A 288,358-nucleotide genomic window follows, 5' to 3' on the forward strand; every position below is an offset into this window, starting at 1 on the left:
GATTCGTAATCTGAGGGTCGCAGGTTCGAATCTTCGTTACACCAAACGTGCTCGCCCTTTCAGCCATGGGGGCGTTATAATTTACGGTCAATTCCATTACTCGTTGGTAGAAAGAGTAGCTCAAGAGTTGACGGTGGATGGTGATGACTAGCTGTCACTGCTAAATTATGAACGGCTAGTGCAGATATCCCTCGTGTAGCTTTGCGCGAATTTTAGAAAACAACAACAACAAAAAACACCTCTTGTTCTTACTACTAGTACTTGTTTAGCCTATTTGCTTTGCACCAGAATACGCTAACCCACAACAGTTGGAAGTATTCAGTTAATGTAGCGAAAAAAATTACTTTATTGAAAACGAGTCGTGAGGTGAAACGTTGGTAAAACATAGTTTTTACGTGGTGAACGAGTTACTTGCGCAATGTGTTGAGTACTGAAGGTAGATAATTGGTTTTTATTTCAAATGAAGACAAAATATATAACAAAAATAAATATGTTAGGTGGAGCTGATCTACTTTATTATTACTAGTGACTTCACACAATACATGATGACATTAAACTCCTAATTGATCATTAGTTTAAGAAACAAGTCACATTTGACATTTTAAATCAACACGTACACAAAGAAAGAGACCCAAGGATAGACTGATAAAAACAAACATAGCAAATACGGGCAGGCAAATTAATGTTTGTTATATCGTAATTGATATTACTATTTAAGACAACGAATGCTTAACATAACTTTAGCAGACTTGTTTACACGACATCACGGGGGGGGGGGTGTTTTGCTGTAATTTGACAACGTGATTCGTTCTCATAAGTCAACACGTGCAAGTGATTTCGTTCAATTTAAAATGAACTTCAGTTTAATTGATACTAAATAATATATCTGACTTTTTTAATAAATCGTCTTCGCTGGAGAGAGTGGTTTATGTATTATTCAAAAACATCCAATTATCTGCACTTAACCGCAATGACTAAAAGCAGAGCAATTAGATCGTAGTTGATAACGTATAGTTCGCTATTTATATCTGATTGCTTAAGAATACTTAATAAAGCATTAGACCAGTTCATCATCCAATGTCACACCATTATTATTGCTTAACGTCTACGTTACAAGGTAGACGTATTGTTAATTGAAAGTAACTGACAATAATAATAATAAAAAAAGTTAAAACCTGCGCGAGTGTACCACATAAAGATCGAGTTCGTGTTTGGTAAGATAGTCATTGTAAGATCATTAGGATATTGGTTTGATTTATTGCTTGAAATAGCTTTTAAGGTTCACATTATAAAGCCATTAACATCGCGAACTACAGTTTTTGTGGCATGAAAACCACAAATCGCAGAATTACGTCAACACAGTGTTGCTCATTTTATACATGGATTTTATCCCCGAATGTTGGTTTGTTTTGAATTTTGCGCTAAGTTACATGAGGTATACCTGCGCTAGACGTCTCTAATTTAGCAGCGTTAAACTAGAGGGGAAGGCAGCTAGTCATCACCACCCACCGCCAACTCTTGGGCTACCCTTTATATCAACAAGTAATAGGATTGACCGCAACATTATAATCTTCCTACTGCTAAAGGGCCATGCATGATTGATGCAATGGGAATTCGAACCCGCGATCCTCAGATTACGAGTCGAGCGGCCTAACCACCTATTTCCAAGCCGTATCGCTGTTCAAATACAATGAAATAATATCCAAAAATCGTTTACGAAAAGAAATCATAATTTTTTAGCAATTTGGTTAAACATCCCTTTCTTTCATTATTCGAAACCTTATAATTTTGTTTGTTTTGAATTTCGTGCAAAGCTACACGAGGGCTATCTGCAATAGCCGTCCCTGATTTAGCAGTTTAAGACTAGAGGGAAGACAGATTGTCATCACCACCACTGCCAACTCTTGGGGTACTCTTTTACCGACGAAGAGTTGGATTGACCATCACGTTATAACGCACCCACGGCTGAAAGGTCTAGTTGCCTTCCCTCTAGTCTTGGGCTGCTAAATTAGGGACGGTTAGCGCAGATAGCCCTCGACTAGCTTTGCGCGAAATTCAAACAAACAAACAAATCCATTAGACAAGAATAGACTGAGTTGTAGGTTGGTACTATTAACTAGCTGCCTTATCGCTACTCTATCTATCAGTTTAAGATTATGGATGACTAGACGTAGATAGTTGTTTGTGTTTGTTTGCGCGAAATATTTAAAACTCCAATTATTTGTATGTTTCGTATTTCATACGATATATAATAACAAATTTCTGAATCAACTGGACCAACCATGTAATTTCTGGTAATGAGGTGGGGTCACACGAGAACTAAAAATGCGAAACATTTGGACTGATATATATAGTTTCTAATCGGTGGTCTTTTATTGCGGTTTTTTTTTTTTTCGTTTTTAAGAAATCAAGTACAGTGGTCGTAATCAAACTCCCCAAAAAGTAACGAATCTGTGAATATACCCGGTCTGAAAGTAAAGGCATCTTTTCGGTCATTTGGAAAGTTTATTAGCACCATCGTAAATTCTCGTGTGATTTCCCGTCAGGGTCGTATCTTCGTCTGCCACCTGCTATGCTCGTAACACCTCCTATTTTGTTGTTGTTGTTGTTTTGAATTTAATGCAAAGCTACACGAGGGCTATCTGCGCTAGCTGTCCCAAATTTAGCAGTATAAGACTAGAGGGAAGGCAGCTAGTCATCACCACCCACCGCCAACTCTTGGGCTACTCTTTTACCAACGAATAGTGGGATTGACCGTAACATTATCATGCCCTCACGGCTAAAAGGGCGAGCATGCTTGGTGTGACTGGGATTCAAACCCGTGACCCTCGGATTACGAGTCGAGTGCCTTAACCACCTGGCCAGACAGGGCCAAAAATCTTAGTACTTTACTACTGCAAGCAATCTTTGAGTCTGACGTCTATTTTCTCCTAGATATGTCCAGTCTTGACCATCTACTTGTATACCATTGTGTTATTATCAGTTTTCCTAACACAACCAGAATAATTTGAAAACTATCGAGTTTACTTTCCCTCAGTCCATTGAAGGACTTTACCGCTTGACTCATGAAATTATTTGATGTGCGCCTGTCGTCGATGAAACAAGAAAGAAATGAAGCCAACATCGATACATCGTATGAAAAAAAAAAAAAAAATCAAAGTTTGGAAGGTAATCAGTACCTATTGGAAACTCTACTTTTCAAGATTGCTTTCGTGCATGCCGTATAAAGAAAACACGTAAGTGAAGTTTATGGACAGCCCAAGATGTGAATACTCCACTCAACGTTTCTGTTTCTTTCTTTCTTATTTAAAATTAATTCACCGTTTCCTTTAAACAAACTGCTCAGTTTAAAATGAGTAGCAGTTGTTTCCACCAGAACGTATTATTTCTGATCTTACATCATCATAATCAAAACACCCTGTTCGTTATTTTTAATGAGCCAATAAAAAACATAGAACATTCTACTTTAATAAGTTCATTTAAAACAAAGCTTTTAAACCAGCGATTGAGAGTATAACCAATTTAATTATAAGTTTCATTTTGTTTTCAACATCTTTTATCAAGTTGCATCAGAAAAAAACGAGCGCAATCCCACAGAAACGTGTGTATCAGGTTACAAAAAGACGTCGACTCAAGTTTCAGTGTCGCTACTGATATGGTAGTGCCATTCGAGAATTTATCGGAGAACAAACGACACATTTTAGCGCTTAAGCGTATTTTGTGCTGTACATACCACATGTGCTAATGATAAATATACAGATGTCAGGTTTCACACTTTTCATAATGAGCATTTTAACACTTACGTTTCACTTATTATTTTCAGGCCCGGCATGGCCAGGTGGATGAGGCGCTCGCCTCGTAATCTGAGGGTCGCAGATTCGATCTCCTCATAACACCCAACATGTTCGCCCTTTCAACCGTGAGGGCATTATAAAGTGACAATAAATCCCACTTTTCGTTGGTGATGAGGAATATCTGCCTTCCTTTTAGTCCTGCAATACTAAATTAAGAACGGTTAGCATAGGTAGCCCTCGTGTAGCTTTGCGCGAAATTCGTAAACACGCAAACATACTGACTGTTTCAACTCGCTGAAACAGATCCCTCAGTTAAACACTGAAAATGCCACGTGCAAACTGAGAGAACTAATGATACGAACACTTCCGATAGAATCACTGATGTGCGACAGTCAAAAATTAAGAACATTAAAACCATAATGCTTCTCCAAACCGACGTTTCATGACAGGGAAAATAAAGGTTTAAGCTGAAATAAAAAGAATTAATAAAAGTTTCGTATTTACTGTAATTTCGGAGGTAACACATAGTTAGTTGTTTGTGCTGTAGCGTTCCAGCAGAAATAAAAGAAAGCGGGTATGCTTCGCCATTTCACGAGTTTGTCGTACTTTAAGTGGCTCTGTGGCTAATTGATAGATTTCACAAAACTGATGCGACCTGTATGGCTTAGACTTTGTCCCTGTAATCTGCTGTTGTTACGTAGTTTGTGTGAGAGAGCGTGAAGTTAGAACTCTAAACCAACCTCACCATACACGTGGAGAATTGTAAGGAAACCACCTGGAATATAGCATACGAAATGGTTTATTTCTCCGAAAGAGGATCGAAGGTTTCTTCAAGAGGTCATTTATTTTAACCACTCGCACTACTAAACAGTAGCGTGTTGTCCTGTCATTCGGTCACTAGAAACTAAAATGACTTCGCATAAGGGACATTTGACGTTGCAATTTGGGATCTCATGGCGCACGCATGCCCTAAATCACGAGAATAATTATACATGCTGTAGGTTACAACACAGCATGACATATGAACTTAAAACGAAATATTTTAAATTTCTTGGTTTTTATTCACTATCGAAACGGTGAACTTTCAGCAAAATACGCTAAATGTGAAGACTGACCTCTGTTTTCTTTTAAAATTATTTATAAAATGAACAGAAAAGCAGCAACTATATACTGAATCTCTTGGTACTACAGACCTTAGACCACGAAAACAAAGTTATCAATATGCGGTACTGAGTGAATACGAAACAATTTCATGAGGTTTATCCAATAATTTTTTGATTGGTTTTCACAGTCCATATAACCAACGTTACAACCGTGAGCTACGTCACCACTTCAAATTTTTTTCTTTTTATATGGTTCTGTTTCTGAATTTCGCGCAAAGCTACACGAGGGCTATCTGTACTAGTCATTTCTAATTTAGTGGTGTAAGACTAGAGGGTAGGCAACTAGTCATTACCATCCACCGCCAACACTTGGGCTACTCTCTTACCAATGAGTAGTAGGATTAATCGTGACATCATAATGCCCCACGGCTGAAAGGACGAGCATATTTGGTGTGACAGGGATTCGAACCCGCGACCCTCAGATTACGAGTCGAGTGCCTTAACCACCTGGTCATGCCGGGCCCATTTAGCAGTGTAAGACGAAAGGGAAGGCAGCTAACCATTACCACCCACCGCCAACTCGTGAGCTATTCTTTTATCAACGAATAGTAGGATTGATTGTCACCTTATAACGCCACCACGACTGAGAGGGCGGACATGTTTGGTGTAATGGAGATACGAATCCGTGGCTCTCAGATTACGAATCGAGCGCCTTAATTACTTGGCCTACTACAGGTTTACCCATAGCGTTGTACGGTGTCATTTGCAATGGAGACTGTCCAACTTTCTTATGTTTGTAAATTATGTATTTAACTTTCCTAATCGAATTTTGGGAATTGGTTTGACTTATTTTTACCTTTTATAATAATTTTACTTTTCCATTTTTTAACATTTCTTTGGCGCAGATAGCCTAGTCGCTTTGCTCCAATAAACGCTAACGAACAAACTTAGTGAGATTGTCCATTAATGATTTGATACGTTTCAATCCTCGTTAGCGGTCGTTAGATGGCTCGTTGGTATGATGATTAGCGCGAGGACAAAAGGAACCAACTTGACAGTAGAAATACATAACAGTTCTAAGTAGCAACAACAAACAAAAACTCGGTATTGTTATAAGAGCTACTAAAAAACATAAAAGAAAAAAAAATTTCCATGGTGAAAAAGTCTTATTATACGAATATAACCACAATTTTATTCTATCATTGCTATTAGTTTAATAATGTCTCATGATAAAAACGTTCTAACAGTTTTTTTTAAACGAAAGTTCGTTTAAAAAGTTGTTTTATGGAAACATTTGTTCGCTGTATTTCATCACCGGTCCCCTCGCAGTGGATTCCTGCAGGTGGTGACGTGAACTCCCAGAGAAGGTCCTGTTCTTTCAGTTGACCTACTCTGGGATCTAAACATCTACCCACGTGTTTGCCCTGCGTGTCGACCCGTGAAGGGAAGGAGAGAATCCTGGTGGTCGAGAGGTCCAACACTGATACACCAATATGGTCTTGAATTCCTGTAAACAGACAGCTTTGGGGTGGCCCCTTCACGATCAAGCAGCTGGTCCATCTGGGCTAGGATCAAGCAAGTACCAGTGTTAAACGTTGTCAACGGGTGTTATAGATGTTGTGTTCAGGTATAATCCTCATGAAACCCTGATGTTGCTGCAATGTCCTTGTTTGGCATTGTAGTGCGTGCCTTCGTTGGACTCCATGATGGGTTGGGTCAGTGGATACCAAAATATCCTTTCTTTATTGTTTGTTTGTTCTGAATTTCGCGCAACGCTACACGAGGACTATCTACACCAGCTGTCCCTAATTTAGCAGTGTAAGACTAGAGTAAAGGCAGCCAGTCATCACCACCCACTGCCAACTCTTGGGCTACTCTTTTACCAACGAATAGAGGGATTGACCATCACATTATAACGTTCCCACGGCTGAAAGGACAAGCATGTATATGTGACGGGGATTCGAACCCGCGACCCTCAGACTTCGAGTCGAGTACCTTAACCACCTGCCCAGGCTGAGCCCCTTTCTTTATCATGGACCCCTCGAAATAAAAATAAAATAGTGGAAAACATACCACAGGTAAACGACCACGTCTTGAAGATTGGGAACAGCAATCTTCAACACCTGTACCTCATTTTCCGATATTACATACTTTATCTGACAAATGTTTAGGGTAAGTATCTCCCGTGTTTATTCAGAAGGGACTAGAGGGGTTTGCTGACTCTCCTAAGTCATTCAAAAACTACGTTCTGGAGACACACGGTGGAAACATTCACTCCAAGACAGAGTGAACTCCTCTTGCATTCAAAGGCTATTGGGGATATACCTAATGAGGTTACTTCCCATGTTACTTTAAATTCGTCATGAGAAGTTACTGTCGAGGGGGATTTGAAGAACATCCCCGAGTCAGAGATACTCGTTGGTTTCTCCACCCAAATAGTTTTTGCAGTGAGGCATATCTCCACTCCCAAAGATGGAATTATGATGCTGACCAATGTCCTAATTTTGACATTTACATTACCATGTCCACCTGCCACCATCAAGAAAGGCTATTTAATTTGCAAGTTATGGACATATATTCCAAACTCTTTCAGATGTTTCCAATGTTAGCAGTTTGGCCCCAAAGATATTATGTTATGGTTCTTTGATGTGTACTCACTGCAGTACCAAGTACAATGATACCTACGAGTGTGAGATGGATTCTAATTGTATTAATTGTAGAGGCTTTCACCCCTCTTGCTTTCATTATCACCCTCGGTTAGTGGAGAAAAAAAAAAGAGGTACAGCATTTGAAAAAGGTTCACAACATTTCTTACCCCAAAGCTCGAAAGTTACTGTCCACCACTTCATGTCAGACGTATGCTGATGCAGTCTGTTCAACTGGTACAGTGGGAGTACAGATAAAGCTCTCTGTGTCTCCAACAGTCTTTTTCAAACCTCGTGAAGAATCTTTTGCCCTCCATGGTTGAGAGGGTTGAAGAGTCAACATTAATACTTATCTCTATCCCCACCATTCCTTCCAGTGGCTCACCAGGCCAACTTCCATTGATCCAGCTTCTGGTGTTTCCTCGGGTCCTTCTTCTTCTTCATCCCTGAGATGCAGAATGATTACTAGTTCATGCCCTCAGTCACTGGATTCCTTCCTCGACCCAGTGCAGGATCTGTGGAGGTTGACAGACCTTTAAATAAAGAGAAACGAGGTGGTCGAAAACAGAAGGACTCTCAATTCAATTTTTCTTCACAAAATAAAAATGACCACTTAAATACAGAAGAACTGTCGATGTTTGTGTTCGAATTTGGATGACATGAAAGCACTGATTGATTCATTACGATCCTGTGTATCTTTCTTTGTAGAAAACATTTTTAAAACCTGCCAATATAGTCACCTTTCAGCAGTTTTCCTTGTACCAAAATGACAGGATGTGTGATGGGTGAGTGCATGGTCGATCATCATGTGCCTGCCCTGTCTTTGCCACATGATAACTCTTGGAGGGTGTAGCCATCCGTGTTTCCTTGGGTCGTACCATTACTATTTGTTATCTTTACTTGTTTAGTGGAGAGACCTATGATCAATCGAACCTTGATGTTCTCATTGAACAATTGTCATCTCCCTTTTCACTCCTGAGGATCTTTAATAAAAATAATATCCTTTGGAGTGGAGCTAATATTGATGGAAGGGGTCGTTCCATAGAGCATATGCTCTTGGATTACCACATTACTCTCTTTTCAATATTAGTGTTCATACTTATTTTCATGCACCTACTCAGTCTTTTACTGCTGTTGATCTCTCTATCTGCTCTACTTCACTATTCTCTCATTTCTCTTTGGGGGGTGGACAGTGACCCACGAGGCAGTGATCATTTCGAGGGAGACTGGCTGTGGTCGATGTCACTTGATCCACATTCCTCTTTCACTGCTTTCTCAGAACTTGATTTTCATGTTATCTGTAAGCCATCGATAGACTACTGCGTGTATTATCCAGGCAGCTGCTCAATGCATTCCTAAAACCTTGACACGTTTCCCACTGTATCTCTGTTCATGGTAGGATCCTGCCTGCCACATGATATAGAAGGCTTCACAACAGGTCTGGGATACCTTTTTCATCAGGCTCGTGCACATGCCCAGCAGATAAGATGTCAAAACCAGAAAGAATATTGGATTTAGTTCACTATTAGCATCTGTTCTTCCACCAGTTCCAATGTCATATGGGACAAGATTCGGGAAGTCAGTGGGCAGTATACTTCCACCCCGTTTGATCTTGCTCTCCAATGGCCAGGAAGTTGCAGATGGCCAAAACATTGCCGATACTCTCGGTGAAAGCTTTTCTCGTGCATCTAGAACTTCTGCCTCATCCATCACCTTCTTGCCTCTTTCCTTTCAGGTTGATCGTCTCTCTGACTATAATTGTCCCTTTATATTGGTGGAAGCCAAGCTTGCTCTTCATTGATCTGGCTTCTTCTCTTGCTATCATTCTGGTTGTTTTAAACCAGATCTCACAAGAAAATGCTTGGTGCTGGACTATCATCATCACTTTTCCTAGGCCTGGGAAGGATCCCAAGATTCCTTCAAACTACTGTCTAATTGCTTTGACGAGCTGGCTCTGTTAGACCTTTGAGACGATGGTTAATGCTCGTCTTGTTTGGTTCCTCGAATCAAACAATCTCCTCTTGCCTACCCAGTGTGGGTTACAGCACTCCATCACGAACAACCTGATTTGGCCTGAAACATCAATCAGAGAAGCCTTTCTCAAGCAACAATATTTTATGTCAGTATTCTTTGACCTTAAGAAGGCTTACGAGACCTTCACTCATATGGATTGCATGGGCATTTGTCCATTTTTATTAAAAATGTTTTAAAGGGCAGGCATTGCCAAGCATGTGTGAGTTTGACTCTTTTAACCATTCTTTGCTACAGGAACTTCGAGTCCCTTAGGGCTTTGCCTTGAGTGCCACACTTTTCATTATAAAGGTTAATGCCATCAGTGGACATCTTCCCCCCTAAACTTTCAAACGAACTCTATGTCGACGACTTCCACATCTTGTGTCAGTCATTGAGCAAGAGGTTTAGTGAGTGGCAGCTACATACTGCCCTCAATCGTTTGCTTAAGTGGACCACAGCAAAGTTTTACCTTTTCTCACTATAAAACCATTTGGATACACTTTTGCAACCAATGGGGTATTCACTCCATATTAGAGTAGTTGTGCTTCCTGTGGTCTCTGAGACAAAGTTCTTGGGGCTGATATTTGACCTCAAGCTGACTTTCATTCCACACATCAAGCAGCTATGTGTCAAGTGTACAAGAGCACTAAACTTCCTGTGTGTCCCCTCTTCCTTCTGTTGGGGAGATGATCAATGTTTTATGCAAAAGATATATTATACCCTCATTTGATTGAAACTGGACTTTGGTCTGTGGCTCTGCCAGGATCTTGGCCTTGAAGATGTTGGACCCTGTTCACCATCAGGGGCTTTCTGCACTTCTCTAATACAGGGTTTGTACACTGAGTCTCATGAACCTCCTCTACATCTTTGCCTTTGTAACTGTCTTTACTGTATGCTCAAAACTTTGATCTATACCATAGCATCCAACCTGAGGTTGCGTTTTTCTTCCTCAGTGGCCATGTTTCTTTAGAATAGACAGTCTTCAATTGTTCCTTTTTACTGTATCCAGGTGCAGTTGGATGAATTGGATCTCTCGTCAGATGGCATTGCTGTATCCACTGATCAGTCCATCACACCATTGTTTATTACCATCCCCAAAATGTGACCTTTCTTTAAATCATCTGAAATAGGCGGAGACTCCTAATTTGAAGCACCATCTTCTATTTGCCGAATATGTTTCGAATCACCTTTCCATTTCCATTTTACGGATTGTTCAAAATCAGGTGATCTTGTGGGCTCTGACATGGTTTGTTGTGGTTTTATGGTTGCACACAGAATCCTTTCTACAGTTTGTGTTCACTGCCCTAGATCATATAAGAGCTATGCAGTACACGAACTGTACTACTTATACCAACTATCTATGGCCCTAGAATCGCCTCACATTAGTTCTAACCCTGTTTTCGTCGATATTCAAAAGCGATTGGCCCATTTATTTTTATTATCTACTTCTAACCAGTTTTTCTGGATACAAGGCCACGTCGGTATTCGCGGGAACGAGTTCCTGACACCGCAGTTAAGTCCGTCTGCTTTGTTTGCCATCACATCCGTGCCTGTCCCATACATGGACTACGGTCCTGTAATGAAGGTTTGGCTCCGCGCCAGTCATTTTGGACTAAGCAACATGATAACAAGCTTTTCCAAATAAAACCCTATGTTGGACTTTGACCATCTTGCTTCTGTAAGGATTGGATGGAGGTAGTTGTACTGGCTAGGCTACGCATTGGTCACAGTTTAACTCATCGTTTTCTTTTAACTGAGACTGATGCATCAATGTGTGGTGTGTGTTGTCATTACGACCGTGAGCGACGGCACCATTTCAAACTTGCTTTTACAGTGTCATTGGGGATGGTGACACTGTCGACCTCAGTTGTGTTTTTAAATTTTAAGGAACATTGGCCTTTTTAATTCTATTTTAGATTTTTAATTCGAAAATTGGATATTGTTTTGCTTAACGTTATTCTTTTTAAATATTTTAATAACTTTAATTTTGAGTTTTTTTTACCGGTTCTTCGGTAGCCTAGTTGCTTTGCGCCAGTAAACACCAACGAACCAACAACAATTTTAACGAGTTGATTACTTCTGAGTAACTGTGATGGATAAATGTGCATTTTAATTACTATATTGTTTCACCTTATGGTTATGCTTAAATAATTCTGCAACTGATACGAACTTTTGATTATACAAGCTGACAAACTTGTGTTATCAATTTGTAACTAAATACAAGTTAGATTACTTGTACGACCGATTTGGCGTTCTTTGTCGGTAATTACAAAACTGGACACGACAGTGAACTTTGTTTCATCCCTAACTTCCATCGTTATTTCTATAATCAAATCTTAATGAACTTTCTACCCTGCAGTTGTATATTAATATCCACGTAACCAATGCTGAACAAGACGTCTAAACACGTAGTAAATGATGTCTATATAGCATGGAGTTTGACTTTTTGTGTGGGAGTTCTTTATGATTTACTCATATTGCTATTCACATATTAGTTAAATTTAATCTATCTAGGTCTGAAAAGAACTGGTATGTTAACGGACACATAGAATATTCAAACTGCACAGGAATAAGGGGAAAACCGAATATAAAACTTAGTTTTTGTTTGGGCCTTTACAAAAACATTACCTGACTATAGGATATGTGGAAAGCTGTTTTCCTTCTCCATGTTTTACCTACCTTTTACTAGGCTCTAGACTGGTTTGGTTTCTTTGGAATTTCGCGCGAAGCAATTCGAGGGCTATCTGCGCTAGCCGTCCTTAATTTAGCAGAGTAAGCCTAGAGGGAAGGCAGTTAGTTATCATCACCCACCGCCAACTCTTGGGCTACTCTTTTACCGACGAATAATGGGATTGACCGTCACATTATAACGCTCCCTTGGCTGAAAGGGCGACCATGTTTGGTGCGACGAGGATTCGAACCCACGACCCTCAAATTACGAGTCGAATGCCTTGAGCCACTTGGTCACTCTGCCTTGCCTCACCTAGTCACTCTGGGCTGTACGAGAAACATTTAAATGTTCTCAAAAACCGTTTTCTTTAAATTGTAAATTATGAAATAGAAAGTGTAACACCGTTCTGTGTTGTAAAATGACACTTAGTGATCGTTAATACAAACCCTATTCACAAAACTGTACCGTTGGCTGTAGAATAATTCAAAGTATTATTTTCAAATTAAATTTTCACATCACACCTTAACTGCTTCATGTTACATGTCATATATAGGGCATTTAACCTCAAAGGATACCGCCTCGCGCTGATTAGCTATCTATGACGTCATGGACACTTATTTATTTCATAAAGGGTTGGTTGGTTGTAGATTCCATGATGGAGAGAGGTCACTTGAGACGCCATGAACATTAGTTCCGTAGACAACCACCAGAAAGTCTATAGTTTTATGGCAGTAGTTTACAAACATCAATTATTCGCGTACCACCTGTACCATTACTTAAGTTTTACTTAATAGTTCTCTTTAAATCGACTCACTTTTTTATTTCAATAAGCTTAGCAGGAAATTGCACAAAACTATTATAAATGGAAAACCAGTATCACCATAATCTTTACTTCAAGGCATTATTTCATCTCGAAATGACTTTGTTATGACAAAGTGAAAATAACTTCATAATTCATGCTAAAAGTAATAGTAAATATAATCGGTTTAAAAAATGCATCCTTGAAAATAAGCTACTTAATGTGAAGAATATCGTGTTATGTTTGTTTTTGAATTTAGCACAAAGCTACTCGAGGGCTATCTGCGCTAGCTGTCCCTAATTTAGCAGTGTAAGACTAGAGGGAAGGCAGCTAGTCATCACTACCCACCGCCAACTCTTTTACCAACGAATAGTGGGATTGACCGTCACATTATAACGAGGGCGAGCATGTTTGGTGCAACCGGGATTCGAACCCGCGACCCTCGGATTACGAGTCGAACGCCTTAACACGCTTGGTCATGCCGGGCCCGACATGTTATTACGCATGCTGTCTGGATAGCGGCTTGCCATTGAACTGAGTAGTTGACGCTCACGCCCTCTGAATAATAGCTAATGTTTAATTGTAAGCAGATAATGTAATAACCACATTAACATTTTTTAATTTTTTGTAGTACACATTAAAATAAATATATAACTATTAAATTAAAAAGCGGTCCATATATCACCAGAGGTACTCGTCCCACACTTTGGTAAACACCGTTCTACAGCACTCTGCCACAATTGAGTAGTTCCATTACAGGACACCACAGTGTCTCACAAGATAGGCAGATTTTTATTGACGCGTTCCAATCTGCAATTACCCGTTGGCAGTGGGTATTATTAACCAGACGTCTTCCCCAAGTCTATAATTTAAATATTAGGGAGAATTAGCGCAAGTCGTCAAGTAGCTTTGAGCGAACTTCGAAAACAGACATACAGACAACGACAAACGTACATGTACTGAATGCGAGAAGTTTGGAAACTTTGGTGAAATAATTTGTTCTATATTTAAGCACAAAGCTACACAAAGAGCTATCTGTACTTTACCCACGAGGGGTATCCAAACCCAACTTCTAATAGTACAGGTCGGCAGACATGCCGCTATGTCACTGGGGGCTTTGATGGAATAAGTCTGTTCACCTTCATCTTTATTCGAAACCAGCTCTTCCTAACACCATGTTTCAAAAACAGTCAAATAATAACACAAATGAGGGGGAAATCAGTGAACTGTATTTATCTGTAGTACTTTACTTGTATGCCTCCTATACATCGAATTATTTAAAACAGTGTATCTGACGTAAGGTAAACGTAAAACATTTAACAGTGCTCCAGCATAGTTTACTGTATAATGCATAAATTTAGCGTCTCGGGCTGTACAATCAAAGACCAACTAAAGTGGGTTCTAACTGAAAACTATATTAAAAAAATAATCAGGAAAGCCGACTGCAGTTTTATGAAATATTACACGATTGAAAGTAATACCACCAAAAGAGACAGTAGTGGGTACGTCAGACTCTTCTGATACAAGATACCTGCTTATGAATATTACAATTCAATGCATCAGACTGTTGCGTAAGAAATGACGGATTTTTAAAAGGAAAATGTAAAACAAGTACAGTCTTTTGTTAATTTATTTAATCAAAGCAAGTTCCTTTAGACTCAATACACTTTAAAAACGCCATATTTAAAGAATTGGATGTTCTTTGATGCAAGGAAGTCTTTGAAGTGACTTTCAACTGACTTTTGATTTACAAACGTTTCTTTCCTTTAAAAATGTCCAAATGTTTAAGAAAGTGATAATCTGCAAGGGAAGGATCTGGTGAATATGGCGGATGAGATAAAATTTCATAACGAAGTTCGTTTAGGTTTTGGCAGTAACGTGTGAGATATGAGGTCGAGCATTGTCATGAAGTGGTGTGGGTCCCCTTGCGACTGATTATTGCTGGTTGTTTTCACAATTTTTGATACATTATTTCAAATTCAGAAAAAAATTTCTCTGCTGTGATTCTTTGTGTTTAATAATGAATAATGGACCATACCTGCTGACGACCACCAATCACTGGCCATAAGCTTCTTAGGTCGAATAGCTGGTTTTGGCGATTCTTCATAGTCGAATCACAGTCCGGATCGTTGTCGATTATTGTAAAGAATCCATTTTTCATCACAGGTGGCAATTCTATGGAGAAACGGGTTGTTTTTGTTGGATGTAAGGAATAAGTAACAAATGTTAACTCGTCTTGTTTGACGGTTTTCAGTCATTTCGTGAGGTTCCCATTTAACGAGCTTCCTCACCTCACTAAGTGCTTCAAGATGTCGAGAAACAGTTGAATAATAAACATTAAGTTTGTCAATAAGTTCTCTCAGAGTTTGGTGGGTATCTGATTCCTCATTAATGGTTGTTTGAAATTGGCTCTCAGGCCCATTTTTAAGGCTTGTGTAATCAGAGCGAAGTCAAATCAATGGTGTGCTATGCACTCTTTAGCTGTGCCATCACCAAATGCATTGTTGATATTACGAACTGCTGTCGTCGCACATCAATTTTATTAATGTTAACAAAAATCAGTATAAATATAATTGTTTCTTAAATAAGAAAATAAAGTGAGCTTGAAATGAACCAGACAATTTATTATATTATTCTGACAAACTTACGACACTTCTCTTTCAGCCATTAAAAATCGAGTTTCAAATTTACACATAAAAAATCCAACATCTGATATGCAACAGCCTAATTACTGAAAACATTAAGGGGAAGTATGGTGCACCTACTTTTATTTTCAACCTTCTAATGCAGAGAGGGATGAATACCTGATATTAAAATATGCTTGATTCTCATTCATTTTGTTAGAGCATGTTTATAATTTTAAATCATACTCGACTTAACAATCGTGCACAGTTGACGTTGAAAAAAGCTCCATCGTAAAACTCCCGTCCCATTCACACTACTCTTTCCTTAAAGCTTTCTATAATCACATAAATAAAAGATTAAGCGTAAGACAAGTGGATTTATGGATATCAGTGTTTGAGATTACAATTATTTTGTATTACTGCATAAACCCGACATTTAAAGAAGTACTGTTGCAACAAACATGTTAATTTTACCATTACGGATTTCTGTTGTTCTCCGTGACTCCATTTACTTGCAGCTCCAGAACAGGATAGATCTTAATTAAAATCAAATATTTTACGGGTCTCTGCTAGATCAACATAAACACTTGTATGGCGTTAAAGCTAAACCAATTCACCGTGTTTAATCCTAAGTGATTATTTGAATAAATCTTAAATTACAATATCAATCAATAACTGTGAAAACTACGACTTACAGAGCGAATCAAACCTGGGGCAATGTAAAATAATTATTCATCATTGACTTACCTGGTGCACACCAAACGTAGTTAGTTCACTGACACTCATTGTTAGAATACAGGTTTTTGTCTTTACTGGTAGGATTAGTTTGTTTTGAATTTCGCACAAAGCTACTCGATGGCTATCTGCGCTAGCTGTCCCTAATTTAGCAGTGTAAGACTAGAAGGAAAGACAGCTAGTCATCATTACCCACCGCCAACTCTAGGACTACTCTTTTACCAACGAATAATGGGATTGACCGTCACATTATAACGCTACAACGACTAGAAGGGCGAGCATGTTTAGTGTGAAGGGGATTCGAACCCGCGACACTCAGATTACGAGTCGAGTGCCTTAACCACCTGGCCATGCCAGGCCTAAACTGTGGGATAAGTCATACTTTTCGTGTATTACTGATTGAGCAAGTTTGTTTTTTTTTAGTCACGAGAATGACCAACTGGGAAAATGAAATTTCAAAATTCCTCCCCTCTCGCAATTAAAAAGTTTAATTTCCTAACAAGAGGAAATCTATTATACACGATCTGTAATGTATTAGGATGAAGGCCTGAAATAATAAACTATTTATTCACTTATCCCGTAATTAAAATACAGTAGTTAATGAAATTAATTAACGGCTAATTCCTCGCGTTAAAGTCGTGACAATAGTAATCCTAGATTAAATGCACATAACACGAAATGTTAAACACTATTACGATACATAGTAAAGTCGCTGTCGAAATAACACGTTCCTCGAAGTAACAAGTTTCATTTCAGATATTAGATAAATCATGAAAATATTTAATTAAGCGAAATGGCATCACGAACAAACGACTGTAATTATATAGTAATTACAATTGTAATTTCTAAACTTGTAACTGACATTGCTTTCGGCGATTTATTCCGAGATAAAAAAACATTCTCTTAAAACATAGCAAAATTCTTCGTGATACAATTATTGTACGCTTCTGAGTACGTCTTAAACACCCACAGGGACTGTCCTTGTTACATAAATTAATTCACAAAATGTAGATATTAGGCAAAACTAAGCACATGACCAACTAAAACTTTTAGCCAGAGGTCAGCGGATTTTCACTCTACTTGAAAGACAAATTATGGAAAGTTTTTTTGTTTTATTTATAAGACCGTAAACCAAAAACGATATTACATTATCATTTTAAAAAAATTTCCACGTGCACGACTCAAGATAATCAATAGATTCTTTAATAATATTTACCCACCATTAGATGTGAGATCTCCCAATCCAAAGATGGCGGTGCACATAAATAACAAACCACTCCATTGTCTGAAACCACGGAGAGGAAAAAAGTACCGCATTATTAAATACGTTACCATACATATCGAGGAAAATATCCCCAACTCTTTACCTATTTTTATAACTAGTAAATGTAAAAGACCTTCCAATGATTTTAGTCCTAACTCCCCTAGAATGTCTTCATGGACTTGCACTGATTTCACGAATAGACATTTAGCCACCAAACATCTTGGAAATTCTCATTTACGAATTTTGATCATGATTTTATTTCCACGTAAAAAACAATAAAACAAATTATCATGGATCTGTGGGTTAGTGTTTGAACAATATATTGAAATAAAACATATTTGGTGACTACTTACTGTCTTATATGTCAAAGAAACACACTCTACAAGTAACCAAACTGGTGTGGTATATTTTATTCACAACTATTTAATATCTGCTGTCTGATATGAGCAACGATAATTAACAAAAGAATAAAAATAAAACAATCACAGTTACTTCTTAAAACGAACATACTTTGAAACAAACAGTCTCTTGTGGTAACTGTGGCATTCCACTCATGTTCGGAAAAATTAACCAATATGGCGGTCGATGTTATATCGCTTTGATGTTAAAAAAAAAAAAGTGTTCAATCTTGTACTTTGATATGACGTATTGATATTCAGCATTATCAATTATGTTCAAAGAAAGCTGAATAAAAGAAATCAATATCAGAAGTTTTTTAAAAAATCCAATACCAGCGATTTATTTTTACGCAAAAAGAAATTATAAATAAACACATCTTTCTGGCGCTGAAGCTAAACCAATTCGTTGTAAGTTAACTTCTAATTTCACTTGATCTTAAATTATTACGCTGACGGGAACTAATATTTAGAAAAATCTACAATTTACAGAGTGAGTCGAGATTAGATATTTATGAGAAACGTTTATTAATTAGTATATTAGACACTTCAACTATATACAAATGTTCATATTGTTGCTTCCACTTGTTCACAAAGGTATGTTACATTAAATTAATGAGCTACATAGCTATATATATATATATATATATATATATTTATATACTTCAGCTACCTACAACAAAAGTATTCGACTGTCTTAATCATTAACGATTTATTATTCACACACTATACTTTCAATTAGAAAAAAATGTTTGCTGTTTATTCAGTATCTATTGCGATATCCTCGTGTTGAACTTGTAGTTTTTATGCATTTGTCTGGTGTAGAGATTTTTATTTTGTTTGTGGAGTTTCACGATATTAAAAGTGCTGCCGGTAGGGTGGAAATCGCATTCTTATGAGCATGTGACAATTGTGTGATACGTCACGACAGCGTGTTTTCAAGAAATGTTCACACAGTGAAGGACGTGTTAGAATGAACTGTAGAAATATTAATTTTACTTTCTACCCCTGATCAAACCACGCGAGATGAGAAGTAGGAAGAAAAAGGTAAAAGACACTGTATTTACATAAATATAAAATAGTACAACCACTACAATTATCGTAAATTTCACGAACATTCTCGAAAACGACTGAAAGCATGAGTTTATGCAACCTGGATATTATAAAATAACCTTTCAATTATTTTCACATATGGAATAAATACTGTAAAAAAAAAAAATTACCAAGGGTTATATTAACTACTGTCACGCACACAGATAAACATAAGGGAAAACATCAACAGACAGGAAATAATTTTAAAACAGAGACGAATGTGCTACACACTTAACAGATAATTTTAGGCCTAGTACTCATTTGTTCTTAAACACTGACAGAAAGTAGGGTTAATGAAATGTGTTACGATGACCCATTTTAAGTTAAAAAAAACAACAAAAACGAACCTTTCTAATTAATTAAATTAGCATCGCTACTTTTATCAATAGTCAGCAATTTACATTCACTTAAAAATGGTGAAATAACAGCATTTTTCTGTGTCAAGTTGATTCTAAACATTATGAATTAGAATTTAATGTACAAAATTCAATACAGACTGTTTTACCACAAGACACCTTCCGATCACCGAAATAGTCCACTCCCGATTCAAATATTTCATCCTCAAACCATATTTTAAGAACACTGGTGCTTGATTCGAATAATTAAAGGCCTATAACATAACAATTGAGCTAGCCTTCAGACTCTCTTGCATAAAAAAGGGATAACCTTTCTAAGGCTTTAACAACGGTAGCTCATACTCGGTCGGAAATTTAACAAAATATGGTTATACATCATCAGTGGAGAAATATATTAAGCAGACAAAACTTTCACTTCAGTTAAATTTTGTTTAAGCAATATGAAACATAAATGCTTATCACTATATATTCAAATTATGTTTTAAAAAATTCATTTAAGACTTTCATGAGCGAATTTTTCTCTATATGCACTCATCACAAGATTAACTTTCATGTCCCTAGAATATATTTCAAATTAGGAATATTTCAATTTTACTGAGTCCTGATTCGTCGTTCTGAGAAAGCACGCAATCAACAGCGAGGAAACGATATACTCCTATAAAACTATGTAACAAAATGTTTACTTTTTCTTGTTCCTGGACAGAAAGTGTTATTTCTCAATTACTTATGCCGAAAGTAAATAGAAAAGACCTATTTTTCTCTTCAAACGTATAACGAAAACATGATGGGAGACTATATTTGGGGGCTGATACATGAAAGTGATTTACATTACAGTCGCAAATCTCGGAAAAACTACTCACTTCTAAACATTTTTGTACAACTTTAGCATAAATATATGTAAATCTTGATTCGTATGTTGTTTTATTCAGGCCTTATGTAAATGAAAATGTGCAAATTTGTCCGTTTTTACATAGAAAATAGATTAATTTTTAAATTTCATTATCCAGGTCACAAAAGCAAAGTTTGAAGAGAATAACGGCCATCTTCTGTACTTTTACAACACAAGCAATTAAGAAACAAAATTTGTGTTACAGAGTGTAATTAACAGTGTTTAAAGTAAGTACAAGACAAGCCTACAGGTCAATACACCATGCTTCCTAAGATATATATATCAGTACCTAAACAACAGTTTGTTTATCCTTTTTAGGTTAACAGTGCTGTATGTTAAAACCACTTCTTGCTCTTTCTAACACGTTCTACTGTTAACCCAGTGCTTCTGACAGCTGTAAGGAAACAATTCCTGACATTTAAATACAACTTTAGTTACATATGTGCTACAACAATCTATGTCCAATATTAATTTGGCCAATCGCTCACAACTATGATGCGTTTTTTCTGTTTTATTTTAATGTATAAAACGGCCCCCAAAATTTCTTTTTTTTAACCGAGAACTGTTTTAATTTCCATCCATTAACCTGTTCAGTGCCGTAGACTAGATAACTCGTCCAAGCCGATCGGTAACACAGTGCCACGGACGAGTTAATTCGTTGTCAATAATACCTAACTTCAACGCTAGATGTCAGCATCATACATGCATTTGAGCTACTTACATATTGTTTCACTTTCGATCCAAAATGGCGTCACGAAAAAAGTAACAAAATGAAGAAGCATTAGAGTTGACATAGCAACTGAAATACTTGGCAGTCAACAGGTTAAATATACAATGGACAAATTAAGAGGAATATGGAGGGAGAAAAACCTGCAAATAGTTTTTTTTTTAATCAGATATTTTAGGCCTATTGGGCCAAATTTCAATTGCATTATTACAAAATGAAGAAGCATTAGAATTGTATTGTAGCAGCTGAAATACTTGGCAGTCAATAGGTTAAACAAAGTTTAATTTTTGAATTACGACACTTCTGTAGCAGTTTGTTATCTTGTTGATATTAACATAAAAATTAATGATTCATTACGTAACAACAATAAACTGTGGTTAATGAAGTTAAAGGCTTATTGTTCTATCAAACACCTGAAAGATGGAACCGCAAAGAATAAAAAAATAGCCTAAAACTTACAAAGAAAGGTAGATGATTTGTTTTTTCATAAACATATATCGGTGGTTTATGTTTCACATTCACCCATACGCAATCTCGCTAAAGTTAGAGAGATAAGTCTGTTAAAGTGGATTCGATAAAAAAAACAAAAACAAAAAGAACAGAGCAAAAGTTTTAAGACGAGTGCATAATAAACTGGTTGTAGACAAAAACGAACTGAAATACGTGTTATTTAATGAGCAAACACCAACATTATGAAGAGTTAAATATGTCACTACGTTCACCATACGAACTTCCTGGTAACTGGTATTTATGAACGTTAAACACATTCACAGATATTATGATCAAAAGTTCACTGATAAAACGCTTTGAAACTTCCCAGATACCGAAACTACATAACATGCGTTTCTGAAAAATTTGTTGCGAATAGTTGAATTTTTAACACCAATGAAAACTTTAGAGTAAAGATTTCAGAGCAGGCGGAAGGGTCTTCACCATCTAAGATAATGAAACAGGGCCTATTACTCCAGACGATAAAGTTTACTTCAACCAACGTTTTGCCATTATTACAGTTTCATTAGGCCTAAACGAAATACACAGATATGAGGCACATTAAACTGTTTGCTCTGGCTTATAAGGATATATAAAGTTCTCTCAGACACCCACACACTACAGTTTTCATCCCCAGCGAAGTCTTTAAAAACAAGATAGTGTCTCATATAAACAGGTAGTTGCTGTAATTTGTTTAAATCATAACCTGCCTTACACAGGTTCCTATGAATAAATATTAAAAAAAAATTGCGTATAATCTCTTAAGAAATCTTCTACTAATGATAATTTCTCCTGTCTATCACATGAAGTTAAAGTCATTTCAAAAAACAAACAGATTTTCTGTAATACAAAACCATAATTACACTGAACTTAACTCTAGCTTCACATTTTACATTGTAGAAAAACAAACTTGGCTCAGCTGTTCAAAAAAGAACTTTTTGGTTTTCTACTAAGTGAAAAGTGCACGTCAACTGAAATAAAGTTCGATGACACATAAGTTAAACTCTCCCTAAGACAAAGGTAAAGGTCAGACATCAAACAGAAGGTGTCCTCAATGTCGTACGACCTTTATGCAAAGCCAATGGAAATAAGTAATATGACTCAGAGTGATAACTCGACAACTCCCAACCCTATGAGAATTTTTCTTTTCACCCACAAAGTTGAAAAAAAAAATGAAATAACTGAGCTAAACATTCCCAAACCTGAATTTTCTATTATGAAAGATTTGTGTGTGTGTTTTATTATAGCAAAGCCGCATCAGGCTATCTGCTGAGTCTACTGAGAAGAATCAACCTTGATTTTAGCGTTGTAAATATGTAGACTTACCGTTGTACCAGCGTGGGCGTTATGAAACGAAAAGTAAAGGTTAATAACATACATACTGAGATATATCAGATTCATCTCCTAACCCTTGTCACAAAACCTGGTACAGATAAAAAAGAAAAAAAAAAGCCACTTAAGCACCAGATTAATTTAACCAAGTTAAATACACAGATACAATACATCCACGTGTCTGTTTATAAGGGAAAAAAACAGCTACAGGCTACAGCGAACAGAACCACGAGTAAACACTCAATTCTTAAATACTTTTTAACCATAAAATGTAGAACAGGGTTTCCCTTATGACCAGCATTAACTCACAATGAAAGTTAAGTGGGATTTAACATAGCTTTAGTCTGGAAATGTACTAAACAGAATCAAGAAAAGGCATGACCCAAACACAAGTTTACATCCGAACAAAACAAAACAACAACAAACAAAAACTCATGAATTCTTAAACTACAAAATATATCCGTTTGTGACACTATGTTAACAACTGTTCACAGATAAAAGGAACCATGACTGACTCAGCTTACACATGCCTAAGTTTCTTTGCAAATAAAAAGCAATATTGTACCAAACCCTGAACAAATAACTTTATAGCTTTTTTCTCTACTTTTATTAAATACCCGACACTTCGTATCTTACACTTCCCCTCGATTGTCAATATATCTTTACAATACTATTTTCTATGGATAAAAATGACATTTGTGTTGACATGACAAGTGTTAGTTTCACACCATTTTCAAAAGCACTTGAAGGGATCAAATTGACGTATTAGAAATCTTCTAGACTGGTTCTCATGGACTATGTGTAAATTACAAACTTAAAGCATACATATGACAGTTCTCACCTGAAGTTGAAGCAACTATAAGTAACTTTGTCAACTTCTCTCACCACCGTTTCACTAATGAGCAAAAGTTACGACTAGATGACCATGCTGGAATCCATGAGTAAATCAAAAACTAATCATACACATATCATGATGTATAAGTGAGAGTTGATATACGTTTTTTTTACACATACTGACCACACTGCTCACCTCTGGACCATATTTACCAAGTCCCTCACTGTGTTTTGTAATTCTTCGAAAAGTGTGGAGCTGGACGCACTGTTATTACTGCTACACGTGCGCAACTGTTCTCCCTGTCGTTCTAGCTTTGTTAACAATTCCCGAAAGCGAAATCTCCCGTGTGGAGGAATACTTTCTGCATAGTTGCCACAAGAAGTTCGAAAAAGTTGCATTTTATCTGACAGTTGCATTACGTTTCCACTGCTTAGAGATGTAGCTGTCTTCAGTAAGTGAATGCTATTTTCAAGTGCTGTAGAAATTTCCAATATAGTTTCTTTGCTGCTTATGCTATCACGTGTTTCTTCATCGGCCTGTGAGGATGGAGAGCCCCCAATACCTCCTCGGGGAAAAACCTGGGGCTTGTTACTTGTTTTTGATGGTCTGGTACCTGGAGGTAGGACAGCTCGAGATCCCTTTACTGGTGGTTTCAGTGGAACTGCTGGTTTGGGAATTGCTGGGGATAACTGTCCTCCCATTTCTTTATTTTGAGGTGAAGTTTTTGGAAGATTCTGTTGATCTTCCTGGCTACTAAGTTCCTCTGTTTGTTCACCTATCAATGATGCTTGAGATAATGTTTTTGATGTAGTACTCTCTTTAACATAGGTTGGTGAGGCTTTCTGTACAGGTTCAGTTTCATGGTTACCACTTTTAAAAGTTTCATCTGCAACCTCCAAAGTCTGCATTCTTTCTATTTTGAGGGATTCGGGCCGACGTGCAACAACTTTTGGACTGTCGCTGCATGGACCATCAGCATTTAGCTCTGACTCTTGTTTGGAGCTCTCCTTCTCCCAGATCTTCTTCAAACTTGTTATACTTCCACAACTGTGTCTTCTTTCTTCCTCTTCTTCACATCTATCTGGTTGGCAGACTTCTACCAAATCTCTATCAGGAGGCTTGCTTTTGAGTTTTGATATAATTAAATTTTTTTGGCCAAGATCTCCACTGACACTTTTTTCTATATTATCTTGAGTCTTCTTTTTGAGTCTATTGCTGGACACATAAAACTGTGACTGTGATTCACCAGTTGTTTTTTCCCTATTTGAGCTGGCTTCAAATATTGAGCTGATTCTCTTGGAAAGCTCATTTCCTTGTTGAAAGCCTAACTTAGAGCAATTTATAGATTCAGACTTTACAGGCAATTCCAGAGAAGGTGTGCCCTTTTAGGAGACAGTGCAACAGCTGACTGCTCTTTTGATATTTCTGCAGAGCTTCCCACTTCTTCAGTGGTTTGAGAAGAAGCATCTCCCATCTCTACGGCTCTTCTTCTGGCTTTCATTTTGAGACTCTCGAAGAGTTCTGAGACTAGCTGAGCTGCTGGGTTCTTGGCGGTTTGATTATTATGTGATGCTTTGGCAACTGAAGAGGTTTTGACTTCAATCACAGTCTGTTGTTCAGAGCAAGATTCTACAGAATCTTTTACAAAATCAGGAGGAGGAGGAAAACCTTCTGGGCAAAGAGGTGGTGGAGGGGGAGATGCAATATTACGTGATGACTTTGGACTCCCTGACGGTACTTTGACCTTTCCTGGTGGAAGTGGGCTGTCTACACTAGCACTCCAAGTTAATGGAGTCACAGTATGTGCACTTTCTGATGGACTTTGATCAAAGATCCTCTCAGGTTTCCATCCTAACTGATCATCAATTGAACCACTTTTTACAAGTGGACTCTTTGGAGGACTTGGAGGTCTCTCTTTTGGCCTTTTAGTAAGTGTCCTTCGAAAGACATTAGAACTGAAAGGAGATGGGAATGCCTGGGGGTCAACATTTCTGGATTCTGAAATATTATTATTCCTGGAGTAACTACTACCAGAATAGTCTCGAAAACCAGTTTCACCACCAGCATTTGAAGTATTGTTAGTACCGACATCATGAATATTTCTTATTTCCTGGGGAATGCAAGGTGGTCCTTCAATTCTTCCTTCACGAGAGGATTTTCGATCTACCCTTTGGCTTCTAGGAAGCCTAGGAGATGGAACAGGCTTTGAACTAAGGTGTCTAGAGTCTGGAATAGATCCAGTTTCAAATGTGTCATTATTCTTGGAGTATGTGAGGTCTGACTTTTGCCTTTGCAGAAAGGCATGAGGTGAATGATGAACACCATCATATTCGTGCCTTTGCCGACTCGGAGGAGGATATCTAGAAGAAAAGTGACTTCCAGTTTCTCCTTTATGAGTATTATTTATGTTGTTAAAATTCTGTTTCTGGGAAAGTTGATCTAAAGTAGCACTTTCCCATCCTATATCACTGAAAGCTTGTGGTTCACTTTCAACAACTGGCTCCGGATACTTAGCTCCAGTATGAAGACCATGCTCCCTTAGCGAATCTAAATATGCACCAATCCTTGCTCCCTTTGGAAGAGTGCCATATCGATTAATGGCTCGTTTCACATTTTGAACTTCCAGAGCTGCAACCTGTACCTTCTTGGGTTCTCTTGCTTTATTTGAAGAACTATTTTCTTTTGAATTATTATGTTGCTGAATATTAGGAGGATAGGTCCTTGCTTTTTTCAATTTTTGCTGAGAATGTTGCTGGTTTAGGGACATTGCTGGAACACTGGCAACTGAAGCTGCTGTGTGAGTGTCAGACTCCTCAGTATCAGGAGTTCGCTCTCTTAATTCACCATCGCCTACTTCATTGCTGTTCATCTCCTGAACTTTCCTGTTGTTAGTCTCAAAGGCTCTCTCACCACTGTTATTGAGAATATTTTTATTACTAGTTTCCTGTCCTCCGATTGTTCCATACATTTTGTCTTGATAGACACTATCTCGAAAAGTGCTGGTCCTCTTCGGTGGTACGGGTGCCTGCTTACCCGAGGGCCATGTCTTCGAAGTTGAACCAAAGTAGATCTAGTGGAGATAATGGTCTGTTGTTTGGATGAACCTCCACTATGACAACCTAATAGAAAGAGGTGATTAACTAAAAATGAACAGTATAATGTACAGCCTTAAAAAGGTAATTACATTTTCTTAAATGTACCTTTCATTTTTTATCTTAGTGCCTAAGAGTATGTATGAACCTTATTAAAATTTAAAAAATAAATAACATTACCAGCCCATTTTCGTTCAGAGAAACAACAATGTAAGTTATGTGTTTCTGGAACTTAGTGGTTTCAGACTATTATAATTAGACATTTTCATGATTAAGTACACACATTCATGACAAAAAAACACTTTCAATTTTTTTCTAAAGCTTTTGTTAATTTTGACTCCCAATAGTTAAAAATATTTAGATGGCAGGAAACTTAAAACTAATAAAGTAATTATAGTTTCGTAGCAAGGCATTCTTTCTTTAGGCAGTATATTTTATTAACTTATAAAAACACCATTAAGCTTATCATGCTATGTAGGAACAAATTATTTTTCTGTAAAACACCTATTATATAATAAATCTAAAAAAAGTTTACACAATGAATGAAGCTTTTAACTTAGTATATATGAATAAAAATCCACTTAAGGTTTAAGGTATTACACCAACTCTTAATCTGGTCACTTTTACCACATTTAAAATTTTTATGTCTGTCATTCATACTAGAAAGAATATTTTTCAACATTACATACAAAATTCACACCAGCTATATAAAATAATTACTATAAAACTTAAAAAATCAAATCATATTTTCTAGAATTCTACATACTTTATGAAATTTGCACCAGAATTTCTGTAAATGCTTACAGAAAATCTATTCTGTTACCTAGTTTTGTATTTCCAAAATGCTTAAGTATCTTTTTTTTTTTTAAATTCCTTTCAAACACTCAGAAAATCAAATGAAATTAAAACTTAAAAGTATTTCAATTACTACAGTTCACACAAATTACACAGTAAGAAATGGAAATACAGAAACTTTAGTAATAAACCTTATCAATTATCAATAACTACAGTTCACACAAAATACACAGTAAGAAATGGAAATACAGAAGCTTTAGTAATAAATCTTATCAATTACACTGGGGAACACTTTTTCAGTAACTTTGAGTTGCATTGGATATTTTAACTGATTCTGAAGGAGTTTTAGGCGCTGATTTCAAATCTGAAATTAGTTTTCTCTACAAGCTCTAGTTTGTATGCAATTTGAGGTTAATGAAATTGTACAAATGTGAACTTATGTAAACCATGTATAAGCATTTTCACGTCCATATATATAGATAGCTTCTAATATTTTGATCATTCTTCTTTTGTTTCAGATCAAACATGGCTTCCAAAAATAGATATCATTGCAGAAACAAGCCTGATGCCTTCTGCTACATATGTGGATGCTACACACTCAATCGTCAGAGACGTAACATATCCTCGTTAGTCAAAGCGTGCCTACAAGGCATATTTTGAAGTTCATCTTGGTGATCAAGACAAGCAATGGGCTCCTCATGTTGTGTGCCACAATTGTGAGGAAATGCTTGAGACTGGACCAAAGGAAAACGCAATGGTCTGCCTTTTGGTGTTCCAATAATTTGGTGCGAACCCACCAACCATGTAACTGACTGTTATTTCTGCATGGTAAACACAACGGGTGTTGGGAAGAAAAACCAACATAAGATTACGTATCAGAACATTCCCTCAGCTATTTGGCCTGCTCCGCACTCTGAAGAAGTTCCTGTTCCAGTTTTCAAAGGCTTGCCTTCATTGGACGATAAAGACATTGGACATGATACAAGCGAACAAGACAGTTGTGACAGTGAATTGTTGGAAAAGTGTACACAATCGGAGAACTGTTCTTCAGACACTGAACCTTTCCCCGTCCCCAAGCCTCTTCCCCAGGCTGAACTGAATGATTTAGTGCGGGATTTAGGTCTTTCAAAGAAAGCAGCAGAGCTTTTGGCATCAAGATTACAAGGCAGAAATCTTGTTGATCACTCTGTTAAAGTATCATATTTCAGAAAGCGTGACCAGCTTTTTTGTGACCTTCTTTTCAGAAGACAGACAGTTTGTTTACTGCCATGACATCCAAGGGCTTCTCAAAGAACTGGGTGTACCTTACTATAGTCCTGCTGAATGGAGACTCTTTTCAGACAGTTCAAAACGCAGTCTAAAGTGTGTTCTTTTACATAATGGGAATGTTTATGGAGCAGTACCTGTCGGTCACTCAGTGCATTTATGGGAAGACTATGATGATATGAAAATGGTCATGGACTTATTAAAATATCATGAGCACAATTGGATCATTTGTGTAGACTTAAAGATGGTCAACTTTCTTCTTGGACAACAGAAAGGTTTCACCAAGTTTCCATGTTTCCTCTGTATGTGGGACAGCCGAGCACGAGACAGACATTGGGTCCAGAAGGACTGGCCTATTAAGTGACACCCTTGAAGCAGGCATGCCAAATATCATACGAGACCCAATTGTAAGCAGAGATAAGAGATAAGATCATCTTTCCTCCTCTTCACATCAAATTAGGTTTGATGAAGCAATTTGTCAAGGCACTGGAAACCGAAGGTGAATGTTTCCAACACATCATCACAGCTTTACCAGGGTTATCATTTGAGAAGATCAAAGCAGGCGTGTTTGATGGCCCACAGATTCGAACCCTAATTCGTTATGATCAGTTTGTTGCTAAGATGACTGCTTTAGAAAAGGCAGCCTGGTTATCCTTTGTGGCAGTCGTTCAGAACTTCCTTGGAAACAATAAGGCGGAGAACTACAGTGAACTTGTGAACAGAATACTCCTCGCTTTTCGTGATCTCGGGAGCAACATGAGCATCAAGCTTCATTTTTGAACAGCCACCTTGATAAGTTCCCTGACAACCTGGGGGCTGTGAGTGACGAACAAGGAGAACTATTCCACCAAGACATAAAGGTCATGGAAGAACGCTACCAAGGGCGCTGGGACAAAAGTATGATGGCTGACTACTGCTGGAGCATTAAACGAGATTGTACAGATGAAGTGTACAAACGCAAATTCCTACCTGAATAAAATACACAAACAAATTGATAAGCTATTCCTATAATTTCCTATAATAACGAAAAATTAAAAAATAAATAAAAATGTCAAATTGCATAAAATCTGTAGCTTGCAGACAAAAACCGACTTCAGATTTGAAATCAACACACTCAAATTGATTATAGAAAGGTCTTTTTTTAAATACAACAAAATGAGTGTTCCCCAGTGTTATCAATTACTACAGTTCACACAAAATACACAGTAAGAAATGGAAATACAGAAACTTTAGTAATAAACCTTATCAATTATCAATAACTACAGTTCACACAAAATACACAGTAAGAAATGGAAATACAGAAACTTTAGTAATAAATCTTATCAATTATCAATAACTACAGTTCACACAAAATACACAGTAAGAAATGGAAATACAGAAACTTTAGTAATAAACCTTATCAATTATCAATTACTACAGTTCACACAAATTGCACAGTAAGAAATGGAAATACAGAAGCTTTAGTAATAAACCTTATCAATTTTCAATAACTACGGTTCACACAAAATACACAGTAAGAAATGGAAATATAGAAACTTTAGTAATAAACCTTATCAAATATCAATAACTACAGTTCACACAAAATACGCAGTAAGAAATGGAAATACAGAAACTTTAGTAATAAACCTTATCAATTATCAATTAATACAGTTCACACAAATTACACAGTAAGAAATGGAAATACAGAAACTTTAGTAATAAACCTTATCAATTATCAATAACTACAGTTCACACAAATTACACAGTAAGAAATGGAAATACAGAAACTTTAGTAATAAACCTTATCAATTATCAATTACTACAGTTCACACAAAATACGCAGTAAGAAATGGAAATACAGAAACTTTAGTAATAAACCTTATCAATTATCAATTACTACAGTTCACACAAAATACGCAGTAAGAAATGGAAATACAGAAACTTTAGTAATAAACCTTATCAATTATCAATTACTACAGTTCACACAAAATACGCAGTAAGAAATGGAAATACAGAAACTTTAGTAATAAACCTTATCAATTATCAATTACTACAGTTCACACAAAATACGCAGTAAGAAATGGAAATACAGAAACTTTAGTAATAAACCTTATCAATTATCAATTACTACAGTTCACACAAAATACGCAGTAAGAAATGGAAATACAGAAGCTTTAGTAATAAACCTTATCAAATACTCTGTAACTGGCTATGGCTTTAAACTAATCCGGGGAATTTGATTACAATTTTAAAATGACAACGAGAGACAAAAATTAATTTATTGCTGAATACTGAGAAGTATACTTCAGATCAAATACAGGCTCCTGAGTAATATTCTGAGCAGATACCTTGTTCAGTTACGGGATAATCTCCTTCTTCATCGTGCTGAAAAATATTGGGCGAACTCTCTCCGTAGGATCTGTACGGTGCAGGTGTTTGCCTCTCCAGCTGTTTCTCCACTTCTGTTAGTTGTTTATGTGAGTTGTAATAATGAAACCTAATTCTTAATTATGTTTTATATAACACAAAAACAAATTGAGTGTACAAGGTCATACTAAAGAACAACATTACCTAGTGGTGACACTAAGTAAGCAAGAAAACTCTGAATCATTTTAAGTCTAATGTTACAGTAATCCGTGATGACGAGAAAACCCATTTGTAGAGAAAATTATATATGTAAAAATGGCTGATATGGATAGAGAAACTTCTACGTAGAGGAGCAAACAACATTTTGACCTTTGGTCATCGTCAGGTTCACAAAGAAAGAAAGAGGTAACTGACCGATAGCTGACCACAAGTTTGAAGGCAGTTGCGTAAATGAATGTAGGAAAGTAGAGGGTGTGCTTAGATGTTGGATTATATTTATTAATATAGGTATGAAGGTGTTCCTTCGTGTTGGTTTATTTTGGGCTTGAGTTGTTGTATAAGTAAGGCATCTTTAATTTTGCGTTTGTTTATGTTTGTTTCTTTGTTTAGTATTTGGGTGTTTTCTATGGTTATGTTGTATTTATTTGATTTGCAGTGTTCAAAAACATGTGAAGGCGACTTTTTGTGTTCTTTGAATCTGGTTTCCATTTTTCTACTTCTTTCTCCAATATAGAAGTCGTGGCAGTTATCACATTGCATTTTATAAATAATGTTGGTGTGGTGTTTGTCAGTGTAGGTTTTACACAGTATAAACCTTAGTTTTGTGCCTGGTTTTTGAATAAATGTGGTATTAACTGGAATGCCATATTTTGTTATTAGTTTTTGCCAAATGTTGGTTATTTGTCTGCTGATGTCAGGAATATATGGTATGCAGCAGAATATAATTTCGTGATTTTTTGATTCGTGAGATATATTTACTTTTGTTGGTTGATTTTGCTTTTTGTCTAGGTGTGTGTGTATAAAGTTTTCTACGGTTTGTGGAGGAAACTTATTGATGTTGATGAAGTATTGTTTTATTTTGTCTAATTCGTCGTTAATTTCATCTGGTGAGCATAGTTCTTTCTCTACCCATACCAGCCACTTTTACATCTTTATGTATATGTGTGTGTGTGTATACATATCACCTAATGTTAAAGTGTCCAACACATAAGAGATGCTGTGGTTTCGTGATTTTTTTAATTCGTGGGATATATTTACTTTTGTTAGTTGATTTTGCTTTTTGTCTAGGTGTGTGTGTATAATGTTTTCTTTCTCTACCCATACCAGCCACTTTTACATCTGTATGTATGTGTGTGTGTATATATATAACCTAATGTTAAAGTGTCCAACACATAAGGGATGCTGTGGATTAAGCTTCACTTCAAAATATTTTAAATACAAGGTTAATGGTGTACAGTATCAATTTATTCCTCGTATATTTCACATACATAGTGCCTTAAGTTTTACAGAAAAAAGGTTAAATTCGATGTCAGGAGGTCATGTAAGGTTCACATTCAAACTCAAAGACATTAACATCATCAAAGAAAGTAAACATTTTCTACCTCTGTTTACTGTAAAATGACTTTTCTAGACCTTTTTATATATTTTAACAGTTTTACCTGCAATGTCTTCAACTGCTCTAATTACTTGATTTTACTTTTGCACAAACACTTGTAAAACAATGGCTATCCACTGTCATAAACCTACACTAGTGTACAGAAGTGAGTACACTGTAATAAACTCATAGTAGTGTACAAAAGCTGGTACACTGTCATAAACATATAGTAGTGTACAGAAGTTAGCATACTATCATAAAACTATAGTAGTGTACAGAAGTTGGTACACTGTTATAAACAAAAAGTAGTGTAAAAAAGTTGGTATACTATCATAAACATATCGAAGTGTACAGAAGTTGGTATACTGTCATAAAAATAGAGTAGTGTACAGAAGTTCGTACACTGTACTAAACCTATAGTATTGTACAGAAGTTGGTACACTGTCATAAACCTATAGTAGTGTACAGAATTTGGTACACTGTCATAAACCTATAGTAGTGTACAGAAGTTGGTACACTGTCATAAACATATAGTAGTGTAGAGAAGTTGGTATAATATAATAAACCTATAGTAGTGTACAGAAGTTGGTATACTATCATAAACCTATAGTACTGTACAGAAGTTCATATACTATCATAAACCTACAGTAGTGTACAGAAGTTGGTATACTATCATAAACCTGTAGTAGTGTACAGACGTTGGTATGATATTATAAACCTATAGTAGTGTACAGAAATTGGTATAATATCATAAACCTATAGTAGTGTACAAAAGTTGGAATACAGTCATAAACCTATAGTAGTGTACAGAAGTTGGAACACTGTCATAAACATATCGTAGTGTACAGAAGTTGGTATACTATCATAAACATATCGTAGTGTACAGAAGTTGGTATACTATCATAAACATATCGTAGTGTACAGAAGTTGGTATACTATCATAAACGTATAGTAGTGTACAGAAGTTGGTATACTATCATAAACCTATAGTAGTGTACAGAAGTTGGTACACTGTCATAAACATATAGTAGTGTACAGAAGTTGGTACACTGTCATAAACCTATGGTTGTTTACAGAAGTTGGTACACTGTCATAAACATAAAATCGTGCACAGAAATTGGTATACTGTCATAAACCTGTAGTAGTGTACAGAAGTTGTTATACTATCATAAACGTATAGTAGTGTACAGAAGTTGGTACACTGTCATAAACATATAGTAGTGTACAGAAGTTGGTACACTGTCATAAACCTATGGTTGTTTACAGAAGTTGGTACACTGTCATAAACATAAAATCGTGCACAGAAATTGGTATACTGTCATAAACCTGTAGTAGTGTACAGAAGTTGTTATACTGTTATAAACCTATAGTAGTGTACAGAAGTTGGTATACTGTCATAAACATATAGTAGTGTACAGAAGTTGGTATACTGTCATAAACATATAGTAGTGTACAGAAGTTGGTATACTGTCATAAACATATAGTAGTGTACAGAAGTTGGTATACAATCATAAACCTATAGTAGTGTACAAAAGTTGGTACACTGTCATAAACAAAGAGTTGTGCACAAAAGTTGGTACACTGTCATAAACAAATAGTTGTGTACAAAAGTTAGTATACTATCATAAACCTATAGTTGTGTACAGAAGTTGGTATACTATCATAAACCTATTGTAGTGTACAGAAGTTGGTACACTGTCATAAACATATAGTAGTGTACAGAAGTTGGTACACTGTCATAAACATATAGTAGTGTACAGAAGTTGGTACACTGTCATAAACATATAGTAGTGTACAGAAGTTGGTATTCTGTCATAAACCTATAGTAGTGTACAGAAGTTGGTATACTGACATAAAGATATAGTAGTCTACAGAACTTGGTACACTGTCATAAACCTATGGTAGTGTACAGAAGTTGGTACACTGTCATAAACATAGAGTAGTGCACAGAAGTTGGTGTACTATCATAAACCTATAGTAGTGTACAGAAGTTGATATACTGTCATAAACCTATAGTAGTGTACAGAAGTTGGTATACTGTCATAAACTTATAGTATTGTACAGAATTTGGTACACTGTCATAAACATATAGTATTGTACATAAATTAGTATAGTATCTTAAACCTATAGTAGTGTACAAATGTTGGTACACTGTTTAAAACATATAGTTGTGTACAGAAGTTGGTACACTGTCATAAACCTGTAGTAGTGTATAGAAGTTGGTACACTGTCATAAACCTGTAGTAGTGTACAGAAGTTGGTACACTGTCATAAACATATAGTAGTGTATAGAAGTCGGTATACTGTCATAAACCTATAGAAGTGAAGAGAAGTTGGTATACTGTCATAAACCTATTGTAGTGTACAGAAGTAGATATACTGTCATAAACCTAAAGTAGTGTACAGAAGTTGGTAAACTGTCATAAACCTATAGTAGTGTACAGAAATTGGTATACTATCATAAACCTATACTAATGTAGAGAAGTTGGTACACTGTCCTAAACCTATAGTAGTGTATAGAAGTTGGTATACTGTCATAAACATATAGTTGTGTAGATAAGTTGGTGTACTGTCATAAACATAAAGTAGTGTACAGAAGTTAGCACACTGTAATAAACCTATAGTAGTTTACAGAAGATGGTACACTGTCATAAACCTATAGTAGTTTACAGAAGTTGGTTCACTGTCATAAAAATATAGTTGTGTACAGAAGTTGGTACACTGTCATAAACCCATAGTAGTGGAGAGAAGTTGGTATACTGTCATAAACCCATAGTAGTGGAGAGAAGTTGGTATACTGTCATAAACATGTAGTAGTGTACAGAAGTTGGTACACTGTCATAAACCTATAGTAGTGAACAGAAGTTGGGATACTGTAATAAACATATAGTAGTGTACAGAAATTGGTATACTGTCATAAACGTATTGTAGTGTACAGAAGTTGGTATACTGTCATAAACCTATAGTAGTGTACAGAAGTTGGTATACTGTCATAAACCTATAGTAGTGTACAGAAGTTGGTATACTGTCATAAACAAATAGTTGTGTACAAAAGTTAGTATACTATCATAAACCTATAGTTGTGTACAGAAGTTGGTACACTGTCATAAACATATAGTAGTGTAAAGTTGGTATACTGTCATAAACCTATAGTAGTGTACAGAAGTTGGTATACTGACATAAAGCTATAGTAGTGTAGAGAAGTTGGTATAGTGTCATAAACATACAGTAATGTTCAGAAGTTGGTACACTGTCATAAACTTATAGTAGTGTGCAAAAGATGGTACACTGTCATAAATATATAGTATTGCACATAAATTTGTATAGTATCTTAAACCTATAATAGTGTACAGAAATTGTTTCACTGTCATAAACCAATAGTAGTGTACAGAAGTTGGCATACTGTCATAAAAATAGAGTAGTGTACAGAAGTTCGTACACTGTCCTAAACCTATAGTAGTGTACAGAAGTTTTTACTGTCATAAACCAATAGTAGTGTACAGAAGTTCGTACACTGTCTTAAACCTATAGTAGTGTACAAAAGTTGGTGCACTGTCATAAACATATAGTAGTGTACAGAAGTTTGTACACTATCATAAACATATAGTAGTGTAGAAAAGTTGGTATAATATATTAAACCTATAGTAGTGTACAGAAGTTGGTATACTATCATAAACCTAAAGTAGTGTACAGAAGTTGGTATACTATCATAAACCTATAGTACTGTACAGAAGTTCATATACTATCATAAACCTACAGTAGTGTACAGAAGTTGGTATACTATCATAAACCTGTAGTAGTGTACAGACGATGGTATGCTATTATAAACCTATAGTAGTGTACAGAAATTGGTATAATATCATAAACCTATAGTAGTGTACAGAAGTTGGAATACAGTCATAAACCTATAGTAGTGTACAGAAGTTGGAACACTGTCATAAACATATCGTAGTGTACAGAAGTTGGTATACTATCATAAACATATCGTAGTGTACAGAAGTTGGTATACTATCATAAACATATCGTAGTGTACAGAAGTTGGTATACTGTCATAAATGTATAGTAGTGTACAGAAGTTGGTAAACTATCATAAACTTTTTGTATTGTACAGAAGTTGGTATACTATCATAAACCTATAGTAGTGAACAGAAGTTGGTATACTATAATAAAGTTATAGTAGTGTACAGAAGTTGGTATACTGTCATAAACCTATAGTAGTGTACAGAAGTTGGAACACTGTCATAAACCTATGGTTGTTTACAGAAGTTGGTACACTGTCATAAACATAAAATCGTGCACAGAAATTGGTATACTGTCATAAACATATAGTAGTGTGCAGAAGTTGGTATACTGTCATAAACATATAGTAGTGTACAGAAGTTGGTACACTGTCATAAACCTATAGTAGTGTACAGAAGTTGGTACACTGTCATAAACATATAGTAGTGAATAGAAGTTGGTATTCTGTCATAAACCTATAGTAGTGTACAGAAGTTAGTATACTGACATAAAGATATAGTAGTCTACAGAACTTGGTACACTGTCATAAACCTATGGTAGTGTACAGAAGTTGGTACACTGTCATAAACATAGAGTAGTGCACAGAAGTTGGTGTACTATCATAAACCTATAGTAGTGTACAGAAGTTGGTATACTGTCATAAACCTATAGTAGTGTACAGAAGTTGGTATACTGTCATAAACCTATAGTAGTGTACAGAAGTTGGTATACTGTCACAAACCTATAGTAGTGTAGAGAAGTTGGTATACTGTCATAAACCTATAGTAATGTATAGAAATTGGTATACTATCAAAACATATAGTAGTGTACAGAAATTGGTACACTGTCATAAACAAATAGTAGTGTACAGAAGTTGGTACACTGTCATAAACAAATAGTAGTGTACAGAAGTTGGTACACTGTCATAAACAAATAGTAGTGTACAGAAGTTGGTACACTGTCATAAACCTATAGTAGTGTACAGAAGTTGGTACACTGTCATAAACCTATAGTAGTGTACAGAAGTTGTTATACTGACATAAAGATATATTAGTGTACAGAAGTTGGTATACTGTCATAAACTTATAGTACTGTGCAGAAGTTGGTATACTGTCATAAACGTATTGTAGTGTAGAGAAGTTGGTATAGTGTCATAAACATACAGTAATGTTCAGAAGTTGGTACACTGTCATAAACTTATAGTAGTGTGCAAAAGATGGTACACTGTCATAAATATATAGTATTGCACATAAATTTGTATAGTATCTTAAACCTATAGTAGTGTACAGAAATTGTTTCACTGTCATAAACCAATAGTAGTGTACAGAAGTTGGCATACTGTCATAAAAATAGAGTAGTGTACAGAAGTTCGTACACTGTCCTAAACCTATAGTAGTGTACAGAAGTTTTTACTGTCATAAACCAATAGTAGTGTACAGAAGTTGATACACTGTCTTAAACCCATAGTAGTGTACAAAAGTTGGTGCACTGTCATAAACATATAGTAGTGTACAGAAGTTTGTACACTATCATAAACATATAGTAGTGTAGAAAAGTTGGTATAATATATTAAACCTATAGTAGTGTACAGAAGTTGGTATACTATCATAAACCTAGAGTAGTGTACAGAAGTTGGTATACTATCATAAACCTATAGTACTGTACAGAAGTTCATATACTATCATAAACCTACAGTAGTGTACAGAAGTTGGTATACTATCATAAACCTGTAGTAGTGTACAGACGTTGGTATGCTATTATAAACCTATAGTAGTGTACAGAAATTGGTATAATATCATAAACCTATAGTAGTGTACAGAAGTTGGAATACAGTCATAAACCTATAGTAGTGTACAGAAGTTGGAACACTGTCATAAACATATCGTAGTGTACAGAAGTTGGTATACTATCATAAACATATCGTAGTGTACAGAAGTTGGTATACTATCATAAACATATCGTAGTGTACAGAAGTTGGTATACTATCATAAATGTATAGTAGTGTACAGAAGTTGGTAAACTATCATAAACTTTTTGTATTGTACAGAAGTTGGTAAACTATCATAAACTTTTTGTATTGTACAGAAGTTGGTATACTATCATAAACCTATAGTAGTGAACAGAAGTTGGTATACTATAATAAAGTTATAGTAGTGTACAGAAGTTGGTATACTGTCATAAACCTATAGTAGTGTACAGAAGTTGGTACACTGTCATAAACCTATGGTTGTTTACAGAAGTTGGTACACTGTCATAAACATAAAATCGTGCACAGAAATTGGTATACTGTCATAAACCTATAGTAGTGTGCAGAAGTTGGTATACTGTCATAAACATATAGTAGTGTACAGAAGTTGGTACACTGTCATAAACCTATAGTAGTGTACAGAAGTTGGTACACTGTCATAAACATATAGTAGTGAATAGAAGTTGGTATTCTGTCATAAACCTATAGTAGTGTACAGAAGTTAGTATACTGACATAAAGATATAGTAGTGCACAGAAGTTGGTGTACTATCATAAACCTATAGTAGTGTACAGAAGTTGGTATACTGTCATAAACCTATAGTATTGTACAGAAGTTGGTATACTGTCACAAACCTATAGTAGTGTAGAGAAGTTGGTATACTGTCATAAACCTATAGTAATGTACAGAAATTGGTATACTATCATAAACATATAGTAGTGTACAGAAGTTGGTACACTGTCATAAACAAATAGTAGTGTACAGAAGTTGGTACACTGTCATAAACAAATAGTAGTGTACAGAAGTTGATACACTGTCATAAACAAATAGTAGTGTACAGAAGTTGGTACACTGTCATAAACAAATAGTAGTGTACAGAAGTTGGTACACTGTCATAAACCTATAGTAGTGTACAGAAGTTGGTACACTGTCATAAACCTATAGTAGTGTACAGAAGTTGGTATACTGACATAAAGATATATTAGTGTACAGAAGTTGGTATACTGTCATAAACTTATAGTAGTGTGCAGAAGTTGGTATACTGTCATAAACGTATTGTAGTGTACAGAAGTTGGTACACTGTCATAAACTTATAGTAGTGTACAAAGGTTGGTACACTGTCATAAACATATAGTATTGTACATAAATTAGTATAGTATCTTAAACCTATAGTAGTGTACAGATGTTGGTACACTGTTTAAAACCTATAGTAGTGTACAGAAGTTGGTACACTGTCATAAACCTGTAGTAGTGTACAGAAGTTGGTACACTGTCATAAACCTACAGTAGTGTACAAAAGTCGGTACACTGTCATAAACAAATAGTTGTGTACAGAAGTTGGTACACTGTCATAAACAAATAGTTGTGTACAGAAGTTAGTATACTATCACAAAACCATAGAAGTGTACAGATGGTCGTATGCTGTCATAAATATATAGTGGTGTAAAGAAGTTGGTATACTATCATAAACCTATAGTAGTGTACAGAAGATGGGATACTGTCATAAACCTATAGTAGTGTTCAGAAATTGGTACACTGTCATAAACATATAGAATTGTATAGAAGTCAGTATACTATCATAAACCAATAGAAGTGAAGAGAAGTTGGTATACTATCATAAACCTATTGTAGTGTACAGAAGTAGACATACTGTCATAAACCTAAAGTAGTGTAAAGAAGTTGGTAAACTGTCATAAACCTATAGTAGTGTACAGAAATTGGTATACTATCATAAACCTATACTAATGTAGAGAAGTTGGTACACTGTCCTAAACCTATAGCAGTGTATAGAAGTTGGTATACTATCATAAACATATAGTTGTGTAGATAAGTTGGTGTACTGTCATAAACATAAAGTAGTTTACAGAAGTTGGTTCACTGTCATAAAAATATAGTTGTGTACAGAAGTTGGTACACTGTCATAAACCCATAGTAGTGGAGAGAAGTTGGTATACTGTCATAAACATGTAGTAGTGTACAGAAGTTGGTACACTGTCATAAACCTATAGTAGTGTACAAAAGTTGGTATACTATCATAAACCTATAGTAGTGTAGAGAAGTTGGTATACAGTCATAAACCTATAGTAGTGTACAGAAGTTGGAATACAGTCATAAACCTATAGTAGTGTACAGAAGTTGGTATACAGTCATAAACATATAGTAGTGTACAGAAGTTGGTATACTATCATAAACCTATAGTAGTGTAGAGAAGTTGGTATACTGTCATAAACCTATAGTAGTGAACAGAAGTTGGGATACTGTAATAAACATATAGTAATGTACAGAAATTGGTATACTGTCATAAAAATATAGTAGTGTAGAGAATTTGGTACACTGTCATAAACCTATAGTAGTGTAGAAAAGTTGGTATGCTATCATAAACCAATAGTAGTGTAAAAAAGGTGGTATACTGTGATAAACCTATAATAGTGTACAGAAGTTGGTATGCTGTCATAAAGCTATAGTAGTGTACAGAAGTTGGTATAGTGTGATAAACATACAGTAATGTTCAGATGTTGGTACACTGTCATAAACTTATAGTAGTGTAAAAAAGTTGGTACACTGTCATAAATATATAGTATTATACATAAATTTGTATAGTATCTTAAACCTATTGTAGTGTACAAATGTTGGTACACTGTTTAAAACATATAGTAGTGTAGAGAAGTTGTTTCACTGTCATAAACCAATAGTAGTGTACAGAAGTTGGCATACTGTCATAAAAATAGAGTAGTGTACAGAAGTTCGTACACTGTCCTAAACCTATAGTAGTGTACAGAAGTTTTTACTGTCATAAACCAATAGTAGTGTACAGAAGTTGGTACACTGTCATAAACATATAGTAGTGTAGAGAAGTTGGTATACTATCATAAACCTATAGTAGTGTACAAAATTTGGTACACTGTCATAAACAAATAGTTGTGTACAGAAATTGGTACACTGTTATAAATATATAGTAGTGCAGAGAAGTTGGTATATTATCATAAACCTATAGTAGTGTACAGAAGTTGGTACACTATCATAAACCTATAGTAGTGTACAGAAGTTGGTATAGTGTCATAAACCTATAGTAGTGTACAGAAGTTGTTACACTCTCATAAACCTACGGTAGTGTACAGAAGTTGGTATACTACCATAAACCTGTAGTAGTGTACAGAAGATGGTATACTGTCATAAACCTGTAGTAGTGTACAGAAGATGGTATACTGTCATAAACCTATAGTAGTGTACAGAAGTTGGTTTACTGTCATAAACCTATAGTAGTGTACAGAAGTTGGTACACTGTGATAAACATATAGTAGTGTACAGAAGTTGGTATACTGTCATAAACCTATTGTAGTGTACAGAAGTTGGTATACTGTCATAAACCTATAGTAGTGTACAGAAGTTGGTATACTGTCATAAATCTATAGTAGTGTAGAGAAATTGGTACACTGTCATAAACATATAGTAGTGTACAGAAGTTGGTACACTGTCATCAACATATAGTAGTGTACAGAAGTTGGTATACTGTTATAAACCTATAGTAGTGCACAGAAGAAGGTACACTGTAATAAACCTATCGTAGTGTACAGAAGTTGGTACACTGTCATAAACATATAGTAGTTTACAGAAGTTGGTACGCTGTCATAAACATATAGTTGTGTACATAAGTTGGTATACTATCATAAACATATAGAAGTGTACAGAATTGGGTATACTGTCATAAACATATAGTAGTGTACAGAAGGTGGTACACTGTCATAAACCTATAGTAGAGAACAGAAGTTGGTACACTGTGATAAACCTATAGTAGAGAACAACAGTTGGTACACTGTCATAAACATAGAGTTCTGTACATAAGTTGGTGTACTATCATAAACATATAGTAGTGTACAGAAGTTGGTACACTGTCATAAACATATAGTAGTTTACAGAAGTTGGTACACTGTCATAAACCTATAGTAGAGAACAACAGTTGGTACACTAATAAACCTATCGTAGTGTACAGAAGTTGGTATACTATCATAAATCTATTGTAGTGTACAGAAGTTGGAACATTATCATAAACCAATAGTAGTGTACAGAAGTCGGTATACTGTGATAAACCTATAAAAGTGAAGAGAAGTTGGTATACTGTCATAAACCTATACTAATGTAGAGAAGTTGGTACACTGTCCTAAAGAAATAGTAGTGTACAGAAGTTGGTACACTGTAATAAACCTATAGTAGTTTACAGAAGATGGTACACTGTCATAAACCTATAGTAGTTTACAGAAGTTGGTTCACTGTCATAAAAATATAGTTGTGTACAGAAGTTGGTACACTGTCATAAACCCATAGTAGTGGAGAGAAGTTGGTATACTGTCATAAACATGTAGTAGTGTACAGAAGTTGGTACACTGTCATAAACCTATAGTAGTGTACAGAAGTTGGTACACTGTCATAAACCTATAGTAGTGTACAAAAGTTGGCATACTATCATAAACCTATAGTAGTGTAGAGAAGTTGGTATACAGTCATGAATCTATAGTAGTGTTGAGAAGTTGGAATACAGTGATAAACCTATAGTAGTGTACAGAAGTTGGTATACAGTCATAAACATATAGTAGTGTACAGAAGTTGGAATACTATCATAAACCTATAGTAGTGTAGAGAAGTTGGTATACTGTCATAAACCTATAGTAGTGAACAGAAGTTGGGATACTGTAATAAACATATAGTAGTGTACAGAAATTGGTATACTGTCATAAAAATATAGTAGTGTACAGAATTTGGTACACTGTCATAAACCTATAGTAGTGTAGAGAAGTTGGTATGCTATCATAAACCTATAGTAGTGTAAAAAAGGTGGTATACTGTCATAAACCTATAATAGTGTAGAGAAGTTGGTATAGTGTCATAAACATACAGTAATGTTCAGAAGTTGGTACACTGTCATAAACTTATAGTAGTGTACAAAAGTTGGTACACTGTCATAAATATATAGTATTGTACATAAATTTGTATAGTATCTTAAACCTATAGTAGTGTACAGATGTTGGTACACTGTTTAAAACATATAGTAGTGTACAGAAGTTGTTTCACTGTCATAAAGCAATAGTAGTGTACAGAAGTTGGCATACCGTCATAAAAATAGAGTAGTGTACAGAAGTTCGTACACTGTCCTAAACCTATAGTAGTGTACAGAAGTTGGTACACTGTCATAAACCTATAGTAGTGTACAGAAGTTCGTACACTGTCCTAAACCTATAGTAGTGTACAGAAGTTGGTACACTATCATAAACATATAGTAGTGTAGAGAAGTTGGTATAATATAATAAACCTATAGTAGTGTACAGAAGTTGGTATACTATCATAAACCTATAGTACTGTAGAGAAGTTCATATACTATCATAAACCTACAGTAGTGTACAGAAGTTGGTATACTATCATAAACCTGTAGTAGTGTACAGACGTTGGTATGCTATTATAAACCTATAGTAGTGTACAGAAATTGGTATAATATCATAAACCTATAGTAGTGTACAGAAGTTGGAATACAGTCATAAACCTATAGTAGTGTACAGAAGTTGGTATACTATCATAAACATATAGTAGTGTACAGAAGTTGGTATACTATCATAAACATATCGTAGTGTACAGAAGTTGGTATACTATCATAAACGTATAGTAGTGTACAGAAGTTGGTAAACTATCATAAACTTTTTGTATTGTACAGAAGTTGGTATACTATCATAAACCCATAGTAGTGAACAGAAGTTGGTATACTATAATAAAGTTATTGTAGTGTACAGAAGTTGGTACACTGTCATAAACATAAAATCGTGCACAGAAATTGGTATACTGTCATAAACCTGTAGTAGTGTACAGAAGTTGTTATACTGTTATAAACCTATAGTAGTGTACAGAAGTTGGTATACTGTCATAAACATATAGTAGTGTACAGAAGTTGGTATACAATCATAAACCTATAGTAGTGTACAAAAGTTGGTACACTGTCATAAACAAAGAGTTGTGCACAAAAGTTGGTACACTGTCATAAACAAATAGTTGTGTACAAAAGTTAGTATACTATCATAAACCTATAGTTGTGTACAAAAGTTGGTATACTATCATAAACCTATAGTAGTGTACAGAAGTTGGTACACTGTCATAAACATATAGTAGTGTACAGAAGTTGGTACACTGTCATAAACATATAGTAGTGTACAGAAGTTGGTATTCTATCATAAACCTATAGTAGTGTACAGAAGTTGGTATACTGACATAAAGATATAGTAGTCTACAGAACTTGGTACACTGTCATAAACCTATGGTAGTGTACAGAAGTTGGTACACTGTCATAAACATAGTGTAGTGCACAGAAGTTGGTGTACTATCATAAACCTATAGTAGTGTACAGAAGTTGGTATACTGTCATAAACCTATAGTAGTGTACAGAAGTTGGTATACTGTCATAAACCTATAGTAGTGTACAGAAGTTGGTATACTATCATAAACATATAGTAGTGTACAGAAGTTGGTACACTGTCATAAAGAAATAGTAGTGTACAGAAGTTGGTACACTGTCATAAACATATAGTAGTGTACAGAAGTTGGTACACTGTCATAAACCTATAGTAGTGTACAGAAGTTGGTATACTGACATAAAGATATAGTAGTGTACAGAAGTTGGTAAACTGTCATAAACTTATAGTAGTGTGCAGAAGTTGGTATACTGTCATAAACGTATTGTAGTGTACAGAAGTTGGTACACTGTCATAAACGTATAGTAGTGTACAGAAGTTGGTACACTGTCATAAACTTATAGTAGTGTACAAAAGTTGGTACACTGTCATAAACATATAGTATTGTACATAAATTAGTATAGTATCTTAAACCTATAGTAGTGTACAAATGTTGGTACACTGTTTAAAATATAGAGTTGTGTACAGAAGTTGGTACACTGTCATAAACCTGTAGTAGTGTACAGAAGTTGGTACACTGTCATAAACATATAGTAGTGTATAGAAGTTGGTAAACTATCATAAACTTTTTGTATTGTACAGAAGTTGGTATACTGTCATAAACCTATAGAAGTGAAGAGAAGTTGGTATACTGTCATAAACCTATTGTAGTGTACAGAAGTAGATATACTGTCATAAACCTAAAGTAGTGTACAGAAGTTGGTAAACTGTCATAAACCTATAGTAGTGTACAGAAATTGGTATACTATCATAAACCTATACTAATGTAGAGAAGTTGGTACACTGTCCTAAACCTATAGTAGTGTATGGAAGTTGGTATACTATCATAAACATATAGTTGTGTAGGTAAGTTGGTGTACTGTCATAAACATAAAGTAGTGTACAGAAGTTAGCACACTGTAATAAACCTATAGTAGTTTACAGAAGATGGTACACTGTCATAAACCTATAGTAGTTTACAGAAGATGGTACACTGTCATAAACCTATAGTAGTTTACAGAAGTTGGTTCACTGTCATAAAAATATAGTTGTGTACAGAAGTTGGTACACTGTCATAAACCCATAGTAGTGGAGAGAAGTTGGTATACTGTCATAAACATGTAGTAGTGTACAGAAGTTGGTACACTGTCATAAACCTATAGTAGTGTACAAAAGTTGGTATACTATCATAAACGTATAGTAGTGTACAGAAGTTGGTAATCTATCATAAACTTTTTGTATTGTACAGAAGTTGGTATACTATCATAAACCCATAGTAGTGAACAGAAGTTGGTATACTATAATAAAGTTATTGTAGTGTACAGAAGTTGGTACACTGTCATAAACCTATGGTTGTTTACAGAAATTGGTACACTGTCATAAACATAAAATCGTGCACAGAAATTGGTATACTGTCATAAACCTGTAGTAGTGTACAGAAGTTGTTATACTGTTATAAACCTATAGTAGTGTACAGAAGTTGGTATACTGTCATAAACATATAGTAGTGTACAGAACTTGGTATACTGTCATAAACATATAGTAGTGTACAGAAGTTGGTATACAATCATAAACCTATAGTAGTGTACAAAAGTTGGTACACTGTCATAAACAAAGAGTTGTGCACAAAAGTTGGTACACTGTCATAAACAAATAGTTGTGTACAAAAGTTAGTATACTATCATAAACCTATAGTTGTGTACAGAAGTTGGTATACTATCATAAACCTATAGTAGTGTACAGAAGTTGGTACACTGTCATAAACATATAGTAGTGTACAGAAGTTGGTACACTGTCATAAACATATAGTAGTGTACAGAAGTTGGTATTCTATCATAAACCTATAGTAGTGTACAGAAGTTGGTACACTGACATAAAGATATAGTAGTCTACAGAACTTGGTACACTGTCATAAACCTATGGTAGTGTACAGAAGTTGGTACACTGTCATAAACATAGTGTAGTGCACAGAAGTTGGTGTACTATCATAAACCTATAGTAGTGTACAGAAGTTGGTATACTGTCATAAACCTATAGTAGTGTACAGAAGTTGGTATACTGTCATAAACCTATAGTAGTGTACAGAAGTTGGTATACTATCATAAACATATAGTAGTGTACAGAAGTTGGTACACTGTCATAAAGAAATAGTAGTGTACAGAAGTTGGTACACTGTCATAAACATATAGTAGTGTACAGAAGTTGGTAAACTGTCATAAACCTATAGTAGTGTACAGAAGTTGGTATACTGACATAAAGATATAGTAGTGTACAGAAGTTGGTAAACTGTCATAAACTTATAGTAGTGTGCAGAAGTTGGTATACTGTCATAAACGTATTGTAGTGTACAGAAGTTGGTACACTGTCATAAACGTATTGTAGTGTACAGAAGTTGGTACACTGTCATAAACTTATAGTAGTGTACAAAAGTTGGTAAACTGTCATAAACATATAGTATTGTACATAAATTAGTATAGTATCTTAAACCTATAGTAGTGTACAAATGATGGTACACTGTTTAAAACATAGAGTTGTGTACAGAAGTTGGTACACTGTCATAAACCTGTAGTAGTGTACAGAAGTTGGTACACTGTCATAAACCTGTAGTAGTGTACAGAAGTTGGTACACTGTCATAAACATATAGTAGTGTATAGAAGTTGGTAAACTATCATAAACTTTTTGTATTGTACAGAAGTTGGTATACTGTCATAAACCTATAGAAGTGAAGAGAAGTTGGTATACTGTCATAAACCTATTGTAGTGTACAGAAGTAGATATACTGTCATAAACCTAAAGTAGTGTACAGAAGTTGGTAAACTGTCATAAACCTATAGTAGTGTACAGAAATTGGTATACTATCATAAACCTATACTAATGTAGAGAAGTTGGTACACTGTCCTAAACCTATAGTAGTGTATGGAAGTTGGTATACTATCATAAACATATAGTTGTGTAGGTAAGTTGGTGTACTGTCATAAACATAAAGTAGTGTACAGAAGTTAGCACACTGTAATAAACCTATAGTAGTTTACAGAAGATGGTACACTGTCATAAACCTATAGTAGTTTACAGAAGATGGTACACTGTCATAAACCTATAGTAGTTTACAGAAGTTGGTTCACTGTCATAAAAATATAGTTGTGTACAGAAGTTGGTACACTGTCATAAACCCATAGTAGTGGAGAGAAGTTGGTATACTGTCATAAACATGTAGTAGTGTACAGAAGTTGGTACACTGTCATAAACCTATAGTAGTGTACAAAAGTTGGTATACTATCATAAACCTATAGTAGTGTAGAGAAGTTGGTATACAGTCATAAACCTATAGTAGTGTACAGAAGTTGAAATACAGTGATAAACCTATAGTAGTGTACAGAAGTTGGTATACAGTGATAAACCTATAGTAGTGTACAGAAGTTGGTATACAGTCATAAACATATAATAGTATACAGAAGTTGGTATACTATCATAAACCTATAGTAGTGAACAGAAGTTGGGATACTGTAATAAACATATAGTAGTGTACAGAAATTGGTATACTGTCATAAACGTATAGTAGTGTACAGAAGTTGGTATACTGTCATAAACCTATAGTAGTGTACAGAAGTTGGTATACTGTCATAAACAAATAGTTGTGTACAAAAGTTAGTATACTATCATAAACCTATAGTTGTGTACAGAAGTTGGTATACTATCATAAACTTATAGTAGTGTACAGAAGTTGGTACACTGTCATAAACATATAGTAGTGTAAAGTTGGTATACTGTCATAAACCTATAGTAGTGTACAGAAGTTGGTATACTGTCATAAACATATAGTAGTGTACAGAAGTTGTAACACTGTCATAAACCTATAGTAGTGTAGAGAAGTTGGTACACTGTCATAAACATATAGTAGTGTACAGAAGTTGTAACACTGTCATAAACTTATAGTAGTGTACAGAAGTTGGTACACTGTCATAAACATATAGTAGTGTACAGAAGTTGGTATTCTGTCATAAACCTATAGTAGTGTACAGAAGTTGGTATACTGTCATAAACCTATAGTAGTGTACAGAAGTTGGTATACTATCATAAACATATAGTAGTGTAGAGAAGTTGGTACACTGTCATAAACAAATAGTTGTGTACAGAAGTTGGTACACTGTCATAAACCTATAGTAGTGTACAGAAGTTGGTATACTATCATAAACATATAGTAGTGTACAGAAGTTGGTACACTGTCATAAACATATAGTATTGTACATAAATTAGTATAGTATCTTAAACCTATAGTAGTGTACAAATGTTGGTACACTGTTTAAAACATAGAGTTGTGTACAGAAGTTGGTACACTGTCATAAACCTGTAGTAGTGTACAGAAGTTGGTACACTGTCATAAACCTGTAGTAGTGTACAGAAGTTGGTACACTGTCATAAACATATAGTAGTGTATAGAAGTCGGTATACTGTCATAAACCTATAGAAGTGAAGAGAAGTTGGTATACTGTCATAAACCTATTGTAGTGTACAGAAGTAGATATACTGTCATAAACCTAAAGTAGTGTACAGAAGTTGGTAAACTGTCATAAACCTATAGTAGTGTACAGAAATTGGTATACTATCATAAACCTATAGTAATGTACAGAAGTTGGTACACTGTCATAAACCTATAGTAGTGTACAGAAGTTGGTATACTATCATAAACATATAGTTGTGTAGAGAAGTTGGTATACTGTCATAAACATAAAGTAGTGTACAGAAGTTAGCACACTGTAATAAACCTATAGTAGTTTACAGAAGTTGGTACACTGTCATAAACCTATAGTAGTTTACAGAAGATGGTACACTGTCATAAACCTATAGTAGTTTACAGAAGTTGGTTCACTGTCATAAAAATATAGTTGTGTACAGAAGTTGGTACACTGTCATAAACCCATAGTAGTGGAGAGAAGTTGGTATACTGTCATAAACATGTAGTAGTGTACAGAAGTTGGTACACTGTCATAAACCTATAGTAGTGTACAAAAGTTGGTATACTATCATAAACCTATAGTAGTGTACAGAAGTTGGTATACAGTCATAAACCTATAGTAGTGTACAGAAGTTGAAATACAGTGATAAACCTATAGTAGTGTACAGAAGTTGGTATACAGTCATAAACCTATAGTAGTGTACAGAAGTTGGTATACAGTCATAAACATATAATAGTATACAGAAGTTGGTATACTATCATAAACCTATAGTAGTGAACAGAAGTTGGGATACTGTAATAAACATATAGTAGTGTACAGAAATTGGTATACTGTCATAAACGTATTGTAGTGTACAGAAGTTGGTATACTGTCATAAACCTATAGTAGTGTACAGAAGTTGGTATACTGTCATAAACAAATAGTTGTGTACAAAAGTTAGTATACTATCATAAACCTATAGTTGTGTACAGAAGTTGGTATACTATCATAAACTTATAGTAGTGTACAGAAGTTGGTACACTGTCATAAACATATAGTAGTGTAAAGTTGGTATACTGTCATAAACCTATAGTAGTGTACAGAAGTTGGTATACTGTCATAAACATATAGTAGTGTACAGAAGTTGTAACACTGTCATAAACCTATAGTAGTGTAGAGAAGTTGGTACACTGTCATAAACATATAGTAGTGTACAGAAGTTGTAACACTGTCATAAACTTATAGTAGTGTACAGAAGTTGGTATACTGTCATAAACATATAGTAGTGTACAGAAGTTGGTATACTGTCATAAACCTATAGTAGTGTACAGAAGTTGGTATACTGTCATAAACCTATAGTAGTGTACAAAAGTTGGTATACTATCATAAACATATAGTAGTGTACAGAAGTTGGTACACTGTCATAAACAAATAGTTGTGTACAGAAGTTGGTACACTGTCATAAACATATAGTAGTGTACAGAAGTTGGTAAACTCTCGTAAACTTTTTGTTTGTACAGAAGTTGGTATACTATCATAAACCTATAGTAGTGAACAGAAGTTGGTATACTATAATAAAGTTATAGTAGTGTACAGAAGTTGGTACACTGTCATAAACCTATGGTAGTGTACAGAAGTTGGTACACTGTCATAAACATAAAATCGTGCACAGAAATTGGTATACTGTCATAAACCTGTAGTAGTGTACAGAAGTTGTTATACTGTTATAAACCAATAGTAGTGTACAGAAGTTGGTACACTGTCATAAACCTATAGTAGTGTACAGAAGTTGGTACACTGTCATAAACCTATAGTAGTGTACAGAAGTTGGTACACTATCATAAACATATCGTAGTGTACAGAAGTTGGTATACTATCATAAACGTATAGTAGTGTACAGAAGTTGGTAAACTATCATAAACTTTTTGTATTCTACAGAAGTTGGTATACTATCATAAACCTATAGTAGTGAGCAGAAGTCGGTATACTATAATAAAGTTATAGTAGTGTACAGAAGTTGGTACACTGTCATAAACATAAAATCGTGCACAGAAATTGGTATACTGTCATAAACCTGTAGTAGTGTACAGAAGTTGTTATACTGTTATAAACCTATAGTAGTGTACAGAAGTTGGTATACTGTCATAAACATATAGTAGTGTACAGAAGTTGGTATACTGTCATAAACATATAGTAGTGTACAGAAGTTGGTATACAATCATAAACAGATAGTAGTGTACAAAAGTTGGTACACTGTCATAAACAAAGAGTTGTGCACAAAAGTTGGTACACTGTCATAAAGAAATAGTTGTGTACAAAAGTTAGTATACTATAATAAACCTATAGTTGTGTACAGAAGTTGGTATACTATCATAAACCTATAGTAGTGTAGAGAAGTTGGTACACTGTCATAAAAATATAGTAGTGTACAGAAGTTGGTACACTGTCATAAACATATAGTAGTGGACAGAAGTTGGTATACAATCATAAACTTATAGTAGTGTACAAAAGTTGGTACACTGTCATAAACAAAGAGTTGTGCACAAAAGTTGGTACACTGTCATAAACAAATAGTTGTGTACAAAAGTTGGTATACTATCATAAACCTATAGTTGTGTACAGAAGTTGGTATACTATCATAAACCTATAGTAGTGTACAGAAGTTGGTACACTGTCATAAACATATAGTAGTGTACAGAAGTTGGTACACTGTCATAAACATATAGTAGTGTACAGAAGTTGGTATTCTGTCATAAACCTATAGTAGTGTACAGAAGTTGGTATACTGACATAAAGATATAGTAGTCTACAGAAGTTGGTACACTGTCATAAACCTATGGTAGTGTACAGAAGTTGGTACACTGTCATAAACATAGAGTAGTGTACAGAAGTTGGGTACTATCATAAACCTATAGTAGTGTACAGAAGTTGGTATACTGTCATAAACCTATAGTAGTGTACAGAAGTTGGTATACTGTCATAAACCTATAGTAGTGTACAGAAGTTGGTATACTGTCATAAACCTATAGTAGTGTACAGAAGTTGGTATACTGTCATAAACCTATAGTAGTGTACAGAAGTTGGTACACTGTCATAAACCTATAGTAATGTACAGAATTTGGAACACTGACATAAACATATCGTAGTGTACAGAAGTTGGTATACTATCATAAACATATCGTAGTGTACAGAAGTTGGTATACTATCATAAACATATCGTAGTGTACAGAAGTTGGTATACTATCATAAACGTATAGTAGTGTACAGAAGTTGGTAAACTATCATAAACTTTTTGTATTGTACAGAAGTTGGTATACTATCATAAACCTATAGTAGTGAACAGAAGTTGGTATACTATAATAAAGTTATAGTAGTGTACAGAAGTTGGTACACTGTCATAAACCTATGGTTGTATACAGAAGTTGGTACACTGTCATAAACATAAAATCGTGCACAGAAATTGGTATACTGTCATAAACCTGTAGTAGTGTACAGAAGTTGTTATACTGTTATAAACCTATAGTAGTGTACAGAAGTTGGTATACTGTCATAAACATATAGTAGTGTACAGAAGTTGGTATACTGTCATAAACATATAGTAGTGTACAGAAGTTGGTATACAATCATAAACCTATAGTAGTGTACAAAAGTTGGTACACTGTCATAAACAAAGAGTTGTGTACAAAAGTTGGTACACTGTCATAAACAAATAGTTGTGTACAATAGTTAGTATACTATCATAAACCTATAGTTGTGTACAAAAGTTGGTATACTATCATAAACCTATAGTAGTGTAAAGAAGTTGGTACACTGTCATAAACATATAGTAGTGTACAGAAGTTGGTACACTGTCATAAACATATAGTAGTGTACAGAAGTTGGTATTCTATCATAAACCTATAGTAGTGTACAGAAGTTGGTATACTGACATAAAGATATAGTAGTCTACAGAACTTGTTACACTGTCATAAACCTATGGTAGTGTACAGAAGTTGGTACACTGTCATAAACATAGAGTAGTGCACAGAAGTTGGTGTACTATCATAAATTTATAGTAGTGTACAGAAGTTGGTATACTGTCATAAACCTATAGTAGTGTACAGAAGTTGGTATACTGTCATAAACCTATAGTATTATACAGAATTTGGTATACAGTCATAAACCTATAGTAGTGTACAGAAGTTGGTATACTGTCATAAACCTATAGTAATGTACAGAAATTGGTATACTATCATAAACATATAGTAGTGTACAGAAGTTGGTACACTGTCATAAAGAAATAGTAGTGTACAGAAGTTGGTACACTGTCATAAACATATAGTAGTGTACAGAAGTTGGTACACTGTCATAAAGAAATAGTAGTGTACAGAAGTTGGTACACTGTCATAAACATATAGTAGTGTACAGAAGTTGGTACACTGTCATAAACCTATAGTAGTGTACAGAAGTTGGTACACTGTCATAAACCTATAGTAGTGCACAGAAGTTGGTATACTGACATAAAGATATAGTAGTGTACAGAAGTTGTTAAACTGTCATAAACTTATAGTAGTGTGCAGAAGTTGGTATACTGTGATAAACGTATTGTAGTGTACAGAAGTTGGTACACTGTCATAAACGTATTGTAGTGTACAGAAGTTGGTACACTGTCATAAACGTATTGTAGTGTACAGAAGTTGGTACACTGTCATAAACTTATAGTAGTGTACAAAAGTTGGTACACTGTCATAAACATATAGTATTGAACATAAATTAGTATAGTATCTTAAACCTATAGTAGTGTACAAATGTTGGTACACTGTTTAAAACATAGAGTTGTGTACAGAAGTTGGTACACTGTCATAAACCTGTAGTAGTGTACAGAAGTTGGTACACTGTCATAAACCTATAGTAGTGTACAGAAGTTGGTACACTGTCATAAACCTATAGTAGTGTACAGAAGTTGGTACACTGTCATAAACATATAGTAGTGTATAGAAGTCGGTATACTGTCATAAACCTATAGTAGTGTACAGAAGTTGGTATACTGTCATAAACCTATAGTAGTGTACAGAAGTTGGTATACTGTCATAAACGTAAAGTAGTGTACAGAAGTTGGTAAACTGTCATAAACCTATAGTAGTGTACAGAAGTTGGTATACTATCATAAACCTATAGTAATGTAGAGAAGTTGGTACACTGTCATAAACCTATAGTAGTGTACAGAAGTTGGTATACTATCATAAACATATAGTAGTGTACAGAAGTTGGTATACTGTCATAAACATAAAGTAGTGTACAGAAGTTAGTACACTGTCATAAACCTATAGTAGTGTACAGAAGTTGGTACACTGTCATAAACCTATAGTAGCTTACAGAAGTTGGTTCACTGTCATAAAAATATAGTTGTGTACAGAAGTTGGTACACTGACATAAACCCATAGTAGTGGAGAGAAGTTGGTATACTGTCATAAACATGTAGTAGTGTACAGAAGTTGGTACACTTTCATAAACATGTAGTAGTGTACAGAAGTTGGTACACTGTCATAAACCTATAGTAGTGTACAAAAGTTGGTATACTATCATAAACCTATAGTAGTGTAGAGAAATTGGTATACTGTCATAAACCTATAGTAGTGAGCAGAAGTCGGTATACTATCATAAAGTTATAGTAGTGTACAGAAGTTGGTACACTGTCATAAACATAAAATCGTGCACAGAAATTGGTATACTGTCATAAACCTGTAGTAGTGTACAGAAGTTGTTATACTGTTATAAACCTATAGTAGTGTACAGAAGTTGGTATACTGTCATAAACATATAGTAGTGTACAGAAGTTGGTATACTGTCATAAACATATAGTAGTGTACAGAAGTTGGTATACAATCATAAACAGATAGTAGTGTACAAAAGTTGGTACACTGTCATAAACAAATAGTTGTGCACAAAAGTTGGTACACTGTCATAAAGAAATAGTTGTGTACAAAAGTTAGTATACTATAATAAACCTATAGTTGTGTACAGAAGTTGGTATACTATCATAAACCTATAGTAGTGTAGAGAAGTTGGTACACTGTCATAAAAATATAGTAGTGTACAGAAGTTGGTACACTGTCATAAACATATAGTAGTGTACAGAAGTTGGTATACTGTCATAAACCTATAGTAGTGTACAAAAGTTGGTACACTGTCATAAACAAAGAGTTGTGTACAAAAGTTGGTACACTGTCATAAACAAATAGTTGTGTACAAAAGTTAGTATACTATCATAAACCTATAGTTGTGTACAGAAGTTGGTATACTATCATAAACCTATAGTAGTGTACAGAAGTTGGTACACTGTCATAAACATATAGTAGTGTACAGAAGTTGGTACACTGTCATAAACATATAGTAGTGTACAGAAGTTGGTATTCTGTCATAAACCTATAGTAGTGTACAGAAGTTGGTATACTGACATAAAGATATAGTAGTGTACAGAAGTTGGTACACTGTCATAAACCTATAGTAGTGTACAGAAGTTGGTACACTGTCATAAACATAGAGTAGTGCACAGAAGTTGGTGTACTATCATAAACCTATAGTAGTGTACAGAAGTTGGTATACTGTCATAAACCTATAGTAGTGTACAGAAGTTGGTATACTGTCATAAACCTATAGTAGTGTACAGAAGTTGGTATACTGTCATAAACCTATAGTATTGTACAGAATTTGGTATACTGTCATAAACCTATAGTAGTGTACAGAAGTTGGTACACTGTCATAAACCTATAGTAATGTACAGAATTTGGAACACTGACATAAACATATCGTAGTGTACAGAAGTTGGTATACTATCATAAACATATCGTAGTGTACAGAAGTTGGTATACTATCATAAACATATCGTAGTGTACAGAAGTTGGTATACTATCATAAACGTATAGTAGTGTACAGAAGTTGGTAAACTATCATAAACTTTTTGTATTGTACAGAAGTTGGTATACTATCATAAACCTATAGTAGTGAACAGAAGTTGGTATACTATAATAAAGTTATAGTAGTGTACAGAAGTTGGTACACTGTCATAAACCTATGGTTGTTTACAGAAGTTGGTACACTGTCATAAACATAAAATCGTGCACAGAAATTGGTATACTGTCATAAACCTGTAGTAGTGTACAGAAGTTGTTATACTGTCATAAACCTATAGTAGTGTACAGAAGTTGGTATACTGTCATAAACATATAGTAGTGTACAGAAGTTGGTATACTGTCATAAACATATAGTAGTGTACAGAAGTTGGTATACAATCATAAACCTATAGTAGTGTACAAAAGTTGGTACACTGTCATAAACAAAGAGTTGTGCACAAAAGTTGGTACACTGTCATAAAGAAATAGTTGTGTACAATAGTTAGTAAACTATCATAAACCTATAGTTGTGTACAAAAGTTGGTATACTATCATAAACCTATAGTAGTGTAAAGAAGTTGGTACACTGTCATAAACATATAGTAGTGTACAGAAGTTGGTACACTGTCATAAACATATAGTAGTGTACAGAAGTTGGTATTCTATCATAAACCTATAGTAGTGTACAGAAGTTGGTATACTGACATAAAGATATAGTAGTCTACAGAACTTGTTACACTGTCATAAACCTATGGTAGTGTACAGAAGTTGGTACACTGTCATAAACATAGAGTAGTGCACAGAAGTTGGTGTACTATCATAAATTTATAGTAGTGTACAGAAGTTGGTATACTGTCATAAACCTATAGTAGTGTACAGAAGTTGGTATACTGTCATAAACCTATAGTAGTGTACAGAATTTGGTATACAGTCATAAACCTATAGTAGTGTACAGAAGTTGGTATACTGTCATAAACCTATAGTAATGTACAGAAATTGGTATACTATCATAAACATATAGTAGTGTACAGAAGTTGGTACACTGTCATAAAGAAATAGTAGTGTACAGAAGTTGGTACACTGTCATAAACATATAGTAGTGTACAGAAGTTGGTACACTGTCATAAAGAAATAGTAGTGTACAGAAGTTGGTACACTGTCATAAACATATAGTAGTGTACAGAAGTTGGTACACTGTCATAAACCTATAGTAGTGTACAGAAGTTGGTACACTGTCATAAACCTATAGTAGTGCACAGAAGTTGGTATACTGACATAAAGATATAGTAGTGTACAGAAGTTGGTAAACTGTCATAAACTTATAGTAGTGTACAGAAGTTGGTATACTGTCATAAACGTATTGTAGTGTACAGAAGTTGGTACACTGTCATAAACGTATTGTAGTGTACAGAAGTTGGTACACTGTCATAAACGTATTGTAGTGTACAGAAGTTGGTACACTGTCATAAACTTATAGTAGTGTACAAAAGTTGGTACACTGTCATAAACATATAGTATTGAACAGAAATTAGTATAGTATCATAAACCTATAGTAGTGTACAAATGTTGGTACACTGTTTAAAACATAGAGTTGTGTACAGAAGTTGGTACACTGTCATAAACCTGTAGTAGTGTACAGAAGTTGGTACACTGTCATAAACCTGTAGTAGTGTACAGAAGTTGGTACACTGTCATAAACCTGTAGTAGTGTACAGAAGTTGGTACACTGTCATAAACATATAGTAGTGTATACAGAAGTTGGTATACTGTCATAAACCTATAGAAGTGAAGAGAAGTTGGTATACTGTCATAAACCTATAGTAGTGTACAGAAGTAGATATACTGTCATAAACCGTAAAGTAGTGTACAGAAGTTGGTAAACTGTCATAAACCTATAGTAGTGTACAGAAGTTGGTATACTATCATAAACCTATAGTAAGTGTACAGAAGTTGGTACACTGTCATAAACCTATAGTAGTGTACAGAAGTTGGTATACTATCATAAACATATAGTTGTGTAGAGAAGTTGGTGTACTGTCATAAACATAAAGTAGTGTACAGAAGTTAGCACACTGTAATAAACCTATAGTAGTTTACAGAAGATGGTACACTGTCATAAACCTATAGTAGCTTACAGAAGTTGGTTCACTGTCATAAAAATATAGTAGTGTACAGAAGTTGGTACACTGTCATAAACCCATAGTAGTGTAGAGAAGTTGGTATACTGTCATAAACATGTAGTAGTGTACAGAAGTTGGTACACTTTCATAAACATGTAGTAGTGTACAGAAGTTGGTACACTGTCATAAACCTATAGTAGTGTACAGAAGTTGGTATACTATCATAAACCTATAGTAGTGTAGAGAAGTTGGTATACTGTCATAAACCTATAGTAGTGAACAGAAGTTGGGATACTGTAATAAACATATAGTAGTGTACAGAAATTGGTATACTGTCATAAAAATATAGTAGTGTACAGAAGTTGGTACACTGTCATAAACCTATAGTAGTGTACAGAAGTTGGTATACTATCATAAACCTATAGTAGTGTACAAAAGTTGGTATACTGTCATAAACCTATAGTAGTGTACAGAAGTTGGTATACTGTCATAAACATATAGTAGTGTACAGAAGTTGGTACACTGTCATAAACTTATAGTAGTGTACAAAAGTTGGTACACTGTCATAAATATATAGTAGTGTACATAAATTTGTATAGTATCATAAACCTATAGTAGTGTACAGAAGTTGGTACACTGTTTAAAACATATAGTAGTGTACAGAAGTTGTTTCACTGTCATAAACCAATAGTAGTGTACAGAAGTTGGCATACCGTCATAAAAATATAGTAGTGTACAGAAGTTGGTACACTGTCATAAACCTATAGTAGTGTACAGAAGTTGGTACACTGTCATAAACCTATAGTAGTGTACAGAAGTTGGTACACTGTCATAAACCTATAGTAGTGTACAGAAGTTGGTACACTATCATAAACATATAGTAGTGTACAGAAGTTGGTATACTATCATAAACCTATAGTAGTGTACAGAAGTTGGTATACTATCATAAACCTATAGTAGTGTACAGAAGTTGGTATACTATCATAAACCTATAGTAGTGTACAGAAGTTGGTATACTATCATAAACCTATAGTAGTGTACAGAAGTTGGTATACTATCATAAACCTATAGTAGTGTACAGAAGTTGGTATACTATCATAAACCTATAGTAGTGTACAGAAGTTGGTATACAGTCATAAACCTATAGTAGTGTACAGAAGTTGGTATACTGTCATAAACCTATAGTAGTGTACAGAAGTTGGTATACTATCATAAACATATAGTAGTGTACAGAAGTTGGTATACTATCATAAACGTATAGTAGTGTACAGAAGTTGGTAAACTATCATAAACTTTTGTATTGTACAGAAGTTGGTATACTATCATAAACCTATAGTAGTGAACAGAAGTTGGTATACTATCATAAAGTTATTGTAGTGTACAGAAGTTGGTACACTGTCATAAACCTATAGTAGTTTACAGAAGTTGGTACACTGTCATAAACATAAAATAGTGCACAGAAATTGGTATACTGTCATAAACCTATAGTAGTGTACAGAAGTTGTTATACTGTCATAAACCTATAGTAGTGTACAGAAGTTGGTATACTGTCATAAACATATAGTAGTGTACAGAAGTTGGTATACTGTCATAAACCTATAGTAGTGTACAGAAGTTGGTACACTGTCATAAACAAAGAGTAGTGTACAAAAGTTGGTACACTGTCATAAACAAATAGTAGTGTACAAAAGTTGGTATACTATCATAAACCTATAGTAGTGTACAGAAGTTGGTATACTGTCATAAACCTATAGTAGTGTACAGAAGTTGGTATACTGTCATAAACCTATAGTAGTGTACAGAAGTTGGTATACTGTCATAAACCTATAGTAGTGTACAGAAGTTGGTATACTGTCATAAACATATAGTAGTGTACAGAAGTTGGTACACTGTCATAAACAAATAGTAGTGTACAGAAGTTGGTACACTGTCATAAACATATAGTAGTGTACAGAAGTTGGTACACTGTCATAAACCTATAGTAGTGTACAGAAGTTGGTATACTGTCATAAAGATATAGTAGTGTACAGAAGTTGGTATACTGTCATAAACCTATAGTAGTGTACAGAAGTTGGTATACTGTCATAAACCTATAGTAGTGTACAGAAGTTGGTACACTGTCATAAACATATAGTAGTGTACAGAAGTTGGTACACTGTCATAAACATATAGTAGTATACAGAAGTTGGTATACTATCATAAACCTATAGTAGTGTACAGAAGTTGGTATACTGTCATAAACATATAGTAGTGTACAGAAGTTGGTATACTGTCATAAACGTATTGTAGTGTACAGAAGTTGGTATACTGTCATAAACCTATAGTAGTGTACAGAAGTTGGTATACTGTCATAAACAAATAGTAGTGTACAAAAGTTAGTATACTATCATAAACCTATAGTAGTGTACAGAAGTTGGTATACTATCATAAACTTATAGTAGTGTACAGAAGTTGGTACACTGTCATAAACATATAGTAGTGTAAAGTTGGTATACTGTCATAAACCTATAGTAGTGTACAGAAGTTGGTATACTGTCATAAACATATAGTAGTGTACAGAAGTTGTAACACTGTCATAAACCTATAGTAGTGTAGAGAAGTTGGTACACTGTCATAAACATATAGTAGTGTACAGAAGTTGTAACACTGTCATAAACTTATAGTAGTGTACAGAAGTTGGTACACTGTCATAAACCTATAGTAGTGTACAGAAGTTGGTATACTGTCATAAACCTATAGTAATGTACAGAAATTGGTATACTATCATAAACATATAGTAGTGTACAGAAGTTGGTACACTGTCATAAAGAAATAGTAGTGTACAGAAGTTGGTACACTGTCATAAACATATAGTAGTGTACAGAAGTTGGTACACTGTCATAAACCTATAGTAGTGTACAGAAGTTGGTATACTGTCATAAAGATATAGTAGTGTACAGAAGTTGGTAAACTGTCATAAACCTATAGTAGTGTGCAGAAGTTGGTATACTGTCATAAACGTATTGTAGTGTACAGAAGTTGGTACACTGTCATAAACGTATTGTAGTGTACAGAAGTTGGTACACTGTCATAAACTTATAGTAGTGTAGAGAAGTTGGTACACTGTCATAAACAAATAGTTGTGTACAGAAGTTGGTACACTGTCATAAACATATAGTAGTGTACAGAAGTTGGTAAACTCTCGTAAACTTTTTGTATTGTACAGAAGTTGGTATACTATCATAAACCTATAGTAGTGTACAGAAGTTGGTATACTATAATAAAATTATAGTAGTGTACAGAAGTTGGTACACTGTCATAAACCTATAGTAGTGTACAGAAGTTGGTACACTGTCATAAACCTATAGTAGTGTACAGAAGTTGGTACACTGTCATAAACATAAAATAGTGTACAGAAATTGGTATACTGTCATAAACCTGTAGTAGTGTACAGAAGTTGTTATACTGTTATAAACCAATAGTAGTGTACAGAAGTTGGTACACTGTCATAAACCTATAGTAGTGTACAGAAGTTGGTACACTATCATAAACATATCGTAGTGTACAGAAGTTGGTACACTGTCCTAAACCTATAGTAGTGTACAGAAGTTGGTACACTGTCATAAACCTATAGTAGTGTACAGAAGTTGGTACACTGTCATAAACATATAGTAGTGTACAGAAGTTGGTATACTGTCATAAACCTATAGTAGTGTACAGAAGTTGGTATACTGTCATAAAGATATAGTAGTGTACAGAAGTTGGTACACTGTCATAAACCTATAGTAGTGTACAGAAGTTGGTACACTGTCATAAACATAGAGTAGTGTACAGAAGTTGGTGTACTATCATAAACCTATAGTAGTGTACAGAAGTTGGTACACTGTCATAAACATATAGTAGTGTACAGAAGTTGGTACACTGTCATAAACCTATAGTAGTGTACAGAAGTTGGTATACTGACATAAAGATATAGTAGTGTACAGAAGTTGGTAAACTGTCATAAACTTATAGTAGTGTGCAGAAGTTGGTATACTGTCATAAACGTATTGTAGTGTACAGAAGTTGGTACACTGTCATAAACGTATTGTAGTGTACAGAAGTTGGTACACTGTCATAAACTTATAGTAGTGTACAAAAGTTGGTATACTATCATAAACATATAGTTGTGTAGATAAGTTGAAATACAGTGATAAACCTATAGTAGTGTACAGAAGTTGGTATACAGTGATAAACGTATAGTAGTGTACAGAAGTTGGTATACAGTCATAAACATATAGTAGTGTACAGAAGTTGGTATACTATCATAAACCTATAGTAGTGTACAGAAGTTGGTATACTGTAATAAACATATAGTAGTGTACAGAAATTGGTATACTGTCATAAACGTATTGTAGTGTACAGAAGTTGGTATACTGTCATAAACCTATAGTAGTGTACAGAAGTTGGTATACTGTCATAAACAAATAGTTGTGTACAGAAGTTAGTATACTATCATAAACCTATAGTTGTGTACAGAAGTTGGTATACTATCATAAACTTATAGTAGTGTACAGAAGTTGGTACACTGTCATAAACATATAGTAGTGTAAAGTTGGTATACTGTCATAAACCTATAGTAGTGTACAGAAGTTGGTATACTGTCATAAACATATAGTAGTGTACAGAAGTTGTAACACTGTCATAAACCTATAGTAGTGTAGAGAAGTTGGTACACTGTCATAAACATATAGTAGTGTACAGAAGTTGTAACACTGTCATAAACTTATAGTAGTGTACAGAAGTTGGTACACTGTCATAAACCTATAGTAGTGTACAGAAGTTGGTATACTGTCATAAACCTATAGTAGTGTACAGAAGTTGGTATACTATCATAAACATATAGTAGTGTACAGAAGTTGGTACACTGTCATAAAGAAATAGTAGTGTACAGAAGTTGGTACACTGTCATAAACATATAGTAGTGTACAGAAGTTGGTACACTGTCATAAACTTATAGTAGTGTACAGAAGTTGGTATACTGACATAAAGATATAGTAGTGTACAGAAGTTGGTAAACTATCATAAACATATAGTTGTGTAGATAAGTTGAAATACAGTGATAAACCTATAGTAGTGTACAGAAGTTGGTATACAGTGATAAACGTATAGTAGTGTACAGAAGTTGGTATACAGTCATAAACATATAATAGTATACAGAAGTTGGTATACTATCATAAACCTATAGTAGTGAACAGAAGTTGGGATACTGTAATAAACATATAGTAGTGTACAGAAGTTGGTATACTGTCATAAACCTATTGTAGTGTACAGAAGTTGGTATACTGTCATAAACCTATAGTAGTGTACAGAAGTTGGTATACTGTCATAAACAAATAGTTGTGTACAAAGTTGGTATACTATCATAAACCTATAGTAGTGTACAGAAGTTGGTATACTATCATAAACTTATAGTAGTGTACAGAAGTTGGTACACTGTCATAAACATATAGTAGTGTAAAGTTGGTATACTGTCATAAACCTATAGTAGTGTACAGAAGTTGGTATACTGTCATAAACATATAGTAGTGTACAGAAGTTGTACACGGTCATAAACCTATAGTAGTGTACAGAAGTTGGTACACTGTCATAAACATATAGTAGTGTACAGAAGTTGTAACACTGTCATAAACTTATAGTAGTGTACAGAAGTTGGTACACTGTCATAAACCTATAGTAGTGTACAGAAGTTGGTATACTGTCATAAACCTATAGTAATGTACAGAAATTGGTATACTATCATAAACATATAGTAGTGTACAGAAGTTGGTACACTGTCATAAAGAAATAGTAGTGTACAGAAGTTGGTACACTGTCATAAACATATAGTAGTGTACAGAAGTTGGTATACTGTCATAAACCCATAGTAGTGTAGAGAAGTTGGTATACTGTCATAAACATATAGTAGTGTACAGAAGTTGGTACACTGTCATAAACCTATAGTAGTGTACAGAAGTTGGTATACTGTCATAAACCAATATAGTAGTGTACAGAAGTTGGTACACTGTCATAAACGTATTGTAGTGTACAGAAGTTGGTACACTGTCATAAACTTATAGTAGTGTACAGAAGTTGGTACACTGTCATAAACATATAGTAGTGTACAGAAGTTGGTATTCTGTCATAAACCTATAGTAGTGTACAGAAGTTGGTATACTGTCATAAACCTATAGTAGTGTACAAAAGTTGGTATACTATCATAAACATATAGTAGTGTAGAGAAGTTGGTACACTGTCATAAACAAATAGTTGTGTACAGAAGTTGGTACACTGTCATAAACATATAGTAGTGTACAGAAGTTGGTAAACTCTCGTAAACTTTTTGTATTGTACAGAAGTTGGTATACTATCATAAACCTATAGTAGTGAACAGAAGTTGGTATACTATAATAAAGTTATAGTAGTGTACAGAAGTTGGTACACTGTAATAAACCTATGGTAGTGTACAGAAGTTGGTACACTGTCATAAACCTATGGTTGTTTACAGAAGTTGGTACACTGTCATAAACATAAAATCGTGCACAGAAATTGGTATACTGTCATAAACCTATAGTAGTGTACAGAAGTTGGTATACTGTTATAAACCAATAGTAGTGTACAGAAGTTGGTACACTGTCATAAACCTATAGTAGTGTACAGAAGTTGGTACACTATCATAAACATATCGTAGTGTACAGAAGTTGGTACACTGTCCTAAACCTATAGTAGTGTACAGAAGTTGGTACACTGTCATAAACCTATAGTAGTGTACAGAAGTTGGTACACTGTCATAAACATATAGTAGTGTACAGAAGTTGGTACACTGTCATAAACATATAGTAGTGTACAGAAGTTGGTATTCTGTCATAAACCTATAGTAGTGTACAGAAGTTGGAATACTGTCATAAAGATATAGTAGTGTACAGAAGTTGGTACACTGTCATAAACCTATAGTAGTGTACAGAAGTTGGTACACTGTCATAAACATAGAGTAGTGCACAGAAGTTGGTGTACTATCATAAACCTATAGTAGTGTACAGAAGTTGGTATACTGTCATAAACCTATAGTAGTGTACAGAAGTTGGTATACTGTCATAAACCTATAGTATTGTACAGAAGTTGGTACACTGTCATAAACATATAGTAGTGTACAGAAGTTGGTACACTGTCATAAACATATAGTAGTGTACAGAAGTTGGTATACTGTCATAAACCTATAGTAGTGTACAGAAGTTGGTACACTGTCATAAACAAATAGTAGTGTACAAAAGTTGGTACACTGTCATAAACAAATAGTTGTGTACAGAAGTTGGTATACTATCATAAACCTATAGTAGTGTACAGAAGTTGGTATACTATCATAAACCTATAGTAGTGTACAGAAGTTGGTACACTGTCATAAACATATAGTAGTGTACAGAAGTTGGTACACTGTCATAAACATATAGTAGTGTACAGAAGTTGGTACACTGTCATAAACATATAGTAGTGTACAGAAGTTGGTATTCTGTCATAAACCTATAGTAGTGTACAGAAGTTGGAATACTGACATAAAGATATAGTAGTCTACAGAACTTGGTACATTGTCATAAACCTATGGTAGTGTACAGAAGTTGGTACACTGTCATAAACATATAGTAGTGCACAGAAGTTGGTATACTATCATAAACCTATAGTAGTGTACAGAAGTTGGTATACTGTCATAAACCTATAGTAGTGTACAGAAGTTGGTATACTGTCATAAACCTATAGTAGTGTACAGAAGTTGGTATACTGTCATAAACCTATAGTAGTGTACAGAAGTTGGTATACTGTCATAAACCTATAGTAGTGTACAGAAGTTGGTACACTGTCATAAACATATAGTAGTGTACAGAAGTTGGTATACTATCATAAACATATCGTAGTGTACAGAAGTTGGTATACTATCATAAACATATCGTAGTGTACAGAAGTTGGTATACTATCATAAACGTATAGTAGTGTACAGAAGTTGGTAAACTATCATAAACTTTTTGTATTGTACAGAAGTTGGTACACTGTCATAAACCTATAGTAGTGTACAGAAGTTGGTACACTATCATAAACATATCGTAGTGTACAGAAGTTGGTACACTGTCATAAACATATAGTAGTGTACAGAAGTTGGTATACTGACATAAAGATATAGTAGTCTACAGAAGTTGGTACACTGTCATAAACCCATAGTAGTGTACAGAAGTTGGTACACTGTCATAAACATAGAGTAGTGCACAGAAGTTGGTGTACTATCATAAACCTATAGTAGTGTACAGAAGTTGGTATACTGTCATAAACCTATAGTAGTGTACAGAAGTTGGTATACTGTCATAAACCTATAGTAGTGTACAGAAGTTGGTATACAGTCATAAACCTATAGTAGTGTACAGAAGTTGGTATACTGTCATAAACCTATAGTAGTGTACAGAAGTTGGTATACTATCATAAAAATATAGTAGTGTACAGAAGTTGGTACACTGTCATAAAGAAATAGTAGTGTACAGAAGTTGGTATACTGTCATAAACATATAGTAGTGTACAGAAGTTGGTACACTGTCATAAACAAATAGTAGTGTACAGAAGTTGGTACACTGTCATAAACATATAGTAGTGTACAGAAGTTGGTACACTGTCATAAACCCATAGTAGTGTACAGAAGTTGGTATACTGTCATAAACCCATAGTAGTGTACAGAAGTTGGTATACTGTCATAAAGATATAGTAGTGTACAGAAGTTGGTATACTGTCATAAACCTATAGTAGTGTACAGAAGTTGGTATACTGTCATAAACGTATAGTAGTGTACAGAAGTTGGTACACTGTCATAAACGTATAGTAGTGTACAGAAGTTGGTACACTGTCATAAACGTATAGTAGTGTACAGAAGTTGGTACACTGTCATAAACCTATAGTAGTGTACAGAAGTTGGTACACTGTCATAAACGTATAGTAGTGTACAGAAGTTGGTACACTGTCATAAACCTATAGTAGTGTACAGAAGTTGGTACACTGTCATAAACATATAGTATTGTACAGAAATTAGTATACTATCATAAACCTATAGTAGTGTACAAAGTTGGTACACTGTTTAAAACATAGAGTTGTGTACAGAAGTTGGTACACTGTCATAAACCTGTAGTAGTGTACAGAAGTTGGTACACTGTCATAAACCTATTGTAGTGTACAGAAGTTAGCACACTGTAATAAACCTATAGTAGTGTACAGAAGTTGGTACACTGTCATAAACCTATAGTAGTGTACAGAAGTTGGTACACTGTCATAAACCTATAGTAGTGTACAGAAGTTGGTTCACTGTCATAAAAATATAGTAGTGTACAGAAGTTGGTACACTGTCATAAACCCATAGTAGTGTAGAGAAGTTGGTACACTGTCATAAACATATAGTAGTGTACAGAAGTTGGTACACTGTCATAAACCTATAGTAGTGTACAGAAGTTGGTATACTATCATAAACCTATAGTAGTGTACAGAAGTTGGTATACAGTCATAAACCTATAGTAGTGTACAGAAGTTGGTATACTGTCATAAACCTATAGTAGTGTACAGAAGTTGGTATACTATCATAAACCTATAGTAGTGTACAGAAGTTGGTATACTGTCATAAACATATAGTAGTGTACAGAAGTTGGTATACTGTCATAAACATATAGTAGTGTACAGAAGTTGGTATACTGTCATAAACCTATAGTAGTGTACAGAAGTTGGTATACTGTCATAAACCTATAGTAGTGTACAGAAGTTGGTATACTGTCATAAACCTATAGTAGTGTACAGAAGTTGGTATACTGTCATAAACAAATAGTTGTGTACAAAAGTTAGTATACTATCATAAAATTATAGTTGTGTACAGAAGTTGGTATACTGTCATAAACAAATAGTTGTGTACAAAAGTTAGTATACTATCATAAACCTATAGTTGTGTACAGAAGTTGGTATACTATCATAAACCTATAGTAGTGTACAGAAGTTGGTACACTGTCATAAACATATAGTAGTGTAAAGTTGGTATACTGTCATAAACCTATAGTAGTGTACAGAAGTTGGTATACTGTCATAAACTTATAGTAGTGTACAGAAGTTGGTACACTGTCATAAACATATAGTAGTGTAAAGTTGGTATACTGTCATAAACCTATAGTAGTGTACAGAAGTTGGTATACTGTCATAAACATATAGTAGTGTACAGAAGTTGGTAAACTGTCATAAACTTTTTGTATTGTACAGAAGTTGGTATACTATCATAAACCTATAGTAGTGAACAGAAGTTGGTATACTATAATAAAGTTATAGTAGTGTACAGAAGTTGGTACACTGTCATAAACCTATAGTAGTTTACAGAAGTTGGTACACTGTCATAAACATAAAATAGTGTACAGAAATTGGTATACTGTCATAAACCTGTAGTAGTGTACAGAAGTTGTTATACTGTTATAAACCAATAGTAGTGTACAGAAGTTGGCATACTGTCATAAAAATAGAGAAGTGTACAGAAGTTCGTACACTGTCCTAAACCTATAGTAGTGTACAGAAGTTGGTACACTGTCATAAACCTATAGTAGTGTACAGAAGTTGGTACACTATCATAAACATATCTTAGTGTACAGAAGTTGGTATACTATCATAAACGTATAGTAGTGTACAGAAGTTGGTACACTATCATAAACATATCTTAGTGTACAGAAGTTGGTATACTATCATAAACGTATAGTAGTGTACAGAAGTTGGTAAACTATCATAAACTTTTTGTATTGTACAGAAGTTGGTATACTATCATAAACCTATAGTAGTGAACAGAAGTTGGTATACTATAATAAAGTTATAGTAGTGTACAGAAGTTGGTACACTGTCATAAACCTATGGTTGTTTACAGAAGTTGGTACACTGTCATAAACATAAAATCGTGCACAGAAATTGGTATACTGTCATAAACCTGTAGTAGTGTACAGAAGTTGTTATACTGTTATAAACCTATAGTAGTGTACAGAAGTTGGTATACTGTCATAAACATATAGTAGTGTACAGAAGTTGGTATACTGTCATAAACATATAGTAGTGTACAGAAGTTGGTATACAATCATAAACATATAGTAGTGTACAAAAGTTGGTACACTGTCATAAACAAAGAGTTGTGCACAAAAGTTGGTACACTGTCATAAACAAATAGTTGTGTACAAAAGTTAGTATACTATCATAAACCTATAGTTGTGTACAGAAGTTGGTATACTATCATAAACCTATAGTAGTGTATAGAAGTTGGTACACTGTCATAAACATATAGTAGTGCACAGAAGTTGGTACACTGTCATAAACATATAGTAGTGTACAGAAGTTGGTATACTGTCATAAACCTATAGTAGTGTACAGAAGTTGGTATACTGTCATAAAGATATAGTAGTGTACAGAACTTGGTACACTGTCATAAACCTATGGTAGTGTACAGAAGTTGGTACACTGTCATAAACATATAGTAGTGTACAGAAGTTGGTATACTATCATAAACCTATAGTAGTGTACAGAAGTTGGTATACTGTCATAAACCTATAGTAGTGTACAGAAGTTGGTATACTGTCATAAACCTATAGTAGTGTACAGAAGTTGGTATACTGTCATAAACCTATAGTAGTGTACAGAAGTTGGTATACTGTCATAAACCTATAGTAGTGTACAGAAGTTGGTATACTATCATAAACATATAGTAGTGTACAGAAGTTGGTACACTGTCATAAAGAAATAGTAGTGTACAGAAGTTGGTACACTGTCATAAACATATAGTAGTGTACAGAAGTTGGTACACTGTCATAAACCTATAGTAGTGTACAGAAGTTGGTATACTGACATAAAGATATAGTAGTGTACAGAAGTTGGTAAACTGTCATAAACTTATAGTAGTGTGCAGAAGTTGGTATACTGTCATAAACGTATAGTAGTGTACAGAAGTTGGTACACTGTCATAAACATATAGTAGTGTACAGAAGTTGGTACACTGTCATAAACTTATAGTAGTGTACATAAATTGGTATACTATCATAAACCTATAGTAGTGTACAAAAGTTGGTACACTGTTTCAAAACATATAGTAGTGTACAGAAGTTGGTACACTGTCATAAACCTATAGTAGTGTACAGAAGTTGGTACACTGTCATAAACTTATAGTAGTGTACAGAAGTTGGTACACTGTCATAAACATATAGTAGTGTACAGAAGTTGGTATTCTGTCATAAACCTATAGTAGTGTACAGAAGTTGGTATACTGTCATAAACCTATAGTAGTGAAGAGAAGTTGGTATACTGTCATAAACCTATTGTAGTGTACAGAAGTTGGTATACTGTCATAAACCTAAAGTAGTGTACAGAAGTTGGTAAACTGTCATAAACCTATAGTAGTGTACAGAAGTTGGTATACTATCATAAACCTATAGTAATGTAGAGAAGTTGGTACACTGTCATAAACCTATAGTAGTGTACAGAAGTTGGTATACTATCATAAACATATAGTTGTGTACAGAAGTTGGTATACTGTCATAAACATAAAGTAGTGTACAGAAGTTAGTACACTGTCATAAACCTATAGTAGTTTACAGAAGATGGTACACTGTCATAAACCTATAGTAGTGTACAGAAGTTGGTTCACTGTCATAAAAATATAGTTGTGTACAGAAGTTGGTACACTGTCATAAACCCATAGTAGTGTACAGAAGTTGGTATACTGTCATAAACATGTAGTAGTGTACAGAAGTTGGTACACTGTCATAAACCTATAGTAGTGTACAAAAGTTGGTACACTATCATAAACCTATAGTAGTGTACAGAAGTTGGTATACAGTCATAAACCTATAGTAGTGTACAGAAGTTGGAATACTGTCATAAACCTATAGTAGTGTACAGAAGTTGGTATACTGTCATAAACATATAGTAGTGTACAGAAGTTGGTATACTATCATAAACCTATAGTAGTGTACAGAAGTTGGTATACTGTCATAAACCTATAGTAGTGTACAGAAGTTGGTATACTGTCATAAACATATAGTAGTGTACAGAAGTTGGTATACTGTCATAAACGTATAGTAGTGTACAGAAGTTGGTATACTGTCATAAACCTATAGTAGTGTACAGAAGTTGGTATACTGTCATAAACAAATAGTAGTGTACAAAAGTTGGTATACTATCATAAACCTATAGTAGTGTACAGAAGTTGGTATACTGTCATAAACATATAGTAGTGTAAAGTTGGTATACTGTCATAAACCTATAGTAGTGTACAGAAGTTGGTACACTGTCATAAACATATAGTAGTGTACAGAAGTTGTAACACTGTCATAAACCTATAGTAGTGTAGAGAAGTTGGTACACTGTCATAAACATATAGTAGTGTACAGAAGTTGGTATTCTGTCATAAACCTATAGTAGTGTACAGAAGTTGGTATACTGTCATAAACCTATAGTAGTGTACAGAAGTTGGTATACTGTCATAAACCTATAGTAGTGTACAGAAGTTGGTATACTGTCATAAACCTATAGTAGTGTACAGAAGTTGGTATACTATCATAAACATATAGTAGTGTACAGAAGTTGGTACACTGTCATAAACAAATAGTTGTGTACAGAAGTTGGTACACTGTCATAAACATATAGTAGTGTACAGAAGTTGGTAAACTATCATAAACCTATAGTAGTGTACAGAAGTTGGTATACTATCATAAACCTATAGTAGTGTACAGAAGTTGGTATACTATCATAAAGTTATAGTAGTGTACAGAAGTTGGTACACTGTCATAAACCTATAGTAGTGTACAGAAGTTGGTACACTGTCATAAACATAAAATAGTGTACAGAAGTTGGTATACTGTCATAAACCTGTAGTAGTGTACAGAAGTTGTTATACTGTTATAAACCTATAGCAGTGTACAAAATTAGTACACTGTCATAAACATATAGTAGTGTAGAGAATTTGTTTCACTGTTATAAACCTACAGTAGTGTACAGAAGTTGGTATACTGTCATAAACATATAGTAGTGTACAAAAGTTGGTACACTGTCATAAACAAATAGTAGTGTACAGAAGTTGGTATACTATCATAAACCTATAGTAGTGTACAGAAGTTGGTATACTATCATAAACCTATAGTAGTGTACAGAAGTTGGTACACTGTCATAAACATATAGTAGTGTACAGAAGTTGGTATACTGTCATAAACCTATAGTAGTGTACAGAAGTTGGAACACTGTCATAAACCTATAGTAATGTACAGAAGTTGGTACACTGTCATAAACATATAGTAGTGTACAGAAGTTGGTATTCTGTCATAAACCTATAGTAGTGTACAGAAGTTGGTATACTGTCATAAACATATAGTAGTGTACAGAAGTTGGTACACTGTCATAAACCTATAGTAGTGTACAGAAGTTGGTACACTGTCATAAATATATAGTAGTGTACAGAAGTTGGTATACTATCATAAACCTATAGTAGTGTACAGAAGTTGGTATACTGTCATAAACCTATAGTAGTGTACAGAAGTTGGTATACTGTCATAAACCTATAGTAGTGTACAGAAGTTGGTATACTGTCATAAACCTATAGTAGTGTACAGAAGTTGGTATACCATCATAAACATATAGTAGTGTACAGAAGTTGGTACACTGTCATAAACAAATAGTAGTGTACAGAAGTTGGTACACTGTCATAAACATATAGTAGTGTACAGAAGTTGGTACACTGTCATAAACCTATAGTAGTGTACAGAAGTTGGTATACTGACATAAAGATATAGTAGTGTACAGAAGTTGGTAAACTGTCATAAACTTATAGTAGTGTGCAGAAGTTGGTATACTGTCATAAACTTATAGTAGTGTACAGAAGTTGGTACACTGTCATAAACATATAGTAGTGTACAGAAGTTGGTATACTATCATAAACCTATAGTAGTGTACAGAATTTGTTTCACTGTCATAAACCAATAGTAGTGTACAGAAGTTGGTACACTGTTATAAACCTGTAGTAGTGTACAGAAGTTGGTACACTGTCATAAACCTGTAGTAGTGTACAGAAGTTGGTACACTGTCATAAACTTACAGTAGTGTACAGAAGTTGGTACACTGTCATAAACATATAGTAGTGTACAGAAGTTGGTACACTGTCATAAACATATAGTAGTATACAGAAGTTGGAATACTATCATAAACCTATAGTAGTGTAGAGAAGTTGGTATACTGTCATAAACCTACAGTAGTGAACAGAAGTTGGGATACTGTCATAAACAAATAGTTGTGTACAGAAGTTGGTACACTGTGATAAACATATAGTAGTGTACAGAAATTGGTACACTGTCATAAACGTATTGTAGTGTACAGAAATTGGTATACTGTCATAAACCTATAGTAGTGTACAGAAGTTGGTATACTGTCATAAACAAATAGTAGTGTACAGAAGTTGGTATACTGTCATAAACCTATAGTAGTGTACAGAAGTTGGTATACTATCATAAACTTATAGTAGTGTACAGAAGTTGGTACACTGTCATAAACATATAGTAGTGTACAGAAGTTGGTATACTGTCATAAACCTATAGTAGTGTACAGAAGTTGGTATACTGTCATAAACATATAGTAGTGTACAGAAGTTGGTAACACTATCATAAACCTATAGTAGTGTACAGAAGTTGGTACACTGTCATAAACATATAGTAGTGTACAGAAGTTGGTACACTGTCATAAACCTATAGTAGTGTACAGAAGTTGGTACACTGTCATAAACATATAGTAGTGTACAGAAGTTGGTATACTGTCATAAACCTATAGTAGTGTACAGAAGTTGGTATACTGTCATAAACCTATAGTAGTGTACAGAAGTTGGTATACTGTCATAAACCTATAATAGTGTACAAAATTGGTACACTGTCAAACATATAGTAGTGTAGAGAAGTTGTTTCACTGTTATAAACCTATAGTAGTGTACAAAAGTTGGTACACTGTCATAAACAAATAGTAGTGTACAGAAGTTGGTATACCATCATAAACCTATAGTAGTGTACAGAAGTTGGTATACTATCATAAACCTATAGTAGTGTACAGAAGTTGGTACACTGTCATAAACATATAGTAGTGTACAGAAGTTGGTATACTGTCATAAACCTATAGTAGTGTACAGAAGTTGGTATACTGTCATAAACCTATAGTAGTGTACAGAAGTTGGTACACTGTCATAAACATATAGTAGTGTACAGAAGTTGGTACACTGTCATAAACGTATTGTAGTGTACAGAAGTTGGTACACTGTCATAAACTTATAGTAGTGTACAGAAGTTGGTATACTGTCATAAACATATAGTAGTGTACAGAAGTTGGTATACTATCATAAACCTATAGTAGTGTACAGAAGTTGGTACACTGTCATAAACATATAGTAGTGTACAGAAGTTGGTACACTGTCATAAACCTATAGTAGTGTACAGAAGTTGGTACACTGTCATAAACATATAGTAGTGTACAGAAGTTGGTATACTGTCATAAACCTATAGTAGTGTACAGAAGTTGGTATACTGTCATAAACCTATAGTAGTGTACAGAAGTTGGTAAACTGTCATAAACCTATAGTAGTGTACAGAAGTTGGTATACTATCATAAACCTATAGTAGTGTACAGAAGTTGGTACACTGTCATAAACCTATAGTAGTGTACAGAAGTTGGTATACTGTCATAAACCTATAGTAGTGTACAGAAGTTGGTACACTGTCATAAACCTATAGTAGTGTACAGAAGTTGGTACACTGTCATAAACCTATAGTAGTGTACAGAAGTTGGTTCACTGTCATAAAAATATAGTAGTGTACAGAAGTTGGTACACTGTCATAAACCCATAGTAGTGTACAGAAGTTGGTATACTGTCATAAACATATAGTAGTGTACAGAAGTTGGTATACTGTCATAAACCTATAGTAGTGTACAGAAGTTGGTATACTATCATAAACCTATAGTAGTGTACAGAAGTTGGTATACAGTCATAAACCTATAGTAGTGTACAGAAGTTGGTATACAGTCATAAACCTATAGTAGTGTACAGAAGTTGGTATACTGTCATAAACATATAGTAGTGTACAGAAGTTGGTATACTGTCATAAACCTATAGTAGTGTACAGAAGTTGGTATACTGTCATAAACCTATAGTAGTGTACAGAAGTTGGTATACTGTCATAAACATATAGTAGTGTACAGAAGTTGGTATACTGTCATAAACGTATAGTAGTGTACAGAAGTTGGTATACTGTCATAAACCTATAGTAGTGTACAGAAGTTGGTATACTGTCATAAACAAATAGTAGTGTACAGAAGTTGGTATACTATCATAAACCTATAGTAGTGTACAGAAGTTGGTATACTATCATAAACCTATAGTAGTGTACAGAAGTTGGTACACTGTCATAAACATATAGTAGTGTAAAGTTGGTATACTGTCATAAACCTATAGTAGTGTACAGAAGTTGGTATACTGTCATAAACATATAGTAGTGTACAGAAGTTGGTACACTGTCATAAACCTATAGTAGTGTAGAGAAGTTGGTACACTGTCATAAACATATAGTAGTGTACAGAAGTTGGTATTCTGTCATAAACCTATAGTGTACAGAAGTAAGTATACTGTCATAAACCTATAGTAGTGTACAGAAGTTGGTATACTGTCATAAACCTATAGTAGTGTACAGAAGTTGGTATACTATCATAAACATATAGTAGTGTACAGAAGTTGGTACACTGTCATAAACAAATAGTTGTGTACAGAAGTTGGTACACTGTCATAAACATATAGTAGTGTACAGAAGTTGGTAAACTATCTTAAACTTTTTGTATTGTACAGAAGTTGGTATACTATCATAAACCTATAGTAGTAAACAGAAGTTGGTATACTATAATAAAGTTATAGTAGTGTTCAGAAGTTGGTACACTGTCATAAACAAATAGTTGTGTACAAAAGTTAGTATACTATCATAAACCTATAGTTGTGTACAGAAGTTGGTATACTGTCAAACATATAGTAGTGTACAGAAGTTGGTACACTGTCATAAACCTATAGTAATGTACAGAAGTTGGTACACTGTCATAAACATATATTAGTGTACAGATGTTGGTATTCTGTCATAAACCTATAGTAGTGTACAGAAGTTGGTACACTGTCATAAACATAAAATCGTGCACAGAAATTGGTATACTGTCATAAACCTGTAGTAGTGTACAGAAGTTGGTATACTGTCATAAACCTATAGTAGTGTACAGAAGTTGGTATACTGTCATAAACATATAGTAGTGTACAGAAGTTGGTATACTGTCATAAACCTATAGTAGTGTACAAAGTTGGTACACTGTCATAAACATATAGTAGTGTACAGAAGTTGGTACACTGTCATAAACCTATAGTAGTGTACAAAGTTGGTACACTGTCATAAACAAATAGTAGTGTACAGAAGTTGGTACACTGTCATAAACAAATAGTAGTGTACAGAAGTTGGTATACTATCATAAACCTATAGTTGTGTACAGAAGTTGGTATACTATCATAAACTTATAGTAGTGAACAGAAGTTGGTACACTGTCAAAAAGATATAGTAGTGTAAAATAGTTGGTATACTGTCATAAACCTATAGTAGTGTACAAAAGTTGGTACACTGTCATAAACAAAGAGTTGTGTACAGAAGTTGGTACACTGTCATAAACAAATAGTTGTGTACAAAAGTTAGTATACTATCATAAACCTATAGTTGTGTACAGAAGTTGGTATACTGTCAAACATATAGTAGTGTACAGAAGTTGGTACACTGTCATAAACCTATAGTAATGTACAGAAGTTGGTACACTGTCATAAACATATATTAGTGTACAGATGTTGGTATTCTGTCATAAACCTATAGTAGTGTACAGAAGTTGGTACACTGTCATAAACCTATAGTAGTGTACAGAAGTTGGTACACTGTCATAAACCTATAGTAGTGTACAGAAGTTGGTACACTGTCATAAACATATAGTAATGTACAGAAGTTGGTACACTGTCATAAACATATAGTAGTGTACAGATGTTGGTATTCTGTCATAAACCTATAGTAGTGTACAGAAGTTGGTACACTGTCATAAACGTATTGTAGTGTACAGAAGTTGGTACACTGTCATAAACTTATAGTAGTGTACAAAAGTTGGTACACTGTCATAAACATATAGTATTGTACAGAAATTGGTATACTATCATAAACCTATAGTAGTGTACAAAGTTGGTACACTGTTTAAAACATATAGTTGTGTACAGAAGTTGGTACACTGTCATAAACCTGTAGTAGTGTACAGAAGTTGGTACACTGTCATAAACCTGTAGTAGTGTAAAGAAGTTGGTACACTGTCATAAACATATAGTAGTGTGTAGAAGTCGGTATACTGTCATAAACCTAAAGTAGTGTACAGAAGTTGGTAAACTGTCATAAACCTATAGTAGTGTACAGAAATTGGTATACTATCATAAACCTATAGTAGTGTAGAGAAGTTGGTATACTGTCATAAACCTATAGTAGTGTACAGAAGTTGGTATACTATCATAAACATATAGTAGTGTACAGAAGTTAGCACACTGTCATAAACCTATAGAAGTTTACAGAAGATGGTACACTGTCATAAACCTATAGTAGTGTACAGAAGTTGGTTCACTGTCATAAAAATATAGTAGTGTACAGAAGTTGGTACACTGTCATAAACCCATAGTAGTGTACAGAAGTTGGTATACTGTCATAAACATATAGTAGTGTACAGAAGTTGGTACACTGTCATAAACCTATAGTAGTGTACAGAAGTTGGTACACTATCATAAACCTATAGTAGTGTACAGAAGTTGGTATACAGTCATAAACCTATAGTAGTGTACAGAAGTTGGTATACTGTCATAAACCTATAGTAGTGTACAGAAGTTGGTATACTGTGATAAACATATAGTAGTATACAGAAGTTGGTATACTATCATAAACCTATAGTAGTGTAGAGAAGTTGGTATACTGTCATAAACCTACAGTAGTGAACAGAAGTTGGTATACTGTCATAAACATATAGTAGTGTACAGAAGTTGGTATACTGTCATAAACCATATAGTAGTGTACAGAAGTTGGTATACTGTCATAAACCTATAGTAGTGTACAGAAGTTGGTATACTGTCATAAACAAATAGTAGTGTACAGAAGTTGGTATACTATCATAAACCTATAGTAGTGTACAGAAGTTGGTATACTATCATAAACTTATAGTAGTGTACAGAAGTTGGTACACTGTCATAAACATATAGTAGTGTAAAGTTGGTATACTGTCATAAACCTATAGTAGTGTACAGAAGTTGGTATACTGTCATAAACATATAGTAGTGTACAGAAGTTGTACACTGTCATAAACCTATAGTAGTGTACAGAAGTTGGTACACTGTCATAAACATATAGTAGTGTACAGAAGTTGGTATACTGTCATAAACCTATAGTAGTGTACAGAAGTTGGTATACTGTCATAAACCTATAGTAGTGTACAGAAGTTGGTATACTGTCATAAACCTATAGTAGTGTACAGAAGTTGGTATACTGTCATAAACCTGTAGTAGTGTACAGAAGTTGGTATACTATCATAAACATATAGTAGTGTACAGAAGTTGGTACACTGTCATAAACAAATAGTAGTGTACAGAAGTTGGTACACTGTCATAAACATATAGTAGTGTACAGAAGTTGGTAAACTATCATAAACTATAGTAGTGTACAGAAGTTGGTATACTATCATAAACCTATAGTAGTGAACAGAAGTTGGTATACTATAATAAAGTTATAGTAGTGTTCAGAAGTTGGTACACTGTCATAAACCTATGGTAGTGTACAGAAGTTGGTACACTGTCATAAACATAAAATAGTGTACAGAAGTTGGTATACTGTCATAAACCTGTAGTAGTGTACAGAAGTTGTTATACTATCATAAACTTATAATAGTGAACAGAAGTTGGTACACTGTCATAAACATATAGTAGTGTAAAATAGTTGGTATACTGTCATAAACCTATAGTAGTGTACAGAAGTTGGTATACTGTCATAAACATACAGTAGTGTACAGAAGTTGGTACACTGTCATAAACCTATAGTAATGTACAGAAGTTGGTACACTGTCATAAACATATAGTAGTGTACAGAAGTTGGTATACTGTCATAAACCTATAGTAGTGTACAGAAGTTGGTATACTGTCATAAACATATAGTAGTGTACAGAAGTTGGTACACTGTCATAAACCTATGGTAGTGTACAGAAGTTGGTATACTGTCATAAACATATAGTAGTGTACAGAAGTTGGTATACTGTCATAAACCTATAGTAGTGTACAGAAGTTGGTATACTGTCATAAACATATAGTAGTGTACAGAAGTTGGTACACTGTCATAAACATATAGTAGTGTACAGAAGTTGGTACACTGTCATAAACCTATAGTAGTGTACAGAAGTTGGTACACTGTCATAAACATATAGTAGTGTACAGAAGTTGGTATTCTGTCATAAACCTATAGTGTACAGAAGTAAGTATACTGTCATAAACCTATAGTAGTGTACAGAAGTTGGTATACTGTCATAAACCTATAGTAGTGTACAGAAGTTGGTATACTATCATAAACATATAGTAGTGTACAGAAGTTGGTACACTGTCATAAACAAATAGTTGTGTACAGAAGTTGGTACACTGTCATAAACATATAGTAGTGTACAGAAGTTGGTAAACTATCATAAACTTATAGTAGTGTACAGAAGTTGGTATACTATCATAAACCTATAGTAGTGTACAGAAGTTGGTATACTATCATAAACCTATAGTAGTGTACAGAAGTTGGTACACTGTCATAAACAAATAGTAGTGTACAGAAGTTGGTATACTGTCATAAACCTATAGTAGTGTACAGAAGTTGGTATACTGTCATAAACATATAGTAGTGTACAGAAGTTGGTACACTGTCATAAACCTATAGTAGTGTACAGAAGTTGGTACACTGTCATAAACATATAGTAGTGTACAGAAGTTGGTATACTGTCATAAACCTATAGTAGTGTACAGAAGTTGGTACACTGTCATAAACATATAGTAGTGTACAGAAGTTGGTATACTGTCATAAACCTATAGTAGTGTACAGAAGTTGATATACTGTCATAAACCTATAGTAGTGTACAGAAGTTGGTATACTGTCATAAACATATAGTAGTGTACAGAAGTTGTTATACTGTTATAAACCTATAGTAGTGTACAAAATTAGTACACTGTCATAAACATATAGTAGTGTAGAGAAGTTGTTTCACTGTTATAAACCTATAGTAGTGTACAAAAGTTGGTACACTGTCATAAACAAATAGTAGTGTACAGAAGTTGGTACACTGTCATAAACAAATAGTAGTGTACAGAAGTTGGTATACTATCATAAACCTATAGTAGTGTACAGAAGTTGGTATACTATCATAAACTTATAGTAGTGTACAGAAGTTGGTACACTGTCATAAACATATAGTAGTGTACAGAAGTTGGTATACTGTCATAAACCTATAGTAGTGTACAGAAGTTGGTACACTGTCATAAACAAAGAGTAGTGTACAGAAGTTGGTACACTGTCATAAACAAATAGTAGTGTACAGAAGTTGGTATACTGTCATAAACCTATAGTAGTGTACAGAAGTTGGTATACTGTCATAAACATATAGTAGTGTACAGAAGTTGGTACACTGTCATAAACCTATAGTAGTGTACAGAAGTTGGTACACTGTCATAAACATATAGTAGTGTACAGAAGTTGGTATACTGTCATAAACCTATAGTAGTGTACAGAAGTTGGTACACTGTCATAAACATATAGTAGTGTACAGAAGTTGGTACACTGTCATAAACCTATAGTAGTGTACAGAAGTTGGTACACTGTCATAAACATATAGTAGTGTACAGAAGTTGGTATACTGTCATAAACATATAGTAGTGTACAGAAGTTGGTATACTGTCATAAACCTATAGTAGTGTACAGAAGTTGGTACACTGTCATAAACCTATAGTAGTGTACAGAAGTTGGTACACTGTCATAAACCTATAGTAGTGTACAGAAGTTGGTACACTGTCATAAACATATAGTAGTGTACAGAAGTTGGTATACTATCATAAACCTATAGTAGTGTACAGAAGTTGGTACACTGTCATAAACATATAGTAGTGTACAGAAGTTGGTACACTGTCATAAACCTATAGTAGTGTACAGAAGTTGGTACACTGTCATAAACCTATAGTAGTGTACAGAAGTTGGTACACTGTCATAAACATATAGTAGTGTGTAGAAGTCGGTATACTGTCATAAACCTAAAGTAGTGTACAGAAGTTGGTAAACTGTCATAAACCTATAGTAGTGTACAGAAGTTGGTATACTATCATAAACCTATAGTAGTGTACAGAAGTTGGTACACTGTCATAAACCTATAGTAGTGTACAGAAGTTGGTATACTGTCATAAACATATAGTAGTGTACAGAAGTTGGTACACTGTCATAAACCTATAGTAGTGTACAGAAGTTGGTACACTGTCATAAACCTATAGTAGTGTACAGAAGTTGGTTCACTGTCATAAAAATATAGTTGTGTACAGAAGTTGGTACACTGTCATAAACCCATAGTAGTGTACAGAAGTTGGTATACTGTCATAAACATGTAGTAGTGTACAGAAGTTGGTACACTGTCATAAACCTATAGTAGTGTACAGAAGTTGGTACACTATCATAAACCTATAGTAGTGTAGAGAAGTTGGTATACAGTCATAAACCTATAGTAGTGTACAGAAGTTGGAATACAGTGATAAACCTATAGTAGTGTATAGAAGTTGGTATACAGTCATAAACATATAGTAGTATACAGAAGTTGGTATACTATCATAAACCTTTCGTAATGTAGAGAAGTTGGTATACTGTCATAAACCTACAGTAGTGAACAGAAGTTGGGATACTGTAATAAACATATAGTAGTGTACAGAAATTGGTATACTGTCATAAACGTATTGTAGTGTACAGAAGTTGGTATACTGTCATAAACCTATAGTAGTGTACAGAAGTTGGTATACTGTCATAAACAAATAGTTGTGTACAAAAGTTAGTATACTATCATAAACCTATAGTTGTGTACAGAAGTTGGTATACTATCATAAACTTATAGTAGTGTACAGAAGTTGGTACACTGTCATAAACATATAGTAGTGTAAAGTTGGTATACTGTCATAAACCTATAGTAGTGTACAGAAGTTGGTATACTGTCATAAACATATAGTAGTGTACAGAAGTTGTAACACTGTCATAAACCTATAGTAGTGTAGAGAAGTTGGTACACTGTCATAAACATATAGTAGTGTACAGAAGTTGGTATTCTGTCATAAACCTATAGTAGTGTACAGAAGTTGGTATACTGTCATAAACCTATAGTAGTGTACAGAAGTTGGTATACTGTCATAAACCTATAGTAGTGTACAGAAGTTGGTATACTGTCATAAACCTATAGTAGTGTACAGAAGTTGGTATACTATCATAAACATATAGTAGTGTACAGAAGTTGGTACACTGTCATAAACAAATAGTTGTGTACAGAAGTTGGTACACTGTCATAAACATATAGTAGTGTACAGAAGTTGGTAAACTATCATAAACTTTTTGTATTGTACAGAAGTTGGTATACTATCATAAACCTATAGTAGTGAACAGAAGTTGGTATACTATAATAAAGTTATAGTAGTGTTCAGAAGTTGGTACACTGTCATAAACCTATGGTAGTGTACAGAAGTTGGTACACTGTCATAAACATAAAGTAGTGTACAGAAGTTGGTATACTGTCATAAACCTATAGTAGTGTACAGAAGTTGGTATACTATCATAAACCTATAGTAGTGTACAGAAGTTGGTACACTGTCATAAACATATAGTAGTGTACAGAAGTTGGTATACTGTCATAAACCTATAGTAGTGTACAGAAGTTGGTATACTGTCATAAACATATAGTAGTGTACAGAAGTTGGTACACTGTCATAAACCTATAGTAATGTACAGAAGTTGGTACACTGTCATAAACATATAGTAGTGTACAGAAGTTGGTATTCTGTCATAAACCTATAGTAGTGTACAGAAGTTGGTATACTGTCATAAACATATAGTAGTGTACAGAAGTTGGTATACTGTCATAAACCTATAGTAGTGTACAGAAGTTGGTATACTGTCATAAACATACAGTAGTGTACAGAAGTTGGTACACTGTCATAAACATATAGTAGTGTACAGAAGTTGGTACACTGTCATAAACCTATAGTAGTGTACAGAAGTTGGTATACTGTCATAAACATATAGTAGTGTACAGAAGTTGGTAAACTGTCATAAACCTATAGTAGTGTACAGAAGTTGGTATACTGTCATAAACATATAGTAGTGTACAGAAGTTGGTACACTGTCATAAACTTATAGTAGTGTACAGAAGTTGGTACACTGTCATAAACATATAGTAGTGTACAGAAGTTGGTATACTATCATAAACCTATAGTAGTGTACAGAAGTTGGTACACTGTCATAAACCAATAGTAGTGTACAGAAGTTGGTACACTGTCATAAACCTATAGTAGTGTACAGAAGTTGGTACACTGTCATAAACCTATAGTAGTGTACAGAAGTTGGTACACTGTCATAAACCTATAGTAGTGTACAGAAGTTGGTATACTGTCATAAACCTATAGTAGTGTACAGAAGTTGGTATACTGTCATAAACCTATAGTAGTGTACAGAAGTTGGTATACTGTCATAAACATATAGTAGTGTACAGAAGTTGGTACACTGTCATAAACCTATAGTAGTGTACAGAAGTTGGTATACTGTCATAAACCTATAGTAGTGTACAGAAGTTGGTATACTGTCATAAACAAATAGTAGTGTACAGAAGTTGGTATACTATCATAAACCTATAGTAGTGTACAGAAGTTGGTATACTATCATAAACCTATAGTAGTGTACAGAAGTTGGTACACTGTCATAAACCTATAGTAGTGTACAGAAGTTGGTACACTGTCATAAACATATAGTAGTGTACAGAAGTTGGTATACTGTCATAAACCTATAGTAGTGTACAGAAGTTGGTATACTGTCATAAACATATAGTAGTGTACAGAAGTTGGTACACTGTCATAAACCTATAGTAGTGTACAGAAGTTGGTACACTGTCATAAACATATAGTAGTGTACAGAAGTTGGTACACTGTCATAAACCTATAGTAGTGTACAGAAGTTGGTATACTGTCATAAACCTATAGTAGTGTACAGAAGTTGGTATACTGTCATAAACCTATAGTAGTGTACAGAAGTTGGTATACTGTCATAAACCTATAGTAGTGTACAGAAGTTGGTATACTGTCATAAACCTATAGTAGTGTACAGAAGTTGGTATACTATCATAAACATATAGTAGTGTACAGAAGTTGGTACACTGTCATAAACAAATAGTTGTGTACAGAAGTTGGTACACTGTCATAAACATATAGTAGTGTACAGAAGTTGGTAAACTATCATAAACTATAGTAGTGTACAGAAGTTGGTATACTATCATAAACCTATAGTAGTGTACAGAAGTTGGTATACTATCATAAACCTATAGTAGTGTACAGAAGTTGGTACACTGTCATAAACCTATAGTAGTGTACAGAAGTTGGTATACTGTCATAAACCTATAGTAGTGTACAGAAGTTGGTACACTGTCATAAACATATAGTAGTGTACAGAAGTTGGTATACTGTCATAAACCTATAGTAGTGTACAGAAGTTGTAATACTGTCATAAACCTATAGTAGTGTACAGAAGTTGGTATACTGTCATAAACATATAGTAGTGTACAGAAGTTGGTATACAATCATAAACCTATAGTAGTGTACAAAATTGGTACACTGTCAAACATATAGTAGTGTAGAGAAGTTGTTTCACTGTTATAAACCTATAGTAGTGTACAAAAGTTGGTACACTGTCATAAACAAAGAGTTGTGTACAAAAGTTGGTACACTGTCATAAACAAATAGTAGTGTACAAAAGTTAGTATACTATCATAAACCTATAGTTGTGTACAGAAGTTGGTATACTATCATAAACTTATAGTAGTGAACAGAAGTTGGTACACTGTCATAAACATATAGTAGTGTAAAATAGTTGGTATACTGTCATAAACCTATAGTAGTGTACAGAAGTTGGTATACTGTCATAAACATATAGTAGTGTACAGAAGTTGGTACACTGTCATAAACCTATAGTAATGTACAGAAGTTGGTACACTGTCATAAACATATAGTAGTGTACAGAAGTTGGTATTCTGTCATAAACCTATAGTAGTGTACAGAAGTTGGTATACTGTCATAAAGATATAGTAGTGTACAGAAGTTGGTACACTGTCATAAACCTATAGTAGTGTACAGAAGTTGGTACACTGTCATAAACATAGAGTAGTGTACAGAAGTTGGTATACTATCATAAACCTATAGTAGTGTACAGAAGTTGGTATACTGTCATAAACCTATAGTAGTGTACAGAAGTTGGTATACTGTCATAAACCTATAGTAGTGTAGAGAAGTTGGTATACTGTCATAAACCTATAGTAGTGTACAGAAGTTGGTATACTGTCATAAACCTATAGTAGTGTACAGAAGTTGGTATACTGTCATAAACATATAGTAGTGTACAGAAGTTGGTACACTGTCATAAAGAAATAGTAGTGTACAGAAGTTGGTACACTGTCATAAACATATAGTAGTGTACAGAAGTTGGTACACTGTCATAAACCTATAGTAGTGTACAGAAGTTGGTATACTGTCATAAACATATAGTAGTGTACAGAAGTTGGTAAACTGTCATAAACCTATAGTAGTGTACAGAAGTTGGTATACTGTCATAAACCTATAGTAGTGTACAGAAGTTGGTACACTGTCATAAACCTATAGTAGTGTACAGAAGTTGGTACACTGTCATAAACATATAGTATTGTACATAAATTAGTATAGTATCTTAAACCTATAGTAGTGTACAGAATTTGTTTCACTGTCATAAACCAATAGTAGTGTACAGAAGTTGGTACACTGTCATAAACCTGTAGTAGTGTACAGAAGTTGGTACACTGTCATAAACTTACAGTAGTGTACAAAAGTTGGTACACTGTCATAAACAAATAGTTGTGTACAGAAGTTGGTACACTGTCATAAACATATAGTAGTGTACAGAAGTTAATAAACTGTCATAAACATATAGTAATGTACAGAAGTTGGTATACTGACATAAACATACAGTAGTGCACAGAAGTTTGTATACTGTGATAAACCTATAATAGTGTACAGAAATTAGTACACTGTCATAAACCTATAATAGTGTACAGAAGTTAGTACACTGTCATAAACCTATAGTAGTGTACAGAAGTTAATACACTGTCATAAACCTATAGTGTATAGAAGTTGATATACTGACAAAGATATAGTAGTGTACAGAAGTTGGTAAACTGTCATAAACCTATAGTAGTGTACAGAAGTTGGTATACTGTCATAAACATATAGTAGTGTACAGAAGTTGGTATACGATCATAAACCTATAGTAGTGTACAAAAGTTGGTACACTGTCATAAACATATAGTAGTGTAGAGAAGTTGTTTCACTGTTATAAACCTATAGTAGTGTACAAAAGTCGGTATACTGTCATAAACGTATTGTAGTGTACAGAAGTTGGTATACTGTCATAAACCTATAGTAGTGTACAGAAGTTGGTATACTGTCATAAACAAATAGTTGTGTACAAAAGTTAGTATACTATCATAAACCTATAGTTGTGTACAGAAGTTGGTATACTATCATAAACTTATAGTAGTGTACAGAAGTTGGTACACTGTCATAAACATATAGTAGTGTAAAGTTGGTATACTGTCATAAACATATAGTAGTGTACAGAAGTTGTAACACTGTCATAAACCTATAGTAGTGTACAGAAGTTGGTACACTGTCATAAACATATAGTAGTGTACAGAAGTTGGTACACTGTCATAAACATATAGTAGTGTACAGAAGTTGGTATTCTGTCATAAACCTATAGTAGTGTACAGAAGTTGGTATACTGTCATAAACCTATAGTAGTGTACAGAAGTTGGTATACTGTCATAAACCTATAGTAGTGTACAGAAGTTGGTATACTGTCATAAACCTATAGTAGTGTACAGAAGTTGGTATACTGTCATAAACCTATAGTAGTGTACAGAAGTTGGTATACTCTCATAAATCTATAGTAGTGTACAGATTTTGGTATACTATCATAAACATATAGTAGTGTACAGAAGTTAATAAACTGTCATAAACATATAGTAATGTACAGAAGTTGGTATACTGACATAAACATACAGTAGTGCACAGAAGTTTGTATACTGTCATAAACCTATAATAGTGTACAGAAGTTAGTACACTGTCATAAACCTATAGTAGTGTACAGAAGTTAGTATACTGTCATAAACCTATAGTAGTGTACAGAAGTTGGTAAACTGTCATAAACCTATAGTAGTGTACAGAAGTTGGTATACTGTCATAAACATATAGTAGTGTACAGAAGTTGGTATACGATCATAAACCTATAGTAGTGTACAAAAGTTGGTACACTGTCATAAACATATAGTAGTGTAGAGAAGTTGTTTCACTGTCATAAACCTATAGTAGTGTACAAAAGTCGGTATACTGTCATAAACGTATTGTAGTGTACAGAAGTTGGTATACTGTCATAAACCTATAGTAGTGTACAGAAGTTGGTATACTGTCATAAACATATAGTAGTGTACAGAAGTTAGTATACTATCATAAACCTATAGTTGTGTACAGAAGTTGGTATACTATCATAAACTTATAGTAGTGTACAGAAGTTGGTACACTGTCATAAACATATAGTAGTGTAAAGTTGGTATACTGTCATAAACATATAGTAGTGTACAGAAGTTGTAACACTGTCATAAACCTATAGTAGTGTACAGAAGTTGGTACACTGTCATAAACATATAGTAGTGTACAGAAGTTGGTATTCTGTCATAAACCTATAGTAGTGTACAGAAGTTGGTATACTGACATAAACCTATAGTAGTGTACAGAAGTTGGTATACTGTCATAAACCTATAGTAGTGTATAGAAGTTGGTATACTGTCATAAACCTATAGTAGTGTACAGAAGTTGGTATACTGTCATAAACCTATAGTAGTGTACAGAAGTTGGTATACTCTCATAAATCTATAGTAGTGTACAGAAGTTGGTATACTATCATAAACATATAGTAGTGTACAGAAGTTGGTACACTGTCATAAACAAATAGTTGTGTACAGAAGTTGGTACACTGTCATAAACATATAGTAGTGTACAGAAGTTGGTACACTGTCATAAACCTATAGTAGTGTACAGAAGTTAATAAACTGTCATAAACATATAGTAGTGTACAGAAGTTGGTATACTGACATAAACATACAGTAGTGCACAGAAGTTTGTATACTGTGATAAACCTATAGTAGTGTACAGAAGTTGGTACACTGTCATAAACCTATAGTAGTGTACAGAAGTTGGTACACTGTCATAAACCTATAGTAGTGTACAGAAGTTGGTACACTGTCATAAACCTATAGTAGTGTACAGAAGTTGGTACACTGTCATAAACCTATAGTAGTGTACAGAAGTTGGTACACTGTCATAAACTTATAGTAGTGTACAAAAGTTGGTACACTGTCATAAACATATAGTATTGTACATAAATTAGTATAGTATCATAAACCTATAGTAGTGTACAGAAGTTGGTACACTGTCATAAAACATATAGTAGTGTACAGAAGTTGGTACACTGTCATAAACCAATAGTAGTGTACAGAAGTTGGTATACTGTCATAAAAATATAGTGTACAGAAGTTGGTACACTGTCATAAACCTATAGTAGTGTACAGAAGTTGGTATACTGTCATAAACCAATAGTAGTGTACAGAAGTTGGTACACTGTCTTAAACCTATAGTAGTGTACAAAAGTTGGTACACTATCATAAACATATAGTAGTGTAGAGAAGTTGGTATAATATCATATACACAAGTTCGTATACTATCATAAACCTATAGTAGTGTTGAGAAGTTCGTATACTATCATAAACCTATAGTAGTGTACAGACGTTGGTATACTTTCATAAACCTGTAGTAGTGTACAGAAGTTGGTACACTGTCATTAACTTATAGTAGTGTACAAAAGTTGGTACACTGTCATAAACATATAGTAGTGTACAGAAGTTGGTATACTATCATAAACCTACACTAGTGTACAGAAGTTGGTACACTGTCATAAACATATAGAAGTGTACAGAAGTTGGTATACTATCATAAACCTACACTAGTGTACAGAAGTTGGTACACTGTCATAAACATATAGAAGTGTACAGAAGTTGGTATACTATCATAAACCTGTAGTAGTGTAGAGAAGTTGGTATACTATCATAAACCTATAGTAGTGTACAGAAGTTGGTATACTGTCATAAACCTATAGTAGTGTACAGAAGTTGGTATACTGTCATAAACCTATAGTAGTGTACAGAAGTTGGTATACTGTCATAAACCTATAGTAGTGTACAGAAGTTGGTACACTGTCATAAAGATATAGTAGTGTACAGAAGTTGGTATACTGTCATAAACCTATAGTAGTGTACAGAAGTTGGTATACTGTCATAAACCTATAGTAATGTACAGAAGTTGGTACACTGTCATAAACATATAGTAGTGCACAGAAGTTGGTGTACTATCATAAACCTATAGTAGTGTACAGAAGTTGGTATACTGTCATAAACCTATAGTAGTGTACAGAAGTTGGTATACTGTCATAAACCTATAGTAGTGTACAGAAGTTGGTATACTGTCATAAACCTATAGTAGTGTACAGAAGTTGGTATACTGTCATAAACCTATAGTAGTGTACAGAAGTTGGTATACTGTCATAAACCTATAGTAGTGTACAGAAGTTGGTATACTGTCATAAACCTATAGTAGTGTACAGAAGTTGGTATACTGTCATAAACCTATAGTAGTGTACAGAAGTTGGTATACTGTCATAAACATATAGTAGTGTACAGAAGTTGGTATACTGTCATAAACCTATAGTAGTGTACAGAAGTTGGTATACTGTCATAAACCTATAGTAGTGTACAGAAGTTGGTATACTATCATAAACCTATAGTAGTGTAGAGAAGTTGTTACACTGTCATAAACATATAGTAGTGTACAGAAGTTGGTGCACTGTTATAAACCTATAGTAGTGTACAGAAGTTGGTACACTGTTATAAACCTATAGTAGTGTACAGAAGTTGGTACACTGTCATAAACATATAGTAGTGTACAGAAGTTGGTACACTGTCATAAACCTATAGTAGTGTACAGAAGTTGGTACACTGTCATAAACATATAGTAGTGTACAGAAGTTGGTATACTGTCATAAACCTATAGTAGTGTACAGAAGTTGGTATACTATCATAAACATATAGTAGTGTACAGAAGTTGGTATACTATCATAAACCTATAGTAGTGTACAGAAGTTGGTACACTGTCATAAACATATAGTAGTGTACAGAAGTTGGTACACTGTCATAAACCTATAGTAGTGTAGAGAAGTTGGTATACTATAATAAACCTAAAGTAGTGTACAGAAGTTGGTATACTATCATAAACTTCAAGAGGTTTACACCAAGATAATATACTATTATACACCACCAGTAGTATACAAGAGTTGTTATAGTTCGATAACTTTCCAGAAGTCTGGAGAAGTTAGTTTACTAAAACAACCTTTGATAATGTCTTTGATTTGATCATGAAGTTCTGAAAATATCCTCACAAAACAAACAGAAGAGAATTGCTATTATAACACAAAACTTAAGATTTTGTTTGAAACAGTTTACTGTTGAAGGTTTAAATTACCATTCAGCTCAATGTTTTGAATATGTATTTCTTTTTCTCTTAATTATCAATAGTAAAATAAAAACAATAACATTTTTTTGTCTTTTTAGTGATTTTCAGTTAAATGGTTGAGTACACGAAGCACAAACCAAGTTATGTTATAAATTTTCTCAAGGTATTATTGAACTTGCATTTTGTGAGGGGGTCATTAATATGAAAAATAATTTAATGTTTTCTACTTTATACAGTTCAATCTGAGTTAGGGCCTACAGAAAAAAAACTTAATTGTGATTAAGATCTACAATAAGTATGTTTTTTAAGTTACCATCAACTGCGAGTCTTTTGTAACATCCATGTGAAAGTGACCCTTTATAAATGCAATTTTCTAAGTACGTACATCAAACCTTGGGATACTAAGCTCAGAAAAATAGTACTCCACTAACAGTATAACAAGCTAATGTTGCTTGTAACTTACTAAATGCTTACATTTAATTGTGGAGTGAGTATTTTTTATACAGCATCTAAAATGGAAGCTAAGCAACTAATCTACTAATGCTATGATAAATTATAAGTAATAGATATCTCTTCTTCTACCTCGTATATATATACCATGTAATTTACTGAATGTCATATTAATTCTGTTTGCTTCTGACAAGCAACCATTTATAACTACATGCTATGATACAAGTATTAAGTTCACTGAAGCTACATGTGTGTGTGTGTACATTTATTTGAGTTTAAATATCAGTGCATTCTCTTTTTAAAAATAAACTATATTAATATTGTTTTTGGAATTTATTTACACCTATAAAACATTTTCTCTTTTAAGAAGGAAAAGAGAGTACGATGTGTTGAATATTTAGAGTTTAGGTTATGTCTGAGAATTTCTTTCCCTCTTATTTATATCTACATACAATTCGCTTACCTTCTGTTATGCTAGAATTCTGAAACATAGTTTCTAAAGTGTGGTGAGCGTCTTTAAAAGTAGGCCTGTCGAGAGGTTCCCACAGCCAGCCTGCAACACAAGCACTACAAATTAGAATAAAGTCTGAAACTATATTAAAGTGCAGGGAAAATATGGGCTGGTGGACCTAAAAGATAGTTTTCAGTACGAGGGGTGAATTATGTGCAACAGAAAGGATTCACAATAACTCTTTCCATACATGAGAAAAACAGTCTTAACAGACTTTCAGACATAATAAAAAATTTGATATTCTGAATATGAAAGTAATCTAATGTTTATTAATAATCTGCCAAATTTCATTAACATATGCTTATTAATGTAAAAGCTACAGAATGAAAACAAGCACAAACAGTTATGAGGTCAGTTCCACGGACAGAACCAGTGCTGGAAGAGAGAAAAGAATATAGAGCAAGACATTTGAAGAAGTTCTAAAAAAAATTTGTTACATATAATTTAAACTGAATTTGTATAACAATGAGGGAGTTTAGGTGCATGGAAATAAACAAACTGATTAGAGAGCTTTGGGCAATGAACAGACTTAAAAAAATATTTATAGAATAAACAAGTAAATTGCAGTTTTGAAGTCTTTCAAATTGACAGATAAATTTAGTGGCTACTATATTAATATCAAGAGTATCTATCAGGAACAAAACAGATGAGTTCAGATTTAAAATTGAAATTGAAGATTTTTATCTAATGTGAACTAATCAGGCCTCATTTTATGTATGTTTTACAGTTTTGATTACCTCGTCCAAGAAACGATATTGACTTATGGGAACCTCTGCAAAGGACTGCCATTAAGATGAGTCCAGGAAATGTTACCTCATGGAAATAGGTTAACATTTCTCTATTTCTTCTTGAGGAAAGAAGGGTAAAAGGTGCTAACATTTAAGTTCACAAGTTTATCCTAAAGAACCAACAAGATAAAGGTCTTCAGTTTCTTTGAAGATGACAGAATAAATTTAATACTTTGAAAAGGTAGGCTAGGTTCCAGTTTCATCTTAGGTGAATGAACTATGGAACGAGTTCTCCTTCAATAGTGTAAGTGAGCACATCCCATGAGTTTAATTCTAAATTTGGCAATTTTTGGAAAAAATCTGTAAGAGGTCGAAATCTTAATTTGTTCTCAAAGGTGGGTATGCAGGTAGAATGCTTAAGGAACAGATGTCTCCTTGCTGTCTGCATTCTTATATCTTATCTTGTAAGGTTACATCTTCTTTAAGTTCCTATAACAGTTTTAATATTTTACTTGAGTATATTATAATATCCTTAAAAAAGTTAAAAGTTACTTACTAAACAAACTGGAATAAAGAAACAATTTTCTACACCTAAATCAATGACCATGGACTTGAGGAGACTTTTACATTGAAATTTTTAAACCAAGCATAATGGACTGCTTTGCCACAGAAAGAGTAAATACTGGTGTGTTAGTTACAACTTAGAGCCAGCAGAATAGAGTGTACTCAGTGTAAAAACATATCCCATTAGGTCATAACTCATGGCATAAGAAACACCATACTTTCATAATAATGAAGTTAGTGATATTACACATATTCCATTCAAATGTACAGCATCCCAAAGGAACCGAGTTACAAAACAGGAAGGTAAGAACGGTAAAACTTTGTAGTTGTATCTATATGGAATATTATCACTCACACTGTCTCATTAGCTCATAGACCTTTGGTGGACATCCTGGTGGGCACTCCATTCGGTATCCAGTTTCCAGCATATGATAAACATCTGTTAGCTCAACTCCAGGATAAGGAGACATTCCATATGTGGCCAGTTCCCACAGTAAGATGCCAAAAGCTACAGACATGAAGAAAAATCCATTCTAGTGAATAACTTCTATGAATTACAATTCACAAAGATTAATATAAATAAACTAAGCAGTGGACTCACATTAAATACAACAGTGTTCAGAAATATAAATCAACTTTAATAAATTATAGTTATAGATGTTTAACTAATTCACTTGTTTAATTTTATACACAGTTATAGATGTTTAACTAATTCACTTGTTTGATTTTATACACAGTTATAGATGTTTAACTAATTCACTTGTTTGATTTTATACACAGTTATAGATGTTTAACTAATTCACTTGTTTAATTTTATACACAGTTACAGATGTTTAACCAATTCACTTGTTTAATTTTATACACAGTTCAGATGTTTAACTAATTCACTTGTTTAATTTTATACACAGTTATAGATGTTTAACTAATTCACTTGTTTAATTTTATACACAGTTATAGATGTTTAACTAATTCACTTGTTTAATTTTATACACAGTTATAGATGTTTAACTAATTCACTTGTTTAATTTTATACACAGTTACAGATGTTTAACCAATTCACTTGTTTAATTTTATACACAGTTATAGATGTTTAACTAATTCACTTGTTTAATTTTATACACAGTTACAGATGTTTAACCAATTCACTTGTTTAATTTTATACACAGTTACAGATGTTTAACTAATTCACTTGTTTAATTTTATACACAGTTACAGATGTTTAACTAATTCACTTGTTTAATTTTATACACAGTTACAGATGTTTAACTAATTCACTTGTTTAATTTTATACACAGTTACAGATGTTTAACTAATTCACTTGTTTAATTTTATACACAGTTACAGATGTTTAACTAATTCACTTGTTTAATTTTATACACAGTTACAGATGTTTAACTAATTCACTTGTTTAATTTTATACACAGTTACAGATGTTTAACTAATTCACTTGTTTAATTTTATACACAGTTACAGATGTTTAACTAATTCACTTGTTTAATTTTATACACAGTTACAGATGTTTAACTAATTCACTTGTTTAATTTTATACACAGTTAGATGTTTAACCAATTCACTTGTTTAATTTTATACACAGTTACAGATGTTTAACTAATTCACTTGTTTAATTTTATACACAGTTACAGATGTTTAACTAATTCACTTGTTTAATTTTATACACAGTTAGATGTTTAACCAATTCACTTGTTTAATTTTATACACAGTTACAGATGTTTAACCAATTCACTTGTTTAATTTTATACACAGTTACAGATGTTTAACTAATTCACTTGTTTAATTTTATACACAGTTACAGGTGTTTAACCAATTCACTTGTTTAATTTTATACACAGTTATAGATGTTTAACTAATTCACTTGTTTAATTTTATACACAGTTACAGATGTTTAACTAATTCACTTGTTTAATTTTATACACAGTTACAGATGTTTAACTAATTCACTTGTTTAATTTTATACACAGTTAGATGTTTAACCAATTCACTTGTTTAATTTTATACACAGTTACAGATGTTTAACTAATTCACTTGTTTAATTTTATACACAGTTACAGATGTTTAACTAATTCACTTGTTTAATTTTATACACAGTTAGATGTTTAACCAATTCACTTGTTTAATTTTATACACAGTTACAGATGTTTAACCAATTCACTTGTTTAATTTTATACACAGTTACAGATGTTTAACTAATTCACTTGTTTAATTTTATACACAGTTACAGATGTTTAACCAATTCACTTGTTTAATTTTATACACAGTTATAGATGTTTAACTAATTCACTTGTTTAATTTTATACACAGTTATAGATGTTTAACTAATTCACTTGTTTAATTTTATACACAGTTACAGATGTTTAACTAATTCACTTGTTTAATTTTATACACAGTTACAGGTGTTTAACCAATTCACTTGTTTAATTTTATACACAGTTACAGATGTTTAACTAATTCATTTGTTTAATTTTATACACAGTTATAGATGTTTAACTAATTCATTTGTTTAATTTTATACACAGTTACAGATGTTTAACCAATTCACTTGTTTAATTTTATACACAGTTATAGATGTTTAACTAATTCACTTGTTTAATTTTATACACAGTTATAGATGTTTAACTACTTCACTTGTTTAATTTTATACACAGTTACAGATGTTTAACCAATTCACTTGTTTAATTTTATACACAGTTATAGATGTTTAACTAATTCACTTGTTTAATTTTATACACAGTTATAGATGTTTAACTAATTCACTTGTTTAATTTTATACACAGTTATAGATGTTTAACTAATTCACTTGTTTAATTTTATACACAGTTACAGATGTTTAACTAATTCACTTGTTTAATTTTATACACAGTTATAGATGTTTAACTAATTCACTTGTTTAATTTTATACACAGTTACAGATGTTTAACTAATTCACTTGTTTAATTTTATACACAGTCACAGATGTTTAACCAATTCACTTGTTTAATTTTATACACAGTTACAGATGTTTAACCAATTCACTTGTTTAATTTTATACACAGTTATAGATGTTTAACTAATTCACTTGTTTAATTTTATACACAGTTACAGATGTTTAACCAATTCACTTGTTTAATTTTATACACAGTTACAGATGTTTTACTAATTTACTGCTTCTTTAAACCTAATCTATAATTACAAATTTTAGCTAATTCTCTTGACCTATAATCTTATATACAGTAACTGTTTATAACTTATCTCTATTTAACTAATATTTCTAACATGCAATACCAATTTTAATCTGCAGCCCACTTACTCGGGTTATAAGGGTAACATATAATAAAGTATTATATTTGAATGTCTGTTTTCTAAAAACAACTAAAAGTAGTTCTCATGATTTGAAGATAATGTTGTTCTTTCAGAAACAAAAGATTCATCTATTACCTGATGATACCGATCTTCTAGACACGCTTGAAGTACTTAATGCTAGGAGAAAATTGTCTTTAAGTTGTAGCTAAAGAGGTACTCATGACCCAACAATGATGCTCTTCTGGATAACATATGAAGTATACATGACCTGATGAGGTTTTAATTCCACATGCAACTGAAGGACAATTTTAAACCTGGTGGCATCATCCTTCCAATTGAAGAATCACTCGTGATTTCATAGCATTGTTTGTTTTCACGAAACATACTTAACCCTTTCAGGACTAGGAAGGTGTCAAAAATATCCCTTAACTTGTGTTCCTTTTCACAGTAAAAATACTAAACCAAAGTGTGTGAAACTTACGATACAATTATTAAACATAATCTAGTTTGAACTAAAAAAAATAAACTGAATTTGATTTGCTTATTAATTAATTTTTATGTTGTTTTTTTTACATTTTAGAATTTTAATTTTTTTTTACACTGATCAGAAAGTTCCATTTTATATATCCAATCAGTTTCAATGCAACATTAGTTCACACATTTGGTTTGTCAATTACAAAAGCCAAGACGTCTGGAAATAAACAGGAAGAAACACAGCTAAAACTGACAAAGATGTATCAGTGAACTTACAACCTAATCTGTCACAATGAGGTAAGATTGTGTATCAATATTTTTGCTAACAATAATCTTGCTTGAAATGAATTGATGTCTGATAAATACACTTTCTCTTTAATACATAAAAAAGTTTATTTATGTGTAGTGTTTAAATACAATATAACCATAACAACAATGCACAATAAGAATTTGAGTCACTCCAACATCTTGTATTCACCTACTAAACTTTCTGAACATAATAAGGTTTATCTGTCACTGAAGAAACATTTCATGAATGGAAAGGATATCTAAATAACTATGTAAAAATTCCCAGATTCTGTGTTTATTCCTGTTTTCTAAACTCCCTACTATATTATGTTATACTGTTCACAAATTATATTTTATTACTTTCATACAAAACAATAAATTACTTTTCACACCATTTTATTTGCTCTAACTTCAACAACTTAGTTTTCTCTGTTTAATGGTTTTAAATTTTGATTACAACTATTTTAAAACATAGCTATCTTGTAGTTGTCCTCACTATGTTACAATGTCATAAATGGGTGGGAACAATTAGTTGTCCTGAAAACATCAAAGAAGTTCACAGAGAAAACAAAACTATAATAGTTCTCAGCAAATACAAGCCTGTGCTTTCGCAAAGACACATAAATAACGATCATGTACTTATGATGTTCTTCAGAATACTCTACGAGGGATATCTGGAGGTATGGTATGTAACAACATATCTGAATGACTAATAGTGAGACAAAACTTACTGCAACATCAGTTAATCAAATAAAACAAGTGTTAAGTGTTACATAAAACAAATTAAATAACAAATAAAAATGGGAGAGGGGGGAGACAATAATCACAAATAAATAACTTTTATGACAAAACAGTAGCTTGAATTAGATATTTAAAACATAAACAGAGAAGAACTGTTTTATAAATAATTATGAACCACAGTTTATTAAAATATGTAAATCAAACAAAGCATCATGTTTTAGAGAGAAATAAAAGTGAATTGAAAGTTACACTTTGGAAAATATTATTATCTGAAAATAACCAAAATTATTATACAGTTTCAAATGTTTCCTTGCCAAGCCAGTTTTTTTTCCCCTTATGATTCTTTAAACTATGACATTTAAAACTGACATATACTATGCATACATTATTATACTAAGCACCTTACAGGGCTAATTTACAAGCAGCAAGTTAAAGATTTAGTGAAATAATGCCACTTGAAGCCAAAACTAAAACTTATGACTTGACTGTCAATACCAATATCATTATTTTTAATTCTTTTGAAAGTAGAACTCACCCCAAACATCAGACTTGGTAGAAAACTTATTATAAGCAAGGCCTTCAGGAGCAGTCCACTTAATTGGAAACTTGGCCCCAGCGTGTGCAGTGTAAGTGTCGTCTCTCATAAGTCGAGCCAAACCAAAATCAGCCACCTTTACAAGATGATTTTCTCCTACCAAACAATTTCTTGCTGCTAAGTCCCTGTGTATGAAACTACGGGATTCTAGGTAAGCCATTGCCGAAGCTATCTGCGTGGCCATGTACATCAACACCACAGCCGTGATATCATCGCGAATGGCGTTCCTCAGAAAGTCCAGCAAGTTTCCATGAGGCATGAACTCTGTGATTATATAAAATGGAGGTTCTCTTGTACAAACACCTGAAAAGTATTGATAATAATTAATTATTTGAGAAATGTTTTCATTTGTAAAACTTTTTTCTGTGTCACTATTCAAACCTTTGAATTAAATGCTACATTTGCTGCCAATCAAATAGGTGTACATAATGCAATAAGATTACAAACACGGTAAATTGAAGAATGCATGAGACCTCAACATTATGGATATTTTCATCTTTTGTGGAAAAAAATAAAATTTTAACTATATACATTAAAAAGTTGGTCCACTGCATAATGTGATGTAATAAATTAGGCACAATATTACTGATATACATAAATTATTGTAGGTTACAATATGTGAGTTGAAAAGGACTTGCTAAAACCACATAAAGATAAAAGTAACTTACTAACACAGGTGTAACTTTCATTGTGAAACAAGTCAGACTCAAAAATTACAGTTTCTTGATGAAGAAAAACTAGAAAACAACACTGCAGATCTATACATTCCTAACAGTTCATAATCCTTTCTACAAAGATTTTGCTGGTCTATGAAGCAAAAAATGCTGACAACAACCAATGCAGAAGATCTGTTTCCTGAAAGATGGGATGTCGTTCTGCATGTGATAGTACAACATTCAAAACGGGTAAATTATTTTTCAGCACAATGAAAGGTAATCTTTATTAGTTATTTTGGTCGATTAGTTTTGGTAACACAGTTACCATCATTAGGGCTTGAGAAACAATTATTACCCCCTTACTCCCTTCTGATTTGTAAAAGACTTAAAATATAGTTGATAATAATTACAATTTTATTTAATCTAATCCACATTATAACAACTGTTGTTTGCAAAACCAGTAATATAATAGTGTCTCCACCACTAATGTGTCTTCCATTACCCAGTAGGCCTGATGAGCCTTTGTATTGGACAATAGGCCTGATGGCATTGAATATGCACATCTGGTTGGCATAAGTTTCTTTTCTTTCACTCATAAGAACCCAAAATGTTAAGTTTTTTTATGATTAAGGTTCAGGAGTTTAAATTTATACAAATCTCATAAACACATGTGTTTACAAAAGGTTACAAGTTAAAACACACACACACATATATACTAAAAGTAACAAATATAATTCATTCTGTCTTTTGTTTGCTAACTGGTTAAATGTCTCTATTAATACATACATAAGGTACTGCTAAGTGACATTCCAATGCTACACATAAAATTCATACTCTAACATCGGCCACAAACTGTATGTTAGGAATACTAACCACAAACTGGTGTTCATTGACTCTTATGGGTAAAGAGCAGGAACTGATTTTCTTGATGATACGGAGAGTATATAAAATAAACAATAGTTCTCTTGTGTAAAGTATAAAGCTTGTGTTTAAACAAAAACATGGATTAACTGGATTTTGAAAATGTGAATACCAATTAGCTGGACCAAGTTTGGATGTTTCATTTCTTTCATAATAGCTGCCTCCTCCAGAAAATCCTTAAGGGCCATTGTGTCTTCCTGTAAGTATTTAAGAAAAAATTAAACTTTTGAACAACCTCTCTCAATGTAACGGTTCATACAGAGTGCTAAGATTTCAAACAGTACAATATTAGTGAAATTAACTAAAAATATGTGAAGATCCTAAAACTTTTCATGAACATTAAATAAGTTTGTTATTAAATTACATTGAGTTTTGCAAAATATTTTTTTTAAAACATTAATGACACTTTGAACTTCAATGCACAAGAAAAGTAAATATGATAGGGTAATATCCATTATACAACACTTACAAAATAACCACCTTTCTTCAATAACTCATTCACATTTAAACATCTATACATTCAATTAATTTTTTTTATACTATGTTTATCTAATTATTACAAACTAAAACAATATAAAACTGTATCTGAAACTATTTAATCATTGTTGTCACTTTTTCAATAGAAGCAACTGTTAACTGTATGCCATGACATCAAGTGTATTCATGAGGGTGGTAAACTCCAGTAACTGCAATATACAGTTGTTAAAAACACAGTACTATTATAAATGAAGGATCAAGCTGCCCTACATACTATTTTGAGCCATAGCATTCTTACTATTATTTAATCATCTTTTATCGATAACAGTTTGTGATATCTTCTGTACTTACATATTTCTTTAACCTCACAAAGTACTTTAACCAATAACTTTTGCTGTTTTTCTTTTGGATAACTTTAATACAGACTTAGACAAATCCTGGGCCCAAGGATTACCATGGCAACTAAATATTCTATTGTAATGTCTAGTTTTATCTTCTACTTTATTCCTGCATAAGACTGTACTAAATAAAATGCAAATCTGGAGCTCTTCTGGACTCTTGGCAGTCAGCAACTGCTTTCACATTCGAGACCAAAATCAAATTTTTTTCTATAAATTTAATAGTACATTCAGTATTTCATTTTTTTTAAAGAACAAATATTGCCATTGTGCAACATGTCACAATTTTGATGTCATTTGGTTTTTCTTCATTCTTTCAATTCAAGCAATCGGTGCACGTGTTTAAGCTTGAACAGAACCAAAGGCAGTTAGTTCGTGCAATACTATCAAGCGGTTGTTAGTATGAACTTGTTACTGTTACAATAAATAAATATATACATGAGCCTCAATTATCTGTGCTGGCTTGGGGAAAGCAAAAAACCACAGAGAACTACGGAACTAGTGCATCTCACTAACAAACCACAGACAACTACGGAACTAGTGCATCTCACTAACAAACCACAGACAACTACGGAACTAGTGCATCTCACTAACAAACCACAGACAACTACGGAACTAGTGCATCTCACTAACAAACCACAGACAACTACGGAACTAGTGCATCTCACTAACAAACCACAGACAACTACAGAACTAGTGCATCTCACTAACAAACCACAGACAACTACAGAACTAGTGCATCTCACTAACAAACCACAGACAACTACGGAACTAGTGCATCTCACTAACAAACCACAGACAACTAAGGAACTAGTGCATCTCACTAACAAACCACAGACAACTAAGGAACTAGTGCATCTCACTAACAAACCACAGACAACTACAGAACTAGTGCATCTCACTAACAAACCACAGACAACTACCCAACTAGTGCATCTCACTAACAAACCACAGACAACTCACGGAACTAGTGCATCTCACTAACAAACCACAGACAACTACAGAACTAGTGCATCTCACTAACAAACCACAGACAACTAAGGAACTAGTGCATCTCACTAACAAACCACAGACAACTACGGAACTAGTGCATCTCACTAACAAACCACAGACAACTAAGGAACTAGTGCATCTCACTAACAAACCACAGACAACTACGGAACTAGTGCATCTCACTAACAAACCACAGACAACTACGGAACTAGTGCATCTCACTAACAAACCACAGACAACTACAGAACTAGTGCATCTCACTAACAAACCACAGACAACTACAGAACTTGTGCATCTCACTAACAAACCACAGACAACTACGGAACTAGTGCATCTCACTAACAAACCACAGACAACTACAGAACTAGTGCATCTCACTAACAAACCACAGACAACTACAGAACTGGTGCATCTCACTAACACCAAGCCACAGAACTAGTGCATCTCACTAACAAACCACAGACAACTACAGAACTAGTGCATCTCACTAACAAACCACAGACAACTACGGAACTAGTGCATCTCACTAACAAACCACAGACAACTACGGAACTAGTGCATCTCACTAACAAACCACAGACAACTACAGAACTAGTGCATCTCACTAACAAACCACAGACAACTACAGAACTAGTGCATCTCACTAACAAACCACAGACAACTACAGAACTAGTGCATCTCACTAACAAACCACAGACAACTACGGAACTAGTGCATCTCACTAACAAACCACAGACAACTACAGAACTAGTGCATCTCACTAACAAACCACAGACAACTACAGAACTAGTGCATCTCACTAACAAACCACAGACAACTACGGAACTAGTGCATCTCACTAACAAACCACAGACAACTACAGAACTAGTGCATCTCACTAACAAACCACAGACAACTACAGAACTAGTGCATCTCACTAACAAACCACAGACAACTACACTGGTGGAACTGGTGCATCTCACTAACAAACCACAGACAACTACAGAACTAGTGCATCTCACTAACAAACCACAGACAACTACGGAACTAGTGCATCTCACTAACAAACCACAGACAACTACAGAACTAGTGCATCTCACTAACAAACCACAGACAACTAAGGAACTAGTGCATCTCACTAACAAACCACAGACAACTAAGGAACTAGTGCATCTCACTAACAAACCACAGACAACTACAGAACTAGTGCATCTCACTAACAAACCACAGACAACTACAGAACTAGTGCATCTCACTAACAAACCACAGACAACTAAGGAACTAGTGCATCTCACTAACAAACCACAGACAACTACAGAACTAGTGCATCTCACTAACAAACCACAGACAACTACAGAACTAGTGCATCTCACTAACAAACCACAGACAACTAAGGAACTAGTGCATCTCACTAACAAACCACAGACAACTACAGAACTAGTGCATCTCACTAACAAACCACAGACAACTACAGAACTAGTGCATCTCACTAACAAACCACAGACAACTACAGAACTAGTGCATCTCACTAACAAACCACAGACAACTACGGAACTAGTGCATCTCACTAACAAACCACAGACAACTACAGAACTAGTGCATCTCACTAACAAACCACAGACAACTACGGAACTAGTGCATCTCACTAACAAACCACAGACAACTACAGAACTAGTGCATCTCACTAACAAACCACAGACAACTACAGAACTAGTGCATCTCACTAACAAACCACAGACAACTACGGAACTAGTGCACCTCACTAACAAACCACAGACAACTACAGAACTAGTGCATCTCACTAACAAACCACAGACAACTACAGAACTAGTGCATCTCACTAACAAACCACAGACAACTACAGAACTAGTGCATCTCACTAACAAACCACAGACAACTACAGAACTAGTGCATCTCACTAACAAACCACAGACAATCTCACTAACAAACCACAGACAACTACGGAACTAGTGCATCTCACTAACAAACCACAGACAACTCAGGAACTAGTGCATCTCACTAACAAACCACAGACAACTACAGAACTAGTGCATCTCACTAACAAACCACAGACAACTACAGAACTAGTGCATCTCACTAACAAACCACAGACAACTACAGAACTAGTGCATCTCACTAACAAACCACAGACAACTAAGGAACTAGTGCATCTCACTAACAAACCACAGACAACTACGGAACTAGTGCATCTCACTAACAAACCACAGACAACTACAGAACTAGTGCATCTCACTAACAAACCACAGACAACTACAGAACTAGTGCATCTCACTAACAAACCACAGACAACTACAGAACTAGTGCATCTCACTAACAAACCACAGACAACTACAGAACTAGTGCATCTCACTAACAAACCACAGACAACTACGGAACTAGTGCATCTCACTAACAAACCACAGACAACTAAGGAACTAGTGCATCTCACTAACAAACCACAGACAACTACAGAACTAGTGCATCTCACTAACAAACCACAGACAACTACAGAACTAGTGCATCTCACTAACAAACCACAGACAACTACAGAACTAGTGCATCTCACTAACAAACCACAGACAACTACGGAACTAGTGCATCTCACTAACAAACCACAGACAACTAAGGAACTAGTGCATCTCACTAACAAACCACAGACAACTACGGAACTAGTGCATCTCACTAACAAACCACAGACAACTACAGAACTAGTGCATCTCACTAACAAACCACAGACAACTACAGAACTAGTGCATCTCACAAACAAACCACAGACAACTACCGAACTAGTGCATCTCACAAACAAGCTCATTATTAAACCTAACTAAAATATTTCTAAATATTTTATGTTCCTTGTTTTAAATTAAAATATAATATTTTTACTCTTGTTTAATTACATTGTCATGAAAAATTATAAAAGTCATCACAATCATAATAATAAAAGTCAAGTTTCAATTGGTCAGTCAGTTGGTTTCCCTACGTTTTGATTATCTGTTCCCATTTTAGTTGAATTTATTCCTTAAATAAGATTAAATAGTTCCTGAATTTAGGTACTTTTTCTGTTACAGACACAGAAGTGTATTCATACCCCATCAACACTCAAAATAAAAATGTATCTCAGAGCTGCTGGTATGGGTATTAACACTTTTACTGACAAGGAGAGAACAACCTGTCGAAATAACTAAAAAATTATTACAAATCTATGCTTTGGAACTGTTATAAAAAAGGTCTTTGTTAAAATAGCCTGCAGATATAAATAATCTGTAGGGAAGAGAACAATATCTAACTAGACAACACTCCAACACAACTTGAACATGCACATGTGGTTAAATGACACCCATCATGCAGTACAGAACAGTGGTAAACAAGTAAGATTAAATGAAATCTTTAATAAATCTTTAATGTGTATTTTGTATGTTTTTTAACCACTAATCAAATAAAGATAACCAAGGACAAATATTTTGTTTTGTTGCCTTAACAAAAGAGAGGCAAGGTTGAGGTTGAACCAGTTGACTTATGATTTTGTGGTACACCAGATCCTGTATGTGATGTGAAAACCATGGATATCTTGCAGTACCTTAACTTTTGCAACCAAAATTTCTGAGCAATAATTTCTCTAAAACATGAAACTGTTTAGAATTGTAATGGCATAATTATTTTTATAACTTTTTTTTTTTGGGGAGAGGAGAGAGAGAGAGAAAAGCATGAATAACTGAGGCACTAGGGTAGCCCTCATTTCCAGGTATAAATAGTAGCAAAGTTAGATTAGGCACACCTGGCTCCTGTGTTTTGGGCTAGCTTCTAGATCTGAAAATATCTGTCAAAGCCTGCCTTAATATCCTCTGTAATTTATTATTATAAATATTGGCATTTCAGAATACTCAGTGAAGTTTATATATATATATATATATATTTTAAATATATTAACATTAACATTAAACTAGCTTTCACATTGCAATATGACTTAACTACTTTTCACTTGTAAGCCACACTCAATATTAGTACAGAATGCTGATAAGGAGACTGACTTTTCTTTACATGTTATGATGACGAGAAACCTCCTTGATGTGAAAATTGTATTCCTTAGATGGCTGGTATTAAAACATTAATTAAAGTACAGAACAACGTTTTGACCTTCTTAGGTCATCTTCTGGGTTTTGTAAGCGTTGTTCGGGTACTTTATTTTAAATAAAGTTTCAATACCCATACCAGCTTTATTTGGAATACATTTTTAAAATAATATTAGATATGTATTTGTTTTGTTCAAAATGCATTTAAACAGCTTGCATTCAAATTTGTTTTTCAGTTTTATTTATTTTTGAGAATAAAGCATAGAATAACCTTGAGAATAAGAAACAGAACAGGTGTCGCTGGGTGTTTAAGAGATTCATAGCTCGAACCCACAGGTGTGACAATTCTCAGCATTTCAGTATCACATTGATATGGTTTTTCTTTTCATGGCATTAGCTGGAGAAGATTCATAACATCAGCTCTGTGTGTCAGTGCCAAATGATGCCTCTGAGGTTGACCTTATTTTATCATATCGTTTGAGTTACATAAACTAAAAGGAACATTATAATATAAACTATGAATCTGAAAATTAATTGGTATCAATAATGTTTTTCACTTCATTTTCAAATACAAGTAGTAGCACACACCTACAAAAACATCTTATTTTCAAGAGAGAAGAACAGTTAAAACACAAGTAGTAGCACACACACCTACAAAAACATCTTATTTTCAAGAGAGAAGAACAGTTAAAACACAAGTAGTAGCACACATCTACAAAAACATCTTATTTTCAAGAGAGAAGAACAGTTAAAATACAAGTAGTAGCACACACCTACAAAAACATTATTTTCAAGAGAGAGGAACAGTTATAATACAAGTAGTAGCACACACCTACAAAAACATCTTATTTTCAAGAGAGAAGAACAGTTAAAACACAAGTAGTAGCACACACCTACAAAAACATCTTATTTTCAAGAGAGAAGAACAGTTAAAACACAAGTAGTAGCACACACCTACAAAAACATCTTATTTCAAGAGAGAAGAACAGTTAAAACACAAGTAGTAGCACACACATACAAAAACATCTTATTTTCAAGAGAGAAGAACAGTTAAAATACAAGTAGTAGCACACACCTACAAAAACATTATTTTCAAGAGAGAAGAACAGTTAAAACACAAGTAGTAGCACACATCTACAAAAACATCTTATTTTCAAGAGAGAAGAACAGTTAAAACACAAGTAGTAGCACACACCTACAAAAACATCTTATTTTCAAGAGAGAAGAACAGTTAAAACACAAGTAGTAGCACACACCTACAAAAACATCTTATTTCAAGAGAGAAGAACAGTTAAAACACAAGTAGTAGCACACACCTACAAAAACATCTTATTTTCAAGAGAGAAGAACAGTTAAAAGACAAGTAGTAGCACACACCTACAAAAACATCTTATTTCAAGAGAGAAGAACAGTAAAAACACAAGTAGTAGCACACACCTACAAAAACATCTTATTTTCAAGAGAGAAGAACAGTTAAAACACAAGTAGTAGCACACACCTACAAAAACATCTTATTTTCAAGAGAGAAGAACAGTTAAAACACAAGTAGTAGCACACACCTACAAAAACATATTTTCAAGAGAGAAGAACAGTTAAAACACAAGTAGTAGCACACACCTACAAAAACATCTTATTTCAAGAGAGAAAAACAGTTAAAACACAAGTAGTAGCACACACCTACAAAAACATCTTATTTCAAGAGAGAAAAACAGTTAAAACACAAGTAGTAGCACACACCTACAAAAACATTATTTTCAAGAGAGAAGAACAGTTAAAACACAAGTAGTAGCACACACCTACAAAAACATCTTATTTTCAAGAGAGAAGAACAGTTAAAACACAAGTAGTAGCACACACCTACAAAAACATCTTATTTTCAAGAGAGAAGAACAGTTAAAACACAAGTAGTAGCACACACCTACAAAAACATCTTATTTCAAGAGAGAAGAACAGTTAAAACACAAGTAGTAGCACACACCTACAAAAACATCTTATTTTCAAGAGAGAAGAACAGTTAAAACACAAGTAGTAGCACACACCTACAAAAACATCTTATTTCAAGAGAGAAGAACAGTAAAAACACAAGTAGTAGCACACACCTACAAAAACATCTTATTTTCAAGAGAGAAGAACAGTTAAAACACAAGTAGTAGCACACACCTACAAAAACATCTTATTTCAAGAGAGAAGAACAGTTAAAACACAAGTAGTAGCACACACCTACAAAAACATCTTATTTTCAAGAGAGAAGAACAGTTAAAACACAAGTAGTAGCACACACCTACAAAAACATATTATTTTCAAGAGAGAAGAACAGTTAAAACACAAGTAGTAGCACACACCTACAAAAACATTATTTTCAAGAGAGAAGAACAGTTAAAATACAAGTAGTAGCACACACCTACAAAAACATTATTTTCAAGAGAGAAGAACAGTTAAAACACAAGTAGTAGCACACACCTACAAAAACATCTTATTTTCAAGAGAGAAGAACAGTTAAAATACAAGTAGTAGCACACACCTACAAAAACATCTTATTTTCAAGAGAGAAGAACAGTTAAAACAAAAGTAGTAGCACACACCTACAAAAACATTATTTTCAAGAGAGAAGAACAGTTAAAACACAAGTAGTAGCACACATCTACAAAAACATCTTATTTTCAAGAGAGAAGAACAGTTAAAACACAAGTAGTAGCATACACCTACAAAAACATCTTATTTTCAAGAGAGAAGAACAGTTAAAACACAAGTAGTAGCACACACCTACAAAAACATCTTATTTTCAAGAGAGAAGAACAGTTAAAACACAAGTAGTAGCACACACCTACAAAAACATCTTATTTTCGAGAGAAGAACAGTTAAAACACAAGTAGTAGCACACACATACAAAAACATCTTATTTTCAAGAGAGAAGAACAGTTAAAATACAAGTAGTAGCACACACCTACAAAAACATTATTTTCAAGAGAGAAGAACAGTTAAAACACAAGTAGTAGCACACATCTACAAAAACATCTTATTTTCAAGAGAGAAGAACAGTTAAAACACAAGTAGTAGCATACACCTACAAAAACATCTTATTTTCAAGAGAGAAGAACAGTTAAAACACAAGTAGTAGCACACATCTACAAAAACATCTTATTTTCAAGAGAGAAGAACAGTTAAAACACAAGTAGTAGCATACACCTACAAAAACATCTTATTTTCAAGAGAGAAGAACAGTTAAAACACAAGTAGTAGCACACACCTACAAAAACATCTTATTTCAAGAGAGAAGAACAGTTAAAACACAAGTAGTAGCACACACCTACAAAAACATCTTATTTTCAAGAGAGAAGAACAGTTAAAACACAAGTAGTAGCACACACCTACAAAAACATCTTATTTCAAGAGAGAAGAACAGTTAAAACACAAGTAGTAGCACACACCTACAAAAACATCTTATTTTCAAGAGAGAAGAACAGTTAAAACACAAGTAGTAGCACACACCTACAAAAACATCTTATTTCAAGAGAGAAGAACAGTAAAAACACAAGTAGTAGCACACACCTACAAAAACATCTTATTTTCAAGAGAGAAGAACAGTTAAAACACAAGTAGTAGCATACACCTACAAAAACATTATTTTCAAGAGAGAGGAACAGTTATAATACAAGTAGTAGCACACACCTACAAAAACATCTTATTTTCAAGAGAGAAGAACAGTTAAAACACAAGTAGTAGCACACACCTACAAAAACATCTTATTTTCAAGAGAGAAGAACAGTTAAAACACAAGTAGTAGCATACACCTACAAAAACATTATTTTCAAGAGAGAGGAACAGTTATAATACAAGTAGTAGCACATACCTACAAAAACATTATTTTCAAGAGAGAAAAACAGCATTTGAAGCACCACATAATGGCAATATTTTTCAATAAACAAGAAAACTGGGTGAGTTGATAAAATATATTATCTACACACTACTTTGAGTAGCATATACCTACAAAAACATTATTTTCAAGAGAGAAGAACAGTTAAAACACAAGTAGTAACATACACCTACAAAAACATTATTTTCAAGAGAGAGGAACAGTTATAATACAAGTAGTAGCACATACCTACAAAAACATTATTTTCAAGAGAGAAAAACAGCATTTGAAGCACCACATAATGGCAATATTTTTCAATAAACAAGAAAACTGGGTGAGTTGATAAAATATACTATCTACACACTACTTTGAGTGTCAACTTATCTTTGAGAAATACATTAATCTACTATTTAGTCTATTACACTATACAAGAGAAGTAAGTTCATAATTAGTACAAGTGGGATAATTTGACTTTTGTAGCAGTATTAGGTTTGTGAGCATTAGAAATGCAAGTTAGAGTTAGTTTTAGATTGTACTGTAAAGATAAGATAATCCAGTCCTTCTGTTCTTACTACAGAAACTTGTATAATACACTTATTTTATGAATTATTCATATATCACCTCAAATATTAATGAAGTTTCCAAAACTGCTTATAAAAAATTGATAAGCATCCAAAAATTGCACAAGGAAAAGTTTGTATTAAACACAACCAACAAAAACTTTGTCTTTCATAGATTATATTCAGGCACAGAATTACGTAAATTGACTCCTCATTTGAAATTCTGAACACATGGCCGTGGATCAACGTTTATGAATTTTTAAGATTCTAGCGTTTCATTAATAAAGTCATAAATAAATTTATGTACTTGTCTATAAAGTGCCCTATGCTTGTCTATGAAGTGCCCTATGTGCTAGTTGGTTATGATTATGAGGTAGAAGTAAAATTAAGTTCAGGTAACATTTTAGTAGAATTAGTAAGCATGTGTAGGTTGTCTTCAAAACTCTCCAAAGTTTAATTTGATAGACAATCTCAAACAAATTAATAATTGTGTAGGTGTTAGTTCATTGTTTATGACATTACACACCTATAGCAAACCTTCAGATACAAAACAGAGCAGGTGAGAGTTGTATATTTTCTTCAGAAATTAAAGGTAACCCTAAAAGAACAGAGTTGGTCAATTTGCACAGTCCCGGGGATGTAAAACTATACATATTATAATATGGGATTATTATAGGAAAATACAATTTATGTACATTCTCCACAAGAATGTATAATAAACCAGGTAGAAGCTAGGAGAGTGAAGAAGTCTAAAGCTACTCTTTTGGGAAGTGTGAAGGCAAATTCAACAAGAACAGTTTTTCAGTATTTCAGAGGTAAATCTCTCGTTTACTTTTATTAACTTAAGAGCTTAATTCTAGAATGCAAAGTGAAACCGGAAAGTTGGAGTTTTAAATTTTGAAAAACAAAATATATCACCTGATTTACAGAAATATGATGAGAAAAGTACATTTGTTTTATGAAATGAAATCCTGTCAAATACAATTTTTAAGTAAAAGAAAAATAAATAATTAGGTAAAATATAAAATAATAATACTGCAATTCCAAAACCTACTTCAAAAAACTGGAATTAGTTTACTGCTCAATTATCACAGCAACTATAAAAAAAGTTTGTTACAAAGTAAGTTGAGGGAACAAACTCACTTTCAATGTTTTAACAGCTACTGTCATGTTATGTCTCTTCCATACAGCTTCATATACATCTCCATACTGTCCTCCTCCAAGTTTGTGTTTCATGACAATACCAGTTCTGTCCACTTCCCATTCATCTGGTTCTGGACTAAGAGCAAATACGGCAGGCTTGTTTCTCTTAGGAGCTGGATAAAGCAACATGGTGATCAAACCATCGGAATGCATGGAGTGATGGTGGACAAGTTCCGCTAAAGTATTGAATCGACACTCAGATGTCACATACACCTGAACAAAAAATGTACTGTTGAAGCAGAGTTCAATGAAGTTGTATTCTTTTTTAATTAACCTACTTATAGATAACTGTCCGGAAAATATAAAACTTAATATTTTAGAACAGAAAGACAAGTTCAGCTATAACTGACCTAATATTAAGATGTTAAATACACTAAAAAAGTTTAGTCTCTAAAGAAACAATAAATCAACTACACAGGATTTATATTTACCATAAGAACATTTCAAACTTTAAATGAGAACAGATTGAGAAATAATTTTCAATCTTACTTTCAGAAAAAATTTAGATCACTTAGATTGTTTGTTTTTTTTAATTTCCCACACGAGGGCTATCTGCTCTAGCCATCCTTAGTTTAGCAGTGTAAAACTAGAGGAAAGGCAGCTAGTCATCACCACCCACCACCAACTCTTGAGCTACTCTTTTACCAACAAATAGTGGAATTGACCATCACATTATAATGCCCTCATGGCTGAGAGGACGAGCATGTTTGGCACAACAGGGATTCAAACCCATGACTCTCAGATTACGAGTCAAACACCTTAACCCACCTGACCATGCTGGGCCTGCCAGTTAGATAGATAACTTACAAAACTATAAGTGTCCATTATCCTTACTTTCTTTCTTCAAAACCATGTTTTTTATTAAACTCTTTTCTTTTCTATAAGCATGGTTATCACTCAACTTTTCATTTCCTTCATACCCATAATCCTTACTCAAATTTGTTTCTATTTTCCACAGCCATGAACCTTGCTGAGCCGAAACAAAATGAAATCTTGTCAGGGGTTTAGTTCAGAGAGGGAGAAGTCTGATGAATTCTAGTTCTGATGAACTTATTGTAGTTTCTCATCGTCGCTGCTCATGGAAGATTATTTAGCTTTATGTGGGAGTTTTCCTGTATTTTGATTTGACTTGTTTAAGGTGATGAAGTGAAGTGGGGCGGTACGAAAATGATGGGTGAGAATGGAGAGTGAGACACAGGCTGCACAAGGGAAGTAGGCCTGGCCAGAGTCCAAAAAGCTGGACGGCAGACGACACTAAACATTAACTTAAATGAAATGGTTCAGGGCTGGGCAAGGATGTTGCCTTGGCTGGGATCTAAAGTATCCCAAGAAATCTTTCACCACCAGGGTGCATAAAAAAATTTGTACGTCACTGGCCCGTATGGAGATCGAACCCACGACTTGCTGAACCCTTATTGTAATTTCTACATATACATCACAGTATGTTAACCAAAGTTTGTCACATCAGTAACTTATGTATCCATGTATTTGCATTTTGTTACTTACCTCCATAATAAATAACTATTCAAGTTTTACTTTATTCTACTGATTTTATGTGGGTTAGCAAGTTTAAACAGAAGAAATGCAGATTAAAAAATGACAATACATTATTTGTACAAGATTACTTAGATAATAAATTTTAGCAATAAATGTACAAATGACAGGCAAAATATGAGTTAGCGAGATTACCTTGTATAACTGACTTACTGTTGAACAGCAAGTACCACCTTATACTTTGCACAAGTTAAATTATACAGAAAAATTAATAATTTTTTTTATATTTGTTATAACACCCGAGTGTTTTGCAAAAATATCATACATATTACTATAAACATCCATTTAAAAGCAACATATTCATTTCTAAAGTGTATATGGCAATGCAATGTATGCTGCCTGTTTCTAAAAATGATTTATTACAGCTAAAACAACTTTAAAAGTTTGTAAATTAAATTTTTACATAGATGATAAAAATTACATAAAATTATGGAACTAAAACTATGTGAACTACCCATTATAAATGTATAATTTTGTTTGTACTGAACCATATTTGTGAACTACCCATTATAATAAATGTATAATTTTGTTTGTACTGAACCATATTTGTGAACTACCCATTATAATAAATGTATAATTTTGTTTGTACTGAACCATATTTGTGAACTACCCATTATAATAAATGTATAATTTTGTTTGTACTGAACCATATTTGTGAACTACCCATTATAATAAATGTATAATTTTGTTTGTACTGAACAATATTTACATGGCTTAATGTAATATGATATGATCATGTCCAAAGATTTTCATTGGCTGGTTCTGAGGATGAATATTTGCTCCCATTTTCACTGCTTTAAAAAGCCTCAAATTTTGAGTAGAAAATCCTCAATCAGGTAGTAACACTTTTCAAAATAAATTGTTTATTGAAATGGAAGGAAAAACTGTAATTGCTATAAATTGTTACATCAGGATTAAATGATGCAAATAAAAACATTTTGCTTCTTACCAGAAGCCTATCTCACTTTACTCACACATGTTACACTGAGGGGATTGGATAAACATGAATAACATTATAACTACTTTATGTTTAAAATAACTTTTATATTTCCAGAAGATTGATAAACAAGCTACCACATTCCTTTTTAGATGATGTAATGTGTGTTTGGAGGGGAGAGTCAAAGACAATAGCAGATGATTCAGTTGAAACACTCAAAAATACATTACTGCAACATCCAGTTTTGATTGTTATAAGCATCAACTTTTCCAAACAAAACAGACACAGATTCATTTTAAAAGAGGTAGGAAAATCTTTGACATTTATTAACCACACGACTCTTATGATTGTGTAAAATGAGTGCTAAAGACAAGATGGCTCGTCAAACTGCACATGCATACACCAAAAATTACCACTTACTAATCACATGTATAATTCTGTTAGCTTTGTAACAATTTTAAGTGAAAACATTAAATTATCCAGCACTGTTTTACTGTTGCTATTAAGTAAAATAAAACTATCAGCTTTATTTCAATCTATTCAGAGGTAGGTTGTATATACATAGCTGAAATTAAGTACACTACAAAAATATGAACTTCACCTTTTCAGAATGAAAATGAATTTTAAAGTGGTAATTACATCAGAAACACTGTTCTCACTTTGTCAATGACCATGTGGCTTTTGTTCTGAATGTATTTAAAGTATTAAATACACTACCATATTCTTATCTCTCGTACTTTTCATGATTTATTGCACAGTGCAAGGAAGATCGCACATGCTCTGCTTTTCCACTACAAATCAGATTTCTTTACTTCTCAGTCATGATGTCATGAAAACATTTCCCTCGACTGTGGTTAGGACTATATTTCAGAAGTACATACTTGAAATTCAATATAATTCTAAAAATATTAAACTTACATTAGTAAACCTCCCAATAAATTATTGTAAGTCAGAATATACACATTATATTAAAGGACAGAATCAAAGAGTGCATAAAAGGCAACAGAACACACTGGGTGATGAGTTTTGGTGACAGGACAGTAATATATCTAGACCCAGGGTGTGCCACAATGCTCACCAAGTTGTAATGTGTATTTCTCCTTTTTGCAAGTTGTTTTATCTAACTTTATTGGTTGTTTTCTTTATTTTGCAAAGGACTACAGGTGAAGAAGTATTCAATGTCATGAATAATTATGTAGAGGGAAAAAATGGTCAAGACCGTCTGGAGGTCAAGTTGTATTGGAGTCTGTATTGAGAGAGCAGCATTTATAGCTGGAAAAACAAGCAAGTTCACAGCTAAGGTTAGAGGAAAATCTTTCAATCACTGTGACACACTGCACTTGAAGTTCATGTTTATCTTACCTTCAAAAGTTTATCTTACCTTTAAAAATGGAATCTGAGAACAATTCTCTATTCAAACACACACACACACACAGAATTTTGATGGTTTTCAAACAGAAAAGTGTACTACAAGAGTGTACGAATTGTATCAAGAATTGAAAGTTTTATTTTCACAAGAGAACTCGTGTTTTCTTAAATTTCTATGTGACAATTACTGGTGTGCAAAATTAGCACATCTCTCCAAAATACTTGGTTTACTGAATATGTTAAATCTTAAAATAAAATTATCACATTCTGTGATCAGTTGAATGGGTTTAATGTTATGTTTGTGCAGAAGAATATTGAGAAAAGGTCATTTGGATATGTTTTATAATTTTGCACATCTGGATCAAAGTGAAAGAAACTACTGAATAGCATCTAGCAATGCTTCAGGATAAGCCTGAAACATTGTTTTTCATCACTTGAAGTCAGTAACTTCGACTGGATAGAAATCTGTTTTCAAAAGTATTATTTAAAGTGCTGAAAAGTCAGAAATACAAGAACAGACAGAATTGGTGGAAATAAGTATGGATAAAAACTTAAAAATGAAATTTTCTGAAATGACACTGGGAAAGTTCTGGTTGCTTGTGACCAGCCAATATCCTGCTATTAACTTTCAAGCAATATGGGTTTTATGACTGTTTTGTTCTACATATATCATAAAAAACAAAAAAGTTGATCAGGAGCTTTGAGCAGCCATAAGCACTATCAATACAAGTAAAACTTCAGTGTACAGCTAAGCAGACTCAAATATCACGTTAAGTATCACTGGGTCAAGAAGATTGGGAAACACCGATCCAGACAATATCTAGCATAGCCTAATGAGAATTTAGAATCAAAATGATAAATGCTACACTGAATTTATCTGGAAGAAATGAGCAGAAGAACAGTCTCTAGAAAAGACTAGACTAAAAGTTACAGATATTAGAGCTAAAATAATTTTTCTTGACAGTGTTTTTGTTGTATATGTCCTAAAATTAGAAATATATAGGGGAGGTTGAGATATTCCAGAAAGCCATGCACTTACGTAGATGTGGTTCCAGAAGATGGCTAGATAGGAATCTAGGGTAAGACCACAAGATGTTGCACATACCTTCTTGTCAGTAGATTTTTATTGGAGAAGACCAGTAATTAAGTAGGAACCTAAGTGCTCCTACAAGTAAACTTGCCATCTTCTGAAACTAAAAAGGTAAGTCATGAAACTAGCTAAGTCAGCAGAAACTCAGAAAGAATTAAAAAAACAAGTCTGACAATGGGTTCAAAATAAAGAAAAGTTCAATGGATATACCAGAAAAAAAAAGTTAAGCAAAGATAAAAATTAAAATTGTAAGCTGTTCCTCATACTAGTTGGAACTAAGAAACATCATATGGTGAATGGCTGCCTCACCTCTGATGTCTTTAGTGCCATACAAGGACACGCATACACAGACAGGAAAATTCCCACCTGTCATTTACTAAGTGACAGTATCATTTATTCATTCCAACATGGCATCACCTTATCATGTAGTTAAGGCACAGAAAGTGAAATAGTGTATAAGACAATCACAGATGTACCAGAATATATGAGAGTCCTTAATGGGTGGAAATACTGAAATATAGGATCTCTTGATAGAAGAGAGAAGTCTTAAAAGTAATTAACTTTATCCGTTAAACACTGCACCTGGTTTGGATAACTGGAACAAAGAAACAGAATCCTAAAGCTGAAGAGATGAGATGCAATTAAAGGTTTAAAAAATATTCATATTCGTCCATCAACAGATATACAAGACATTCTTCAGAAAGTCAAATCTGATGAGCACAAAAGATACATTTAGGTACATCAGAGTAAAAAAAACAAAAAAACTGTCATGAAATCAGTCTTTTTCTGACCAAGATCCCTGCATGCAAAATAACAGCCCTGATAAGAGATGATCTTCCAAATGAGAATCTGGGTCAGTCAGAACAGATAACACAACAATTGAAAACATGGCTACCCTCTCTTTTAAAATCCATCTTTTAAGTAGAGAGGCTCTATCTTTATAGAAATACAAAATCAAAGAAAATGAAAAATAAGATTCTCAAGAGCATAGATATCCAAATGCCTTTTATTCACTTCAAACAAAGGCATAAAATACGTCTTACAGAGAAAAATTATAAAGTAAAGGAGTCAATAAGGATTCAACAGGAAGAAAATGTTTTGTCAGGTTTTGTGAATCTGACAATGACCAAAGAAGGTCGAAACATTGTTCGCTCCTCTACATACCGCTTTTTCTACCCATACCAGCTGTTTTTACATATGTAGGCTTATATTTGTGTGATGTTTTTCATACATTAGCTAGTTCTTGTTTTAATAGCTGTTTTTATAAACTTGGCTAAACTGAAACACAAATTACCATTATTGTTAGTATTTTAAAAACTAACAGATTTGGTTATTATTCAGGTAAATTGTGTAGTTCGTCATGTACACTCTGTCCTTAAGGTGACAGATTTCGTCCCTGAACTAAACTGTTTCAAAATAGGCCACCATATTTAAACCTATGGAAAATTTAATGATTAAAAAGCCAGTTTAGCATGGGTTTTCAACACTGATTGCCTTCTACTAAACTGTACAAAATGCCTCCCGCTAGTACAGCAGTATGTCTCCCGATTTACAAAGCTAAAATAAGGGGTTCGATTCCATTCGGTGGGCTTAGCAGATAGCCCAATGTGGGTTTGCTATTAGAAAACACACAATAAACTGTACAAAATACTTGCATATGATGACATACTCACTTTACTCTCACCATCTTCATTAATTCGATAGTGGTATACTCGTCCATCATAGCGTAGAGATATTGACCTTTGACCAGGAATACTTTCACTTTCTCTGACTAAAAAGCTTCCATTGATCCCACTGCTGAGAAGGTACTCCGCTGCATTTCTAGAGATGGGTCCGTGGTACCAAGAGTGTTTTTCCAAACTGTTGACAGGAGTGATGTAGTTGCTAGGGACCCAACCAACTTGACCTGAGCGTGATTTGCTCACACCACTCGCCTGTTCTGTTGTATGATAACACTGCACTTGGTCCCCTATTTAACAAAATTGAAAGCAAAAGATAAAGAAACTTAAAAGCAAAATTATCATCATACATTTACAGGTTTAAGATTGCGGTTTTAAACTTAGGGTTACTTGGTGCTAAGTGTATAATTACCTTAAGTCACCAAAACAATTCAATTTAATTTTGAACATATGATTAAACATATAAATGAAAAAGGAAAAAGGTTTTAGTATGTACATTTACCTTCACATTAAGCCTTTTGCTGAACAAGCAGTATTGCTAAGTATATGGAAACATCATGATGAAAAAAACAGCCCAAACTCATGATGCTTGTTTAGCACAACAACAAATGAAAACAAATTTTGAATCAAACAATGCTCAAATTATCTTTAATTCTAATATTTCAATAATATTTCTATATTTAACTTAAAAGAACTGCAATATAACCACACTATACCTTTCTTGAGAGAAAGTTGGTTATCTCCACCAGACTGGAAATCATACAGTGCTACAAACAATTGTGGATCGGAGTCTTCTGGAGCCAGGAGATTCTCCTTGGACATCCACCGTGAAGACCCATCATTAGGGATGGATAAATTACTAATATGATCTCCAAAGTCTGGAATATCTGGCAAAGGCCTGCTTTGCATCAGGGCTTCTGGAAACAAGTGATTAAAATAAAAGCTAATGTTTTGACATACATATGTATTTAAATATTACCTTTACTCTGGTTTTCATAAAATGCATTAAATAAACTGAACGTATTGCACAGATTATATCCTGCTTTTTCAACTCTGCTCAATTTTACCTAACAAAATAATTAAAAAAAAACCTATCCAATAAATACTACATGTATGTTACAACACTAAGTTGTTGAAAAATCCAGAGATATTAAAGTATATTATTATATGGCTCACATTCAACAGATAAAAAAGATGTCCATCCTTAAGTAGAAAATTGGTAAGTCATATATTTAGTGGCACCTATACCTGACAAAGGTTACCTGTCTAAGATGTTATATATCAATCACATGATAATATATCCACCTTATGCTTTATGGTCCCTTTGGTATATCTTCAACAACTCATTGATATTTTTTAACTTAATTTCACAAAGTATATCATTCATTCATTCATTTTCTACATGAACCACGTAACGTCTGGAAGGTAACTCACACAAAAACTCAAATATAGTAGAAATTATTATTAATTCACCTAGTGATATGCTAAGCATTAATTTCCATGCAACTACAGACTTTGTTTTTAGCATTAAGTTTAGATAATTTCAGTGTAACTTTTGTAATTAAAACTCATAAAACTGAATTACATTCTATTTGCTCCACCCATCGAGCCAAACATGCTCACCCTTTCAGCCGTGGGGGAGTTATAATGTTACAGTAAATCCCACTATTCGTTGGTAAAAGAGTAGCCCAAGAGTTGGCAGTGGGTGGTGATGACTAGCTGCTTTCCCTCTAGTCTTACACTGCTAAATTAGAGACGGCTAGCGCAGATAGCCTTTGTGTACCTTTGCGCAAGATTTAAAAAAACCAAACAAACAAACAATACATTCTATTCTTGAAATTTTAATCAGAATAAAGTTAATTATTAAGTTTAGGTTGTGAACTCCAGAACAGTGAAACAGGGATTAAACATTTTCATTCACGAGTTAAAAGATTATTCCATGAAAGTGTGTTCTCTGTCTTTTCATCTATCTTTCTATCTGCTCATCTTTTTGTTACACAAAAAAATCCTGACAAAAATTCATGTACGTACATTAACCTCAAACATAAAGTACACAAGTTAACAGTACACGAGTCTTTAATGTATCATATTTAATGTTATCTACTCAATGAAATATTCGAGTTGTTTCTTTTCACTTAGTTTTCTTATGGACGTCTGAATAATATGGTGGAGTTTAATTCTGTAAATATTTTACTTGGTTAATATAAGCCGACTGTGAAATATTCATTTTTTTTTATATACAAAACGGCATATTTTTAACACTGTATTATTTAATACCAGTACACAAATGATTCTCGTTTTTTACATTTATTACCGGTTTTGAAATCTTGCCAGCATACATTTACGTTTAAAGGTCTCAAATAACAATAATTATAAAAACGTGTTACATTCTTGTTATATTAACACATTTAGAATGAAGGACGGTATTTCTATGAATCAGTTTCATGCGTGATAACCTCATTTAGGCTTAGGCTTACCATTTCATACGGAGTAAGCACACGTTTCTAAATGAGGGAAAAAAAAACGAACGGAAAATTAAAAGGAACCACACGTCTTCTTGCTACATTTAATCAAGCAAAACAAGCGCCGGTGCCGCCTTTATTTGACGGGCTGAAAGTTTCGGCTCAGCGAACCTACAAAATCAAGCGAAGGGAACATATTACATGCATGCATCAGCCTACCAAATTATCTAACCTTAAAATACATACGTCGTTTCTTAGAATTTGACCACTAAGGTATGCACACTTCTGCAACAGAACGTGTGGTAAAGAAGCAGCGTTAACAACAAAGCACCGCAGATATCTTTTGAAACGAACGCGCTATTGTCACAAAGAACGAGGAATTTTAAAGCAAAATGTGTGGCTATCCAGTCTCTATTCAATCCATAACCCAAAAGAGAGGCTTAAACGCAACTAAATAACTCAACACTTGATATACATTTCACCGTTCAAAACAGTTTATAACTTTGACATCATTCTGAATAGTCGGTCAACGAAACGCTGTCTTACTTAATAAACGAATTGCTTATTTGAATAAGTAGTAATTAAAGGGGTGAAGAACAGGAAGAGGAAAAATGAAAAACACGTCACCAACTGCTCAGCACGCTTAGTTGTTGTTCCATTTAAAATGTACACAGAAAACGAAACTATGATGCGTCTGGGTGTATTACACGTTACAATAAAGAACACATAAAAGGTCTTTAAGTTCATACGAGGTTTCGTTAAACATCAGATAGAAGCTAAACACACGAAACTATTTGTATAATAACTTTTAGACAAATTGTTTCACCAGAAAAATTACAAGACCGTTTTAGTGTGAGTGCTTGTGGGTTAACCAGTTCAAAACCCAATTATTATACCTATCATTTTGAACTGCATCAGAAGTTCTGCCTGTAAAAGATTTGACTAAAAACTTGTGACGATTGTACTAAATTATACGTTCATAATGTTAATACTGTGATGACGTATGTCTTTATTTTTAAATTTGTATTGAAAATTTATCACAGCCTTTGATCACCAAACAACAAGGCGACTAAAAACCAGCTAGGTCCAATTCTTTTTCGTTAGATCGTCGCCGAAATACCCATTTGGTATCAGACGAGCTAAACACTTTTCACAATATGCTAATCTTTTCTCGCCTTATATAATATATAACACAGGCTTGAGATGGTTTTATTGTCTTAACATATTTACGTTAGATGGTAATTTTTGTACGCTGAATTCGAAAATGTCCGTTTTTCTCCACCACGTGCAGCTTTTTCACAAACTATCATATGTACTTTTACATAATTTAATCGTTTTCATTGAAGTCGAGTTTCATTTTGTTATGCTCAAAATGCTGACAACCACTGGCTATAGATTCTTTGGACCAATCGCGACGCGATTGTTATCGATCATTCTAGAACCAATAAACGACACAGTGCTAATGTATAAACGGTTAACAGGCCGCAAGGGGTGCCATTTCTGGTTATTATTTGTTTATGCGTGCAATTTGACATTATTTTGTTATCTTCAATACTATTTATTCGTCACTATGTCAACAAGAGGTCATGCAAATAATCCAAACATACTGTTATATTTGTGGTAAAGAAATAAAGGCAAAACACTACAGTATGTGTCAAAAAAGCATATAATGCATATTTTGGAATAAAACTTGGGGACCAACACAAATCGTGTTCCTACAAAATTTGCACAATTGTGTCATAGCGTTGAGGAAATGGACTAAAGGTAAGAAAACATATATTTGCCTTTGAAATTAAAGAGGTCTGGCGGGAGCCTAGAAACCACAAAGATGACTGTTACCTTTCCTCAAGTAACATGCAAGGCTATAACACTTAAAATAAACAGAAACTTTCTTATCCAAACCATCGACCTGTTGTACCTATAACACGGTATACAACACATATCCATTTGCTGATACAGTTTCATCTGGTTCTGAATCTGATGTCAACAGAAATTATGACAGATTGTTTTCAACCTGAAACATCTGGTGAACCACAACTTTTCACACAAGGTGAACTTAATGATTTATTTGGTGAGAGATATGGGCCTTCCAAATAATTATTCAAATATTTTGGAGTCCATACTTTGAGGTAAGAACTTTACTTTCTCCGTGGACATTACTCTACTGGTACAGAAATGGTGAGAAAGAGTTTATGACATACTTTTTGCACAAATGTCAACCTACTTATTACAACAATATCACTGAATTAATATTATTACTAGGAGCTGCAGTCTGTGAACCAAGTGAATATGGACTGTTCATTGATTTCTCCAAAAGAACTAAAAATTTGTTCCCTTTTACAATGGTAACGTATGTGCATCTGTTCCTATTGCTCATTCGGTTCACTTGAAGGAAACGTACGTAAATCTCCAACTTCTTAACAAGACCAAATACAAATAACATGGTTGGCTACTTTGTGAAGACTTAAAAGTCCTTTGTATATTGTTGATTCGACGATCTGATTATACAAAGTTTCTATGTTTTTTGTGTGAATGGGACAGCAGAGCACGAAATCAGCATTGGATACAGAAGTAATGGTCATACAGAGTCAGTCTGACACAAGGATCGAAACACATTGAACGTGAAAGTTAACACAAAGAAGTCCTATTAGCTCCACTTCATATAAAACTGGACTCGAAGAAGCAGTCTGTAAATGTTTCAGACAAAGGCGGTGACCGTTTCAGGTATCTATGCGGACAATTCCTAGTTGTTGCAGAAACAAAATTTGAAGTGATTTTTGTTGGACGTTAGATCAGGAAATTGACTTCATGATGTTTGATTACTGATGGACATTGAAACAAGAATCTCCAGACACAAGACATAAAAGACTACAACACGTGGTTTTGAGACTAAAAGACGCATGTTTAACAAACACAATATCATACTCGTGTAACATCAACGAACGCTCTACCCTTTCCTTCAGTTTGTTTGTAGTTTTGTTAATAAACACAATAATTAAACATACTCACTTGGGTAAAGGATATAATAATTTGACCCGAGTTAAAGGTTTTTTTCGGGATCCCAATTTGTGAAAAACAAAATCCCTAAGTGGTGGAAAAAATATGTATTATTTTGGAAATCTGCGTTGCTGAATTATGAAAAAATCCATAATTTTACGAAGTTTAAATTCGCAGGTCTGTCTTGTTTACGGAATTAACCATACGTTCACATATTAACTCGAAGTATATATTTTAAATGTAAGATGGATATAACCAACATCCACAGCTTTCAACAACGATTATTTAAAGTGTAATTCCTCATGCAGTTTGGGCCAGTTGTATATCTTAAAGGTTTTAAAAAAAATTAACTAGAGGAGCAGTCGGTAAAGGGCATACTTCTGTCACGTTTCATCAAAATCATAATATTTCGAGTTACAGAGATAAAAAAGTGTGAAAAATCCGTCTCCATGTCAGCAGAGGGATATTTCGGATTTTCGTAACCTTTGACCTTGATCCCCAAACGCTAATCACTTCTAAGTTGCCCCCCGCTAGTACAGCGGTATGTCTCCGGATTTACAACGCCAAAATCAGGGGTTCGATTCCCCTCGGTGGGCTCAGCAGATAGCCCGATGTGGCTTTGCTATAAGAAAAAAAAACACACACTTCTAAGTTGAGGCACAGTTCAAATTTATACCAACTTTCGTTCAAATCTATTCAGTTTTTTTTTTTTTTTTATCAGGAACCTTGTTGACAAATACACAGACACGGAGGGGTGAAAACATAACCTCCGTCCACTTTCGGTGGTGGAGGTGAAAGAACCAGTAAAAATATACGAGACGTTTTTGTTTTTTTTTATTTCGTACAAAGCTACACGAAGGTTATCTGGGCAAGCCGTCCCTCATTTAGCAATGTAAGACTAGAGGGAAGGCAGCTAATCATTACCACCCACAGTTAACCCTTGGGCTACTCTTTTACCAACGAATAGTGAGATTGAGCGTAACGTTATTACGCTCCCGCGGCTAAAAGGGCTAGCATGTTTGGTGTGACGGGAATTCGAACCCGCGACCCTCGGATTACGAGTCGAGTACTTTAACCACCTGGTCCCTATACGAGAAGAATATAACACTTTCAGTAGAAGCAGAAATGCGAGTTTCGGTACGCACCATCTTGGCGGGTCATACTTACTTATATCTTAACAGTTTATAATGGCATAGTTTGCGTAGAATATGGTAATAGTTCACGAACGTAACACGATCACGACTACAAACCAGTTAAGTCCAGCACGTGTGCGTGACGTGTATAATAACTTGAAAGAGATAGAACGTTTATCGTTCAGCACAGTTTCATTAACAAACTTGGATCCGTCAAAAAAATCTTTAAAAGTTATAAACACATAATCGTCACGTTCAGTGTACAAGTTTATATGGATTTTTTTAAAGGTGCCTAATTAGTGCCTTTCGTCGTAAATAACTATTTTATCTATGTCTTTAATTAAAAACTAGTAAATGGTCGAACGTTATCAAAGGGTATTTTTTCGTTTGTTTTATTGTCGTTATGTTTGTTACGATAGGTGGCACTATCGTAAAAATGGCGTCAAAAGTATCTGACATTTGAATCTTAAAACACCGACATTTCATAAATCTCACGTTTAAAACGCATTGTACCGGAAAAGAACACGAGTCTTGAATCATACATAATAAACTTAAGAGACGACATCCTATGTGCACTGTATTACCGTGAAATACAAATCGACGTATCACACTCCATTACTCCATTCTAAACAGATTGTTTTGAAAACAGTAAGAACGGAAGCACGACTGAACGTGCATACACGCATGTCTGTATCAACAAGATCCCTTGTTCACTACACGGGATTCGAGTTTTCATGTTCGCACGTGTGAATATATGTACAAATATACCGCACATTCTTAACTTATTTTGACCCGCGTTTTCGAAAGCAGGCCAAGAAATCTATCATCACGTTCCGCTCTCTCTCTCTACTAGAGTATTTATAGGCTAATTTTCATCTGCAACGTACACTCTTTTCACTCTGTATTGCACCAAAAAAATCCTTCCACAAACCCTACGTAAAGCAACTTTATAGAAAGACTTATCTGATCTAGGCTGTCACTGTATTATGCAAACTTGATATATAGCTCAGTTTTCCTAGGTTACGAAGCATACATACGTATATGTGTCATCGGCAGACACAATAGTATGGGCACGATTTTCCTACAGGGCGACTTTTCGTTCTCTTCGCTTTTACATTTTGACCGCTTGAAGTGACACTGGAATCAAATTGTGATAACAAAAACAAAACCTACTACAACTAACCTTCTTGCTGTAACCCATACTCTTTCCTTTTAACAGAGAAAATGGCACAAACGTACTGATGACGTTTCAGAAGAAAAAGTAATCAAAAATTAAAATATGTACATGCTTTTCTAAATGAGAAAAAAATAATTGAAACTTTATACGTTAATACACGAAACTACAAGTCAACAGCGAATTGTGAAATACTGTTACGCGAGCTGTGGAGAGACAGGATGTAATATTGATCAGGTTTCTGCAGGACAGGCTTTAACAGGGTGTTCGGAAAGTCACTGTGCACTTGTATATTTATTAACAGACATGTTTCAATATAGAATAAAGGAGGTAAATATGAATGATAAATATAAACAATGTTGAAAGTGACCCCCGTTGGCATCAATACAGGCCTGTATCCTTCTTATTTTGTTTCTAAACACCGCTATCAATTGCTGGCTTGAAATAGACTGAATGAATGCTGTTATCGCTGCTTTCAAAACTGCACAGTGACTTTCCGAACACCCTGTAGAATCAGTGTTGATTGTATGGTCAGATATTAAGGCCACAATGACCGCGATTTTTGTGTATAAACTCAAACACTCCCTACAAGCGTAACGTACCTCACTGAAGTGCTTAATAAAATACAAAGTTCATGTCAGCAACTCTGAACGAACCTAATACTTCCGACTTATTATGAAGAGTCCGGCTATCAAAGTCCAACGGTTACGAAAGTTCGTTCAAGGAAACTTTTTAAAAAAATAGATGAACAGATACATATCTTAAAGCATGAATAACTGTGCGACATATGATTTCAGACTAAATACCTGTTTGTTTTGAATTTCGCGCAAATCTACACAAGGGCCATCTGCGCTAGCCATCCCTAATCTAAGACTAGAGGGAAGGCAGCTAATCATAACCATCCATCGCCAAATCTCTTACCAATGAATAGTGTGATTGACCGTGACGTTATAACGCCACCACGGCTAAAAAGGCGAGCATTTTGGTAAAATGGGAAATCGAACCCACAACTCTCAGACTGCGAGTCGAGCGCCCTAACCACCTGTCTATGCCGGGTAGACGAAATACTTAACGTTTTGGTCAGACACCTTCATCTAGAGGCTTGGCTAGAGAAACAAACGAGATATGAGTCTCAAACGTGTACTTTACGATATATTTTTAGAATGAAAGTGTATTAAACACGAAAGTTTCTTGCAAGTTCTTGTACACCACATTTTTAAGCATTGTTATGAATGTTACAATTTAAACGTGTGACGTCGTAAAAATCTTTAAACTAATTTTTTTTCGACATTTGTCTTCATTTCGGGTTCAGAATCATAGACGTGTGAAATTAGTCTTCCACATCTAACACAAATCATTGACAGAGGATTTTCGTACAACACCTCATCATTCGGAATGAACGGGAAGACATGATGTATCTTCTGATAAGTTATTTAGGTACATGCATTACAGTAATTAAATACGATAAGATTGTATTGCACATCTATCATTTGTCTAACACTAGTCAGTGTCAAGAGATCTTTCGCACAATACCAAAACTCGGATGGAGTATCACTCAGTTGGTATTTACATAATAAATAATCTAAAATACACGTAAGGCATTAGAAACCAGTGAGCCTAAAGTTTATTATATAAGGTACGTAAACATCCATATTCTTACACATTTCTCATTATATAAGGTACGTAAACCTCCATATTCTTGCACATTCCTCATTATATAAGGTACGTAAACATCCATATTCTTGCACATTTCTCATTATATAAGGTACGTAAACCTCCATATTCTTACACATTTCTCATTATATAAGGTACGTAAACATCCATATTCTTGCACATTCCTCATTATATAAGGTACGTAAACATCCATATTCTTACATTTCTCATTATATAAGGTACGTAAACATCCATATTCTTACACATTTCTCATTATATAAGGTACGTAAACCTCCATATTCTTACACATTTCTCATTATATAAGGTACGTAAACCTCCATATTCTTACACATTTCTCATTATATAAGGTACGTAAACCTCCATATTCTTGCACATTTCTCATTATATAAGGCACGTAAACCTCCATATTCTTGCACATTTCTCATTATATAAGGTACGTAAACCTCCATATTCTTACACATTTCTCATTACATAAGGTAGTAAACATTCATATTCTTGCACATTCCTCATTATATAAGGTACGTAAACATCCATATTCTTACACATTTCTCATTATATAAGGTACGTAAACATCCATATTCTTGCACATTCCTCATTATATAAGGTACGTAAACATCCATATTCTTACATTTCTCATTATATAAGGTACGTAAACCTCCATATTCTTACACATTTCTCATTATATAAGGTACGTAAACCTCCATATTCTTGCACATTTCTCATTATATAAGGCACGTAAACCTCCATATTCTTGCACATTTCTCATTATATAAGGTACGTAAACCTCCATACGTAAACCATCCATATTCTTGCACATTTCTCATTATATAAGGTACGTAAACCTCCATATTCTTACACATTTCTCATTATATAAGGTACGTAAACATCCATATTCTTGCACATTCCTCATTATATAAGGTACGTAAACATCCATATTCTTACATTTCTCATTATATAAGGTACGTAAACATCCATATTCTTACACATTTCTCATTATATAAGGTACGTAAACCTCCATATTCTTACACATTTCTCATTATATAAGGTACGTAAACCTCCATATTCTTACACATTTCTCATTATATAAGGTACGTAAACCTCCATATTCTTGCACATTTCTCATTATATAAGGCACGTAAACCTCCATATTCTTGCACATTTCTCATTATATAAGGTACGTAAACCTCCATATTCTTACACATTTTCATTATATAAGGTAGTAAACATTCATATTCTTGCACATTCCTCATTATATAAGGTACGTAAACATCCATATTCTTACACATTTCTCATTATATAAGGTACGTAAACATCCATATTCTTGCACATTCCTCATTATATAAGGTACGTAAACATCCATATTCTTACATTTCTCATTATATAAGGTACGTAAACCTCCATATTCTTACACATTTCTCATTATATAAGGTACGTAAACCTCCATATTCTTGCACATTTCTCATTATATAAGGCACGTAAACCTCCATATTCTTGCACATTTCTCATTATATAAGGTACGTAAACATCCATATTCTTACACATTTCTCTTCATTTGCCCATTTCCGATTCAAATTCATATGCGTGACAGTTAGAGATTTAGGCCTATTAATCTTTAACGGTTCAACAGCGCCATCTCTCGATGTTTGAACGGTAAGTTAAAAAAACATTATCAGTTTTCAAAATGACACACAGCTGTGTCAAACTGTAATTCTAATTCAGGACACAAACTAGTTATAAAAAATACACAATGGGCTGTCTGTGCTATGCCCACCCCAGGTGTATAAATTCGATTTTTGGCGCTGGAAGACCGTAAACTTACCAAAGAGCAACTAGTTGATGTGAATACTTTATTTCTATTGATTGTATTTGTTGCTGTTGTTTGTTCCCCCCCCCCCAGATATGGATTACTTCGGATAATTTCTGTCTCTGAAGTATTTTGTCTTTGCTGAGTTGTACTGTTTAAATGGGAAAGGTTGATTTTAATTTTAACTTACTGGTGAAGGGCAATGATCATTTTAAAGTTTAACAAGAGAACCTGTGTAGACAACTGAAGACAGTGTGCAGGGTCGTTCTGTCACCGATATACATCTCTCTCCACAAGACTTCCATTCTACGTCGTATATTATATTTTGGGCTACACATTTTTCTCCAGCTCCGTTGTTTCTGGTAATAGACCCCCTTCCCCCGAGCTAAAAGTAGAGTGGGCAACTGTTCTTTGAGGTTTTACCCACGTCTGCATTAACCTGAAGGCGAGATTTTTTAGTTAAGCTTTTACTGTGTCACTGAGGTATGGCATACCTAGTTTTACTTTTGGTGATGTATCAATGATATACAATATGATCAGGTTTACATTTGTTGATATGTCACTAATGGTATTACTATTTTTACTTCTGGCGATGTGTTACTGATGTGTGGTATGACTAGGTTTAGTTTTAGTGATGTGTTACTGATGTGTGGTATGACTAGGTTTAGTTTTAGTGATGTGTCACTGTTGTGTGGTATGACTAGGTTTAGTTTTAGTGATGTGTCACTGTTGTGTGGTATGACTAGGTTTAGTTTTAGTGATGTGTCACTGTTGTGTGGTATGACTAGGTTTCGTTTTAGTGATGTGTTACTGTTGTGTGGTATGACTAGGTTTAGTTTTAGTGATGTGTTACTGATGTGTGGTATGACTAGGTTTAGTTTTGGTGATGTGTTACTGATGTGTGGTATGACTAGGTTTAGTTTTAGTGATGTGTTACTGTTGTGTGGTATGACTAGGTTTAGTTTTAGTGATGTGTCACTGTTGTGTGGTATGACTAGGTTTAGTTTTAGTGATGTGTTACTGTTATGTGTTATGACTAGGTTTAGTTTTAGTGATGTGTTACTGTTGTGTGGTATGACTAGGTTTAGTTTTAGTGATGTGTTACTGATGTGTGGTATGACTAGGTTTAGTTTTAGTGATGTGTTACTGTTGTGTGGTATGACTAGGTTTAGTTTTAGTGATGTGTTACTGATGTGTGGTATGACTAGGTTTAGTTTTAGTGATGTGTCACTGTTGTGTGGTATGACCAGATTTAGTTTTAGTGATGTGTTACTGTTGTGTGGTATGAGTAGGTTTAGTTTTAGTGATGTGTTACTGATGTGTGGTATGACTAGGTTTAGTTTTAGTGATGTGTTACTGTTGTGTGGTATGACTAGGTTTAGTTTTAGTGATGTGTTACTGATGTGTGGTATGACTAGGTTTAGTTTTAGTGATGTGTCACTGTTGTGTGGTATGACTAGGTTTAGTTTTAGTGATGTGTCACTGTTGTGTGGTATGACTAGGTTTAGTTTTAGTGATGTGTTACTGTTGTGTGGTATGACTAGGTTTAGTTTTAGTGATGTGTTACTGTTGTGTGGTATGACTAGGTTTAGTTTTAGTGATGTGTTACTGATGTGTGGTATGACTAGGTTTAGTTTTAGTGATGTGTTACTGTTGTGTGGTATGACTAGGTTTAGTTTTAGTGATGTGTTACTGATGTGTGGTATGACTAGGTTTAGTTTTAGTGATGTGTCACTGTTGTGTGGTATGACTAGGTTTAGTTTTAGTGATGTGTCACTGTTGTGTGGTATGACTAGGTTTAGTTTTAGTGATGTGTCACTGTTGTGTGGTATGACTAGGTTTAGTTTTAGTGATGTGTTACTGTTGTGTGGTATGACTAGGTTTAGTTTTAGTGATGTGTTACTGTTGTGTGGTATGACCTAGGTTTAGTTTTAGTGATGTGTTACTGTTGTGTGGTATGACTAGGTTTAGTTTTAGTGATGTGTCACTGTTGTGTGGTATGACTAGATTTAGTTTTAGTGATGTGTTACTGTTGTGTGGTATGAGTAGGTTTAGTTTTAGTGATGTGTTACTGATGTGTGGTATGACTAGGTTTAGTTTTAGTGATGTGTTACTGTTGTGTGGTATGACTAGGTTTAGTTTTAGTGATGTGTTACTGATGTGTGGTATGACCAGGTTTAGTTTTAGTGATGTGTCACTGTTGTGTGGTATGACTAGGTTTAGTTTTAGTGATGTGTCACTGTTGTGTGGTATGACTAGGTTTAGTTTTAGTGATGTGTTACTGTTGTGTGGTATGACTAGGTTTAGTTTTAGTGATGTGTTACTGTTGTGTGGTATGACTAGGTTTAGTTTTAGTGATGTGTTACTGATGTGTGGTATGACTAGGTTTAGTTTTAGTGATGTGTTACTGTTGTGTGGTATGACTAGGTTTAGTTTTAGTGATGTGTTACTGATGTGTGGTATGACTAGGTTTAGTTTTAGTGATGTGTCACTGTTGTGTGGTATGACTAGGTTTAGTTTTAGTGATGTGTCACTGTTGTGTGGTATGACTAGGTTTAGTTTTAGTGATGTGTTACTGTTGTGTGGTATGACTAGGTTTAGTTTTAGTGATGTGTTACTGATGTGTGGTATGACTAGGTTTAGTTTTAGTGATGTGTTACTGTTGTGTGGTATGACTAGGTTTAGTTTTAGTGATGTGTTACTGATGTGTGGTATGACTAGGTTTAGTTTTAGTGATGATTTACTACTGGTGGATGGCGAGTTTCTTTTGTGTCTGTGCGAGTTTCAAATGGCGTTTATATAAAGTATATTGTATGTATTCTGCAGGTCATTTAATCGTCATGTAGTGGCTTGTTGGTTCTTGGGTGGACCAGTTTCTGTTCGTTAATTATAAACCTCTTTCATGCGTTTCGGGTGATGGAAAAGTGTAAAAACTATTATTTTACAGGATTTTTTTTGTAATGAGAAGCATGCTCTTATTTGGCACGTTCGAGTTTCAGAATGTTAAATTCTTATGTCTTGTGTCATTTTGAATGTTCGAAGATACTAGGATTAACGTTGTAAACAAATAAGTGAAACCTGCCTTTTCAACTTCAACACTGGAGCAAAAACAAAAGACTTCAAAGGAACATAAAACACACCCTAAAATCAATAGAAACAAAGGATGGTGTTTGTAACGACAATTACTAACTTGAAGGTAACACTTCTAACTTCAAAAATTTTTTTTTGATTTTTTTTGTAATTTTTAAAACTAACAAAATATTTAGCTTGTAACATTTATAGCGTTACATTCTTTACGTTGTAAAAACAGGAAATTGATAAACAGTTGTTTTAATGTTCTTTGGACCAGAGAACCATTCCTCTGATTGATGAAACAGAAGGCTGATACCATAAACAAAACTTCTTAGAATACAAGTTCAAAACTCGTTTATGTGTGCGTGTTTCTGTTTGTTTGTTTGTTCTGAATTTCGCGCAAAGCTACACGAGGGGTATCTGCGATAGCGGTTTCTAATTTAGCAATGCAAGACTAGAGGGAAGGCAACTAGTCACTACTACCCACCGCCAACTCGTGAACTATTTTACCAACGAACAGTGCGACTAACCGTCACATTATAACGCCCCCACGTCTGAAAGGGCGAACATGTTTGGTGTGACTGGGATTCGAACCCACGACCCACAGATTAAGAGTCGAGTGCCTTAACAACCTGGCCATGTGTGTTTCTGTACTGCAACGTTTTGATAAGGTTCTAAAATGAAGGTTTATTTTATATAAGGTCAAAAGTAGTTCCATTGTCCAAGTATATCAACACACTTCTGCCTGCGGTTCAACTGCAATCTGACAAACATACTTTGGTGCTACCAAACAATATTATAGATAACTAATACATGCACTCATTATTACTAGGCATATAAAGAATACAGTGCTAAAAATATAGTAAGCCTAACAGTAATATCTTAAGTATAATTAATTGTAATCATGTTTCTCTTTCTTAACCTGAAGATGACCTAGGAAGGTCGAAACGTTGTTCTCTCCTTATCAATAAAAGTGTTAATACCCATACCAGCCGTTCTGAGATACATATTTACGACTTTGATGACGCAAGTTGCAAAAATTTATGCGAATAAAAACAAAGTACCTTTTTACGTGCAATTTCTTGGTTATTTCTCCGACAAACATATCTTTGCACTGATTTTCTGATAAGCTGTTATGTTAAACGAATCGATCAAATTCCAGTAACAAGCTTCATATGTTACTGTTACACCAAACGCAGATAGTCATTACTGAGCAGGTAACGCAACATGTGAACTATAGAACAAAACAGGACACAATCCAAGAGAAACAACCTACACGACCCTGCTGACTAAGTAAGGTCGTCACCTTGCCCGATCTCATAAAAAATTAAGGTGTTTCTATCATGTATGCACCCAGTCGACCGTGGACTGGCCTGAACAGGTTCGGAAGATACTTTAAGGGCGTTTAGAGTCACATTCGGTTGACTAGGTTCAATTTCAAGTTCTGCTAATTATCATGCAAATGATTTGAATACAAAAGGTCGGGTTAGTAGAATACAAATATGTTTTTATTTACAGATAATACAGAGCGAATTACTTTAGAGGTTGATTTATCGGACAGAAAACCTTTGCAATAGCTTTAAGAGTATGACGAAACAGGAAACATAAGATGTTTAACCAAAAACAAAAGTAACCAAGGGAATCTGATGCCCACGTTCTTACATCCTATTGAATACGAGTACAATGACGTCACGACCACGTGTACCACTATATGACCCCTACCAGAACAGCACGCCGGGTAAACTTGTCAGCTTCCGGTGGGATTCAGCACCTGGGAACGGTTAGGTCGTGTTCCCTTCTCCACGTTCACAGTAAGAAACGGAACGTTACACTCCATATGGCTGTACAATACCGTGCACTCACATTAATTATGTTAAATGAGTACAGGAACAGGATTACACAGTAAATTATATAATAAAATATATGTTATGCTGCTTTAAACTCCAATCTCCAATTTTCTTAACTTTATATTTATAACTCTCCATATCTACCAACTGAACTAATTTCACTGCCATTATACATGAACGATTGGTTTGACGTCTTCAAAATAATTAATTTCACTCCATCTAATTTATTTATCAAAACCCAGTTACTTTAAAAACATCGCTCAAGTATATAATTATAGACGTACTCGCTACTTAGCGGTGCAAAATGACTCAGAAATAAATTCATGCTTGGAAAACTCCTCTGCATAGCTTCTACATGAGGCATAAATTTTAGGCGGAGTCAATCTATTCGTTTGTCCACATTCCAAAAACCACCATCGTGAGAGACTCGTAACAATGGTCAGTTTCAAGAACTTTACGAGTTTCGTTATTCATAATGCGATTTTTTTAAATACATGTTCAGAACAAAAATAAAATAAAAATTTGCCTTTGACAAAATACTTATTTTATTTATTCTTTTTGAACCCGAACGATAAATGTTTTCACTGCATACTTATACCAATGAAACTTACGTGGGGCAAAAAATTTCTAAAGACCTGAGAGTTCTGATGCCGTAAAACGTTTTCACAGATAAATAAAAGAGACAGCCAACATTATTAAAACTAACAAATATAAACAATGTTAATATATTAGTTAAATTATGATCCTTATTATATTCTATGCTAGAAGAGAGGCCAGGGGTTGGTTATTTTAGTCGATCAAAAACCGTCTTCGACAACTAAGTACAAAAACAAATTTTATAGTATTAAAGGCTGATTTTTGGAGATTTTATACTATGTGGAAACATTTGTAAAAATTATATTTTCATAGTATTATTTACTTAGTACTTTTACAAGTTTCTTTTATAGTAACTTTAAATAGTGCCCTCAAACTAGTCCTACATAAGTACTGGACAATTCCACGTTGTCATAATTTAAAAAAAAAAAGAAGAGAGAAAACTGTCAATTTCACATATTCCGTTTTAAATATTGTAAAGTTACGTTAAATATTTTACATGGCAAACAGTTTTTATAAACATTTAAAATCATTAAGAAATGTTTATTTCTTAACACATTTTAAATCACAAGTCTGTACTGCTTTTACTGCGTCCAGAAAATAGTTACTGTTCTGTATTGGACGATAGAAGCGAAAAAGGTAAACTTTAAACAGGTGAAAAAGTTTTACTTCTGTGAGACATTTCTAAACGTAATACAGTAAGTTTTAGCCCCATGGTTGTTTGTTTTGCATTTCGCGCAAAGCTACTCGAGGGCTAACTGCATTAGCCATCCCTAACTTGGCAGCATAAGACTAGAACAAAGAGAACTAATAATCACCAACCACTGCCAACTTGGGCTACTATTTTACCAACACACAGTGGGACTGACCATAACATTATAACACCTATACAGCTAAAAGGGCAGACATATTTGGTGTAAAGAGAATTTCAATCCATGACCCTTAGATTACGAGTCAAGTGCCCTAATCACCTGGCCGTGTTGGGCCCAGGAGCTATGTCTGAAACAGTTCAAACCTTTCTCTCACACACTAGCACAACCAAACATACTGCACTTGCCCAGGCACCACAAACAAGTATTCTTCTGGGGCGTGTTTTTATATTCACCCTCCCTTCCCTGAGAGATACAGAAGTAGCTGAGAATAATGGAGCAACTTTGCTTGTATATGTAAACAGAATACAAAGGATCTTTGATCACACAAAGCAAGTTACAGTAGACAATCAAATTATCTACTAATTTAAAAAAAAAAAATTAAAAACTGACATTGTGTGACTTTCACACACACACACATACATGTTGTTTGAGCTAAACCATAAGAGGCTTCTTTAGCAATAGAATGCTCACTAAAAACTATTATATTTCTAACATTATTAGAGTTGGATCAACTAAACTTTGATTAAAGAGGTCAACATTCACAGACAAATGTAACATGTCTCTGCCAAGCAATCTGAGAATGACCAATTCTGACACAATAAAAACTGTGAAAAACTCAGAAAAAAATTGAAAACTGTTTGTATCATTTCTTGGAATCTCCAAGAAGGCATCTTTGTACAAAATTCCATGCAAGTTGGTTGATGTACATATGAAAAGTTCACAAAAAACCTGAAACTGTGCTTTCCTCACTGAAAAATTCCAAAATTATCTGTAGATCTATTTTGGGCCTGCAAAGAGTATCCTAATACTGAATCCCACATAAATCAGTCAAAATGTGGCTAAGTAATTAATAATGTACATAATCCTGTATGTATATATACAGGACCTGCAAAAACATCTTTGTACCCCATCCCATGTAAACTGGCCAAAATACATTAAAGTAATTGATAGAAACCTTTAAACCTATGCTTTTTGTGTCATTTTGACCACCCCACCCCTAAAAATGGGCAAAACCACCATTTTTGTTTGTTGATGTGGAGAACCCTTCCCATATAAATTAGTCAAAATATCACTAGTAAGTGACCAAATACCACAAATTAAACATCTTGTAAGCTCTGACTCCCCTGAAAAAAACATTAAGGGAATGCAAAACCAATCTTGTTGCATATAAATGTGTGTTGAACTTGTGAAATTTACAATTGTGTCAATTTTCATCCTCATTGCTGAAAACAATTATTGTACTAAAGCCGAAAATTACGTTTTGGGGTTGTTTGACTTTTGACCTCATAAAATCCTTAAAAAGCCCTAAATCAAAAAATTTAAAAAAGTAGACCAAGTTATAACTGAACCAAGTTTCAGGTCAATCTGTTGAAAAACATAGGAATGGTGACCGATTGATTAGCAATAGGAAGAAGAAAAAACAGAAAAATTGTATGTCTCTCTACAGACACAATTAAAGATTTGTTTAGGTAACATAAATAACACAAAAACTGTATAACACAGAAAAGTGTTTAATGCAAAGAGAACAGATTGAGACACATACACAAAAAAGAAAATGCTCTAAGAAACAAGACCAGCAAATGTTTTTTCTCTGTGTGTGTGTGGTGAGAACTGAGTGTCTGATTTAATATTTCCACGTCATATAAAAAATACAATGAACACTTTTCAACTGAAGTGCTTCTGAGACTAATGTTAGAAAAAAATATCTCCAATATAAAAAAGTTTACAAATTTTGAAGAATTTTTTCTAAATGTTGCTGGATTTAACGTGCACTATGTAAAATGTACTAATGACAGTTGAATTTTGGAACTAGTTTTTATAAATCTAAATTTTAGTGTTTACTACTGATAGGGTACCACACTAGAAACTGATATTACTCACCTACTGATAATGTTATTTTCAGCACACTGGTAAAGATCAAAAGAGTATATTCAAGTACCACAAATCAATACAGCACCAAAAGTTTGTTTGATACTTCTATTAAAAAAAGAGCATTTATTACCTGTTGGTTTTATTATTTTAGTAGCCCTGCAAAAGATTTAAACACCTTTTACTAAATCTTCTTAAATAATTTGTGCAAAGATCTTTTGCATTTTCATTAGGCTTAGCCAATGAATGTTTAGGTAAAAAACTGCTAATAAATTACTATTTTTATTAGGCTTAGCCAATGAATGTTTAGGTAAAAAACTGCTAATAAATTACTATTTTTATTAGGCTTAGCCAATGAATGTTTAGGTAAAAAACTGCTAATAAATTACTATTTTTATTAGGCTTAGCCAATGAATGTTTAGGTAAAAAACTGCTAATAAATTACTATTTTTATTAGGCTTAACCACCTATACTCAGGTAAAAAACAAAACTTAAACTACTAGTAAGTCATATTTTTTTATCTTAGTTTCAATAATAGCACGGAAAGAGAAAAACCTGTTTATCTCAATCACATGGTTAAGCCTAAGAGTATTAGAAACATGTCTGTGCTAAATTAGTGGAACTTAAAAGAAATACTCGTTGAAATGTGCCAAAAATGATGCCATAGTTTTAACATTGTAGTTCATTACTTCACCTTTTCACATTTACAAAGGTAAGCATACACTTGTACAAGTTCGTATTTTTATCTGATTAATGCAATGACTCACTAGTATTCTAAAACCAGATACACGCCTTCATTACACCGATTATAGAAAGTATGAAAGGCAAACTTCACAAAAGGCACACTCTTCCATCCAGAGAACATTTATGACTATAACAACACACTTTTGACTATAATAAGTCACTAGCAACATTTTTTAAACCACAAACTAATATACCTTAAATAATGAATAAAGCATTTTATTACTTCATTAATACATTTATGAAAGTTGTATTGTAAATTAATACAAAACATTGTGTAAACTATAATACATTTGATGTTTTCTAAGAACAAAAATGATAGTTTTTAATTCAAAATTGTTTTTAAATAAATTGTTTCATTATAAAGTAACACTTCTATTGTGCATTTAAGTATGCTGTATAATATCTAACACAAACTGTGAATTTACAGTTGTCTATTTAACCCACAATGATTTTGTAGTAAACTGGACCTTGTAACCAGACTTGTGTGTAAATTCTTAGTAACATATTTCTTTACATTGTATTAAACAATGTATTTATGATGTTTAAGTATGATGCTCACATAAAATAATCCATTTATACACTAATACAAATAAGTATTCTGTTCAATAATATTTGCAAAAAAAGACCTAAAGACAGCAAACAATTTTCAAAAGCTTCCTACACATGATGCACATAAATTATGCAAAATTAAATATATGAGCATTGTAATTAAGTAGATGAAAATGTTGTTAGCTACATATTCTACAGGTGGATGTTGTTAGCTACATATTCTACTGGTGGATGTTGTTAGCTACATATTCTACAGGTGGATGTTGTTAGCTACATATTCTACAGGTGGATGTTGTTAGCTACATATTCTATAGGTGGATGTTGTTAGCTACATATTCTACAGGTGGATGTTAAAGTGATTAACTAACTACATATTCTACTGGTGGATGTTGAAGTGATTAACTAACTACATATTCTACTGGTGGAGGTTGAAGTGATTAACTAACTACACATTCTACTGGTGGAGGTTAAAGTGATTAACTAACTACATATTCTACTGGTGAAGGTTAAAGTGATTAACTAACTACATATTCTACTGGTGGATGTTGAAGTGATTAACTAACTACATATTCTACTGGTGGATGTTAAAGTGATTAACTAACTACATATTCTACTGGTGGATGTTAAAGTGATTAACTAACTACATATTCTACTGGTGGAGGTTAAAGTGATTAACTACATATTCTACTGGTGGAGGTTAAAGTGATTAACTAACTACATATTCTACTGGTGGAGGTTAAAGTGATTAACTACATATTCTACTGGTGGAGGTTAAAGTAATTAACTAACTACATATTCTACTGGTGGAGGTTAAAGTAATTAACTAACTACATATTCTACTGGTGGAGGTTAAAGTGATTAACTAACTACATATTCTACAGGTAGATGTTAAAGTGATTAACTAGCTACATATTCTACTGGTGGATGTTGAAGTGATTAACTAACTACATATTCTACTGGTGGAGGTTAAAGTGATTAACTAGCTACATATTCTACTGGTGGATGTTGAAGTGATTAACTAGCTACATATTCTACTGGTGGATGTTAAAGTGATTAACTAGCTACATATTCTACTGGTGGATGTTGAAGTGATTAACTAACTACATATTCTACTGGTGGAGGTTAAAGTGATTAACTAACTACATATTCTACTGGTGGATGTTAAAGTGATTAACTAACTACATATTCTACTGGTGGAGGTTAAAGTGATTAACTAGCTACATATTCTACTGGTGGAGGTTAAAGTGATTTCATCTCTTCAAATACTTCAGGAAACTGAAATATAAAGTAACAGTAAAAAGAAAAGACCAGAAATGGCTGTTAAGATGTACTTAAAATAATTTAGAGACAAAGGAAAGTAAAGTACTGAATCATGTTTAGAAACACACACAAAAATTAACTACACTCCCAAAAAAATATTTTATTCAACTTTCATGTTTTGGGTTGTACCTTTCTCAAGGATTACATCATCACACACACACACACACACACACACACAAACTGGTGACCAAAAAGAAAAAAGAAAACATGGGTTTGAATGATGCAATTGTTTTGGAATGGGATTACTCACTGTTTTGTAAACACTGTTTCAATCCTCAGGTCTGTTCTACAAAATGTAAATACCGATAAGTTTTTAAAAATAATGAAATATAGTGAAATTTAGAGAGTTAATTAAGTTTGCCGAGTACCAGTATCCTACAAAACACTTACTACAAACAGAGTAAAACAACACTTACATCTATACCATGATACATGTTAAGCTGTAAAGAAATTCTAAATGGCATGATATGAAAAAGTTGCAACTTATTACAGAACATACTTACCAGAAAAAATACAGTGATTAAGAATTACCAAACTGTTAAAAAAATGTTTAATACGTGGTTTTCAAGCTATACATTGTTAGCAGAACCTGTAATGATATCCAGTTAACTTTCCACACATATAATATCATTTAAAACTGCACAGAACAAGCCTGTCACAAGAATCACAAGGTGCAATTTTTGTCAGTGTATTTTGTTACTTGCTAATGGATATTGATGAACCATATAAATATATTTCCTTACCAAAGAAACCTTGCCTAATAATGATTATAAAAGTCCATATTTTCAACACTAGTAACTGGTATAAAATGTATAGTAAAACTATTTCCATAAATAAATATCTGTAGTGTAAACAGATCTTAAATATAATAAATCATATATATGAACTTTGAGGCCTTTTTAAGTCTATTTTAATCACAGTGTTAATATATTTACCAACAAAACTCAGGGAATTCAGTCTGTTCTTTGAGTGGAATAATTTATATACAGTGGAACCCCTCAGATTTGGTAACCCCTTCTAAGCAGTCACCCCTCAGGTTTGGTCACTCCTTGAAAGCAGTCATTCAATCACAGTCCCTTTTTGTTTACATAATCCCTAATTATGTACAGTGGAACCCCTCTAATCAGGCCAGTTTGTCTCAGTCCTGAAGGTGGCTGCTTTAGAGTGGTTCCACTGTACATTTAATTCAGAAATTTCCAAAAATATTCTATAATCCATAGAAAAGTGTGTGTGTGTGTGTGTATATGTATGTGATGAATAAATTAATTATTTCTTACATTTGATACTGTGAATACAACTATATACCTAAAATTTAGCTTTGGAACTAATTATGTTTCACTTATCCGTATTTATGTACCTGTTCAAAACAGAAGTTTAGGCTGGACAGTCAGTTTAATTAATCAATATAATTGATAACCTATGATTATCTATTAAATCAATTAGTGTCAGGTAAAATTATCTATTGAAATTACAATTAAATCTATTAATGTCACAAAAATAATTAACCAACCAGAAGTTTTAAAATTACCATTTTCAAGTATTAAAGCTGTTCAACTAATTCATGGTTGTTTAGATTACAACAAGAAAATTATAAACAAATAAAAATTAGTTTGTAGTTATCTTATCACTAACAACCCTAGTCACATGAGAGAATAATCAATTAACTGAATGCAGTTAATAAATTTGGTGAGAAGTGCACCATACTTTTCAGAATAGTAAAGCATGAGACAACATGACGTATGAGAGTTTCAGTACTTTAAATCAAAATTTATAGTTAGAATCCAATGTAAACTTTCTAGTATGGGTAAAACAAATTTCAAATACTTCAGTTACTCATTTAATTGATCTAAATCTATCAGAACCTGTATTTAACTTTTAATTTAAAGGTAACATACATTGACCCAACTGCAATGTTGATTATGTTATGTGAGAAGTAAACAACAGTATGCAGATGTCTAAATTTAAAATAGTTTCTATGAAAGGGAGAAAATATAATCCCCTATTTGAATGATTCTATAAATACAGTTTCACACGTCTTGAAGTTAATACTTCAGACAATTTCTAATATCAATTACTTTCAGGTTTGAAATGAAATATTCAATTAATTAACTTCTTATAATAAGTTTTTCATCACGTAATTGTAATACTTAGAGAACTAGTACACAATTTTTAACAACCACTTTGGTAAGTTCCGAAACTTAGAACTCCAACTCCTCTGTTTACTTATACTAAACGTGTGAAACAGTCAAATGAAATTGTAATTAAATCTACTAATGTCACAAAAATAATCTACCAATCAAAATTGGTGTTTACAATTATTACAGTTTTCAATGTTATGACTATCCAAGTAATTCAAAGTTGTTTAGCTTAATCAGTTAATGCCATAACTCATGAAAATAATTGGCTAATAAAAATTAGTTTAAAATTATCACTTTCAGCTACTCCAACTGTTAGCACATCCACATTTAACCACTGAAAGCAGACCGTCCCCTATAGAGTGAATCAGCAGATTAAGATTTAGAAGACAGTTTTATTTTTCTACCATGATGACTGCTTTATTGAATTAGGCAATGACAATGGATAGCAGCAACACTGCTTGTATTTCCTTACCTAAGAAAATATATTGACTTGTAAAAGGTTTGAAGTAGGGCTAACAGAATGGTATTTTTAAGTAAACTAATTTCTGAAAAGAGTAAATTAGGTTGAACCACTATATAACAGAAGTTTTAGCAAGATACTGTAAAATAATGTTTCACTAAAACTGTACCTATCCTACAAAATAAATGAACTGGACCAATGAAAACGATCTTTATTCTAACTCATTGTGAATACTTTGACTAGATGTTTGCCAGCCATCTTCACTCCCTCAAGTCTTATTTCCAAACTTATCCCTTCACTCAAGATGATGTATCAGTGGAGAATTATGTCACCTATTTGAAGTGATAATAACTTATCTGTAGCAGCTTGTACTACCCACGTGACTTTCCACTTTCATTCAAACATAAGGAAGATTGCAACCAAGAGAAATCACTGGATCTACCACTGAAGGATTCTGATGTTGATCTTCCTACACAAGGTGAAGTTTTATAGCAAAACCTCCCACATGTAGATCAGATCATCTCCAGAGAATGACAAAAAAACAACAAAATCAACTTTACTTTCTGGGCCATGTTATGCAAAAACTGCATACAGCTAAACAAATTAAAAATTTCAAAAACTAACATGAAATAAGAAGGTTTCAAAAAGCATTGATTTTAGTTTGCCATTAAAATTATTTATTGGAAGAAAAGTTTCTTATTAACTCAAAATATGAGAAAAAGTGCATTCTGATATGCATAACAGATTCTTCACCTCAGTTCAGATGCTGCTAGAATTTATACAATAGACTATACATGTACAATCACATTAAACTTCAAGCAAAGATTTAAAACTATTGAGATTAAATAATTAGTTTGAAATTACCACAATACGAGGCTTATTTTATTTGCTTTGTTCTTCCAAGTAGCACTGATATATTGTGAACTTAGCAAAAGTTAATATTTTCCTACACTGAAAATGCATTTCAGATAGATACCTCTTCTCACAGTTACAACTATTTCTGACTTCACTGCCCTCTAGTGCACAAATTTTCAGTCACCACTAGCGGTGAAACTTCTAGTTACTTCCATATGTTTATCACATAATTCAGCTGCAGCATGCAACAGTTTTCCACCAATAAAAGTGAACAAACCCTCCTTCCACAGTTGAACCCAATCCTCAAGATTAGACACATGAAACAACAACAGAAGTGGAAAGGATGTGTGTGAAGTGTGAGTGACGATATGCATTCTGATACAATTACTTACTTCTTTCCAAAATTACAGCTACAATCCTATATTAAGTAGATGAAAGGACTGGTATAAAATTACCTTGGTAAGCACCTGAAGAGATACTCTTCTCTATATAGAGAGAACAAGTATGGTACTACAATCAAAGGGTAAAACAATATAATTATTCCCAATGTCTTTGGAAGAAGAGTGTGTGTATAGAGTGGCTTCAACACATGTGACCATAAGGAAGAGGTCAACTCCAGCCCAGACCAGTTGCATTGGGAGGAACTCAACCAGCCCACGACAGGAGGAAGTTTCACATCCACACATCTTTGGTCTAAGAATAAAATAGTAAGAGGAGTCTCCATTCTGAGAATCTAAACCATCATGTGCAGAAATTCAGCATAATCTGTAACAATAAACCCTGGGATCACACATCTGTACAATGTCATGAAGGTGAAAGTGCTACACAGAGGGCCAGTTTACTCGCATGTGAGGATGCAAGATGGCTGGTCCAGCTCCAACCAAAACTAGTTGCCCAGGAACTGATATCCAAGTGGCAGTAAGAGGAAGGGACCCCAGTCAGAGAGGCAAACTGCAAACCAGAAAGATCTAGTCCAGAAAAACATCAAACATGAGGCAAGAGAACAGTCATTCCTTCTACACAGGCAGAACACCACTACCTTGCTCTTGACTGACTGGAATTGTGCACATTTAGGAGGATTCCTCCATCTTCCATCACCACAACTGCTAAGAGCTGGTATATGGTTAGGACCATCATATTCCACTGGAAGGATGGAGAAATGCAGTGGAAAGTCCAGAGGAATGCATCACTGGCAAAAGTGCAATGAATGACCAAGAAACTGTTTTGAAAAGCAGACATTTCCTCATTTGACAATCTGAAAAGCATTTGATAAGGACAACACTCTTTCTGCTTTATCATGTTAGTCAATGAAATCTCATTGAACCAAAACAAACAGATTTATGATCAATGTACTGCAAGAAAGAACCTACTTTGTGAAACTCCTCATCTTAATAGTGAGTGTGATACACCTTATAGATCTTATGGTGCATATTTGGGATATCAGTATACCTGAACAGGCACCACACATCACAGATCCATAACATGTAAGATAAGCCTCTGAAACAAAGGAGAAATGAAATAAAAATAACTTACCCACTCAGAGTTGTACTAATGTGTGGAGAACAGCTATTGGAGAAAGATGGTATCTGGTTAAGTAAAAAACTGCTAAATGATGCACAAAGTGTGAGAGTAAGCTACATGTCAGCCTGGACAATCTCCCTTCCAAAGGGCAATAGAAATTAGCAGCCAAAGACATTGTAAGATGTTGATTCTGATGGGATGATACACTGAACAATTGACAAGATTCAGGAGAAAGGGAGGAATAAGCAGTCAAGATAACCTTACAACCCAACTGGTAATGGTGAGAAAAGAATTGTCAAGAGAAATGAACAGATCCCAATGGATAAACAAATGGGAGCAAGAGCCATGGAAAGGTGATGTTTGTGACACAAAACACTGTGAAGCACAATCTGGATACAATGGACAATCTTGATAGTAAGATTGGGAATAAATGTAGGCTATGTAAGAAAGAGGTAATAACTAGAGGGAAAAATGAAAGGTAGATGACAGAGCCACCCTAGAACCTGTAATGGTTTAAAACCATGGATGAACAGAAAGAGGTTCAATAAAGTTGCTGTAGAGACTCAAATGCTCCTGAGACTAATGGTCTGAGATATCCTGTGCCAATGCAGCACACACCCTATGCTGTCCACAAGGCATCTATGAAGATGTGGATATCTGGATGGGGAGGAGGAACAGGTACTTCCACTGTCATGTTGTTTGTATCTAACCATCTGAAGGAAAACAGTTAGGGATATTCATTGAAAAACACCACTAGATGAATAAGATATTGAGTTGGGTGGATAATAAACTTCTCCACCTTGATAAACCAACCCACCTGAGGATGAGTTGTGTTGTGTGAGGAAGACTATGTACAGGATGGAACTGCAAGCTAGTCATCAGTATAAAGAAAGGAACTGAACTGAAAAATGTAGAATTTGGACAAATGATTGGACAACCTAACAGAAAACATAGGGTGCCAATACCAGCCTTAAAAAGGAAAAAATCAAGTACTAGTTCTTAACACTGACATGTCAAACTGAGTGGTTAAGATTTGATTCAACTGCACAAAGTAAATCAGCTGTGATAGGAAGGTTTTTCACTCTCCTATTGATGGACTGCTGCATGCTTAAATGCAACTGAGCCAGGATGCATACATGCTGAAGAAGTTAAGAGTTTCAAGGCTAATGGTGAGCAAAAATGTGTGCATTAAAAACAGTCAAGTCAGAAACAAGTCAGAGGTAAGTAATCATGTTGGAACCATCTTAATGTAGTGGAAGTAACAAATGAAAGAATAGCTAGCAACAACTATCTCTTACACTTCTTTCCTGCTTGTACATACTATAATTACAGGAAAACTTAACAAATTAAGGCCATTAACAAATAAACTTAGTATTCCAAAATTGTTTAATTTCAAAATTTAAGTTCAAGGTCTAATTATTGTTTTAATACAGCCATTGAATAATCAATTAGTAAATATACATAATTGCCTAACTCTGTTTATTAAACTTTTATCTTACATATTCTGTTATTGTGAAGGACAAACTTCAAGAGAAATATCAAGTCAAAGTTCAACCAGTGGCCCTGATAATCCTTTGTCTCCAGAACAAAGTACATATATTGAACTTGATAATGATAAAGCTATTAGTATGATTGAAGAACATGGAAATATAATTATTTCTTACTGAATCTGAGTTACCAGGTGCCAGTGGGGTGAACAGCATCAGCTTGATTGAACTCACAGACAGAACCAGTGTATGATCACAAACAAAGGAGCTCAATTATCTATGCAAGCAACACTACTATCCATGCTAGTGTAAATCCTTACGTAAAGAAATGTTTCAAAAACTGTTACCAGTCTAAAAACCTTCCATTCACATGCAGCTAGCACGAAATCCTTCAACAAAGCCCTCATGTCTTCATGATGTCTGAGGGTTAAAGACATATTGACGATATGTAGTAAGTTTAGAAGTAACCATTCCATAACCAGTTATTCATTCATCATCATTCTCAAACACTATAACCTGTACTGTAGATCAACCTTTAAACAGTATTACTAAGTTAGAAATGTAAACACAGTTTTTGTTACAACACAATCCAGCTAACACAACAGCTGCATGAGGAATTTTGATAAATTAGTGCTGGCACCTCTGGTGTAATGACTGTGTACCTCAATTATTCACAGGTGATATAAAGAATATGAAAACATTTTCATCACAAATGGAAATAAAATAATAAACTTTTTAAAAACAAACATGTGCCAGCAACCATTTTGAAGTTCAAACTACCTCAGTAATTTATTCTGTCAACACACTCATTAAACCTCATTAATCTAATAAACTTCTGTCATTACGTGTAACAAAAACTTTTAAACCTGCAACGTTTCTACTATCAGCTGTTATAGGAGAAGTTTCTGATGATGTTTTAGGGAGATCCATACAGACATCCTCAGATCCTTCTAGACATTGTACGTATGTTAAAGAATAATGAGGGTTAAAGCTCAGCAGTTAAAGAAATTTGTTAATTAAATAATTTTTAGGCTTATTAACTAATCACAATCAATTTATCTATTATTCTCACAAGGAACTTGAATAGTTGAAATAATTCAAATTAATACGATTCCCAGTCATGATAAATTGGCCCTTCTAGTCCTCGTGTCAAATTTTGAAATATGTCCCAGAAGGTATTGATTGGTAGAAATAAGCTGCTTGACTCTAATATTCAGAATATCTTTTCAGATTTGAAATCCATAAAGTATTAAAAAATATATAGTTGTATATAGCAGCAATGGTTTTAGAAGCTTCAAGGTTTCCATCACCTTGCTTTCTTCTAACCAGGACACTTGTCTCTCTCATTACTTTTGTTTTATATGAGCCATGAATACAAAGGTAAGCAGTATCTAATACCACAAGTAAACCAGTCTCCTATCTATATTTATGCTCCTGGCAAGACATTTTTATATATTTCAATCAGAAGAAGCTTTTAAAATTATATTATTGGATTACGGTTAGAGGTTATTTGTCATTTCCAATACATTTTTTGGCCCTGAAGTTTTTTTTTCCCTAAATTTGGGTTTTTCTCAACCAGGGATCTTAATAATCAGAAAACTTGTTTTGATTAGTTGATTTTCATAAGTTGTGAGAGTTAATTAAGCCAAATAACATTGAATTAAATAATAATAATAATGCATGATGGTAATATTTTATTACTTGGACAGTAAAAGAGAACTGAAAATGCTATTTTGATTATTTGATTAATTTCATTACATTAACTGAATTTAAAGTATATTCATTTCACTAATCTGAATAACTAATGAATAACTATTAACACCTTTAATTTTAATAAGTCAGACTGATTGCATCAAAGTTTACTATTAGTTAATGTAACATAAAATAACTGATGGATGAAAATTATGATTAAATTGGTAATGTCACATGACAAATATAGTCAAATGTTAATCTGAAGCAATTATCTGTTTATAATTATTATTGCATCAAATTAATGTAACAAAATAACTGATGGATGAAAATTATGATTAAATTTACTGTCACCAATTATCAAATAATTCCAAATTTGCATATTATTCCAAATATGCATAGTAAAAAAAATAGTTTGGTTGTGATTTATCATTATTTTTCACTAATTCAAGGCTGTTCATTATAACTGATTAATGTTGCAACTCTTAAAAAAATAATCGACTAATCTAAATTAGTATTCCCGATTACCATCTTTGATTAATTACAATCATCCATGTGTTATAAAAATAATGAGTTGAATGTAACTGATAAGTGAGCTTGATAATTAATTAATAATCAAAACAATTTCAACTGCAATTTCTGAGCCAAAGTTTTACTATTTTGTCAAACCATGACCAGCAGAATTTCTGATTACTGCTTCTGCCAATATCTCTCACCTGAGAATTTTCATCCATAACTTTCAACAGTATTTTCATCTCAAAACACATGTACTTATTTTAACACACTGATAAGAGCTAGGACTGACTTAAATATACTATTAGCCACTGATCAAAATGACTTAAACACCAATGATTTCTTCTAGGACAAAGGTTTCTTATTGCATATTCTTCACTCTGTCACACAGCTAACTGAAAGGATGGCTGTAGATGCAATATTACACACTATTTTTGCTATAAAATCTATGAACCTTTTCATTTTAACCATGTGGATTGACTATGACCCTGTGTCCAATTCACTATAATCAATATCCCATTGTTTTTAACTTTCTATCATTTTTTTTTTAATGGAACTGCTGTTTTAATGGATTGTGCATTCTAAGACTAGAACCTAACTAAAAATATCCAAAGGTGAAGAACTGGCTACCCTCTACAACTGCTGTTGATCTAAAATATCTCAGAAGTCCTGGTCTAGTGTTTACATTAGTAGGGAGAGAGGACTAGAAGAGGGTGGATAAAAAAATGTAAAGAATTATATTCTTTAGTTTTCTCACCATTATCATGTTCATATATACATATCTTTCTCTGTTAAGCCTTCTTTTGAGTCCATTTGTGCAAACTGATGGATCACATCCTATTAAGAGTTAATAGCGCAAATCATTTTCATAGACACGGAGTGACATAAGCACAATGGTGCTGAAGATTACGTCATGTCAGTTTTAGTAAACAGTCATGTGTAAATTAATGTGTTATTCTAGGCAAGTAAGATGACCAGATGTTTTGTCAATAGCCAATAATGATCACTCTCTGAACTGTAATGTTACGGTTTGGGAACGTATAAAAATTTAAAATAAAACAAAATAGACATATATGACAGATGAATGAAAACAGAAAAAAAAACAAAACAGATTGGATACCGCTTGAAACACATGTATAAATGCTGAATACAAATTAATCAAATATGTTATACCATCATATAGATTGTTCAGTAATGATTTTCAGTTTCCTTTTTCCTAATGTCTTATGTCATGGTCATATTGTTGAATCAGAAATTTTGAATTTCTATCAATTGAATTATATTATTAAGTTTAAAGCTTTAAGAGTTGAGAAGCATTTTATATGAAGTCTTGGGTCCAGTATTTTGTAATGTTATATTATATTCTATTTCTCTTGCAAAACTTCAAATAATAACTTTTCTTTCTAAGAAACCTGATATTACCATTTCAATCATTCTTACTACATAATAAGGAATTTGTAACTTAATCCAGTTCACACAGCAACAGTCCTCGTCAAGCTGTTTACTAGTATAAGCAGCATCTCAACCACTACTGCATCATTTGTATGGCAGCCAACCTGATAAAGTGAAGTTCCTTAGTGCTGAGAGAAACTTTTTATCACTAGATACAGCAGCTATAATAAGGTTGAAATATCATTATGCACTCTTTTCCTACTGTAGTAAGATAACTAAGTTGCTCATCACCTTTACTGTTGAAAGCAGATGAAAAATCAAGTTTTTAAATTACAATGGAACCCCTCTAAAACAGCCACCTTCGGGACTGAGACAAACTGGCCTGATTAGAGGGGATCCACTGTACATAATTAGGGATTATGTAAACAAAAAGGGACTGTGATTGAATGACTGCTTTCAAGGAGTGACCAAATCTGAGGGGTGACTGCTTAGAAGGGTTCCACTGTATTGATAATTTCTTAAAAATCAAAACCAAGTAAGAGTTCACAATATCTACACTTTATTATGATAAAGTACCAAACAATACTTGGATACATAAATCCTTTTTATTTCAATTAAGTATTTTAATACTTGTGATAAATATCATCTAAGTATCTTAACCTTAATTACCCCTACACAATTCAAATCCAAAACAAAAGTCATAACAACATACAATACATAAAGCATAATTTTTACAATGCATTTATCATACTATAAGTTAAGTTAACAATTTACTGAGTTAATTGTAAAAATAGTAACGTGATTACTGCATAAATAAAAACAATGATAACTCCTATATTTCCTTAAATAATTGACAAAAATATACACACAAATAAGCATATAAGATCTACGTAAGCATAGGGTTTAACCAATACGTATTGGAATAGTTTAAGTTAAAAAAAAACAATACTTGGTGTCGTGAAAACTTGAGTAAACTGCTGTGGTTGGTTAGACACATATAATCATGTTTGGTTTGGTAAGCTATCTTGTAACTTGATCCAATCTTAAATTTTCATTAATAAAACTGAAAGTACAAAACTTTTACAATGCATTTAAAAACCTGCAATTTAAAGGAATGGGCAAAATTAAACAAGTTATAAAGACAGAATGCTTAGGAATCTAAGACTTAAAATACACAAAGAACTGCATATTGGAAACTGGATACATGTTCATGTGTGTATAATTAACATATCTGTAACTAATGCAAAATATAAATCTGTTGTGTTTTACAGTAGTTAATTAATAAACAAATATATATCATTTTGATAAAACATAAATGTAATGTTTCATCTTTGTAGATGTTCTTTTAAAACACAGTATTTTTTATTAGGAACGTAGAGTGTGTTTATTACTAATTTCAATAGAAATAAAACTGGAAAAACTGTTTTATCAAACTACATACATGAAATGTTAATAGCTTTTGGTTTTTATGGTTTCATATATTAATAACAAATTAATAATTGCTACGTACATGGAAAGCACAATTTATTCCTTAAAAAACTGCAAAATCAGCTTTATCATTTATGCTTCGAAAGAAAATCTAACTCATAATACTAATAAAAATACCACTCGGATCATGATGGTGTATACACATACATACTGAGAATTAAATCAAAGAAATTCGAATATTATGCTTGACACTAACCATTGTGTTCTGTAAATATATTTCCAGAAACTGATGATAACCGAGAGTCCTTAGATCTATTTTTGAAGCTTTTCCCAGACTTTCCACCATGTCCACTACCAACCGAAGATCCACTTCCACGGTTTTCCTTGCCCTGCTGGGCTCCCATAGCCTAACGTCAAAACGACCTTCAGGCTATTCGGGATCCTTACTAACCAGTCTATTTTCAGTACATTACTTTTGTTTAGGAGAGCTTCAATAGTACTATTGATAAACTAAGAAAGTATGCCAATTAATAAAACTATAAACATGTTAACAAGTAGTGACTATCAATAATTTAATCACTAACAATTTCATTAGTAGCCATATTGAAAAACCTCTGAAACGAATGACCGAACACTCTCAAAGCAAACCTCTATGCCGTCCATAGGGGCCGCTGCAATAAGTCAGTCCTTTTTTTATTCTTTTAAACTAATAAGAGTGATTACATTCTAATAAACCATAAATATATAAAATAAATTTTACTATTTCATTCTGTTTCCATTATATTGTTTTACAATGAAGCTTATATATTTTGTATTGAATAAAATATAAATAAACTTTACAAAAAAAAACTTTAACGAAAAAATAGCCATTAAAGTAGCTTTATTTAATACTTTTTAATGACTATGGTTTCTTTTCATGGAAAGATAAATTGATACCAAGATAAAATGACTTATTATTTTAGAGACATATAAGAAAACTTATGTTTGTTCGTTATTATGCAGAACGCTTCAAAATGGGCTAGTTATGCTTTGTCCACTACGTGTATCAAAACTAATTTGTTTAGCGATATAAATCAGTAAGTTTAAAGCTGGGCATCCACAGAGCAAGGGCTAAAACAAAAATGCTCTATTACAGTAAAAACTCATTTGAAGAGTTCACATTATCATCTTTGTAAATCAAATCATTTAAAATTCAATACTTTCTATTTGTGGAAGTTTTTATGTTATAAAACAGTATGTATAAAGTTTAGGCTTTAGTTGTCTAAAAATAATGACAATGTTTAAGTTTCAAAACTATGGAAGCTGAATGCAAACTACTTTTATTTTTATTTAAAAACATGTACATGAAACGATAAAAGTTTAAAAATCAGAAATTAACGTATTACTAATTAACATTTTTGCTTCTTACAAAAAGTTTGTTAAACGTTTGTCTACGTAAATATGAAGTAAAATATTCAATAGCAAAAACATATTTTGCGGCAGTAAACATTAATATTATTGCTAAAATCATAAATGTTACGCTATATTTAATTGTTATCTATAGGAGTAAATGTTTTATTGAATATACTGCGTTTGATGACTGCATTTCTGTTAATATAAAACTACGGCTTATTATTCGATGTTTGAGATTGTGTTTGGAGTATCTTATTACCTATGTTTGCAAAAATACCTTCGATTTTCTCATTTTACATTAAGAGTTTCAGTGGTTTAACTGTCCCTTTATATGAGACCATGTTGTCTGGATCTATGAGAGCATAGAAGTCAAGCAGTGTTTCACAAAGAGTGGAATTCGGTGATGTTGCTATGGTATCTACAATGATAAATATTTTATGTTATTATGTGAATGTCCCAATCAAGCCATAAGGTATCTGTTATGAGCGTGCAGTATACTTTCTGACAATACAGTACAACGTGTGACTTTGGTTCTATTACTTTGTAATACTGTCGATGTATACAAATTTCTGTATCTCCAATGCGATGTGATGATTTAATTTTTTCTGTGTTTGACCTTCTAACATATCATTTTATAGCAGTATATCTGTGACACTCACTCTCAAACGCAACAGTCGTTTATTTTCTTCATGATGTGCACTGCTATCCCATTCTGTTTCGAGAAATTGAAGAAGAGATGTCTTGAAGCTGGCAGATGGGTTTGCTGCCCTGAAGTCTATTGGCTATGCTCAGATCTGTAATATGACAGTCAACAATACTAAACCAGTAGCCCTTTTTGTATTATATCGTCCTTATTGATGGGATATCAAATATATCATTGCGAAGGTGGATTTCATTGTAATTTTTGAATATCTAAGTGAAAGGATATATCTGACCAAACTATTAATTTTCCCTAACAAGTATATCATGGAAAGTATAAAAAAGTCATATTTATGATAGTGATGCTGCTTGATTTTAACTGTGGGTTTTATATTTTATCTTTTTCCTTAAAATGACTCTCAGAGTGGACTTAACTCTCGGCTTCATTGATCATTCAATGATGGTAAGTGAGACAACAGGATGAACAAATATACCACTTAAGTTTATCTTGATTGATACTGTTAGAAAAATAGTATATCATACAAGTTCCTATAACCACTGAGCTCGAGAATCGTTTTATTTAACCTTAGGTTTCTTTGTGGCAGTATTAGCAGCAAAGTTTTCCATCTTCCTTTTCCTTCTTGTATCATTCATTGCCCACTTCTTCGAATGAGATATGTTCGTTCCTAGCAGAACTAGTAGAACTATGATGTTTGTTTTAGCTCTTGTCATGTCACATCAAAGAAGTTTCGTATTACCTCACTTCGTGATGCTCATATGATGTTTCAGTTTCTACTATTTGACTGAAAGGAATATTTGTCAAGTTCAGGGTTGTATTGCATTTATGGTTAGTTCTATTTCTCACTACTCCTGACTGATAATGCTCTATCTTCTTCATTTCCAGGTGTTTCCTGTCCAGATTGAGAAGAGATTCAGGAAATACATAATTATCCACCAAGCATAATTTTTAAGTGCCATTTCGAAAACAATGGACTGGAATTGATGAATGCTATACATTAATAGATTGACGTAACTTGTCCTGCAGGCATGATTAAATAGGAGGAAATTTTCCAACAGGTCACAATACTTTGTCTAGTACTTTGGCATTTAACCATACTTGCCAAAACTTCATAACTGAACATGAGCGACAAGAAGATGTAAATTTCAAATTATTCCTTGTTTTTTTTTTTGTTAAGCTTTAGTCCTTTACGTTTCTTCCAAATTAGATTAATATGAAAAGTTTTCTTTCGAATTTGAAGTGTATTTCCAATCTTCAACATAAAACAGAACCAAACTCGAGTTTATTTTTGTCCAGTGAGTGAGTGAGTTTTCATTCAGCAAAGCCACCTCGGGCTATCTTCTGAGTCCATCGAGAGGAATCGGATCCCTGATTTCAGCGTTGTAAATCCGTAGACTTACCGCTGTAGTAGCGGGAGACTATTCTTGTCCAAGTACAGTAATTTGTCACGCGCTAGTCTTTCTAAGTCCAGCAGCATATATTTCACCAGTTTCAAAGTCACCCATTCCAAACAACAACTTTCTTAAAGAGCTAGAGAAAATGATGCAAATCCTTTGTTATTCCCTTACAAACTATCATGTTTATGTACTCAACATCACAATCATAAATAAATGATGTTACAGACAAATACAGCTGTTTCTATACACTTTCTCTACTGAATAATTTTGAATGCAAAGAACAAGACATTGAACCAGAAGAGATCATATAAAATCGTAATCAATGCCAGTGTAAGTATCAATTTATCTGAACAAGGATGATGCATATTTGGGGAATAGGTAACATGGCTGATCTTTGTGATTTGTTTTAAACTATAAATTCTGGGACATCAAGGAGCTTTTGGTCCATCACAGATGTTCGTACTGTTAACCTCCCTCGACACATATAAAATTTATAATTAAAGCCAGCTTTGATCATCTAAAGGTTAACCAACCTTTGTTTCTTGAACTGTTATAAAGTCCCAATCTCCCCAATACTGGTTGGCATTTGTTCTACGAGTAGCTCAATTTGTTGCACTGAAGTGTTTTGAGAAATAAAACTACTTCAACTGGAAAAGGGCTTGACCTTTCTAGGTCTCTTAAATGTGAACTCTTAACCAGTATTTACACGTTTTCTGTAATGAATGTGCTGGTGTTGCCTTGTGTACAAATGTGGTAAGATATTTTGAAAATGAGTTAGAGTTCGTTTTCATAGTTCACGTTCGTGTTTTGTTTGCATTCATTTCACTAGCGTTCACATCAAAACAATCAAAGGCGCTTAGTTCATTTTACGACCGGATGTTTAGATGTGCAGATAGCCCTTGTGTAGTTTGCATGAAATTTAAAACAAACAAAATTCACTCTGAATTGATATAAGCACGCTGTAATTTGTTACAGGATAAAAGCACACTGTAATTTTTTACATATAAAGATAAATAAATTTTGGCTGTTGATATTGTGAAAAGTGAATTTCATTAGAAGTTTTCCAACCTCTTCCTCTGAAGTTACGAAAGGGAATCGAGGGCCTACACTGATACATTGGTTTGAATGTAGTACACGAGGGATATCTGCGGTAGTCGTCTCTAATTTAGCAGTGAAAGACTAGAGGGAAGGAAACTAGTCAACATCACCCACAGCAAACGTTTGGGCTGTCATTTTACCAACGAATAGTGGGATTGGCCATTACATTATAACGCCCCTACGGCTGAAAGGACGAGCATGGTTGATGTGATGGGGATTCGAACCCACGACCCTTAGGTTGCTAACCACTAGGCACGCACTAATAGAAATCAGAGAAAACGAATATAAATCAGAAAGGAGTGTGATTGCAGCAGAATATTTTGTAATTGAAATTGCAGTTGTCAGATAGAGCATGATAGGATATTGTGTGACATGAACTGTAACGACGTGGTAAGTCTCTAAAACCGTTTTCTTATAATATACTCAACCTTTATAACTATAATACAGTGATTCTTAACCTGAGGGTCGTGATCCCTGGGGGTCGTTTGAAGTTTCTCGGGGAAATCACGGAGCAGTTTGTAGTTTTTGTGGCAAGCGCCTGTAACTGCCCACCAATGAGAAACATGCTCAAGTGCGGCAGTTGAACCGCGTCGAGATGCTTGTTGCGCAACCACCTGTTTAATTTTGAGTAAAAATTTTCATATATTACAACGTTTAGAATTGTCTAAATTTTGTTAACTATATAATATTAATATATCGAACTTAAAATTTAAATATCAAAGTTTCCATCGTATTTAGTATATTTTCTCATTATATATCAACCTTCACACTGAGTGAATATGTAGGTTTTGTATGTTGTTCAGTAATTCCATGGATTTTGCATTTGGTTACCACTTGTAGCATTTCTCAAGGTCATTTATTTGTAACATTTTCAATATATTAGGATCTTTATATAAGTTTGTTTTATTCTACCTTTACGCAAAGTTCACCATTACAAAAATTATTATCGGGGTCACGGTAATACCCTGGAGGGTCTCAGGGGGTAAGACGAGGAAAAAGGTTAAGAACCACTGCTATAGTATAATCAAAGAGAATAAAATATAATTATTAGAAAGTTACCTACAGTTCGTCTCCCCTTTTGTTTTAATCATTTACCGTTCCCCTTTACTTTCACAAAATTTCTATGATAAAATATTCCTCCCCTAGATGGCGGTACACTATAGCGTTACAACAACAGCTGCTGTTAGTATCTGATTGAAAACAAATTTTGTTATTGGTTATTTTATTTAACCTGCACGTCTGAATATGTACTGGTGAATGCCATAGTGGACAACATCAATACTGATACAGCCTGGATAAACTGTAGTTGAAAGTTTTTGGTGATAGTGAATTCTGTCCGTAACTACGAATTTCATGGTGTTGAGAGAAAGTTAGGTATATTGGCTCATAGATGGTGCTGTACTAACGTGTAACCACATTTGAGTGGATGTGTTTCTTACAGCAAAGCCATATCAGGCTATCTGCTGTGTTCACCGAGGGGAATCGAACCCTTAATTTTAGCGTTGTAAGTACGAAGACTTACCGCTATCCATATTGGAACAGCATAGGTTCTGAGGTAATATTCCCTCATTTTATATTAATTACTTGTATGTTTATAACACACATAAATTTTTCCGTGACACTTGATCAGGGCCGACATGGCCAAGCGTGTTAAAGCGTTCGATTCGTAAACCGAGGGTCGCGGGTTCGCATTCCCGTCGCACTAAACATGTTCGCCCTTTCAGTCGTGGGGGCGATATAAAGTGACGGTCAATCCCACTATTCGTTGGTAAAAGAGTAGTCCAAGAGTTGGCGGTGGGTGGTGATGACTAGCTGCCTTTCCTCTAGTCTTACACTGCTAAATTAGGGACGGCTAACAGAGATAGCCCTCGAGTAGCTTTTCGCGAAATTAAAAAACAAACAAACAGACAGTGGGTTAGCTTTTCATTATGCATTATTTAAACTCAGACCCCGTTTAATTTAAGGGTAACATTATTTTCACAATGAAACAAGATAATTGACACTGGGTAGGGCTGATGTCTTTTTCATGATAAATATGGCCACTTATAAATCTGTCTGTTACTTTATATACATGAGTTTGTTATTATTTGATTTCTTGTAGTGAATTACAACATCACCGTCTGATATCAAGCGAAAATATGAAATAAAAGAGAATTGAAGAGCTAATACATTAGATGCTCGAGAAACTTTGAGATTAATATTACTTGATAATCGGTTAGAGTTTATAAATACTGTGGGTTATTCAGTTAGAAACTTAAAACTCAATTGCATTGTTTACTATTTATAAGTATAATCTACTTATGTGAACGTTCTGTTATTGTTTGTTGTTGGTTTTTGTTTTTGATTTTATAGAATTACAGCATTAATGTCATGATTATTCTGAGTGTAGAATACAAAATCTTTGGAATGTTGTAATGGTTAACGTACGTGGATCATCAGATTGTCTATTGGGTACGATTGGTATACACAATGGTACATGTGTTTGATATACAAACACATGGTACTTGGTATGTTCTGTTTGTCTTAAAGCAAAACCACATTGGGCTATCTGCTGTGTCCCTACACTCACCGCTGTCTGATCGAGGGACATTTTACTAGTATGTTATGTTGCACACATGGGGCTTCACATGTGAATTATGCGCGTGCACGGATAAAAGAATCTAGTTGGAATGATAAACTAAGACGTCAATATATGAAGTAGGGTTTTAATTTCTAGCTTATAAGAGGATTGTAATGGTAGGGAAAAGAGGCACCCAACATTTTTATTGATATTAGTGAAAGGAAATGTTACGTTTTTAGAACTGAAAAGTTCGTGAAATCGTGATTGTTTCCATCAGATAAGAATAATTAGTTGGCTAACACTACGTTAAGGAAAACAAAATGGCCTCACTTAGTGTTTTTATTAAAGATTGTAAAGTGCATGTTCAAATTAGCATGACCGATAGCAACATGTGTGTCACATGAATCAGAAGCATATGACCGATAGCAGCATATGCGTCACATGAATCAGAAGCATATGACCGATAGCAGCATATGTGTCACATGAATCAGAAGCATATGATCGATAGCAGCATATGTGCCACTTGTATCTGAAGTATATGACCGATAGCAGCATATGTGTCACATGAATCAGAAGCATATGATCGATAGCAGCATATGGTTACATGTTTGTTTGTTTGTTTTGAATTTCGCGCAAAGCTACACGAGGGCTATCTGCGCTAGCCGTCTCTAATATAGCAGTGTAAGACTAGAGAGAAGGCAGCTAGTCATCACCACTTACCGCCAACTCTTGAGCTACTCTTTTACCAACGAATAGTGGGATTGACCGTAACATTATAACGCCCCCACGGCTGAAAGGGCAAGCATGTTTGGTGCGACGGGAATGCGAACCCACGACCCTCAGATTACGAGTCGCACGCCTTAACACGCTTGGCCATGCTGGGCCGATGTGTCACATGAATCAAAGCATATTACCGATAGCAGCATATGTGTCACATGAATCAAAGGTATATGACCAATAGCAGCATATGTATCACATGAATCAAAAGTATATGACCAATAGCAGCATTTGTATCACTTAGGCCATCTAGCTTCTTTAGAAATGATTACATTCAGTTGAACTAAAACTTTAACAAAACATTAACGTGATTACTTCACTGTTTGTTTCTTCTTTTCCTTACTTTTCCTGTTACGTTTTCTAAAACAATTTTAGATGAAGTATAGTCAATTATTTCGACTTTCATGAAAGTATAACTGTTTATATAAGGTGTAGATGTCTGTATTCGCATGTCCTAACTTAATTCGCGCTAGTTTCTTAACAATGTCCAGATGATGATGGGACTCCACCTAGATATACTTTACCACGAAGTTCTTCCACCCTTTACTCAAGAAGTAATTTTTCACGCTTGAATGTTCACCAGGCGGAACTATTTTCTATGTTGACGACTTGTATATCAGGATACAATGACGTCACTCTTACTGTATAGGTTCATTTAAAAGACAAAGCGTTAACAAAAGCACACTAAAAAAACGTCTTCTCACCTGAGGGATTCTCTTGTACCAGACTGTTAGCTAGAACGTGAGAGTTTTATCGCGGTGTAAGTCTTCCAGAAGTAAGATGAAAAGTCATTTATTACTACTTCTGTTATACACTGGACTTTGTAAGTTTGGCGTTAGGTCTCAGAAAAAAAGCGCTGTGGTCAATGGGAAAACAACTGGTAGAATCTTATTTCCAGTAAGTATATTATAAGCTTTGAAAGTAGCATTGAAACGTATGTTATCGTTTATTTCTCAAGGAAATAACTAACCACTTGGGTCTTAGTTTCATAAATTTACCGTTGTATTAATCGAAGTAGAGATTGGTTGAAACATTTTCAAACGCCTTAAAGGATCTCCAAATAATGTATTGGCAAGGCTAAAAAATGTGTTAAAAGTAACACAAAATAATGACATTTTCTTAAAAAGTGGTACAGTGCTGATAGCATAAAGCAATTCTGCATATAAGATACCTTAAAAAGAGCATTTAATAAAGGTAATATTTTGTACACTTATAGCATATAAACACATAATATCACATACTCCAAAGTAAGCCAGAAATCGTGTAGTTACAAAAAATATTGTAAATATTGTATGAAGGCTAGGCATGGCCAGATGGACAAGGGACTCACTCGACTCGTAATCTGAGGGTTGCGGGTTAGAATCCCCGCCACACTAAACACTCTTGTCTTTTCAGCTGTAGGGGCGTTATAATGTAATAGTCAATCCCACTATTCGTTCGTAGAAAAGTATCCCAAGTATTATCTGTGAATGGTGGTGATCAGCTGCCTTCCCTCTAGTCTTACACTGCTAAATTAGGGACGGCAAGCGCAGATAGCCCTCGTGTTGCTTTGCGTCAGCTTCAAAAACCAAATATAGATTGTACGTGTAAAACACAGTCATGAGATTACTTCTTGCGTGATAAAGATTTTAGTAAGCACGTGTTTTTCCGAGTAACCAGAAACTCTGGATATTCGAAATACTGTTGTGAAGACGAAGAGCAAAAGACACTGCAAATATCATTTTCTGGTTTTTGCTTCCATATTTAAACCATTAATTTTTCCTATAAAAAACGAATTGTTTACCTTTTCGTTTTCAAATGGGTCAGGGCTAAGTCTACGGACTTACAACGCTAAAATTCGGGAGTCGATTCTCTGTCGTGGACAGGTGGCCCATTCTGTAGTTTTGCTCTAAAACAACTGCAACAACACTTTAGGCTTGCACATAGATATTTGGTTAATGATGTTCTTGGCTTGTTTGTTAAAGCTGAGAGGAAAGAAAAAACGACTTGAATAATTAGGAAGAGACTCCTGGAGGGTGTAACAATAACTTATTGAATGAAAAATTATTATAAATTCAAGTTAGCATCGAAAGAATATTTCTATATATGCAAAACTAGTGCTAAATAATATTTTGCTTTTCGAATAATTTGCGCGTGAAAAGATTACCTCTACACGTCTATTTGAGACTTGATATCTAAAGATGAATTTCGATTGCCTAAAGAGATAGTTTTTCGGTTTCACATTTTCAGCAATCTTGGCACACGACATTTATAATGTCTCATCATTGTGTTATCTTCATAATATTTTAGAACTTCCTTGAGTTACTTTTTGTTTTAGTATATTTCACTGCAAGTGCGAGAATGCTCAAGTAATTTCTCTCTATTTCTTATAGGTATTTGGGTATTGATGTTTATATATGCAGGAAGGTCAGGTTAAATAATCTAATGGTGGTTTGGTTTGTTTTGAATTTCGCGCAAAGCAACACGAGAGCTATTTGCGCTAGCCATCCCTAATTTAGCAATGTAAGACTAGAGGGAAGGCAGCTAGTCATCAACACCCACCGCCAACTCTTGGGCTACTCCTTTACCAACGAATAGTGCGATTGACCGTACCATTATAACGCCCCCACGGCTGAAAAGGGCGAGCATGTTTGGTGCGACGGGGATTCGAACCCGCGACCCTCAGATTACGAGTCGAGTCCCTTATCCACCTGGCCATGCTGGGCCAATCTCATAATGAAGGCAAGTAAACTATCTTAACTAATTTCAAGACGGTCTGTGTGAGCAAGCTGTTGTGTAAGTATCCTTTTGCTTAGTTTAATAATAGGTCATAGCGATGCAGAATTCTTAACCGATAATATTCACGACAATGAGATGACAGTTCTATCTGCATAAGTAACATGCATGCATTTTCGGGCCAGCTCTGGGCTAGAGGATAGCGTTACCAAATTGTGAATCGAAATGTTCATAACAAGTATCCTTTTGCATTAAACGCTTGTTTCATGTTTTGGGAAATGATAGTTACAAGAGTGACAGTCAACTCTTACTGTTCAGTCAAATGGCAATAATGCCACTAAAAGTTAGCCTTTTGTGCCATTGACTTAGTCCTAACTATAACCTGCCATGTTCGCACGTGTGCAAAAACAACAACAACCATGCACATCCGGGCAAACAAAATTACTTTTGAATTGAGTACGTCAATTTTGTTGAGTAACATATCGGATTATATCACTGGCAATCGGTTACATAAGATAATACCCTTTCCTCAATCTGGCTGAAGAGTTAAAATCTGATTTCGATAACCGTGATAGCTACAGTACAGGTAGCTCATTGTATAGAATTGTGTACCCTGATAGCTACAGTACAGGTAGCTCATTGTATAGAATTGTGTACCGTGATAGCTACAGTACAGGTAGCTCATTGTATAGAATTGTGTACCATGATAGCTACAGTACAGGTAGCTCATTGTATAGAATTGTGTACCGTGATAGCTACAGTACAGGTAGCTCATTGTATAGAATTGTGTACCGTGATAGCTACAGTACAGGTAGTTCATTGTATAGAATTGTGTACCGTGATAGCTACAGTACAGGTAGCTCATTGTATAGAATTGTGTACCGTGATAGCTACAGTACAGGTAGCTCATTGTATAGAATTGTGTATGAAGGCAAAATCGAAATAATATATACAATAGTCAAGAATATTCCAGAACGTTTGTGATAACTTTTTCTTCAACTTTCTCATAACTTTCAAAACAACAACTCAGGGCACTTAAATTATTGTAGATTATCAGACTTAGTATTATTTTTGTATACGGTCCCTTAGGGCACTTAAATTATTGTAGATTATCAGACTTAGTATTATTTTTGTATACGGTCCCTTAGGGCACTTAAATTATTGTAGATTATCCGACTCAGTATTATTTTTGTATACGGTACCTTAGAGCACTTAAATTATTGTAGATTATCAGACTGAGTATTATTTTTGTATACGGTCCCTTAGGGCACTTAAATTATTGTAGATTATCAGACTCATTATTATTTTTGTATACGGTCCCTTAGGGCACTTAAATTATTGTAGATTATCAGACTCATTATTATTTTTGTATACGGTCCCTTAGGGCACTTAAATTATTGTAGATTATCAGACTCAGTATTATTTTTGTATACGGTCCCTTAGGGCACTTAAATTATTGTAGATTATCAGACTCAGTATTATTTTTGTATACGGTCCCTTAGGGCACTTAAATTATTGTAGATTATCAGACTCAGTATTATTTTTGTATACCGTCCCTTCAAACCTTAAACTCAAATCATGTTGATTTTTTACAAACATTTTAACTTAAAGATTCGATATTTATAAAAATAAAACGCCATTAGATTTGTTTCTTTTGAAGCAAGGTCATCCACTGGGCTAGCTGTTAGCGGGAGAATAGATCCCCAGATTTTAGCACTGTAACTTCATAGACTTAACGCTGTCCCACATAAAGATACAACACTGGAGATTCAAAATTAAAACACGTCATGAGTTTGTAGTAGAGAAACATTGCTTTGTTTGGTTGTGTAGAATTTTTCCGCAAGGCTACACAGAGACCTATTTTTCCCAATTTTGAAATGATAGACTATTAGAGGGAAGGCAGCTAGCCAAAGCACCCTCCGCCAACTTTTGGGTTACTCGTGTCTGACCGAACAGAGAGATTTGACGGAAATTTCACAACCTACTAATGGGTTCAAAGTATGAATCGCATTTTTGAAACAACTTGATACGATCCATGATCCACAGTCTGGCATGCTAACAATTGGGGCCACGCCCGCCCCGAGAAAAATACGTTGGCACACATTTTGTTTTACTGTGTAGCAGTCATTTACATGGAATAAAATTAAACTGAAGAGTAATAGTAAAAATAAATCAATCTGGAGATAAGTTGTAAATTACATGCTATAGAAAAATATTTACAAAGTTGAAGACATAGACATAGCGGGTTCGAATCTCGATCGCACCAAACATGCTCGCTCTTTCAGCCATGGGGGTGTTATAATGTGACGTTCAATCCTACTAATCGTTGGTAAAAGAGTAGCCCAAGAGTTGGCGTGGGTGGTGATGACTAGCTGCTTTCTTTCTAATCTTACACCCCTAAATTAGGGACGGATAACGCAGGTAGTCCTCGTGTAGTTTTGCGCGAAATACAAACCAAACTAAACAATAACCCTGACGGCAGTTAAATTATTGCTATTTTGAAGGGAAAAATTGTGGAGTCTTTATGTTTACCTATAGAATACTTTATGTTTACCTATAGAATACTTTATGTTTACCTGTAGAATACTTTATGTTTACCTATAGAATACTTTATGTTTACCTATAGAATACTTTATGTTTACCTATAGAATACTTTATGTTTACCAGTAGAATACTTTATGTTTACCTGTAGAATACTTTATGTTTACCTATAGAATACTTTATGTTTACCAGTAGAATACTTTATGTTTACCTATAGAATACTTTATGTTTACCTGTAGAATACTTTATGTTTACCTGTAGAATACTTTATGTTTACCTATAGAATACTTTATGTTTACCTGTAGAATACTTTATGTTTACCTGTAGAATACTTTATGTTTACCAGTAGAATACTTTATGTTTACCTATAGAATACTTTATGTTTACCTATAGAATACTTTATGTTTACCTGTAGAATACTTTATGTTTACCTATAGAATACTTTATGTTTACCTGTAGAATACTTTATGTTTACCTATAGAATACTTTATGTTTACCTGTAGAATACTTTATGTTTACCTGTAGAATACTTTATGTTTACCTGTAGAATACTTTATGTTTACCTGTAGAATACTTTATGTTTTTATGAATACTTTTTACCTGTAGAATACTTTATGTTTACCTATAGAATACTTTATGTTTACCTGTAGAATACTTTATGTTTACCTATAGAATACTTTATGTTTACCTATAGAATACTTTATGTTTACCTATAGAATACTTTATGTTTACCTATAGAATACTTTATGTTTACCTGTAGAATACTTTATGTTTACCCATAGAATACTTTATGTTTACCTATAGAATACTTTATGTTTACCTATAGAATACTTTATGTTTACCTGTAGAATACTTTATGTTTACCTATAGAATACTTTATGTTTACCTATAGAATACTTTATGTTTACCTGTAGAATACTTTATGTTTACCTATAGAATACTTTATGTTTACCTGTAGAATACTTTATGTTTACCTATAGAATACTTTATGTTTACCTGTAGAATACTTTATGTTTACCTATAGAATACTTTATGTTTACCTGTAGAATACTTTATGTTTACCAGTAGAATACTTTATGTTTACCAGTAGAATACTTTATGTTTACCTATAGAATACTTTATGTTTACCTATAGAATACTTTATGTTTACCAGTAGAATACTTTATGTTTACCTATAGAATACTTTATGTTTACCAGTAGAATACTTTATGTTTACCTGTAGAATACTTTATGTTTACCTATAGAATACTTTATGTTTACCTATAGAATACTTTATGTTTACCTGTAGAATACTTTATGTTTACCTATAGAATACTTTATGTTTACCAGTAGAATACTTTATGTTTACCTATAGAATACTTTATGTTTACCTGTAGAATACTTTATGTTTACCAGTAGAATACTTTATGTTTACCTATAGAATACTTTATGTTTACCTGTAGAATACTTTATGTTTACCAGTAGAATACTTTATGTTTACCTGTAGAATACTTTATGTTTACCCATAGAATACTTTATGTTAGAATACCTTTAGAATACTTTATGTTTACCTGTAGAATACTTTATGTTTACCTATAGAATACTTTATGTTTACCTGTAGAATACTTTATGTTTACTTTATGTTTAGAATACTTTAGAATAGAATACTTTATGTTTACCTATAGAATACTTTATGTTTACCAGTAGAATACTTTATGTTTACCAGTAGAATACTTTATGTTTACCTATAGAATACTTTATGTTTACCTATAGAATACTTTATGTTTACCTATAGAATACTTTATGTTTTTAGAATACTTTATGTTTACCAGTAGAATACTTTATGTTTACCTGTAGAATACTTTATGTTTACCTATAGAATACTTTATGTTTACCAGTAGAATACTTTATGTTTACCAGTAGAATACTTTATGTTTACCAGTAGAATACTTTATGTTTACCAGTAGAATACTTTATGTTTACCTATAGAATACTTTATGTTTACCTATAGAATGTAGAATACTTTATGTTTACCTATAGAATACTTTATGTTTACCTATAGAATACTTTATGTTTACCTGTAGAATACTTTATGTTTACCTATAGAATACTTTATTTACCTATAGAATACTTTATGTTTACCTATAGAATACTTTATGTTTACCAGTAGAATACTTTATGTTTACCAGTAGAATACTTTATGTTTACCTGTAGAATACTTTATGTTTACCAGTAGAATACTTTATGTTTACCTGTAGAATACTTTATGTTTACCTATAGAATACTTTATGTTTACCAGTAGAATACTTTATGTTTACCTATAGAATACTTTATGTTTACCAGTAGAATACTTTATGTTTACCTATAGAATACTTTATGTTTACCAGTAGAATACTTTATGTTTACCTGTAGAATACTTTATGTTTACCTATAGAATACTTTATGTTTACCTATAGAATACTTTATGTTTACCTGTAGAATACTTTATGTTTACCTATAGAATACTTTATGTTTACCTGTAGAATACTTTATGTTTACCTATAGAATACTTTATGTAGAATACTTTATGTTTACCTGTAGAATACTTTATGTTTACCTATAGAATACTTTATGTTTACCAGTAGAATACTTTATGTTTACCTGTAGAATACTTTATGTTTTCCTATAGAATACTTTATGTTTACCAGTAGAATACTTTATGTTTACCTGTAGAATACTTTATGTTTACCTGTAGAATACTTTATGTTTACCTGTAGAATACTTTATGTTTACCAGTAGAATACTTTATGTTTACCTATAGAATACTTTATGTTTACCTGTAGAATACTTTATGTTTACCTGTAGAATACTTTATGTTTACCAGTAGAATACTTTATGTTTACCTGTAGAATACTTTATGTTTACCTATAGAATACTTTATGTTTACCTGTAGAATACTTTATGTTTACCTATAGAATACTTTATGTTTACCTATAGAATACTTTATGTTTACCAGTAGAATACTTTATGTTTACCAGTAGAATACTTTATGTTTACCTGTAGAATACTTTATGTTTACCTATAGAATACTTTATGTTTACCTATAGAATACTTTATGTTTACCTGTAGAATACTTTATGTTTACCTATAGAATACTTTATGTTTACCTATAGAATACTTTATGTTTACCTGTAGAATACTTTATGTTTACCAGTAGAATACTTTATGTTTACCAGTAGAATACTTTATGTTTACCTGTAGAATACTTTATGTTTACCTATAGAATACTTTATGTTTACCTATAGAATACTTTATGTTTACCAGTAGAATACTTTATGTTTACCTATAGAATACTTTATGTTTACCTGTAGAATACTTTATGTTTACCTATAGAATACTTTATGTTTACCTGTAGAATACTTTATGTTTACCTATAGAATACTTTATGTTTACCAGTAGAATACTTTATGTTTACCAGTAGAATACTTTATGTTTACCTGTAGAATACTTTATGTTTACCTATAGAATACTTTATGTTTACCTGTAGAATACTTTATGTTTACCTGTAGAATACTTTATGTTTACCAGTAGAATACTTTATGTTTACCTATAGAATACTTTATGTTTACCTGTAGAATACTTTATGTTTACCTATAGAATACTTTATGTTTACCTGTAGAATACTTTATGTTTACCAGTAGAATACTTTATGTTTACCTGTAGAATACTTTATGTTTACCAGTAGAATACTTTATGTTTACCTATAGAATACTTTATGTTTACCAGTAGAATACTTTATGTTTACCTGTAGAATACTTTATGTTTACCTATAGAATACTTTATGTTTACCTGTAGAATACTTTATGTTTACCAGTAGAATACTTTATGTTTACCAGTAGAATACTTTATGTTTACCTGTAGAATACTTTATGTTTACCTATAGAATACTTTATGTTTACCAGTAGAATACTTTATGTTTACCAGTAGAATACTTTATGTTTACCAGTAGAATACTTTATGTTTACCAGTAGAATACTTTATGTTTACCTGTAGAATACTTTATGTTTACCTACAGAATACTTTATGTTTACCAGTAGAATACTTTATGTTTACCTGTAGAATACTTTATGTTTACCTATAGAATACTTTATGTTTACCAGTAGAATACTTTATGTTTACCTATAGAATACTTTATGTTTACCTGTAGAATACTTTATGTTTACCAGTAGAATACTTTATGTTTACCTATAGAATACTTTATGTTTACCTGTAGAATACTTTATGTTTACCAGTAGAATACTTTATGTTTACCTGTAGAATACTTTATGTTTACCTATAGAATACTTTATGTTTACCTATAGAATACTTTATGTTTACCTGTAGAATACTTTATGTTTACCTATAGAATACTTTATGTTTACCTGTAGAATACTTTATGTTTACCTATAGAATACTTTATGTTTACCAGTAGAATACTTTATGTTTACCTATAGAATACTTTATGTTTACCAGTAGAATACTTTATGTTTACCTATAGAATACTTTATGTTTACCTATAGAATACTTTATGTTTACCAGTAGAATACTTTATGTTTACCTATAGAATACTTTATGTTTACCAGTAGAATACTTTATGTTTACCTGTAGAATACTTTATGTTTACCTATAGAATACTTTATGTTTACCAGTAGAATACTTTATGTTTACCAGTAGAATACTTTATGTTTACCTGTAGAATACTTTATGTTTACCTATAGAATACTTTATGTTTACCTGTAGAATACTTTATGTTTACCTATAGAATACTTTATGTTTACCAGTAGAATACTTTATGTTTACCTATAGAATACTTTATGTTTACCAGTAGAATACTTTATGTTTACCTATAGAATACTTTATGTTTACCTGTAGAATACTTTATGTTTACCTATAGAATACTTTATGTTTACCTGTAGAATACTTTATGTTTACCAGTAGAATACTTTATGTTTACCTGTAGAATACTTTATGTTTACCTATAGAATACTTTATGTTTACCTGTAGAATACTTTATGTTTACCTGTAGAATACTTTATGTTTACCTGTAGAATACTTTATGTTTACCAGTAGAATACTTTATGTTTACCAGTAGAATACTTTATGTTTACCTGTAGAATACTTTATGTTTACCTATAGAATACTTTATGTTTACCTATAGAATACTTTATGTTTACCTGTAGAATACTTTATGTTTACCTATAGAATACTTTATGTTTACCTGTAGAATACTTTATGTTTACCTATAGAATACTTTATGTTTACCTATAGAATACTTTATTAAATGTTAATTTACATAGAGAACGTTTGTTTTTGAATTTCGCGCAAAGCTACACGAGGGCTATCTGCGCTAGCCGTCCATAATTTAGCATAGAGAATGTTAATGGGACAATTTATTAACTGTAAGTTTACCAAGAGAACGTTACTAGAACACTTTATTAAATGTAAATTTTCATTGAGAAAGTTACTGGAACAGTTTATTAAATGTAAGTTTACATAGAGAACCCCACTGGAACAGTTTATTAAATGTAAGTTTACATAGAGAACACCATTGGAATAGTTTATTAAATGTAAGTTTACATAGAGAACAAACACTAATAAAACATTGCAAGTCATAACTGTCTAGATTTAACCTCGAGGATACATATTAGAACACTATAGATAATTAACTCTCCAACCTTTATTTCGAGGGTATTATTAAAACATTACAGATATAAACTTGATGAGTTTTATTGTTAGTATATTATTACAAAAAATACAGATGGTTAGCTATAGAAATGTTTTCCAGTAATGACTTACACAGATTGATAGATTCGGATGACGTAACTGTAATTACTACTATAAAGTGAAACTGCCCACACCTAACAGGTTTATCATACAATAGTTAATAACAATAAATTCTTGGCTTGCAGTCCAGAACGACACAAACGGTCGTACAGTCATGATTATGAATATTTATTAGCAATCAGACGTTTTGATCGTGGGACTAACATCAAACAAGGGTCATCAAACTCTTTAACATGTTAAACCTTACATGTTAATATCATTACATTCATACACACATAAAATGAACTCGAAGCGTTTTAACCACATTATCCTGGGACGATGACTTTCTTCCTTGTAACTTTCACTTCTTAAGAAATCTTCATTGACACTGAATTATGGAGAATGAAAAACATTAGAAACAGTTAAACTTTGTTGTTTTAAGAACATAAACTATTTATACGTATTGAAACCGCAACAAGTATAAGTTATCGTTTGCAATCTACTTATAACATTTTTATTTTAACATGCGGAAGACTTGTCTCGACTTGATTTCTATAAAAAATGTTTTGTTTTGTTTTTTAAATTTCGCGCAAAGCTACACGAGAACTATCTCCGCTAGCCGGACCTAATTTAGCAGTGTAAGACTAGAGGGAAGGCAGCTAGTCATCACCACCCAACATCAATTTTTGGACTAGTTTTTTACCAACGAACAGTGGGATTGACGGTCATATTATAACGTCCCCACGGCTGAAAGGGCAAGCATGTTTGGTGTGACGGGGATTCGAACCCGCGACCTTCAGATTATGAGTCGAGTGCCTTAACCACCTGGCCATGCCGGGCCCAATTCTGTGGAAACGATAGACTGGATTTCATATCATACACAAGTTAAGACAATACTATCATAAATCATATATAAAAAGACCGATGTTTGAAATTCCAAGCATGGCCAAGCGGTTAAGACGTTTGACTCGTAACCTGCGAGTCGCGGGTTCGAATCCCCATCACACCAAACATGCTCGCTTTTTCAGCCGTCGGGGCGTTATAATGTCACGGCCAATCCCACTATTCGTTGGTAAAAGAGTAGCCCAAGAGCTGGCGGTGGGTGGTGATAACTAGCTGCTTTCCCTCTAGTCTTACAATGCTAAATTAAAGATGGCTAGTGCAGATAGCCCTCGTTTAGCTTTGCGTGAAATTCAAAACAAACAAACAAACAATCCGCAGAATCGATGCTCATCAAAACTTATTAGAGTATTAACATGTTGAAATTTATTCTACAAAATGAGAAAACGTTACATTTGCTTTTGTTTTTTTTATTTTAATTAATGACACAGTTGTGTGTAAGTTTCGATATTTTCTAGAAGGTATCGGCGATTTTAAATATATATATATATATATATATTTACTTTTGAAGGCTTAGTATGGAGTAGAAACAGTTAAATAGCGTGGAGTAATTTGAAAGAAATAAACTAATTCCAGTTCAACGTTATGTATCATTCCGCGCCTTTTAATGAATTTTAACAGAATGGTTTTACACGATTATATGTTTTGAAATAAAGATTCTTAATTAAAGAACGGTCTTTTTATTCATAGCAGAATGAAATCAAGTCTGTGGAAATATTAACTAATTATTGTAGCTGTTTTATCATGCTTTCATGGTCTTCTAATTAGCTTCCTTTTGCTGTCACTTCTCACGAATGTGTGTTTTGTTTTACAGGGTGACCTCAGAAACCCCAGAACAGGTTAGTCTGGTCTTCTTTTTCTGATAGCTCAAGGCTGACCATTAAAGTGTAAATCTCAGATTGTTAATCATAATGAGAACCTGAATATTATTACTCAACAAAAGGGTTAGAAACTTACACCATTATCGGACTAAGTCGATGTTTTAATGTCTGAAAAACACTTGGTGTCGTTATTTGAGATTCGCGTGTCGCAGGTGTTTCTTTAAAATTGTGTAAATCTAAGATGTTAGAAACTGTATTTCAAGTGAGTATAACAATGAAGTAGGATTAGTAACAATAAATTAAAAATTATTGTAATGATTTGAGGCCAAGTACAAAATTACACGATGGGCTGTGTTGTGCTCACTGCTGGTATTGAAACTCAATGTTTAACATTATAACCTCTCAGACTCACCGCTGAGCCACTGAATGGTTGTATTAAGAAGCAGTGTTATAGAAAATCGTATTTTTACAGCAAAACCACAGTAATATGTTGCGATATTACATAGTAATTCTACTGTTAGTTTGCTGTGTTAACATAAGTATCACGACAAGTTGCTGTTTAACAAAGCATCATTTTATAGTGGCTATTGTTTATGTAGGGAGTATCACCGACAACCCTGTTACTGGTGAGGTTGTTTTATCTTTCGTTTTTTTTTATGTTGCGGAAAGCTACGCGAGGACTATCTGCGCTAACCGTCCCTAACTTTGCAGTGTTAGACTAGAGGTAAGGCAGCTAATCATCACCATCCACAGCCAGTTCTTGGGCTACTCTTTTATTAAACAATAGTGGGATTAACCGCGCACTACAACGCCCCCGCGGCTGATTTAAACTTAAAGTAATCCGGGATTTCGTGTAATTTCTTTTCACTATCTAATACGCGTGTGTGTGTTTTCTTATGGCAAAGCCACATTTGGTTATCTGCTGAGCCCACCGAGGGGAAATGAACCCCTGATTTTAGCGTTGTCAATCCGGAGAGATACCGCTGTACTAGCGGGGGGGCATTTAAATAATAGCTTTTTTTTAAGTAAGCACAAAGCTACTCAATGGGCTATCTGTGCTCTGCCCACCACAGGTATCGAAACCCGGTTTTTAGCGTTGTAACTCCGCAGGCATACCGCTGAGCCACTGGGAGGCTTTTAAGACGCACTTGTCACGCATTACAACGATAAGTCTGAGGTAGAAAGTTTAGATTAAAGACAGAACAATAGAAGTGTTTTCAAGCGAAACGCCCTCTGCTGACTACGTGACGCAGTGAACAAAACATAGCTGAGCTATCGAAAGTTTTACAATTAACAATAAATAAAACACAAACAAATAAATATTTTTTTTGCAAGACGTAATACCAGTTACATATCTGTTGACTATACTTTATTTTGAACTTATAAACAAGCTAACTGATTATACCCTGATAAATATGTTATTATTTGCTTCAATTGAGCGTCAGATATTACAGGATGTGATTGCAATCAAATGTTTATTTGAATTATAACATTTGCTAATTATGCATTATAGTTATTAGGCCTAACTGTCATTATCCAATGGTGTTCGAGTATGGAACATTTGTTTTATTCTAATATTATTTCTTTATCTTTCGTTGCCATGGGAAAACAAACATCCCCCTATAGCGCACCAGAACGAGATATGTATGGGACAAATTACATAATTCTTATTTTAGCCTTAAAATGTTGTATTAAGTAAAATATTCTGAGATGCAAGTGGCCAATAAAGTCAATACTTTTTCAACGAATTAATAAAAACATGTCAATTTGCAAAATTATGAAAAATAATTAGTTTATTTATCATTTCTTTCATTGCTAGATGATTTAATTATCTGTGAGATATTTCAAGTAATTATTTCTAAAGAAATCGTGTTGCTCAAGTGTTTTGTTTTTGTGAATTTCGCACAAAGCTACTCGAGGGCTATCTGCGCTAGCCGTCCCTAATTTAGCAGTGTAAGACTAGAGGGAAGGCAGCTAGTCATCACCACCCATCGCCAACTCTTGGGCTACTCTTTTACCAACGAATAGTGGGATTGACCGTCACATTATAATGCCCCGACAGCTGAAAGAGCGAGCATGTTTAGCGCGACCGGGATTCGAACCCGCACCCCTCGGGCCCGCATGTATTGCTCAAACAAATGATTTAAGACATTCGCACAAAACTGCTGACCTAATAAAGCGCAAGAAATGTCGCTAGTTAACAGCACACACTGTCATATTTTGGGTTACTCCTGTCAGAACGAAATATGTTAGCGTAGCTTTTTTTTAAGCTTTTTTCGATGAGATGGGGGGGGGAGGGATTAAAGGAACCCGAATACTGGATCCATAGTCCGAGTCAAGCTTAGCCATATATGGCATGTAATAAGCGAGATGTATGTAATTATGAAAAATCACATGTTTCTCCGTGAGTGTTTTATGTAAACGGTTTTGCTTTGCATTTCACACAAAGCTACTCAAAGAATACTCACCCTGATTGTCCCTGATTTAGTACTGAGACACTAGGTATAAGTAGTTAAACTTGCTCTTAGGATACTCGTTTACCAACAAATAGTACAATCGACTGTAACTTTATAACATCACCACGGCTGAGAGGACGAGTCGAGCACTCTAACCACCTGGCCATGCCAGGCTAAAAACAAAGGTAGCACTGACATTGCTTCACAATTTGCTAATTGTATTTTGTCAACCGAAGGTTTCGAAACTCGTTTTATTTTCTCTGTGTGTGTGTGTGTGTGTACTGTAGGCCCACTGACTTACCGCTGAGCCACAAGGAAGGAGGCCACAAACAGTGAAAGACTTAAATAGTTCTTTCAATATATTGAGTAATGAAGAACATTCTGCTAAGTTAACAATAGGGAAGCCAATAATGATTTATAATCATAGGGTTCTATTGATGGTGAAACATATCACATGTTTCAATACATCATTGGTCTGCCTCCTTGATGTTGCATGTTCCACCATCAATAAAACTCTTCCTTATTTTTACAAGTCGTTGTTTGCCTACTTATTATTAGTTATTTTAATGATATTTTCCTATTTTTATCGTAATAATTAAGTAAAACCTTGTTTGTTTCAGTTGCACAATGTGATGCTACAGTTAGGAAGTTGGAAGGATGGATTTACACACCAAATTACCCTTCTGATTATGACGACTTCAGGACATGCACCTATGTTATCGAGCGGTATAGCAGCGACATTTGTGAAGTACAGATGATACTAGTGGACTTTGATTTGGGGAAACTGAGGGTTGCCGTGGGGATTATCTTGACCTGAACATAGACTTCTCTGATCAAAAAATATGCGGAAGTTTAACGTCTGGGACCGAGAGTATGTCTTTGCAATGTGAAAATGATGTTCTTTGTAAAATAATGGAATTAGAATCCTTGTATATTTACATGCATTATATGACAAACGATTTACCATAAACATTTTAAAATGTTAACTTTTGTTATTACTTACAAGTTAGTCCTATTGTTACAAAAGTAGGAGAATGCGTTAATTTATGTTTTTTATTACCATCTAGTGTACCAACTCTATCAAGGTTTAGACAATGTTTGATATAGAGGTGTACCTACTGTATCAAGTTTGACACAATGTTTGATATAGAGATGTATTAACTGTATCAAGGTTGACACAATGTTTGATATAGAAATGTATTAACTGTATAAAGGTTGACACAATGTTTGATATAGAGATGTATTAACTGTATCAAGGTTGACACAATGTTTGATATAGAGATGTACCAACTGTGTCAAGTTTGACACAATGTTTGATATAGAGATGTATTAACTGTATAAAGGTTGACACAATGTTTGATATAGAGATGTATCAACTGTATCAAGGTTGACACTATGTTTGATATAGAGATGTACCAACTGTGTCAAGTTTGACACAATGTTTGATATAGAGATGTACCAACTGTGTCAAGGTTGACACAATGTTTAAAAAAGAGGTGTACCTACTGTATCAAGGTTGACACAATGTTTGATATAGAGGTGTTCCAACTGTATCAAGGTTGACACAATGTTTGATATAGAGTTGTTACAATGTTTAAAAAACCTACTGTATATCAAGGTTGACACAATGTTTGATATAGAGATGTACACAATGTTTGATGTAGAGATGTACCTACTCTATCAAGGTTGACACAATGTTTGATATAGAGATGTTCCAACTGTATCAAAGTTGACACAATGTTTGATATAGAGATGTACCTACTGTATCAAGGTTGACACAATGTTTGATTTTAAGATGTACCTACTGTATCAAAGTTGACACAATGTTTGATATAGCGATGTACCAACTGTATCAAGGTTGACACAATGTTTGATATAGAGATGTACCTATTGTATCAAGGTTGACACAATGCTTGATATAGCGATGTTCCAACTGTATCAAGGTTGACACAATGTTTGATATAGCGATGTTCCAACTGTATCAAGGTTGACACAATGTTTGATATACCGATGTACCAACTGTATCAAGGTTGACACAATATTTGATATAGAGTTGTACAAACGGTATCAAGGTTGACACAATGTTTGATATAGAGATGTACCAACAATATCAAGGTTGAAACAATATTTGATATAGCGATGTTCCTACTGTATCAAGGTTGACACAATGTTTGATATGGTGATGTACTTACTGTATTAAGGTTGACACAATGTTTGATTTTGAGATGTACCAACTGTATCAAGGTTGCCACAATGTTTGATATAGAGATGTACCTACTGTATCAAGGTTGACACAATGTTTGATTTTAAGATGTACCTACTGTATCAAAGTTGACACAATGTTTGATATAGCGATGTACCAACTGTATCAAGGTTGACACAATGTTTGATATAGAGATGTACCTATTGTATCAAGGTTGACACAATGCTTGATATAGAGTTGTACAAACTGTATCAAGGTTGACACAATGTTTAATATAGAGATGTACCAACTGTATCAAGGTTGACACAATGTTTGATATAGAGATGTACCAACTGTATCAAGGTTGACACAATGTTTGATATACCGATGTACCAACTGTATCAAGGTTGACACAATGTTTGATATAGCGATGTTCCAACTGTATCAAGGTTGACACAATGTTTGATATAGAGATGTACCTACTGTATCAAGGTTGACACAATGTTTGATATAGAGGTGTACCTACTGTATTAAGGTTGACACAATATTTGATATAGTGATGTTACTACTGTATCAAGGTTGACACAATGTTTGATATAGAGTTGTACAAATTGTATCAAGGTTGACACAATGTTTGATGTAGAGATGTACCTACTCTACCAAGGTTGACACAATGTTTGATATAGAAATGTATTAACTGTATAAAGGTTGACACAATGTTTGATATAGAGATGTATTAACTGTATCAAGGTTGACACAATGTTTGATTTTAAGATGTACCTACTGTATCAAAGTTGACACAATGTTTGATATAGCAATGTACCAACTGTATCAAGGTTGACACAATGTTTGATATAGAGATGTACCTATTGTATCAAGGTTGACACAATGTTTGATATAGAGTTGTACAAACTGTATCAAGGTTGACACAATGTTTAATATAGAGATGTACCAACTGTATAAAGGTTGACACAATGTTTGATATAGAGATGTACCAACTGTATCAAGGTTGACACAATGTTTGATATACCGATGTACCAACTGTATCAAGGTTGACACAATGTTTGATATAGCGATGTTCCAACTGTATCAAGGTTGACACAATGTTTGATATAGCGATGTTCCAACTGTATCAAGGTTGACACAATGTTTGATATACCGATGTACCAACTGTATCAAGGTTGACACAATATTTGATATAGAGTTGTACAAACGGTATCAAGGTTGACACAATGTTTGATATAGAGATGTACCAACTGTATCAAGGTTGAAACAATATTTGATATAGCGATATTCCTACTGTATCAAGGTTGACACAATGTTTGATATGGTGATGTACTTACTGTATTAAGGTTGACACAATGTTTGATTTTGAGATGTACCAACTGTATCAAGGTTGCCACAATGTTTGATACAATGTTTACTGTATCAAGAGTTGACACAAATGTAAGGTTGTACCAACTATATCAAAGTTGACACAATGTTTGATATAGAGATATATCAACTGTATCAAAGTTGACACAATGTTTGATATAGAGATGTACCTACTGTATCAAGGTTGACACAATGTTTAAAAAAGAGGTGTACCTACTGTATCAAGGTTGACACAATGTTTGATATAGAGGTGTACCTACTGTATTAAGGTTGACACAATATTTGATATAGTGATGTTACTACTGTATCATGGTTGACACAATGTTTGATATAGAGTTGTACAAATTGTATCAAGGTTGACACAATGTTTGATGTAGAGATGTACCAACTATATCAAGGTTGACACAATGTTTGATGTAGAGATGTACCAACTATATCAAAGTTGACACAATGTTTGATGTAGAGATATACCAACTATATCAAAGTTGACACAATGTTTTGTATAGAACATGAGAATCCTTTGATGGAAATGAAACTTTACTTGGTAATTTTTCAGAATTGATAATACAGCATCGTTTATAGAGGACAGATAAAACAGTGTTGTTTATACATGATTATTATAAAGTATTATTTACGTAGTATTGTTATATAGGATGTTATACAGTACTGCTTATGTGATACTGTTTATGTAGATTCCTTTACATAGCATTATTGATGCAGGAGCGTTTATACAATATTATTTATACAGTGATTTTGTAAAGGGTTGTTTATACTGTATTGTTTAGACAGGACTACTTATACAATATTGTTTATATGGTAACATTTATTACATTTTTTAACCAGGAGTGTTTGTACAGTATTGTTTATATAGTATTATATAAGGAGAAGTGTTTGTACATTATTGTTTATATAGTATTATTTATTCAGGAGTGTTTGTACAGTATTGTTTATATAGTATTATTTAAAGAGGAGTGTTCGTACAGTATTGTTTATATAGTATTATTTAAAGAGAAGTGTTCGTACAGTATTGTTTATATAGTATTATTTAAAGAGAGTGTTCGTACAGTATTATTTATATAGTATTATTTAAAGAGGAGTGTTTGTACAGTATTGTTTATATAGTATTATTTAAAGAGGAGTGTTCGTACAGTATTGTTTATATAGTATTATTTAAAGAGAAGTGTTCGTACAGTATTGTTTATATAGTATTATTTAAAGAGGAGTGTTCGTACAGTATTGTTTATATAGTATTATTTAGTACAGTATTGTTTATATAGTATTATTTAAAGAGGAGTGTTTGTACAGTATTGTTTATATAGTATTATTTAGTGTTTGTACAGTATTGTTTATATAGTATTATTTAAAGAGGAGTGTTTGTACAGTATTGTTTATATAGTATTATTTAAAGAGTACAGAGTGTTTGTACAGTATTGTTTATATAGTATTATTTAAAGAGGAGTGTTTGTACAGTATTGTTTATATAGTATTTATTAAAGAGGAGTGTTTGTACAGTATTGTTTATATAGTATTATTTAAAGAGGAGTGTTTGTACAGTATTGTTTATATAGTATTATTTAAAGAGGAGATGTTTGTACAGTATTGTTTATATAGTATTATTTAAGAAGAAGTGTTTGTACAGTATTGTTTATATAGTATTATTTAAAGAGGAGTGTTTGTACAGTATTGTTTATATAGTATTATTTAAAGAGGAGTGTTTGTACAGTATTGTTTATATAGTATTATTTAAAGAGGAGTGTTTGTACAGATTGTTTATATAGTATTATTTAAAGAGGAGTGTTTGTACAGTATTGTTTATATAGTATTATTTAAAGAGGAGTGTTTGTACAGTATTGTTTATATAGTATTATTTAAAGAGGAGTGTTTGTACAGTATTGTTTATATAGTATTATTTAAAGAGGAGTGTTTGTACAGTATTGTTTATATAGTATTATTTAAAGAGGAGTGTTAGTATTGTTTATATAGTATTATTTAAAGAGGAGTGTTTGTACAGTATTGTTTATATAGTATTATTTAAAGAGGAGTGTTTGTACAGTATTGTTTATATAGTATTATTTAAAGAGGAGTGTTTGTACAGTATTGTTTATATAGTATTATTTAAAGAGGAGTGTTTGTACAGTATTGTTTATATAGTATTATTTAAAGAGGAGTGTTTGTACAGTATTGTTTATATAGTATTATTTAAAGAGGAGTGTTTGTACAGTATTGTTTATATAGTATTATTTAAAGAGGAGTGTTTGTACAGTATTGTTTATATAGTATTATTTAAAGAGGAGTGTTTGTACAGTATTGTTTATATAGTATTGTTTTTAAAGAGGAGTGTTTGTACAGTATTGTTTATATAGTATTATTTAAAGAGGAGTGTTTGTACAGTATTGTTTATATAGTATTATTTAAAGAGGAGTGTTTGTACAGTATTGTTTATATAGTATTATTTAAAGAGGAGTGTTTGTACAGTATTGTTTATATAGTATTATTTAAAGAGGAGTGTTTGTACAGTATTGTTTATATAGTATTATTTAAAGAGAGGGGTTCCTACAGTATTGTTTATATAGTATTATTTAAAGAGGAGTGTTTGTACAGTATTGTTTATATAGTATTATTTAAAGAGGAGTGTTTGTACAGTATTGTTTATATAGTATTATTTAAAGAGGAGTGTTTGTACAGTATTGTTTATATAGTATTATTTAAAGAGGAGTGTTTGTACAGTATTGTTTATATAGTATTATTTAAAGAGAGTGTTTGTACAGTATTGTTTATATAGTATTATTTAAAGAGGAGTGTTTGTACAGTATTGTTTATATAGTATTATTTAAAGAGGAAGTGTTTGTACAGTATTGTTTATATAGTATTATTTAAAGAGGAGTGTTTGTACAGTATTGTTTATATAGTATTATTTAAAGAGGAGTGTTTGTACAGTATTGTTTATATAGTATTATTTAAAGAGGAGTGTTTGTACAGTATTGTTTATATAGTATTATTTAAAGAGTGTTTGTACAGTATTGTTTATATAGTATTATTTAAGAGGAGTGTTTTACAGTATTGTTTATATAGTATTATTTAAAGAGGAGTGTTTGTACAGTATTGTTTATATAGTATTATTTAAAGAGGAGTGTACAGTATTGTACAGTATTGTTTATATAGTATTATTTAAAGAGAGTGTTTGTACAGTATTGTTTATATAGTATTATTTAAAGAGGAGTGTTTGTACAGTATTGTTTATATAGTATTATTTAAAGAGGAGTGTTTGTACAGTATTGTTTATATAGTATTATTTAAAGAGGAGTGTTTGTACAGTATTGTTTATATAGTATTATTTAAAGAGGAGTGTTTGTACAGTATTGTTTATATAGTATTATTTAAAGAGGAGTGTTTGTACAGTATTGTTTATATAGTATTATTTAAAGAGGAGTGTTTGTACAGTATTGTTTATATAGTATTATTTAAAGAGGAGTGTTTGTACAGTATTGTTTATATAGTATTATTTAAAGAGGAGTGTTTGTACAGTATTGTTTATATAGTATTATTTAAAGAGAGTACAGTATTGTTTATACAGTATTGTTTATATAGTATTGTTTATATATTTAAAAGAGAGTGTTTGTACAGTATTGTTTATATAGTATTATTTAAAGAGGAGTGTTTGTACAGTATTGTTTATATAGTATTATTTAAAGAGTGAGTGTATTGTTTATATAGTATTGTTTTATATAGTATTATTATTTAAAGAGGAGTGTGTACAGTATTGTACAGTATTATAAAGAGGAGTGTTTTATATTGTTTATAGTATTATTTAAAGAGTGTTTGTACAGTATTGTTTATATAGTATTATTTAAAGAGGAGTGTTTGTACAGTATTGTTTATATAGTATTATTTAAAGAGGAGTGTTTGTACAGTATTGTTTATATAGTATTATTTAAAGAGTGTTTGTACAGTATTGTTTATATAGTATTATTTAAAGAGGAGTGTTTGTACAGTATTGTTTATATAGTATTATTTAAAGAGGAGTGTTTGTACAGTATTGTTTATATAGTATTATTTAAAGAGGAGTGTTTGTACAGTATTGTTTATATAGTATTATTTAAAGAGAGTGTTTGTACAGTATTGTTTATATATAGTATTATTTAAGAGGAGTGTTTGTACAGTATTGTTTATATAGTATTATTTAAAGAGGAGTGTTTGTACAGTATTGTTTTTATATAGTATTATTTAAAGAGGAGTGTTTGTACAGTATTGTTTATATAGTATTATTTAAAGAGGAGTGTTTGTACAGTATTGTTTATATAGTATTATTTAAAGAGGAGTGTTTGTACAGTATTGTTTATATAGTATTATTTAAAGAGGAGTGTTTGTACAGTATTGTTTATATAGTATTATTTAAAGAGAGTGTTTGTACAGTATTGTTTATATAGTATTATTTAAAGAGGAGTGTGTTTGTACAGTATTGTTTATATATAGTATTATTTAAAGAGAGTGTTTGTACAGTATTGTTTATATAGTATTATATAGTATTGTTTATATAGTATTATTTAAAGAGGAGTGTTTGTACAGTATTGTTTATATAGTATTATTTAAAGAGGAGTGTTTGTACAGTATTGTTTATATAGTATTATTTAAAGAGAGTGTTTTTACAGTATTGTTTATACAGTATTATTTAAAGATTGTTTATATATAGTATTATTATTTACAATTGTTTATATAGTATTATTTAAAGAGGAGTGTTTGTACAGTATTGTTTATATAGTATTATTTAAAGAGGAGTGTTTTACAGTATTGTTTATATAGTATTATTTAAAGAGAGTGTTTGTACAGTATTGTTTATATAGTATTATTTAAAGAGGAGTGTTTGTACAGTATTGTTTATATAGTATTATTTAAAGAGTGTTTGTACAGTAGTGTTTGTACAGTATTGTTTATATAGTATTATTTATACAGTATTGTTTATATTATTAAAGAGGAGTGTTTGTACAGTATTGTTTATATAGTATTATTTAAAGAGGAGTGTTTGTACAGTATTGTTTATATAGTATTATTTAAAGAGGAGTGTTTGTACAGTATTGTTTATATAGTATTATTTATTATTGTTTATATAGAGGAGTGTTTGTACAGTATTGTTTATATAGTATTATTTAAAGAGGAGTGTTTGTACAGTATTGTTTATATAGTATTATTTATTTAAAGTAGTTTATATAGTATTATTTGTGTTTGTACAGTATTGTTTATATAGTATTATTTAAAGAGGAGTGTTTGTACAGTATTGTTTATATAGTATTATTTAGTGTTTGTACAGTATTGTTTATATAGTATTATTTAAAGAGGAGTGTTTGTACAGTATTGTTTATATAGTATTATTTAAAGAGGAGTGTTTGTACAGTATTGTTTATATAGTATTATTTAAAGAGGAGTGTTAAAGAGGAGTGTACAGTATTGTTTATATAGTATTATTTAAAGAGGAGTGTTTGTACAGTATTGTTTATATAGTATTATTTAAAGATTGTTTATATAGTATTATTTAAAGAGAGTGTTTGTACAGTATTGTTTATATAGTATTATTTAAAGAGTTTGTACAGTATTGTTTATATAGTATTATTTACAGTATTGTTTATATAGTATTATTTAAAGAGGAGTGTTTGTACAGTATTGTTTATATAGTATTATTTAAAGAGGAGTGTTTGTACAGTATTGTTTATATAGTATTATTTAAAGAGGAGTGTTTGTACAGTATTGTTTATATAGTATTATTTAAAGAGGAGTGTTCGTACAGTATTGTTTATATAGTATTATTTAAAGAGGAGTGTTTGTACAGTATTGTTTATATAGTATTATTTAAAGAGGAGTGTTTGTACAGTATTGTTTATATAGTATTATTTAAAGAGGAGTGTTTGTACAGTATTGTTTATATAGTATTATTTAAAGGAGTGTTTGTACAGTATTGTTTATATAGTATTATTAAAGAAGAGTATTGAGTATTATTTGTTTGTACAGTATTGTTTATATAGTATTATTTAAAGAGGAGTGTTTGTACAGTATTGTTTATATAGTATTATTTAATTGTTTATATAGTATTATTTAAAGAGGAGTGTTTGTACAGTATTGTTTATATAGTATTATTTAAGAGAGTGTTTGTACAGTATTGTTTATATAGTATTATTTAAAGAGAGTGTTTGTACAGTATTGTTTATATAGTATTATTTAAAGAGTGGAGTGTTTGTACAGTATTGTTTATATAGTATTATTTAAAGAGGAGTGTTTGTACAGTATTGTTTATATAGTATTATTTAAAGAGTGTTTGTACAGTATTGTTTATATAGTATTATTTAAAGAGGGGTGTTTGTACAGTATTGTTTATATAGTATTATTTAAGAGGAGTGTTTGTACAGTATTGTTTTTATATAGTATTATTTAAAGAGGAGTGTTTGTACAGTATTGTTTATATAGTATTATTTAGTGTTTGTACAGTATTGTTTAATAGAGGAGTGTTTGTACAGTATTGTTTATATAGTATTATTTAAAGAGAGTGTTTGTACAGTGTTTGTACAGTATTGTTTATATAGTATTATTTAAAGAGGAGTGTTTGTACAGTATTGTTTATATAGTATTATTTAAAGAGGATTGTTTAGTATAGTTTATATAGTTTAAAGAGGAGTGTTTGTACAGTATTGTTTATATAGTATTATTTAAAGAGGAGTGTTTGTACAGTATTGTTTATATAGTATTATTTAAAGAGGAGTGTTTGTACAGTGTTTGTACAGTATTGTTTATATAGTATTATTTAAAGAGGAGTGTTTGTACAGTATTGTTTATATAGTATTATTTAAAGAGAGTGTTTGTACAGTATTGTTTATATAGTATTATTTTTAAGAGAGGAGTGTTTTTACAGTATTGTTTATATAGTATTATTTAAAGAGGAGTGTTTGTACAGTATTGTTTATATAGTATTATTTAAAGAGGAGTGTTTGTACAGTATTGTTTATATAGTATTATTTAAAGAGAGTGTTTGTATAGTATTGTTTATATATTTAAAGAGGAGTGTTTGTACAGTATTGTTTATATAGTATTATTTAAAGAAGAGTGTTAGTACAGTATTGTTTATATAGTATTATTTATAGAGGAGTGTTTGTACAGTATTGTTTATATAGTATTATTTAAAGAGGAGTGTTTGTACAGTATTGTTTATATAGTATTATTTAAAGAGGAGTGTTTGTACAGTATTGTTTATATAGTATTATTTAAAGAGAAGTGTTTATACAGTATTGTTTATATAGTATTATTTAAAGTACAGTACAGTATTGTTTATATAGTATTATTTAAAGAGGAGTGTTTGTACAGTATTGTTTATATAGTATTATTTAAGAGAGTGTTTGTACAGTATTGTTTATATAGTATTATTTAAAGAGGAGTGTTTGTACAGTATTGTTTATATAGTATTATTTAAAAGAGTGTTTGTACAGTATTGTTTATATAGTATTATTTAAGTATTGTTTATATAGTATTATTTAAAGAGAAGTGTTTGTACAGTATTGTTTATATAGTATTATTTAAAGAGGAGTGTTTGTACAGTATTGTTTATATAGTATTATTTAAAGAGGAGTGTTTGTACAGTATTGTTTATATAGTATTATTTAAAGAGGAGTGTTTGTACAGTATTGTTTATATAGTATTATTTAAAAAGGAGTGTTTGTACAGTATTGTTTATATAGTATTATTTAAAGAGGAGTGTTTGTACAGTATTGTTTATATAGTATTATTTAAAGAGGAGTGTTTGTACAGTATTGTTTATATAGTATTATTTAAAGAGGAGTGTTTGTACAGTATTGTTTATATAGTATTATTTAAAGAGGAGTGTTTGTACAGTATTGTTTATATAGTATTATTTAAAGAGGAGTGTTTGTACAGTATTGTTTATATAGTATTATTTAAAGAGGAGTGTTTGTACAGTATTGTTTATATAGTATTATTTAAAAGAGAGTGTTTGTACAGTATTGAGTGTTTGAGAGGTGTTTGTACAGTATTGTTTATATAGTATTATTTAAAGAGAAGTGTTTGTACAGTATTGTTTATATAGTATTATTTAAAGAGGAGTGTTTGTACAGTATTGTTTATATAGTATTATTTATAAGAGGAGTGTTTGTACAGTATTGTTTATATAGTATTATTTAAAGAGGAGTGTTTGTACAGTACTGTTTATATAGTATTATTTAAAGAGAGTGTTTGTACAGTATTGTTTATATAGTATTATTTAAAGAGGAGTGTTTGTACAGTATTGTTTATATAGTATTATTTAAAGAGGAGTGTTTGTACAGTATTGTTTATATAGTATTATTTAAAGAGGAGTGTTTGTACAGTATTGTTTATATAGTATTATTTAAAGAGGAGTGTTTGTACAGTATTGTTTATATAGTATTATTTAAAGAGGAGTGTTTGTACAGTATTGTTTATATAGTATTATTTATAAGAGGAGTGTTTGTACAGTATTGTTTATATAGTATTATTTAAGAGAGGTACAGTGTTTGTACAGTATTGTTTATATAGTATTATTTAAAGAGGAGTGTTTGTACAGTATTGTTTATATAGTATTATTTAAAGAGGAGTGTTTGTACAGTATTGTTTATATAGTATTATTTAAAGAGGAGTGTTTGTACAGTATTGTTTATATAGTATTATTTAAAGAGGAGTGTTTGTACAGTATTGTTTATATAGTATTATTTAAAGAGGAGTGTTTGTACAGTATTGTTTATATAGTATTATTTAAAGAGGAGTGTTTGTACAGTATTGTTTATATAGTATTATTTAAAGAGGAGTGTTTGTACAGTATTGTTTATATAGTATTATTTAAAGAGGAGTGTTTGTACAGTATTGTTTATATAGTATTATTTAAAGAGGAGTGTTTGTACAGTATTGTTTATATAGTATTATTTAAAGATTGTTTATATAGAGTGTTTGTACAGTATTGTTTATATAGTATTATTTAAAGAGGAGTGTTTGTACAGTATTGTTTATATAGTATTATTTAAAGAGGAGTGTTTGTACAGTATTGTTTATATAGTATTATTTAAAGAGGAGTGTTTGTACAGTATTGTTTATATAGTATTATTTAAGAGAGTTTGTACAGTGTTTGTACAGTATTGTTTATATAGTATTATTTAAAGAGGAGTGTTTGTACAGTATTGTTTATATAGTATTATTTAAGAGAGTGTTTGTACAAGTTTATATAGTAGGAGTGTTTGTACAGTATTGTTTATATAGTATTATTTAAAGAGGAGTGTTTGTACAGTATTGTTTATATAGTATTATTTAAAGAGAGTGTTTGTACAGTATTGTTTATATAGTATTATTTAAAGAGGAGTGTTTGTACAGTATTGTTTATATAGTATTATTTAAAGAGGAGTGTTTGTACAGTATTGTTTATATAGTATTATTTAAAGAGGAGTGTTTGTACAGTATTGTTTATATAGTATTATTTAAAGAGGAGTGTTTGTACAGTATTGTTTATATAGTATTATTTAAAGAGGAGTGTTTGTACAGTATTGTTTATATAGTATTATTTACAGTAAAAGAGGAGTGTTTGTACAGTATTGTTTATATAGTATTATTTAAAAGAGTGTTTGTACAGTATTGTTTATACAGTATTATTTATTGTTTATATATAGTATTATTTAAAGAGGAGTGTTTGTACAGTATTGTTTATATAGTATTATTTAAAGAGGAGTGTTTGTACAGTATTGTTTATATAGTATTATTTAAAGAGGAGTGTTTGTACAGTATTGTTTATATAGTATTATTTAAGAGAGTGTTTGTACAGTATTGTTTATATAGTATTATTTAAGAGGAGTGTTTGTACAGTATTGTTTATATAGTATTATTTATAAGAGGAGTGTTTGTACAGTATTGTTTATATAGTATTATTTAAAGAGGAGTGTTTGTACAGTATTGTTTATATAGTATTATTTAAAGAGGAGTGTTTGTACAGTATTGTTTATATGTATTATTTATATAGTATTATTTAATAGTATTATTTAAAGAGGAGTGTTTGTACAGTATTGTTTATATAGTATTATTTAAAGAGGAGTGTTTGTACAGTATTGTTTATATAGTATTATTTAAAGAGGAGTGTTTGTACAGTATTGTTTATATAGTATTATTTAAAGAGGAGTGTTTGTACAGTATTGTTTATATAGTATTATTTAAAGAGGAGTGTTTGTACAGTATTGTTTATATAGTATTATTTAAAGAGGAGTGTTTGTACAGTATTGTTTATATAGTATTATTTAAAGAGGTGTTTGTACAGTATTGTTTATATAGTATTATTTAAAGAGAGTGTTTGTACAGTATTGTTTATATAGTATTATTTAAAGAGGAGTGTTTGTACAGTATTGTTTATATAGTATTATTTAAAGAGGAGTGTTTGTACAGTATTGTTTATATAGTATTATTTAAGGAGGAGTGTTTGTACAGTATTGTTTATATAGTATTATTTAAAGAGGAGTGTTTGTACAGTATTGTTTATATAGTATTATTTATTATTTATATAGTATTATTTAAAGGAGTGTTTGTACAGTATTGTTTATATAGTATTATTTAAAGAGGAGTGTTTGTACAGTATTGTTTATATAGTATTATTTAAAGAGGAGTGTTTGTACAGTATTGTTTATATAGTATTATTTAAAGAGGAGTGTTTGTACAGTATTGTTTATATAGTATTATTTAAAGAGGAGTGTTTGTACAGTATTGTTTATATAGTATTATTTAAAGAGGAGTGTTTGTACAGTATTGTTTATATTTAGTATTATTTATAAGTATTATTTAAAGAGAGTGTTTGTACAGTATTGTTTATATAGTATTATTTAAAGAGGAGTGTTTGTACAGTATTGTTTATATAGTATTATTTAAAGAGGAGTGTTTGTACAGTATTGTTTATATAGTATTATTTAAAGAGGAGTGTTTGTACAGTATTGTTTATATAGTATTATTTAAAGAGAGTGTTTGTACAGTATTGTTTATATAGTATTATTTAAAGGAGTGTTTGTACAGTGTTTGTACAGTATTGTTTATATAGTATTATTTAAAGAGGAGTGTTTGTACAGTATTGTTTATATAGTATTATTTAAAGAGGAGTGTTTGTACAGTATTGTTTATATATATTATTTAGTGTTTGTACAGTATTGTTTATATAGTATTATTTAAAGAGGAGTGTTTGTACAGTATTGTTTATATAGTATTATTTAAAGAGGAGTGTTTGTACAGTATTGTTTATATAGTATTATTTAAAGAGGAGTGTTTGTACAGTATTGTTTATATAGTATTATTTAAAGAGGAGTGTTTGTACAGTATTGTTTATATAGTATTATTTAAAGAGGAGTGTTTGTACAGTATTGTTTATATAGTATTATTTAAGGAGGAGTGTTTGTACAGTATTGTTTATATAGTATTATTTAAAAGGAGTGTTTGTACAGTATTGTTTATATAGTATTATTTAAAGAGGAGTGTTTGTACAGTATTGTTTATATAGTATTATTTAAAGAGGAGTGTTTGTACAGTATTGTTTATATAGTATTATTTAAAGAGGAGTGTTTGTACAGTATTGTTTATATAGTATTATTTAAAGAGGAGTGTTTGTACAGTATTGTTTATATAGTATTATTTAAAGAGGAGTGTTTGTACAGTATTGTTTATATAGTATTATTTAAAGAGTGGAGTGTTTGTACAGTATTGTTTATATAGTATTATTTAAGAGAGAGTGTTTGTACAGTATTGTTTATATAGTATTATTTAAAGAGGAGTGTTTGTACAGTATTGTTTATATAGTATTATTTAAAGAGGAGTGTTTGTACAGTATTGTTTATATAGTATTATTTAAAGAGGAGTGTTTGTACAGTATTGTTTATATAGTATTATTTAAAAGAGTATTGTTTATATAGTATTATTTGTTTGTACAGTATTGTTTATATAGTATTATTTATAAGAGGAGTGTTTGTACAGTATTGTTTATATAGTATTATTTAAAGAGGAGTGTTTGTACAGTATTGTTTATATAGTATTATTTAAAGAGGAGTGTTTGTACAGTATTGTTTATATAGTATTATTTAAAGAGGAGTGTTTGTACAGTATTGTTTATATAGTATTATTTAAAGAGGAGTGTTTGTACAGTATTGTTTATATAGTATTATTTAAAGAGGAGTGTTTGTACAGTATTGTTTATATAGTATTATTTAAAGAGGAGTGTTTGAGTATTGTGTTTGTACAGTATTGTTTATATAGTATTATTTAAAGAGGAGTGTTTGTACAGTATTGTTTATATAGTATTATTTAAAGAGGAGTGTTTGTACAGTATTGTTTATATAGTATTATTTAAAGAGGAGTGTTTGTACAGTATTGTTTATATAGTATTATTTAAAGAGGAGTGTTTGTACAGTATTGTTTATATAGTATTATTTAAAGAGGAGTGTTTGTACAGTATTGTTTATATAGTATTATTTAAAGAGGAGTGTTTGTACAGTATTGTTTATATAGTATTATTTAAAGAGGAGTGTTTGTACAGTATTGTTTATATAGTATTATTTAAAGAGGAGTGTTTGTACAGTATTGTTTATATAGTATTATTTAGTGTTTGTACAGTATTGTTTATATAGTATTATTTAAAGAGGAGTGTTTGTACAGTATTGTTTATATAGTATTATTTAAAGAAGAGTATTGTTTATATAGAGGAGTGTTTGTACAGTATTGTTTATATAGTATTATTTAAAGAGGAGTGTTTGTACAGTATTGTTTATATAGTATTATTTAAAGAGGAGTGTTTGTACAGTATTGTTTATATAGTATTATTTGTGTTTGTACAGTATTGTTTATATAGTATTATTTAAAGAGAGTGTTTGTACAGTATTGTTTATATAGTATTATTTAAAGAGGAGTGTTTGTACAGTATTGTTTATATAGTATTATTTAAAGAGGAGTGTTTGTACAGTATTGTTTATATAGTATTATTTAAAGAGGAGTGTTTGTACAGTATTGTTTATATAGTATTATTTATTATTTATAAGAGGAGTGTTTGTACAGTATTGTTTATATAGTATTATTTAAAGAGGAGTGTTTGTACAGTATTGTTTATATAGTATTATTTAAAGAGGAGTGTTTGTACAGTATTGTTTATATAGTATTATTTAAAGAGGAGTGTTTGTACAGTATTGTTTATATATTATTTAAAGAGGTGTTTTAAGAGGAGTGTTTGTACAGTATTGTTTATATAGTATTATTTAAAGAGGAGTGTTTGTACAGTATTGTTTATATAGTATTATTTAAAGAGGAGTGTTTGTACAGTATTGTTTATATAGTATTATTTAAAGAGGAGTGTTTGTACAGTATTGTTTATATAGTATTATTTAGTGTTTGTACAGTATTGTTTATATAGTATTATTTAAAGGAGTGTTTGTACAGTATTGTTTATATAGTATTATTTATTATTTAAAGAGGGTGTTTGTACAGTATTGTTTATATAGTATTATTTAAAGAGGAGTGTTTGTACAGTATTGTTTATATAGTATTATTTAAAGAGGAGTGTTTGTACAGTATTGTTTATATAGTATTATTTAAAGAGGAGTGTTTGTACAGTATTGTTTATATAGTATTATTTAAAGAGAGTACAGTGTTTGTACAGTATTGTTTATATAGTATTATTTAAAGAGGAGTGTTTGTACAGTATTGTTTATATAGTATTATTTAAAGAGGAGTGTTTGTACAGTATTGTTTATATAGTATTATTTAAAGAGGAGTGTTTGTACAGTATTGTTTATATAGTATTATTTAAAGAGGAGTGTTTGTACAGTATTGTTTATATAGTATTATTTAAAGAGGAGTGTTTGTACAGTATTGTTTATATAGTATTATTTAAAGAGTGTTTGTACAGTATTGTATATTATTATTTAAGAGGAGTGTTTGTACAGTATTGTTTATATAGTATTATTTAAAAGAGTGTTTGAGTGTTTGTACAGTATTGTTTATATGTTTATTATTTTAAAGAGTGTTTGTACAGTGTTTGTACAGTATTGTTTATATAGTATTATTTAAAGAGGAGTGTTTGTACAGTATTGTTTATATAGTATTATTTAAAGAGGAGTGTTTGTACAGTATTGTTTATATAGTATTATTTAAAGAGGAGTGTTTGTACAGTATTGTTTATATAGTATTATTTAAAGAGAGTGTTTGTACAGTATTGTTTATATAGTATTATTTAAAGAGTACAGTAGTGTTTGTACAGTATTGTTTATATAGTATTATTTAAAAGAGGAGTGTTTGTACAGTATTGTTTATATAGTATTATTTAAAGAGGAGTGTTTGTACAGTATTGTTTATATAGTATTATTTAAAGAGGAGTGTTTGTACAGTATTGTTTATATAGTATTATTTAAAGAGGAGTGTTTGTACAGTATTGTTTATATAGTATTATTTAAAGAGGAGTGTTTGTACAGTATTGTTTATATAGTATTATTTAAGAGAGAGTGTTTGTACAGTATTGTTTATATAGTATTATTTAAAGAGGAGTGTTTGTACAGTATTGTTTATATAGTATTATTTAAAGAGTATTGAGTGTTTGTACAGTATTGTTTATATAGTATTATTTAAAGAGAGTGTTTGTACAGTATTGTTTATATAGTATTATAAAAAGAGGAGTGTTTGTACAGTATTGTTTATATAGTATTATTTAAAGAGGAGTGTTTGTACAGTATTGTTTATATAGTATTATTTAAAGAGGAGTGTTTGTACAGTATTGTTTATATAGTATTATTTAAAGAGGAGTGTTTGTACAGTATTGTTTATATAGTATTATTTAAAGAGGAGTGTTTGTACAGTATTGTTTATATAGTATTATTTAAAGAGGAGTGTTTGTACAGTATTGTTTATATAGTATTATTTAAAGAGAGTGTTTGTACAGTATTGTTTATATAGTATTATTTAAAGAGGAGTGTTTGTACAGTATTGTTTATATAGTATTATTTAAAGAGGAGTGTTTGTACAGTATTGTTTATATAGTATTATTTAAAGAGGAGTGTTTGTACAGTATTGTTTATATAGTATTATTTAAGAGGTGTTTGTACAGTATTGTGTTTGTACAGTATTGTTTATATAGTATTATTTAAAGAGAGAGTGTTTGTACAGTATTGTTTATATAGTATTATTTAAAGAGGAGTGTTTGTACAGTACTGTTTATATAGTATTATTTAAAGAGAGTGTTTGTACAGTATTGTTTACATAATATTATTTAAGGAGAAGTGTTTGTACAGTATTGTTTATATAGTATTATTTAAAGAGAGAGTGTTTGTACAGTATTGTTTATATAGTATTATTTAAAGAGGAGTGTTTGTACAGTATTGTTTATATAGTATTATTTAAAGAGGAGTGTTTGTACAGTATTGTTTATATAGTATTATTTAAAGAGGAGTGTTTGTACAGTATTGTTTATATAGTATTATTTAAAGAGTATTGTTTATATAGTGTTTGTACAGTATTGTTTATATAGTATTATTTAAAGAGGAGTGTTTGTACAGTATTGTTTATATAGTATTATTTAAAGTGTGTACAGTGTTTGTACAGTATTGTTTATATAGTATTAGTATTTTAAGAGGAGTGTTTGTACAGTATTGTTTATATAGTATTATTTAAAGAGTGTTTGTACAGTATTGTTTATATAGTATTATTTAAAGAGGAGTGTTTGTACAGTATTGTTTATATAGTATTATTTAAAGAGGAGTGTTTGTACAGTATTGTTTATATAGTATTATTTAAAGAGATTGAGTGTTTGTACAGTATTGTTTATATAGTATTATTTAAAGAGGAGTGTTTGTACAGTATTGTTTATATAGTATTATTTAAAGAGGAGTGTTTGTACAGTATTGTTTATATAGTATTATTTAAAGAGGAGTGTTTGTACAGTATTGTTTATATAGTATTATTTAAGAGGAGTGTTTGTACAGTATTGTTTATATAGTATTATTTAAGAAGGAGTGTTTGTACAGTATTGTTTATATAGTATTATTTAAAGAGGAGTGTTTGTACAGTATTGTTTATATAGTATTATTTAAAGAGGAGTGTTTGTACAGTATTGTTTATATAGTATTATTTAAAGAGGAGTGTTTGTACAGTATTGTTTATATAGTATTATTTAAAGAGGAGTGTTTGTACAGTATTGTTTATATAGTATTATTTAAAGAGGAGTGTTTGTACAGTATTGTTTATATAGTATTATTTAAAGAGGAGTGTTTGTACAGTATTGTTTATATAGTATTATTTAAGAGGAGTGTTTGTACAGTATTGTTTATATAGTATTATTTAAAGAGGAGTGTTTGTACAGTATTGTTTATATAGTATTATTTAAAGAGGAGTGTTTGTACAGTATTGTTTATATAGTATTATTTATTATTGTTTATAAGTATTATTTAAGGAGGAGTGTTTGTACAGTATTGTTTATATAGTATTATTTATATAGTATTATTTAAAGAGTGTTTGTACAGTATTGTTTATATAGTATTATTTAAAGAGAGTGTTTGTACAGTATTGTTTATATAGTATTATTTAAAGAGGAGTGTTTGTACAGTATTGTTTATATAGTATTATTTAAAGAGGAGTGTTTGTACAGTATTGTTTATATAGTATTATTTAAAGAAAGTGTTTGTACAGTGTTTATATAGTATTATTTAAAGAGGAGTGTTTGTACAGTATTGTTTATATAGTATTATTTTTGTTTATATAAAGAGGAGTGTTTGTACAGTATTGTTTATATAGTATTATTTAAAGAGGAGTGTTTGTACAGTATTGTTTATATAGTATTATTTATAGTAGTTTATATATTTATTTAAAGAGGAGTGTTTGTACAGTATTGTTTATATAGTATTATTTAAAGAGGAGTGTTTGTACAGTATTGTTTATATAGTATTATTTAAAGAGGAGTGTTTGTACAGTATTGTTTATATAGTATTATTTAAAGAGGAGTGTTTGTACAGTATTGTTTATATAGTATTATTTAAAGAGGAGTGTTTGTACAGTATTGTTTATATAGTATTATTTAAAGAGGAGTGTTTGTACAGTATTGTTTATATAGTATTATTTAAAGAGGAGTGTTTGTACAGTATTGTTTATATAGTATTATTTAAAGAGGAGTGTTTGTACAGTATTGTTTATATAGTATTATTTAAAGAGGAGTGTTTGTACAGTATTGTTTATATAGTATTATTTAAAGAGTGTTTGTACAGTATTGTTTATATAGTATTATTTAAAGAGGAGTGTTTGTACAGTATTGTTTATATAGTATTATTTAAGAAGGAGTGTTTGTACAGTATTGTTTATATAGTATTATTTAAAGAGGAGTGTTTGTACAGTATTGTTTATATAGTATTATTTAAAGAGGAGTGTTTGTACAGTATTGTTTATATAGTATTATTTAAAGAGGAGTGTTTGTACAGTATTGTTTATATAGTATTATTTAAAGAGGAGTGTTTGTACAGTATTGTTTATATAGTATTATTTAAAGAGAGTGTTTGTACAGTATTGTTTACATAATACTATTTAAGAGAGAGTGTTTGTACAGTATTGTTTATATAGTATTATTTAAAGAGGGTGAGTATTGTTTATATAGTATTATTTGTTTGTACAGTATTGTTTATATAGTTTATATTATTTTAAAGAGGAGTGTTTGTACAGTATTGTTTATATAGTATTATTTAAAGAGGAGTGTTTGTACAGTATTGTTTATATAGTATTATTTAAAGAGGAGTGTTTGTACAGTATTGTTTATATAGTATTATTTAAAGAGGAGTGTTTGTACAGTATTGTTTATATAGTATTATTTAAAGGAGTGTTTGTACAGTATTGTTTATATAGTATTATTTAAAGAGGAGTGTTTGTACAGTATTGTTTATATAGTATTATTTAAAGAGAGTGTTTGTACAGTATTGTTTATATAGTATTATTTAAAGAGGAGTGTTTGTACAGTATTGTTTATATAGTATTATTTAAAAGAGTACAGTGTTTGTACAGTATTGTTTATATAGTATTATTTAAAGAGGAGTGTTTGTACAGTATTGTTTATATAGTATTATTTAAAGAGGAGTGTTTGTACAGTATTGTTTATATAGTATTATTTAAAGAGGAGTGTTTGTACAGTATTGTTTATATAGTATTATTTAAAGAGGAGTGTTTGTACAGTATTGTTTATATAGTATTATTTAAAGAGGAGTGTTTGTACAGTATTGTTTATATAGTATTATTTAAAGAGGAGTGTTTGTACAGTATTGTTTATATAGTATTATTTAAAGAGGAGTGTTTGTACAGTATTGTTTATATAGTATTATTTAAAGAGGAGTGTTTGTACAGTATTGTTTATATAGTATTATTTAAAGAGAGTGTTTGTACAGTATTGTTTATATAGTATTATTTAAAGAGGAGTGTTTGTACAGTATTGTTTATATAGTATTATTTAAAGAGAGTGTTTGTACAGTATTGTTTATATAGTATTATTTAAAGAGGAGTGTTTGTACAGTATTGTTTATATAGTATTATTTAAAGAGGAGTGTTTGTACAGTATTGTTTATATAGTATTATTTAAAGAGGAGTGTTTGTACAGTATTGTTTATATAGTATTATTTAAAGAGGAGTGTTTGTACAGTATTGTTTATATAGTATTATTTAAAGAGGAGTGTTTGTACAGTATTGTTTATATAGTATTATTTAAAGAGGAGTGTTTGTACAGTATTGTTTATATAGTATTATTTAAAGAGGAGTGTTTGTACAGTATTGTTTATATAGTATTATTTAAAGAGGAGTGTTTGTACAGTATTGTTTATATAGTATTATTTAAAGAGGAGTGTTTGTACAGTATTGTTTATATAGTATTATTTAAAGAGGAGTGTTTGTACAGTATTGTTTATATAGTATTATTTAAAAAGAAGTGTTTGTACAGTATTGTTTATATAGTATTATTTAAAGAGGAGTGTTTGTACAGTATTGTTTATATAGTATTATTTAAAGAGGAGTGTTTGTACAGTATTGTTTATATAGTATTATTTAAAGAGGAGTGTTTGTACAGTATTGTTTATATAGTATTATTTAAAGAGGAGTGTTTGTACAGTATTGTTTATATAGTATTATTTAAAAGGAGTGTTTGTACAGTATTGTTTATATATATTATTATTTAAAGAGGAGTGTTTGTACAGTATTGTTTATATAGTATTATTTAAAGAGGAGTGTTTGTACAGTATTGTTTATATAGTATTATTTAAAGAGGAGTGTTTGTACAGTATTGTTTATATAGTATTATTTAAAGAGGTGTTTGTTTGTAGTACAGTACAGTATTGTTTATATAGTATTATTTAAAGAGGAGTGTTTGTACAGTATTGTTTATATAGTATTATTTAAAGAGAGTGTTTGTACAGTATTGTTTATATAGTATTATTTAAAGAGGAGTGTTTGTACAGTATTGTTTATATAGTATTATTTAAAGAGGAGTGTTTGTACAGTATTGTTTATATAGTATTATTTAAAGAGGAGTGTTTGTACAGTATTGTTTATATAGTATTATTTAAAGAGGAGTGTTTGTACAGTATTGTTTATATAGTATTATTTAAAGAGGAGTGTTTGTACAGTATTGTTTATATAGTATTATTTAAAGAGGAGTGTTTGTACAGTATTGTTTATATAGTATTATTTAAAGAGGAGTGTTTGTACAGTATTGTTTATATAGTATTATTTAAAGAGGAGTGTTTGTACAGTATTGTTTATATAGTATTATTTAAAGAGAGTTTGTACAGTATTGTTTATACAGTATTATTGTGTTTTATATAGTTTATTATTTTAAAGAGGAGTGTTTGTACAGTATTGTTTATATAGTATTATTTAAAGAGGAGTGTTTGTACAGTATTGTTTATATAGTATTATTGTTTTATATATATAGTATTATTTAAAGAGGAGTGTTTGTACAGTATTGTTTATATAGTATTATTTAGTGTTTTACAATTGTTTATATAGGAGTGTTTGTACAGTATTGTTTATATAGTATTATTTAAAGAGGAGTGTTTGTACAGTATTGTTTATATAGTATTATTATTTAAGAGGAGTGTTTGTACAGTATTGTTTATATAGTATTATTTAGTGTTTGTACAGTATTGTTTATATAGTATTATTTGTGTTGTACAGTATTGTTTATATAGTATTATTTAAAGAGAGAGTGTTTGTACAGTATTGTTTATATAGTATTATTTAAAGAGGAGTGTTTGTACAGTATTGTTTATATAGTATTATTTAAAGAGGTGAGTGTTTGTACAGTATTGTTTATATAGTATTATTTTAAAGAGGGAGTGTTTGTACAGTATTGTTTATATAGTATTATTTTGTTTATATAGTATTGTTTATATAGTATTATTTAAAGAGGAGTGTTTTGTACAGTATTGTTTATATAGTATTATTTAAAGAGGAGTGTTTGTACAGTATTGTTTATATAGTATTATTTAAAGAGGAGTGTTTGTACAGTATTGTTTATATAGTATTATTTAAAGAGGAGTGTTTGTACAGTATTGTTTATATAGTATTATTTAAAGAGGAGTGTTTGTACAGTATTGTTTATATAGTATTATTTAAAAGTGGAGTGTATTTTTAAACAGTACAGTATTGTTTATATAGTATTATTTAAAGAGGAGTGTTTGTACAGTTTATTGTATTTATATAGTTTATATTATTTTAAAGAGGAGTGTTTGTACAGTATTGTTTATATAGTATTATTTAAAGAGGAGTGTTTGTACAGTATTGTTTATATAGTATTATTTAAAGAGGAGTGTTTAAAGAGGAGTGTTAGTATTGTTTATATAGTATTATTTAAAGAGGAGTGTTTGTACAGTATTGTTTATATAGTATTATTTAAAGAGGAGTGTTTGTACAGTATTGTTTATATAGTATTATTTAAAGAGGAGTGTTTGTACAGTATTGTTTATATAGTATTATTTAAAGAGGAGTGTTTGTACAGTATTGTTTTATATAGTATTATTTAAAGAGGAGTGTTTGTACAGTATTGTATTATATAGTACAGTATTTATAGTATTATTTAAAGAGGAGTGTTTGTACAGTATTGTTTATATAGTATTATTTAAAGAGGAGTGTTTGTACAGTATTATTTAAAGAGGATTGTTTATATAGTATTATTTAAAGAGGAGTGTTCGTACAGTATTGTTTATATAGTATTATTTAAAGAGGAGTGTTTGTACAGTATTGTTTATATAGTATTATTTAAAGAGGAGTGTTCGTACAGTATTGTTTATATAGTATTATTTAAAAAGAGTAGTGTTTGTACAGTATTGTTTATATAGTATTAGGAGTGTTTTACAGTAAAGAGGGTGTTTGTACAGTATTGTTTATATAGTATTATTTAAGAAGGAGTGTTTGTACAGTATTGTTTATATAGTATTATTTAAAGAGGAGTGTTTGTACAGTATTGTTTATATAGTATTATTTAAAGAGGAGTGTTTGTACAGTATTGTTTATATAGTATTATTTAAAGAGGAGTGTTTGTACAGTATTGTTTATATAGTATTATTTAAAGAGGAGTGTTTGTACAGTATTGTTTATATAGTATTATTTAAAGAGGAGTGTTTGTACAGTATTGTTTATATAGTATTATTTAAAGAGGAGTGTTTGTACAGTATTGTTTATATAGTATTATTTAAAGAGGAGTGTTTGTACAGTATTGTTTATATAGTATTATTTAAAGAGGAGTGTTTGTACAGTATTGTTTATATAGTATTATTTAAAGAGGAGTGTTTGTACAGTATTGTTTATATAGTATTATTTATATAGTATACAGTATTTAAAGTATTATTTAAGGAGTGTTTGTACAGTATTGTTTATATAGTATTATTTAAAGAGGAGTGTTTGTACAGTATTGTTTATATAGTATTATTTAAAGAGGAGTGTTTGTACAGTATTGTTTATATAGTATTATTTAAAGAGAGAGTGTTTGTACAGTATTGTTTTATATATTATTTAAAGAGGAAGTGTTATACAGTATTGTTTATATAGTATTATTTAAAGAGTGTTTGTACAGTATTGTTTATATAGTATTATTTAAAGAGGAGTGTTTGTACAGTATTGTTTATATAGTATTATTTAAAGAGGAGTGTTTGTACAGTATTGTTTATATAGTATTATTTAAAGAGGAGTGTTTGTACAGTATTGTTTATATAGTATTATTTAAAGAGGAGTGTTTGTACAGTATTGTTTATATAGTATTATTTAAAGAGGAGTGTTTGTACAGTATTGTTTGTTTATATAGTACAGTATTTATAAAGATTTAAAGAGTGTTTGTACAGTATTGTTTATATAGTATTATATAGTATTATTTATAAGAGGAGTGTTTGTACAGTATTGTTTATATAGTATTATTTAAAGAGGAGTGTTTGTACAGTATTGTTTATATAGTATTATTTAAAGAGGAGTGTTTGTACAGTATTGTTTATATAGTATTATTTAAAGAGGAGTGTTTGTACACAGTTTATTGTTTATATGTTTGTACAGTATTGTTTATGTACAGTATATTTAAAGAGGAGTGTTTGTACAGTATTGTTTATATAGTATTATTTAAAGAGGAGTGTTTGTACAGTATTGTTTATATAGTATTATTTAAAGAGGAGTGTTTGTACAGTATTGTTTATATAGTATTATTTAAAGAGGAGTGTTTGTACAGTATTGTTTATATAGTATTATTTAAAGAGGAGTGTTTGTACAGTATTGTTTATATAGTATTATTTAAAGAGGAGTGTTTGTACAGTATTGTTTATATAGTATTATTTAAAGAGGAGTGTTTGTACAGTATTGTTTATATAGTATTATTTAAAGAGGAGTGTTTGTACAGTATTGTTTATATAGTATTATTTAAAGAGGAGTGTTTGTACAGTATTGTTTATTTATATAGTATTATTTATAAAGAGGAGTGTTTGTACAGTATTGTTTATATAGTATTATTTTAAGAGGAGTGTTCGTACAGTATTGTTTATATAGTATTATTTAAAGAGGAGTGTTCGTACAGTATTGTTTATATAGTATTGTTTAAAGAGTTTGAGTGTTTGTATTATTTAAAGACAGCATTGTTTATATAGTATTATTTAAAGATGAGTGTTTGTACAGTATTGTTTATATAGTATTATTTAAAGAGGAGTGTTTGTACAGTATTGTTTATATAGTATTATTTAAAGAGGAGTGTTCGTACAGTATTGTTTATATAGTATTATTTAAAGAGAGAGTGTTTGTACAGCATTGTTTATATAGTATTATTTAAAGAGGAGTGTTTGTACAGTATTGTTTATATAGTATTATTATTTAAAGAGGAGTGTTTGTACAGTATTGTTTATATAGTATTATTTAAAGAGGAGTGTTTGTACAGTATTGTTTATATAGTATTATTTAAAGAGGAGTGTTTGTACAGTATTGTTTATATAGTATTATTTAAAGAGGAGTGTTTGTACAGTATTGTTTATATAGTATTATTTAAAGAGGAGTGTTCGTACAGTATTGTTTTATATAGTATTATTTAAAGAGGAGTGTCTGTACAGTATTGTTTATATAGTATTATTTAAAGAGGAGTGTTTGTACAGTATTGTTTATATAGTATTATTTAAAGAGGAGTGTTTGTACAGTATTGTTTATATAGTATTATTTAAAGAGGAGTGTTTGTACAGTATTGTTTATATAGTATTATTTAAAGAGGAGTGTTTGTACAGTATTGTTTATATAGTATTATTTAAAGAGGAGTGTTTGTACAGTATTGTTTATATAGTATTATTTAAAGAGGAGTGTTTGTACAGTATTGTTTATATAGTATTATTTAAAGAGAGGAGTGTTTGTACAGTATTGTTTATATAGTATTATTTAAAGAGGAGTGTTTGTACAGTATTGTTTATATAGTATTATTTAAAGAGTGGTGTTTGTACAGTATTGTTTATATAGTATTATTTAAGAGTACAGTATTGTTTATATAGTATTATTTAAAGAGGAGTGTTTGTACAGTATTGTTTATATAGTATTATTTAAAGAGGAGTGTTTGTACAGTATTGTTTATATAGTATTATTTAAAGAGTGAGTGTATTGTTTATACAGTATTATTTAAAGAGGATTGTATTGTTTATATAGTATTATTTAAAGAGGAGTGTTTGTACAGTATTGTTTATATAGTATTATTTAAAGAGGAGTGTTTGTACAGTATTGTTTATATAGTATTATTTAAAGAGGAGTGTTTGTACAGTATTGTTTATATAGTATTATTTAAAGAGGAGTGTTTGTACAGCATTGTTTTATATAGTATTATTTAAAGAGGAGTGTTTGTACAGTATTGTTTATATAGTATTATTTAAAGAGGAGTGTTTGTACAGTATTGTTTATATAGTATTATTTAAAGAGGAGTGTTTGTACAGTATTGTTTTATATAGTATTATTTAAAGAGGAGTGTTTGTACAGTATTGTTTATATAGTATTATTTAAAAGAGGAGTGTTTATATGTATTATTTAAAGAGGAGTGTTTGTACAGTATTGTTTATATAGTATTATTTAAAGAGGAGTGTTTGTACAGTATTGTTTATATAGTATTATTTATGTTTTATTGTTTATATAGTATTATTTAAAGAGGAGTGTTCGTACAGTATTGTTTATATAGTATTATTTAAAGAGGAGTGTTCGTACAGTATTGTTTATATAGTATTATTTAAAGAGGAGTGTTTGTACAGTATTATTTAAGAGAGCACAGATTGTTATTATATAGTATTATTTAAAGAGGAGTGTTTGTACAGTATTGTTTATATAGTATTATTTAAAGAGGAGTGTTTGTACAGTATTGTTTATATAGTATTATTTAAAGAGGAGTGTTTGTACAGTATTGTTTATATAGTATTATTTAAAGAGGAGTGTTTGTACAGTATTGTTTATATAGTATTATTTAAAGAGGAGTGTTTGTACAGTATTGTTTATATAGTATTATTTAAAGAGGAGTGTTTGTACAGTATTGTTTATATAGTATTATTTAAAGAGGAGTGTTTGTACAGTATTGTTTATATAGTATTATTTAAAGAGGAGTGTTTGTACAGTATTGTTTATATAGTATTATTTAAAGAGGAGTGTTTGTACAGTATTGTTTATATAGTATTATTTAAAGAGGAGTGTTTGTACAGTATTGTTTATATAGTATTATTTTAAAGAGGAGTGTTTGTACAGTATTGTTTTATATAGTATTATTTTAAAGAGGAGTGTTTGTACAGTATTGTTTATATAGCATTATTTTAAAGAGGAGTGTTTGTACAGTATTGTTTATATAGTATTATTTAAGAGAGAAGTGTTTGTACAGTATTGTTTATATAGTATTATTTTAAAGAGGAGTGTTTGTACAGCATTGTTTATATAGTATTATTTAAAAGAGTGAGTGTATTGTACATATAGTATTATTTATAGTATTTTTATATAGTATTATTTAAAGAGGAGTGTTTGTACAGTATTGTTTATATAGTATTATTTAAAGAGGAGTGTTTGTACAGTATTGTTTATATAGTATTATTTAAAGAGGAGTGTTTGTACAGTATTGTTTATATAGTATTATTTAAAGAGAAGTGTTTGTACAGTATTGTTTATATAGTATTATTTAAAGAGAAGTGTTTGTACAGTATTGTTTATATAGTATTATTTAAAGAGGAGTGTTCGTACAGTATTGTTTATATAGTATTATTTAAAGAGGAGTGTTCGTACAGTATTGTTTATATAGTATTATTTAAAGAGGAGTGTTTGTATAGGATTGTTTATTATTGTTACTTTTACCTTATGTTGTACCTGCTTCCATGTTATTTCACATTGTTTGAATAAAACAGTTTATATTCGCCAGTAAAAGTTATCTAAAGATCCAACCGACTGTATAAAAATATGAAATAATGTTTTTTTTAAATCTGAAACAAGTTTTACATAACATGAAAATATTTTTAATCTCTTATTATTTATTCGTAATGCGAATAGTTAAATCAAATATTAGGTATACCCTACGTCAGGATACATTTATTTTTAATGCTATCATATTCGCTTTATGTTGATACAAGAACATGCAGGAAAACCAAAACATTCTTGACATAAGTAAACAAACATTGTGTAGCTTAAGGCCATTTAAGTTTTCTACAATCAACATTATAAGAAGTTAAGTTTACTTCCTTCCTTGTTTTTAGGTAGAGACCAAAGACGAATTGACGTATTTAATTATTAACGTGATAAATAATATGAACACACGTTTCTTTTGTGTTTCATATTGATTTTAATAGTCTACGTGATTTGAAACAGTTAATGAAACACGTGAATTAGCAAGAACAATTAAAATTAACATCACATTTATGAAAACCAAAACAATCGAGTAATGCTATGGTACTTTTCAGAAAAACTGAGGTTTTTCCGGAAAAGAGAAGTTTGAGATTGAGGTTCAAAAGTGATGGAGAAAATCACAGAAAAGGATTCATGATACAAGTGAAGCAAATTCCCAACTCTTGTTCCGATCGAGACATTTCACCATCAAGTGAGAAAGATGAATATTACTGTTATTACTTGTATAAATTAGACATGGCCAGGTGGTTAAGGTACTCAGCTCGTAATCTGAGGGTTGCCAGATGGAATCCACTTCGCACCAAACGTGTTTGTACTTTTTTTGCCTTGGGGGGCGTTATAATGTCTTATCAATCCCCTTATTTAACGGTAAAAGAGTAGCTCAAGAGTTGGTGGTGGGTGGTGATGACTAGCTGCCTTCCTTCTAGTCTTATGCTGCTAAATTAGGGACGGCAAACGCAGATAGTCCTCGAGTAGCTTTGCGCGAAATTCAAAACAAACAAACGTTTTAAAATATAAATTTGTCGCTTTCACTATGGAACAATATATAACGGCACTGTTTTAACTCGAACCCTGCACAAAGTACAGGATACATGTCTGAATATAAATTTACGAAGCTTGTTAAGTACTCCTAGACGTATCACTAAACTAGAAAATACGTATTTCACGTTTACTTTTATTTTGATGTAAATATTTCTACAGCAGTGGAACAAGTTACATATTTCACACACTAATTAACGATTTGTTTCTTTTCATTTTTCGAATTTCGCGCAGAGCTACTCGAGGGCTATCTGCTCTAACCGTCCCTAATTTGGCAGTGTAAGACTAGAGGGAAAGGGCAGCTAGTCATCACCACCCACCGCTAACTCTTGGGCTACTCTTTTGCCAACAAATAGTGGGATTGACCGTCACATTATAACGCCCCCACTGTTGAAAGGGCGAGCATGTTTGGTGCGACCGGGATTCGAACCCGCGACCCTCGGATTACGAGTCGAACGCCTTAACACGCTTGGCCATGCTAAGCCGGTTCATGATTTCTTATACCTCATGTCACCAAAACGTTGCCATGTTATTTATTAGTACGATAAAGTCGAATCTATATTTTTCACTTTACTTTTTTTTACCCTAATATCCGTACAAAAATCGCAGCTTTAATGTCTACTGTAATAGAACTCAGTTACGTATAGATAGTGATTTACTACAACTTTCCAGCCTCTTGAACTGTATTTTAAAGTTATAGCTAGATTATTCACTAGAATCTTTTAACCCTCTGACTTTTCTTGCTTCTCAATGTCATAGCGGTATGTCTGCGGATAGCACAGGTATTCCATAGTGTAGCTATGTGCTTAACCCCAAACAAACAAAAACTGATTTTTATATATATCTTAAAGTCACGGCTATGTTATCCATTAAAACCTTTCGAAACCTGCTGTTAATGCGACAAAATCATAGCGATATGATGAAAATAACACTTCATATCCTCCGATCCAGTCCCCAGTGGCATAGCGATAATGGTATGTCTGCGGACTCACACCGCCAAAAACCGGGATTCCAGAGCCTTGATGGGCAGAGCACAGATAGCCCCTTTTGTAGCTTTGTGATTAATTCTAAACAAACAAATAAACCCTCTGACCCGTATCTTAAACTCATTACTATGTTACCCTTACAATATTTTAAACCTTCTGACCCATGTTAACAAATCATAGATGTTGTATTCACTATAATTCATCATATGGTACATTCGTAACTATACTATCCATCATAATACTTCGAACCCTCTAACTTATGTTATAAATTGATAATGACGTGAGTTCACGGTTTTTCTCGTAAATTGCAGGTCGTTTAACTCGTCTAACAGCTAGCCAAAAATCTTTTTAGCTCTTCAAAATTTTAAAGGCCTAGCTTTTACTAGTCAAGTTATAAATTCAGTACACCATGCAATTTAGCTATGTCGACACCGTTTCTTATAGATGCCAAAGACATCTTCATATGGAACTGGTCACTCTTTTCTTGTGTTGTCGTGAAATTTTATATGTCTAAAATAATTTCTTTTATCTTTTATATAGGAGGACACTACTGTGATCAGCACGTAGAGAAATTTACGGATAGAATACGAACACCAGGTTTCCCTAGTGGTTACGGACCAAACGAAAAATGCGTATACGTAATCCACCGTGCTGATCCAAGCATCTGTCAGGTGGAATTAGAGTTTCTGGAGTTCGATTTAGAAAGGGGCTGGAGTCGATGTGACAAAGACTTCCTGGAGTTCCCAGACGGATCTCGACTTTGTGATGCAACACGTGGTCAAAAACGTGAGAAAAGCACTTGAATTTAATTATCCTGATTAAAAGTAATAGAAAAGACTTTGTAAGTGGAATATGGAACAGTTAGTAAAACGCTTAAAAGGAACTCGTGTATATAACTGAATCAAGTGTACATTTGTATTTACCAAAGACTTTAAGTTCAAGTGTTATGTATCTTGCGTGTTTGTTTTGTTATGTGTTGTATTTTAGTAAATATTCTTGTAATTGTTATAGTAACAACGAGTTATGAAGCAGGGGGTAAATGGGTAGAGTACTACTCGAAAAATAAAACCAAAAGACAACAACAAAGACGAAAGTGGTATAAGTAAGATACACAAAATGTAAAACGTCAGAGTCAGTTTTGAGCAATAAGAGGCCAGAGGACCCACCATGGCCAAGGTGGGTTAAGGCGTTCCACTCGTAATCTGAGGGTCGCGAGTTCGAATTCCCTTCGCGCCAAACATGCTCGTTCTTTCAGCCGTGGGAGCGTTATAATGTGACGGTCAATCCCACTATTCGTTGGTAAAAGAGTAGCCCAAGAGTTGGCGGTGAATGGTGATGACTAGCTGCCTTCTCTCTATTCTTACACTGCTAAATTAGGGACGGCTAGCACAGATAGCGTTCGTGTAGTTTTGCGCGAAATTAAAAACAACAAACAAAACAAGAGGCTAGAGGTGAAAAACTACGTCATCCACTACGGAACTGTAAAGGAATGATAACATATTAGTGTGCAAAGAGACGGCGTAGTTCATAATGAGTCATAGTAATTTCTTATTCATTCACCAGAAGGTTCAATAGTTCTTTTGAAGGTTACCAGATGGCAGGATAGGTCTTTTTGAGCCCTTCGAAACTGCAATGCCATAACAGATTGTTTATACTGTACTGATTAACATAGGTTTAATGTATTTTGATTATAACGTTGACTTAATTTTTTATTATATGTTTATGATATAAATATAATTTATTAATGTACTATCTTCTCTGAAAATTTAGTCTACATACATGTGAATATAGTTGTTGTCGTTCAGAGTTAATTTATTTATAAATTATTTAAACTTTAAAAAAAACACAACTGAAGTCAGTAAAATTATAGTTCTTAAACGGATCTATAGCATCACTTTGTCAGCTAAACTGTATTCTCTATACACAGAATTTTCTGATTTGCAGAAGATATTTCAGTCACAATTGTAAAGACTCCAAAAACAATCTTCGTCTTAGGTAATTAAAACTAAATACGTAAAATAAATATGTAGCAGTTATAATTTTACCCGATGCCAAAAGGTTATCTAGTCGGATACCCCATTTTCTGAGTTTACAAACACGTCATTTTATTACATATAGTATTTTGTTTCATTTAGAAATACTGGCGGGAAACCCCAGACCTTTACTTCATTATTGAGACATGCTCTATGACATGAAGAACCCTCACCACCCTTGCTAACCCTATTTATGTCAGTTAAATGTACACAATGTACATTCTTTTGTTGATGTTCTTGCGTAGTGTAAATTATCTTCGATCATTTTGAGAAAGTGGAACATTAAAATATTGAAATTAAAGGTTTGTTGTAGTTTTAAAACAAAAATGCTCCTCTCTTGATATAATATTAAAACAATCACTTAGTAACATGCGCAATAAACGTTCGGGTACGTTTTTTTTTCCAGTCATTATTGAAAAATCTATCAGTGATGATGAATTGTGATAGTGAAATCGTCGTAATGTGCACACTATTGCCATCTTTTGGCATAAATAAGAAACGTTGTAAAATATTATATCAAAGCCAACTACACTTTCTATTGTTTTATTCCAACGTATATTATTGTATTTTCAGACTATGTTTTGTACTTTTGCTATTGCGACTCCATTATTCCAGCTTTCAGTTCGATGACTGGGAGGTTTACCGTTCATCATAGATTATTATCGCTAAAAATTCGTTTTCCAATAATACCAACTGTATAATTTCCTCTATTCAGGGAGGCTGGATTTTCCACGTGATGGCAACGTACTGATACTGAAATTTATTAGTGATAGCTATGGATCAAGACGCGGTTTTGACATTGACGTTCGCCAAGTGCTAGATTCGTGCAGAGGACTAGCTGTACCGCCATCTGGTAGGTTGTTTTCGTATTTAAAAATACTTTTAATTTTTTTTCATAAAATATCATGAATAGATTTTTGACAATGAGATTATTAAAATTCTAATCTCAGAATGAAATGAAATATTACTGCTATTGTAATCAACGACTTTCACAGGGAAAAGCTTACGCCTCTGCCTTCCTATTTTTATGCCTTAAAAGTGTCCCTTTTTATTAGTCGTAGAAACTGTCAACGAAATCTCAAAGTTATATTTGGCTTTCACACCTTGCCTGCCGCGAGTTATTAGAAAAAACTATATTTCAGCTTTAACATGAATGGCACACAGAGACGTTTTGGTCCTTACAAAAAAAAACATAACTGTGATATGATATTAGGTGTTAATATGCAATAATTCCTATTTAGTTTTTAGATTTTTTAAAGTGTTTATAAGACCAACCAAACATAAATAAAAGGTGGTTTGTTTGTTTTCTATGGCATTTAACCCTACCCCAAACTGCCCTTTTAACTCCCCCGCTAGGCCCGGCAAGGCCAGGTGGGTTAAGGCGTTCGGCTCGTAATCCGAGGGTTGCAAGTTCGAATCCCCATGACACCAAACATACTCGCCCTTTCAGCAGTAGGGGCGTTATAATGGTACGATCAATCCCACTATTCGTTGATAAAAGAGTAGCCCAAGAGTTGGCGGTTGGTGGTGATAACTAGCTGCCTTCTCTTTAGTCTTACCCTGAAAAATTAGGGAATGCTAGCGCAGATAGCCCTCGAGTAGATTTGTGCGAAATTAAAAAACAAACAAACTAACTCCCCCCTAAAAAAAAGATAAAGACTTGCCTTACGATACTTAAAAAAGTGACTCTTTTTTATGTTTGTCAACGAGACCCTGACCTTTAAATGTTATCTCCACATTACTAGTTATAATTTTCTAACTTTTTCATATGACTATTTTTTTTTTTTTCGTATATCCTCTTCAGTGGATATTCGGTAAATTTACGGATTTATAACATTTTCAATTATTACATTCAAAGCATTCAGAGGAACATTTTCGTGGACTTTCCAAACGTGAAAATTAGATTATTAATTTGAAACGAAGCAGAACCTCAAAAATGTCAACACGTGCTGGACAGCTGTGGTGAAACACCTGAATGGTATTTGTTTAAACATGTGTCTCGTATAAATAGCTAAGTTCATAAAACAACACAGATTCACGTGTAGCAGGTAGTGGGCAAAAAATCGTGGTGAATGAAATGAACTGTCAGATGTTTTAATATATATTAGAGAAACTGGTCTTACCATTGTCTTATGAGAGGAAAACGGACCAACTGTGTCTATATAAACTTTATAAACGAAAATATTAATTATTAATTTGAAATAAAGCAGAAACTCTTCGTCAGATTTTCTGCCAGAAGACCGTGTGAAATAAACCAATGTGTCGACACTAGTTTATGAAGGATTCTAATAGTTTCTACATTTATTGTGTTTTTTTTTCTTCTCTAAATATCTTAGCTCTCTCATATGAATTGTAATGGATATTATAGCTCATGAGTGAATAGACCATACTCGAAACCAGAGAGAAATTTATTTGTTTGATTGAAGGTTTCTGTTGAATTAAAACCATATCTTGAGTGCCTCGCAGCTAATTAAATCATCTTTATCTCGCACAAGAGCGCTGTGGTCAAGAGGTGACAACAGCGAGTGGACACATAACTTCTCCCGGGTTTCCAAACAGTTATGGCTCTAATGAAAGATGCACTTTCACTATCCGTCGAGCGGATTCTACGGTGTGTTCCATTGCCTTCGATGTCCAATTCCTTGATCTAGAAACTACCAGAGGGAGATGCAATAAAGATTACTTGGAACTTCCGGACTTGACACGTTTGTGTGGTCGTTACAGTGGTAGAAGTGAGTTTTTAATTTGTAAAATAATCACGAACGAGAAGAAACACGGTAAAAGTGATAAGTTCATTTAGTTGAAAGTTTGAAAAAGTCACTTAAGAGTAAATTATTTAAATTAGCGTGCCGTGGTTTGTACGTTAAGTTGTAGCTTAATTTGTTAAGATAATATATAACACATTGTTGCATTGATTTTGGTAGTTTATTTTAATCGTATGTACGAATAAAATCGTTAATAAATTTAGGAAAAGTCGGAGAAACATTTAATGATGAACTACGTGAGGGTTTAAAGCTTCCGCTTAAAAAAATAGAACTTTTATTTTCATATTTTCATCACGGAGTGATTTCTGGTAAATAATTAAATATTTTTTTAAAACGTATCCAAGAAATTTCAGTAAAATCTTTGAATTAGCTTTTTTTTGTTCGGTTATTTTGCTGGATTTTGTTATATTTAGGGCCTGTTCAAACACGAGCATTGGATGTCAGGGTTTTCTGATATAGCCCTCCCATCAAAAATATCTAGATGTATATTAGAAATAAATTAATTCATGTTGTTCATGCTTTGTGTAAAAACATCTACTGAAAAAGTTAAATTTTCTCTAACCATTAAACGTGATAAGAACATTATAAAAATACTATTAAAACTGACAGGTTTCGAATTATAAAATATATATAAGAGTTGTATAATTAAACTCATCAGCTACTTATTTCTTGAGAGGAGACGTACGATGGTCATAGTAACGTATTGTATCTTGATATATATCTGAGAGTAAGGGTGTGGTGGGTTTAATGATGTATTCTATCTTGATATACACGTATCTCAGAGAAGATATGTGATGGTCCTAATGACGTATTGTATCTCAGAGTAGGCGTGTGATGGTTCTAATGATGTATTATATCTTGATATATATCTGAGAGTAAGGGTGTGGTGGGTTTAATGATGTATTCTATCTTGATATACACGTATCTCAGAGAAGATATGTGATGGTCCCTAATCTCAGAGACGTGTGATGGTTCTAATGATGTATTATATCTTGATATATATCATGATGTATTCTATCTTGATATACACGCGTGTGATGGTCCTAATGACGTATTGTATCTCAGAGTAGGCGTGTGATGGTTCTAATGATGTATTGTATCTTGACAATGTCTTTGTAAAATAAATCTTTTATTTTCAAGTAACTAATCTGGATAATATTTCAACTTGAGTGAACAATATGCAACAGTTTTAGCTTTCTTTTTTTCTAATAGTTTAGTAAAACGTAATACGTATTAAAATATTCAACAAAATGATGGACACAAAGTTACCGTCCTAATGTTGTTGTTGTTGTCATTATCTGGTGACAGAAACTGTCAACATCCCGCGTGGATTCGATTCAGTGACTCTTCTGTTTGTCAGCGATGGATACGGAGTTGGTAAAGGATTTAAGATCCACGTCAACCAACTACTTGGATCATGTAACGATCGTTCATCTGTTGGTAAGTTCCTCAATTTGATAAACACGTCACAGTTGTTTATATTTCATTATCTTCCATTCATGTTTTTATACAGTTTTCATTTGTCTGTATGAAGTTAAACAAGTGCTATTTAGAAGTTTCCAAATGTTGCTTCAGTGAGAGTAATTTTTAGCTAAAACAGTTTCATTTTACTAACAGGGTGGTTGGCTTTTGGGATGGATTTAAATGTTGTAGAGGCAGCAAATTTGTTTGTTTTTCTTTTTTTAGAATTTCGCGCAAAACTACTCGAGGACTATCTGCGCTAGCCGTCCCTAATTTAGCAGTGTAAGACTAGAGGGAAGGCAGCTAGTCATCATCGCTCACCGCCAACTCTTGGGCTATTATTTTACCAACCAATAGTGGGATTGACCGTAACATTATAAATTCCTCACGGTTGAAAGGGCGAGCATGTTTAATGTGACGGGGTTTCGAACCCGCAACAGTAAATTTTAGTTTAGGGTAAAGTTTGATAAGTGAAGGGATGATACGGGATGGCTTTAAGATTTTTTAAAAAATGAGATAGACCAATACGTCCTGTGCTGTCTCAAAAGCCCCCCGCTAGTATAGCGGTATGTCTCCGGATTTACAACGCTAAAATCAGGGGTTCGATTCCCTCGGTGGGCTGAGCAGATAGCCCTTTGTGGCTTTGCTGTCCCAAAATGTTATGTTATGGTAACATCTTAGCAAATGTCCATGAAATATGCATGGTGTATGTGGAACCTAGATCATTACTATTCACTTGTCGTTTCCCATTCGCCCTGATGAGTACTAGTATTCGATGAAAGACCTCGTCGGTATTGGATATGACATATGTAGTACGGTCCATATTTTATAACATATTCTCATGTGCTTTGATTTAGAGATTTTTAGAATTATAAAACATTTAATCAATAATTTTCAAAAACAACCATTACATATACATAAATGTTTGGTTGTTTTAAATATCGCGCAAAGCTACATGAGAGCTAACTGCGCCAGCCGTCCCTAATTTAGCAGTGTAAGACTAGAGGGAAGACAGCTAGTCATCACCACTCACTACCAACTCTTGGGCTACTCTTTTACCAGCAAATAATGGGATAGCCCGTCACTTTATAACGCCCCCACAGCTAAAAGAGCGAGGATATTTGGTGTGACAAGGATTCGAACCTGTGACCCTCAGATTACCAGTCGAGTGCCTCATCCAACTGGCCAAGGTGCGCAGTCGAGATGTTATTATGTTCTTGTAATTAGAAATCTTTAATATAGTTCCGGTGAAGAAACACTTAAAAATCATTGGGTTTGTCCAGGCGTATTGTTACACACAATATCATAAAGCACAATACGATATATATACATACCATAGTAATAGAAAGTCTGTGACAAATCGGACTAGGATGCACTGATTAAAATTGCTTTAAAAACCAGTCAAACAAAAATTCACGTAATTGACATGGTGCTTTTGCAACGTTTTTCAGAGGATTGTAACCAGGAGGTCACAACGTTTAAAGGAACGTTCACTTCACCTTCTTACCCATACGATTACAGCGCCAACCAACGGTGTACTTACACAATACGTAAAGCGGACCCATCCGTTTGTGTCGTGGAAATAGACTTTCTCCAATTTGACATCGAGTATTCCAGAGATAATTGCTCACGTGATTTTCTAGAACTCCCCGAGGGAAGTCGTCTCTGTGGACTAATATCTGGAACAAGTAAGTTAACGTGTAGTAATCTCTTCTAACTTCCCGAGGGAAGTCGTCTCTGTGGACTAATATCTGGAACAAGTTAACGTGTAGTAATCTCTTCTAACTTCCCGAGGGAAGTCGTCTCTGTGGACTAATTTCTGGAACAAGTAAGTAAACGTGTAGTAACTTCCCGAAGGAAGTCGTCTCTGTGGACTAATTTCTGGAACAAGTAAGTTAACATTTAATGATCTCTCAGAGAAGAAACACCTGGATATTAACTATCTGAACGAAGTTGATACTTATGGCCATCTCAAACTGTTAGAGACGTAGACTATACCACAATAACAGTTATAGTAGTTTCTCTACTGAATATTTGTGACGGTAGTTAATTTACAACTAAAAACTAAACGACTCAAATGTAAAATAAATACATAGTCGTGTTTTCTACTTCTTGACTTCCACTACTTCATTGAGTTTTTAGGTAAATCTACCGATAATATAATTCAATTAAAACGAGGAATTTCCACTTAGTGTTCAGTGGTTTCGTAAAACAAACACAGATAGGCCTATATCTAAACTTACCTGAAACAAAGTACAGAAAGGAGATCAGAAGTTTTATTACAGTTTTCTTAAGAATAGGAGCTTAAAATCAAAAACTGTTGCATGAGGATGGTTGTGTTACGATAACATCAACCAGGAAGGCGTTTCAACTTGCTGATGTTTGTATACGTTTTTCATAACTATTCATTTAACCAAAGAAAACTGTAGCTCTGTTTCTGTCAGTAAAACTTTCAATTTATGTTATTGGTTTGTTTTCACCAAAGTTTTGAAACAGAAGTTTTCTTTCTGTATATCTATATAAAGCGTTATCATCAAAACAATTTTTAAATATCCATTTAGGGTTAATGGAGTTTCCGGTTGGAAGAGACTCACTTACTATGACGTTCTATAGTGACAACTACGGATCTGGCCGAGGTTTCGAAATTTCAGTGAGCCAACGAAAAAATTCCCGTTGTTCTGTGCGAAGTCGTACGTATAGAGCGACCTCTAGCTAACCAATTTAATGTAAAGATTTAAAAATAATTATACCTATTTTCAGATTTTCTTATTTCTATCTGTGTATGTAACAAATATATTTTAAATCAGTTTTATCCGTTTTTATAAATTAAGTAAGACTCGTTTTAAACAAGGTTAACACTTGTTACATCAGTTGCCAACCTGAATGGAACAATTATTCGGTTAATAAAAGTTTGAAATAGTAACATTTTAATTATTCAGTGTAACACAAGAATCCAGTCTCTTATGAAGAAAAATATTTATAGCTTTAAATAAATAAAAACATCACATATTGTAAATAGAGTACTTTACAAGGTATAGGTGAATCAAAACTTCGTTTATTATAGGTTGTGGCCAGGAAGTCGCAGGTGTTTCTGGGAAATTTTCATCTCCGTTTTTTCCTCGATATTACGGTCCGGGTATTCACTGTCGTTATACAATCCGAAGACCCAATCCGTTGACTTGTAAAGTAGAGCTCACCCTGAGAGCTTTAGATATAGAGTACAGCACCAACTGTAACAATGATTATCTCCAACTTCCGGACAAAGAACGAATCTGTGGGACACAATTACTAGGGACAAGTAAGTTTGTTTGTTTGTTTGTTTTTAATTTGGCGCAAAACTACACGAGGGCTATCTGCGCTAGCCGTCCCTAATTTAGCAGTGTAAGACTAGAGGGAAGGCAGCTAGTCATCACCACCCACCGCCAACTCTTGGGCTACTCTTTTACCAACGAATAGTGGGATTGGCCGTTACATTATAATGCCCCCATGGTTAAAGGGCAAGCATGTTTAGTGCGACGGGGATTCAAACCCGCGACTCTCAGATTACGAGTCGAGTGCCTTAACACGCTTGGCCATGCCGGGCCGATGTGTCACATGAATCAGAAGCATATTACCGATAGCAGGATATGTGTCACATGAATCAAAAGTATATGACCAATAGCAGCATATGTGTCACATGAATCAAAAGTATACTTTTGGCCTATACTACTAGGCCTTTTATATTTCGTACTTCGTTTGGTTCGCGGTTCAGGTTAAGCCTTTGGCTCAGTTGATGGATTACCTCAGATTACCAGTCGAGTGTTTGAACCACCTGGCCATGCCTGACCGACAAGTAAGCTGTATTGTATAAAGAGTTAAAAATGGGGAACATGGATTGCCATTAAAAATAGCAGGGTAAGAAATACTGAACGTAAGAGTGTCGTATATATTTTAGCTGTTACGTATATTCATCTCAGAGTATGAAGATGCATAATAACTTATACGTATCTTGGATTTTGTGACATTAATATTTTACTGAGTTCTCTGGATTTTTTCTATTGGTAGATTGATGTATTCCTTGACTTCCAGTTAAGTTTTGAACATTGTGTTATTACTTCTTCCTGTTTTTCAGGAACTTATGAATACAACTTAGGATCCAGAGACGTGATGGTTCTCTATTTTGTTACCGACAACCTAGGTTCTGGTAAAGGGTTTCATCTCGACATTTACCAAGTTCCTAATTCTTGTACGATCTCCCCTTCTTATGGTGAGTTGAAACTCTATAGCGCTATACATCTTTCGAAATTTGAGATACAAGTATAACCATTTAGCAACTGCCTTGTTGGAAACGTCTTTGTTTGGGTTATATATTGTACACAAATTCTAATACTAATAATATATCAGAAATAAAATAAATCTTTGTTCCTCTGCTTATAATATAGGCCCCGGCATGGCCAGGTGGGTTGAGGCCTGCGACTCGTAATCTGAGGGTCGCGGGTTCGCATCCCCGTCGCACCAAACATGCTCGCCATTTCAGCCGTGGGAGCGTTATAATGTGGTTGTTAATCCCACTATTCGTTGGTAAAAGAGTAGCCCAAGAGTTGGCGGTGGGTGGTGATGACTAGCTGCCTTCCCTCTAGTCTTACACTCCAAAATTAGGAACGGCTAGCGCAGATAGCCCTCGTGTAGCTTTGCGAGTAGTGGGATTGACCGTCACATTGTAATGCCACGACGGCTCAAAGGGGGAGCATATAGGGTGTGACAGGGATTCGAACCTGCGACCCTCGGATTACGAATCAAGTGCCTTAACCACTTGGTCATGCCGGGCCGTATGAAAGAGAGAAACATGTCCGAAATCCTGGTATAACAAGCTTTTAGATTAAATCAAATGTATGGGCTACTTATATTGTTAGGATAATTCGTTATTGTTGGTTTTCAGAGAAGGTAATATTTTCTGAGTGTGTTTTTGTAATTTTTTAATATACCAGTTATAGCCCTTGTATTTACTTCAACGTAACGATGTAGGTAAAATATAAACTCACAGGTTTCCAGCTATAAACTAGATAAAACTAACTCGAGTTCGCCACCAATAATAATATTCACAGGTTGATCGTTGTATCCTTTTCCAAAACAGTCCTAACGAATTCCATTAAATTTAAACTTAGTTCAGTGTAACCAGTTGATTACGGAAGAAAAAGACGTTATCCAGTCACCCAATTATCCCCAGGAATATTCACCTGGTGTCAGGTGTGAGTACGAGATTAGGAGATTTACCGAGTCCACGTGTCACGTTCAGCTGGAGTTCTTAGACTTCGATGTGGAAGCGAAACTGGACTGTAATGCCGATTTTCTGGAGATTCAGCCATCAAAGGAACGGCTGTGTGGCCACCAACAGCAGCCAACTAGAGGCGAGTAAACATTTTGAACGAGCAATGTTTTCAGTAATAATATTATTAATATTCTTAATAATAATATTGTTAATATTATTGATATTACTATTGTTAACATTGGTATTGTTAATATTATTATTAATATTATTAATACTGTGTTTTATTTTAGTGATATTATATTATATATATTTAGTTATTCCATTTCCCACGGGGTCGGAAAGTTTGCGCCTCGTTTTCAGCTCCAACAGGTATACCAACAGAAGAGGTTTTAACATCCGGGTAACTCAGCTGCAGGGGTCCTGTTACAAACCTGCTGGTAGGTGTTTATCTCAGTATTCATAAGGTATTGTCAAGTATTACGCTGTAGTAATTGTCATTCGTAAGACTATTACTGTTCATTTGCAATCTGAAAAGACTTAAGGTTATACTCGTATTGTGGCCAGAACACTTTATCATTATAACGCACGTGATCTTCAACAGAAAAAAGTCTGTCTTAAAACTGTTATCATTCGTTCTTCTTTAATCTAGATCTTTCTGTGTATTTTAAGTTTTGCAAATGTGCTGACATGTTGAACATTGTTATATTTTTGAAGTTTTATAAAAACAACAACAGAAACTAGTTTAGCTCTTCTAAAGTGTATTTCCTTTCGTTTCATGATTTTTTCCATCAGTCAATATCTATAAAAAGAGAAATGACTGCCGGTCATAAAGCCCGGCATGGTGAGGTTCGAGTTTCAGATATTAGTCCACAGAGACGACTTAGGGACGGATAGCGGAAATAGCCCTCGTGTAGCTTTAGAAGAGATTACTATAGAACTTGTTCCAGATTTACTATAGAAACAAGACAAACTGCCGGTCATATTCAAATTAATTAATTAATTTATTTATTTATTAAGTTACAGCAGCCAAATTTCACTTTTTTTCTCCTATAATTCTTCCTATTTTGATTGTCCGTTCCAAATTGAATTGCATTTTTCCATCTATATAAAATCCTGTTAATTAACGAGCTCCCAGGACCAAATCAGGCTTAACCGTATGCGTGTGTCCTCACAACATTGTGAGGTCAAATAGGAAAACTTGGAAGACTTCTGTAAAAGAATACATTAAAAGTTAACGCATGTCCGTATTTCTGAATTAATACAAAAATTCTTTGTTAAAACAAACTGAAGATGTTATTTTATCTGTACGTAAGAGGACGTCTCTTCCATGGAAGAAGCACAGATGTGGGTGTAATCACATGATAATATGTAACATGTTTACATTCTTTAGTTAACTCGATGTTACTCATGATAGCTTTTAGTTCCCAGAAGTTAAAATCCCCTTTATTTTTCTTATGTCTATTTACGAGCAACAAAGTTGTAAATGCACATTGGAGGGTTCATATTTGGTAGGCTTTCATTTCCCGTCATTTTTGACAGGCTTTTCTATCAGTAAATTGTAAAATACGAGGCTGGAAAGTATATAATACTGCGTAAGCATACCTCTAAGCTTTTCTATCTAAGTTTCACCATATAGTTAAGTGTATATTTATACAGAATATGTAAAGTAGACCTTTCTTTTGAACGATGGTTGAAAGTTACACTTTTATGCAAATGACATAGAAAGTGCAGTGGCACACAGACGTTGATTTTACTACTGTTACTTAGTAAGGGTAACTTATTAGCTGATTTGTAGCAAATCACGTTAAAGTTTTCAATCAGTTATGAAGATAACAAAATAGCGAATATTTTCAGTGAATACGATAACGTGTGCTACGCTACGAGTCGTTGCCGGCGTTATGCAGAGCAACAATTATCCTGGGCCTTACAATCCAAACACAAACTGCTATTACAAAATATTTCGACACAGCGACGCCATCTGTCGGTTGGAAGTACATTTCTCGAGGTTTGACGTGGGTTACGTGAGAGACAGAGGCTGTGACGAAGATTACCTAGAAATTCACGGATCGAGATATTGTGGACAACTGGATGGACAGACAGGTCATTGTCTTGTTTACTGATTCTAAGCTTTACCTTATGGTGACGACCTTAGTTCAGAAGTGCTAAACTTTGTTTGCTGCTATTGAATATAAGCTGTAGATCTTGAGTTTTGTATTCTAATGCTATTCGTTTTTACTATAAAATCGCCAGGATTTTGTCCTTCTTTGCTAAGATAATTTTCGTTACATCAGTATAAGGGACCGTCTTTTATATGTGAAATAAACTCAATATGCCTTCTCACAGACTTTGCTCGAAATGATTATAGTTTCAACCTACAAAACACAATGGTCTCTATTGTATCCGGCCCAGCATGGCTAGGTGGTTAGGGCACTCTACTCGCAATCTGAGGGTCGCGGGTTCGAATCTCCATCACACCAAACATGCTCGTCTTTTCAGCCATTGGGACGTTATAATGTGACGACCAATAGCACTATTCGTCGGTAAAGAGTAGCCCAACAGTTGGTGGTAGGTGTTGATGACTACCTGCCATCCCCATAGTCTATTACTGCTAAATTAGGAACGACTAGCGCAGGTAGTCCTCGTGCAGCTTTGCGTAAAGTTCAAACACAAACAAACTGTTGTGTCTATTTCGTTGTATTGGTAACCGAGGTTATAAATTTAGGTTATTTATATGTGACTGAGATGATAATAATCTGACTGGAAAATACAGTTGTTATTTCTAGGTTTAGGATATATAAAAACAGCAACAACTAATTTAGTATGTATCGGTGTTATTGTCGTGAATCTATGTCCTAATTAAAGCTAAACATATTTATAGTTTCTTAACAAACTGTGTCTGTTTATCGCGGGCACGGCATGGCCAAGCGTGTTAAGGCGTTCGACTCTTAATCCGAGGATCGCGGGTTCGAATCCCGGTTGCGCCAAACATGCTCACTCTTTCAGCCGCGGAGGCGTTTTAACGTCACGGCCAATCCCACTATTAGGCGGTAAAAGAGTAGCCCAAGAGTTAGCGGTGGGTGGTGATGACTAGCTGCCTTCCCTCTAGTCTTACACTGCTAAATTACGGACGGCTAGCGCAGATAGCCCTCGAGTAGCTTTGCGCGAAATTCAAAAACAAAGCTCTTTGTCTTCAGTAAATATTGTTGAGGTAGATGTTTTTAATTTTTTCCCCAACTTTCAGGTTTACTACAAATGGTTAATTGTAATTTTAAATAGGATATCTAAAAAGTTAAACCACTATGTAAGATTTCAATTGTTTTTCTTTTCAACAAATATTTTAATATATGTGATATCAGTCGTTTTAATTGTGGCTTTGATTGATTGATTGTTTTGAATTAAACACAAAGATACAAAATACGCTATCAGTGCTTTGTCCTCTACAGGTATCTAACTCTTGTTGCGAATAATAGCAATCTGCAGACATACTACTGTGCCATTGGGCGTGGGAAGGGGTGATTTTCATATCATACATTTAGTTTAATGTACTGTTAAGTTCGGAATTTGATTTTATTTGCGGTATAATACTGTTGAAATTTGAAGCTAATATGCTAATAATGATTGTAAAATTTTGAAAATTCAATTTAAAAATGTGAAATACTTGTTTTTGTATCCATATTTTAAAATAAGTAGGAAAAGGGGACCTGTCACGGCCAGGTGGTTAAGGCGCTTTACTTTCAATCTGCAGGTCGCGGATTCGAATCACCATTACATGCTTGCTCTTTCAGCCGTGAGGGCTTTATAATATTCCGGTCAAGCCCACTATTCGTTGATAGAAGAGTAGCCCAAGAGTTAGCGGTGGTTGGTGATGACTAGCTGCCTTCCCTCTGGTCTTACACTGATAAATTAGGGACGGCTAGAGAAGGTAGCCCTTGTGTAGCTTTGCGCGAAAAATTCAAACAAAGTAGAAAACTATATTTGTATATGTTTACAAATCTGTATTTTTTTTTATTCAAAGTTTGTAACATTAAATATAAGACGCTTAGTGTAGATCGAGACAACTTCTTAATGTGATATGTGTTGTCTTAAAAACGTTTTTTTCGTTTCGTAATTATTTACAGTTCATGTTCCTTTTCCGAAAACGGAAAACGAGATAGATTTCCATTTCAAAACGGACGAATCTGAGCAGAAGACAGGTTTCCGGATAGAGGTCAAACAGGTAATCCAAGGATGTGAAGAAGATATTTCTTTGAAAGGTCAGTATACTTGAAAAACAGCAACAAGAAAAAAATACAGGTCAAACACTTCTATAATAAAATATTGTCCACTCAACTTAAGTTTATGATATTAAAGAGGTAGATCAGATGTCAAAGAGCAAAAACCATTAAAAAAAAACCCGTATGACATTGATACAGAAATATTGGATTAATAAAATAAGGGATTTCTCTTAAGGATTCCTTAAATAAATATAAAAGTGAAAAATTAAAAGCTTTTAATAATTGATAACTTTCACCCAAATTTATAAAGTAAATCAGCAGCCGTTTGTATGTTATTCTTGAAATAAATCGCTTTATGAATTCATTAGGCTTAAGAAGTGAAAAAAATGGATATTTGTGAGTGTACACGTATAAATGTCATTTTCCTCAATCTGTCTCCTAGGATGGCTTTTCAGAAGTGGCACTTCAAACATTTTTATGTAGTGCTAATGAATGAATAAATAAAACGTTGTGTACAATTCAGGTTGTTAATATAATCTGTTTTTATTCTCTTTAGTGTCTAAGTTGTTGGTTATGTTTTTTCAGGTTGCGATGCCACCTTCTCAACAGAAACGTTCCATATTCTCAGCCCACTCTACAGGAACAAGGCCTACCCTTCTAACATAGATTGCCAATATACAGTGAAGAAGACTAAGTTTGACGTGTGTGCTATCGAAATTAAATACAACACTTTTCATCTGGAAGATTCGGAAGATTGCACGAACGATTATTTACTGATTGATGATCTGAAAGTCTGTGGGAAGATTCCCAATAATTCAGTTCGTGAGTTACATCGATTTATACTATTTCATATTAAATGTATTCTAGTTAGTTCCACTGCCTTATACGTTATTCATGTTTTGTCAAGAAATACAACATAAAGCTCCAAATGTCAGTTACGTAGCTTAAATGTAGCAGATGATTTTACAGGATATGGGATAAGTTGTTAGGCAAAATTATGGAGTAAATAACATAAGCAGAAAGTTTTTTAATAATTCGTTTTGTTTTGTTTTTGAATTTCGCGCAAAGCTACACGAAGGTTATCTGCGCTAGTCGTCCCTAATTGTGCAGTGTAAGACTAGAGAAAAGGCAGCTAGTCATCACCATCCACCGCCAACTCTTGTGCTACTCTTTTACCAATGAATAGTTGGTGTGATTTGGCTTAAATTTCGCGCAAAGCTACACGAGGACTATCTGCGCTAGCCGTCCCTAATTGTGCAGTGTAAGACTAGAGAAAAGGCAGCTAGTCATCACTATCCACCGCCAACTCTTGTGCTACTCTTTTACTAATGAATAGTTGGTGTTTGTTTGTTTTTTTTTTTTAATTTCGCACAAAGCTACTCGACGGCTATGTGTGCTAGCCGTCCCTAATTGTGCAGTGTAAGACTAGAGAAAAGGCAGCTAATCATCACCACCCACCGCCAACTCTTGGGCTACTCTTTTACCAACTAACTGTGTGATTGACAGTCATATTATAACGCTCCCGCGGCTGGAAGGGCGAGCATATTTGGTGTGACGGGGATTCGAACCCGCGACCCTCGAATTACGAGTCGAGTGCCTTAATTTTAAATACTAGTTGAATACATGATAACATGCATAGTAATCTAGGGCAAATTTAGAATTTATTATTAAATAATAAGAAGGCTAACTTAATACAATTACTCCTTAGTAGCTGGATAAATGATTATAAATAATAAATAGAAATTATTCCTTAGTAGCTGGATAAATGATTATAAATAATAAATAGACACATCTGAATTAAAACTTTTGCTAATTTTTAAGCTTAGAAATAACTGATTATTTTTAGACACAGTCCATTGTAAAATATTGCACAAATTAAACTAGAAAAAAAGTTTAATTTAACCATATTCTTTATTATCTCTTATCTAAGTTATTATTTGCTTTTCTCGCGTCTTGTGGAACCACACTCGTTCAGGATTCTCTTGGTAATGAATACAAAATTTAGTTTTAAAAGCTGTTTATCGTTTAGGGTTCTCTTGGTAATGAATACAAAGTTTACTTTAAAAAGTTGTTTGTTGTGATAATTTGTTTGTGAATCAGTTATCCACATTGTCATTGCAGGTAGTTTTATTTTATATCAGTTCCCTGTGGTTTTTTAAAACTCTCATATTATTACATACTTCATCGCTTCATAAGTCTATTTTATGACTAGTAGAACAGCATTAATTATATATGTAAAAACAGCTGGTATGGATAGAGAAAGCACCATGTAGAGGAGCTAACAACGTTTCGACCTTTTTCGGTCATCGTCAGGTTCATAATTTATTCTCAAAAGTGGGATTCGAACCCACTCCTCCGTTTGGAGGCCAGAATACACAAACCTGTTACAATAACACCATGAGTCTGGCGCCGTATACCACTCGGCCATCTTGACGATGACCGAAGATGGTCGTAACGTTGTTCGCTCCTCTACATACAAAATGTTCTCAACCCATACCAGCCGTTTTTATATATATAATTTTCTCTACAAGAGGGTTTTCTCGTCATCACGACAACAGCGTTAAGATAGTGCACTGGGTGTTTTAAACCAGTCGCAATTAGAGACTCTGGCTTTAAATAAGCTATCTTACAACAAAATCACCGTATCGAAGCATACTTTCTCAGTGGAACCTTGCATGGATCCAACCGTGATACTTTGTCTTGCATTATGGAAGGGTGAGATGATGCTATAACTTAATATTTTCTTTTTTTTTTAGGTACTTACCAGTTTCCGGCGGATGAGTTAATTATACAACTGCACACGGACACGTACGTAAATGAAAAAGGATTTTTTTTATCGGCAAAACAAATAACCTGTTAATTACTGTTTTCATGAATGCTTTCTCCTTATCTGCGTCAAGTTGCTTCAAACTAAAACCACACTATTATTAATTTTAATATTGGACAATGGAACTTGATTTAGTACATAAAAATCAGCTACTAATAAATTTAATATTGAACAATAGAACTTAATTCAATACATAAAAAACAGCTATTATTGATGTGATTATTGAACAATGGAACTTGATTCAATACATAAAAATCATGTTATGAATTCTCATATTGAACAATAGAACTTGCTTGATTCAGTATATAAAAAGCAACTATCTTTAATTTTAATATTGAGCAATGGAACTTGGTTCCGTTCATAAAACTAACTATTATTAATTTTAATATTAAACAATACAACTTAATTCAATACATAAAAACCACACTGTGTTATTAATATTCATTTTTAACAATAGAGTTTGATTCAGTATATGAAAAACCAGGTGTTAAATCAAACAATTGACCAATGCAATATTTATCTTCTTTCTAGTTTTATAAAATATAAACTGTTTTATAGATGAAAAGCACTTTCTATTTTTGTTTAAAAATTTCACAGAACTTCTGTATCCTTTTCAGTCCTTCTTATTATTAACGTTTCTCTATCGATATCGCTCAAGGCAAACTGCAGTGTTTAATAATTTATAATAACTATACTCAGTAAAAACTGAGTCGTGGTATGTCTTCCTTGTTATATTCAAAAGTGTATTGTTGCAGTAGATTGTATGAGAGTCCTAAAACGTGGTCACACATACGTTATATTATTGTATGCCTCGAAGTGGAATCCGTGGTTTCATGTAAAACATTTCAACAAAGAACATTTGTAATAAATTGTCAGTTAAAATTATCACTGAGTCTTTTGTTATGCATAAGATCATGACGAACTTTTTGTTGGTTAAGAAGTCACGTGACATGCAACTTTCAAATTATAGTTGTCTAAAATGTAACTGTATATTCTGGTCAATGATACATTAGGTAAAACTCTGGTAAATACACACTGCTGGCCAAAATTTTAAGGCCAATGAACATAAAGAACAAAATGCAGTTTGTGTTGTTAGGCTTAACCACTTATTGGAGTAGAGCTTCGAAAGATGAAAATAAGAAAAGGGAAAATAAAAATAAACTTTTTTGACATTTAATAGGGAAAATGTGAACACTATGAAATTAGCCTAAATACAAGCTGGTCAAAAGTTTAAAATCGTACTCTAAACAAAGGTTTTTATTTTTATTTTCCCTTTTCTTATTTTCATCTTTCGAAGCTCTACTCAAATAAGTGGTTGAGTCTAACAACGCAAAATGCATATTTTTCTTTATGTTCATTGGCCTTAAGATTTCAGCCAGTAGTGTACCTGCAGTTCGGATACGTTACCTAAATGTTAATCCTGTTTTACATAGAGGTATATCGGAGGTATATACTTTGTTGTATTAGTCACCCGCTGGTACAGTGGTAAGTCTACGGAATTACAACGCTGATATAAGGGATTCGTTTCCCCTCGGTGGACAGGGCAGATAGCCCGATATGGCTTTGCGATAAGAAAACACACAAACACTTTTTTATTGTTTGTTCAGCTGTTTACACAATATAAAAACGACCAACAAGGATTTCTATTTTGCTTCCCAGGAGACATTTTTTTTTTTTTTACAAAACTGTTTTATTAATAGGCAACCTTTAAAGTGCTGCTTTTGTTCAACTTTAAGACGAGTTGATAACAAATGAACTTAGATTCTTTCCTTCACGACATGAACCATCTCATTACCATCTTCTCTATCGTCAAGATGTGTCGCAGCAGCAGACGTTCGTATCTTATGAGAAGCCAAATATTTCTTCATGACTGCTAAACATGGCGATTCCACGAACAACACGCAAACAACAGAAATAAGGTATGATGTGCTTATATGCCCGAAATGTACGTAAGCCTGGAATTAAATAATAAGAGATGTTAATGTAAAAACCAAGGATACGTTTTATAATAATCAAAATAAACTACAACAAACTTATCACATCTGTAGTTTAAGAATGTTGTGAAATGATATTTTAAACATTCAATTCTGTGTGAAATTTAACGGTAATAGTTTTATTCACACAATCTGTTGTCTATAATAATATTTCTGAATCTTGTTTTGTTTTTTGAATTTCACACAAAGTCACTAGAGGGCTATCTGTTCTAGCCGTCCCTAATTTAGCAGTGTAAGACTAGAGGGAAGGCAGCTAGTCATCACCACCCACCGCCAACTCTGGGGCTACACTTTTTACCAACGAATAGTGGGATCAACCGTCACATTATAACGCCCCCACCGCTGAAAGGGTGAGCATGTGTGGTGTGATGAGGATTCGAACCCGCAACCCTCAGATGGCAAGTCGACTGCTTTAACCACTTGGCCATTTCTGAATCTGTTCAAAATTATGTTATTATTTAATTATTAAAACATTTTAGCAAACAGATGAAGCCTTTCCATTTGTTTAGCTATTTTCTGCACCAACCAAAATTGCTCGTATATTAACTTCCATGATAAATTTCAAATGGCAATGATGATAGGTAGCAATACTATAATAAACATACTGAGTGAAAACAACAGCAGTGAAATGTGGTACTTACAACTGTAATGGGCTTTGAGTCAATGGTGTAACTCATGTAACCATTGTATACGGTAATGACTACATGGTGGATGAGATACAACATGTAGGTGATGCGGTCTAAGGATAAAAATGGTTTCCACGATAAGAAACTGTTGATCATGCCTATAGAAATATATTAAAAAAAATCAACAAACAATATTGGTTTTGTGTAGAACAAATGTGAGATAGAACACTGAGAAACATTACGATTTCGTAATCCTATAAAAAATGTAGCTATCAAGAAATGAAATAGTAAAGGTAAAGCGATTGTGAAGTCAATATGAAACTGTTACAATTCTAATTTACAGCTCCAACATTATATAGCTAATGTTCACATTTTTGTTAGGGTATACATTCAGATATTGTTGACCTACTTTAAGTTGTTTTTGTGCAACGCGGGAACATATACATGTGACCCCTTGTGTAAAGTTCTTATCCAGGGTTGTGGACCTGTTGCAGAACCAACCATATAAGGCGCCATCTTGCTGTATTACCCGTAAAAAAAGGTTTATATCTTTTTGTTTGTTTGTTTGTTTGTTTGTTTTGATTATCGAGCAAAGCTACTCGAGGGCTATCTGCGCTAGCCGTCCATGATTCAGCAGTGTAAGACTAGAGAAAAGGCAGCTAATCATCACCACCCACCGCAAACTCTACGGTGGGGCTACTCTTTTACTAACGAATAGTAGCATTTAACGTAACATTATAACGCCCCCACGGCTGAAAGGGCGAGCATGTTTGGTGCGACCGGGAGACGAACCCGCAACCTTCAGATTACGAGTCGAACGCCTTAACTTACCTGGTCATGCCGGGCCACTATATCTTTTGATGATCGACTGTTTGGGTAGTAGAATTGGGGGTCATTCAAGTGCTATTCTTTGATGGTGAAAGAATTGTCCAGTTTGGCTGCGTAAAAATCTTTTATAGTCTTTTATAACTTCAGTTTAACGTGCACAAATAGAAATAAACTGTATGTAGTGAGAAGGTGTCTTTCTTATGTCCACTGTTAGAAGATTAGCGAGAAATTCAGTCTATTGTTATTGTACTATACACATTAAGTTCTCTAGTTACCATTGAATATTCATATCTTCAAGCTAAGAACTTGTAACCATAACTCCGTTCTGTCTCTTCCGTATAATTATCCATTTATTATGATCACAAATTCAAATGTTATCCAATAGACAAAAATTATTTTGTTTATTGGTACACCATATCCTGCATCCTGTGTGTCTTTGTTTTGCCTACTTTTTCAGTACATAGATAAATCGAACTTCCACACGTTTACAGCTAACTTACATTGCTTTTCTTGTCTTTGTCAGATGTAGTTACAATTACTTTAAAAACATAACTCGAATTATAAGTCTTGGCCAAGCACTCACTGCTAGCAAATGTACGCATCAAGACGAGGGGCTTCAAATGTGAATGTAACCTGATTTTAGTTTGGAGGACAAGGAAACAGCCTCAGGTCAGAAGAGAAAATGTATAGTTAGGAACAGGACCTATACACGTACACTGGAATTGAGATAAACTTTGAAAATTGTGAAGACGTAAAGGAAACAGGCTGTAGCCATGAATTTACCAAACCCTCCATTATTTATTCTTCTACATCTGATTCTCATGATCTGAAATGCAATCCAGTTTAATTGGAGTCGTTAGTTCTTTTGACATCTTAACACAATTCAAGCATAGAGAAGATAATATAATTGGATTGTCTATATATATGGTTGACCCAGAAAGCACTGGGATCCGATAGAAAGATTTTTATATTTCTTTCTAGGTATCAGCCTCTTGTTCCTCATCACTACGTTGAAGCACTTGAAGCATCAATAACATATATTCGAGAGTCTATAAACTGCTACCAGATGACGTGATCAGCTTTGAAAAGGACCTGCAGCACAAGAACATTTTGAATTACCAGTTGATGTGTCACTCATGTGTGGGTCAACAGAGACTTCAGAGAACACCTGTGTTTCTTGAACAATGGAATGGTAGTGACTTCTTTCTCTTGTTGATATTAGATAAGCCAATGTTGCTGTAAGTGAAATAAGCAGAGAAAACGAGGTAAAACAAATAAATCCATCATCATTTAAAGGAAGCAGCAAAAACGAATTTAGACAGATTACAAAGATGTTTTAGGAAGTTAGTTGAGTGATGCTTGGATGACAGACGAATCTAAAAGTGCCTTCTAGATGGCCTAATATTAGATGCTTGAAGGTGAATGAGAACAAAAAATATTGATTGTGATACAGTAGGGTCTCAGCTACATGTCCGACTGAATGAAGAATAGAGCCATCTACTGAGTAGGGCCTTAAATAATATGATGAAGACCTTTCATGAATCTGATAACGTATGTTATGATTTGGACCATTTATCTGGAAAAGCATAAATGAACATAAATATGAAAGGCTATGAGGGTGTACTTATGTTATGGTTTGGACCATTTATCTGAAAAGCATAAATGAACATAAATATGAAAGACTATGAGGGTGTACTTGTATCTCAATTTTTAGAGGGTTTGTCAAATGAAACTGTGAACATTACTTAGTTATAATGGATATTTCATGTTTAGTAAAGTTGTGTCAGTAACATGAAGTTAAACCTTAGAGCAATGAAGGGAAAAAGTAAATGTTTCTATGATTCAGCCAGCTGCAGTACAAGTGATATATGCACATCAGGATCAGATAGCAGACCCAAACCAGTTTAACCATATACATCTAGTTGTAGACCAGCGTTAAGAAAAGGATCCATCTATGAGGCAATAATTCCAGAATCTTGTTCACATAACTGTATAGCATATACATTAAGCTGGATATTCTGTATAACATCTTGGACATGCACGGCAATGGAGACAGAAATGCGTCCAAGCTCAAAATCAGATCATAATGCAACATAACCCATCTTTCCTCCATGTCAGGCAACAGGGGAAGAGCTAGAGACAAACTGTAAAACAAGTTAAACTGCATAAAAAATCCTGACAAAACTTAAACTTTTTTCGAGTAACTAAAAAAAATCACATGCCAAGGATGAAAATGATTTCTGTATTTTTCGGTTGTCTGTTTGGAAGACTGGATCCCGGAAGTTGAGATGCACTATACATAACATCAAAGTTCTGAGCAAAGTGTTGGTGTTTGTTTCCAAAAGACGGGAAGTGTTGAGGAATGTCCAAAGTCAGAGTTTCAGAGATGCTATTCGTCACTGAAACCTTGTTGAAGGGCGCATTCTTGACACAAGTAGATGAATATTGTAAATCAGAATAATTTATAGTGTTGAACTGTGAAGAAAGCCTTAAACAGTGGACTTCGTATACTCCCTTAACTTATTAGACGTATACTTGGGTTGCAGGTGTGTCGCTAAAAACCTTAAAAAATAATATTTTTGCCATGGCACGTGTTGCAGTTGATCAAACTAACTATGGTGCACTCTGTAGATAGCATTCATCAGTTTCACTATTCAATGTGATGTTCTTATCAGTAACTACGTCACGAGGGTAGGTTTAAACTACCCTTACGTTTCCCACTTTATCGTAGAAAATAAACACCGTGGAGTTTGATGATGCACACATTGACCAAACAGCCTCATCATGAATTGAAGCCCATTGGTGCCATACCAGATCTATACGAGATGTTGTTTTCGTGCTGTTGGTCAACTTTCTAGTCTAAACATTGGTTACTTAAACAACTTACGAAGAGTAGTGACGCCATTTTAGCAAGATATTCGAAGAAGACAATTTGAGTCCTAATTTCTGTAAAATACATGAACAGCTAATGGCATAGCACAGTTTGGAGCTCACGCATAAAATCTAATAAATATGGAAGGACAAGAGGCTAATAGTATATGTTCTTATAGCAAAGCCACATCGGGCTATCTGCTGAGTCCAACCCTTGATTTTAGCGTTGTAAATCCGTATACTTACCGCTGTACTAGCGGGGGACAAAAAGATTGTGTTTTCCTATAGCAAAGCCACATCGGGCTATCTGCTGAGCCCACCGAGGGGAATTAAACCCCTGATTTTAGCGTTGTAAACCCGGATACATACCACTGTACTAGCGGGGGGCTGCAAAAAGCTAATAAAGAACAAAACATCATATTTTATATATAATAATATTGGTAATTCTACTTAAATCGAGCCCCGGCATGGCCAAGTGGGTTAAAGCGTTCGACTCGTAATCCGAGGATCGAGGGTTCGAATCCCCGTCGCACCAAACGTGCTCGCCCTTACAGCCGTGGGGGCGTTATAATGTTACGGTCAATCCCATTATTCGTTGGTAAAAGAGTAGCCCAGGAGTTAGCGGTGGGTGGTGATGACTAGCTGCCTTCCCTTTAGTCTTACATCGCTAAATTAGGGACGGCTAGCACAGATAGCCCTCGAGTAGCTTTGTGCGAAATTCAAAAATAAAACAAAACAAAACAATCTACTTAAATATAGCGCATTAACCAACCATTTTAGATTTCTTAAAAACACAACTGTTTCTAGTGACTCAGGTTCTCAATCCCTACATCCTTAATCCCTCTTATCTGGAAGATGCAGATCATTCTCATAATCCAACAACAATTATCCAATAGAAGGATGCTGATGAGAGTTGATCTATTCCTAAAAATAATGTCACGCACTATAATATTCAATGTCACTTCTCAGAATTGTTGTTACAACAGAATACAATTGTTTCGTTTCACTAATAAAGATAAGTCGATTGTGTGTTGAAAATAACTTGCAACCATGTCGCGGTTCCAGTTAACTAAGCTGGTTTATTATATCAATCGAGGTTGATGTGGTATCATACATGCTCTTACATATGTTTATAGTTTTATAATATTCACTAATACTGTTGTATAATATGTTTATATGATTCATAGTCCTTGGAAATCAAGTACATTGTGTTTCAATCAACTTACTTTGATGTATATAATTCCCTGTATTATATGGCTATTTATAATAATAACTACACAGTTTCATCTTTCAACAAATACACTGAAAAAGCACCGTCTTCAAATCTCTGAGTATATGTAGTCAAACATTTGAAGATGGTTATTTTTAAGTAAATTAAAGTTTATAAAATGTGTCACTGTTTGTTTGTTTTATAATTTCGCGCAAAGCTACTCGAGGGCTATCTGCGCTAGCCGTCCCTAATTTAGCAGTGTAAGACTAGAGGGAAGGCAGCTAGTCATCACCACCCACCGCCAATTCTTGGACTACTCTTACCAACGAATAGTGGGATTGACCGTAACATTATGACGCCCCAACGGCTGAAATGGCGAGCATGTTTGGTGCGACCGGGATTCGAAACCGTGACCCTCGGATTACGAGTCGAATGCCTTAACGCGCTTGGCCGTGTCGGACCTTAAAATGTGTCACAGAAATATGAATAATGATTGAAGTTGTTTCTTCAAAGTTGAGGTAAAAATGCATCTAAAAAAAATAATAAAAATCATTCAAATTCTCAGTGGAATTTAAAAAAACTTAAAACAATGTTAGTTAGTTCATCTAACACTACAAGATCATCTCAGTGTTGTCCATGTAATCCTATTTTATTATCTTAGTTTTACATGTTTCACTACGCAATGATGGCTCCGATTACTTTAGATTGCTTTTTATTTCTAAACGGTATTTTTACAGTTAAAATAAGGCTTAAAATACAATTTTAAATATTAAAGCCTAGTCTATCTTTATTTAAGGTTATCAATAAATTGCGAGTGAGCTTCATGTCATGTTCATATAAACATTGAAACTATCTTGCTATTACAGAGGAGCCAATTTAAACATTAAAACTACCCTGTTATTACAGAGGAGCCAATTTAAACATTAAAACTACCCTGTTATTACAGAGGAGCCAATTTAAACATTAAAACTACCATGTTTTTATAGAGGAGCCAATTTAAACATTAAAACTACCCTGTTATTACAGAGGAGCCAATTTAAACATTAAAACTACCATGTTTTTATAGAGGAGCCAATTTAAACATTAAAACTACCCTGTTATTACAGAGGAGCCAATTTAAACATTAAAACTACCCTGTTATTACAGAGGAGCCAATTTAAACATTAAAACTACCCTGTTATTACAGAGGAGCCAATTTAAGCATTAAAACTACCCTGTTATTACAGAGGAGCCAATTTAAACATTAAAACTACCCTGTTTTTATAGAGGAGCCAATTTAAACATTAAAACTACCCTGTTATTACAGAGGAGCCAATTTAAACATTAAAACTATCTTGTTATTACAGAGGAGCCAATTTAAGCATTAAAACTATCTTGTTATTACAGAAGAGTCAATATAAACATTAAAACTACCCTGCTATTACAGAGGAGCCAATTTAAACATTAAAACTATCTTGTTATTACAGAAGAGTCAATATAAACATTAAAACTATCCTATTATTACAGAGGAGTATGTCATAAAAAACACTGTCTTTTATTCCACAACTTATAATTAGCATACCTCCACGTCCAGTGACACACATCAAAATCACCCATGCTACACTGGCAGCCCATAAAGGTCGGTGTAAGCTGGCATACGTCACAGCTACTACTGTGCTGCCCTCTACACCATTGTTCCAACTATACATTCCATACATTACCGATAGGAAGAGAAAACTGCAAAACAGCCATCCAAAGACCACAGAAAACTAAAATGACAAAAGATATACTGTTGGAAGGTCTACCCGTAGCATCAGATTTTCATTTTAAAATGTTACTAATATTAAGAGAACAATAAACACTTTAACAACCCAGAGAGTATGAACTTAATATTCAGTGTGTGTTAAAACATTGTAACTTTGTAGTTACTTCTTATAAAAACTTATTCTGTCGACAAAAGGTTTGTGCATCCGAATAACATAATTAGGACTTTAGCTAAGACGTATAATGTAAGGATATGTTTGTATATAAACTTATAACATCAATTACCTTTGAAATACTTTCAAATTTCTTCTTTGCTATGGCATACCCGGCATATAATCCAACACAGTAACTTCCTAGATGGTGAATTGGGTTGTAGTAGCGAATCTCTGCCATTATGCCTAGTTTCCTAAGGTTAATACAGATAATATATATATATATATAGTCGTTCGATGAACCTATATCAAATAAGTTATACGGTTAATTGAAAAAAAAGTTTTATTATGTTAAATAAAATTGCCTAGTGGATTAATAATAAAAACCAAATAAAATGATAAAAAAGACAACTCAAAGTGTAATTATGGAGATGACCCCTTACGCCCCAGCTGTAAATGAGACTGTATTCTAGTGGTGTAAGTTCGTAGAATAAATTCCTATCAAAACTGCTGCTTTGTCCCTACAGGGACCATCAGAAAATTTCAGTCTAAGCTATAAATAACAATATAATCATTAAGTTGGTTGGTCTTGCTTGTTTTTATAACAAAGTCACATTAGAATATGCATTGTGCCCACCGAAGGGAATCTGACCCCGTGTTTTGGTGTGACCATTAACAGCTTCAAAATTGATCAACATTTTAATTCTGCGATGGAGCTTAGAATATCTTTAATATTGTTGTTTCTTTCATTTCGTATGTACGCTAACAGAGTAATGCCATTTGTTGATTTGTGGAACTCGTCAGTTTGAAATGTTTTTGAATTTCGCAAAAGCTACTCGAGGGCTATCTGTGCTATCCGGCCCTAATTTAGCAGTGTGAGACTAGAGAGAAGGCAGCTAGTCATCACCACCCACCACCAATTCCTGGGCTACTCTTTTACCAACGAATAATGGAATTGACCGTCACATTATAACGCCCCACGGCTGAAAGAGCGAGTATGTTTGGTGTGACCGGGATTCGAACTCGCTACCCTCAGATATCGAGCGTCCTAACCTTAATATTTTGTAAAGCGCTTCAAAACAATATTATCTATATCTACGGCACTGCAAATACAATTTTATCGACCTATAAATTCGTTAAGTTTTCTTTCAAAATATTCTTTAAAATTCATTATCAGTTTACAGTGCCTCGTTTTCAAATGTCTGCTGAGTTTCGATGGTGTCGTCACATTTTCAGATAGTACATTGATACGTATAACCTTCTGAGGTTCATTCTTCCTGTTGTCATCTATTTTAGTTAGGCCTAGCGCAACATACAAACTATCATATAATACCGTATCACTAGCAGCAGCAGTAATCATATAATCTGTTGTACTTACAATAAAATTCAATTCATTAGTCTTAGGTTTGGTTAAAAAAACTGGACAAAGATGTTTATTTGGACATATTAAGTCAGAGTCATTCTAAAGAAAATTCAATAGTTATATACAGCTTGAAAAACAAAACATAACTAAAGAAATAGAATAAAACGGAAATAATTTAAATGGTTTATTTGTTTGCTGGGCTAGGGTTAATTGTAGTTGATTTTCAAACATTCTCGAAAAATACAAACAACTTGGCTGATATCTAGTTTACAAGGAGCTGAAATCTAGACAACAGAAGGCTAAGTGTATTTCAAAAATATAAGATATAAAACACATGAAACACTGAATTATTTTTTATTTAATGAAATGGAAATTATCAAATAGGCTGAACATGTTTGTATCACAGACTTATCTCTTTTAGTAGTAGTGATAAGAATAATTATATATTTTTATAATTGAAATATTTTGTGTAATTAACTTATCAGAAGCCGAACGTCGCTGTAGTCAATTGAAAAGTCATTGTTTCAAAAATTTCGTTAAGCCTAATTTACAATGTCTTACATTTATACATTTTTTGCAACAGTAATATACAACATTTGTTACTTCACATTTAAGTCAGAGTAACTTATATTACCGTACCTTCTATTCATCATAGCGGGGAATAATGTCGGTGGTAGCTGGTAATACCACGTAAGCAGCGATGAACCCAAAACAGACGACATCAGAAGAAATAAAATAACCAACAATCCTACTTTAGGCTTCCTAATCAAAACAGGATTAAAGCCTTCGTGAAAACACGTCGTAATACTAAATGTGGCTGTTATAACATCAAACAAAGAAAGACCTCATAAAATCACATTGAGAAAAGTGAAGGTGAACTCTATATTTGTCTGAATCATTTCTTAATCCCTAAAGACCGAAACGTCTTTAGAAATATATTCTGTTCAATTCAAATTTCTTTGTGCTTTCTAATCCAACCATTAACAATGTTAAATTTAACTATGTTTTAATTACGTCTGATTTTGAACCTCATTGGACAAATCAAGAGGATTTGGCAAAAATAAATAACGAATAAAACTATAACCTAATCCTTATAACAGATACGTATTTGTACCAAAGTACGGAAGGTTCGAAGCATTTTGAAATCACTTAATCTGAGTTGTTTGTAACTTTAATGTACTTAATTTAGAACCATAACTTTAGCAGATGTTTAATTCAGTCTGGGCATAATGTAACAGTTCTTTATTTCTACCAATGAAAGACTGTAGTTTGGAAAAAGGAACTTGAAAGAGAAGAATTTTTAGGCTAATTCCATAATTATTTTAATAAACGCAAACTTTCAAGCTTTAGTACAATTTATTCGCTCGCTTCTTTACCGCACAAAAAATACAACAACTAAAAAAGAGGCAGATAAAAGCGGGAAAAGTTACGTCACACAAAAGTATTAATATGAAATATATGTTTAAATCTTCAGAACATATTGGGCTGGAACAACCTTCCTCTGGAAATTTTAAACTTTAATTAAACTTTTCAGCTGGTTTTCGACTTGAAAAGAACGTTACGTTTATTACAACAATGTAAAAACGCTATACAGGGTGGCCCGTAAGTCCCTACCCATCCATATATCTTATGTATCGAGTGTATCTGTGTGCTGTCCCTCATTCTCGCTGCATAATATTATGTGACGCCATTTTCTGTGAGACATTTTCCTCAACATAACAGGGGTTATTGTTCCAAATTCCGCGGTAACAGCTGCCTTTAACTCATCATTAGTATTATAACGTTGTTTAGACACAATATATGCATGGGTAGGGACTTACTGGCCACCCTGTATGACATGCAACAATTAACCATATAATAAACAGAAAGTACAACAGATGGCGCGCTATACGAATTTAGACACCATCAGTTTGAATTTAAGTATAAAGCTACCTGCCCTCCACGATCTAGTAAGATTAACCGAATCTATATTTCAAGCCTACAATTGAAAACACGTTACAGTAGCGACATTTCTAGATATTAAGCGATTCTGTTTGGCATGATTCTGTATAAATTATCACAGATTAATATTCCAACAATGTTCACACGCTGGATTTCTTGAAATAAGAGTTGCCAAAGTTAGAATTAATGACGTTTTCTCGGAACAATTTCATTTCAAAGCAGGTGTAACTCAAGAGCCAGCCATAGGTCGCTGCTTTACGTAATTTTTGTAACTGACATACCGTTCCACAAGCTAAATGGAACGCGTGCATCCCAATACGCTGACGACGTAACAATAGGGAACACGTCATGCCACTCAATAGCAGCGGCACATAAAGTACAGACGGTCCCTAATGCAGTCACTGGCTGGAGTGATTTGTGGTATTCTACTCAACCCACAAAAAACACGGGCCATAAACGTTTCATAGATGCTTAAAACGAAAAAAAAACCCCAAAAAAAACCCAAGTCCGGCTATATCCGCACAATACTGAAATAAACTTCACAAAACATGTTAAGTTCCTAGACGGTATCTTCAACTGAAACCTAGCATGGACAACACGTATTGGAAATGTCAGCCCTAGATTAAACCAAAGATTATGTTATCTTAGAAAAATCGGGGGGTTTCAAAAAGGGTGCTCCCCAGCCACTATTATACACATGTACAAAATGTACATACGACCGATTGCGGGATTTGTCAATATACTCCTGTGTAACATGCCCAGATAATTTATTCCAAGTACAACAAAACACAGCTCTAATAATAACATACAGATGATCAATATTCACTCCTCTTACCAACATCTCAAACTTTAAGAACACAATGAGAAACCTGTTAATAGTAATTCACTAATTCATGTGACTCTCCTGAACCCAATTAACACAACAGCCCCTCCATCGTGTTGGTATGTCAGTTGTAATAATTTCATCATTGCATTAGTGAGTTAACCCATATACAACTTTGTTTGCAGCTGAGGCACAACTCGGCGCCCGAATAGAGAAAGTGCGTTTTCTACGGGACACTCTAGTTTCTCCCCACATCAAATCTCTGTCCTGGGATACAATAATCCCAGGTGCCCTGAAGGACCATAAGTCCAAAACCGGGCGTTGATTTTTGTGATAGACGTCGGAGGTTGTTTCCGGTTTTTCTGCCACTGGTTGTTTGCCTACAGCTTGTTTGTTTGTTTTGAATTTCGCGCAAAGATACTCAAGGGCAGATAGCGCTAGACGTCCCTAATTTAGCAGCGTAAGACTAGAAGGAAGGTAGCTAATCCACTGCAAACTCTTGGGCTTCACCGTCACATTATGACGCCCCCACGGCTGAAAGGGCGAGCATGTTTGGTGCGACCGGGATACGAACCCGATACCCTCGGATTACGAGTCGAACGTCTTAACACGCTTGGCCATGCCGGGTCCTGCTTAAAGCTCCTATTAAAGCCACTATTAAAGATACTATTATTACAAATAACATTTCATTATTTTTATTTTTTCTTTACTTTGTCATAATATTTGTAGGTATGTATACATAAGCATATGTATGTATACTTTTATGTATGTATATATATATTTTGTGTGTGTGATTGTCTTGCGGGATCTACACATATAAGTTACCCAAACAATCACCATCACGAGCGGAGCGAAAAGAAACAATACTTCTGAGCGCTCCCGTTTATATCTGATCACGAGCTTTAGCTTGACGTCAGATAATTTTAAACCAAAACTACTGCGACGCCTCTGCTACCCACTACGAGTATCGAAACCCAGTTTATAGCAGTGTGAGCCCGCAGATATATCGCTGTACCACTGGGTAGTTCCGATTCGTCTGTTTAATAACACAAAGATATGATACATTGTGAGTGAATGTGCAATATTTACCGCGGAGAAAAAAAGTCCCGAACTTTGGCGTTCTAGGTCCATAAAATCACTGGTGACGAAAAGAAGGATCTATAGAATTATATATGTACACACAATTAATTCCCACATAAATTATTTATAAAATAATACATTGTTTATACATAGAATTATAGAATAATTATATATATATAATTATAGAATTATATATGTACACACAATTAATTCCTACATAAATTATTTATAAAATAATACATTGTTTATACATAGAATTATAGAATAATTATATATATATAATTATAGAATTATATATGTACACACAATTAATTCCTACATAAATTATTTATAAAATAATACATTTTTATACATAGAGTTATAGAATAATTATATATGTACACACAATTAATTCCTACCTAGATTATTTATAAAATAATACATTGTTTATACATACATAAAATTACATTAAGAATTTAAATATCCAGGAATTTAAACGTAAGTATAACGAGCTAACAGAACGAAAGCAAAGATAAAGTAAATACAATGAATGAATACAACACAATAAATATCATCAGAAGTGAAACGCGATTCCAATACATCAGAGTCATCTGAATTTCGCGCAAACCTACACGACGAATAACGACGATAACCGCCCCTAAGTTAGAAGTAATACAGCCAATCAACAACACCAGCTCTTGGGTTACTCTTTTACCAACGCATAGTGGGATTGACCGTAATATTATAATGCTCCCACGACTAAAAACAAAAAAGCGAGAATGTTCAGTGAAAAGGATTCGAACCCAGAGTTCAGAGTCAGGTGGGTTAAGGCGTTCGACTCGTAATCTGAGGGTCGCGGGTTCGAATTCCCGTCGCACCAAACATGCTCGCCCTTTCAGCCGTGGGGGCGTTATAATGTGACAGTCAATCCCGCTATTCGTTGGTAAAAGAGTAGCCCAAGAGTTGGCGGTGGATGGCGATGACTAGCTGCCTTCCCTCTAGTCTTACACTGCTAAATTAGGGACGGCTAGCGCAGATAGCCCTCGAGCAGCTTTGCGCGAAATTAAACAAACAAAACAAAAACATATTAATTAAGATTTTTAACTAACCTGAACATCGGGATGAACACTATGAGAGACAGGCCATGGAATATGAAGTCACACGATATGTACCACGTTTGACTAAGGCACTGAAATCATAAGAGAAATTATTGTGTTGCGTCATCCCCAGCAGGTTAACAGCGCTGATTTGGTAAGTTAGGAAAAACATATTCTCGTGTTCACACACGCGAGGCGTTGATATCTAAACTATACTCCTATATTTGTAAATACGCTTTAACGTCATTTTTCTCCAGTAATTTCCAGTTTATAAATGCACAATAAAGCACAATGTGGAAAAGGATCAGGTGAAGTGCAAAAAAGGATAAACGTGTGTCTTCGTTTTTATAGTATAAAGAACAATCTCACCTGTCCAGGTTTGTACAAAGAGTTGATGTATAAAAGATTTCGCCACCAGGTGGAGTAGCAACCTTCAACATACGGCACAACGATATTTGACCAGTTTGGTCCCGAGCCGAAAAAAGGCAGAAGAAATACGAAACACAAAACGAGGACGACAGGTGGAGTAAGTCTTCAGTAAAAAATTAAATATATTTTATTCGTAAAAAAAATTCGAAACTTGAAATTCAATCAACAAAACCGTCATGACTTTATGTTATCAATTTTCTAAATCCAATAAACCTAACACTTATACAGTTGTGTCCCTCTCAAAATTGTATGGAGAGATTCACCATGTTGTTTGTAACGAAATAAAAACATATTTTTAAAAGCTCCTGTAACCTATAACAACACAATAAAAGTGTAGCCGGAAATTTTAAAAATTCAATTTACATCTACAATATTAGTAAACCAATAAAAATGTTCTATGAAATCCAGCACTTATACCACTGATAACCTATTGTGTCTCCATCTGGAGTGATTAACTGTAATTATTTATAGGTATCTAAAAACACATTATTTTCAAATGCTTCACGAACCTATAATAAGACAATGAAAACTATTTAAAATGAGTTTAGAAATTCAATTGAACATCTATACATTAGTTTAAGTATTAACAAATTACTTAACTTTTAATGTTAGAAATTCAGGTAGAGAAATGTGACGTAAAGCTTTAGCATATTTAATAAGTTGCTTTATTAAAAAATGTGAAACCAAAATCAACATGCACATTTTCACTAACATGTTTAACTAATAACATTCAAAAAAATTGTAGTTGATTCGAAATGTTATTATTATTTTCATTGTTTCAGTGAATTACAATTACCGGAAATAGTTATTCTCTAACTCACCTAAAATATCTGAGAAAAATGAATTTCGAAATTACGAAATTCTTTGCTTTTCCATCAGTATACACCCACACATAGTACATAGTAAGAAACCCCCTGGAAAGAAACGTTATGAAGTTTAATTATACGAGAAATTTAGTAATTAAAAACAACTTTGTTGAAACTAACGATAAAACTATTCCACTATACTGATCATAGAATCAAAGTTAAGAATGTTATTACAGAGTCCATCACATTCTACTATACTGCTCATAGAATCAAAATTAAAAATGTTATTACATAGTCCATCAGACTCCACTATACTGCTCATAGAATCAAAATTAAGAATGTTATTATATAGTCCATCAGACTCTACTATACTGCCCATAGAATCAAAGTTAAGAATGTTATTACAGAGTCCATCAGACTCCACTATACTGCTCATAGAATCAAAGTTAAGAATGTTATTACACAGTCCATCAGATTCTACTATACCGCTCATAGAATCAAAGTTAAAAATGTTATTACAGAGTCCATCAGTTTCTACTATACTGATCATAGAATCAAAGTTAAGAATGTTATTACAGAGTCCATCAGATTCTACTATACTTATCATAGAATCAAAGTTAAGAATGTTATTACAGAGACCATCATATTCTACTATACTGCTCATAGAATCAAAGTTAAGAATGTTATTACATAGTCCATCAGACTCTACTATACTGCCCATAGAATCAAAGTTAAAAATGTTATTACAGAGTCCATCAGACTCCACTATACTGCCCATAGAATCAAAGTTAAGAATGTTATTACAGAGTCCATCAAATTCTACTATACTGCTCATAGAATCAAAGTTAAGAATGTTATTACAGAGTCCATCAGATTCTACTATACTGCTCATAGAATCAAAGTTAAAAATGTTATTACATAGTCCATCAGTTTCTACTATACTGCTCATAGAATCAAAGTTAAGAATGTTATTACAGAGTCCATCAGTTTCTACTATACTGATCATAGAATCAAAGTTAAGAATGTTATTACAGAGTCCATCAGATTCTACTATACTTATCATAGAATCAAAGTTAAGAATGTTATTACAGAGTCCATCATATTCTACTATACTGCTCATAGAATCAAAGTTAAGAATGTTATTACATAGTCCATCAGACTCCACTATACTGCTCATAGAATCAAAATTAAGAATGTTATTATATAGTCCATCAGACTCTACTATACTGCCCATAGAATCAAAGTTAAGAATGTTATTACAGAGTCCATCAGACTCCACTATACTGCTCATAGAATCAAAGTTAAGAATGTTATTACACAGTCCATCAGATTCTACTATACCGCTCATAGAATCAAAGTTAAGAATGTTATTACAGAGTCCATCAGTTTCTACTATACTGATCATAGAATCAAAGTTAAGAATGTTATTACAGAGACCATCATATTCTACTATACTGCTCATAGAATCAAAGTTAAGAATGTTATTACATAGTCCATCAGACTCTACTATACTGCCCATAGAATCAAAGTTAAGAATGTTATTACAGAGTCCATCAGACTCCACTATACTGCCCATAGAATCAAAGTTAAGAATGTTATTACAGAGTCCATCAAATTCTACTATACTGCTCATAGAATCAAAGTTAAGAATGTTATTACAGAGTCCATCAGATTCTACTATACTGCTCATAGAATCAAAGTTAAAAATGTTATTACATAGTCCATCAGTTTCTACTATACTGCTCATAGAATCAAAGTTAAGAATGTTATTACAGAGTCCATCAGTTTCTACTATACTGATCATAGAATCAAAGTTAAGAATGTTATTACAGAGTCCATCAGATTCTACTATACTTATCATAGAATCAAAGTTAAGAATGTTATTACAGAGTCCATCATATTCTACTATACTGCTCATAGAATCAAAGTTAAGAATGTTATTACATAGTCCATCAGACTCTACTATACTGCCCATAGAATCAAATTTAAAAATGTTATTACAGAGTCCATCAGACTCCACTATACTGCCCATAGAATCAAAGTTAAGAATGTTATTACAGAGTCCATCAAATTCTACTATACTGCTCATAGAATCAAAGTTAAGAATGTTATTACAGAGTCCATCAGATTCTACTATACTGCTCATAGAATCAAAGTTAAGAATGTTATTACATAGTCCATCAGTTTCTACTATACTGCTCATAGAATCAAAGTTAAGAATGTTATTATAGAGTCCATCATATTCTACTATACTGATCATAGAATCAAAATAAAGAATGTTATTACAGAGTCCATCAGATTCTACTATACTGATCATAGAATCAAAGTTAAGAATGTTATTACAGAGTCCATCATATTCTACTATACTGATCATAGAATCAAAGTTAAGAATGTTATTACATAGTCCATCAGTTTCTACTATACTGCCCATAGAATCAAAGTTAAGAATGTTATTACAGAGTCCATCATATTCTACTATACTGATCATAGAATCAAAGTTAAGAATGTTATTACAGAGTCCATCAGATTCTACTATATTGATCATAGAATCAAAGTTAAGAATGTTATTACATAGTCCATCAGTTTCTACTATACTGCCCATAGAATCAAAGTTAAGAATGTTATTACAGAGTCCATCAGATTCCACTATACTGATCATAGAATCAAAGTTAAGAATGTTATTACAGAGTCCATCAGATTCTACTACACTGATCATAGAATCAAAGTTAAGAATGTTATTACATAGTCCATCAGATTCTAGTATACTGATCATAAAATCAAAGTTAAGAATGTTATTACATAGTCCATCAGACTCCACTATACTGCTCATAGAATCAAAATTAAGAATGTTATTACATAGTCCATCAGTTTCTACTATACTGCTCATAGAATCAAAGTTAAGAATGTTATTATAGAGTCCATCAGATTCTACTATACTGCTAATAGAATCAAAGTTAAGAATGTTATTACATAGTCCATCAGTTTCTACTATACTGCTCATAGAATCAAAGTTAAGAATGTTATTATAGAGTCCATCATATTCTACTATACTGATCATAGAATCAAAATTAAGAATGTTATTACAGAGTCCATCATATTCTACTATACTGATCATAGAATCAAAGTTAAGAATGTTATTACAGAGTCCATCAGATTCTACTATACTGATCATAGAATCAAAGTTAAGAATGTTATTACATAGTCCATCAGTTTCTACTATACTGCCCATAGAATCAAAGTTAAGAATGTTATTACAGAGTCCATCATATTCTACTATACTGATCATAGAATCAAAGTTAAGAATGTTATTACAGAGTCCATCAGATTCTACTATACTGATCATAGAATCAAAGTTAAGAATGTTATTACATAGTCCATCAGTTTCTACTATACTGCCCATAGAATCAAAATTAAGAATGTTATTACAGAGTCCATCAGTTTCTACTATACTGCTCATAGAATCAAAGTTAAGAATGTTATTATAGAGTCCATCATATTCTACTATACTGATCATAGAATCAAAGTTAAGAATGTTATTACAGAGTCCATCAGATTCTACTATACTGATCATAGAATCAAAGTTAAGAATGTTATTACAGAGTCCATCATATTCTACTATACTGATCATAGAATCAAAGTTAAGAATGTTATTACAGAGTCCATCAGATTCTACTATACTGATCATAGAATCAAAGTTAAGAATGTTATTACATAGTCCATCAGTTTCTACTATACTGCCCATAGAATCAAAGTTAAGAATGTTATTACAGAGTCCATCATATTCTACTATACTGATCATAGAATCAAAGTTAAGAATGTTATTACAGAGTCCATCAGATTCTACTATACTGATCATAGAATCAAAGTTAAGAATGTTATTACAGAGTCCATCATATTCTACTATACTGATCATAGAATCAAAGTTAAGAATGTTATTACATAGTCCATCAGTTTCTACTATACTGCCCATAGAATCAAAGTTAAGAATGTTATTACAGAGTCCATCATATTCTACTATACTGATCATAGAATCAAAGTTAAGAATGTTATTACAGAGTCCATCAGATTCTACTATACTGATCATAGAATCAAAGTTAAGAATGTTATTACAGAGTCCATCAGTTTCTACTATACTGCCCATAGAATCAAAGTTAAGAATGTTATTACAGAGTCCATCAGATTCTACTATACTGATCATAGAATCAAAGTTAAGAATGTTATTACAGAGTCCATCAGATTCTACTATACTGATCATAGAATCAAAGTTAAGAATGTTATTACAGAGTCCATCAGATTCTACTATACTGCTCATAGAATCAAAGTTAAGAATGTTATTACAGAGTCCATCATATTCTACTATACTGATCATAGAATCAAAGTTAAGAATGTTATTACATAGTCCATCAGATTCTACTATACTGATCATAGAATCAAAGTTAAGAATGTTATTACATAGTCCATCAGACTCCACTATACTGCTCATAGAATCAAAGTTAAGAATGTTATTACATAGTCCATCAGATTCTACTATACTGATCATAGAATCAAAGTTAAGAATGTTATTACATAGTCCATCAGATTCTACTATACTGCTCATAGAATCAAATTTAAGAATGTTATTACATAGCCCATCAGTTTCTACTATACTGCTCATAGAATCAAAGTTAAGAATGTTATTACAGAGTCCATCAGATTCTACTATACTGCTCATAGAATCAAAGTTAAGAATGTTATTACATAGTCCATCAGTTTCTACTATACTGCTCATAGAATCAAAGTTAAGAATGTTATTACAGAGTCCATCATATTCTACTATACTGATCATAGAATCAAAGTTAAGAATGTTATTACAGAGTCCATCAGATTCTACTATACTGATCATAGAATCAAAGTTAAGAATGTTATTACATAGTCCATCAGTTTCTACTATACTGCCCATAGAATCAAAGTTAAGAATGTTATTACAGAGTCCATCATATTCTACTATACTGATCATAGAATCAAAGTTAAGAATGTTATTACAGAGTCCATCAGATTCTACTATACTGATCATAGAATCAAAGTTAAGAATGTTATTACATAGTCCATCAGTTTCTACTATACTGCCCATAGAATCAAAATTAAGAATGTTATTACAGAGTCCATCAGTTTCTACTATACTGCTCATAGAATCAAAGTTAAGAATGTTATTATAGAGTCCATCATATTCTACTATACTGATCATAGAATCAAAATTAAGAATGTTATTACAGAGTCCATCAGATTCTACTATACTGATCATAGAATCAAAGTTAAGAATGTTATTACAGAGTCCATCATATTCTACTATACTGATCATAGAATCAAAGTTAAGAATGTTATTACAGAGTCCATCAGATTCTACTATACTGATCATAGAATCAAAGTTAAGAATGTTATTACATAGTCCATCAGTTTCTACTATACTGCCCATAGAATCAAAGTTAAGAATGTTATTACAGAGTCCATCATATTCTACTATACTGATCATAGAATCAAAGTTAAGAATGTTATTACAGAGTCCATCAGATTCTACTATACTGATCATAGAATCAAAGTTAAGAATGTTATTACAGAGTCCATCAGATTCTACTATACTGATCATAGAATCAAAGTTAAGAATGTTATTACAGAGTCCATCAGTTTCTACTATACTGATCATAGAATCAAAGTTAAGAATGTTATTACAGAGTCCATCAGATTCTACTATACTGATCATAGAATCAAAGTTAAGAATGTTATTACAGAGTCCATCAGATTCTACTATACTGATCATAGAATCAAAGTTAAGAATGTTATTACATAGTCCATCAGTTTCTACTATACTGCCCATAGAATCAAAGTTAAGAATGTTATTACAGAGTCCATCAGATTCTACTATACTGATCATAGAATCAAAGTTAAGAATGTTATTACAGAGTCCATCAGATTCTACTATACTGATCATAGAATCAAAGTTAAGAATGTTATTACAGAGTCCATCAGATTCTACTATACTGCTCATAGAATCAAAGTTAAGAATGTTATTACAGAGTCCATCAGATTCTACTATACTGATCATAGAATCAAAGTTAAGAATGTTATTACAGAGTCCATCAGATTCTACTATACTGATCATAGAATCAAAGTTAAGAATGTTATTACATAGTCCATCAGATTCTACTATACTGCTCATAGAATCAAAGTTAAGAATGTTATTACAGAGTCCATCAGATTCTACTATACTGCTCATAGAATCAAAGTTAAGAATGTTATTACAGAGTCCATCAGATTCTACTATACTGCTCATAGAATCAAAGTTAAGAATGTTATTACAGAGTCCATCAGATTCTACTATACTGCTCATAGAATCAAAGTTAAGAATGTTATTACAGAGTCCATCAGATTCTACTATACTGATCATAGAATCAAAGTTAAGAATGTTATTACAGAGTCCATCAGATTCTACTATACTGATCATAGAATCAAAGTTAAGAATGTTATTACAGAGTCCATCAGATTCTACTATACTGATCATAGAATCAAAGTTAAGAATGTTATTACATAGCCCATCAGTTTCTACTATACTGATCATAGAATCAAAGTTAAGAATGTTATTACAGAGTCCATCAGATTCTACTATACTGATCATAGAATCAAAGTTAAGAATGTTATTACAGAGTCCATCAGATTCTACTATACTGATCATAGAATCAAAGTTAAGAATGTTATTACATAGTCCATCAGTTTCTACTATACTGCCCATAGAATCAAAGTTAAGAATGTTATTACAGAGTCCATCAGTTTCTACTATACTGCTCATAGAATCAAAGTTAAGAATGTTATTACAGAGTCCATCAGATTCTACTATACTGATCATAGAATCAAAGTTAAGAATGTTATTACAGAGTCCATCAGATTCTACTATACTGATCATAGAATCAAAGTTAAGAATGTTATTACAGAGTCCATCATATTCTACTATACTGATCATAGAATCAAAGTTAAGAATGTTATTACAGAGTCCATCAGATTCTACTATACTGATCATAGAATCAAAGTTAAGAATGTTATTACATAGTCCATCAGTTTCTACTATACTGCCCATAGAATCAAAGTTAAGAATGTTATTACAGAGTCCATCATATTCTACTATACTGATCATAGAATCAAAGTTAAGAATGTTATTACAGAGTCCATCAGATTCTACTATACTGATCATAGAATCAAAGTTAAGAATGTTATTACAGAGTCCATCAGATTCTACTATACTGATCATAGAATCAAAGTTAAGAATGTTATTACAGAGTCCATCAGATTCTACTATACTGATCATAGAATCAAAGTTAAGAATGTTATTACAGAGTCCATCATATTCTACTATACTGATCATAGAATCAAAGTTAAGAATGTTATTACAGAGTCCATCAGATTCTACTATACTGATCATAGAATCAAAGTTAAGAATGTTATTACAGAGTCCATCATATTCTACTATACTGATCATAGAATCAAAGTTAAGAATGTTATTACATAGTCCATCAGTTTCTACTATACTGCCCATAGAATCAAAGTTAAGAATGTTATTACAGAGTCCATCATATTCTACTATACTGCCCATAGAATCAAAGTTAAGAATGTTATTACAGAGTCCATCAGATTCTACTACACTGATCATAGAATCAAAGTTAAGAATGTTATTACATAGTCCATCAGATTCTAGTATACTGATCATAGAATCAAAGTTAAGAATGTTATTACAGAGTCCATCAGACTCCACTATACCGCTCATAGAATCAAAGTTAAGAATGTTATTACAGAGTCCATCAAATTCTACTATACTGATCATAGAATCAAAGTTAAGAATGTTATTACAGAGTCCATCTCATTCTACTATACTGCTCATAGAATCAAAATTAAGAATGTTATTACAGAGTCCATCAGACTCTACTATACTGCCCATAGAATCAAAGTTACGAATGTTATTACAGAGTCCATCAGACTCTACTATACTGCTCATAGAATCAAAGTTAAGAATGTTATTACATAGTCCATCAGTTTCTACTATACCGCCCATAGAATCAAAGTTAAGAATGTTATTACAGAGTCCATCAGACTCCACTATACTGCTCATAGAATCAAAGTTAAGAATGTTATTACAGAGTCCATCAGATTCTACTATACTGATCATAGAATTAAAGTTAAGAATGTTATTACAGAGTCCATCAGATTCTACTATACTGCTCATAGAATCAAAGTTAAGAATGTTATTACAGAGTCCATCAGACTCCACTATACTGCTCATAGAATCAAAGTTAAGAATGTTATTACAGAGTCCATCAGATTCTACTATATTGATCATAGAATCAAAGTTAAGAATGTTATTACATAGTCCATCAGTTTCTACTATACTGCCCATAGAATCAAAGTTAAGAATGTTATTACAGAGTCCATCAGATTCCACTATACTGATCATAGAATCAAAGTTAAGAATGTTATTACAGAGTCCATCAGATTCTACTACACTGATCATAGAATCAAAGTTAAGAATGTTATTACATAGTCCATCAGATTCTAGTATACTGATCATAAAATCAAAGTTAAGAATGTTATTACATAGTCCATCAGACTCCACTATACTGCTCATAGAATCAAAATTAAGAATGTTATTACATAGTCCATCAGTTTCTACTATACTGCTCATAGAATCAAAGTTAAGAATGTTATTATAGAGTCCATCAGATTCTACTATACTGCTCATAGAATCAAAGTTAAGAATGTTATTACATAGTCCATCAGTTTCTACTATACTGCTCATAGAATCAAAGTTAAGAATGTTATTACAGAGTCCATCATATTCTACTATACTGATCATAGAATCAAAGTTAAGAATGTTATTACAGAGTCCATCAGATTCTACTATACTGATCATAGAATCAAAGTTAAGAATGTTATTACAGAGTCCATCATATTCTACTATACTGATCATAGAATCAAAGTTAAGAATGTTATTACAGAGTCCATCAGATTCTACTATACTGATCATAGAATCAAAGTTAAGAATGTTATTACATAGTCCATCAGTTTCTACTATACTGCCCATAGAATCAAAGTTAAGAATGTTATTACAGAGTCCATCATATTCTACTATACTGATCATAGAATCAAAGTTAAGAATGTTATTACAGAGTCCATCAGATTCTACTATACTGATCATAGAATCAAAGTTAAGAATGTTATTACATAGTCCATCAGTTTCTACTATACTGCCCATAGAATCAAAATTAAGAATGTTATTACAGAGTCCATCAGTTTCTACTATACTGCTCATAGAATCAAAGTTAAGAATGTTATTACAGAGTCCATCATATTCTACTATACTGATCATAGAATCAAAGTTAAGAATGTTATTACAGAGTCCATCAGATTCTACTATACTGATCATAGAATCAAAGTTAAGAATGTTATTACAGAGTCCATCATATTCTACTATACTGATCATAGAATCAAAGTTAAGAATGTTATTACAGAGTCCATCAGATTCTACTATACTGATCATAGAATCAAAGTTAAGAATGTTATTACATAGTCCATCAGTTTCTACTATACTGCCCATAGAATCAAAGTTAAGAATGTTATTTCAGAGTCCATCATATTCTACTATACTGATCATAGAATCAAAGTTAAGAATGTTATTACAGAGTCCATCAGATTCTACTATACTGATCATAGAATCAAAGTTAAGAATGTTATTACAGAGTCCATCAGATTCTACTATACTGATCATAGAATCAAAGTTAAGAATGTTATTACAGAGTCCATCATATTCTACTATACTGATCATAGAATCAAAGTTAAGAATGTTATTACAGAGTCCATCAGATTCTACTATACTGATCATAGAATCAAAGTTAAGAATGTTATTACAGAGTCCATCAGATTCTACTATACTGATCATAGAATCAAAGTTAAGAATGTTATTACAGAGTCCATCAGATTCTACTATACTGATCATAGAATCAAAGTTAAGAATGTTATTACAGAGTCCATCAGATTCTACTATACTGATCATAGAATCAAAGTTAAGAATGTTATTACAGAGTCCATCAGATTCTACTATACTGATCATAGAATCAAAGTTAAGAATGTTATTACAGAGTCCATCAGATTCTACTATACTGATCATAGAATCAAAGTTAAGAATGTTATTACAGAGTCCATCAGATTCTACTATACTGATCATAGAATCAAAGTTAAGAATGTTATTACAGAGTCCATCAGATTCTACTATACTGCTCATAGAATCAAAGTTAAGAATGTTATTACAGAGTCCATCAGATTCTACTATACTGATCATAGAATCAAAGTTAAGAATGTTATTACAGAGTCCATCTCATTCTACTATACTGCTCATAGAATCAAAATTAAGAATGTTATTACAGAGTCCATCAGATTTTACTATACTGCTCATAGAATCAAAGTTAAGAATGTTATTACAGAGTCCATCAGACTCTACTATACTGCTCATAGAATCAAAGTTAAGAATGTTATTACATAGTCCATCAGTTTCTACTATACTGCCCATAGAATCAAAGTTAAGAATGTTATTACAGAGTCCATCAGATTCTACTATACTGCTCATAGAATCAAAGTTAAGAATGTTATTACAGAGTCCATCAGATTCTACTATACTGATCATAGAATCAAAGTTAAGAATGTTATTACAGAGTCCATCAGATTCTACTATACTGCTCATAGAATCAAAGTTAAGAATGTTATTACAGAGTCCATCAGATTCTACTATACTGCTCATAGAATCAAAGTTAAGAATGTTATTACAGAGTCCATCAGATTCTACTATACTGCTCATAGAATCAAAGTTAAGAATGTTATTACATAGTCCATCAGATTCTACTATACTGCCCATAGAATCAAAGTTAAGAATGTTATTACAGAGTCCATCAGATTCTACTATACTGATCATAGAATCAAAGTTAAGAATGTTATTACAGAGTCCATCAGATTCTACTATACTGATCATAGAATCAAAGTTAAGAATGTTATTACAGAGTCCATCAGATTCTACTATACTGATCATAGAATCAAAGTTAAGAATGTTATTACAGAGTCCATCAGATTCTACTATACTGATCATAGAATCAAAGTTAAGAATGTTATTACAGAGTCCATCAGATTCTACTATACTGATCATAGAATCAAAGTTAAGAATGTTATTACAGAGTCCATCAGACTTCATAGAATCTATACTGATCATAGAATCAAAGTTAAGAATGTTATTACAGAGTCCATCAGATTCTACTATACTGATCATAGAATCAAAGTTAAGAATGTTATTACAGAGTCCATCAGATTCTACTATACTGCCCATAGAATCAAAGTTAAGAATGTTATTACAGAGTCCATCAGATTCTACTATACTGATCATAGAATCAAAGTTAAGAATGTTATTACAGAGTCCATCAGATTCTACTATACTGATCATAGAATCAAAGTTAAGAATGTTATTACAGAGTCCATCAGATTCTACTATACTGATCATAGAATCAAAGTTAAGAATGTTATTACAGAGTCCATCAGATTCTACTATACTGATCATAGAATCAAAGTTAAGAATGTTATTACAGAGTCCATCAGATTCTACTATACTGATCATAGAATCAAAGTTAAGAATGTTATTACAGAGTCCATCAGATTCTACTATACTGCTCATAGAATCAAAGTTAAGAATGTTATTACAGAGTCCATCAGATTCTACTATACTGCCCATAGAATCAAAGTTAAGAATGTTATTACAGAGTCCATCAGATTCTACTATACTGATCATAGAATCAAAGTTAAGAATGTTATTACAGAGTCCATCAGATTCTACTATACTGCTCATAGAATCAAAGTTAAGAATGTTATTACAGAGTCCATCAGATTCTACTATACTGATCATAGAATCAAAGTTAAGAATGTTATTACAGAGTCCATCAGATTCTACTATACTGATCATAGAATCAAAGTTAAGAATGTTATTACAGAGTCCATCAGATTCTACTATACTGCTCATAGAATCAAAGTTAAGAATGTTATTACAGAGTCCATCAGATTCTACTATACTGCTCATAGAATCAAAGTTAAGAATGTTATTACAGAGTCCATCAGATTCTACTATACTGATCATAGAATCAAAGTTAAGAATGTTATTACAGAGTCCATCAGATTCTACTATACTGATCATAGAATCAAAGTTAAGAATGTTATTACAGAGTCCATCAGATTCTACTATACTGATCATAGAATCAAAGTTAAGAATGTTATTACAGAGTCCATCAGATTCTACTATACTGATCATAGAATCAAAGTTAAGAATGTTATTACAGAGTCCATCAGATTCTACTATACTGCTCATAGAATCAAAGTTAAGAATGTTATTACAGAGTCCATCAGATTCTACTATACTGCTCATAGAATCAAAGTTAAGAATGTTATTACAGAGTCCATCAGATTCTACTATACTGCTCATAGAATCAAAGTTAAGAATGTTATTACAGAGTCCATCAGATTCTACTATACTGATCATAGAATCAAAGTTAAGAATGTTATTACAGAGTCCATCAGATTCTACTATACTGATCATAGAATCAAAGTTAAGAATGTTATTACAGAGTCCATCAGATTCTACTATACTGATCATAGAATCAAAGTTAAGAATGTTATTACAGAGTCCATCAGATTCTACTATACTGATCATAGAATCAAAGTTAAGAATGTTATTACAGAGTCCATCAGATTCTACTATACTGATCATAGAATCAAAGTTAAGAATGTTATTACAGAGTCCATCATATTCTACTATACTGATCATAGAATCAAAGTTAAGAATGTTATTACAGAGTCCATCAGATTCTACTATACTGATCATAGAATCAAAGTTAAGAATGTTATTACATAGTCCATCAGTTTCTATACTATACAAAGTTAAGAATGTTATTACAGAGTCCATCAGATTCTACTATATCATAGAATCAAAGTTAAGAATGTTATTACAGAGTCCATCAGATTCTACTATACTGATCATAGAATCAAAGTTAAGAATGTTATTACAGAGTCCATCAGATTCTACTATACTGATCATAGAATCAAAGTTAAGAATGTTATTACAGAGTCCATCAGATTCTACTATACTGATCATAGAATCAAAGTTAAGAATGTTATTACAGAGTCCATCAGATTCTACTATACTGATCATAGAATCAAAGTTAAGAATGTTATTACAGAGTCCATCAGATTCTACTATACTGATCATAGAATCAAAGTTAAGAATGTTATTACAGAGTCCATCAGATTCTACTATACTGATCATAGAATCAAAGTTAAGAATGTTATTACAGAGTCCATCAGATTCTACTATACTGATCATAGAATCAAAGTTAAGAATGTTATTACAGAGTCCATCAGATTCTACTACTGATCATAGAATCAAAGTTAAGAATGTTATTACAGAGTCCATCAGATTCTACTATACTGATCATAGAATCAAAGTTAAGAATGTTATTACAGAGTCCATCAGATTCTACTATACTGATCATAGAATCAAAGTTAAGAATGTTATTACAGAGTCCATCAGATTCTACTATACTGATCATAGAATCAAAGTTAAGAATGTTATTACAGAGTCCATCAGATTCTACTATACTGATCATAGAATCAAAGTTAAGAATGTTATTACAGAGTCCATCAGATTCTACTATACTGATCATAGAATCAAAGTTAAGAATGTTATTACAGAGTCCATCAGATTCTACTATACTGATCATAGAATCAAAGTTAAGAATGTTATTACAGAGTCCATCAGATTCTACTATACTGATCATAGAATCAAAGTTAAGAATGTTATTACAGAGTCCATCAGATTCTACTATACTGATCATAGAATCAAAGTTAAGAATGTTATTACAGAGTCCATCAGATTCTACTATACTGATCATAGAATCAAAGTTAAGAATGTTATTACAGAGTCCATCAGATTCTACTATACTGATCATAGAATCAAAGTTAAGAATGTTATTACAGAGTCCATCAGATTCTACTATACTGATCATAGAATCAAAGTTAAGAATGTTAGAGTACAGAGTCCATCAGATTCTACTATACTGAGTCCATAGAATCAAAGTTAAGAATGTTATTACAGAGTCCATCAGATTCTACTATACTGATCATAGAATCAAAGTTAAGAATGTTATTACAGAGTCCATCAGATTCTACTATACTGATCATAGAATCAAAGTTAAGAATGTTATTACAGAGTCCATCAGATTCTACTATACTGATCATAGAATCAAAGTTAAGAATGTTATTACAGAGTCCATCAGATTCTACTATACTGATCATAGAATCAAAGTTAAGAATGTTATTACAGAGTCCATCAGTTAAGAATGTTCTACTATACTGCTCATAGAATCAAAGTTAAGAATGTTATTACAGAGTCCATCAGATTCTACTATACTGATCATAGAATCAAAGTTAAGAATGTTATTACAGAGTCCATCAGATTCTACTATACTGCTCATAGAATCAAAGTTAAGAATGTTATTACAGAGTCCATCAGATTCTACTATACTGCTCATAGAATCAAAGTTAAGAATGTTATTACAGAGTCCATCAGATTCTACTATACTGATCATAGAATCAAAGTTAAGAATGTTATTACAGAGTCCATCAGATTCTACTATACTGATCATAGAATCAAAGTTAAGAATGTTATTACAGAGTCCATCAGATTCTACTATACTGCTCATAGAATCAAAGTTAAGAATGTTATTACAGAGTCCATCAGATTCTACTATACTGATCATAGAATCAAAGTTAAGAATGTTATTACAGAGTCCATCAGATTCTACTATACTGATCATAGAATCAAAGTTAAGAATGTTATTACAGAGTCCATCAGATTCTACTATACTGATCATAGAATCAAAGTTAAGAATGTTATTACAGAGTCCATCAGATTCTACTATACTGATCATAGAATCAAAGTTAAGAATGTTATTACAGAGTCCATCAGATTCTACTATACTGATCATAGAATCAAAGTTAAGAATGTTATTACAGAGTCCATCAGATTCTACTATACTGATCATAGAATCAAAGTTAAGAATGTTATTACAAAGTTAAGTCCATCAGTCCATCAGATTCTACTATACTGCTCATAGAATCAAAGTTAAGAATGTTATTACAGAGTCCATCAGATTCTACTATACTGATCATAGAATCAAAGTTAAGAATGTTATTACAGAGTCCATCAGATTCTACTATACTGATCATAGAATCAAAGTTAAGAATGTTATTACAGAGTCCATCAGATTCTACTATACTGATCATAGAATCAAAGTTAAGAATGTTATTACAGAGTCCATCAGATTCTACTATACTGATCATAGAATCAAAGTTAAGAATGTTATTACAGAGTCCATCAGATTCTACTATACTGATCATAGAATCAAAGTTAAGAATGTTATTACAGAGTCCATCAGATTCTACTATACTGACTCATAGAATCAAAGTTAAGAATGTTATTACAGAGTCCATCAGATTCTACTATACTGATCATAGAATCAAAGTTAAGAATGTTATTACAGAGTCCATCAGATTCTACTATACTCATAGAATCAAAGTTAAGAATGTTATTAGTCCATCAGATTCTACTATACTCATAGAATCAAAGTTAAGAATGTTATTACAGAGTCCATCAGATTCTACTATACTGATCATAGAATCAAAGTTAAGAATGTTATTACAGAGTCCATCAGATTCTACTATACTGATCATAGAATCAAAGTTAAGAATGTTATTACAGAGTCCATCAGATTCTACTATACTGATCATAGAATCAAAGTTAAGAATGTTATTACAGAGTCCATCAGATTCTACTATACTGATCATAGAATCAAAGTTAAGAATGTTATTACAGTCCATCAGTCCATCAGATGTTCTACTATACTACTATCATAGAATCAAAGTTAAGAATGTTATTACAGAGTCCATCAGATTCTACTATACTGATCATAGAATCAAAGTTAAGAATGTTATTACAGAGTCCATCAGATTCTACTATACTGATCATAGAATCAAAGTTAAGAATGTTATTACAGAGTCCATCAGATTCTACTATACTGATCATAGAATCAAAGTTAAGAATGTTATTACAGAGTCCATCAGATTCTACTATACTGATCATAGAATCAAAGTTAAGAATGTTATTACAGAGTCCATCAGATTCTACTATACTGATCATAGAATCAAAGTTAAGAATGTTATTACAGTCCATCAGTCATAGAATCAAAGTTAAGAATGTTATACAGATTCTACTATACTGATCATAGAATCAAAGTTAAGAATGTTATTACAGAGTCCATCAGATTCTACTATACTGATCATAGAATCAAAGTTAAGAATGTTATTACAGAGTCCATCAGATTCTACTATACTGCTCATAGAATCAAAGTTAAGAATGTTATTACAGAGTCCATCAGATTCTACTATACTGATCATAGAATCAAAGTTAAGAATGTTATTACAGAGTCCATCAGATTCTACTATACTGATCATAGAATCAAAGTTAAGAATGTTATTACAGAGTCCATCAGATTCTACTATACTGATCATAGAATCAAAGTTAAGAATGTTATTACAGAGTCCATCAATTCAATAGTTATAGAATCAAAGTTAAGAATGTTATTACAGAGTCCATCAGATTCTACTATACTGATCATAGAATCAAAGTTAAGAATGTTATTACAGAGTCCATCAGATTCTACTATACTGCTCATAGAATCAAAGTTAAGAATGTTATTACAGAGTCCATCAGATTCTACTATACTGATCATAGAATCAAAGTTAAGAATGTTATTACAGAGTCCATCAGATTCTACTATACTGATCATAGAATCAAAGTTAAGAATGTTATTACAGAGTCCATCAGATTCTACTATACTGATCATAGAATCAAAGTTAAGAATGTTATTACAGAGTCCATCAGATTCTACTATACTGATCATAGAATCAAAGTTAAGAATGTTATTACAGAGTCCATCAGATTCTACTATACTGATCATAGAATCAAAGTTAAGAATGTTATTACAGAGTCCATAGAATCAAAGTTAAGAATGTTATTACAGAGTCCATCAGATTCTACTATACTGCTCATAGAATCAAAGTTAAGAATGTTATTACAGAGTCCATCAGAGTCCATCTCTACTATACTGATCATAGAATCAAAGTTAAGAATGTTATTACAGAGTCCATCAGATTCTACTATACTGATCATAGAATCAAAGTTAAGAATGTTATTACAGAGTCCATCAGATTCTACTATACTGATCATAGAATCAAAGTTAAGAATGTTATTACAGAGTCCATCAGATTCTACTATACTGATCATAGAATCAAAGTTAAGAATGTTATTACAGAGTCCATCAGATTCTACTATACTGATCATAGAATCAAAGTTAAGAATGTTATTACAGAGTCCATCAGATTCTACTATACTGATCATAGAATCAAAGTTAAGAATGTTATTACAGAGTCCATCAGATTCTACTATACTGATCATAGAATCAAAGTTAAGAATGTTATTACAGAGTCCATCAGATTCTACTATACTGAATCATAGAATCAAAGTTAAGAATGTTATTACAGAGTCCATCAGATTCTACTATACTGATCATAGAATCAAAGTTAAGAATGTTATTACAGAGTCCATCAGATTCTACTATACTGATCATAGAATCAAAGTTAAGAATGTTATTACAGAGTCCATCAGATTCTACTATACTGATCATAGAATCAAAGTTAAGAATGTTATTACAGAGTCCATCAGATTCTACTATACTGATCATAGAATCAAAGTTAAGAATGTTATTACAGAGTCCATCAGATTCTACTATACTGATCATAGAATCAAAGTTAAGAATCAAAGTTAAGAATGTTATTATTAGAGTCCATCAGATTCTACTATACTGATCATAGAATCAAAGTTAAGAATGTTATTACAGAGTCCATCAGATTCTACTATACTGATCATAGAATCAAAGTTAAGAATGTTATTACAGAGTCCATCAGATTCTACTATACTGATCATAGAATCAAAGTTAAGAATGTTATTACAGAGTCCATCAGATTCTACTATACTGATCATAGAATCAAAGTTAAGAATGTTATTACAGAGTCCATCAGATTCTACTATACTGATCATAGAATCAAAGTTAAGAATGTTATTACAGAGTCCATCAGATTCTACTATACTGATCATAGAATCAAAGTTAAGAATGTTATTACAGAGTCATAGAATCAAAGTTAAGAATTACAGTCCATCAGATTCTACTATACTGATCATAGAATCAAAGTTAAGAATGTTATTACAGAGTCCATCAGATTCTACTATACTGATCATAGAATCAAAGTTAAGAATGTTATTACAGAGTCCATCAGATTCTACTATACTGATCATAGAATCAAAGTTAAGAATGTTATTACAGAGTCCATCAGATTCTACTATACTGATCATAGAATCAAAGTTAAGAATGTTATTACAGAGTCCATCAGATTCTACTATACTGATCATAGAATCAAAGTTAAGAATGTTATTACAGAGTCCATCAGATTCTACTATACTGATCATAGAATCAAAGTTAAGAATGTTATTACAGAGTCCATCAGATTCTACTATACTGATCATAGAATCAAAGTTAAGAATGTTATTACAGAGTCCATCAGATTCTACTATACTGATCATAGAATCAAAGTTAAGAATGTTATTACAGAGTCCATCAGATTCTACTATACTGAATCATAGAATCAAAGTTAAGAATGTTATGTTATTACAGAGTCCATCAGATTCTACTATACTGATCATAGAATCAAAGTTAAGAATGTTATTACAGAGTCCATCAGATTCTACTATACTGATCATAGAATCAAAGTTAAGAATGTTATTACAGAGTCCATCAGATTCTACTATACTGATCATAGAATCAAAGTTAAGAATGTTATTACAGAGTCCATCAGATTCTACTATACTGATCATAGAATCAAAGTTAAAATGTTAAGAATGTTAAGAATTACAGAGTCCATCAGATTCTACTATACTGATCATAGAATCAAAGTTAAGAATGTTATTACAGAGTCCATCAGATTCTACTATACTGATCATAGAATCAAAGTTAAGAATGTTATTACAGAGTCCATCAGATTCTACTATACTGATCATAGAATCAAAGTTAAGAATGTTATTACAGTCCAGTCCATCAGAATCAAAGTTAAGAACTATACTGCTCATAGAATCAAAGTTAAGAATGTTATTACAGAGTCCATCAGATTCTACTATACTGATCATAGAATCAAAGTTAAGAATGTTATTACAGAGTCCATCAGATTCTACTATACTGCTCATAGAATCAAAGTTAAGAATGTTATTACAGAGTCCATCAGATTCTACTATACTGATCATAGAATCAAAGTTAAGAATGTTATTACAGAGTCCATCAGATTCTACTATACTGCTCATAGAATCAAAGTTAAGAATGTTATTACAGAGTCCATCAGATTCTACTATACTGCTCATAGAATCAAAGTTAAGAATGTTATTACAGAGTCCATCAGATTCTACTATACTGATCATAGAATCAAAGTTAAGAATGTTATTACAGAGTCCATCAGATTCTACTATACTGATCATAGAATCAAAGTTAAGAATGTTATTACAGAGTCCATCAGATTCTACTATACTGAGTCATAGAATCAAAGTTAAGAATGTTATTACAGAGTCCATCAGATTCTACTATACTGATCATAGAATCAAAGTTAAGAATGTTATTACAGAGTCCATCAGATTCTACTATACTGATCATAGAATCAAAGTTAAGAATGTTATTACAGAGTCCATCAGATTCTACTATACTGATCATAGAATCAAAGTTAAGAATGTTATTACAGAGTCCATCAGATTCTACTATACTGATCATAGAATCAAAGTTAAGAATGTTATTACAGAGTCCATCAGATTCTACTATACTGATCATAGAATCAAAGTTAAGAATGTTATTACAGAGTCCATCAGATTCTACTATACTGATCATAGAATCAAAGTTAAGAATGTTATTACAGAGTCCATCAGATTCTACTATACTGATCATAGAATCAAAGTTAAGAATGTTATTACAGAGTCCATCAGATTCTACTATACTGATCATAGAATCAAAGTTAAGAATGTTATTACAGAGTCCATCAGATTCTACTATACTGATCATAGAATCAAAGTTAAGAATGTTATTACAGAGTCCATCAGATTCTACTATACTGATCATAGAATCAAAGTTAAGAATGTTATTACAGAGTCCATCAGATTCTACTATACTGATCATAGAATCAAAGTTAAGAATGTTATTACATAGTCCATCAGTTTCTACTATACTGCCCATAGAATCAAAGTTAAGAATGTTATTACAGAGTCCATCATATTCTACTATACTGATCATAGAATCAAAGTTAAGAATGTTATTACAGAGTCCATCAGATTCTACTATACTGATCATAGAATCAAAGTTAAGAATGTTATTACATAGTCCATCAGATTCTAGTATACTGATCATAGAATCAAAGTTAAGAATGTTATTACAGAGTCCATCAGATTCTACTATACTGCTCATAGAATCAAAGTTAAGAATGTTATTACAGAGTCCATCATCAGATTCTACTATACTGCTCATAGAATCAAAGTTAAGAATGTTATTACAGAGTCCATCAGATTCTACTATACTGATCATAGAATCAAAGTTAAGAATGTTATTACAGAGTCCATCAGATTCTACTATACTGCTCATAGAATCAAAGTTAAGAATGTTATTACATAGTCCATCAGTTTCTACTATACTGCCCATAGAATCAAAGTTAAGAATGTTATTACAGAGTCCATCAGACTCTACTATACTGCTCATAGAATCAAAGTTAAGAATGTTATTACAGAGTCCATCAGATTCTACTATACTGATCATAGAATCAAAGTTAAGAATGTTATTACAGAGTCCATCAGATTCTACTATACTGCTCATAGAATCAAAGTTAAGAATGTTATTACAGAGTCCATCAGACTCTACTATACTGCTCATAGAATCAAAGTTAAGAATGTTATTACAGAGTCCATCAGATTCTACTATACTGATCATAGAATCAAAGTTAAGAATGTTATTACATAGTCCATCAGTTTCTACTATACTGCCCATAGAATCAAAGTTAAGAATGTTATTACAGAGTCCATCAGATTCTACTATACTGATCATAGAATCAAAGTTAAGAATGTTATTACAGAGTCCATCAGATTCTACTACACTGATCATAGAATCAAAGTTAAGAATGTTATTACATAGTCCATCAGATTCTAGTATACTGATCATAGAATCAAAGTTAAGAATGTTATTACAGAGTCCATCAGATTCTACTATACTGCTCATAGAATCAAAGTTAAGAATGTTATTACAGAGTCCATCAGATTCTACTATACTGCTCATAGAATCAAAGTTAAGAATGTTATTACAGAGTCCATCAGATTCTACTATACTGATCATAGAATCAAAGTTAAGAATGTTATTACAGAGTCCATCAGATTCTACTATACTGATCATAGAATCAAAGTTAAGAATGTTATTACAGAGTCCATCAGATTCTACTATACTGATCATAGAATCAAAGTTAAGAATGTTATTACAGAGTCCATCAGATTCTACTATACTGATCATAGAATCAAAGTTAAGAATGTTATTACAGAGTCCATCAGATTCTACTATACTGATCATAGAATCAAAGTTAAGAATGTTATTACAGAGTCCATCAGATTCTACTATACTGATCATAGAATCAAAGTTAAGAATGTTATTACAGAGTCCATCAGATTCTACTATACTGATCATAGAATCAAAGTTAAGAATGTTATTACAGAGTCCATCAGATTCTCCACTATACTGATCATAGAATCAAAGTTAAGAATGTTATTACAGAGTCCATCAGATTCTACTATACTGATCATAGAATCAAAGTTAAGAATGTTATTACAGAGTCCATCAGATTCTACTATACTGATCATAGAATCAAAGTTAAGAATGTTATTACAGAGTCCATCAGATTCTACTATACTGATCATAGAATCAAAGTTAAGAATGTTATTACAGAGTCCATCAGATTCTACTATACTGATCATAGAATCAAAGTTAAGAATGTTATTACAGAGTCCATCAGATTCTACTATACTGATCATAGAATCAAAGTTAAGAATGTTATTACAGAGTCCATCAGATTCTACTATACTGATCATAGAATCAAAGTTAAGAATGTTATTACAGAGTCCATCAGATTCTACTATACTGATCATAGAATCAAAGTTAAGAATGTTATTACAGAGTCCATCAGATTCTACTATACTGATCATAGAATCAAAGTTAAGAATGTTATTACAGAGTCCATCAGATTCTACTATACTGATCATAGAATCAAAGTTAAGAATGTTATTACAGAGTCCATCAGATTCTACTATACTGATCATAGAATCAAAGTTAAGAATGTTATTACAGAGTCCATCATATTCTACTATACTGATCATAGAATCAAAGTTAAGAATGTTATTACATAGTCCATCAGTTTCTACTATTGATCATAGAATCAAAGTTAAGAATAGTCCATGATTCTACTATACTGATCATAGAATCAAAGTTAAGAATGTTATTACAGAGTCCATCAGATTCTACTATACTGATCATAGAATCAAAGTTAAGAATGTTATTACATAGTCCATCAGTTTCTACTATACTGCCCATAGAATCAAAGTTAAGAATGTTATTACAGAGTCCATCAGATTCCACTATACTGATCATAGAATCAAAGTTAAGAATGTTATTACAGAGTCCATCAGATTCTACTACACTGATCATAGAATCAAAGTTAAGAATGTTATTACATAGTCCATCAGATTCTAGTATACTGATCATAGAATCAAAGTTAAGAATGTTATTACAGAGTCCATCAGACTCCACTATACTGCTCATAGAATCAAAGTTAAGAATGTTATTACAGAGTCCATCAGATTCTACTATACTGATCATAGAATCAAAGTTAAGAATGTTATTACAGAGTCCATCTCATTCTACTATACTGCTCATAGAATCAAAATTAAGAATGTTATTACAGAGTCCATCAGACTCTACTATACTGCCCATAGAATCAAAGTTACGAATGTTATTACAGAGTCCATCAGACTCTACTATACTGCTCATAGAATCAAAGTTAAGAATGTTATTACATAGTCCATCAGTTTCTACTATACCGCCCATAGAATCAAAGTTAAGAATGTTATTACAGAGTCCATCAGACTCCACTATACTGCTCATAGAATCAAAGTTAAGAATGTTATTACAGAGTCCATCAGATTCTACTATACTGATCATAGAATCAAAGTTAAGAATGTTATTACAGAGTCCATCAGATTCTACTATACTGCTCATAGAATCAAAGTTAAGAATGTTATTACAGAGTCCATCAGACTCCACTATACTGCTCATAGAATCAAAGTTAAGAATGTTATTACAGAGTCCATCAGACTCCACTATACTGCTCATAGAATCAAAGTTAAGAATGTTATTACATAGTCCATCAGTTTCTACTATACTGCCCATAGAATCAAAGTTAAGAATGTTATTACAGAGTCCATCAGACTCCACTATACTGCTCATAGAATCAAAGTTAAGAATGTTATTACAGAGTCCATCAGATTCTACTATACTGCTCATAGAATCAAAGTTAAGAATGTTATTACATAGTCCATCAGTTTCTACTATACTGATCATAGAATCAAAGTTAAGAATGTTATTACAGAGTCCATCAGATTCTACTATACTGCTCATAGAATCAAAGTTAAGAATGTTATTACAGAGTCCATCAGATTCTACTATACTGCTCATAGAATCAAAGTTAAGAATGTTATTACATAGTCCATCAGTTTCTACTATACTGCTCATAGAATCAAAGTTAAGAATGTTATTACAGAGTCCATCAGATTCTACTATACTGATCATAGAATCAAAGTTAAGAATGTTATTACAGAGTCCATCAGATTCTACTATACTGATCATAGAATCAAAGTTAAGAATGTTATTACAGAGTCCATCAGTTTCTACTATACTGCCCATAGAATCAAAGTTAAGAATGTTATTACAGAGTCCATCATATTCTACTATACTGATCATAGAATCAAAGTTAAGAATGTTATTACAGAGTCCATCAGATTCTACTATACTGATCATAGAATCAAAGTTAAGAATGTTATTACATCAGTCCATCAGAGTTCTACTATACTGATCATAGAATCAAAGTTAAGAATGTTATTACAGAGTCCATCAGATTCTACTATACTGATCATAGAATCAAAGTTAAGAATGTTATTACATAGTCCATCAGATTCTACTATACTGATCATAGAATCAAAGTTAAGAATGTTATTACAGAGTCCATCAGATTCTACTATACTGATCATAGAATCAAAGTTAAGAATGTTATTACAGAGTCCATCAGATTCTACTATACTGATCATAGAATCAAAGTTAAGAATGTTATTACAGAGTCCATCTCATTCTACTATACTGCTCATAGAATCAAAGTTAAGAATGTTATTACATCAGTCCATCATAGATTCTACTATACTGACTCTCATAGAATCAAAGTTAAGAATGTTATTACAGAGTCCATCAGTTTCTACTATACTGCCCATAGAATCAAAGTTAAGAATGTTATTACAGAGTCCATCAGATTCTACTATACTGCTCATAGAATCAAAGTTAAGAATGTTATTACAGAGTCCATCAGATTCTACTATACTGATCATAGAATCAAAGTTAAGAATGTTATTACAGAGTCCATCAGATTCTACTATACTGCTCATAGAATCAAAGTTAAGAATGTTATTACAGAGTCCATCAGACTCTACTATACTGCTCATAGAATCAAAGTTAAGAATGTTATTACAGAGTCCATCAGATTCTACTATACTGCTCATAGAATCAAAGTTAAGAATGTTATTACAGAGTCCATCAGATTCTACTATACCGCTCATAGAATCAAAGTTAAGAATGTTATTACAGAGTCAATCAGATTCTACTATACTGATCATAGAATTAAAGTTAAGAATGTTATTACAGAGTCCATCAATTCTACTATAGCTCATAGAATCAAAGAATGTTATTACAGAGTCCATCAGATTCTACTATACTGCTCATAGAATCAAAGTTAAGAATGTTATTACAGAGTCCATCAGATTCTACTATACTGCTCATAGAATCAAAGTTAAGAATGTTATTACAGAGTCCATCAGATTCTACTATACTGCTCATAGAATCAAAGTTAAGAATGTTATTACACAGTCCATCAGATTCTACTATACTGCTCATAGAATCAAAGTTAAGAATGTTATTACAGAGTCCATCAGATTCTACTATACTGATCATAGAATCAAAGTTAAGAATGTTATTACAGAGTCCATCAGATTCTACTATACTGATCATAGAATCAAAGTTAAGAATGTTATTACAGAGTCCATCAGATTCTACTATACTGATCATAGAATCAAAGTTAAGAATGTTATTACAGAGTCCATCAGATTCTACTATACTGATCATAGAATCAAAGTTAAGAATGTTATTACAGAGTCCATCAGATTCTACTATACTGATCATAGAATCAAAGTTAAGAATGTTATTACAGAGTCCATCAGATTCTACTATACTGATCATAGAATCAAAGTTAAGAATGTTATTACAGAGTCCATCAGATTCTACTATACTGCTCATAGAATCAAAGTTAAGAATGTTATTACAGAGTCCATCAGATTCTACTATACTGATCATAGAATCAAAGTTAAGAATGTTATTACAGAGTCCATCAGATTCTACTATACTGCTCATAGAATCAAAGTTAAGAATGTTATTACAGAGTCCATCAGATTCTACTATACTGATCATAGAATCAAAGTTAAGAATGTTATTACAGAGTCCATCAGATTCTACTATACTGATCATAGAATCAAAGTTAAGAATGTTATTACAGAGTCCATCAGATTCTACTATACTGCTCATAGAATCAAAGTTAAGAATGTTATTACAGAGTCCATCAGATTCTACTATACTGCTCATAGAATCAAAGTTAAGAATGTTATTACAGAGTCCATCAGACTCTACTATACTGATCATAGAATCAAAGTTAAGAATGTTATTACAGAGTCCATCAGATTCTACTATACTGCTCATAGAATCAAAGTTAAGAATGTTATTACAGAGTCCATCAGATTCTACTATACTGCCTCATAGAATCAAAGTTAAGAATGTTATTACAGAGTCCATCAGATTCTACTATACTGATCATAGAATCAAAGTTAAGAATGTTATTACAGAGTCCATCAGATTCTACTATACTGCTCATAGAATCAAAGTTAAGAATGTTATTACAGAGTCCATCAGATTCTACTATACTGCTCATAGAATCAAAGTTAAGAATGTTATTACCAGTCCATCAGTTTCTACTATACTGCTCATAGAATCAAAGTTAAGAATGTTATTACAGAGTCCATCAGATTCTACTATACTGATCATAGAATCAAAGTTAAGAATGTTATTACAGAGTCCATCAGATTCTACTATACTGATCATAGAATCAAAGTTAAGAATGTTATTACAGAGTCCATCAGATTCTACTATACTGCTCATAGAATCAAAGTTAAGAATGTTATTACAGAGTCCATCAGTTTCTACTATACTGATCATAGAATCAAAGTTAAGAATGTTATTACAGAGTCCATCAGATTCTACTATACTGATCATAGAATCAAAGTTAAGAATGTTATTACAGAGTCCATCAGATTCTACTATACTGATCATAGAATCAAAGTTAAGAATGTTATTACAGAGTCCATCATATTCTACTATACTGATCATAGAATCAAAGTTAAGAATGTTATTACAGAGTCCATCAGATTCTACTATACTGATCATAGAATCAAAGTTAAGAATGTTATTACAGAGTCCATCAGATTCTACTATACTGATCATAGAATCAAAGTTAAGAATGTTATTACAGAGTCCATCAGATTCTACTATACTGCTCATAGAATCAAAGTTAAGAATGTTATTACAGAGTCCATCAGATTCTACTATACTGATCATAGAATCAAAGTTAAGAATGTTATTACAGAGTCCATCAGATTCTACTATACTGATCATAGAATCAAAGTTAAGAATGTTATTACATAGTCCATCAGTTTCTACTATACTGATCATAGAATCAAAGTTAAGAATGTTATTACAGAGTCCATCAGATTCTACTATACTGCTCATAGAATCAAAGTTAAGAATGTTATTACAGAGTCCATCAGATTCTACTATACTGATCATAGAATCAAAGTTAAGAATGTTATTACAGAGTCCATCAGATTCTACTATACTGATCATAGAATCAAAGTTAAGAATGTTATTACAGAGTCCATCAGACAGAGTCTACTATACTGCTCATAGAATCAAAGTTAAGAATGTTATTACAGAGTCCATCAGATTCTACTATACTGATCATAGAATCAAAGTTAAGAATGTTATTACATAGTCCATCAGTTTCTACTATACTGCCCATAGAATCAAAGTTAAGAATGTTATTACAGAGTCCATCAGATTCCACTATACTGATCATAGAATCAAAGTTAAGAATGTTATTACAGAGTCCATCAGATTCTACTATACTGATCATAGAATCAAAGTTAAGAATGTTATTACAGAGTCCATCAGATTCTACTATACTGCTCATAGAATCAAAGTTAAGAATGTTATTACAGAGTCCATCAGACTCCACTATACTGCTCATAGAATCAAAGTTAAGAATGTTATTACAGAGTCCATCAGATTCTACTATACTGCTCATAGAATCAAAGTTAAGAATGTTATTACAGAGTCCATCAGATTCTACTATACCGCTCATAGAATCAAAGTTAAGAATGTTATTACAGAGTCAATCAGATTCTACTATACTGATCATTAAAGTTAAGAATGTTATTACAGAGTCCATCACATTCTACTATACCGCTCATAGAATCAAAGTTAAAAATGTTATTACAGAGTCCATCAGATTCTACTATACCGCTCATAGAATCAATCTTAAGAATGTTATTACAGAGTCCATCATATTCTACTATACTGCTCATAGAATCAAAGTTAAGAATGTTATTACAGAGTCCATCAGACTCTACTATACTGCTCATAGAATCAAAGTTAAGAATATTATTACAGGAGTCCATCAGATTCTACTATACTGCTCATAGAATCAAAGTAAGACTGTTGAGTTAACAATAGAGGAATGGAAAACTGTTGATTAAATAAATAAAGAAAAAAGACTGTTGATTAAATAAATAAAGACAAAAAAGACTGTTGAGTTAACAATAGAAGAATGGAAAACTGTTGATTAAATAACAGAAGACCGGAAGATTGTTCATTTAAAATAGACGAATGGAGAAACGTTGATTTAATAAATAAAGACAAAAAGACTGTTGAGTTAACAATAGAGGAATGGAAAACTGTTGGTTAAATAACAGAAGACCGGAAGATTGTTCATTTAAAAATAGACGAATGGAGAAACGTTGATTTAATAATAGAAGACATGAACGCTGTTCATTTGACAACAGAAGAATGGAAAACCGTTGATTTAATAACAGAAGACCAGAAGAATGTTGATTTAACAATAGAATAGTGTAAAACTTTTGATTTAACAACAGAATAGTATAAACCTTCTATTTAGCAACAGAAGAGTAGAGAACTTTTGATTTAATAATGACAGAGTGGAGAACTGTTGATTTAATAATGACAGAGTGAAGAACTGTTGATTTAACAATGACAGAGTAGAGATCTGTTGATTTAACAATGAAAGAGTGGAGAAATGTTGACTTATGAATGAAAAGAACATTACCGTTTAAAACGATGTGAGAAAATGTTACTGTTTCGACTTTCTCTTAATGTGTATTTTCTGTCGTTACCTACTGGTTCTGAAATGTTTTAAAAGTTCAGTTTTTTAATTTTTATTTAAATTGTTTTTATTTATTCAATCAATAGGTATTAATCGATACATTGGAATTTTCACACAATTCACTTGAAATGAGTTGTGATTTTTCTTATATTATTTTTCTTAGTAGATTTATTTTACTGAAATATAAAACCAGACGATTCCTACGTTTTAACTGAATTTTCCAGAATGTATTGCAATCGGATCTTGAAATACAATTTCCATAAAACCTGTTGTCTGAGAAACAAAGAATAGAACGTTAGGCCTTAAACACCGAATGAAAAACACAATATATTATTGTTCAAGTTGATAACATAAAATTTCTTTACATTCTAAGCCTTCTGAGAACATGACGCAAACCAATGATTTTCAAGTAATGCCTGAGTTGGACCAATGACTTTCAAGTAATACCTGATTTGGACCAATAATTTTCAAGTAATACCTGATTTGGACCAATGATTTTCAAGTAATACCTGAGTTGAACCAATAACTTTCAAGTAATACCTGATTTAGACCAATGATTTTCAAGTAATTCCTGATTTGGACCAATGACTTTCAAGATGAGTACAATTTTGAAACACAAATAGCTTCACCTATTGTAAATCTTCGGTCTCTGAATCAAACCATTCGTTACTTCTGTAGTTTTAGAAATGATGCTATTAGTCATTTGCATAACAATATGATTAGCAGTCAAACAAACCTATAAACAAATAAATTGAATTCAGAAACACCATTTGGTGGTTATGTACGCATGAATGGTGTTAACAAACACCAGTGTTGTGACGAAACTATAACGTTTGAAAAATTCCTTACGTCTACATAATTTTTTTTGTAAAAAAATAATTGTGGTTTGAATAATTAATTTACGTCGAAATATTTATTATTTCGTAAATATCACACTTTGAACATATGCGAGTATATGCACAGAATTATTCGTTTTCAATTGGTGATCTGATATATATGTTTATTATGGACCTTATGTTTCATTTCATAAAAATTAATTTAGGGATAATTAGTGTTTTATTTTTGAATTCAGTTGTTTGAAGAGTATAACTTGAGTTGATAAAGTGAAATCAACTATAATATCATTCTAAAAGTGTAGCGCCTTCTGTACTTTGGTTTTACATGCGTTTGGCAAAATCAAACAAGTTTGACATCATAAATATACGCATATTGAGCAATATAAAAGTAGTTAACTTCTCTTTGTGTCTTGTTTTTATGTACGTAAACTGTCGTAAGATTGTTTGTTTTGAATTTCGTGCAAAGCTATTCGAGGGCTATCTGCGCTAGCCGTCCCTAATTTAGCAGTGTAAAACTAGAGGGAAGGCAGCTAGTCATCACCACCCACCGCCAACTCATGGGCTACTCTTTTTACCAACGAATAGTGGGATTGACCGTCACATAATAACGCATCCACGGCTGAAAGGGCGAGCACGTTTGGTGCGACCGGGATTCGAGCCCGCGATTCTCGGATTACGAGTCGAACGCCTTAACACGCTTGGCCATGCAGGGCCTAAAGTATCGTAAGAAGAGAAGATGATAAAACTGAGCAATTATCAGTGTCACTTTTACAACGATTCCGACAGGTGGCAGCACTTTACACTCTTAGTTCAGAATTGTATAATATATATCAATATAAATAAGGAGTATTACTTTGGGACACGTTTGGTATGTTGTGGTTTGTTTGTTTAGAATGAAGCACAAAACTACACAATGAGCTATTTTACTCTGTCCACCACGGGGACTGAAACCCGGTTTTTAGTGTGTAAGTCCGCAGACGTACTACTGTGTTACTGGAGGCGTTATGCTGTAGTGCAAGATTATTTTAATATTTTACGACATAACCTTTGTAGATCTATTTGTATTATGTGCAGTTACTAGTAATAAATGTAATCACTTGTATTTCAGTTTATTTTTGTTTCTAGTTTGGTTTTGAGACTCGGGAAATAGCAGAATAAAATTGAAATATAATAATAAGGCAGGAAACAATAATTCTGTTATTTGGAGAAGAATTGATTTTTGAGCTTAGTCTGTGTCAGGAATAAAGAGTCACTTAAATAAAATACAAGTGTTATGTTCATAAAATAGGAGTGTTGTTTATGTTCATAAAATACAAGTGTTGTTATGTTTATAAAATATAAGTGTTGTTATGTACATAAAATACAAGTGTTATGTTCATAAAATACAAGTGTTGGTGTGTTTATAAAATGCAAGTGTTATGTTCATAAAATACAAGTGTTATGTTCATAAAATACAAGTGTTGTTATGTTTATATAATACAAAGTGTTGTTATGTTCATAAAATACAAGTGTTGTTATGTTCATAAAATACAAGTGTTGTTATGTTCATATAATACAAAGTGTTGTTATGTTCATAAAATGCAAGTGTTGTTATGTTCATATAATACAAGTGTTATGTTCATAAAATACAAGTGTTGTTATGTTCATATAATACAAGTGTTGTTATGTTCCTAAAATACAAGTGTTGTTATGTTCATATAATACAAGTGTTGTTATATTCCTAAAATACAAGTGTTGTTATGTTCATAAAAGTATTAAGAAAAACACTACATCAATTCGATCAGACAGAACATTGTAATTCAGTTACCAAACCTAAAACTGACTTGAAAATCTCATACGTACAAAATTGTACTATATTTATTATCTTACGTATTACCTGCTGGGCGGTCTGGCGTGACCAGGTGGTTAAGGCATTCGACTCGTAATCTGAGGGTCGCGGTTTCAAATCTCGGTCACACCAAACATGTTCGCCCTTTCAGCCGTGGAAGCGTTATAATGTGACGGTTAATTCTAAGAGTTGGCGATGGATGATGATGACTAGCTGCCTTCCCTCTAGTCTTATACTGCTAAATTAGGAACGGCTAGATCAGATAGCCCTTGAGTAGCTTTGTGCGAAAGTCAAAAGTAACCAATTACCTGCTGGGTGTCTTTGTACGTCAGGCTGTGACGATTTGACATGACAGGTATGAAGAATTGGTTCAATATGTCAAGCTAGTACAATGTTTGCTATTGTTTCTCTGGTAACGTGATGGTAACTGACGGGTGAAATACATCGAAAATGAATGTACAGCGTTTCACAAAGCATTATTCTGTGTACGGAAAAACCTATTACTAACTCGTTATTTGTTGACGATAACAAGTGGAAAATAGAAAACCCAATTACAGGGTGCTGCCACCTCACGGGAATTTTATGAACGCTAGCATTCTCCCTCAACGTGATCAACCAGAAATCACATCAAAGCTACACGAGAGCTATCTGCGTTAGCCGTTCTTAATTTACCAGTGTAAAACGAGAGGAAAGGCAGCTAGTCATCACCACCCACCGTCAACTCGTTTACCAACGAATAGTGGGATTGGCTGTCACATTGTAATGCCCCCACGGCTGAAAGGACGAGCATGTTTGGTGGGATAGATATACAAACCAGTGACCCCCAGATTACGAGTGGAGCGCCCTAACCACTTGCCATGCTGGCCCACGCTCTTTATAAACGACAAAGCACTGACCAGTTGACTAATCGGAAACCGAAGCCTTGATCTACAATCTCCAACTGTTAAGATCTTGTGTGTTTTTGTGTGTGTTTTTCTTATAGCAAAGCCACAGCAGGTTATCTGCTGAGCCCACCACGGGGAATCGAACCTCTGATTTTAGCGTTGTAAATCCGGAGACTTACCGCTGTACTAGCGGTGGACCTCTTAAGATCTAAACAAGTAATATAAACTCCTGTTTTTTGTTGCTCTTTTTTTTTTAACAGAATCAGTACAACGATCAATATTTTATTAACACATCTATCAACATTTATCTTGAAGTCTGCTAAGGCAAACCTGTTACATACGAGAGTTTATAATAAAAGGATTAATAAATTTTACATATCAAATATAATATACGTTACAAGCTGTGTGGTTACAAATTCAACACTCTTCAGTGGTTATGTTGTTAGGGTTAATCTAAGATCATTTTCAAGGTCATATTGTTACTACAACTATCTTTTACTATAAGATCGAGTTATTTAATATGTACATAAATAAACGTCAGTTTCAGTGTATATCTGTTCTTTATATGTCTCCACATTTTTTGATAAATCAGCACTCACCTTGACACAGCGATACAGAATGACACGAGAAAGGTCACGGGGTTGTAATTACTTCCAATTTTGTATCTAATTTCGAAAAAACACAACAACTAACAACGTTGTTTATTCCTCAACAATAAGTAATGTGACCATTATTCTTAGAAAACAACATGACCTTCGTCTTCTAAGTGTTATTTTTATGTATTTCTATCTATATATAGATAAAGGTCAGTATATATATGTAAAAACGGCTCGTTTGGGTTGAGAAAATATTTTACGTAGAGGAGCGAACAACGTTTCGACCTTCTTCGATCATCGTTAGGTTTACAGGTCAGTATATGTGTACATCAGCTTCTCGTATTTTTTGACCAGTCAGCAACAAACTTAACATAGTGATACAGAACGAAGAAGGTCATGGGTAGGCGGGGCTGCATCCTCATCTAATTTCGGAGAAAACGACCAATATAATGAAGTATAGAACTACTATTGGCATAATTCCTGAAAATATTGTGTCTTTCTTATCAGTATTGGTATCTTTATATAGTTTTATAATATTGAGGAGAAAATTAAGCATAATTTCCTTTGTTACATCCTTCCAGCTAGGAATCTATATAGACAGTACGCGCGTGTTGTGTGCATGTGTTTCTTATACGTTTTCACATTTTGTAATTAGTTCACACGACAGGAAAAACATGAGAAAGTTGTTGTTTTGAATTAAGCACAAAGCTGCATAATGGGCTATCTGTGCTCTGCCCACCACGGGTATCAAAACCCGGTTTTTAGCGTTGTAAGTCCGCAGACATACCGCTGAGCCAATAGGAGGCACCATGAAAAATATCATGAGGGCGATTAGATCCCCGCATGCAATTTCGGTGAAACTACCAACTCAGCAAACTTTCACAAAGTGATGCAGAATTGGTAGAGTTTGTAAAACCAATACGTCTTTCTTCCCGTTATTGTAACCTTCATGTAATTCTTTTGCATTTTCTTTGTTTATTACAAAGTGCAATTTCGTATTATTCGTGGTTTGGTTTGTTTTGAATTTCGCGCAAAGCTACTACAGGGCTATCTTCGCTAGCCGTCCCTAATTTAGCAGTGTAAGGCTAGATGGAAGGCAGCAAGTCACCATCACCCACCGCCAACTCTTAGGCTATTCTTTTACCAACGAATAATGAAATTGGCCACAACATTATAACGCCCCCCACTGCTCAAAGGGCGAGCATGTTCGGTGTGATGGGGATTCGAACCTGCGACCCTCAAATTACGAGTAGAGTGCCTTAAACACCTGGCCATGCCAGGCCGCGATGGCCAACGATTATTCAAAAACCAGACGAATTACCTACTTTCTGTATAGGTATCGAAATCACATGCAATAGGGTTTTAAAAACTCATTTATTTTATGAACATTTAAAAAAAATATAATCAATTTTCGTAATGTTCTAATTTTTATTTACGCTTATGATTTGCAAAGACAAAACTTTCACAACCTAAATTAGAGCTTCGTGATACATCACATTGAAAATCCATAGTAATAACTACCAAATGTAATGAGTATTTGCAAATTTGAGCGCGCTGAGACTAAACCATTCGGGTTATTATAAGGTAGTCCCCGAGAATTCCGATTTGGAAAATTTAGTGAAGTTGCGTCAGCAATTTTTATGCACTAGTAATACCACGTGTTGGGAGCTTGTGTAACTGATTCGAAATTATTACTCATCACGATCTTTACGGACCCACCCTCAAATATAATCGAACTATTGTGTGCCCAATGTTGTTGGCGTGACATATGTAGAGACAGATTTTTCACCCCTCCTAATTTCTTCTGAGGATCGTAGAAGTGGCCATACCAGGTTTAGTGGACAGTGGTCAAGCAATGAGCGGGGAGTTAGCGGACAAACATACAACACATTTTACTTGTATATATACAGATTGCGTGCAAACGTATCTAGAATAAGATTCTATGTGTAACTTGTGAAGTATTCTTACGCTGCTAAATTAGGGACGGCTAGCGCAGACGACCCTCGTGTAGCTTTGCGCGAAATTAAAAAAAACAACAACAACCGCTTCCGACAGTCACGCGAAATGCTGCCTGAATTAATATAAAAAATTAAATAATAATAAAAAAGCTACAATACTTACCCATCATGCCAATATCAAAGTCGCTGAGTGTATGAGCCAGAATGATCCAGTTTATGGTAATAAACCGAATTCCACAAATAGCTTTCATTGTGTGTTGTGAGGATTTAGTAGAGAATAACTTTAACGTGTTGGTATAGAGAGAAAAACAGAGAAGAAGTTCCACAGCGAAACCTGATATAACAACAAAACAACAGTGAACTTAAGTAAGTTAAAAATATCTAACACTGTATGTAGCTATAGATAATTGACCAACTATGTGTGGAGTGTTGAATGTTCTGATGGAAGAAAATATTCATTACCATATTGATAAAATGTTATAGAGTTATTACTTAAAGTATTTACGTATCAAGCACCTTTCATATTAATAAAGTGATTATGAATAAACACTACCAGTTACCATGTATCAGTGTTATTACATTAATCATAACAGAACTGAGTGTAATATTCAAGTTGGATATTTATGATTAACTCTTTGATTGTAGTATGTTCTTATAAGCCTGAAAATTCGACCTGTCCTACTACTTAATGGGTGTAAACTTCCATGACCATATAAATAACAAAAGATACAGGTTTTTGTTTTACCTGTATGTAACTCGTTTCGTTCTTGTGGTTTTAAGAGTTTCCGATAAACATCCAGAATCGTCCCGACCACAACAGGTATCACAACAAGACTTAAGATAAACCTGAAAAAAGGCAGACGATGACAGCAATGAAAAGTTGCCTGTGAACATTTTAATTTCAGTTTAAACAGCAAAATAAAAACTGTATTACCTGTATCACTTCGTTAAATAAAATATTAATATATAATAATTTCCAATGTTATACAATGAGCTCTCTGTGCCCAGTTTCTAGCGGTGGGAATCTGCAGACATACTGTTGTGATACTGGGTGTCTAAACTTAACGGTTTTGTGTGGGTCATTTCTTATACGAGAGCCACATCTGATTAACTACTGTGCCTACCGAGGGGAACCGAACACCTGATTTTAGCGCATATTTACCACTGATCCATTGGGGAATTAATTGTTATCTAATGTTATACAGCTAGTGGTTTAAATGGTAAAAGTGAGGGAAGATAGATTAATCATGAAATGAGTTACAAAATCGTAGTTGTCATTCTTATTAGATTTAACTTATACAGTAAATTATTGTTCATTTTTAAACGTTGACGGTTCTTACTTATTTTATATTCAGCACTGCCATCTGTAAAACGTTCAAACAGTCTGTTAAACACTTATAAACGATTTAACTAGAGAAGGTCAAATCATACTTTAGGTCAAACATTAACCATTTTGAGTCATGTGCAGTGAAACTGAAGATATTAACGTAATAGTCCCGACATGATTGGATGGCTAAGGTGTTCGACTCGTAATCCGAGGGTCGCAGGTTCGAATCTACGTCACACCAAACATGCTCGCCCTTTCAGCCGTGGGGGCGTTATAATATGACGGTCAATAATACTATTCGTTGGTAAAAGAGTAACCCAACAGTTGGCGCTGGGTGGTAATGACTAACTGCCTTTCCTCTAGTCTTACACTGCTAAATTAGGGACGATTAGCGTAGATAGCCCTCGAGTAGCTTTGCGCGAAGTTCAAAACAAATCAGTCTTTACATATCATCGTAGTAAAATAAAACACGATCCCCAGCATAAATGGATGACTATTATATATCAAAGCGTCTAATTACAGTTGGGCGAGAATTGTTCTTATGATGTCCAATATAAATTAATTATATTATCAACTATCTCTCTCACTCTACCCTGAACAAGTAATGTTACCAAATTATACAAATAACGAAGAAGTTCACAGTTAAAAATCGTTCCTTGGTTAAATAAATTACAGATTAGCTCTTATAGTGGTGGGCTTGTTCTGACGAAATAACAGTTAGTGGTGGGCTTGTTTTGATGAAATAACAGTTAGTGGTGGGCTTGTTCTGATGAAATAACAGTTAGTGGTAGGCTTGTTCTGATGAAATAACAGTTAGTGGTAGGCTAGTTCTGATGAAATAACAGTTAGTGATGGGCTTTTTCTGATGAAATAACAGTCAGTGGTGGGCTTGTTCTGATGAAATAACAGTTAGTGGTGGGCTTGTTCTGATGAAATAACAGTTAGTGGTTGGCTTGTTCTGATAAAATAACAGTTAATGATGGGCTTGTTTTGACGAAATAACAGATAGTGGTGGACTTGTTTTGATGAAATAACAGTTAGTGGTGGACTTGTTCTGATGAAATAACAGATAGTGGTGGGCTTGCTTTGATGAAATAACAGTTAGTGGTGGACTTGTTCTGATGAAATAACAGTTAGTGATGGGCTTGTTTTGATAAAATAACAGTTAGTGGTGGGCTTGTTTTGATGAAATAACAGTTAGTGGTGGACTTGTTCTGATGAAATAACAGTTAGTGATGGGCTTTTTATGATGAAATAACAATCAGTGGTGGGCTTGTTCTGATGAAATAACAGTTAGTGGTGGACTTGTTCTGATGAAATAACAGTTAGTGGTAGGCTTGTTCTGAAGAAATAACAGTTACTGATGGGCTTTTTCTGATGAAATAACAGTCAGTGGTGGGCTTGTTCTGATGAAATAACAGTTAGTGGTGGGCTTGTTCTGATGAAATAACAGTTAGTGGTGGACTTGTTCTGATGAAATAACAGTTAGTGATGGGCTTTTTCTGATTAAATAACAGTTAGTGGTGGGCTTGTTCTGATGAAATAACAGTTAGTGGTGAGCTTGTTTTGATGAAATAACAGTTAGTGATGGGCTTTTTCTGATGAAATAACAGTTAGTGGTGGACTTGTTCTGATGAAATAACAGTTAGTGATGGGCTTTTTCTGATGAAATAACAGTTAGTGGTGGACTTGTTCTGATGAAATAACAGTTAGTGATGGGCTTTTTCTGATGAAATAACAGTCAGTGGTGGGCTTGTTCTGATGAAATAACAGTTAGTGGTGGACTTGTTCTGATGAAATAACAGTTAGTGATGGGCTTGTTTTGATAAAATAACAGTTAGTGGTGGGCTTGTTTTGATGAAATAACAGTTAGTGGTGGACTTGTTCTGATGAAATAACAGTTAGTGATGGGCTTTTTATGATGAAATAACAATCAGTGGTGGGCTTGTTCTGATGAAATAACAGTTAGTGGTGGACTTGTTCTGATGAAATAACAGTTAGTGGTAGGCTTGTTCTGAAGAAATAACAGTTACTGATGGGCTTTTTCTGATGAAATAACAGTCAGTGGTGGGCTTGTTCTGATGAAATAACAGTTAGTGGTGGGCTTGTTCTGATGAAATAACAGTTAGTGGTGGACTTGTTCTGATGAAATAACAGTTAGTGATGGGCTTTTTCTGATTAAATAACAGTTAGTGGTGGGCTTGTTCTGATGAAATAACAGTTAGTGGTGAGCTTGTTTTGATGAAATAACAGTTAGTGATGGGCTTTTTCTGATGAAATAACAGTTAGTGGTGGACTTGTTCTGATGAAATAACAGTTAGTGATGGGCTTTTTCTGATGAAATAACAGTTAGTGGTGGACTTGTTCTGATGAAATAACAGTTAGTGATGGGCTTTTTCTGATGAAATAACAGTCGGTGGTGGGCTTGTTCTGATGAAATAACAGTTAGTGGTGGGCTTGTTTTGATGAAATAACAATTAGTGGTGGGCTTGTTCTGATGAAATAACAGTTAGTGGTGGGCTTGTTCTGATGAAATAACAGTTAGTGGTGGGCTTGTTCTGATAAAATAACAGTTAATGATGGGCTTGTTTTGATGAAATAACAGTTAGTGGTGGGCTTGTTTTGATGAAATAACAGTTAGTGGTGGGCTTGTTCTGATGAAATAACAGTTAGTGGTGGGCTTGTTCTGATGAAATAACAGTTAGTGGTGAGCTTGTTTTGATGAAATAACAGTTAGTGGTAGGCTTGTTTTGATGAAATAACAGTTAGTGGTGGGCTTGTTCTGATGAAATAACAGTTAGTGGTGGGCTTGTTTTGATGAAATAACAGTTAGTGGTAGGCTTGTTTTGATGAAATAACTGTTAGTGGTGGGCTTGTTTTGATGAAATAACAGTCAGTGGTGGGCTTGTTCTGATGAAATAACAGTTAGTGGTGGGCTTGTTCTGATGAAATAACAGTTAGTGGTGGGCTTGTTCTGATAAAATAACAGTTAATGATGGGCTTGTTTTGATGAAATAACAGTTAGTGGTGGGCTTGTTTTGATGAAATAACAATTAGTGGTGGGCTTGTTCTGATGAAATAACAGTTAGTGGTGGGCTTGTTCAGATGAAATAACAGTTAGTGGTGGGCTTGTTCTGATAAAATAACAGTTAATGATGGGCTTGTTTTGATGAAATAACAGTTAGTGGTGGGCTTGTTTTGATGAAATAACAGTGGTGGGCTTGTTCTGATGAAATAACAGTTAGTGGTGTGCTTGTTCTGATGAAATAACAATTAGTGGTGGGCTTGTTCTGATGAAATAACAGTTAGTGGTGGGCTTGTTCTGATGAAATAACAGTTAGTGGTGGCTTGTTCTGATAAAATAACAGTTAATGATGGGCTTGTTTCGATGAAATAACAGTTAATGGTGGGCTTGTTTTGATGAAATAACAGTTAGTGGTGGGCTTGTTTTCATGAAATAACAATTAGTGGTGGGCTTGTTCTGATGAAATAGCAATTAGTGGTGGGCTTATTCTGATGAAATAACAGTTAGTGGTGGGCTTATTCTGATGAAATAATAGTTAGTGGTGGGCTTGTTCTGATAAAATAACAGTTAATGATGGGCTTGTTTTGATGAAATAACAGTTAGTGGTGGGCTTGTTTTGATGAAATAACAATTAGTGGTGGGCTTGTTCTGATGAAATAACAGTTAGTGGTGGGCTTTTTCTGATGAAATAACAGTTAGTGGTGGGCTTGTTCTGATGAAATAACAGTTAGTGGTGGGCTTGTTCTGATGAAATAACAGTTAATGATGGGCTTGTTCTGATGAAATAACAGTTAATGGTTGGCTTGTTCTGATAAAATAACAGTTAATGATGGGCTTGTTTTGACGAAATAACAGATAGTGGTGGACTTGTTTTGATGAAATAACAGTTAGTGGTGGGCTTGTTCTGATGAAATAACAGATAGTGGTGGGCTTGTTTTGATGAAATAACAGTTAGTGGTGGGCTTGTTTTGATGAAATAACAGTTAGTGGTGGACTTGTTCTGATGAAATAACAGTTAGTGATGGGCTTTTTCTGATGAAATAACAATCAGTGGTGGGCTTGTTCTGATGAAATAACAGTTAGTGGTGGGCTTGTTCTGATGAAATAACAGTTAGTGGTAGGCTTGTTGTGACGAAATAACAGATAGTGGTGGACTTGTTTTGATGAAATAACAGTTAGTGGTGGGCTTGTTCTGATGAAATAACAGTTAGTGGTGGGCTTGTTCTGATAAAATAACAGTTAATGATGGGCTTGTTTTGATGAAATAACAGTTAGTGGTGGGCTTGTTGTGACGAAATAACAATTAGTGGTGGGCTTGTTTTGATGAAATAATAGTTAGTGGTGGGCTTGTTGTGACGAAATAACAATTAGTGGTGGGCTTGTTCTGATGAAATAACAGTTAGTGGTGGGCTTGTTCTGATGAAATAACAGTTAGTGGTGGGCTTGTTCTGATGAAATAACAGTTAGTGGTGGGTTTGTTCTGATGAAATAGTAGTTAGTGGTGGGCTTGTTTTGATGAAATAACAGTTAGTGGTGGGATTGTTCTGATAAAATAACAGTTAGTGGAGGGCTTGTTCTGATGAAATAATAGTTAGTGGTGGGTTTGTTCTGATAAAATAACAGTTAGTGGTGGGCTTGTTCTGATGAAATAACTGTTAGTGGTGGGTTTGTTCTGATAAAATAACAGTTAGTGGTGGGCTTGTTTTGATGAAATAATAGTTAGTGGTGGGCTTGTTTTGATGAAATAACAGTTAGTGGTGGGCTTGTTTTGATGAAATAACAGTTAGTGGTGGGCTTGTTCTGATGAAATAACAGTTAGTGGTGGGTTTGTTCTGATGAAATAATAGTTAGTGGTGGGCTTGTTCTGATGAAATAACAGTTAGTGGTGGGTTTGTTCTGATAAAATAACAGTTAGTGGTGGGCTTGTTTTGATGAAATAATAGTTAGTGGTGGGCTTGTTTTGATGAAATAACAGTTAGTGGTGGGCTTGTTTTGATGAAATAACAGTTAGTGGTGGACTTGTTCTGATGAAATAACAGTTAGTGATGGGCTTTTTCTGATGAAATAACAATCAGTGGTGGGCTTGTTCTGATGAAATAACAGTTAGTGGTGGGCTTGTTCTGATGAAATAACAGTTAGTGGTGGGTTTGTTCTGATGAAATAACAGTTAGTGGTGGGTTTGTTCTGATAAAATAACAGTTAGTGGTGGGCTTGTTTTGATGAAATAATAGTTAGTGGTGGGCTTGTTTTGATGAAATAACAATTAGTGGTGGACTCGTTCTGATAAAATAACAGTTAGTGGTGGGCTTGTTTTGATGAAATAATAGTTAGTGGTGGGCTTGCTCTAATGAAATAACAGTTAATGGTGGGCTTGTTCTGATGAAATAACAGTTAATGGTGGGCTTGTTCTGATGAAATAACAGTTAGTGGTGGGCTTGTTCTGATGAAATAACAGTTTCTGTGAGGGTGGGAATATTCTCTTATAAGCAATCTGTATTCTTAAATAGGTCAAACAAACAGTAATTCCACAAATATATTATTATATTTCTACGATGTTGAATAATATTCTATGTTTAAATAGTTTAATTCGTTAAATGGGGGAAGGAAAACCAACAATAACGTGTAAATATGGATGCATAAGCCAACTATATTTGTGAAAGATAAATTAATAAAACCTGTTATGATTGAAATATATGGGTGAAGCCAATAACTACATGAGTTGAGATTGAAGATAAGCGAATAATAATATGTGTTAATGTCGGTGGACACAGGGGCGTAGATCCTGGGGGGCAGAGGGTATACATCACCCCTTCATTTTAGGTGGGGGAATGGTGCATACATTCATCCCCCCCTACAATTTGGTCTGTTGAATTGTTTTATTGCATTACAGGCCTACAAATTTTGTGTTTGTTCTTGTGATTTTCGTGTTCTTACCAATCGCATTACATAATTAGGCCTAGATGTAGGCTTTTTCAGTAGCCGAAATGTACATCTTTAATATAGGCGTGCTTCTAAGCTTTTCGATCTAAGCAATAGTTCGTAAGTATCAGTCAGTAGGCCTAAGTATACATGCAAGTATCGTGGCAACAAGATTACTCTGTGACTGCATGTTTACAGCTTTCAGGTTCACGTAATCAGAGATTACCAATTTACAATAACGTGTTAAAAATCTGAACCTATTCGTTAAAATGAAACATAGGAGGAACCGAAAACAGTAAGTAGAAATTTTAAAAGAATGAAGCAAACTAAATGGTTAAAGTTGTTCCATTATTGAAGGACGTGAAATAGAATATCCTAGGGTTCTAGCAAAGCCATCGTGTGTTCCATGTTGCAAGTAAAGTTCTAATGTAAGAGAGCTAGTTACTCACAGAGATACAGCCTGCCGAGCTGTCACTTGGACAGGTGTCTTCACTTCACAGTTCTGAACATTTCCTCTTAGTCGTAACCAGTTGCTTGCTGTAACATAAAATATTCTAGAACGTGACACAAACTCTTTCACAGACGTCAAACAGAGGATATTGTGGGGAGTGTAACATGAGAATCTGTATCTTTACCAAGCGCTTAACAGTTTGATTACATGTATACGTCTTTCCTTTTTACAATACCCCCCATCTACCCCTCAGGGCATTGTTATGGTTCTAGTGTTTTAACAGTATCATAGTTTACGATTCTAAGTTTTGAAATGCTTATAAAGTCACCTACGTTTTTCTTACTAAAGACATTTACCTTTAATTTTCGGTTCTAGAATTTTCTTTCTTTCTTAGAGACATATTACTACCAGAACCAGTTTATTAACTCATTGCCCTATTTGAATTTTATTGTGGAAACTCGGGTAATAATGTTGGTGGTATAAGTTATGTTAACCTTATATTTCAAGATATATCTTCGTAAACGTAAACTGTCATGTTTCGTTTTTACACATTTAAAGCGAAAGTTGAAAAACAAACAACCACGCGCACGTAACTTTACCACTGCTTTTAATATTCATACCAGCTGTCCTCAGATTCATTTTTTTGCTTCAAGTGGGATTCACGTTATCGCAAATCATTCTTACATTTCTTTTATTCAAATATTTACATTTGTATGCTCAATTTAAAACTTCGTTATAAGGAAATGTAGATGAGGGAAAACAAGCTAGTTGACTGTAGGTAACGCAGTGGTGAGGCTTTGTTTTGTTTGTAGTTACGCGCAAGGCTGCACGTGCTCTACTCATTTTGAATATCGAAAACCGCTGAATCTTTAGGATAATGAGATAAAATGGAGAGAACGTGACATTATTCTATAAAACCTGAAGCTCAGAAACTCTTAATCAATAATGGGCATAAGTTAGGTCTTGGAAATTAAACAGATACATAACTGCGTTAGCAATAGTTTGGAAAAATATATCTTTTTTTTAGAATCTTGTTTGTGAAATTTTTGAATAAATTTTAATATCGTTTATTTCGCGAACTCAAAATAATATTTTTCTTTTGGAAAAGTTATTGAAAATAACATAAGACAAGAACTGAATTTATTGGGTTTAGGTAATATCAACGTTTGGTCAAATTGAAGTATTTTAACACGTTTGGTTGCAACACTTAAGACAGCTGGAGAGTAAAAAGTTGTGTTCTGTTCGAGACTTTAAATAATTCAAACAATAAATAAACTTGTCTTAACGTTAATTACAAATTAATAAATGTAACGTTAATAAACAAGCACGAACAATGAACACAAAGACTGGATGGTGCTTGAAAGAATGTTATTTTTAAAAGACAAAACCAAACAATGCCATCTAGTTTCTTATATTGTCAGTTCTTTCCTCTGTCTTGTTATATTTGAATACCTTATGCAATCAAGACATTAAGCTTGTTTGTTTGTTTTTTTAAATTTCGCGCAAAGCTACTCGAGGGCTATCTGCGCTACCCGTCCCTTTATTTAGCAGTGTAAGACTAGAGGGAAGGCAGCTAGTCATCACCACCTACCGCCAACTCTTGGGCTACTTTTTTACCAACGAATAGTGGGATTGACCGGAACATTATAACGCCCCCCAGGGCTGAACGGACGAGCATGTCTGGTGCGACCGAGATTCGAACCCGCAATCCTCAGATTACATTAAGCACGAATTTACAAATTGCTATTGTAGAAATTTAATATAATTTTCACGATAAAATATTTTACTTTCCTATTGGATTCCCTTCATTTGAAATATATATTCATTACACATGAACATTTGTTTGGCTTTGTTTTCCTTTTATGAATTACTTCCACGATCGGATAAGCTTGTTTGTACTTTAGTTAGACTTATTGTGTCATGTTTTTCGGAAGTTAATGTCATGTTTTTCAGAAGTTAATGTCATGTTGAAGTCATGTTGGACTTATTTCGTTCTTCTTTCAGTTAATGTTTAACTGATAAGTTTTGTGGTTTGAATTTAAATACAAATGAAATAACTGAGGGGTCCAGAGAGGATTGGTGAAGAGTCCTGACGAAAACCACTTAAGATGGTATAGAATGTTCAACATAAGGAAATTCTTCAAAGGGTATTTTTCCTGCATAAGGAATCGAATGCTTGTTGAAACACAGACCTTTCCAAAACCACTCTTACGTGTTATTTTCCTTTACAGAGATTGCTGGAAAGTACTGTTGTTGTTTTTTCCAAAGAAGTTTTGGTTAGAAGAATAAGGTTGAACGAGCAGAACTCTGTTCGTGATACTTTAGAATGGAAAGTTTATCACCTGGAAGATGAGTTAATAGAAAACGACGTCAGGCTTTGGAGCAAAAAGGAACTAAAATTTAGAATTATATATAAGACATTTGGTAAAAAAATGAAAACGTGTTATGTCGTGGAAATTCATGTATACAGGGTGAGCCAAAAGTAGGTGGACAGCATTTGGAATAGGTTTATGTATCGGTCATATTAATGCAATTGTATATTATAACTATGTTGCAACTATATTATTTGTGTTATATAATTACAATTGTATAATTACATTTGTTTTAATTTAATCTGTTTTCGTTTTTTTTAGATTGTTAATAGAACCCATAATGTCAAATACTTTAAATACAGATAAAAGAATATGGGTGTTAAAAGAGTATTGGAAATTTCAAAATACTGAAA

At 32.8% G+C, this 288,358-nt stretch overlaps 4 protein-coding genes and 1 pseudogene across 5 annotated transcripts in view; 2 read left to right on the forward strand and 3 right to left on the reverse strand.

Annotated features, from left to right (window-relative positions):
• Positions 1 to 24,966: 24,966 nt before the first annotated feature.
• Positions 24,967 to 153,349, reverse strand: LOC143228878 (tyrosine-protein kinase Abl-like; annotated as a pseudogene). The gene is made up of 10 exons (XR_013015487.1): positions 152,943 to 153,349; positions 119,799 to 120,009; positions 119,087 to 119,373; positions 112,405 to 112,677; positions 101,044 to 101,128; positions 99,295 to 99,657; positions 94,315 to 94,467; positions 92,620 to 92,709; positions 31,244 to 31,357; positions 24,967 to 26,882 (listed from the first exon to the last, which is right to left on the reverse strand). The product of XR_013015487.1 is annotated as a tyrosine-protein kinase Abl-like (transcript).
• Positions 153,350 to 161,244: 7,895 nt separating this feature from the next.
• Positions 161,245 to 176,632, forward strand: LOC143228882 (uncharacterized). The gene is made up of 3 exons (XM_076460305.1): positions 161,245 to 161,465; positions 173,299 to 173,323; positions 176,382 to 176,632. The coding sequence occupies exons 1-3, from the start codon at positions 161,349 to 161,351 to the stop codon at positions 176,576 to 176,578; spliced, it is 339 nt and encodes a 112-aa protein (XP_076316420.1). The 5' UTR covers positions 161,245 to 161,348; the 3' UTR covers positions 176,579 to 176,632.
• Positions 176,457 to 226,658, forward strand: LOC143228880 (cubilin-like). Its single transcript, XM_076460304.1, has 16 exons — positions 176,457 to 176,632; positions 205,756 to 205,892; positions 207,766 to 208,011; positions 209,974 to 210,111; positions 211,754 to 211,990; positions 213,332 to 213,463; positions 214,936 to 215,172; positions 216,046 to 216,174; positions 216,549 to 216,782; positions 217,596 to 217,730; positions 218,629 to 218,871; positions 219,047 to 219,169; positions 220,587 to 220,832; positions 222,851 to 222,985; positions 223,532 to 223,768; positions 225,703 to 226,658. Exons 1-16 carry the CDS (start codon positions 176,604 to 176,606, stop codon positions 225,804 to 225,806), a joined length of 2,742 nt encoding a protein of 913 aa, XP_076316419.1. The 5' UTR covers positions 176,457 to 176,603; the 3' UTR covers positions 225,807 to 226,658.
• Positions 226,659 to 226,755: 97 nt separating this feature from the next.
• Positions 226,756 to 288,358, reverse strand: part of LOC143228310 (O-acyltransferase like protein-like) — a 412,295-nt gene continuing 350,692 nt past the window's right edge. Inside the window, exons 8-15 of the mRNA XM_076459583.1 lie at positions 242,731 to 242,823; positions 241,850 to 242,012; positions 241,493 to 241,572; positions 237,200 to 237,322; positions 235,331 to 235,451; positions 234,864 to 235,050; positions 228,409 to 228,551; positions 226,756 to 227,728 (exon numbers count right to left, since the gene is read on the reverse strand). Of these exons, the coding sequence (XP_076315698.1) occupies positions 227,531 to 227,728; positions 228,409 to 228,551; positions 234,864 to 235,050; positions 235,331 to 235,451; positions 237,200 to 237,322; positions 241,493 to 241,572; positions 241,850 to 242,012; positions 242,731 to 242,823 (1,108 nt within the window). The 3' untranslated portion in view covers positions 226,756 to 227,530. The remainder of the gene's footprint in view (positions 227,729 to 228,408; positions 228,552 to 234,863; positions 235,051 to 235,330; positions 235,452 to 237,199; positions 237,323 to 241,492; positions 241,573 to 241,849; positions 242,013 to 242,730; positions 242,824 to 288,358) is intronic.
• LOC143228030 (nose resistant to fluoxetine protein 6-like) overlaps positions 275,976 to 288,358 on the reverse strand; it is a 20,404-nt gene continuing 8,021 nt past the window's right edge. Inside the window, exons 4-7 of the mRNA XM_076459376.1 lie at positions 285,632 to 285,719; positions 278,657 to 278,757; positions 278,075 to 278,245; positions 275,976 to 276,022 (exon numbers count right to left, since the gene is read on the reverse strand). Coding sequence (XP_076315491.1) covers positions 275,991 to 276,022; positions 278,075 to 278,245; positions 278,657 to 278,757; positions 285,632 to 285,719 — 392 coding nt within the window. The 3' untranslated portion in view covers positions 275,976 to 275,990. The remainder of the gene's footprint in view (positions 276,023 to 278,074; positions 278,246 to 278,656; positions 278,758 to 285,631; positions 285,720 to 288,358) is intronic.

This window comes from Tachypleus tridentatus, chromosome 10, assembly GCF_004210375.1.
Source record: "Tachypleus tridentatus isolate NWPU-2018 chromosome 10, ASM421037v1, whole genome shotgun sequence".
Classification (NCBI taxonomy): Eukaryota; Metazoa; Arthropoda; class Merostomata; order Xiphosura; family Limulidae; genus Tachypleus; species Tachypleus tridentatus.

What these genes read in the sequence shown, in the direction of transcription:
- LOC143228882 (XM_076460305.1), top strand. Translation starts at nt 161,349, where the DNA reads ATGAAAAGTCATTTATTACTACTTCTGTTATACACTGGACTTTGTAAG. An exon ending in CTGGTAGAATCTTATTTCCA is followed by an intron (nt 161,466 to 173,298) that starts GTAAGTATATTA and finishes TTTGTTTTACAG; the next exon opens with GGTGACCTCAGAAACCCCAG. An exon ending in CCTCAGAAACCCCAGAACAG is followed by an intron (nt 173,324 to 176,381) that starts GTTAGTCTGGTC and finishes TGTTTGTTTCAG; the next exon opens with TTGCACAATGTGATGCTACA.
- LOC143228880 (XM_076460304.1), top strand. Translation starts at nt 176,604, where the DNA reads ATGCGGAAGTTTAACGTCTGGGACCGAGA. An exon ending in TCGAGACATTTCACCATCAA is followed by an intron (nt 205,893 to 207,765) that starts GTGAGAAAGATG and finishes TCTTTTATATAG; the next exon opens with GAGGACACTACTGTGATCAG. An exon ending in AGAAGATATTTCTTTGAAAG is followed by an intron (nt 222,986 to 223,531) that starts GTCAGTATACTT and finishes ATGTTTTTTCAG; the next exon opens with GTTGCGATGCCACCTTCTCA.